At 46.8% G+C, this 288,358-nt stretch overlaps 2 protein-coding genes, 1 long non-coding RNA gene, 2 other non-coding genes and 1 pseudogene across 10 annotated transcripts in view; 3 read left to right on the top strand and 3 right to left on the bottom strand.

Moving 5' to 3' along the window:
* LOC139054444 (atrial natriuretic peptide-converting enzyme-like) overlaps positions 1 to 101,286 on the top strand; it is a 784,429-nt gene extending 683,143 nt beyond the window's left edge. For both annotated transcript variants that reach the window (XM_070531426.1, XM_070531425.1), the window contains 3 exons: positions 67,061 to 67,269; positions 100,937 to 101,013; positions 101,066 to 101,286. In XM_070531426.1, coding sequence (XP_070387527.1) covers positions 67,061 to 67,269; positions 100,937 to 101,013; positions 101,066 to 101,221 — 442 coding nt within the window. In that variant the 3' untranslated portion in view covers positions 101,222 to 101,286. The remainder of the gene's footprint in view (positions 1 to 67,060; positions 67,270 to 100,936; positions 101,014 to 101,065) is intronic.
* On the bottom strand, positions 10,910 to 13,181 carry LOC135909588 (uncharacterized; annotated as a pseudogene).
* Positions 101,287 to 105,483: 4,197 nt separating the features above from the next.
* TRNAS-CGA (transfer RNA serine (anticodon CGA)) lies at positions 105,484 to 105,556 on the top strand. Its single transcript has one exon. It is a non-coding gene; the product is annotated as a tRNA-Ser (tRNA).
* A 41,579-nt stretch (positions 105,557 to 147,135) lies between these two features.
* Phb1 (prohibitin l(2)37Cc) lies at positions 147,136 to 266,010 on the bottom strand. Of its 5 annotated transcripts, none has more exons than XM_070531418.1 (6): positions 265,807 to 266,003; positions 264,612 to 264,715; positions 238,430 to 238,591; positions 217,595 to 217,737; positions 174,291 to 174,407; positions 147,136 to 147,971 (listed from the first exon to the last, which is right to left on the bottom strand). In XM_070531418.1, the coding sequence occupies exons 2-6, from the start codon at positions 264,697 to 264,699 to the stop codon at positions 147,663 to 147,665; spliced, it is 819 nt and encodes a 272-aa protein (XP_070387519.1). In that variant the 5' UTR covers positions 264,700 to 264,715; positions 265,807 to 266,003; the 3' UTR covers positions 147,136 to 147,662. The 5 variants fall into 5 exon arrangements, with proteins under 5 accessions (XP_070387519.1, XP_070387520.1, XP_070387522.1 ...); XM_070531419.1 differs by lacking the exon at positions 265,807 to 266,003 and adding an exon at positions 265,684 to 265,802; XM_070531421.1 differs by lacking the exon at positions 238,430 to 238,591 and having other exon boundaries at positions 265,807 to 266,010.
* TRNAF-GAA (transfer RNA phenylalanine (anticodon GAA)) lies at positions 149,905 to 149,979 on the top strand. The gene has a single exon. It is a non-coding gene; the product is annotated as a tRNA-Phe (tRNA).
* Positions 266,011 to 273,834: 7,824 nt separating the features above from the next.
* LOC139057165 (uncharacterized) lies at positions 273,835 to 277,849 on the bottom strand. The gene is made up of 3 exons (XR_011512610.1): positions 277,761 to 277,849; positions 275,542 to 275,616; positions 273,835 to 275,477 (listed from the first exon to the last, which is right to left on the bottom strand). It is a non-coding gene; the product is annotated as an uncharacterized lncRNA (long non-coding RNA).
* Positions 277,850 to 288,358: the final 10,509 nt, after the last annotated feature.

Raw genomic sequence — 288,358 nt, 5'->3', positions numbered from 1 at the left:
CCGCAACAGTTTGTTTTTATTTTTGAAGTAACAATAGTGCACAATATATCGACATCAGCGCTCGCGCGTCGTCTGTCTGCAAGATCGCTTTGCAAACACCTGCACGACGATGCCATATATCAAAAACTGTTCTACCATTTCATTTTTGGGTAGCTTATTGCACAGCCAACTATGTAAGAATTAGGCGTGCAATGTATAACTGAAAAAAGTCTGTGTTGGAAATATTGCCACGGAGTAGTGACGGTAAATAAATAGTGCCGGCTCAATCGCAACGATAGCGGCGAGCAATGTCGGCAATCGTAGAAGATCTCATCTGCAGGCAAGCGCGTCGGTTTGCATGCGTCAGTCGTTGAAAGTTACAGCCTATTCGCTGGTGCCCGCGCGCCTTCCAGAAACTACAACACAATTCGTGTCGCGCATGCAATCAGATTAGCAAGGTTGGTCGACAACAGACAGAACCATCGATAACATTCGCGAAACTTCCGATACGTTCAGGCGCATCCTGCACCGAGCGATAACGTTTAACATTTTTTAGCCGGTGAAATACGGTAACCGGGCACAGATAAAGCATCCGTATCAATATAATTATGCTTGCTGGTGCATGAGAGAAACGTGAAAAAGTGGGTTCTGAGAAAATCAGCAAAACAGAATTGAAATACCTGTAGCACTCACAAAAAAAAAACTAGAATGGCTAAAATGTAATTCGTATCTTGTCTCCCCCCAATTCTTGATTCTGCCGAATCTAGCCCATGAATCACCTCTATTATTCTAGGTTGTTTTGATGCATCAACACCGCATCCGGAGGCCTTCACATTGAGTGTATTGCTACAAAACATTTTCACAGTGTAAGGGCCATGTTCTATTGTAACTGGTTTCCACATATCAAGTTTGCCTTTCTTTACATTAATGAAATCACATACTGTCAGATAATACAAGCTTGAGAATTAGAGGGCTTTAATAGGAGTATTTCGTTGCCCTTTGCCAAGTCGCACTATTGAAGCACTTATTCGAATGTATGGGAGCAGCTCATTTGCATAGTATAAGAAATATATAAAGAGGTTATTTTCACAATTTATACACTTCGTCACCACAAAAGAAAAATTGCAGTTTATTGTTTTCAGCCTGCTATGGTGTTTTGACTGAGAAAGATATATTCAATTTGTTCTGCGAGGCACGCAATAATTGCTGTGGCATATTATTTTATTGCACACCTCTGCATACAGTAGCCAGCCATTATTAAAACTCAGAAGAAATTAATAGCACAATGCATATGATCAGGCACATAGCATATTATTGCACTTTCTTAATTCATGCCAGAACGACGACCACAGGCGTCCTTCTCCAACAGGGTCAGCATCCATCGTGCCTCCTTACCATCGGGCTTCACACCCTCAGCCGGTTCGGAGCTTGTTGCCCTCCGAGGTGCCGTTGACTATATTAATAACCAACCGGCTAATCGGTGGGCAATATTCTGCGATTCAAAGGCGGCGTTACAATGTCTTCTGTCATCTCTTCATCGCGGGTCATGTGAACAACTCGTGTCGGAGATACGAGAAATGCACCATCACGTGATCATGAAAGGACACGACGTCGTGTTTCAGTGGCTGCCTGGTCATTGCGGTATCTCCGGCAACGACCTCGCTGACGAAGCTGCTAGGAAAGCCCACGAAGGAGCAACCCTTGTTTCTGTACCTTTATCGTGGACCGACGCAGCCCAACACTTAGGCAAGCTAGCGCACTCTTTTGACATTGGAAAAGTGGCACACACCTGAATTCACTCAACATCGATTGCATTCCCTCGATCCCTCTATGCAACTGCGGCTGTTACCGAGTCTTCTGCGAAATGAGGAAACAGTGCTGTGCCGCTTACGTTTGGGCGTCGCATTCATCAGTGCATATGCATTTTTGATTGGAATGGCTGATAGCGCCGAGTGCAATGCCTGCGGTGTCGAGGAAACCATAGAACACCTAATGTGCTACTGCCCATCTTTTGAAGATGAAAGGCAAGACCTCTGCAGAGCTCTCAATCAGCTAGATAGAAAGCCGTTCTTCTTGAACAAGATCTTGGAACCATGGCCTTGCATATTGCAGCTACAAAAGGCCACAAAAGCGCTGCTGCGATATTTGAAAGATACCGGATTGAGTCAGCATCTGTGATCCAGACTGAGTTACCGACTGATATCCCCAGTGGACTTTCTCTTCTTTTAATCTTTCCGTCCCCCTTTCCCTTTTCCCAGTGTAGGGTAGCCAACCGGGCTCGGTCCTGGTTAACCTCCCTACCTTTCATTTATCATTTTCTCTCTCTCTTCTTAATTCATGCCCTTTTTTTAATTGCACGAAAGCTACTGCACTAAAATAGTATGCTAGTACATACTTAAAAAGCACAATTTTATACTACGATAATAATCATTCAAATTTTTATTGTAGTGCCCAGGAACAGCTAGAGAGACTTTGTACTGGTGCACTTAACGAGCACTATGTGACACAAAATGTTGAGAAAACATGAATGTAGTAGACAAAAAAATTGAAGGTAGAGAAACAAATAGGGAAAAAAGGAAACGCGGAAAAGTAAAAGGGAGCTAATCCTACGTTATTATCTACAGATACACAAAACACAGGAAATGAACTCTGAAGTATGTTTTGGAGTCGAGTCTTATTAGCACAATCTTGTAACAAGCCCAGGCAACGAATGTGGAATGCTACCTGGTATACTGTTGCGGCACAAACAAATGCATATGATCAAGAAGCTTTAAGGAATGTATACTGTCATGGACCATCTTATACAGGAACAAAAGGTGCGATTAATTAAGACTTGAATCTAGAGCTGCGAGTTGAAGTATATTTGAGAAGGCTCAACTGTGGTCGCCAGAATGGCAAAAGTGGTGCTTGAAGATAGACATCAATTTATTCTGGATGCGTTCAATGAGGTCAGAATTAGATTTGCTCATTGCACCCCCCCATCTACAGAGGCATACTCTAGTAGTTGGAGGCAGACAGCATAATTTCAGAAACACGACAGGTGAGTGGAAATCATGCAATGTACGGCATGCAATTCCAAGAGCATGAAGGGCATCTTGTGTAATTATCTATGTGAAGAGAAGCTTAGCATTTTGTCGAAGTACACACCAAGATCTTTCATTTCATCGACCCTAAGGAGTGGAGCATCACGTAGGGTGTATCAAAATTTCACATGGTGCGTTTTGTGCATATAACTTAATGCCATAGTGTTGGAAGCATTTAAGAGTACTTATTGCTTCTGCGCCAGTTCGAGAGTGAAAAAATGTCTTTTTGGAAGTCGACGCAGTGGTGAACACTGTTGACAGTCTGAAATAGTCTGAAAGTGTGAAATGTCGGCACACAAAGTCATGCTGTTCATTTATTAAAATGCTCTTAGCACTAACAGAAAGCGAGGAATCCCATATCGATTCAAACACCTGACGCACTGAAGAGGATAGATATAGGTCGGCAGTTAGTAAGTGCACATCTAGCACCTGATTTGTGCATGGGCAATGTTCATGCTACATTACGAGTGCTAGAAAAGGTACTAGACTTTAGGGAACTATTGAAGATGCTTGTGAGAACGAGGAACAAGTATACTTCCATACGTCTTAACCCTTTAATTCAGACACCACTTCATCCCGTTGATTCAAAAATTGCTTTCACCACATCTCTTGCATCCTCAGAATCGTAGAAAGTGTACAGCTGCAGCAAATATTAAGAATTTTCAATTGTTTAGCGAGTTTTGTCAAGTTTACAAAATTTCGACTCCATGCAAAAACTCACTACAGGAACACAAAATATGAAAACATGTACTATTTCGTGTTTTGAAAAGCTTGAAAAGCACTTGTCCAGCCACTTGACAATTATGCCTGGTGCACGGCATTGTAAAAAACAATGAAAGAAGTGAACCCGCTACATACAACATACTGACACAGAGTAACAACACCCAGCCGTCTACCTTCCCACTCATTTTGTTAAAACATTCTGCACATTATTCAAAATTGCAGCACAGTTCCAATAATAAGTGTTTCAAGATGTATGAAACACATTTTAAATACCATTACACAGCACAGCACACACGCACACATTCGACAGGTGCACAACACACAGGAGTGCCAATGAAGTCTGGTTCCAAGGAAGGAGAATCCAAATCGCCAGGGGGGTGGAGCGAAAGCTCTGCATGCCAGATATAATCATGTAGTTGTGGTGTCGGGCCATAGAGGCGTGATGAGGGCTCAGGCTGTGCTGACCACTTGTTCAGACGAACTGAAGAAAGATTAGTGCTGCCCAGAGAGACGTCAAACACCCTGCAGTATAGACTAGTGCAATGTTGCGTTGGTATTGCAGGGTGTGCTACTTGAGGGGTTTGAGGCAGTCCTCGAAGGCTGGCATGAGCTTGTGACAACCGAAAAGACGGGAGTAAAGGGTGCGTATTGTCCGGCGCTGAACAAGCTTAAGTTTGTTAGCGTCGCGAGTTTGGTACGGGAACTATACTGATGAGCAGTACTCAAGTCGTGACAGAATGATAGAAGTGTAGAGTGCTCGGAAAACCTTATGTCATCAGGGAAGGGAGACACGGGACACAAACCCAAGAAAGGGCCGGTGCTTACATACAGTGCTGGTGACATATGCGGAAAAGTTGAGAGAACAGCTAAATGCTACACCCAAAATGGGAAGGGCCCGAACAGTCTTTATAGAAGTGCCTCCAAGGAAGAAGGTTGGACGTGAAGCAGTTTCGTTGTGGCTGATACGCATGGCAGCACTTTTTACGGTGCTATTACAAAGTTTGATATTGTAGGCCCAGTCGTTCACCTTTACGGAGTGTATTTATTGTAAGCACATATGCTGTGCATCGGCATAGTGTTGTTGTGGAAGCGTTAACTTGTTAATCAAACACATTCTGCGCAGATGCATTAGTAACTCGGTTTTGAGTAGATCTTTGTCCTGACTACAATTTATAGTATCGCAGCAAGAAACATTTTAGTAGAGGCTGAAGGGATTCCAGCAGTTTAAGCGTATTGACTGCACAAAACACTGATGACACCTTTTCACCTTCCCCACAATGCACTCGCACCATCTACACTTTCCATAAGCAAAAAGTGAGATAAAAAATCAATTACAGTTTCATTGACTCAGTACTTGCTGCTTCTGAAGCGGGCATCGAAGCAATCGTGCTATACGCTGCTACATGCATATGTCTTGCATGATGCAGGTCCTGTTATGCACTGCACACAGGGCACACGTTGCAAACAGATAATTTCTTTTTTGCAGTGCTCAACTATAACGACACACTGACTCAAACATGACTGCGTTGTCACGTATGCTTCAGTGTGTCAGTGTTCTTGATTGCTACACGAGCGATTTATGCCCAACTAGCCCAAAAGACGGACGCACTAGCAAAAAGTGAGTGAATGAGTACAGTGAACTTGTACTGAACTGAATTCACATGCCGAATAGAAGAGCGCAGTGTCAGCTGAAACAGGCGGCACGGCTGATTATGTAAGTACTTCTAAGAGTTCGGCTACTAGTGTATTTCGCTTTCGGAAGTTATCTTTACCGCTGGAAACAGCGCAGAGCTTGCCCGTTAAACTTGAGTCAACCGACACCACACGAAACACGCCGCGGTTGACCAACCCAACTTCCACACGGTTCATTCACCACATCACATGTCACACGAAGTCAAGAGTGCCATATTTTAAATCACTGCAGCACCAAACGGACCTGAAAATTTATTTCCTTCGACAGAGTTTCTCAGGTGAGTTCGTTCACTCGCCAGTTACGAACTCGATGGACGCGCTAGGCCTACGCGTAACGTAAACAACATCGGCGATAGGCGAGTGTTGATTATCCAGACTTCGGAGCTTGTAAACGTGTTTCCGTTCGTTTTAAGCACAACAAAATGCACATACAACAAGCACAGACGTTGCGGCAATCGTGATGAATCGTGAGCAGACGATCGTACCGAGCCCCGGCGGAACCCAGTGGGCAGGTTGGACTAGTCGGCGTCGTTCGAAGTCGCTTCGGATCCACGTCGCACTGCCACAACCCACGGTCGTCGTTTGGTCGGTCGTGTCGTTGTCGGCCTACTGTTACAACACTGTCTTTTAGGAACACTGTCGCGCGCGTCGTGCGTCCAAAAAACTCGGACGATCGTTGGTGCCGGCGCACTTCGCATCGTCGGCCATATCAGGCCTAGGCAGCCGGATACTCCGCAGCCTCCGATTGGTTGACGCCTGCGAGGCGTCGCAGCCTCTCATTGGTGCACGCCGGCGCAGCTTCGCCGCGCGTCGGCAAACTTCTAGCATCGGCAGTAGACATAATCGCTGCGCGACGTTTCGCTTCACCGCGTTTGCGACCGACGCGTTGACGCATTTGACCCTTCGGCGCGCGCCGAAGCTTTCCAGCGCGTGCCAGTGGTTGGGGCATTAGGCACAGCAACGACTGCGCCCCGGTAACCGAAGGAACTCCCACATCGTCATTGTACGTGGCTGTAGAGGGGTGCTTGGTGCCCTTATTCTTTTGCTGTCTCGTCTTTGAGACTCGCCGCGTAAGTGCTCGGAAAGCGGGGGCGTGCGACCACGGGAGCGTCACATGAGGGGGAGGTTTGAGACATTGGACGCCTCAGACATTGGTGTTGCCTGCGCCTGAATCCATTGCAAGCCCTAAGGGCACGTGTCGCGGGTGCCTCGTGTGTGCGCGTGCAAAAGGGGGCGAAAACCACGTCCAGCTGGCTTCGCGACCCTCCATCCTGTACCTCCCATCTCTGCTCGCTCCTTGGAAACGATTGCTGTCAGCATTTACTACTCTTGCTAGCACTGCTGCTGCCGGTGCCCCGGAACTGTCTTCCCGCAGTCATTCTCTCTCGACAGTCGCCTTCGTCGGTAGCTTGAGTTGCAGCGCACGTGCGCTCAAGATGGACAAGCCGTCTGCCCTTGTCGCGCCTTCGAGCCGCAGCCGACGCCGGTGCTGGGTTGCACAGCCAGGCGCTCCAGCCGCAAGGATACACCCTGGTCCAACGACTGTCCCGCCTGCCACAGCTACGGAGACCAGTCCGAAAACACGGAGTGTGGCCACCTGGACGTGCCAGGAGGGTGTATCGGCACCCCTCTGGTACGTGTCGGTGAAGGCATGGCCCGCGCAGCGCAGAGTGGAGAGGTGCCAGCACCCCGTGCCCTATCGTTTTAAGGGGCACACGCTCACTCTAACGGAGGCAGCCGCGCACGGTGCCCACCTGCCACTCCCTGTTGGTGCTGCTACCTGCGGGAAGTGCGGGACCCTTGTTATTCACCACAGCCACTTTCCGGCCGGATGCACCCGGAGGAGAGGAAGGAGAGTGCGGCGGGAGATCCCCCGGTGCCTTTTGGCGCGGCGACGGCGCTGACAAACGGCGAGCTGGCCCAATGGGGCCGGCAGAAGATGCGGGAGGACCACGGATTCGCAGCGCTCGTTCGGCAGGGAGCTCCAGACGATGAAGAGGCGGCCCACACAGAGCGACGGGTTATTGCGCCGAAACAAACAAATCCGAACGGGGTGGCCGCCGACCGCGACGGCCTTGGAATAAGACGTTCGGGACTGAGCGCTGACGCTCCGGGGACGTCTTGCCGTTTTATTTTGTAGGTGGGGTTCTTTAACTTTTTTTTAATTTTTTCTTTGCGAGTGTGTGTTTCTATGCGTGTGTGTGTGTGTGTTCGTGTAACAGACATTACATTTATTCTGGGGGTATTCTGGGGCAATGTGTTGTACAGTTTTCCCTTTGAGTTATATGGTTGTGCGCGATTTTCACTGGGTTTGCTATACGTGGTAAATAACTATGCTAGTAGTGTATCTGCCCTGATTGTATCGTTCTCGTTTCTTTAATATGTGTTTAAGGGCTGGAACGGAGGCAGGAGGTTAGCCGTCCTTGCAATATCTAATGCTGGCTGATACAGGGGACTTTTCCTTTGTGTTACATGCCGCCGGCTTGTTTCTCAGCTGGTAGGGACATTTAAGGGGAGAGGGATGTGGGAGTTCCTTCGGTCTACCGGGGCGCAGTCGTTGCTGTGCCTAAGGCTCCGGACTTATTCGCCATTGCGAGGAAAACCCCTCCCAAATAATAATAATAATAATAATAATAACTTTATTTGCATCCGAAATACACGATGCCGGAGGCCTGCAGAAAAAGCTGTCGCATTGCAGCTTGACAAGGCCGCAGGCCCCCGCACTGGCAACTTCACGTAGCAGTCAGCAAATTATAAAACTATATGCGAGTTACAATCAGCACTCACTGAAATCCATACATACAAAAAGATAAAACTCATTCCATATTCAGACATCGTTATACAAATTATGTTATACAATATGAAGTTATACAATTAATACAATTACAGTAGCGATACAATTCATACAAATAATACAATACAATTTGAAGTTATACAATTATGAAGTGCAAACATTCAGCTTTCAAGACTCTGTTTATCCATGCAGAACGCCACCAGAGACCAGTGCACACAAAATGAACCGCAGAAAGCGCAGATAACTCCGCGGTAAAAGTGCAACAAAATTATACACTAACTATACCATTCTTTTTTTTTCCTTTTCTTGTTTTCTTCTTCTACGCACTAAAGTATTTTCGAAGGTCCGCAAAAGTAATTTTTTCAGGCTCTATATTTTGTGTCTGTAGGGTATTCAATAACCTTGGCAGCCGGTTTCTCAACATTTGTAAGCCATATGTTGTCCTACAAGTATCTATTGCCCATGTTTCAAAATTTCGCGTATTATATGTAGTAGAGTGACATTTCAACTTCGCTAACTGACGCAAGAAACAAGTATTATTTTTTATCTCTTGTTTATATCGCTTGTACAGGCAATAATCATAAATATTTGTTACTGGCATTATGTTGTAGCTGCGAAATAAGGGCTCAGATGGATAGTACCTGGGTACATCCGCAATAACTCGCAGAAACTTTTTTTGCAAAACATGGATTTTTTGCAGATTGGTTTGCGTCGTAGAGGCCCAAACTAGGTGACAATAATTAAGTCTGGAACAAAATAAAGTATTGTAGATTAGCATCATTACACTGCGTGGTAGTATGCTTGCGTTCCGATATATGAGGCCGATTACTTGGGAGAGTTTTGTTGTTAACTGATCTATGTGCTCGTCCCAAGACAAGGTATTGTGGAAGACAACACCCAGTGTTTTAATAGAAGGCACTATATCAATTGGAGTTGAGTTAAGCAGAACCTTTTGATTTAATGATATCTTCTTGTTTCTAGCATGAAACAACACTGCCTTTGTTTTCTGTACATTTATTTTTAAGGCATTTTCTTCTGTCCACTTTTCAAGCTTACCCAGGATTTCGTTGGCGTTGCGAACTATTTGGTTGGTTTCTTTTGCTGACAAAAATATACTAGTATCGTCTGCATAAATGACGAATTTTACTTCTGGACATATACTTACAATGTCATTTATATAGAGATTGAAAAGAAATGGTCCCAAGATGCTGCCTTGAGGCACACCACAAGAAACTGCTAATGGATCCGAGTGAAAGCCTTCTATGTCTACAATTTGTTGCCTATTTCTTAAATATGAATAGATTAGAGAAGCAGCAACACCTCGCATACCGTATCGTTCTAGCTTCCTAATGAGCAGTTCATGATTAATAAGGTCAAACGCCCTTGAAAAATCTATAAAAATGCCCAGTATTACATTTTCTTTTTCGATTTGATCTAGTATATACTCTTTTTGTGCAAGAAGTGCCGATTCAGTGCTCAAACCTTCACGGAAACCATACTGGCAGTCAATCAAGATGTTGTGTTTCTGTTCGAATTTTTTCAGTCTCTTGAGGATTACCTTTTCAAAGGCCTTTGAAAACACAGGCAATATAGAAACAGGCCGGTAATTGCCCATATCGTTCTTGTCACCCTTCTTATAGAGTACCTTAACACGAGCAACTTGCATTTGGGGTGGAAATATCGCTTGCTCGAGGCATAAGTTAAATATGTACCGTATGCATGGAGCAAGCAAAGAGGCAGCATGTTTCAAAGGCTTCGCTTGCATCCCGTCAACATCCAACGCACTGCTATTATTTAGGCTTATTATTACCTCTGTCACTTCAGCTTCAGTGACAGGGTCAAGGAACACTGAACTGTTATTGTAGTAAACATTTTTTAAATCACTCGTTGCTGCCATTTGACCCGCGGATTTCACAATATGCTCATTGAAAGCATTGGCTAACGCCTTCTCTGACAACTCGTAGCCATTGTATTTTATTTCACGAACTGATTGGTTTTTGACATTATATTGTAACACTGAGTTCAACTTCTTCCAGAGAGCATTTGAGCAGCCAGAAAGGGAAGTAAATAAATTATTAAAATGATGTTTTCTTGCTCTTTTTAACTCTTTGTTTAAACAGTTACGGAAAGTTTTAAACTTCTTCAGTGCGTCTGGATCTCTGTTCTTAATAAATTTGCTAAACATTGTATTTTTCTCCCGAATTTTTGCTGCCAGGTCAGAGGTTATCCAGGGCTTACGAATTTTTCTCTTTTGTTTTAAGCGTACAAAAGGAAAGTTCTCTGTATATATAGGTTTGAGGATTTTAAGGAATTCTTCGTAAGCTGCGCAAGCATCTGTAATATTATACACAGTGTCCCACGGTACCAACGAAAGTTTGTCTACAAATGAGGAAAGATTTTGCGGCGTAATACGCTGTATTAAATTTGCAGGCGAATTTTGTTTCATGTTCACCTTTTTACTACAGCATAAAAAAATAGGCAAATGATCACTCAACTCAGCCGCGATAACTCCAGCTCTTATTCTCTCCGGCATTACATTTGTAACAAAAATATCAATCAATGTTGACGTATTCAGTGTCACTCTTGTTGGAAGATTAATAACATTTGTAAGGCCATTGGATTTCAATAGAACATCCAGCTTAACCTTTGACGGATCACTGCTCAACATGTTAATATTCACATCACCACCAAAAATGAGATCGAAATGGTAATCATTTACAAACGCAAAAAAACCTTCTAGGTATTCTAAAAATGGTGTCATCATTCCGTTCGGAGGTCGATAGACAACAGCGATTACAATCCTTTGCAATTTCAACGAAATAAACTCATAGTCGCTTGTGCTTACGCAGAACGCCTGAAGTAACTCACACGAGAAAGTATTTTTTACCAAGATGCATACACCACCACCGCGACCACTGGTCCGGTTAGCATAGAAAGTTTGATAAGAAGGAAGACGGAAAACAGTTGAGTCATCTGTGCTCCATGTTTCCGTAAGCATTATCACGTCAAACACGTGATCAAGCTGCTGGAAAAAAAGAGTAAGTTCGGGTACTTTATGCTTTACTGATCGTATGTTTAGATGAAAACACTTCAGTGATTTCATATATACTGGTCCCAGGTGCCTTTCAAAGCCATGCGGCAGGACGTAACGTTCCGCGTCGACGTTATCCATGATTATCATTTAGTCATCTCAGAAACTGCCGTGTTCCTTATCTTAGTTTACTCAAGTCGCTAGAACTTGAAATGGCCACCGCATTTTCGCCGTCAGTTTTGCGCACGAGGACTCGTCCATTGTGATGCCAGACGTATTTGAAACCGTTTATCTTTGCCCAGTTTTTCACCTCAAAAAGAAGTGCACGAGTTCGTTTGGTTATGTTTTCTTGCAAAAACAACTTATCATCTACACAGCTCAGCTTCTTTCGGTTTTGCCACCATTCATCTCACTTCATTTGTTTGGCAAAGCGACAAATAACACCTGGCGTTTTTCCTTTTTTAGCGGGTAGTCGATGGATCGCCACAATATCATGTTGCAAAAGTTGTGGGAGCTCGGCCTTTCCTGCTAGCGCATTTATTTCTTCCAATAAATTCTCATTGTAAGTTTGCGGAATTCCGTGGAATTCCAGGTTTAGTTTACGGCTTTGCCATTCCAAGTAGTCAACCTCGGCCTTAAGCTGTGTGACCTCCTCCCGTTCTTCAAGCTTTAGTAACCTTCCTTTGATATCCGCGACATCGTGTTCATTTTTTTCCGTGCGTGTTAGAAGCTGATCGTACTGCTCGCTCATGAAGTGAACAGCATCTTCCAAGCTCTCAACAGATTCTTTTAGGGGCAGCAATTGGTCCAGCTTGTCGTTAATAGTCTTCAACCACACGCGTACATCATCTTGCGCGTCAGGTTGTTTGGCCATCTTTTCTGCTAGCTGTGAACGCGACGTAGAGCGTCGGCATGTTGTGCATCGCCATGCTCTGCGATACGCTTCACCCTTCGATTTTACTGTAGCGTCGGATACGACGGCACACTTTCCGGTATGGTACGTGCAATCACATTCACTGCATGTCATTGATTTCTCTGAATCATCGCACTCTTCTTCACATACTTTGCACTGCCCTCCCGGAGACATATTTCACTGTGGCAGCAGCAGCAGCGGTAATATCAAAAGTAAGAGTAAAAGCTACGCAAAAATAATAATGCAGTTACTAACCTGCAAAAGTACAGAGGATTGGGCTTAGAGCGCTGAGATGCACACCACTGCTACTGCTGCCAATGTGATGGGCGTGCCTTCGGGGATCAGTCTTATAGCCTCCTGGTAGATGACAGCGCCAGCAGCGGCTGATATGGCGAAGATTCTCTGCAGATAGGCGCTCCCTGATCTTTCTTGTTGGATGCTTGGAAGATCCCAGCGTAGAACTGTCGACGTCACACCTGAGTGCAGTCTGCAAAAGTACAGAGGATTGGGCTTAGAGCGCTGAGATGCACACCACTGCTACTGCTGCCAATGTGATGGGCGTGCCTTCGGGGATCAGTCTTATAGCCTCCTGGTAGATGACAGCGCCAGCAGCGGCTGATATGGCGAAGATTCTCTGCAGATAGGCGCTCCGTGATCTTTCTTGTTGGATGCTTGGAAGATCCCAGCGTAGAACTGTCGACGTCACACCTGAGTGCAGTCTGCAAAAGTACAGAGGATCGGGCTTAGAGCGCTGAGATGCACACCACTGCTACTGCTGCCAATGTCTGCCCCTCGACCGCGCGCCGTTTTCCCCGGGCGCCGCGGCCGCGTCCCGCGACGTCATGCTACGCGGCCCTGCGATTGGGTGGTGGGGCGTGACGTAGGGAGGAAGCCCCGACTGGGGACGGTCGCCGTGCGCGGGGGAGACGTGCTGCGACAGGGACGAGCGCCGGTCACGAGAGGCAAGCTGCAAGGTACGTGAGCGACCAGCTGTTTGTGTCCCCAACCCCCCGGCCTGGGGACGTTCACGTGCTTTGTCAGCTAGCGTAAGTGTGGCTTGCTGAGTGGCTCTGCGTTCCGCCCTTGCCGTAGTCGCAGGTGCTCAGTGCGTCACATTTCGCGTGTCCGAACCGTCGCAGACCATTGTCGGTGACGGGAAGCGCTGGGTAGCGCTTGCGAACTCATTTCGGCCCGCGTGCGCAAACCATTGTTCGACGCGGCGAGTAACCCACCTTCCTCGCCATCGGGAACCGCGGGCGCCGAGTGTACTCCGTGTGTTTGGGTGCCGGCTGGTACGTGTTGGCCATTTGTGATCAATAAACGCCTTAACTGTCCCGGACGCCTTGTGTTCCTGGGACAGCGCCCACGCGTACGGCCAGAGCCGGCCAGGTCTTTCGGCTCGGTGCTCGAACCTGCGGTGGGTCTATCGCCGTGCGCCCTCGTGCCGCGTCGTGAGGCTCTACTCCTCGGGGGCCACTTGGCGACGCCGTGCGCGGAGACGTACAGTGAGCCCACAAGAGGTATGATAAGAAATCTGAAGAGTAAGCCTTTTTGTTTTTCAGAAACTTCCCGTTCATTTGATCATCCCCACATGAAGCCCAAAGCTTAAGTTTCTCAATTAAATTAACTATTATCGCAAAATCGACTACAATTGCATCCGTAGGAAAAAAATCGCGATTACGCAGCTGCGGCGTAAAAGCGGCAGCTGACTTTGTAGCTCTCTTAATAAATAAAAACCTTTCTTTCACGCTTTTCGGGACGTTGACGGGGTTGAAGCAGTCTTCTGCTAATTACATTTTTCATCCTGTCATGTGTTCTTGCCTAGCACCAGTGCTAAGTAATCTGCTATTAGCCAAACTGGACAGAGACCTGTCAGAGCGCCTTCACGAATCTAAGGTTATAAAAGTTTTTAGAAATGTTCATGGCTTTTTAGTGCTTATTGACTGTACATCCGCTCGTTTTATTAATGAATGTGCCCCCGTTTTTGCCGCTATTGGTGACTGTCTTAAGCCACTAGAAGTGACCTTCGAAAGGCCATGTGACGGGAGGATTAGATCCCTTGACAAGTTTGTGCTCACCGATAACAAAAAACTGCTGGTGTTATGAACCTAGGGCAAGTAAGCCACTTTTGCCTTTTCATTCACGCATACAGAGCTTGTGAAGAGGCAATCGCGAAGGCGTGTTTCATCGAAGCACTGAAGAAATCATGCCGGCATCTAAATCACGATATAGCTTCGGACGTCAAGCCCCCCGTTTAAGCTGCGATGGTTAACCGAGCCGCGTGCTTGTGTCAGTCGCAGGAGGACAGCTTGCACAGGAAAGCAATTCGGAGCAGGCGCAAGCAGTGACAAACTGAAGGTCGCGGTCATCCCTCCCATAGATTAAAGAAGATTGCTGGCGGCATCAACGTTGTATTTTCGGCGTCTAATAAGTTGCTCAGCCTGTGTAGAAACACGAGGTTAGAAAGAATCGCACGTACCGCATGCCAAAAAGAACATAAAAACTAATTCATTGATTGCATCGTGGGTGAGGTATACCGCATTCCTCTCGGGTGTGGGCGGTCCTACGTTGGTCAAACAGGTAGATGCATAAATGACCGGCTACGAGAGCAAAATAACAAAGTAAACGACCTTTCTGCGTCTCTCGTAGACGCTGTGGAATGTACGGACGAGGAAGCATTAGCATGGGCCCAACTCCGACGCGGCGTATTCAAATAGATGTAAAACGCAAAAAACGCTTTCCTGAGATGACCGCTGGACTGATTTTAACAAAATGCGTTCCATTTGAAAGAGAAAGTTAAATTCGAGTGACTGTTTGAAACGCAAGTTTGATTTACGGCCTGAATTTTGTGAAATGAATTTTAAAATATTCACAAGTTCGAAAACATAGAGGCACGACGTTTAAAGATCAATAGCTCTGAATGAAGAACAGATATCTCGGTTCTGTAACGGCATCCATTATATTACATAAAGCGGACAAATTTGATATGTGAATTTATACCTTAGGTGAATTTGTTACGTTGTGTACAAGGGTTTTGCCAAAGCTGTGTTTTCACATCACTGACTCTGTAGATTCATGTTTAAAAAATCAATTTTGTCCGCTTTAGATGTACTATCAAATGCAATTCATAGGATTGTGATATTTTTCCTTGCTGAGTTGCAAACTTGACAGTTATGTTTTCTGAACATTTTCAATTTTTGCCAACATTTAATAAAAAATTATGACATAAATAAAAAATTCGAAACCAACAGTCACTAGATCCTAAGTTTTCTTTTAAAATGCATCAAACCTCGTGAAACTTGGTGCAGTGGTTGCCGAGAAAAACGACGTCGCCCTTTACATGTATTGAGATAGGAGCATCCGAGCTATAGCTAGCTCTTAAAATTTTGTGCCATCTGAAGAAAGGCTGCCACGGAGTGCTTCTGACGGTTACCCTAGCTTATTTACTCTGTTGCATGGAAAAAAAGGAAAGGCAAAACAAAAAGAACCGTATCAAAATCCCAGAATCAATCATCGCTCGTCGCGACTAAACGCTCTTACCATGATGAGTCATTTCCAGGCTACGAGCGGCTACGCTTTATCACGAACGCTGATAACGCCGGCGGGACAAGCATTGTGGCGAAGTTCAATGCGCAGGGATAGCTTTTAATCATTTTATTTTGTTGACGTCGTCACCGCGGGAAGTTTGAAAAGTTCAAGGTCAGTACGCCACGTGGTGGCACTCACGCGAACTAAACCACCGTGTCCAGAACAGCTGGATACGTGCGTCGCGTTGACGCGTGGCTGGTACGTGGCGTCGTGAGGTTCGTCTGCGTATTCTTTGCTTCGAGACTTCGGCGGGATGGCGGCGTCTGGTTGTTATGCCGTCTAGACAGGATTTTCGGCGTCTTCGTCGGCGGCCGAGGACCTTCGTCAGTTGACGAACAGCAACCGCGCTTCCATTAGTTGCTGCTTTTAGTTTTCTGGACATAGGCTCGCAGAGTGGCCCCGGGCTGCAGTGCATGGCCGGTGCTGCGGCGACATGTAGCGGCCTGGTGACGGCGAACGGGACGGTCGTCGAGGGCGCCACTGAGTAGCGGTGAGGTAGTCGGCAATATCGCGAGATCATTCGCCAAGCTGTGGGCGCGGCGCGTTAACAGCGAACCCTCGCAATCCCATCTCCCGGTATGGGCATCGGCAGTAGATGTGACCCGCTTCTCCGCAGTGGTAACAGAGCGGGCGGTGGTCAGGGGCGCGCCAGACGTCTGTCTTCCTTGGGTAGCTTCGCTGTACGACGGGTGGGCGAGCTGGCGGCGGCGGAACTCCGTCCTTACAGCGTTCTCGCGAGGTCCCGGAGTGTTACTTTGACGGCGGGCGACGGCGGCGTAGGTCATCGCTTCAGGCTGGGCCTGTGGCGATTTCGGCTGGCCTTGGGGAAGTTCCAGTGACCGCTGGATTTCTTCTCTCACGACGTCCGCGATCGACGCAACCTGAGGCTAGGATCTTGGGAACATGTGAAGTTCCTCTCGCCAGATTGCTCTGATGCTCTCGCGTAGGTCGTCGGTGGCCAGTGATTGAACTTCTGCGAAGGTTGTTGGGCTTGAGCGGCGGTTGAATTGCCGGTTCCGCATTTCCAGAGTTTTCTCGATTCTCGTGGCCTCGTGAAGAAACTCTTCGACGGTTTTCGGTGGATTTCGTATCATTTCGGCGAAAAGCTCTTGCTTGACGCCACGCATGAGTAGGCGAAGCTTTTTCTCCTCGGACATTTCGGGGTCGGCGTGGCGGAACACGCGCGTCTCGGTGAAGTTTTCGTTCGGTAGTTGCACTCGGGCTTCTAGCATAGGTTCGGCCCTTTTCTTACGTACGACGCTCGTAAAGGTCCGCAGCAAGGCGCTACGAAACAGGTCCCACGTTGTCAGGGTCGACTCCCGATTCTCAAACCACGTTCTGGCGGCGTCTTCTAAGGCGAAGTATGCATGCCTCAGCTTGTCGTCCGAGTCCAAGTTGTTGAAAGTCTCGATTCTTTCGTATGACTCGAGCATGTTTTCAGATCTTCAGACGATGATCCATGAAAGGTTGGTGGGTCTCGACGTTGTTGCAGCGGAATGGGGGACGCTGGAGCAGGCATTGGGGTTTCTGGCTTGGGCTTGGTCTCTCTGGTCTTCTCGGGAAAGGGTCCGTATTCCGGTCGCAATTCTTGCTGCCTACGGCTTGCTCGCTGGTCCTTGGCGACGTTGGTGTTGTCTTCTGGTTATGGGCTTGTATCGCGGCTTTGCGGGGGCGTTCGGAACATGAACGCACTAGCATCTCTACGAGATGCCACGTAGTAGTGACGATGCAGAAGTCGATAAAACTGTGATTAACGAAACTAGCGTTTTATTGGGTGAACTTGTGCCCTCAAAAGCAGGCTGCACTCGAAGAACAACGATAGTGGCGCACATACTCGGCAATCGTCGAAAATCTGATCAGCGGGTCAAGTGCGTCGGCTTTTATGCATCAGTCGTCGAATGTTCCAGAGTACTCGCTAGGACCCGCTTGTCTTCCACAAAGTTCTACACTATTCGTGTCGGGGATACATGCAATCACATTATGCAAGGTTCGGTGGCAGACAGCGGATGGAACCATCGATACAATTCCAGAAACATCGGATACATGCAGGTGCGTCCTGCGCTGTGTGATAACATTTGTTAGGCGGTGACAAGCGGTCACCCGGAAAGGATAAAAACGTACACGTGTCAATACTGTATGTGTACACTAAAAAAGCAATGCATCGATGTCCCATTTGCCTTCAAGTTTATTTTCAAGTTCAAGTTTGCTGTAGTTTATTATGAGCACAAATACTACAAGAATCTGCTGACACAGCTGCAGTCAAGGTGACTGTTCGAGGTGTGCCGGCTGTCTCAGCGTAAGAGAAAGAAAGAAATTGGATCAATGCCAATACGAGTGCTATTGCTTCTTGTCTCTTACCTGCATTTGCCTCCACGGCGTCTTGGCTTGCGGAGTCAGCATGAGGGAACTGCTGTGGCCAGGGGTAGGCATACAAAGAAATACACTTCTTACGTCTGCTTCTTGCACTCTTCTTGCCTAAAAGTTTTCAAAGATGGTGTTTACAATGCACCAGCACTTCGACTGCTTTTGCTTTTTACCTGCAGGTGTTGCTGTGAGATCCTTGCTATGGCTGCATGCAGCATTGTAACACTTGGTGGAGGCATTTGAAGTGGTAGCCAAAAATATTAAGAGCCATCCTTCTCTCCATAGATGGTTTCAATTTCTAAATGCAGCGGTAACTCACTATTGGGGCAAAACCACTCACTTCTATGCGGCAAGTGCCATAGCTCGAAACTGAATATTTCCTTTAGTGTTTCACAAGGTGTCTGATACGTCCACATTACATGTTATCCGTTTCTTTTTATTTATCCCAGTGTGGAGAGAGCATCATTACATTGTTGTTTTATTTTTGCGTGGCTTCTCTTTTGGTTTGTTTCTGAATTTATCAAGCAGCAGTTTCATGATGCTAAAGTGACTCATGTAATGACAATCATTAGTTTTGTTTTGCAGAAAAACAACGCATTTCCTGACTCATAGTTTGCTATCCCATTACTCGCATAATTTCGCAGAGTATTCTACCTATATTGACTTGCTTGACCTCCACTAAAGAGAGTTGCATTTTCAAATACCATTCTTTGCTTAAAATCATTCAACACTTCTCATAATTTCGTTACCTTGGGCTTCTGATGCTATGGATTCACCATTTTTGCTTGTTGTTTCCGACTAGAAATGTCTTCTTTAATTCAGAGCTTAAATTTTACATTTCGAACACACAGAAGGGCTTGCCATTGTATATCTGCATTACTAGGAAACATGTTTCATTAAACATGTGCAAAATCCAATTGAAGATTGATGAATGCAGCTTGTAGTGTGGTTTGACTGAATGAGCCACAAAAGTAACTCATCTCACTTGGTAAATTAAAGCACATATTAGTGTGATGTACAACATGTGTTACAGTAACGTCGTGGGTTGCCTTGCTTATACAGCAAAATGATCGGTATTTGAGAAAAAAAATATTTTTCCATACTTGTTGTGCACACTGAGTTAAGGAAAGTGAATGAGCTGGAGCTGTCTAGATGATCTTCTTATTTTACTTGCGAGTATACTCGCCAAAAATGTGTCACAGCTGCTCAGTGGTATTTGAGATTATGTCAGTATTGCATATGTGCGTGTTGTCTAAAATAATTGAATTTTCAAAATGCTCGTAGGGATCTGATGTGCATATCTGCAGTTTATGGGTACATGTAAAAGACTCAGCATCAAGTGCAAGTGAACGTTCCCACAGGCCCTAAGTCGATCATGCAAATAGATTCGCTGCACACATCTGTGACCAGAAAAGATATGCCACATGAAATGGCATGCAAGGAAGTGTTAAAAATATTGTACAGTTAATAAAACGCCTATGCTATTAATTTGTGGGTTCATGCACTCGATGTCGTCCCTATTAGGCACTCGCCTCTTGATTGCTTCGTGGCACAGAAATACTAGGCATCAGGCTGTTTTTCTGCAGTGGACATTGTAGAAGTATGATTGTTCAAAGTGCAACAATTAAACAGATTCTATGACTTGCTTCTGGATTCGCCAGTACATTTCCGGTGCGCTGGTCCGCCTGTCCAGCAATTTCCCACTGAAGGGAAACCTGCAAATAAAAACACCGCCCCCCATGTAAAAAAGTGCTCTACAGTGACGCTTCTCAAGCGATTGTGATGCATCGCAAGCGCTGTCTACTAGCGTAATGTTCTGAACAAGAAGATACATTCGTTTACTTAGATGTGAATGTATATGCCAGAGCACTTCGGGGCTTGGGTGGCACAAAAGGCACGAATGTGCCATAGCGTCCGATGTTGACGCGCGATCGCATCTCAAACCTAACCTCTACGAAACTACTACGCATCCAAAAAACAGAGATCGAAACCGAATTTCCCGTCATCCTTTATTGCATGAATGGGTACATCGTGATTTGCATAGGTCATGCACTTAGCGAGCGCTTTTTGTAAACTTAATATTAACGTACCACCTTCATAAAGCCGTCAGGTACGCGTTCTTAAACGACAGAGCATAAGTAGTAGTAGTATAAACTTTTATTAGAAAAAAAAAATCACATTCAGGTCCAGTGGGTGGGTCCCTCAGTCCAGGGCCCCACTGGCGATCGCGGCACGCCGGGCTTGGTCGAGAAGGGCCAATTCGTCCTCCAGCACCGTGCTGGCGAGCCACACCTCCCACTGCCTACTGTTGGAGTTTCGCCCCATAAGGGGTGATTGGATTTCTTGTGGCCTACTCTGGCACGACCATGTGATATGGTCAAGAGATGGCCGCCCTCCACACCAAGGGCAAGTGTTGGGATACCGGGTGGGGTGTATGTGGTATAGTAGGAGTAGGTGTGGGTATGTACGGGTTTGTAGTCGGCGCCAGTCCCGCATTTGCGCTGAGTCCAAGGATGTGTCTGGAAAGCTATACCGTTGCCTTCCTCGTGTCTGTGCCTCCAAGATATCTTTTGCAGTGATCGTACACTCTAAGAAAACTCCCGGGGAAAACGGGAGTAACTGCGCCGTTAGTCCTAAAAAGGGCGCTTTCGTCCCTCAAAGGACTAACTGCATGAATGTGCGTGCCGTGTGCAAATTTCGGGGAGTAAGTGTTTAGTCCCTGATCGGAAAGAGAGCAATGGGAGGACGAACGGCAACAGTTACTCCCCGGGCACTTAGCTGTTTTCGTCCGTGTCATGGAGCGATGCGGCGAAAACCGTATTGTCCATAAATCGTGAATGGTTCGAAGTTCGTGCATTGTCTATTGAACTGCATGCAAAGCAGCGCCTTGTCTCTTCGTGAGAAAATTACGTGAAACTTAAAACTGGAATGTGAAGAGGCATGTCTTTCGTGCGCACCCCATAAGTGAGCGATTCGCATTAAACGCGCGCAAGTCATTGATAGACGGCTAGATTTTCTTGGTCAACAGTACCTGAGTTCCTTCCGTTCCAAGGAGGTTGGGAACTGAAGCGATGTGTACCTCGAACGGCACACGCTAAGCGATAGAGAAATTGCCCTTGTCTGTTGTCTTCGGTGCGCCGTCTGAGCTCGCTACACGTATACATGGCGTAGTGCCTCAGTTTAAATCACCCTAAGAATACTCGGGCTGATTTCTTTTCGCAGTTGCTTATGGTTGCAAGTGCACTCAACGTTAGACTCTCATTGCATAGCTTGCACAAAATACGGAATCGCTTTTATATTGCCGCACTTGCGTTCCCATGCTTAACCTTCCCTAAATATCCAGTTTTGTCAACCAAGCGGCGTGGTGGAGTGGTTAGAGTACCTGACTTGTGAGCGAAAGGGCGTGAGGTCGAATTCTACTCTCGGGCATATTTTTTTTTCAGCTCATTAATTTTTTTTTATTAGGGTATAATTGCCTAATTTCATTAATTCCACCTTTGCGGAGCATCGGAACGAATTACCGTTACTCCCTTGAGGAGCATCGGGCAAGGGCAACTGTTAGTCCCCGAAGGAGTAAGCGCATGGGGAGTAACAGTTCATCCCATGTCAGTTCGTCCCCAAAAGGACTAATGGTTGTGGCAAATCAGTTAGTCCCCAAAAGGACTAACCTCCCTACCCCTTTTAGTCCTTTTTTTCTTAGAGTGTAGACTCTACGAGAGTGCGTTCCGTCGCTCGGATGCTATATTCTCGAGCGAGGCGGTCCGCCCTCTCGTTACCCGTCACTCCGGCGTGCGCCGGACACCACGTAATAGCGTGGTGTTCCGTGAGATTCCTTCCTAGGATTTTGATGGTGAGTTTGGGCAGGGTGCCTGCCATGAAAAGGCGACATGCCGACTGCGAGTCGGTTAGTATCAACGCAGAACGTGCTCTATTTTCAGCGTCACGTATAGCCAGAGCCACCGCAGTAGCCTCTGCTGTGGCCACCGACTCTGTTCTGACTGCTGCGGAAATAGTAGTTTGTGCGTTTGTGGCTACCACAGTGAAAGTTTTGCTATCCTGTTTGCACGCGTCCGTGTAATAAACCTCCGGATTGCTACCGAACCTGCGTTCGAGTGTCCTGGCCCGTGCAAGGCGCCGTTGTCTGTGGTATTTCTCGCTCATGTTCTTCGGGAGACAGAGCATAAGGTGACCTGTACTTGTTTTCAGCCCTTTCAATTGTAACTACGCTGGCCACATTGACCAATAGCAACAGGGCGCCGCCCTAGCGGTTCCCACTTTTTCGGGCCAGCTTTTCCTCTAGAGTTGGTTATATTGTTACGGAGATGTGGTAAGTATACGACTGTATTTACAATGTTACAGAGTCAATGGGGTTACTGACAAACAGAGTCAATGCGGTTAAAATGGCTGACTAGTAACAACACGCAGCAGCCAGCGTCTCGCGATCTTCTTCTTCCCCTCTCTCTCTCCTTTCATCCTTCCGTAACAGGACCCCCGGGTGGTGAAGCGTTGTATCAGCGCATGGTAGGCGAAGAACTGGCCAAGTATGGCTGCAGCCGCGAAACGTGCATGATATCAGCAGGCGGCGGACTTGAGGATGGACGAAACTGCGGCGGCGCGATCCCGTAATTGACGTCATTAACTTGACGTAGCACTTCATAAGGCCCTGAGTAGCGAGAAAGAAGCTTCTTGGAGAGGCCGACCCAACGACATGGTGACCAAAGCAGCACCCAAGAACCTGGGACGAACTGAACATCGCGATGGCACCGGTCGTAACGCTCTTTTTGCAGATGCTGCGAGGCTAATAAGCGAGATCAGGCGACTTGACGTGCCATGTGAGCGCAAACGATGACATCACGAGCGTACTCAGTGGCCACACGGGGCACAGAAAGTAGGATGGTGTCAAAGGGCAAAGTGGGGTTGCGACCATATAAAAAATAAAAGGGTGAATATCCTGCGGTGTCATGTCGGGACGAGTTATACGCGACTGTCACGTAGGCCAGCGTGGCGTCCCAGTCGCGGTGATCGTTGGAAGCGTACATCGACAGTATCTCTGTGAGTGTTCGGCTGAGGCGTCCAATAAGACCGTTCGTTTGTGGATGGTAGGCGGTGGGCAGCTTGTGCTCTGTGGCACAAGAGCCGAGGAGGTCGTCCACAACTCGATACAAGAACGAGCGGCCGCGATCTGTAAGTAACTGTCGAGGTGCACCGTGCTGGAGAATGACGTTGTGAAGGAGAAAATCGGCGGCGTCACTTGCGCAACTAGTCGGCAACGCGTTTGTTATCGCGTAGCGCGTCCCGTAATCAGTAGCGACGGCGATCCACTTATTCCTCCTAGTCGTCGTCGGAAAAGGGCCAAGCAGGTCAATGCCTACGCGAAAGAATGGTTCAGAGGGAACTTCAATTGCATGAAGTCGGCCGACAGCTGGCAGGGGAGGTTTCATCCGGCGCTGACACAATTCGCAAGTTGCGAAATAACGGTGCACGAAGCGCTAGAGACCCGGCCATAATAACCGGGGTCGTACATACGCGGTCGTAAGTACGCAGAACTCCAAGGTGTCCCGCCGTCGGTGCATCGTGAAGTTGTTCGAGAACGACGGATCGCAGATGACGAGGAAGGACAAGGAGCAACTCAAGGCCGTCAGGGTTGATATTGCGGTGGTAGAGGATGCCGTCATGCAGCACGAACATGCGGCACGTGGCGTCGGTGCTTCCAGATTGCACTCCGGCGATGATGGACTGTAAGGATGATTCGCGTTGTTGTTCAGCACGCATGTCGGTGATGTCAGTCAAAGCCATAACGCAGGTCACCGGATCATACGCAACAGGATCGGGAGGATCCAGAAGGGAGTCAGCGTCCTTTTGCAGACGTCCAGACTTATAGTTGACTACAAATGAAAATTCCTGAAGCCGCAAAGCCCAGCGACCAAGGCGTCCTGTGGGGTCTCGGAGGGAAGACAGCCAGCAGAGGGCGTGGTGGTGTGTGACAGTTGGCAGTTGTGTGGTGCGGACGCTTGTTTCGGTGCTTTTCGGATTAGGCGTGGTGACCGGGACCGGACGGACGGACGACTGTGAGAGTGCCGTGACTGTGACAAATAGATGAATTCCTTCCTTTAATATTTTGAGAATTTAGATTTAGGCTAGTTTGTAGATCTAGGCTAGTCAGGTGAAGTGCACGCGAAAGAGCAGTTCAGTGACTTATCGGCGCGTCTTTTCCGGCCGGCAGCTATAGATTTGGAAGGCTCATTTGTGACTGAACTAGTTTAGACAGGTAGCTAGTATTTCTTTTCTAGGTGATCGGCTTTTTGGGGTAGGCAGAATTTTATTTGAGCACGTGGTTGCAAGTGTTTTTTTTTTCTTCTAGGTTTTGTGGTGGCGATAATAGAATGCTGCTAAGATGGTCAAGCAACTGAAGGTTAAATGCAAGGAGTGTGAGGCGTCGGCGAATTGGAAGGAAACACGGTTGGAATCTGTAGAGGAGGCCGAAGGCGCGGATTTTATGTGGAAATGTTGCGTATGAAGTGCACGCCTGGACAGGGCTGACGAAGCGAACACCAGCCTAGCGTAACGTATGGATGCTCTATAAAAGGAGCCATATGTAGAGAGGGCAGAGAAGCGCAAACTCCAAGAGCAGCGTAGTGAATTGTTGGACGAAAAAATGGCTGACACCGCCATGCGAAGTCACATTGGTGGACTTTCCAGTGCCAGCCATGTGGATGGGGCCTGCACTAGCATGTACAGCGATAGGAAAGAAGGTCAGGCAGGTTCAGACAGGAATAGCTACGCACAGGTGGCAACTAGGAAGTCAGGAGGAGATGGAGAAGAGGGGAGCAACCTAACCCCAAGGAATGAGGTTACAGACAATGATAAGAGGCAGCATAGTCTGGAAGTTAGGAGGGAGGAAGGGAATACTCTAGTGCTTATCAGTGGTGACTCAAATATGGGTAGGTGCAAAATAACTATAATGGAGCGTGTAAAGGGTGATAAGCGGGTAGCAGTCGGGGCGTTCCCAAGCAGGACCATAGACGCAGTACTGAGAGAGACAAAATGCGAACTTTCTAAGAATGTTGAAGAGCGCAATTTGGTAGTGGTAGCGACGGGGCTAAATGATGTCCTGAATGGTGAAGCCGCAAAAGTAGTGGAAAGATTAGCGGGGGCAGTTGACGATTTAAGGGCAATAGCACAGCAAGTCGAGATCGTGGTAGTCACAGTGTCGGAGGTGCAAGGACGGAACGGAGAAATTACCAAGGACGTTGTAGCTGTGAATCGGGAGATAAGAAAGCTAAGCCAGGAGAAAGGCTTTGAAGTGGCAGACATAAACATAGAAGTGCATACAGCAGACTTTGGTGGAGGCTTTACATGAGAAGGCATCCACTTTAATGCAAGGCTAGAAGCCGAGATCGGCTGGCGCCTGGCAGGCCGAGCAATAGCTTTTTCAGGGGGTCCACTGCGGCTCAGGGCGTAGCGGTAGGTAGAAACAATGTATAAAGCGCAACAATAGAGGCTGACGGCAATAAAATGGCCACTAGGAGGTCCAGGAAGAAAACTACAAAAAAAGAAATTTAACAACAGGATCAGGTGCATAAACATGCAAGGCGGTAGAAAGAGAGCGAAGTGGTTAGAAATAGAACAGCAGTTAAAGTACGAAGAACTATGTGTATACGCGCTATGCGAAACACATCTCAGGGATCTAGAAGACGCACCGTTTATTGAGGGCTACGTCTGGGAAGCGAGTAACAGAACAACAACGGAGAGGAAGGGAGGAGGAGTAGGTATGCTGATACTTCAAGGAACAAATTGCCAAAGAATAAAGTCAACTTGCAATGAACATGTCTGGGTATCAGGTACAATTGCCGGTAAAAAGACATGGCTAGGAGTAGTTTATTTATGGACAGGGGACAAATGCAGGCAGGAGAACAAGGATCTAGTGAAGTGTCTCAATGACGATATAAAGCTATTTGGAAAAGTGCCCGATATTATTCTGCTGGATGACATGCATGGCCACATCGAGGATCTGGATGGATACACAGATTGTAACGGGAAGTTGATGCTAGACTTCTGTGAGCCACACAACCCAGTTATAGTAAATAGAGAAACTAAGTGTGAGGGACAAATCACGTGGGAATCCCGTAACAGGCAAACGACCATTGACTACTACTTGATGTCGCAGGGGATGTATAGCAAGCTCACAATAAGGGAAATAGACGAAGAGTGGAAGTGCAGCCTCGGAAGGGATCATAGGCGTATTAGTCTACAGCTGGGGGGAGCCCTGCTCAAAATAGAACTTCAGGGAAGTCAAAATGAGTACGAAAAATTAAATGACGAACAAATAGCGCTAATAGCGGCCGGCATAGAAGAAGCAGTAGAGAAATATCCCATGGAAAATTGGGATTATAATCAGTTAGAACTACTCATTAGCACAAAAATAAAAGAAGTAAAAGCAGTAAACCACTAAAGAGGAAAGAGGAAGCCACGAAGCTGGTGGAATAAGGAAATTAGGAAGGCCATTGAACAACGACGGTTGGCATCACGGGAACACAGAGAAACAAAGAGGGCGCAGTTATCCGAAGAGGGAATCCTATCCACAGAAAAAAAAAACAAGCGCAGGTCCTCGTCCAGGCTGAAATAAAGCAATCCCCTGATCGCTGGCTGGCTGAAGTTCGCGAGGCGACTAAAGGGAGGGGGGTGAGTGAGTGAGTGAGTGAGTGAGTGAGTGAGTGAGTGAGTGAGTGAGTGAGTGAGTGAGTGAGTGAGTGAGTGAGTGAGTGAGTGAGTGAGTGAGTGAGTGAGTGAGTGAGTGAGTGAGTGAGTGAGTGAGTGAGTGAGTGAGTGAGTGAGTGAGTGAGTGAGTGAGTGAGTGAGTGAGCGAGCGAGCGAGCGAGTGAGTGAGTGAGTGAAACAACTTTATTTGGTCCACTATAGACGTAAGCGAACTCCACGTCACCTGGCTAGGCCCACTCGGGGACCATCAGGTGAAACCTGACGGCCCTCTCGCGAGCCCTCTGGCCTGCCAGGATTTGAGAGGTCTGATCCTGGGCTCTAATTAGCTTCATCGTTTCCCCTTAAGTGAAAGGGGGACCGGCGGAGGCGCAGCCCCACAGGACATGTTCGAAGTCCGCATAATCACCGCACAGAGGGCAGTCCGGGCTGGGGAACCGTTCGGGGTACATTGTGTGCAGCGCTGCGGGGCTCGGGTAAGTGCTTGTTTGCAGAAGTCTGAGAGTGACTGCCTGGGCCCTGCACAGCGAGGAGTGCGGCGAAGGTAGGAGTCTTCTTGACAGATAATTATATTTGCAGATGTCGTTGTACGAGCAGTGAGGCTCGGGTCGCCCAGGAGAGGACGCGTTGCCCAGCGCACGGTGTTGCGTTTGGAGGCGATCCCACCGCTAGCAACCAGTTTGTTGCGTTTGGAGGCGATCCCACCGCTAGCAACCAGTTTGTTGCGTTTGTAGGCGATCCCACCGCTAGCAACTAGTTTGTTGCGTACGGTGGGATCGCCTCCAAACGCACCAAACTGGTTGCTAGCGGTGGGATCGCCTCCAAACGCAACAATTGTCAGTAAAACCTCGTGCTGCCGAGTGCGCCTCCTCGTTGGGGTTGATCGAGGCACCCTCAATGGTTTCAAGGTGCGCAGGGAACCACGCCAAATAGTGATGTTTCATGTCTTTGGCACTTTGGATGATACGTAGGGCCTGGAGAGCCACCATTCCCATCTGAAAGGCCCTGACAGCGGCCTTGGAATCCGAATAAGTCATGTTATGTACACTGTCCGTCAATGCAAGAGCAATAGCAACCTGCTCTGCAACGCTAGAATTAGAAGTGCGGACGGTAGCGCAGCTAAGTGTGGTGTCTGGCCCAGACCGGACGCATGACACTGGACCACGCAAGCGCAGTATGCAACTTTCCTTTATTCGTCACAGTAAAGCCACTTATATAGGAAATCATATTGAATGACGATGACTATATGTACACTGAAACAAACGAAACTGAAACAAGAAAGAAGGATACAACATCACCTCGCGCTTGAAAATAAAACACAGTAATTTGCAACAACCAAAATAACTCGAACTAAGCACTTATTTTTCAGGTAAAGAAAACCCAAATCTTTCGACAGGTCGGCGTACCCTAGTGCTGCGACGCAAAGGTTGCTCCACCGAATCCTCTATAGGAGTGACCACTTCTTCATTAACTTCAGCCCTTGTTTCCGGCGATCGCAACAGTTCACCCTGTTCAGCGTTTGTGCGGCTTTCAGCCCCAGCGGTACCCGAGTAGTCGTGAGGCATTTCCCATGCCCATTGTTCTGTTGTCTGCGATTGATTGCAGGGAACCCGAACTAGTTTAGACGCGTTCCAGCAACGACCGTCGCTCATCAAAAAGCTATTTTTTGCCTTTTCTGCCGACAATCTTGAAAGGTCCCATGTAGTTTACCGACGCTTTCCCACCGCCTGCTGGCTTGCGTACACGAACGAAGTCCCCTACACTAAAGGCTGGTCTCGAATCATGCCATCGGTAGCACTGCCAAAATTGCAAGTAGACGCAAGGTCCCGAAGACTGTTTGTAAATGCTTGAAAGGTCGCACCAGGCAGTTGTCTTTGGTGAAACCGGCGCCGCTCCACCAAATCATTCGTAGCGCTTGCGAAATGCGTATCCAGTGCAGCAAGCGCGTCCTTGAACTGGTCCACCTTGTCCTCGTCCTTGGCGTCCGCGGTCACGTCTGCTCCATGTGCAAGGATGCTGTAGAGTATTCGCTGACCTTCAACGCCGAGCGAGTTTAGCAGAATTGCATTGCAACGCTTCGGCTTCAGTTCACCGCCGCCAATGGCCTCCAGGAAATTCAGGAATACGAGTTTCCACTGCTGCCAAGGCACAGGCGGGTCACCGGGTGCAGGCAGGAAAGGGGGCGGTGCTGGGAAACACCCGAGCGGCATGGCTCCGATACAGACCCTCGTCGCAAATATCTGGTGTCTGGCTCAGACCAGACGCATGACACTAGACCACGCAAGCGCAGTATGCAACTTTCCTTTATTCGTCACAGTAAAGCCACTTATATAGGAAATCATATTGAATGACGATGACGATATGTACACTGAAAGAAACGAAACTGAAACAAGAAAGAAGGATACAACACTAAGGATTTTAGAATCACAGTCGATGACCACTGAGGAGAAGGCCTCTTCTTGAACGTACGAAGCAGCGTCTACGATGCATGTTCGGTCCTTGTTTAAGGGGGCACTGGCGAGCAGAGCTTTACCCCTGGCTCGTCTTCGTCCTTCGTTGAATATGGGATGCATACTTCGTGGCATCTGGTGTATGTAAATCTTGGACCTTACGTCGCTGGGCAGCTTCACGGCGTCGATACTGACGACCGTGGGGTTACGTCCCAGCTTCCCAAGTACGGCTCGGCCCGCTGGGGTACCGGAGAGTCTGACAAACTGGGGAAATTCTTGGGCTTCAACGATTTCTTCGAACGTGTTGTGAATTCCCAAATTGAGGAGGTCTTTTGTGTGCGTTCGGATGGGAAGGCCGAGGGCAAGCTTGAAGACTCTTCTGATTAGGGCATTGATCTTGTTGCGCTCCGATACGAGCCAGTTGTGCATAGCCCCTGAATAAGCGAGGTGGCATAGCACGAAGGCGTGGATAATCCGGATCAGATTGTCTTCCTTGATTCCGCGGTACCTGTCGGCGATTCTTCGGATCAGGCCGAGGGCGCTTTCGGTCTTGGAACAAATTCGTTTGAGGGCGGCTCCATTGGCCCCGTTCGACTCGATAAACATTCCTAGGACCCTGATAGTGTCTACCCGGGGTACTGGGGAGCCCTTACCGGTAAATAATGTAATGTGGCTCTCTGTTGCTGGCTTCCAGGACCGGTGTGAACCGGCTCTGGGCCTCTTCTTCTAGAGCAAGAGCTCGGATTCAGCGGGCGAGCAGCTTAGCCCGGTGGGGATAAGATACCGCTCCGTCACATCGATGGCATCTTGCAAAGCACCCTCGACCTGCCCTTCACATCCACTGGAGCACCAGATGGGGATGTCATCCGCGTAGATCGTGTGGTTAATATTCGGGATTTTGTTCAAGGCTCTCGATAGGTTGATCAGGGAGATGTTGAACAGCGTCGGGGAGATCACCGCCCCCTGAGGTGTTCCCTTTGGCCCAAGCTGGATTTCGTGGATCAAAAACTCGTCAATCTTGAGTCTAGTGGACCTTGAGGATAGGAAGGAGCGCACGAAATTGTACGCCCGTTTGCCGACGTTACACTCTGTCAGGAACTTGAGAATAAAGGCGTGCGATATGTTGTCAAAAGCCTTTCCAGATCCAAGCCGAGAATTGCCTTAGTGTCGGCGGAGGTAGAGTCAATGATCTGGTGCTTGATCAGTCTCATGGCGTCCTGAGTTGAAAGCCCCGACCGAAAGCCAATCATGTTGTGTGTATAGCATTCGTCAGACTCGAGATGGTCAGTGAGGCGGTTAAGCATGGCGTGCTCGGCCATCTTTCCAACACACGACGTCAGGGAGATGGGCCTTAGATTGTCGATGCTCGGCGCCTTACCTGGCTTCTGATTATTTTGGATACATCACTTCTACTTTATTGCTAAGTAATATTTGTACATGGTATTAATCGGCAAAATTTGATAACGAGCAAACAGTTCCTGAGTGTGAGCAAAGTAGTCTACGTTTGCTATGTAGCGTACAGCGTTCTTTTGAAGCATATATATTTTATTGTTTGTTTTAGTGGTGGTACCCCAAACCAAGAAACAATGATTTTGGTGGGATACAAAAAGTGCATTGTAAATAATTAATTTTATATGTTCGGGCAGAAAATGCCGAAATTTTGCAAGAATTCCGGTGCACTTTGCCAGTTTACTCAGAATGAACTCAACTTCAGTTTCCCAGCTCATGGTATTGTTGAAAATTACTCCTAAAATCTTGACAGTGTCAATAAACTGTACCTCTGAATTGCCTATGTATATATGTATATCTGATTGAGTGGGAAACTGTCTTGTACTGAATAGAACCGATTTAGTTTTGTTTGTTTGTTTGTTTGTTTGTTTGTTTATGAGTAATGAGTTTGCTTCAGTCCAATCCTTAAATTTATCAAGAACATTGTTAATAGCAGAAACCAGAGATTGTATGGAACTACCTGTAAAAAGTAAACTTGTATCGTCAGCATAAATTACAAATTTCGGCTGGCTATCAGTCAAAACAAGGTGATTTATGTATAAAATGAAAAGTAGACGTCCTAAAATACTACCTTGTGGGACACCAGCAGTAATAGTTTGAAATAGAGATATATGTGGCCTTATTTTAACGCATTGTACACGATGACGTAGGTACGATTTCAATAGCTCAAGTGGAGTACCGCGTGTGCCATAAATGTATAATTTTTTAAGTAAGGTGTTATGATTAAGGTGATCCAAAGCCTTTGAGAAATCTATTAAGATGCCGATGCACAATTCTTTATTTTCAAAAGCGCTAAGAATATTTTTTTTTAGACAACAAAGCTGATTCGGTACATTTACCTCGCAAAACGTTGTCGTGTTGATAACAATTTAAACCTATTGCAAAATTTAATTAACCGTTTTTCAATAGTTTTCTCCAAACCTTTCCAAAAGAAGCGGTAAAATGAAAATTGGTCGGTAACTTGGCATGCTATTTTTATCACCGCTTTTATATAATACTATTACCTTAGGTTTCTGCATCTGCTTTGAAAAGGACCTGCTTGATAAGGCAAGGCTATACATATAAGTTAATACTGGTGCTATTAGAGTGAGGAGAAATTTTACAGGTGTGATTTGAAAGCCATCTATAGACCTGTTTTTCTTAAAGGAAGTAAAAATGCTGCACACTTCAGTGGCATCGGCAGGTTCCAAAAATATGCTATTGCTATTTCGTCGTATAGTGTTGCAAGCAAAATCTGAACTCAGACCGATATTTATAGCATCTTTGAAAACGTATTAAATTTCTCTGCAAGTGCCACACCCTCAATGCGTTCACAGTCAAGCCAAAACTCGGTAAGTCCTGACGTAGACTGTGCTCGGTTGAATAATTTATCAACTTTTCTCCAAACTTGTGCGCTACCATCACAGAACTAGTTGCCAAACTCATTGTGCAGAAAGTTCCTTTTTTCGTTTTTGAGAAAGGGCGTCAGTTTATTGCGATAATGTTTAAACTTGACTATGTCAGCAAGGGACATGGTTCTCATAAATTTCTTGTATAACTGGTTTTTTTTTCATCATTCTAAGGCAATCTCGATTTATCTATCACTTACGACTTTTAGTGGACTTCTTTACAGTTTTCTCAGGGAAATGATTATGGCATACGCATTTAAAACGGGTTATGAATGCATGATACGCCGCATCTACAGTCTCAGAAGAAAAGACATCTCAGTTTTGATTTGAAAGCGTAGAAAAGAAGGACGCGAGAGTGTCCGGAGTATCAATTTGTGCAGTATTCTGGGCTGATAAGTTGTGTTTTTTATTTGTGGCACATTTCAGGAGCACATAAATGGGATAATGATCGCTGATCGAACTGTGTAATAGACCTGAAAATTAGCTACTAGTGTTTACGTTAGAGATAAATACATCAATAAGTGTGGCTGTCTGCATCGTAACGCGTGTAGCCGTCTGAGTCAGTGTACAATTACCACTCGATTCCACAGTTAATAAAACAGCTTCCTTCACAGGAGATCGTTTCAGGAGATCAATATTAAAGTCACCCCCAAGAGTTAAATTGAACTTGTTGTCGCTTATGTAGCTGAAGAGGCGATCTATAAATTCAATGAATATATTTATGTCGGCATTAGGGGTCGGTACGCCTCGGAATAAATATAATTTTGTGATAACAAAGCTAAACATTCAGCTTCGTTGCATATGAACGAAAATTCCGAAAGAACTTCACAGTCGAACATATTTTTAATTAAGATAGCAAGCCCACCCGTTTATCCTACGGGATCGATTTACATAGAAGCTCTGATATCCATCCGGCTTGTAAATTTCTTCGCCGCATTTATACCATGTTTCAGTCAACATGACAGCGTCGAACTGAAAGCTAAACTCGTCTAGAAATACTGATAACTCATCTTCTTTGTGTCTAGCCGAACGAATGTTAAGGTGTAGGCAAGAAAAGCATACATCGGAGTTGAATTATGTTGCTGACATCTCGCGGTGACTCGTTCATCATTCAAGATAGACTGCTCAGGCTCGCGAAAACCGGAACAGTTTGCACAATCTTTTCTACGTCATGCGCGCTACGCATGTGCAAGACAGGAGATTTTTCCTCTTTTCGCGCGTAGTCCTTGCCACCACGTGTCCAAGCAAAGCGCCAGTTTTTCGGCTTTTTTTGCACGATTGCCATTGCGAGCAACTGTTTCATAGACGAGTAAAGGTGCTCGTTGATGAACACAGGTTCGCTAGACTTATGGCCAAAGTCACGCGTTGAAAGTTTGAGCTTTCTTGCCTTCTCGAGCGCAGTGTCACGTTTAGATCGACATTTGAACTGTACAACAATGTTACGAGCAACATTCGAGTTTTTCGCTGGAATACGGTGGCAGACGTCAACATATGACTCCCAAATGGGCTCACCAACAAGTCTACCAATCAGACTAAGGGTTTCAGGAATGCTTTCTCCCTGAGTGAAAAGCAAACCCTTCACCTCGAGGTTATATTTTCTGGAGTACTGCTCGGAAGCAATGATGCGTTGCTCAAGCTGAAACGCTTGCCTTTAAAGGGCCTCGCAGTCCAAAACAAACATTTCATTTGTTTTTTGTTTTGTTTTTTGAGAGAGAGAGATTTGTTTTCTTGCACAAGCTCGTCACGTTCCTTCTTCACTTTCTCAAATTCCGAGTTGAAGAATTCGAAGCTTGACTTAAGGTCGCGGATTTTTTTTAGCAATTCACGCTCCAACCTTGCATTAAAGTCATTCATTTTTTTTTCTTAGCTCCTCCTGGAACCGAGCAGCGTCAGCCATGGTACAACACAGGTAAATGGTTAAGAGAAAAGAAAAAAATGCTAAGAACTTGGCAGCAGTCAACGCAGCGTGAACAGAAATATTTTGGGTTGAAAGAGATACTGTACGAAAAATGCCAACCTGCAAAGATAGCAGGTGCAGCGATTACGTCGATTATCCGTGCTGCCTCCGCTGTGCCAAGTGCATAATTTCCCTCTTCTCCGAAACCCCTTTTTATTCCCTGGGCTGACACGAAGGGAAGGACGAATAGAAGACAAACCGAAGGGCAGGAGGTCGTCGACGACAGAACCTGACGAAAACACTAATACTTTTACAGGCTCCCCAAGAAGACAGCGACGACCACCAGACCACAAGGGGTTATTTAAGACCGTCCTCGTCCCCCTTGTTAATCAACCACTCGAGACTCGGATGTCAGTCAAGTCACAGTCATGTACCCATGAAGTGAATACATTCTTTTCCACTTTTTTTCTACCTCCTCCGCCCTTGTGCCTCAGAGCACAAGGTGTCCACCGCCTACCACCCACAAACGAACGGTCTTACAAAACGTCTCAACCGAAAACTCAGAGATGCTGTCGATGTACGTTTCTAACGATCACCGAGGCTGGGACACCAAGCTGGCCTACGTGACATTCACGTATAACTCGTCCCGACATGACACCGCAGGATATTCACCCTTTTATCTTTTGTATGGTCGCGACCCCACTTTGCCCTTTGACACCATCCTAGCCTCTGTTCCCCGTGTTGCCACTGAGTGCGCTCGTGAAGTCATCGATCGCGCTCACATGGCGCGTCAAGTCGCCCGATCTCGCTTATAGCCTCGCAGCATCTGCAAAAATTCGCCCCAGGTGCTTGGGTGCTGCTTTGGTCACCATGTCGTCGGGTCGGCCTCTTCCGAAGCTGCTCTGTCGCTACTCAGGGCCTTATGAAGTCCTACGTCAAATTACCGACGTCAATTACGAGAGCGCGCCGTTACAGTTTCGTCCACCCTCAAATCCGCCGCCTGTTGACGTCGTGCAGGTTTCGCGGCTGAAGCCATACTTCGCTTGAAGTTCTTCGCCTACCATACGCCGAGACAGCGCTTCACCACCCGGGGGTCTGTTACGGAAGGGTGAAAAAGAGAGACAGGAAGAAGAATATGAGACGCTGACTGCTGCGTGTTCTTACTAGCCAGCTATTTTAACCCAATTGAGTCTCCTTGTATATACGTTGTAAATACAGTCTTATACTCCCAACATCCCCGTAACAATATGTTAGCCTTGCTTCCACTTGTTCTGATGTAGATTCTGTTTATGCTGTATGGGGCCCTATAACGTAAAACTATTCCAATATGTTTTTACTCCAATCCCCTTACGTCAAATTTGCGCAACCACAGGGTTGCCTGGATAGACCAATTAAATGCTCTCCTCGTTCATAGAAAGTTTTCATAATTTTCATAATTTATTTATTAGTAAAAATACAGATAATTACATGTGCGTAGTACACATAAGGAGGTCCCATAGTCGAAGACTGTATCGGGACCTCCTGTTAAAGACACGTATGATGTTATACAATGTTTAAAGCAACAGTAGTACAGATGAGAGCTAAGAGTAATGTGAAAACATGTTTATAGCATATGGGTAATAAGAACATTTGTTACCAGCAAGACAATATATAAAAAAGAATATTTTTTAATGGACAATATCAGTAAGTATTCATTATGAATGCTTTTAGTTCTCTTTTATATTGGTATAGATTTTTGGCATTTTTTATTATAGGTGGTGTAGTATTCCAAAGCGATATCGAGGAAAATTCCACAGTCTGTTTACCATAGTTAGCTCGCACTTAGTTAGACTGAAATTATTATTGAGTGTAAATCTAGTGGGACTATGAGCTGTCAGGTCACAAGGTGAGAAACAGATTGATGGTAGTTCGTTAGTCGTATATTTGTAGAATAAAATCCATAGATGATATTCGGTGAGTTCTGAAATGGTTAGGATGTTGTTTTCATGTAGTAGGGATTTTCCATTTGCAAAGCGTGAACTGCTTGTAATAATTCTTATGGATTGGTTCTGGATTACCTGGAGGGATGCCAAGTGAGTGTTATAAGTGTTACCCCAGCATATTATGCCGTGGTTAATGAGTCAAAGAATGAGTGGTATAGCGAGATTAATGTATTATGTGTAAAGTAGGGACGAGTTTTAATTAGAACGCGAATACCGTAGGCTATTTTCGTTTTGATGTGAGAAATGTGATCTTTATATTTCAAGCTGCAGTCAAGAGAAATCCCAAGAAAAGATTAGCATGGACTGGGAGGGATAGAGTGTGAGCCAAAAGTTAAAGAAGTGGAGGAGGCCGAATGTTGTTGATGTCAGGAAAATACAACAAATTTAGTCTTGGTAGCATTAATAGATAATAGGTTAGCATTACACCAAATTAATACATTTTCTAGATCAGTATACTTTCTGGTCAGTTTAGCTTGTTAATAAGAAGTGATGTGTTTTTATAAGAGGAAAATATGGTAGTATCATCAGCGTACAGAATGCACTTAGTAGACAACACAAACGGTTAGGTAGGTCATTGAGATAAATCAAAAACAGTAGTGGTCCTAAGATGGATCCTTGAGAGACCCCAATGTTAGTGGTTTGTTCTCTGTAATAGACATTAGACACAGACACTATTTAAACTTTGTTTCGTAAGTAACTTTATTATAGTGAGAGTGCAGGACCATGAACACCGACAGCCTCAAGCTTAGCAAAAAGGATAATGTGGTTTAAGCAGTCTAATGAAAAATCAATGAAAACTCAACCTTCAAATAGACCATCGTCGATTATTTTTTTTAATTGGTCAGTTAGATGTATGAGTGCCAAATCTGTGGAGTATCCATTGCGAAAGCCAAATTTACATGAAGAGAGAATATTGAATTTAGTGAGATATTTGGTTAGACGCAATGCGATTAATTTCTCCAGAACTTTGCCGAAAAAAGGTAAAATACAAATAGGACGGTAGTTATGTAATAATGTGCTGTCACCTTTTTTTTTAATTGGAATGACTTTACCGCGCTTAAGCTCGTTAGGAAACACACCAGTCCTGACTATCGAATTTTTCTTTTGAAACATTTGTTTGCTTGAAAAACGAATGACCTTGCCTACACTGAGCGGCTTGTCTTATCTAATTAGCTGACAAGAGCTGAGGTGTACGCTCAAGCGGAGAGGGATTCAATGGGGCAGAGCCAACGTGCTGAAAATCGCTAACCGGATGAAGAGGGTGGTGCAGGCGTCTGCGATTGGTACGCTTTCTCTTACTTAGCTTGCTGTGGGTGGTCGAAAATCGCGGCGGCATGCAACGGAAGCTGAAGAATTACGTTGTAACTGATCCCCAACAAAGAATAGTTGGCAGAACGAGGTCTTAAATGTGCCGAATGTACTCGAAAACGTTACACGGCCACGCAAAAAGTTTTATTACACGAAAATAAACCCGTGATCTCCGGCAGGTGCGAGTAGCCAGTGCCTGAGCGATCGGCGGCAGCCATCTTTTATTCCTTTCGGAACGGGGCAGCCTGCGACTATTCAGAAGAGAATTCAGTTTTGTTCGGCACATTAATACATCTTTAACGCATAAACGTCACTCTGACGTAGTAAGTTTTTGCAGTTTTGTGACGTCGTGTGACAGGCAGGTGAGGTGGGTGCAGCCCGAAAACTTTTTACCAATTGCCGAAGGCTATGGCGAAGAGGCGTCGAATCAGAAATGACCATTTTTCTTTTGTTCGGCCAAGTCATGCATAATCAGTATGTACACCTAATATCAGATGGGGAGCTGTCGCAGTTTTCTTGACGTCGCGTGACAGACAGGTGAAGTGGGGGTGGTCCAAAAAAGTTTTTGACCAATCGCGGAAGGCTCATTGGAGAATTGGAATAGAAAAGTTTAAAATAGTTTTACTTTGTAGCGCGCATTATTTACGTAAAAAAAGGAAAACAAACAAACAGACCTCCTTTATGACCAACTTTTGCTTGGTTCAGCGCTTAAGCTGCCAACCAATCAGCAGATGTCATAACGCACCAAAGCGACTGGACTATAAGACAAATCACTTGTGCTGAATATTAATCACCCTTTGCTTATGTAACTTTTTATAACGTCCTTTTTCCCTGAAGAAAAAAAGAATCGGAATACTTCTTTTGTGCAGCAGATGAAAATCTTTTTTCAGCTCAGACATGTTATGATGTGGTAGAAAACAAATTTGCTCAATTTGTTATCTCGTCATCACCAGGTTGAAAGAAGGAATTGTTTATTAGTAGAAATACAGTCATTGCTTAGATGCACAATTTTTTCAAAAAAAAAAAACTTTTTTAACCTGCACGTCGAAACAATCTTGTAGTTCATTGCAGCTGTCGGTACCAGTTGCATTCAATTTTTTTATATGAAAGTTATAAAGAAACGGTACCTTGCAGTAGAAATGTAAGCTTGTAGAAAAGCTTCTTCGAATGCAACGGCCGGAATAATGCAAAAACTTCCGACCGGCATCTTAAAACACATCGGGGTCGGAAGTTTCTACCTTGCTACAAGTTGCATCTCTCGCATTGTTGCCGCTATCAGACATATCGCCTATTCTACCCGCAAGTACAGTGCCAACTATCGTCAAGCCGTGATTCCGACGTTCAGAGGCGGCTGTTTTTTCTCGTTGCGCCATATTGCGCTTTTGAAGGAGAAGTTTCGGAATCCCATGTTGCCCAGACGCGCGGAGAGTAGGGTCACTTTTGTTTGCATTGTGTGGCTTCATTGCTGCCCTGCTTGACATTACTCTATGCTTGAGACAGGCGAAACAATTAAACAGGACAACACAAGATCTCACGCGACGCTGTATTGACTTAAAAAAGAAACCTTTGTACTTATTTAAATGACGCGCCGACAAGAAACATGGGCGGCGAGGACCTCTACTCTTGCGTGGGCCGCGGTGCGCCTGCATCGCGACTCTCTCCCCCTCACGCTCCTTGGCTCCCATTCGATGGAACATTTTGGGCCAGTGGTGCACAAACCTTTGAAACATAGCAGCAACGAGAATGCCGAAAGTAACGTTTTTGATGAGGCTGATTTCTTGTTAAAGCCGTATAAATGGCGTACACTGATGTAAAAGGAGCTTTGAGACGAGTTCTCTACTCCAGACATTCTTTCTGCCGCATAAAAGATGGTTTACGTCGTGGCTCTGATCTAGTAATGCTCTCTCTGCGTTTGGTTGTTTTTCTTGCCTGTGCGCGCATGTGCCCCGTAGGTATTCAGCGTGATTTCTTATAATGAATTCGTCGTGAGCGCACCGTCCCTCCATATGTTTGTTTTCGCAGTGTGAAAGTAGCTTTTGCGCCGCGGTCTCTAAACTGAAAAGGAAGGTTGCGCAATTTCAGTGCCAGCAAGCGTGCGCGATTATGTGACGCCCTTTGCACATTGCCTGTATTCGCCAGAAAACAAAACAATAATCGTAACCTACTCATGCGGGCGTGGCAGCCCAATTCAAAGCAAATTCAAGAACTGAAGAATAATGCAAAAGCTCTACTGGAGTTGTCAGAGTATATCTAAGCATACCGCCGAATATCAGTTAGCCCACCACCGAACTTAAGTTGGCTCATCCCCAGATTTCAACTTGCCTCATCCCTTAATTTAAGTTGGCCCACCCCGAAATTTGAAGTTCGCCCACCTCTAAATTTATGTTGGCCCACCCCCAGATTTCAACTTAGCTTATCGCCTAAGTTAAGTTTGTGAACCCCCAAATTTAAGTTGGCCCAACCACAAATTTCAAGTTGGCCCACCCACAAACTTTAGTTGGCCCTCCTCAAATTTTAAGTTCTCCCACGCCCAAATTTAAGTTGGACCACGTCCAAATTTCAAGTTGGCTCACCCGCAAGCTTCAGTGGGCCCACCTCCAAATTTCAAGTTGGCGCAACCGAAAATTTCAGTTGGCCTTCCCTAGTATAAGCATCCCCATGCATTTTCTAAGGAGCCCTATGTATCTGTATGGGTATCTCTTTTTACTTATTTCTGGGGGGTTCAAATTATTTCTTGTCGCGTATGAAGCTACCAATCATCTACATTTACACTGCTATAACTTATAGTACATTACCTGTGCAAATTACGCATTTTTTTGCAGGTACAAGGCATCACACTTTTCGCGTGACCGGGCCGGGGCACTCGCCAAAGAATGCTTACGCATTAAAAAACCCAATGTAGACTAGCTGGCGCTCATAACCCGCAATGCCACGGGTATACACTTTGCATTAATTTTTTTCAGGGCCTGCATTCATTGTATCTAAGGGACTGGCGCACACATCAAAGTAAGCTAGAAAGAAATCTCTACAAGCCGCTATTTCAATTTTCAATGAAACAGGCAACGGATCCAAGCAATCGCGAAAAATATTTCGAGGCCGTATCTTCGCACATAATTGTTCACAGCGGAAAGCAGAACCTATAGTGATGCATTTTCGACTTAATAACAGCTGACGACGTGCGACGTGATGAGTCCCAGCAGACTATTCAGCATACTGAGGACACCCACATTTTTATGCAACGTACACATTGTTGCAGTAAAACGCAGATGACCAGGCCGGAAGAATAAATAAATGCGGCATCAGGGCAGGCACGTACCCAGGGGGGGCCCGGGGGGGCCCGGCCCCCCCCCCCGAAATCAAGTGGCGTACCTCCCCCCCCCCATACACACACTCACGCCACCACTCCTCACACATTCCTAAAGCGCCACCAGATCAATGTTGAGGCTTGGCAGCTATTAATGGGTCAGCATTATGCTGCCTTTTTCTCTCCTTTTAAATGGCGGTAGTTATCGGCATCTCTTGTAATGTGAAGGACAGTTTTCTCATAGATTCCGCACCCGTGCGATTAACTCGACATGCGTTCAGTTGTCACCATCTATTCAACCGTCACGCGCATAGCTGTTGCTTTTGTTAGTTCAACCTTCTTTGTTTAGGCTGATCCTGGGACCAGGAAAGGATGCGGCTGTTACTGAGCTGGTCTGTACTCTCGTGGAACGAGTTGCAGCCGGAGAAAACGCCAATTGCGTTTAACTTTTCCCTTTGCTTCATTATTTCCTTGAGTTACGGCTCGCCGCGAGGCTGTCAGACGCCCGCAACCATATACACGTGATGTGGGTTAGATAAGGTGGGAAATAAAATAATGTGAAAGAGCGTCCATCATGATACCCTGCAATAACCCTTAAAACCATAAGCAAGATGACTGTCGCCCGTCACCTCGTCTGTTTTTCCCTAATTGTATAACACCCTAATTGTATAACACAGGAAAAGCGAATAATAAAAAACGTTCACCGTTGTTTATGAGAATATTTATGGATCAACATCTTTTTGTTTAAAAAGGAAGTAGAGAAAACGTTGCCGGAAGTGGAGAACAATTACTTGCTTTGAATGACGCTTCTACAGTTATCGGTCGAACCGCCTCACGTAGCCACTTCTCTGCTGTGCTTATGTGGGTGTTTTTCTAGCCTTTCGCGGTGAGCGCAGTACATCTAGAATCGCAGAGTCCTGCGCTCTACGCGGTTGTGTGGGACTGGCGGCCGCACAGCGTTACGCAATTCGCGGAGCTGTCAAAACTGATCAAGAAGGCGAAAATAACTTATATTCGAAACTATAACATGAGAAAGACTGAAGAAGCCGTAAAAAATGAACGCAGCCTGAAATCAGTAAAAAAGAAACCTCGCTTGGGACAAACCATGATGTATACACTAAAGGATAATATCATCAGCAATCTCGAAGATATAGTAAAAGCAGCGGAAAAATTCTGAGCTGACCTGTATACAGTACTAAGAGGAGTCACGATACCTCACTAAGAAACAGTAATGAATAGGATACAGAAACTCTCCTATAACTAGCGATGAGGTCAGAAGGGCCCTGCAAGAAATGAAACGATGAAGAGCGGGAGGAGAAGGTGGAATAACAGTCGATTTAATCAAAGATGGAGGAGACATAATGCTTGGAAAACTGGCGGCTCTTTATACGAAGTGTCTATCGACTGCAAGGGTCCCAGAAAACTGGAAGAATGCAGACATTATACTAATCCAAAAAAGGAGACGTTAAAGAATTGAAAAATTATAGGACCATTAGCTCGCTCCCAGTATTATGTAAAATATTTACCAAATAACTCCAATAACTCCAATAACTCCAATAGAATAAGGGCTGGATTTGTCAACCAAGGGAACAGGCTGGCTTCAGGAAGAGATACATTACAATGGATCACATCCATATCATCACTCAGGTTATCGCGAAATCCGCAGAGTACACTAAGCCTCTCTACGTGGCTTATATTGACACGTGTACTTATCTTTATCGGGCGACCACGTTTCGCCGCTTAACAACTGTAATCGCACAGCGAGGGATGCGCCTGAATGTATCCGATGTTTCTGGAAAGTTATCGATGCTTCTACCCGGCTGTCTGTTGTCGCCGAACCTTGTGTTATCTGATTTCATCGCGTAACGCGAATGATGTAGAACTTTGTGGAAGGCACGCGGGTCCGAACGATTAGTCTGGAACATTCGACGAGTGCTCTATAAAAGCCGACGCGCTTGACCCGCTGATCAGATTTTCGACGATCGCCGACTGTGTTCGCCGCTATCGTTGTGCTTTAAGTGTAGCCTGTTTTGTGGGCACAGGTTCGCCCAATAAAAGCTAGCTTTGTCTTTCACAGTACTGCTACTGTGTTCTCTCTTTACCGTCACTACCACGTGACATCTGGTGGAGGTGCTTGTGCGTTCATGTACCGAACGCCCCCGCAAAGCCGCGATCCAAGTCCGAAGCCCGAGGACAGAACCAACGTCGACCAAGACCAGCCACCAGCCAACCAAGACCAGCGAGCTAGCCGCCGGCTGCAAGGACTGCCCCCAGAGCACGGACTCCTACCTGAGACGAGCAGGAAGATTGCCACCAAGTCCTCCCCAATGGCAGCCCCAGCATCCCCCGTCGTGCTGCAGCAGCCCAGGGAGCCCCCCACGTTCCGCGGTTCAACATTCGAGGACCCGGAAACCTGGCTCGAGACGTACGAGAGGGTCGCTGCATTTAACAGCTGGAACAGCGACGACAAACTGCGACATGTCTTCTTCGCATTGGAAGACGCTGCTAGGACGTGGTTCGAGAACAGAGAAGCCACGTTAACGACCTGGGACCTTTTCCGAAGCGCCTTCCTGAAGACATTCACAAGCATCGTTCGCCGAGAACGAGCCCAAGCACTACTGGAAACCCGAGTGCAGCTGCCCAACGAGACCACGGCAATTTTTACAGAAGAAATGAGCCGCCTATTCCGCCACGCGGACCCGGAAATGTCCGAGGAAAAGAAAGTCCGGCTACTAATGCGTGGTGTTAAGGAGGAACTTTTCGCCGGTATGGTACGAAACCCGCCGAAGACTGTCGACGAGTTTCTTCGCGAGGCCACTAGCATCGAGAAGACACTCGAGATGCGAAACCGGCAATTCGACCGCCGCACCAACGCTACAAACTATGCCGGAGTTCAATCACTGGCCTCCGAAGACCTGCGCGAGGCTATCAGGGCAGTCGTACGAGAGGAGCTTCAGAAGATCTTCCCGTCGTCGCAGCCTGAAGTGGCCTCGATCGCTGACATCGTCAAAGATGAGGTTCAGAGGTCGCTTGGAGTTCCGGAGGTGCAACCTCAATTACCGCAACCCCAACCCGAAGCGATGACCTACGCCGCCGCCGTACGCCGTCAAGGCCCACCTCAGCGACCGCGCCAGGGCCCTGTAACGCCACAATTCCGTCGACCACCGCCGCCGCCGCCGACAGCGCGCCCACCCGTCGCCCAGCGGACCACGCGTCGCCCAACCATCACGCGTTGTGTTGGCTAGCGAGTATAAAGGATCCTTCAGGACGACTGGCGCGGTGGAGCCTCAGACTACAAGAATACGACATCACTGTAACCTACAAGTCCGGACGAAAACACTCCGATGCCGATTGTCTATCACGCGCCCCCATAGACCCGCCGCCGCAAGATGACGAAGATGACGACGCCTTCCTTGGCATGATAAGCGCGGAAGACTTCGCTGAACAGCAACGGGCAGACCCGGAGCTAAAAGGCCTGGTGGAATATTTGGAAGGGCACACCGACGTTGTCCCCAGGGCATTTAGGCGCGGATTATCTTCCTTCACGCTTCGAAACAATCTACTCGTGAAGAAGAACTTTTCACCAGTCCGCGCAAACTACCTTCTTGTTGTCCCGTCAGGACTTCGTCCAGAAGTATTGAACGCCCTACATGACGATCCGACCGCTGGACACCTCGGTTTTTCCCGGACACTATCGAGGATACAAGAAAAGTATTATTGGCCGCGCCTGACCGCCGACGTCGCCCGTTATGTCAGAACATGCCGAGACTGTCAGCGACGCAAGACACCGCCGACAAGACCAGCCGGATTACTACAGCCAATCGAGCCTCCTTGCCGACCATTCCAGCAGATCGGGATGGACTTGCTGGGACCCTTTCCGACGTCAACAGCTGGAAATAAGTGGATCGTCGTGGCGACAGACTACCTCACCCGCTTCGCTGAAACTAAAGCACTGCCGAAAGGTAGCGCAGCCGAAGTGGCGAAATTCTTTGTCGAAAACATCCTGCTTCGACATGGCGCCCCAGAAGTCCTCATCACCGACAGAGGAACGGCCTTTACAGCGGAGCTCACCCAAGCCATTCTGAAATACAGTCAGACAAGGCACAGGAGGACCACGGCCTACCACCCGCAGACGAATGGTCTTACGGAGCGGCTGAATAAGACCCTCGCCGACATGCTAGCGATGTACGTCGACGTCGAACACAAGACGTGGGATGCCGTCCTGCCGTACGTAACATTCGCTTACAACACGGCGGTGCAAGAAACAACACAGATCACGCCGTTTAAGCTGGTCTACGGCAGGAACCCGACGACGACGCTCGACGCCATGCTGCCCCACGTCACTGCCGAAGAGAATGTTGACGTCGCTAGCTATCTCCAGCGCGCCGAAGAAGCCCGACAGCTCGCCCGCCTACGGATCAAGAACCAACAAAGGACCGACAGCCGACACTACAACCTCCGACGACGCTTTGTTGAGTACCAGCCCGGCGACCGTGTTTGGGTTTGGACACCGATACGCCGACGAGGACTCAGTGAGAAACTACTCCGACGCTATTTCGGACCCTACAAGGTCATCCGACGTATTGGCGCTCTGGACTATGAGGTCGTGCCAGACGGCATTTCGCATTCACAGCGGCGCCGCGCACGATCTGAAGTGGTCCACGTGGCGCGCCTTAAACCCTTTTACGGACGCTGACGAAATTCCTTATTTTTTGTTGTTGTTGTTTTCTTTGCTACGGGTGTTTTTATTTCGCTTGTATGTAGCATCGGGTCGATGCTTTTTAAGAGGGGGGTATTGACACGTGTACTTATCTTTATCGGGCGACCACGTTTCGCCGCTTAACAACTGTAATCGCACAGCGAGGGATGCGCCTGAATGTATCCGATGTTTCTGGAAAGTTATCGATGCTTCTACCCGGCTGTCTGTTGTCGCCGAACCTTGTGTTATCTGATTTCATCGCGTAACGCGAATGATGTAGAACTTTGTGGAAGGCACGCGGGTCCGAACGATTAGTCTGGAACATTCGACGAGTGCTCTATAAAAGCCGACGCGCTTGACCCGCTGATCAGATTTTCGACGATCGCCGACTGTGTTCGCCGCTATCGTTGTGCTTTAAGTGTAGCCTGTTTTGTGGGCACAGGTTCGCCCAATAAAAGCTAGCTTTGTCTTTCACAGTACTGCTACTGTGTTCTCTCTTTACCGTCACTACCACGTGACAATATAGATTACGAAAAGGCATTTGATTCAGTAGAGATACCAGCAGTCATAGAGGCACTACGTAATCAAGGAGTACAGAACGCTCACGTAAAAAGCTTGGAAAATATTGCTACATGCGTGTGGTATTTGTTTGTTTGAACGAGGCGCGTGGGCGCCATCACTCCAGAAAAGAGGAGGAAGAACGAACTGGGCTCGCGCTGTGAATCTAACCGGTCAGCGCGCTGCAACCGTTGTTGTAAATATAAACTGTAAGTAGTTTCTCGTCTTACTGACTTTTACTTCGCGTAAGAATATCTACAGAGGTTTTACAGCTACCTTAATTTTACATAAGAAAAACAGGGCGATACCTATAGAGAAAGGGGTCATACAGGGAGACACAATTTCTCCAAAGCTGTTCACTGCGCGCTTAGAAGAATTCAAGCTATTAAACTGGAAAGGCTTAGGAGTAAAGATCGACGGCAAATATCTCAGCAACTTTCGGTTTGCCGATGACATTGTTCTATTCAGCAATAGTGAAGACGAGTTACAACAAATGATTGGAGACCTTAACTGAGAGAGTGTCAGAGTGGGGTTGAATATTAATATGCAGAAGGTGAAGATAATGATAAATAGTCGGGTAAAGGAACAACACATCAGGATCGCCAATCGGCCACTAGAGACTGTGAAGGAGTTCAATTGCCTAGGTCAATTAATCACAGGGGACCCTGATCATGAGAAGGAAATTCACAGAAGAATAAAAATAGGTTGGATCGCATACGGCAGACATTGCCAGCTGCTGACTGGAAGCTTACCATTATTATTGAAAAGTAAGGTGTGCACTCAGTGCATTTTGCCAGTGCTGACATATGGCAGAGACTTGAGATCAAGTTAAGAACCGTGCACAGAGCGATCGAACGAAGATTGCTAGGCATAACGTTAAGAGAGAGAAAGAGAGCGGTTTGGATCAGAGAGCGAACGGGTACAGACAATATTCTAATTGACATCAAGAGGAAAAAATGTAGCTGGGCAGGTCATGTAATGCGCCGGTTAGATAACCGTTGGACCATTAGGGTTACAGAATTGGTACCAAGAGAAGGGAAGCGCAATAGAAGACGGCAGAAAACTATCGATGGTGCGATGAAATTAGGAAATTCGCGAGTGCTAGTTGGAATCGGTTGGCGGCAGGACAGGGGTAATTGGAGATCGCAGGGAGAGGCCTTCGTCCTGCAGTGGACATAAAACAGGATGATGATGATGATGGTGGTGGCGGTGGGGATGATGATGATGATTATGATGGAGGTGGTGCCCCCCCCCCCCCCGTCGAAAAAATATCCTCGGTACGTGCCTGCATCAGGGGATGCTTTGATACGAGCAATAAGAAAGGCCCATACCTCGCAAACAATACTGCTCTTTGTCAGACCAAAGTTCAATTGGCCAATGTTGTGCAGCCACTGCTTTTTGCGCAAACCGTCGCGCTTTCCTTGTGGATTATAAAAACTGCATAACTATGTTCAGGCTTCTTGCTGTCGCTATACCGGCTACCATCACGGCATAGCGCTAGCACACCACCGCGGGAACAACAGTGTTCAATGTTCGCTGCGCCGAGTCAGCCCAGCTAAGGAGAGAAACGGCGGCAACGAAAAAGTAAACCACAAGCAAAACGCAAGATTTACGCGTTTCCAAGGGCAACGGCAAGGAGACCGAACGTCGTGCAGAAAACGGGGCCAAAACTGGTTCCCTCTGGGCGGGGGGCGACGCGCAAAGCGCGAGGGAGAGTCTAGGAGGTCGCGCGGCGGCGGCGAAGTTCAAGGAGTGTTGTTACTTCCAAATTATCAAGGGGCTTTACGATGGATGGATGGATGGAAGTTATGAGCGTCCCCTTTGGTATGGCGCGCTGGGTTACGCCACGAAGCTCTTGTTATTTTATTGCCTAATGTCCTACCTTTGTTAAAGAGGTAAAGGAAAAAAAAACGATGCGGTGGAGGCGAGCGCCATCACGAGCTGTTACAAGGAACCGGGTGCGCCGCTTCATGGCCTTTCAGATTCGCGCGCGCAAATCATGTATTACCATGGCCGCTCTATGAATGGTAAAAACGCTGAAAAATGGATTTCTGATTTTTTTTACTTTTCGCGTAACAAAATTATGTTTTCTCCTATATTCAAATTACAATCCGACGCTATCATGTCTCTAGGTTGTGTGTAAGGGCTGTTTCACATGCTGCGACTAGAACGACGAAAATCGGTGGAGTCGCACGCGTCGCAATACGATTTTTAGAGGGCCCACTTCACATGATTGCGATTTCAACAATCCGACTGGTGCGACGCCGAGGGTCGCTTACTGCCAGGTTACGTGGCACGTGCTGCATAATTATTTTATTGTAATGAATAAAACGTTTACATGAATAATATTGTTGATTTTCCTTTATTAGGATCAAATAATATGAACGTTTTGTAATTGAGCAACGTGTTGAAGTTAAAATTTGTTTTGGACTGCTCAGCGGCGGTTTCTGAAGTTCAGCGCGACGAGACACGGCGCACGTAAACGGCTGTTCGCAGCTGGGTCAGCGCTGTGCGCCTGTCTCATCTATGACCGTTTCGTTCTGCCTTGCGCTACAACAATCTACAAGATGACCTTTCGACAAGTTCGTATAGTTACCCTCGCCGCACATGCAGTATTCGGAATTCGGCTGCCACGAAGTCGTCGTGTCAGCCCAACAAGATCCTCGCGCTACCCGTGCTCGGCGTCAGCTTCTGAAGAACTGATACGTGCATATTGCTCGTGATAACGCATATGCGGTACCTGCTTCTGGCAATATTCTTGAGCCAAACGCAACAACACGCACCAACCAGAAAGCCCGCGTGTGCCCCTGAACGAAGCCGCTAATGATCTGTGTGATTACCGGACGTGGAATGAAAATTGTGTAGTGAAATTCAACCTTAGCACTTGGAGCTTCGTCCATCGCCGTGAGTGTGCAGTGAATATATGTATGGGGGTCCTCTCTAAATATTTCTAAAGGGGCAAAAGCCGACGCATCATATGATTTAAGCAGCTACCGTCACTTTTGTAAGAACCTGTACGTTCTAACATATCATTCTAAAACACGCGCTTCTCGTGCACTTTGTTCTCCTGTGTCTCGCGCTGCAAGTATACTCGGAACTTCTAACAAGAAGAGCAGTACGCGCTATCCATAATGCAGGATCGTAGGCCCACGGTAGGTGCACTTGCCGTAGGGTTTTTCAGCTTTCTGCTCAGCCTCGCACGCCGCTCATGGTTAGCCAGTTTTGTGGAAATGAATATTATTATATTATTATTAGATATCACAGTTTCTTCCCTGTAGTTTATAGCAATCGTCCAGATTTTTAAGTTAGTCATGCATTTAACCTGTATTAGATCAACATTGTTATGACATGCTTATGGGAGTCATTTCAAACTAGACTGCTCAGCCAGAGAAAGTACAAATGAAAGTCTCAATGTTTATTCCAATTTCGTATTCCTAAACAGATTATATTGGCAGAACTTTATGCCTGCTTGCAATCTCTGCAATTAAATGTTCAGAGCTGGAAAAACTTATTCCTTTTCTCGCTATCGAAAGGCTGCTTCAATGTCGATAGCGAGCTATAATTATTCATTAGGAAAGTGTGAAGCACTGACCATTAAGCAATGACTGCTTTTACGTTCCAAAACCACTTTCTGATTCTGAGGCACGCCGTAGTGGGGGACTCCGGAAATTTCGACCACCTGGGGTTCTTTAACGTGCACCTAAATCTAAGCACACGGGTGTTTTCGCATTTCGCCCCCATCGAAATGTGGCCGCCGTGACCGGGATTTGATCCCGCGATCCAGCTCAGCAGCCCAACACCTTAGCCACTGAGAAACAACGGCGGGTGCCTAGGCATATACAGCTTCGCTGTAAAAAGAATTAACACTTTTCCGCTGGAGATCAAGACGATCCTTAATAGGAAACATTGCTTGTGCTTTCTAGACAATCACATGTAAGAAGACAGGACAGGCGCAAACTAATAACTGAGGTTTATTCCAGAAAAAACACTTATATATGAGACCATGCCAGCGCAGGCGCATCAGGGTATCAGCAGCATAACAGAAGAACAACCCAAAATCAGAAAAAACCAAAGGCGTGGCTCACCTAAACATACTACCAAGAAAACGTGCCTCCCTATTGTAAAGTATGACTGATGTGTCACTGATGCATGCTTGTCCCTTCTTTTTTTATATAATATGACTCAAGGAGTTCGCGTGCTTTTTCATTATTGCACTTGCGCAGGATCTTAACTTGGTTGAGCAGAGGCCTGCATTTATGTTCTAAGCAGCGCATGGGTAAATGACGTTGCTCCCGGTTTATAATTGAACTTTCATGTTCTCGGATCCGCACGTTCAAACATCGGCCCGTCTGGCCTATGTAGGTTTTGCCGCATGTCAGGGGAATCTGATAAACAACGCCAACTTGGCAATCTACATAGGGGTTCTTGTGTTTCACGCCGCAGCCACCTTGCTTCTTTCTGGCGTGAAGTCTCCCAATGCGGGCGCAAAGGCGACTCAGCTTGCAGGGAGCCGTGAAAACGAGTGGGACACCATGCTTGGTTGCTATCTTCTTCAGATTATGTGCAGTTCTGTGAACATATGGAATTACAACTAGCTTTGACGCTTTGTTGGCAACAGCAGAGTTTACTTTTTGGGGCGCTTTTAGCCTCTTTTCGAGCGTTTCAACCACTGTCAGCACAACCACATCAGGGAAGCCAGCCTCTTTCAGCCTGGAAATTTGCATGTCGAAGCTAGCCTGCATGGCATGCGTACATGACTTCTTCAAAGATTGCTCAATAATCTGTTTAGCAATGGCCTTTTTGGTGATTTTAGCGTGAGCTGAATCATATGGTAATAATTGTTTTTGTGTGGGAGGGCACAAACAGCTACAAACGTGTTCTTTTCCAAAAGTAAGTTTAAGGTCAAGGAACTGCAGAGTGTTATTAACAGGGGGCTCATGTGTAAAGGTTAGACCTAAGGCATTATTCTCAAAGAGATTTAAAATGTCTGCAATGGCATCGTCATACATACAATCATTTCGTACTTTCAGCAGCACAAGAAAATCGTCAACATACCTAAAAACGTGTGCTACTTTGTCTTTGTCAAGTACACCATACACGGTGCGGTCAATACTCGATAAAAAGATATTGCATAAAACTGGTGCTACGCACGACCCAATGCGCACTCCCTGTCGCTGCAAAAAGGTTTGGTTGTCAAAGGTGATAAAAGTGGCACTGAGATAGAACTCTAAAAGAGCCAGGAAACTGTCTACCGAAATGCCTGCTGAGTTTTGGAAACCAATGACATCGTTAGCTTCAATGCAGCTACGCACTGATTCAAAAAGTGGCTGGTGGGGTATGGTGTAGAATAAATCTTCTACATCAACTGAGAACCCAAATCCGATTCAGTCAACTGTCTGCAGAAGCGAAAAAACATCTTCTGAATTCTTCGTGGCAAAAGGATCATCAATATGCAACATGTTCAAATGCTTCTGCAGAAAGATAGTAATTTCGTGTTGCCATGTGCCTTTCTCGCTAACAATGGCTCTGAAGGGTACATCAGCCTTGTGCGTTTTAGCGAAAAAAAACAGACAGGCTATCGTTCTTGCTGTTGTTAACAACATGAGACAGTTTGGCTAGCTCTAGGCTATCGCATAATGAGATTGCGGCTTGCTTTACGCGAGAACGCTTCTCGGGCACCTTTTTTAAGTTCTTGAGCACAGCTGCAGTTGCTTTTTCGTTGAAAAGTCCGTAGGCCAGAACGACGAATTCACCATCTTTGTCAGATTCAATCAGCTGGAGGCCATTCCTTACGAAGAAGTCGTAAACAAAGCTTGTTGGGTCTTTCTTGTAAACAGCCTTGTTCACTGATTTTACCAAGCTGTCGACGCCGTCCAATAGGCACCTTTCCTCGTCTTCCGTCTTCATCGTCTTCAATAACACTCTGCACTTCCTTGACCTCAAACTTACCTTTGGAAAAGAGCACGTTTGTAGCTGTTTGTGCCCTCGCACACAAAAACAATTATTACCATATGATTGAGCTCACTCCAAAATCACCGAAAGGACCATTGCTAAACAGATTATTGAGCAATCTTTGAAGAAGTCATGTACGCATGCCATGCAGGCTAGCTTCGACATGCAAATTTCCAGGCTGAAAGAGGCTGGCTTCCCTGATGTGGTTGTGCTGACAGTGGTTGAAACGCTCGAAAAGAGGCTAAAAGCGCCCCAAAAAGTAAACTCTGATGTTGCCAACAAAGCGTCAAAGCTAGTTGTAATTCCATATGTTCACAGAACTGCACATAATCTGAAGAAGATAGCAAACAAGCATGGTGTCCCACTCGTTTTCTCGGCTCCCTGCAAGCTGAGTCGCCTTTGCGCCCGCATTGGGAGACTTCACGCCAGAAAGAAGCAAGGTGGCTGCGGCGTGAAACACAAGAACCTCTATGTAGATTGCCAAGTTGGCGTTGTTTATCATATTCCCCTGACATGCGGCAAAACCTACATAGGCCAGACGGGCCGATGTTTGAACGTGCGGATCCGAGAACATGAAAGCTCAAATATAAACCGGGAGCAACGTCATTTACCCACGCACTGCTTAGAACATAAATGCAGGCCTCTGCTCAACCAGGTTAAGATCCTGCGCAAGTGCAATAATGAAAAAGCACGCGAACTCCTTGAGTCATATTATATAAAAAAAGAAGGGACAAGCATGCATCAGTGACACATCAGTTATATTTGAATTAGGAAGGAACAGCGCCAACTAAGACGATCACAAGAGGGGAGAACGACACAGGACAAGCGCAGGATGGCGCTTGTCCTGTGTCGTTCTCCCCTCTTGTGATCGTCTTAGTTGGCACTGTTCCTTCCTAATTCAAGTATGCACCATCTAGCCCAAATGAATGTTCTCCTCAACATCAGTTATACTTTACAATAGGGAGGCACGTTTTCTTGATAGTATGTTTAGGTGAGCCACGCCTTTGGTTTTTTCTGATTTTGGGTTTTTCTTCTGTTATGCTGCTGATACCCTGATGCGCCTGCGCTGGTATGGCCTGATATATAAGTGTTTTTTCTGGAATAAACCTCAGTTGTTAGTTTGCGCCTGTCCTGTCTTCTTACATGTGATTGTCTTGAAAGCGCAACCAATGTTTCCTATTACAATGAACCAACTTGCCCAACAACGCATCCTGCTAAAGACGATCCTTACGTGCACTAACAAATGAAGGTTTATTCAACATGCCGAGTAAACGCTGGTTGACAAGCAACAAATCGATGTTACACAAAGAGGAGAAGCAAAAACGAATGTGTTTCCATACAAATCCCAACAGCAAACGCATCCCTCTCTGAAAGTGTAACAGAGGCCATGCTGACACAAGATTCTCCCAGTGTCTTTGCATCTACAGGTTCCATAATTTCTCTAGGCAGCCGGTCTTTGCAGAAGGCTAGCTTCTTCCTGGACATTTGAGCGTGCATTGTAGACGAACAAGCTAGCATTCTGTGCAGATCTGCTGCCTAGAGAAATTATGAAAGCTGTAGATCTACAAACGCTGGCAGAATCGTGTCAGCATGGCCTCCATTCGAAATGTATGCATTTCCTGTCAGGAAACATTAATTTGTGCTTCTCCTTTTTGTGCATACTCGGCTTATTCCTTGTCAGCCAACATTTACTCGGTGTGTACATGAAACTTTCGGTTGTTAGATCATCTAGGTTTTCTAATTCGTCCTATGTGTTCTCCGGTGCCGTTTGCAGCCAGGCTATTCTTTATTTTTTTAGACTGCAACAAGTCACTTTAGTGGCCGTGATGATGCCTCTTTGTACCTTATATATGTTTTTTATTTGGGCAATGTTGCAAGAACGTACAGTGGGAATCAGTAAGAAAAGGGTACGCTAACTTCTAATAGAAAGATTTATTGTGGAAATGCTGTGATTTATAAAGGTTAACAGAAGGCAGTGCAGCAATGAAGCCTGATAAACACTAGTGCTTGATGAATCAATACATAATCAAAAACAGGAAAGAGAGAAAATAAAAATAAATATACAAGTCCAGGAAAAAAATTATACTGTGATCACCAAGTGCGCATGCGGCTACCTTGCAAGAAACTCGTTTTTTTTTTACAATGACATAGAACTGCAAAAGTGTGCTTGCATAAGCAAGCTGTCAGTCTATTGGAATAAGAAAAGTTTTTTTAGAGGTGCTGCCTTGCACGATTGGCGATTGTAATTTTCTTACTGCACTTGGGATTTTTCTGTATTTTCTTTCTGTAGCGTTTTTATTTACGTTTGGTTGAACAAAGCACCTGTTTTTATCTAGGCTTCAAAGTTGTCTGTTTTTTTCTGGTAAACTGCATGAATCGCAACATTTTTACAATGAACCTTAGTTGGGAGTTAGCCCTCATCCATCTCTATTGTCATCCTGTTGATACTGCTTCACGCTATGCACTATTGCAACATGAGCGTACGTGTGTGTGCGTGCGTGCGTGCGCGCGCGGGCGGGCGCCCGTAGATTTGGATGTGAAATCGGGGCCTATGGCGCAGTTATCGTTCTTCTCCTGTGCAGCCTTGTGAATTCATTAACTAAAGTACAACATAAATGCAATGGACAAGAACGAAGTGAAGACACAGAGAGCGTCGTTCTTGTCCCTTGTCTATCTGTTGCGCTTTAGTTAATGATGAACACACACCAACTCGTCCAGTTTTCACTTCTCATGTCGGACTCATAAGCCCACTTGTGTTCTGGAATATCTGCATGGCTATGTATCCTGTAAGGTAATTTTTGGGCATGTGCTTGGAAGTCGCGTGTCAATCTCCTGATTTTCCTGACAATCTTGTGTGACGTGCAGGCCCAGGCCCAAACAGTTTCTGGTGAATGTATGCAAGCGTGCAGGGTGTTGTAGTCTGCAAATATGCACTGCAAGTGCTCCTTTGATTGCTTTTAGTTTAGCTTTTCTGGGTGTAGGATGACGTGGAATAGTACTCAGTTGCATGGGGTTTAGTTTCATGTAGAGTCATGGTACTATTACACTGCGATTGCCACATCAGTGTACTATATGTGTCTGGTGTTTGCTTGCATGTTCATGATTAGCAAACTCCTCTGTGTGTTTGGCAGTTGCATATAGTCTCCTGGCCTAATTGTCTGCCGCCATATTGCACGTTATGGGCCTGTTGTGTTTCAAGTTCAGGTGCTCCTGAGGTTGTGTTTCTGAAGGGAGGGGTAGTCGTCTTTGCATATCATATGGTAGCTGGCATAGTATCTCGGGACCAGGTTCTGAGCTCTTGAGGCAAAGAATTTGTGCGCTGCAGGCTGCATCTCTACTCTGTCTAGGTGCTTGTTGGCTTGCTCTTTCTTATATGTCTTCAAGCATGATAAAGTTGGAAAGACCTCTGATTACCCGATGCCTGTGTTCGATGAGTTATCTTTTTTGTGCTCTTCTGCTAATTCATACCGTACAATACCTTGGACATAACTACAGCATCTGCGATTTTCCATAATATCCGCTGGTCCACCCTCCATGATTTCGAGATTATTCTTTTCAGCAGGTGCAGAATTTGCGTCCAGGCCTGGCATAATTGTTTCACCCACGTGCTGGCTCTGCGGTCATGGTCTTACACTAGCTGACGATTTGTGGATGTTGACTTGTGGGTATATTTTTTCAGCTATATGGAGCACAATGTGCAATCTGGGTAGTTCTTAATTCTAGTCTTTTTTCTAACGTCGATGTAAGCTCACTTATCCGAAAGCGAGAGGCCAGACTGGCCGAGAAGGTCTGCAGTCTTGTCGAGAGCTTGTTGCATCATTCTTGATTTCTGTATAAGATAGCTTTCCCATAGACTGTAGTACACCATAGGCTGTAGTACTTCTTGTAGTATGCCTGTGTTGTTGGTGTGGGTGGGCCAAATGTACCTCCAAATCTCACCTGGAATTTTCTGTCTTTCAAAAAGTTACTGTTGAGCTTAAGTGCTCTACCAGACATTTTCTTGCTCATCGTTCCTCTTATTAGAGTGGCCTGAGGTACTGCTGTTGAAAGCCTCTTCACTCTTCTCTCCATTCTTTCACAAGCGGTATTACACAATGCCCTATAATAAAGTTTCTGCTGCTTATGGCCCATTCGCATCTTCCAGAAGGTACAACCCCTGAAAAAGGTTTTCTTTGCGCATGATGTGGTATGAGCATTCATGTGTTGACATTTATACATCTGTAGAACCAGCTTCCTGACAGAGTACTTGCTACGTCTGATCATGCTTAATTGTGCAATTCTGTTGAACAATACACATTGATGCAATGAAGTTTTATACACTCAAAGTATCAGAAAAGACGCTTGTGTTACAATTGTGCCCTTTGGTTTCGATTGGTGTTATATTTTGCATAAGCATGTTCCCCTCTGCAATAGTGTCTGGAAGTTCAAGGGTTCAATAAATGATGGTGAACTAAATGTAAGTACAAGAGCTTTTTTTACCTATGACTGACATCGTAATGCGACTGCCATTATGACAATTCAAACCCTCGCCTTGTGTTAGCAGCAGAATGCTATAGCCGCAGTGGCAGGTGAATAAATTGAACAACTTTGTTGTCTACAGATTTGTTTTTTTTTCTTGCCTCTATGTAGGTAAAACTTGGAATAAGTTTGTCATTGCAAAAAAAGCAGTTTGTGGTCCTTTATTGAATAAACCACATATTGTGTTTAGTTCAAATGCAGAAATTTCTGTTAAAATCCCAGGGTGATATGTTCCTGCAAGTACCATGGTACATCATTACTTATAAAGCTAGTAATAACAGCGGATATCGTTATATGGGTGTACACCCTAATATATGTGATCACGAACCTATTAGAAACTGTTATTAGAAACAGGTAAGGCATGGGTGTTTCTGCGCACTCGATCAACTGTGAGCATGCAAGGACCGTTTGTACTTAAACGATTCAAAGATTCACAGGAAGGGATGCAACTGTCTGACTTCACTGCACAGTTTGGTTTGCTATTGTTTAACGTGTCGTCTTCTACTGTTTGATCTCCACAAGAACAGGCTGTTTGCCTGCTTTTCGCATTGTTGCGCGAGTTGTATCGCATTGTTGCGCGATTTGTTTACCTTGACACACCGAGCAACGAGCACTTCGACATATTCGAACATCGTTCTCCGAACGCCGCACGCGCCCCAGGAGCGGGCCTGCGTGGCCTCGCGAACACCGAGAATGGCAGGGGAAACGAACGGCAGTGCTCACGAAATGGAAATAGAGGACAATAGCCAAGACTCCACAGCGGTCCAGAGCAACATGGAATTCGATGAGAACAGCGGCAAGACGCTGAGTCAAGCTGGCCCATGGTTCCAAGCAATCAAGGCAAGAAAAAACAAGAAGGCGCCGAACGAGGACCGCATACAAGAGGGAGGAAAGCAAGGAAACCCCCGAACCAGCAAGGAGGACTGAACGCGAGGAGCAACCCGAGAGTGGAAACAAGCATGCAAGCCAACAGCAACCACCAACGGCAGCAAGATCAGGGAAGCCGAACCAACGGCAAGCCACCGCAGCTGCCAGAGAATGATTACAAGGTGGTATACCGACCAAGAACCGGCATGAAGCTGTCCAGCTGGCCGGACGAGAAGATCACCGAAGGACTTGTAAGGGCAAGTGGTTCCCCTTTCCAAGAATTTTGCGCGAACGTAACCATCCAAACGCAGTGGAAGCAGAACCTGATAATTGCCAACACCGCAGACGAGGACTACGCGCCTAAGCTCGGTTCCATCAACGGCATCGAACTTGGGGCGCCCACATATGAGATGACGCCGTACATCAAACCACTCCCAGGAACACTACGTGGAGTCGTGCACGGTATCACTGCGTGTACGACGGAGAAACGACTTGCGGAACTACTGGCAGCCAACAACTGTGGCATCTTGCATGCGAGGATGCTCGGCAAATTCACCTCAGCAGATATCACCTTCGACGGTCCGCACATCCTTTTCTGTGTGAAGGTGGCCGGCTCGTACACACGTTGCCGCCCATACCACAGATCGGTACAGTATTGCAAGGCCTGCGGAGAAATCGGCCACTGGCAGGACGTATGTCCCAACCCAGACAAACATATCTGCAACCGGTGCGGGGTGCAGAACCCACAAGCAGACCATGATTACCAGTTGCAGTGCAAACTATGCGGACTACCTCACGAGACGGCAAGCAAGGAGTGCGAGAAAAGGCTCAAGCCAAGACCCCCACCCCTGTACGTGAGGGAGAGAAGTAAATCAAGAGGCCGACAGCCATCTATAACAAGGGAGCCAAGTTGAAGCTCCTCGGAATATGGAACAAGTAAGCCACAGCAAGAACAGCAGAAGATCAGCTGGGCGGAAGTGATAGCCAGTTCCAAGTCAACAACCGACCCATTTCCCTCACTGCCGACACAAGAGCGAAATTCGAGATACGAGGAAACCATCTCCCCCCTCAGAAGGCAAAACGCCGACCTGATGAAGCGGAATGAAGTGCTCATGAAGCGTTTAGAAGAGCAGGAAGGACGTCAGGAGGAACGGGACAGAAGAGCTCAGGCCAGGGAACAAGCCCTGGAGAGGAAGCTCCAACATCTCATTGACCAATTGCAAAAACAGCAGAAACCAACCACAACACCAACGCCGTCCAGGGAACATACTCGCCCGATAGAGGACCTAGAATCGGGAATAGAGTGCAAGATGAACAAGGCCCGAACCGAAGACAAGGCCGTACTGAGAAATGAGTTCCGAGCCAAACTGGCTCAGGCCGTCGGTACCATAAGCAAATCTGTGGCAACCACCGTCCAAGCAGCCGTACAAACGCTCCGCCAGGAGATCACCCAGATGGGCAACGAGCTCAGCCAACGCATCTCCATCCTAGAAAAGGACAAAGAGCAGGCAAGGAAAAAGCCAAAATACTCCATCAGAGAAGCCCAGATGAACGAGACTCTGGGAAGGCAAGATGGCGAATAAGATAGCAAAGAAGAAAGAAGCGACCGAAACCCTCAAAATTTGGCAGTGTAATTGCAGAGGAATAAATCGGAAATGGCAAAATTTACTTCACCTATGCACCTTACGACAACCTGACTTCATCGCGTTACAGGAAACAGAAACAAATAATATTACGACGCGTGGCTACAAAACGCACATTGCCCAAGGAAGGATCCGGACCGCCGTCCTTATCAAGAAGCATTACACGACGCAGCAGCACCAAATCAACCACAGAATCGAACACACTGATTGAGCTGGTTCCTCCCAAGAAAACCCTGCAGAGCCTCTACATCCTGAATGTATACAGTCCTCCGCGCGAAACACTAAAGGACTTGGACAAGTTCCTGAGAGAAGTGAAGTAAGTCACCAATGGTCAAAAAGTTCTCGTGGTGGGTGACTTTAACGCTCCACGCGTGGCTTGGGGCTACTGATCAACCAACAAGATGGGTATGGACGTGCACAACGCGGCACAACACCACCAGCTGAGGTTGTGGACCGATCCTCTAATACCAACTGGAATCGGCAACAGTGTCTCCAGAGACACCAGCCCCGACCTGACCTTCTCCACTGGCTTAAGGCAAGTCGAGTGGTCGAGACTGGACGAGACTCTGGGCAGCGACCATCATATCATCCAGACCGAAATCATGCACCACAAAACCCCCGTGAGATTAGGTCAGGCCAAAATTACGGACTGGCCTGCTTTCCGGAAAGATTAACACCCCAGAAGCCTAGAGGACATCGAGGAGTCGACCACGAACGTGATGGACTAGGTTACCAAGTGCACAAAGCCATCCAACTCACTGCGGACAGTCCCGAAGCCGGCCCACAGCTACTTCACCTCTGGGAGGCCAGGCGGGGACTTTTGAAGAGATGAAAGAAGCAGAAGAGGAACCGCAAACTCAAGATCTGCATTGCCGCCGTCTCAAGGCAGGCGGAGGAGTATGCTGAAAAACTCAGGCGTCAGAACTGGAATCAAGTGTGCGACCAGTTACAGGGAACCCTCAGCAACCGAAAGACCTGGGCTATTCTAAAGACCCTACTAGCGAAGACGGAATCAAAAACTGTCACGGGGCAACAGATACAAAGACTTATACACAACTTCCAGGAAACCGAAGAAGTGCTCGAAGTCATCACCGGGAAATACATCGGAGACGAGCAACAACAGAAGACGCAATCGGTCATTCACCCGGAGTACGAGGGGGAACCCAATCCGGATTTAGGCCAACCCTTTCACTAAGTCGGAGATCGTGGCAGCCTTAAGAAATCTCACAAGAAACACGATGCCCGGCAGGGATAAAATTAACAACAAGACCATCCGTAACCTGGACGACGGGGTGACGGAGAGTTTACTAAAGTATATCAATGAAAGCTGGAGACCGGCAGTATACCGGCTTCTTGGAAGCACGCGGACGTAACGATGATACCGAAACCTGACAAGCCCATCAACCTACAGAACCTGCGTCCGATGTCTCTCATGTGATGCGGGGGAAAACTCTTCGAGCACATGGTCAACAATCGTCTCTCACCCTACCTGTAAGAAGGTGAGCACCTGCCGAACACTATGTTCGGTTTCCGGCCTAACCTCTCCACCCAGGACATTCTACTTCAGCTTAAAGAAGAAGTCATCGACAGCCTCAGCACATGCCACAAGAGTGTCATCCTGGCACTCGATGTGAAGGGAGCCTTTGACAACGTCTCACACGAAGCAGTGCTAAACAGCCTACAACATACCAACTGCGGACGGCGGACATACACCTACGTCTGGGACTTCCTGATGGGTAGAACGGCAATCATGGGCCTGGGGAACCTCAGGACCGAGAAGTTCCAAATACCACAGAAAGGAACCCCCCTGGGGTCGGTGATCTCCCCGTTGCTGTTCAATATAGCGATGAGGGGATTGCCGAACCTCTTGGAGAACATCAGGGGTATCCGTCACGCAATTTATGCAGACGACCTGACCATGTGGACGTGCATGTGATCGGTCGGCGAACAACAAGACGCCCTGCAGGAAGCCATCGACAGCACCGAGCGTTATCTAGACCGATGCGGTCTTTCATGCGCGCCGGAGAAGTCGGAGCTCCTGATCCTCAAAAAGAGGACAAGAGAGCGGCCTCCGCAGGATACACCTGACCCAACGTTGACACTACATGGAGTCAACATACCCAAGGTGGACACACTCTGTATTCTGGGCCTCACTTTCCAGAAGGACGGTGCCGGTCTCGCCGCCATTAAAAAACTGCAAGCGACAGTTGCCCAAGTCACGCACTTGGTGCGAGGAGTGACAAACAAAAAGCACGGCCTGAAAGAGCAGGACACAATCAGATTAATACAAGCCCTGGTAATCAGCAGAGTCACTTACGGCACCCCGTACGTGGGTCTCAAGAAGAGCGAGAGAGACAAATTGAAGACCCTTATACAAAAGACCTACAAACTGGCCCTGGGGCTTCCACCGGCGACGTCGACGGAGAAGCTACTCAGCCTGGGCATCCACAATACTTGGGAGGAACTAGCAGAGACCCACAAGACGAGCCAGATAGAGCTACTCAAGCTCACCCGCACGGGTAGGGACACGCTAATAAGACTGGGCTACCCCGTCGCATATGAGTCCACAAAACAGCGGGTTCCTCTACCCCTGAGTAAGAAGATCACGGTGGCCAGCATCCCGAGAAACATGCACCCTGAATACCACTAAGAAAGGAGGCGAGCGAGAGTGAAAGCGCTACGTAAGGCCTACGAAGGACCAAAACAAGGAGAATTCCGATACACCGACGCGGCAAAGTACAAGAACAGAGCGGCCCACGCTATCAGCGTGATCAATGGCCAAGGACAAGAGGTAGCAGCGGCCTCGGTAAGCACTCCAGACATCGACTGCGCGGAAGAAACGGCGATAGCCCTGGTGGCCACTACGGGCCAGCGAGAGGAAGATCAAATCACAATCATCACCGACTAACAAACAGGATGTAGAAATTACCAAAAGGGCCGCATTTCCAAACAAGCCTTGAGCACCCTCGAAAAACGATACAATTTTCCAGAACTGTACATTGTCGGGGCCCCGGGACACGAGTTCCTGGCGGGTAATGTAGCGGCTAATGCCACTGCCCGAGATCACATTCTCCGGGCTATCCCAACGGGTTCACGAGCACCGGTACACCAACAAGATAGCGTCCCGAAAGCATACGCCGATATCCTGAGCCACTAAAGACTGGGTAGGAGGATCTATCCACCGCCGCATCCCAAGCTGACAAGAGAAGAGGCGATGATCTTCCGAAAACTACAGACCGGCACATTCCCGCACGGCACCCTGCTACACGCCATGTATCCTACGAGCTATACTCACAAATGCGCCTTCTGCTCTACGCCCAATACCCTCTACCACATGGTATGGGAATGTCAACAAAACCCATCGAGAAGATGGGTTTTGTTGCAGCACCGCCCATCACCGGACCAACCGTCGAGCAGTGGGAGGCCCAGCTGACAAGTTCGAGCCCTGAAGACCAGCATCACCTGGTGAGTAGGGCCAAGCTATCGGCTCAGGCCCACGGCATCCTGGACTAGGGACGCCGCCCACCTCGGACGATTTTACCGTCGGCTCATTTCTACTTATAAAGTTTATTCTTCCTCCTCCTGGCAATCCACGTCTCCGCGCATTGCACTTGTTGAGCGAGACGCCATTTCCCAAAACAAACCGGCAAAATTGCTCTCCGCGCGATTTTGATGGAAAATCGCAGCGCTCGCCGCAACGGTGCGACTGTGCGACCGACCGGTTGGTCCCAGCAGAAAATCGGGGCGTCGGCACTGCGACTGCGATTGTGGTCGCAAACGACGGAAATCGCACTTCGTGTGCGACGGAAATCGCATCATGTAAAGCGGGCTTAAGTCGTACTTTCGGATTTTTTTACGTATTTTAGCTTGATAAATTCAATTAGCTCAGTAACTTCCTTGTGCCACATGGAGGACCTGTGTATGCGTGGTTCGAAATCCTTTGTGCTGCGACGATGTCCACACTGGATGCCAGACGCCGCACGCCGGATTTTGTGCGACAGGAGGTCCTTAACGGGACCCTCAAGACAAATACGAAGTCGACGTGGATTGTTTAACTGCCATTCCAGAAACCGCGCAACTCTTGTTTCACGAGAGGAAAAGACTTAATTTAAGAAAAAATTGTATTTGAAAGGTCCGAATGCCTCTTTCGAAATTCAAATCTACCGCCTCCCAACCCGGAAGTGGTGACGTTGCATACGCCATCACCACCCTTTGCTGCTGTCGGGGATTAAAACCCCGCCCGACAGAAGGCGCTACCCAGCCAAGAGAGAGCCGTGGATTCGCCGCTGCAGCTGCTTTTTGGTCAACTGGCGTAGACCGTTCAGGCACCCCGCGCGATCACATGGCAGTTGAATTCTCTGCTACCTGCAGTTTGCGCGAGTTTCGGAAGCCAGCCAAACCAGCGCAGCAATGCGCGGTAGCGACACTAGTGAAACGTGAAAGGGTGGGCTCCACGGAGTCGAGCGAAGCCTTCCGACCACTCGCGTCGTCGTCAAGGGTAATTTCAATGAGTTCTTTTTTCTAAAAAATGAAACAGAACTCGACAAGTAGCATTTTATTTCGTCCGTTAATGCAATAAACGTATGTTTTTGTGCAACGAATGGTTCAGTACTAGCGACAAATTTAACTGAGGAGTGCTTTCGTCATCGGGCAAGTGCTTGGACGTCCCCGGGGAGTCTCTAACCGTGTCCTGCATTTACCTCAATTTCTCGATTATTAAGGCTGTGTTCGCGAGTATATTGGCGCCTTAAAGGTTCTAGAGCACTCATCTATCACTTTAGCTTGACTTCATATTTGCGTTTAGTGTCCCTTTAACGCTATCGCGTTAATATTGCCATGTTGTCGGGGCGATGAAGAATAAAGCATTCTCAAATGGCCGAGGTAAGAGGTCAACTCTTTATGTCTCGAATTTCTGCCCCGAAGAAAGCAAGTAACACTAAAGCACTATGCTAACGGCGAGCAGAGTCGTCTATCGTCGAAATATAATCAGTGGGTCTGGAGCGTCTGTTATTTGTACACGGCTGAACGTGCACTCCAGGGCAGTCGCTGCTGCTCTGGTTCTGTCGAGAAAATACACCACCGGTCGCTTTCAGCATGCAACGCTAGTGCGCAAGTTTATTCCGCTAGGTAATCGGCGGCACTATTCAGGAAAGTTCCGATACGTGTAGGTGCGTTCTGCGCTGAGCGACAGCCTTCGAACAGTTATTAGGGGGTGAAAAAATGGTCACTGACTTAAGGTAAGCGATGTGCTTGCGTCAATATTGCTATGTAGTCGGGACCGTCAAGAATAAAGCATTCTCAAAGGCCCGAAGTATGAGGTTACCCCTCTATGGCGCAAATTTCTGCCTACAAAAAATAAATAACACTCCATCTCAACAGTCTTCGGTAGTCGAAATGCAATCAGCGAGTCTGGCGCGTCCTTTATTTATACATTACTGAACGTTCATTGCAGCGTAGTCACTGTTGCTCGCATTCTCTCGAGAATATACATCACTCATCGCTTTCAGCGTATAGTTTTATTAGACAGAGTTATTTCGCTCTAGAATCGGCGACACTATTCAGAAAAGTTCCGATTGATGTAGGCACGTCTTGCGCCTAGCGATAACTTTGTAACAGTGATTAACTCGTCGAAAAAATGGTCACTGAATAAACAATGTACTTTTCTCATTAATGTCACGCTGCCGGAGCGCTAAAGAACAAAGCATTTTTAAAGGCGTCAGATATGAAATGAGCTCTGTATGGCGCGATCTTCTACCGAGAAAAAACAAGTAACACTCAAGCGCAACGATGACGCTGTGTCGACCGAGGGTCCGAGGATGGGAGCTTGGGCGGACGTCGGGCTTGGTCTGACATCCAGGACGTTTTTGAAAACACGTTTGTATTTACATTTTGTACAAGAATGAGGAACGATTTGGTAAGATTTTCAAGTTGAAGCGGCAGCTGCGATTATCTCTCACGGGGCATCTGTCTTGTCTTTTAACTCCTTGGTCGTCCTGGTCACGTGATCTTGCCCCAATCTATTGTCATGAGATGGGTCACATCAGCCTCGGCTTGAAGCTCTATCCTTTTGTGGACAGTTTTACCGAAAGCACGTTCACTGTGCACGAACGGGTAAATAGGGAAACGCACATTGACCCCGCCGCCAACGTGGACGTTGCAGTTTGGGCCCTGTGGTAGTCGAGTCTGTGCCCGGCTCGCATGTTCATAGTCGCCCCAACATGGAAGAGAAACGACAAAGGCGCACAGGTTCTCGACAGGGGAGAACGGCACTACGAGTTCGTTTGAAGGAATGTCGCTCTGAAAATTGCCCAAAACTGTTTGGCGGTGTCCAAATGGTTGTCATAAATCGCCGCAGTTGAAGATGGCTCTGACGAGGTCGTAGGCTCGTTCACGATTGTTGCCTTTTCCATGGATGCCTGGTATCGGGGGGTGATCCCGTCCGTCGCCAGGAAGAAGGCTCGCAAGGGTGCCCCTTTTGAGAGGCAGCTCAGCAGGCTGAGCTCCGGCTCGAAGTCTCGTGCCCGTTGGAAGGGTCACGTCCATGATGTGTATCATCCTGACGCGAACATTTTCTCAGGCAGCCCGCTCGAACATCAAATAACAAGAGAGAGCCTTTGTGTTTGGGGTCGGATTTTCTCTCCCGATTACTTTTTTTGTTTCATCTGTAAATTTCGATGGACTTTTTGATTTTGCCATTTGCATCCGATTTACCGTCTCGAGTTTTCTCGCTTTCTTTATGCGCGAAAGGCAAAACTATCTAGCGCTTGTCCTTGTCCGTCTTCCTTGTGTTTGTGGTTTTATTTGTGCTAAGCTAATACTTCAAATATAGACGACCAACTACCCCAACAGTCAACTCTTCTAGTATCTATTGGAGTTGCAGGGAACAGAGCTTCATGTAACGTGACTGCGATAGCATTGGTAGAATAGAAGCGGGCGCAGCATCACGACCTTCGATGATTTTTCTATCCAAGACAGAAACCGCGGCGAGGCACGATTCCTACGGTGCGTGCGTAAAACGGCACCGGCGCGTCTTTGTGCGAAACATCGCGCTGTTTGGTTCCAGCTTGAAACACCTGATCACATTTGTGACACAAAGGCTGATATTAACAGCTTCCCGTATTGCATCGGACGTATGCGATTGTTCAGTTTCTCATCGCTGCGCGTCTGTTATCAGTTTGATTTCGCGCGACAAGATGGCCCACGAAGAAGGCCACCGTGTGTGAGCCAGCTTCGGAAGATTCACAAGACAGCGCGCGCATCACTCCGAGAACGTCCTCCGGAACATCTTCAATGCCTCAAGTCTTCTACAGTAAAGCACACGTATCTACTGCGCCACATAAAGCTAGGTGATGAGCAAGGCGTCGCACTTCAATACGCGTTTTGTGCCTCAGTATCGATTTCAGGGTAAACTAGAGTGCACTATTTTAAATTTACTGTCAATCTTGATGACTTTCCCAACGCTGCGCATTTTGTCTTTCTATTGACGACTTTTCTCCTCCCCAAAAGACATGAAACAAAAGAATTGAGACGCTACGGGGATCAAGTAAGAGAAAAACGATTTTGTTTTTCTTCCTTGCTAAGGAGCCGTGTATTGCTGCTTTGAACTAACGACAATTAAACTGTATTAAGGACAAACGGGTGCGCTGAGTCGTGCAACAAACTTGTTTGGTGTAAACATATTTGTTTTTACTTTCATAATAAAAACGCCCCTGCAAGTTAACAGTGGTACGGAACAGGGAATGCTGTCAGCAACGGGACTCGTCTTCGTTTCGAAACGTTGCCCTAAAGCGGAATAGCCTGTTCTACGCCAGTCACTCAAAGCCTCCATCTTCTCGTGAACAGTTCTTTTCTGTTTCATATCTGCAAGTTACGTGCAGATAAATTAAACGATAAAGTTTCATCCAGATACATTTCTTGCATAGTAGAGGGGTGGTCTTTTCAAGACTATTACGGTTGTTGTTACATTAGGTTACCAATAGCCTTAGCGAGCCCTGCTGCGTTTCTGAACTGTAGACAAACATTTCAAAGCATGTGATCAAGTGTACCCGGTGAAAGGAAACTAGCCCCAGAGCTTCAGTAAACACGCCTGCTCTTGCTCCGCAGGCGAGAGAACGAGTGGCTGCACGTTCGCCTCGGCTCGGTGCGCAAGGCTTCGCCCTGGGACGCGCGGCTGTCGAGACCGGCGAGGCTCTCGGCCGACGGAGCCCTGGCCCTGGTGATGCTCGAGGCGGCCCTGCCGCTCTCCAGCGCCGTGCGGCCGGCCTGCTTGCTGCCGGCGCCCGACGACGCGTGCGCCACTCTGGCCTACCGAGGTATCTCTCGAGAAGAGTTCGCAACCTAAACCAGACAAGGTGCCACATTCTACCGATAACTTCCATCACATGAATAATCATGGTAGTGCTGGCCGCCCTGTTTTTGTCATCTTCTCAGGGGTGGATAGTAATCCTCCCTCTTTTCTGCTCGATCATACGAGGATATGCCACTGTGAGGTTACGTAGTTAATCTTTACACACAGCGCACAGCAGGAACACGTTATGAATTATTGTGTTTGATATTGAGTATAAATAAAGCGCTCGATAAAAGAGCGCTGACCATCTGCGATGAAGAAACCTGTACGGACTCTGAAATGTCTCTTTTTCTCGTTGACTTGTACTGGAACTTCATCAAAAGAGCGTTCAATGTAGAAACAAGTCGCAGTTTCAAGCTCAGCATCGACTGCCATAAGAAATTTACTAAGACAGCCATAGTTATAAGGATAGTAGTCCTATCAGTCGTGTAAACTTGTAAACGCTCGCTTACTAACTAGATTAACAAACATGGTGTCAGCGCACACAGGCAAACGTGAACACATCGCACGAACACGTCACCGCCCTCGGACTTTATGCGGAGCGTCACGGCGGCAACAGAAATGCGCCCAGAGTGTCCATGCGATAACTGTCGCAATAAAACAATACAAAAAGTGTTCAGAAGCTCCACTGGAGTTGTCTAAGTATGCGTAAGCATACCCCCAAACTTTGGTTGGCCCACCGCCATAGTTCAAGTTGGCCCACCCCCGAATTTCAAGTTCGTCTACCCACAAATTTAGGTTGGCCCACCTCGAAATTTCAAGTGCACCACCACCAAATTTAGAGTTCGACCACCCCCCAATTTCAAGTTGGGCCACCCCAATTTTACCTGGCCCAGCCCCCAATTTCAAGTTGTCGCACCACCAAGCTTCAAGTTGACCCAACCACAAATTTAAATTGGCCCACCCCCGAATTTCAGTTGGCCCACCCTCAAATTTCAGGTTCGCCCACCCCCAAATTTCAAGTTAGCTGAACCCAAAAGTTCCGATGGCTGACCCCTACTATAAGATTCTCTATGCATTTTCTATGGTGCCCTATGTTTTCCTAGGAGTATTGTCTCTGGGCAATGTTTTTTCATTGTTCCTTATCGCTATAAGGCTACCCCAAATAACCTACATTCAGAAAATTATATCGAATAAATGTATTGTAAAATTAGGCATTTCTGTGCAGATACAGGGCACTTCATGCCAAAGAATGGTTGCGCATTTAAATAATTCATCGAAACTGTCATCGAGAATGATCTCGGTAACGGCACACCGTGAGACTCGCGACCATACTCGAAGTGTATTTTGCAGTTGGTATAGAAGTATTGTGAACAGAATGACGTTGAAAGAGCGTCAATTTGTGTCATGCGCTACATTGCCCTGTTGAAGAACGGGAAGCTTTACTACAGGACATGCAGCACACCAGTCCCGTTTAGCAGCAGCAATATTTTTTCATGCTGAAATATATCCATGGGAGCAGTGCCAGCTGCACCAGAAAATATGCAAGAACGTTCAGGACATATTTTTTACCGAACACATGGACAGCTCTCTAACAATAAATCGCCGCATCCCTTGAGAGCCTTCGCAGGATTGAAATATCTTTCCCAGGTGACGCATCGCTCAGCATGCGTACCCGTAAATCCAAGGTGCCCCCTTTGGCGAGTAGCCAGTCCGGAAGCTTGGTTTCCTCTCATCAGCGGCGACGTAACGCGCCGCCTAGCGAGAAAACAGTTTCCAGTAGCTCGTGTTCTAATATAGCGTGGTTGCTCAGTGGCTATGGTGTTAGGCTGCTGAGCACGAGGTCGCGGGATCGAATCCCGGCCACGGCGGCCGCATTTCGATGGGGGCGAAATGCGAAAACACCCGTGTACTTAGATTTAGGTGCACGTTAAAGAACCCCAGGTGGTCAAAATTTCCGGAGTCCCCCACTACGGCGTGCCTCATAATCAGAAAGTGGTTTTGGCACGTAAAACCCCATATATTATTATATTCTCGCTAATCTTCGAGGCAGATGTACCCGGCCTCGCTTTGCGTGCTACAACACAGTAACGCATGCCCTTGCAACGCCTTGGACAGAAGCGCAGCGGGCGACACATCCGAAGGTCCGTTTTATCCGGCAGCTGTGCAACGGACTTGTCAGATCAGTTATTATTTGAGCGACAGGGTCTACACAATTTGATGCAAGCCCTTGTCAACTTGCCTATTGTCAGCGAAGCCCGCAACTTACCGACAGCCTCAAGTGACAAAAACGATGCGGATTTGTGGACAGATATCCAAGCTGGCCAAGTTTCACGTGTGAACCTTGGTACCACAATGCAAACCATCCTAACCTGCTTGAATGCAGAAATTAGAGTCTGACATTGATGTGATACACCGTGTTCCAACAAAAGTAATACAACTGCACCAAACATCATTGTCAATCTTGCTTCTCGAGATATTAGGGGCAAAATTCTGAAATAGGCAAAAAAAAATAAAGAATCAACACGTGTCACATGGGTTCTGATTGTCAGTTATAAATGAACATTTGTGCCAAGAAAGTAAAGTTCTTTCGGAGCTTGCACTGAAAGCAAAACGAAAAAAGGATGGCAATTCACATGGATATTGGACGGAAAAATCCTGATGAGGAAATCTGAAAACTCACGTGTGGTCCGCATTACAAGCACCAAAGATTTCGCTCAGATTGCATAAACACTTGGAATCGGCACCCCTGGTAACAACGTTATTTAGTTATAATGGCTTATAACCTTGATGAACTTCAAAACCGACATCGTAAACAACATCTCTTCACTTTTGCACTGTAACTCACGCAGTACTGGAAAAAAATTTGAAAGCCTATCAGCATACTTATCGCAGCATACGCTTACTTATGACATTATAGGTATAACAGAAACATGGCTAAAAGCAGATGAAACAGTCCAGCTACCGGAATATGACACAGTGTTGCAACCAAGACTGGGGACAACCCGAGGTGGACGAGTGGCACTATTTATTATTTCATTTACATTTCATTTTATCATACTGTCAGCCTCATCTGGGCTATAATAGGGGTGGACTGGAGCATACGTACTCCAAAATAAGCACGCCTTATACAAACAACTATACACATACAACAATGATTGAGAAAGGATAGCCATAGTTCTTTACTCGGGAGCACAGAAAACAATGCATAAAGTACACTACACATCTTTAAAGAGTAAGTCATTTAGTTTCTTAACGAAAGAAGATACACATTCAGATGAAACAGTTAAATTTGGCAGCCTGATTCACTCATTGATCACCCGCGGAAAAAAACTGTACTTAAAGCAATCCCTGTGGTGTCTCGGAGGAGGAATGTACATGTTATTCCGGTGTCTTGATGTTTCTCCAGTGTTTATTTCTATGTGCTTTGATCTGTCAATTTTCGCTTGACCTTTAATTACTAGAAAGAATAATTTAAGCCTTTCATACTCCGTCCTTTGTTCTAGTGGTTGAAGGTGAGCTTGTTTACAAAGTTGAGTTGGCGAGTGCAAACGCTGGTATTTGTTAAAAATGAAACGTGAAGCCAGTCCTTGTATTCTGTCTAGCTTACTGCAATTACTTTTTGTATACGGATCCCACACCACCTTTGCATACGCCATGATTGGCCGTACGAGTGTCTTGCAAGCCAAACATTTGATTTCAGATTTCTCTCAAATCTCTACAGCGCTTTGTTGGCCTTAGCACAAACGGAGTCGATATGTAAATTCCATCGCATATCTGAAGTTATCCATAAACCCAAGTATTTGTGTTGTTCGACTCTGGCAAGCTCGTGATCACCTATAGAGTACGTCCATTCTAGGATGCTTCTTTTCCTGAAAACGCTCATCGCAACGGATTTTGCTGCATTTAGATGCATCTGCCAAGTAATGCACCAGTTATTAATTTTCTGGATGTTTAGATTTAGTTCTGATTGATCAGAAGGAGATTTAATTCTATTATACATTACGCAATGATCTACCAAACACCTTATAGGGACCGTAATATATTTAGGTAAATCGCTGATAAAAATCGAAAACAGCAGTGGGGCCAAGACACTACCTTGGCCAACTCCAGAAATAACGTTAGTAAATGTAGACTTTTTAGTGTTGGCTTGAACGTACTGACTTGCGATTGGAGAAATAGGACGAAAACCATTGCGTTATGTTTGGGTTTTTAAAGATAGCATTTATTTTTAACAACAGTTTAGCATGGGACACCTTACCGAACGCTTTCGCGAAATCCAAAAATATTATATCAACCTGACCCCGGGAGCTTATTTCACAGGCAAGATCGTGAACAAGCTCAACGAGCTGAGTAGTCGTGGATAGGCTTTTTCGAAATCCATGTTGCTGAGGGTAGATTATGTTGTGAACATCTACATATGCCAAAAGATGTTTGGGGACAATATGCTCGAGAAGCTTGGAACAAGTATTTGTAAGTGAAATGGGACGGAAATTTTTGCAGTCGTTAGTACTACCACCTTAGTGTATCGGTGTGATCTTAGCGTCGTTCCAGCATTGGGAAAGCAACCACTGGTTATTGAGGACTGGAAAATAATTGTTAAATATTTGGAAATCCAAACTGCGTACCTATATATAAATTAGTTTGGTATTCCATTAGGTCCTGGGCTTTTCTTTTTGTCGATTTTAAGGAGCAGGTTCAATACCCCTTCTTCACTTATCGCTATTTCTTCTATGCCAGGTGTGTCAGAAGCCTCATTAAAGTCGGCACTTGTCTGCGTCATCGTGGGTGAACACTGACGAAAAAAAGCATTAAAAGTTTCAGCACATGCTTGTAGGTCTTCTTTCTCGGCATTAAGACTGGTTTGTGTATTTGGGTTCACGTATCTCCATAATTTTTCTGGTGCTTCGTGTAAGAATTTCTTTAACTTAACATTATAAAAATTATCTTTGGACTTCTTAACAAGACGCCTCAATTCCATGCTCATAATGTGAATGGCCCTCTTCCCCTCAGGGCAAGGTTTCTTTGAGTGTGCGTTACGTTTAAGTTTCAGTTGCCATATGGCATGGATCACTTCACGTGTTACACAAGGATTTTTCTTTGCTATCTTTTTTGGCGTGTTGGACTAAACATTTGAATTCATTCAGTGACCACCTGCGAGAAATAATTCGATAGCATATCCGTACCTGAATTTGATTTTTGCTAGTGAACAAATGTATCGAACGAGTTTTCAAACATTTCTAAAACACAGAAGCCTTCGGCAGCCTCAAAATTCAAAACTATTTTTGTAATCATTATGCAACTTGGCGGGTGCCATATCTAAGGAAAAGATAGCCATCTTGTGATCAGAGGTACCCTCAATTACATCAGAAGAGTTAACGTTTGCTTCCAGGGGCGATGATACAAATACAAGGTCGAGAATAGAGGAAGCAGTCTTAAAAGCACCTGTGTATTCTTACACAATTTGCCAAAGGTTAAAACAAAAGGCAAGGTCTACAAGATGTTCACAATGTGCTACTTCGGTTCCTGTAATTTCATGTGAATCTCTTAAGTTGAAATCACCCAGCAAAATTATTTTGTCGTTATGGCGCATATTAGAATCCATAAAACATCTTATGTCGGTCAGAGTCGTAACAGGAGAACAGGGGGGTCTGTACATAACTCCAATGTACAGAGGGAGACCATTTATATCGAATATTAACCCATACCGCCTCAATGGCATCAGGACCTGGTAAAATTTGAAACCCTATGTTTCTTTGAATCATAAGTGCTACCCTGCCTCCTCTCCCGTCTCCATCTTTCCTTATTAAGACATAACCTGGTGGTGTAACTTCCACATCGTGTAAATCACTTTGTAACCATGTCTCGGTGATTGCCAATATGTCAGGATTATGTTCCAGGGTTAAACTTTCAATTACATGGCTTTTACTCAACACGCTTTGAGTATTTAGGATTATAATTTTAGTCAACTTGTTTGGGTCTAACAGGTCATTGGTGGTTGGGCTTAGCAGATGCTTTACACCTGACCTTTGCCTTGGAATGTTCATTCCAGGTGTATAGGGCATTGTTCATCAGCACTTTGTCATAAACAAGTCTTACTTTCACTCCTTTCTTTCTTTCTTCCAGAGTTGAGATCCACAAGTTTCTCCGTATTTCAGTAACTCGTTTAGAGTAGTCCTCACTAATGTTAATACGAGTGCCCTTTAGCTTGAATCAATTCTTCAATATTTTTACTATGTCCCGGTAATCTGAAACTAGAATGACTAAAAGGCGATCCTTGCCAGGAAATTTCTCTCCCAGTCTATGTATCCTTTCTATAGATTTCAGTTTCTGATTAAGAATGAACCCAAATATGTCGTCATTTATTTTTCTCAGTAGGTCGTCTTCATTCTCGGGGCCTTCTTTTCTTCCTCTAATAATAATGTTATTTCGTCTCCAGCGGTTTTCTAAGTCGTCAACCTGTCTACACAGAGCGCTGACTTCAATATCGCTCCTGTCAAATGCCTTCTCAAGTTTTTGTAGTCTGCCATCCAAGTTCTCTTTGCACTCTAATTTCTTCTCAATAGTTAGTAATCTGTTCTGTACTCGAATCATAGTGGACTCCCATGAGGCCTGCTTTTCTTGCATTTCCAAAATATTAGACAGGATTGTTTTTTGCGTTTCTAATAGTTCCTGAAAAATTTAATCCGTAATAGGTCCAGGGTTTACCTCTACATCCGCTGTCAAAGAAAGCAACAGACCTGCTAGCGCAAAACAGTCACTTATGCAGTTTAAAATAATGTGTGGACAAGGCAACACAATAAAGCAAGGATCGTCACTACGATAACCAAATTTCCAGCCACCAACCTGCACAAGTAGGGGCAGATTAGGTGACGTGGTCACGGCTTCGTTGCCGTGTCCAATGCCGCTCGAAGCAATCGGCATCCCTTTTATAGACACTGGGGTGGTGCTGGCGGTGTGGATCGATGATGTCGTCAAGCCACGTAGTTGTGCGCAGCAGAGATGGTGCTCGTCATGCAGGAGCGGTGATACTGGCTTATTGAAGATATCGCCACCATAGATGCCCGTGCCGAGCTTGTGCGATGTAGCAACGGTGTGACGTAGGTGTCCAAACTGGTGCCTGCAAAGAGCCGAAAAGCCGGTCGACAAAGCAAGGCATCCCGCCAAAACCTGCACAAGTAGGGGTACACTAGGTGACATCGTCACGGCTTGGTTGCCGTGTCCACTGCCGCTCGCAGTATTAGGCGTCCCGTTTAAAGGCACTCGCTTGGCGCTGGCGGTGTGGGTTGATGATGTCGTCATGCCACGTAGTTGTGCGCAGCAAAGATGGTGCTCGTCATGCAGGAACGGTGATACGGGCTTATTGAAGATATCGCCACCATCGCTGGCCGTGCCGAGCTTCTGCGATGTAGCAACGGTGTGACGTAGGTCTCCAAAGTGGTGCCTGCAAAGAGCCGAAGAGCCGGTCGACAAAGCAAGGCATCCCGCCAAAACCTGCACAAGTAGGGGTACACTAGGTGACATCGTCACGGCTTAGTTGCCGTGTCCACTGCCGCTCGAAGCATTAGGCGTCCCTTTTAAAGGCACTCGCTTGGCGCTGGCGGTGTGGATTGATGGTGTCGTCATGCCACGTAGTTGTGCGCAGCAAAGATGGTGCTCGTCATGCAGGACGAGCACCATCAGTTGCCCCAAAATGTGGAAGTCGCAAGACGACAGGTCTTAGCTGTAAGGCGAATGTTGCAGCGTTTCCCACTTGAACTTTGCCAATTTTGCATTAACCAAACCAGCGACGTGGGGATGTGCACTGTCGTGGAACAAGATGACCCCATTCGTCAATTTTCCACGTCGTTTGTTCTTGATTGCAACACACAGCCGATCTGGCGTTTCACAATATCAGAAACAATCGATAGACTCTCCAAATTTAGGAAATTCTATCAGTAATGGGCCCTGACGATCGAAAGAAAAGTCAACAACACCTTTCCGGTGGAAATGGCGGCCTTTGCTTTTTCGGGGGGGTGGTGGTTCGTGCCCGGTCACAATTGCAGACAAGAAGTCGTCACCCTCATTGTGATACCGGAACAGATGAGTCAAGGCAGCGCCGAACTTCTCCGTGTTTTGGCGGTGGTTCAATATCTTGGGCATCCATTGCACACACAAGATCCGATAACCGAGATGGTCATGAATTATTGCGTGAACCGAACCGTGACTGGTGTTCACACCCTGTGCCAGTTCATCGATGCTTAACCTCCGTCCTTGTTTAAGCAGCTCATGAACCTTTGCAATTGCGTTGGGGGTGATTCCACGGTGGCTTTGGCCCGGTCTTGGATCGTCTTTGCAACTTTCACGTCTTCCTTTGAGCCGCCTGCTCCAACGCTTCACAGTGGCCAATGAAATGCAATGTTCAACGTACACGGCAGCCATACGGCGACTAATTTCTTTTTGAGAAATACCTTCAGCTGTCAAGAACCTCACGACAACACGCTGTTCAACTTTTCGAGCCTCCATTATGTCGCGCACCCATGTTCAACCTTGCAGTATATGAGAACATTAAAGAACATTTATCCTCACACCTGTGTGTCACTTATGTAAATGAGAGGTGCGTGGGCACTACGCGCATGCCTCGCAGATTAGGAACCGAACCATTATTGCGCTGGGTTAGTTGGCTCACTTTCATTTGACTCGCCCTCATACATTTGAAATGCGAAAATGCAGCTTGATAAAGGCCAAAAAAGTGTCACTGGAAAGAAAGTTCACTGCACGTATACACAAAACCTCGCAACAACATATTTAAATATACGTATAAGCCTTCAAAAAACTCCGCAGCTACGCAAAAGTCACTGTATATAATGCCTCAAACAAGGCAAATAAGCATGCTGCGCGATTACACGTTCACAGAACACAGAATAATATATCCCGCCCCGATTCTATCCACTCGCTCGGATGTGTCGCGCGCGACGGAAGGCGGCGCTCTTCCTCCCCACTTTTCTCCCTTGCGCACATGAAACTGAGCCACCATCGTCGGCTCACCCATGCCCCCCCCCCCCCCCTTTCGCTTTCACTCGCACATACAGCATGCAGCGCGGTCACAATGTTATTGCTCTTGGACATTATACCGAACAGTAGGGCGACGGCAGCAATACGCCTGTAGTGTCCATATAATTGCTATCGCAATAATATAGTAAGACTATCCGCCACCTGAAGCGTCCCGTGGCCCATTACTTTCCGCAAAAGAAGAAGTAACAAAAACGAACTTTCACCATGCAGCAATTTGCTGCGCCGCAACAATCTCATTTTTTTTTTCCTTCTGTGGGGCGGCGGCACTGAAATGAAAAAAACTCAAACAAAAGTGTGTTGGCCAATATCGAATGCCTACTTGGGGCACCTAATGTGGCTAGCGAAGGAGTATCGAAAAAAACGTGAGACGCTTATCTAAGCAATGGCAATATCTCATCATCATCATCAGCCTAGTTACGCCCACTGCAGGGCAAAGGCCTCTCCCATACTTCTCCAACTACCACGGTCATGTACTAATTGTGGCCATGTTGTCCCTGCAAACGTCTTAATGTCATCCGCCCACCTAACTTTCTGCCGCCCCCTGCTACGCTTCCCTTGCCTTGGAATCCAGTTCGTAACCCTTAGTGACCATCGGTTATCTTCCCTCCTCATTACATGTCCGGCCCATGCCCATTTCTTTTTCTTGATTTCAACTAAGATGTAGTTTACCCGCGTTTGTTGCCTCACCCAATTTGCTCTTTTCTTATCCCTTAACGTTACACCATCATTCTTCTTTCCATAGCTCGTTGCGTCGTCCTCAATTTCAGCAGAACCCTTTTCGTAAGCCTCCAGGTTTCTGCCGCATATGTGAGTACTGGTAACACACAGCAGTTATACACTTTCCTTTTGAGGGATAGTGGCAACCTGCTGTTCATGATTCAAACAGCAAGGGACCGAGGACGCTACCCTGTGGTACGCCAGAAGAAACGTCTGTTATGGAGGAAGAGTAGTTATTTGCAATAGTAAACTGCTGACGATTAGACAGGAAATTTCGGAGCCATGACAACGTAAGACAGCTTAATTTAAGTGCGGAGAGTTTTGATATTAGGCGACAATGTGCGACACGGTCGAATGCCTTCGAAAAATCAAGGAACAAGCAATCAATTTGTAAGTTATAATTTAAGTTAGTGTGTAGGTCTGTTTTAAAGTCAAATAATACCCCTGTCAAGCGGGCAAGTTAAGTGCACTTACTGGGAGTGCACTTCTGGATCTTGAGTCACACTTTAGGCAACGCGCTTCTTAACGGGAAAACAGAGTGTACTCCCAGTAAAAAAAATGGCGACAGAATAAGAGCGCATATTTAAAGATGTAAATTAACAAGAGAAAGCTGCTAAAAAAGCGATTGTTTTAAGTAGAATTATATATAAAAACAAATTTCATCTATTTGTCTCAACAAAAAACCAAGACGTTTTTATTATAAATCTGTTGCAAGTCAATGCTGGCCAAGACGAATGCCTAGCAAATCCAAAACAACATGGTGGCGTGCGGCGAGGCGGCAGTTGATCCTGCTAGAACAGAATATGAGCGAGTATATGTGAGCAAAGACGGCGAGTTCGATATTTAGCTACACTGCAAAATGCCTCGCACATGGCTCAAAGCACGACCGGCGTGGTCAGCACGCTTTCACACCAAAATAAACAGGAACTGAATGAACATGGCGGCGCCGCAGTGCCGCATCATTCTCGCGCCGTTAGTTGCGTACATGATAAATTCGTTTCTTTATTGTGCTGTTTCGCTTCTCGCTAAACACAAATTATTGTTAAAAGCTGTTCACTAACTGAAATGAACTTCTGTGTCCTTTTTCTATGCATCATATTATGCGTCGTTGAAAGCGTTGGCGGCGAGGCTAGGCACTCCTTCAAACCGTTGGCGGCGAGGCTACGTACTCGGCCAGCAAAGTGCGTTCCGTGAACGTACTCGGACTTGAGTGCACTCATCTGAGAGTACACTCCGCTGCGACGTTAAGATTTGGGAAAGTGCACTTAAAAACCGAGCGCACTCGCCGTAAGTGCACTTAACTTGCCCGCTTGACAGGGGTATAACTGTGTCTCGCACGAGAGGCCCTTCCTAAAGCCATGCTGATTATGAAAAAGGAATTTGTTTGTCTCAAGATGTCTGCAAATCTGCGAAGCGATAATGTGTTCAAGCAACTTGCAGGGTATACATGTCAATGAAATGGGGCGATAATTCTCGCAGGAGTTCCTGTTGCGATTTTTAAATACAGGTATAACTTTCGCCATCTTCTAATCTGCGGGAAGGTGGCCAGCGGCAAGTGACTGTCTGAATATGTGAAAAAGAATTTTGCTTTATATTTCTACGGTATTCTTTAAAATCTTTGAGTTTATACCATCTATGCCACATAAGAAGACACCTTAAGGTTATTTATGAGAGAAGAGAGGCCCTAAAAAGTGACTTCAATAGGTTCCATGTATGGGTAGCCTAATTCTGAAACAAAAGGTATATTTGAAGTGTTATCCTGTGTAAATACAGAGCTGAAGAATGAATTAAAAACCTCCGAACCTTCGCTGTCTGGATGGGAATATTGCTGCTGTTTTGTAATGACAAATCATCTGATTCGTTGTTAGGCTTTATTATTTTCCCAAATTTCGCAGGATTGTTCTTAAGCAGCTCAGGAAGTTCATGAGACAAATATTTATCTTTAGCTTCACCTAAAGCTGAGCAGTACGATTTAAGGTACGTTATGTAATTCTGCCACGCTGCTGATGTGCGATCTCGCTTAGCGATATTATACAAGTTTTTTCTTGTTCCTCATGCGCTGAAGCTTTTTAGTAAACCAAAGGTACAACTTATCGTTAGTTATAGTAACGAGTGCAACATACTTGTCTACTGATGCGCACAGTGTATTTTTAAACATGACCCAGTTTTCTTCAACGGATCTATCGTAAAATGATGGCCACATTGTGTTTTCGAAGAAAGTTTCAAATTCTGAGATTATTGTTTTACAATTGACTTTATTGTAATCACGAATTTGTTTTCTCGTTTTACCCGTAACCGTTGGCGTTGTGTTTATCGTTATTTGGAGCAAATGGTGGTCGATGAAACCATCCAAATATTCTATGTGAGCAATTGTTTCAGGTGCTGTACTAAGAATGAGATCTAGAACATTGGCACCACGTGTGGGTTTCGCGACAGCTTGAAAGAGATTAAAGTCTTAAGACAAATTGATGAATTCAGACGATATGACAAGGAGATGATAAGTTCGTCCAATCGATTAGTGGATAATTGAAATCCCCAAGAAGTTAAAATAAATCAGCCGGGAAGAGTTCAATGGCTTTGTTGATTGTGTCGCGGAAAGCATTGATGAAAGAATTGTTAGAATCTGGTGCACGATAACAATTACCTATTGGTATCCTAGAAGATGAGATCGTGCAGGCCACCCAAACAATCTCGAGATCAGAATTAGTGTTGACCAAACATGACGTAATGGTTTTCTTTACACCAATCAAGACACCGCCTCCTCTTTTAATAGAACGGTCACACCTATATATGTCGTACATGTTTGAAGATGAAAAGATTTCATCATTCGTTATTGCAGAATGCAGCCATGTCTCTGTGAAAGCGATAATGTCAGATTTATTGTCTTCCAAGAAGAAAGAGATAGATCGCACTTTGATCATATGCTTCGTATGTTGGCATACGATAATGATAGCGAGGTTGAAGTCGGGGTTAGTTTTAGTACTCGGTGACTGTCTGCGCATGCTCCCAACCGTAGCTATCTAATCAGCGGGACAACTGCACTTGCAGAACCATCGTAGATATAAGTTCTTGATTCAATACGCAGCTTGTCCACTGAAAGCTTGAAAACTTTATTCTGAGTTTTCGCTAATTCAATTACCTTTTGTCTAGCACGTCGAGTTTCCGGTGAAAAATCTTCGCGAATGAAATATGACATTCCCTTTAGTTTGTGTGCCGAAGAGAGAATGCAATCTTTGTCCTTAAAGATTGTCAGCTTGGCTATGATTGGTCTCCGTTTGTCCTCGCTATATCTTCCCAACCGATGCACCCGCTCAAATTGTTGCTCACTTATTTTTATGCCAAGCTTATCCGCACAGAAGTCAATTATTTTTTGCTCCGACTTTGTCCAGTCTCCTCTAGCGTTATCTTCCAAACCGAAAAACAGCAGATTCGAACGTCGCAGCCTGTTCTCGGAGTCGTTACAGCGTGCCTTGATAACCGCCACCTGCTCGGACACCACGCGTACAGCGTCGGAATCTGTCCCAGCTTTAATTGTGCAATTTAACTCCATTGCTTTTTCCAATGACGCAAACTTGTCACTTAAAACTTTAATTCTGTTGTCAGCGTCCATTTGCTTCTCCCTGGCAGACTTCAAATCAGCTATCAGGGAAGCTTGACCCTCTTCAACGGCGGATAGCATCTATAGCCTGGGCAAGTGAATCTGCTTCACCTTTTGTCTTAGGGCCAGGAGTAGACTCTATATCTCGCGAAAGCAATAGTAAAATAGCAGACAAGGTACGAAATTTGCAAGTAAACAGAGCATCAAAAACTTCAATTTTTCAATAGACTGTGGTGCGCACGACACCGCCAACAAAGAGTAATTACTGCTTCAAAAACAATGCGCAGCTTTCAGGTAACTAACCTGTAATAATAACCAGCGTGAGTGCGACATCTTGGATGTGATGCCGTGCCCGAAGTGGGAGCCAGCCAGCTGTCCTTTATATCCTGCCTCAGCCGCCGTGAACACACATGATGTAATCCTGGGTTGTCAGGTGGACCACTTGGATTCATCTGTAACTGGCGGGTGATGAGCTGGAGTCGGCAATCGTCGATGCCGATTGGCAGGCGGCAGCACCAGATCGGCAGGCGGTTGTCGATCCGGGCGAAGCACATGGACGATACCATCAACGTTATCGTAGCCTGTAATAATAACCAGCTTGAGTGCGACATCTTGGATGTGATGTCGTTCCTTTAAGGGTAGTCATCATCATCATCATCAGCCTAGTTACGCCCACTGCAGGGCAAAGGCCTCTCCCATACTTCTCCAACTACCCCGGTCATGTACTAATTGTGGCCATGTTGTCCCTGCAAACGTCTTAATGTCATCCGCCCACCTAACTTTCTGCCGCCCCCTGCTACGCTTCCCTTCACTTGGAATCCAGTCCGTAACCCTTAATGACCATCGGTTATCTTCCCTCCTCATTACATGTCCGGCCCATGCCCATTTCTTTTTCTTGATTTCAACCAACATGTCATTTACCCGCGTTTGTTGCCTCACCCAATCTGCTCTTTTCTTATCCCTTAACGTTACACCCATCATTCTTCTTTCCGTAGCTCGTTGCGTCGTCCTCAATTTCAGCAGAACCCTTTTCGTATGCCTCCAGGTTTCTGCCCCATATGTGAGTACTGGTAACACACAGCTGTTATACACTTTCCTTTTGAGGGATAGTGGCAACCTGCTGTTCATGATTTGAGAATTCCTGCCAAACGCACCCCAGCCCATTCTTATTCTTCTGGTTATTTCAGTCTCATGATCCGGATCCGTGGTCACTACCTGCCCTAAGTAGATGTATTCCCTTACCACTTCCAGTGTCTCGCTACCTATCGTAAACTGCTGTTCTCTTCCGAGACTGTTAAACATTACTTTAGTTTTCTGCAGATTAATTTTCCCACCCACCCTTATGCTTTGCCTCTCCAGGTCAGTGAGCATGCATTGCAATTGGTCTCCTGAGTTACTAAGCAAGGCAATATCATCAGCGAATCGCAAGTTGCTAAGGTATTCTCCATCAACTTTTATCCCCAATTCTTCCCACTCCAGGTCTCTGAATACCTCCTGTAAACATGCTGTGAATAGCATTGGAGAGATCGTATCTCCCTGGCTGACGCCTTTCTTTATTGGGATTTTGTTGCTTTCTTTATGGAGGACTACGGTGGCTGTGGAGCCGCTATAGCTATCTTTCAGTATTTTTACATATGACTCGTCTACACCCTTAATCCGTAATGCCTCCATGACTGCTGAGGTTTCGACAGAATCAAACGCTTTCTCGTAATCAATGAAAGCTATATATAAGGGTTGGTTATATTCTGCACATTTCTCTATCACTTGATTGATAGTGTGAATATGGTCTATTGTTGAGTAGCCTTTACGGAATCCTGCCTGGTCCTTTGGTTAACAGAAGTCTAAGGTGTTCCTGATTCTCTGTGCGATTACCTTAGTAAATACTTTGTAGGCAACGGACAGTAAGCTGATCGGTCTATAATTTTTCAAGTCTTTGGTGTCCCCTTTCTTATGGATTAGGATTATGTTAGCGTTCTTGCAAGATTCCGGTCCGCTCGAGGTTATGAGGCATTGCGTATACAGGGTGGCCAGTTTCTCTAGAACAATCTGACCACCATCCTTATACAATTCTGCAGTTACCTGATCCTCCCCAGCTGCCTTCCCCCTTTGCATAGCTCCTAAGGCTTTCTTTATTTCTTCTGGCGTTACCTGTGGGATTTCGAATTCCTCTAGACTATTCTCTATTCCACTATTGTCGTGGGTGCCACTGGTACTGTATAAATCTCTATAGAACTCCTCAGCCACTTGAACTATCTCATCCATAGTAGTAACGATATTGCCGGCTTTGTCTCTTAACGAATACATCTGATTCTTGCCTATTCCTAGTTTCTTCTTCACTGTTTTTAGGCTTCCTCCGTTCCTGAGAGCCTGTTCAATTCTATCCATATTATAGTTCCTGATGTCCGCTGTCTTACGCTTGTTGATTAACATAGAAACTTCTGCCAGTTCTATTCTAGCTGTAGTGTTAGAGGCTTTCATACATTGGCGTTTCTTGATCAGATCTTTCGTCTCCTGCGATAGCTAACCGGTTTCCTGTCTAACGGCGTTACTACCGACTTCTATTGCGCACTCCTTAATGATGCCCATGAGAATGTCGTTCATTGCTTCGACTTTTAAGGTCCTCTTCCTGAGTTAAAGCCGAATACCTGTTCTGTAGCTTGATCCGGAATTCCTCTAGTTTCCCTCTTACCGCTAACTCATTGATTGGCTTCTTGTGTACCAGTTTCTTCCGCTCCCTCCTCAAGTCTAGGCTAATTCGAGTTCTTACCATCCTATGGTCACTGCAGCGTACCTTGCCGAGCACGTCTACATCTTCTATGATGCCAGGGTTCGCGCAGAGTATGAAGTCGATTTCATTTCTAGTCTCACCATTCGGGCTCCTCCACGTCCACTTTTCCCCCACGTCCACTTTTCCATAACATAACCTAACCCGCTTGCGGAAAAAGATATTCATTATCCGCATAGTATTCTGTTCTGCAAACTCTACTAATAACTTTCCTCTGCTATTCCTAGAGCCTATGCCATATTCCCCCACTGACTTGTCTCCAGCCTGCTTCTTGCCTACCCTGGCATTGAAGTCGCCCATCAGTATAGTGTATTTTGTTTTGACTTTACCCATCGCCGATTCCACGTCTTCATAAAAGCTTTCGACTTCCTGGTCATCATGACTGCATGTAGGGGCATAGACTTGTACCACCTTCAATTTGTACCTCTTATTAAGTTTCACAACAAGACCTGCCACCCTCTCGTTAATGCTATAGAATTCCTGTATGTTACCAGCTATTTCCTTATTAATCAGGAATCCGACTCCTAGTTCTCGTCTCTCCGCTAAGCCCCGGTAGCACAGTACGTGCCCGCTTTTTAGCACTGTATATGCTTCTTTTGTCCTCCTTCTCCTCACTGAGCCCTATTATATCCCATTTACTACCCTCTAATTCCTCCAATAACACTACTAGACTCGCCTCAATAGACAACGTTCTAACGTTAAACGTTGCCAGGTTCAGATTCCAATGGCGGCCTGTTCGGAGCCAGGTATTCTTAGCACCCTCTGCTGCGTCACATATCTGACCGCCGCCGTGGTCAGTTGCTTCGCGGCTACTGGGGACTGAGGGCCGGGGTTTGATTGTTGTATTCATATAGGAGGTTGTGGCCAAGTACTGCACCAGGGTGGCCAATCCTGCTCTGGTGAGAGAGTGCGTTGCCGGTTCTGATCACCGGGATCAGGCCGCACTGCAGGCCTGTTTGTGCCATTTTCTCAACACACGGGTTTTTTTTTTCCAGTGGGGAATTGCGCGGCACCGGGATTTGAACCACGGTCCTCTTGCACGGGAGGCGGAAACTCTACCGTCCCCGCAGGAGTTAAATTAAAAAATTAAATTATGGGGTTTTACGTGACAAAACCACTTTCTGATTATGAGGCACGCCGTAGTGGAGGACTCCGGAAATTTCGACCACCTGGGGTTCTTTAATGTGCACCTAATTCTAAGTACACGGGTGTTTTCGCATTTCGCCCCCATCGAAATGCGGCCGCGGTGGCCGGGATCCGATCCCGCGACCTCGTGCTCAGCAGTCTAACACCATAGCCACTGAGCAACCACGGTGGGTCCCGCAGGAGTTGTACGCCTCATTTAACCTACAGTGGTGCCCTATTTGATCAGTCAAGGTGGACCAATCTGAGCTCGGTTATACCGCACGGATGGAACTCGGCTTGAGAACCTGGTATTTATGACCTGCACATGTGTGGCCATACATTTTTGAGGATATATATAATTTTGGGGGGGAGGGTTCCCGTACAGTGATAAAATAAAGGAAAAGACATTAACCCATTAGAGACCGGTTTCTTTTTTTTTTCTTGCTATCTTCAAATAAACCTAATATATTAACTTACCTTTATACTAATAATTCACATGCAAGAAATTATTACTCTTGCCTAATTAGTTTTCGAAATATAGCCCGTGACCATATGGTCACTCTGGGCCCTTCGCTATAGCAAAATACGCGAAGTTAAAAACATTTATTTCAAGCCATGAAACATCACAAAAAAATATACATGGCGAATAGTCGAGCACTTATTTAGTGTTATATGGCTTGAATCATGGAATACACATGCCGACGTTATACTTTGGTCATTGTGTGTGCACCACGCTGTTGCAATTATCTCATGCATACCTCCACCTCTTGCCATAAGGTATTGGTGCAACAAAATGGGCCACTTGGTCATACCGTGTACCATTCAGGACATCACCAGTCTTTGGGATTCTGCGTTGACCAGGTCCTCTAGGCTTATTGTCCCATGGCATCAGGTATAGCTTTGTGCAATTTCCCTGGGGAATTCCACCTGCGTGACGTTGAACCCTGTGCTCAGAGTTAGCGCCCAAGCGTTGCTGAGAGATACATAACAAAGTCAAGTTAAAATCGGCCACCACCACTTTTTGCCACGGATTGCAATCCAATAGGCGCCTACATTTGCATCCATCTGGTCCGTACCTCCTATAAAACTTGTGCTGAGCAACAGTGTTTGGATGGGCCATCTTGATTCGCTTCTTCTCAACACGAGAGTACCTGTCTCCAGATGACATTGGCTCCACGCCGTGAATGGTGCTTACGATCGGTACTACAGAACTGTCCATCCAGCGGACAACAATTATCCCATTGTCGCTCCGCACGGGATCTTCGTGCCTGCGAGGTTGGTGCTTGACGAATTCTGGTCAAGCGATAGGGCACTCTTTGGGAACACGGTTCTTCTTCAGTGTGCCCGTGCCTTCATAGCCCTGTGCCTTGAGATGCCTGAGTAGCTGCATGCTTGTGAATAAATTATCAAAATAGAAAAAGAAAGGAAAGTCGTGCGTCTCTGCTGCGAGTTCATCCACCATTTGAAGAAGTGGCGCGGCTGCTTTTCCAACGTCCTTTTCATATTTGTTCAGATGTTCCGGGATCCCCTGCTTGCCTTGATGCACTTTGAAGTTTACAAGGTATCTGTTCTTGGCCTTTAGGCACCATACTTTATACCTGAAGCGGATAGGCTTTCCGCGCATAAACTGTTTACAGCCATCACGACCATAATACTCGATCATACTTTCGTCATAGCTCAGGTGACGCACAGGTTGAAAATGCTCCAGAAACCTTGCATTCAATAGTGCCATCAATGGACGCAACTTTGCCAACTTGTCACTGACTGCTAGGCTTGCATTTGGCACAGTGCAGGAATCGCATTCTCTGAACGAAGTGATTTCTTCGCACAGCATTGTAGGCCATCGTGTTTCGCATATCCGTGCCGCTATCCCAATAGCACTTTTTCCCTGGCAAGCGGTTATAGCTGGACAAAACGAGCACTCCAAGAAAACATAATTCTTCTTTGGTAACCTCCGGATCGGGCATATTCAATAATAACACATACGTTCTTGTTTGTTCGACTTGCAGCTCCACGACGGCTTTGTCAAAAAGTTCGAACAACTCAACAGGTGAAAAGTCCTTGTAAGCAGCAAAGTTTGGGTTGGGAAATATGCCAAGGCTTATCTGGAGATCACCCTTCATCCACTTAGAAACAGTGGATAATTTTGCAGGAATGGCCGCATCAACGACAGAAGAAAGCTCTGATGTACCGTCACCTTCCTCGCCGGGGTCATCACCGTCCGAGTCGCATCCACCACTGCGGCGTCCGTCAGAGAAAACAGTTTCAGCGCCGGCTCATAGCTGCCACCTGCTTAGATTGTCAATGAGCCCACCTGAGTCTTCATCGGCCGAGTCTTCATCCGAATAGGTGCTAGCCTCTGGCGGCTCGATATAAATCACTGACACGTCGACATCTTCCTCTACGACTATCTCCGCTATTTCTTCCAACATCAACCTATTCAGACGTTAAAATAAGAAATAATCACTGCGAGAACGCGCCAGCAGCCGTGCAAGAGATGAGAATGCAGTTTAAAAAAAATTAAAAGTTAGGTAGCCTAAAGGCCCAGCGTGACCATATGGCAACGTGCAAGATAACACGCTCGTTCATGGATAAATCAAACATTAATCTTTCACAAATGCTCATCGAAGGTAACATATTCAAAGAACAATACGGAGGTAAGGATATCTGACTATTGCTTAAAGAAGTAGTGGAAAAAAACACGCTTACCCCTTGAAGCAATGCGTGGCAACGCTACTCCCAGAGTAACACTTATTCCCGCCTTTGCGAGGGGCTCCCACTAAATGACTGACAGCTGCTGCCACTTGGTATCCATAAAGGGAACTCTATTCTGTCAAACGGTACGTCAAAGGCGATTTTGGTGCCGTTTTGTTAATCGTAATTAATTGAAACTCACTGTGCAGACTACTGTGATCATATGGTCACGCTGGTCTTTAATGGGTTAAAAGGAAAGAAAAAAAGAAAAAAAGGGGGAAAAAGGAACATAACAGGTGATTTGAACTCGTGACCCTTGGATGTTGTCACGAAAGATAGCTCAGTCGGTTGGTTCGTCAGGCCCCAGGTTATATTCAAGCACCATAGCTCCTGCTCCGAGCCTCATACTTACGTGAAAAGGGACTGATGTCGGCGATAGTAACTATAATACTCCGCGATAAAATTATAACAGCCCTAATAGGACTATTTTCGAAAGAAAGAAAAGGAAACGGCCCAGAGGGCTATACTACGAGAGCTATGACTGATAATTTTCTGTATATATATATATATATATATATATATATATATATATATATATATATATATATATATATATATATATATATATATATTCATCTCATCTATGGGATCGCATGCGCGCTCTGTTGCTTTGTCTCTGCGTGTAATGGTTAAGAGAGCCAGTTTAAGGGCGGAGAAGAAGGGAGGAAAGGAAAGCAAAATTGCAGCGCCGTGGTTTTAAAGCGCACCCGTGGTAGAGAAACGGAAGGTGATATAAGCGTGCGTGGCCATGATACGCACACGACAAACTGCCTTAAAGTATTTAGACTTGAGGGAAAGCTTCGTTAACAAACGATAGCACAGCAATCAGCACTCGAATATAATTATAACCCTAATAATAATTGTAAATATTCATCTCATCTATGGGATCTAATGCGCGTGTTGTTGCTTTGTCTCTGCGTGTAGTAGTTAAGAGAGCCAGTTTAAGGGCGGAGAAGGAAGGAAAGGAAAGCAAAATTGCAGCGCCGTGGTTTTAAAGCAAAACCGTGGTAGAGAAAGGGTAGTAAGTAACGCAAAAAGAGAGAAAAATAGTGTTACTTCTCCAGATTCAACATCGCATGAACCGTAAAGTTTATAGTATGTTGTGAGACTCACAAGTATCTCGTGCGCGAAGTTTCGTACGATATTGGGAAAGATGACCTGTGACGGCGCATAAAGTCAGTCGTACGAGGAACTTTCCCCACAAACGTAATTAACATGATCGTCCCATGACATATTTTCTGAAAAGTAGATTAAAAGTGCGAACAACTTCTACTTCAGTGTGAGCTATCATGACGCGGGTGGAAGACGGAAATATTTTTGACGTGGGTGGAGCATTACAGCTTTAGTATTTTGAACATTGATCTTTAAATCGTTTTCAACAGCCCAAGAAATAATTAGTGCTATAGTCTTATTGGGTCTTTCAGCCAACTCGACACTTGAAACCCTGGAAGAGAATAAACTTGTGTCGTCGGCGTATATGATGTACTTTGACGCATTATCAATATTCACGAGTTCATTAATGTATAGTATTGTCACGTGGTGGTAACGTTGAAGAACACAGTAGCAAATATTGTGAAAGACAAAACTAACTTTTATTGGGCGAACCTATGCCCACAAAGACAGGCTACACTTGTAGCACAACGATAGCGGCGAACATGGTCGGTGATCGTCGAAAATCTCATCAGCGGGTCAAGCGCGTCGGCTTTTATACAGCAGTCGTCGAATGTTCTAGGCTAATCGTTCGGGCCCGCGTGCCTTCCACAAAGTTCTGCACCATTCGCGTCACGTGATGAAATCAAATAACACAAGGTTCGGCGACAACAGACAGCGGATAGAAGCATTGATAACTTTCCAGAAACTTCGGATACATGCAGGCGCGTCCCGCGCTGTGCGATAACATTTGTTAAGCGGCGAAACGTGGTCGCCCGATAAAGATAAGTACACGTGTCAGTATGAAAAGGAAAGGGCCCAAAATGCTCCCTTGAGGAACACCAGAAGTTAGCAGTTTTACTGAAGCATGATGTCGGTTAATGTCAACGAGTTGTGTGCGATGTTGTAAATATGAATAAATTAGAGACAATACTTTCCCACGGTAACCGTATAGTGATTCAAGTTTCTGAAGAAGGGTGTGATGACTGATGAGATCGAAAGCTTTAGTGTAGTCTAGGAAAACTCTCAGAACGATATTTCCTTCTCAAAATTTTCTAGTATAAATTTCTTCTGAGTAAAGAATGCTCATTCGCTCGGCATGTTTGGGCGGAAACCATACTGTGACGAATTTAGTATTTGGTGATGATCAGAAAAAATTCGCAGTTCAGCCGGAAAGGCTAAGCACCGATTGCGATAGAAAATTAGCAGATAGCTGTACGAAGTAAGGATAGTAGTTTTATCGGTCGTATGAACTTCTAAACATTCGCTTACTAACCAAATCCACAACGATAGAATGCGTAAGCGTGGCTCAACGAGGACGTAGAGACAGCGCTATCTTTGTGTATCTGCTTCTTTCTAGGTTCAGTCACGCATACACATTCTATCATGGATTCAAACGAAACAGGCCGTCAGCGCGTTTTCACTAAATTGGTGCCACGTGCGCACAGGTGAACACACATCGCCCGATTACAGCGACTGTGGAAACTCTGGAGCTAGGAACCGCGGCAACAACCGCGAGCCAATTGACCTCCGTGCGTCTGTCGCTTCAAAGCGTACGAAACGTGGAAAGCACAATGCATACGAAGGTACCGGCACTACGCGCACTCTGCAAATATCGCAGATCGCTTGGAAGATGAGGCCCGCATGGGCGTCCACTTTAGGCACGTCGCAGACCGCTTTCAATACACACGAGCGCTGGCAACGCGTCCCTACGGCGTCCGCCTGATGCCTGTTTCACATGATGCGATTTTCGTCGCACCGGAAGTGCGATTTCCGTCGTTTGGGATGAAAATTGGAGTCGCAGTGCCGACCCCCCGACTTTCGGCTGCGACCAACCGGTTGGTCGCACAGTGGCACTGTCGCCGCTGAGATTTTCCGTCGACAGTGCGCGGAGAGCTGTCACGGAGCTATTTGGGCGGTTTGTTTTAAAAGATGGCGTCTCGCACAGCTAGTGCAATGACGTGGATTACCGGATTCGGTACGCACGCGAAGGGAGAATAAAAAAGCTTGTACCGCAGATTCCATTCTCCCATTTCTACGCATTCGGTGACACGCTACGCAGCAAATGAAGTGCATTTTCACGTTTGCTTCGTACACGTTTGCGAGTTGACGCGAGACAACATGGCCTTTTGTGGTCTTCGCAAATTTGTTTTATTGAATAGCATACAAAAATCGCGCGTACGGAGCAGCTTAAATAATATCAATGTTGTGCTGAGCGCGGTATCGTTCAGTTGCATTTTCTTGTCGATTTTCAAGCGTGAATTTTCCGATACATCTTGAAAGGTTATCTTACCTCACTTACTAAATTTAACAGAGCAAAAGTGTAGACTATCGTGATGAATTTTCTACGATAGCATGAATCCGTGGCTTGAATAAACAGCGTCGTTAATTTGTTTTCGAATATTACATGCACGTTAAGTTGCACCTGTTCTCTCGAGAATTTTTTTTCTTGCACAGAAACTAATAAACATTGGATAGGTTGCGGACTTTGTATCCTTAGTGCACCTGCATTAACATTTGCTTTGAAATGTAATTAATTCTACAGCTAGTAAATTAAGTAAATTATTTGCTTGCTTCAGTGGCACAGTGACAACATACCCACATGCACCGCCATGCAAAACTCGTGCAACAATGCGAAAAGCACGCAACCAGTCTGTTCTTGTGGGGATAAAAAAGTAGAAAACGACACGTTAAAGCAAAGTAAATCAAAACTGTGCAGTGAAGTCAGCCAATTGCATCCCTTTCTGTGAAACTTAGAATATTTTAAGTACAAGCAGTTCTCGCACGTTCACAGCTGATCAAGTGTGCAGAAACATTCATGCCTTACATGTTTCTAATCATTTTATATTAAGTTTGTGAACACATATATTAGCGTGTAAACCCATATAATAATATCTGCTGTGATTACTATCTTTATAAGTAATGAAATACCATGCTACTTGCAAGAACATATAACCCGGAGATTTTAGAACGAATTTCTGCATTTCAACTATACACAATGTGTGGTTTAATGAATAAAGGACAACGAACAGCTTTTTTGCAATGACACACTTATTGCAAGTTTTACCTACATACAGGCAAGAAAAAGATACATCTGCAGACAAATTGTTCAATTTATTCGCCTGCCAGTGTGGCTATAGCGTTCTGCTGCTAACACTAGGCGAGTGGTTGAATTGCCAGCCATGGAAGTCGCATATTGATGGGAGTCGTAGGTAAAAAAAAGCTCTTGCACTTAAATTTAGTCCATCATCGTTTATTTAACCCTTAAATTTCCAAATACTATTGCATAGCGGGGCATGCTTATGCATAATCTAACACCAATCAAACAAAAAGAGCACAATTGTAAAACAACAATCTTTCGTGATAATTCGAATGTGTAAACATTCATTGCATCAATATGTATTGTTCATCATCACTGCACAAATAAGCATAATCAGGTATAGCAAGTACTATATGAGGAAGCTGGTGCTACAGATGTATAAATGTCAAGACATGAATTCTGATACTGCGTCGCACACATTGCACAAAGAAAACCTTTTTCAGGAGTTGTCCCCTCTGGCATATATCAGTGGGCCATAGGCAGCAGAAACTTTATTGCTGGGCATTGTGTAATACCGATTATGAAAAAATGGAGAGTGAAGAGGCTTTTAACAGCTGTACCTCATGCTAATATAATAAGAGGAACTATGAGCAAAAAAATTTTTCGCATAGTACTGAGGCTAAACAGTAACTTTTGGAAAGACAGAAAATTCCAGGAGAGTTGGAGGTACATTTGGCCCACCCACACCAACAACACAGGCATACTACAAGAAGTACTACAGCCTATGGTGTACTACAGTCTATGGGAAAGCTATCTTATACAGAAATCAAGAATGATGCAACAAGCTCTCGACAACGCTGCAGACTTTCTTGGCCAGTCTGGCCTCTCGCTTTCGGATAAGTAAGCTTACATCGACGTTGGAAAAAAGATTAGAATCAAGAACTACCCCAGATTGCACATTGTGCTCGACATAGCTGAAGAAATATACCCACAAGTCAACATCCACAAATTTTCAGCTAGTGTAAGACCATGACGGCAGAGCCAGCCCGCGGGTGAAACAATCATGCCATGCCTGGACGCAAATTCTACACCTGGTGAAAACAATAATCTTGAAATCATGGGGTGTGGACGAGTGGAGGCTATGGAAAATCGCAGATACTGTGCTTATGTCCAAGGTATTGTACAGTATGAATTACCAGCAGCGTACAAAAAGTCCACTCATCGAATACAGGCATCGGGTAAGAACAGGTCTTTCCGACTTTACCATGCTTGAAGACCTCTATAAGAAAGAGCAAACGAACAAGCACCTAGACAAAGTAGAGTTGCAGCCTGCACCACACATTATTTGCCTCAAGAGCTCTGAACCTCGTCCCAAGATACTATGCCAGCTAGCATATGAGATGCAAGGACGACTACCCCTCCCTTCAGAAACAACCTCGGGAGCACCTGAACTTGAAACACAACAGGCCCACATCGAGCAATATGGCGGCAAACAATTAGGCCAGGAGACTATATGCAACTGCCAAACACACAGAGGAGGTTGCTAATCATGAAGATGCAAGCAAATATCAGGCGTATATAGTACACTGATATGGCAATAGCAGTGTAACAGTAGCATGACACTACATAAAATTAAACCCCATATAAGTGAGTACCATTCGAGCACATCCTACACCTAGAAAAGCTGAACTGAAAGCAATCAAAGCAGCACTTGTAGTGCAAATTACACTGAATAACACCCTGCACACCTGCATGGATTCACCAGGAAGTGTGTGTACCTGCACATCACACGAGATTGTCAGAAAAATCAGGAGTTTGGCACGCGACTTGCAAGCTCATGGCCAAGAATTAAATTACAGGATACATAGCCATGCAGATATTCCAGGACGCAAGCGGGCTTATAAGGCTGACATAAGAACTGAAAACTGGGCGAGTTGGTGTGTATTCATTATCAACTAAAGCGCAATAGATAGACAACGGACAAGAAGGAAGCGCTCTGTGTGGCCACTTCATTCTTGTCCATCGTATTTCTGTTGCGCTATAGTTAATGAATTCATGAGGCTGCACAGGAGACGAATATCTCGGCCCAAAGGCCTGATTTCACATCCAAATCCATGCGTGCGCACGCCCGCACGCACGAACACAAATGTTGCAAGGGTGCACAGCATGAAGCAGCATCAAGAGGATGACACTAGATATGGATAAGGGCTAACTTTCAACTAAGGTTCATTGTAAAAATGTGGCGAGTTATACAAATTACCAGAAAAAAAGAAGACATCTTCGAAGGCTAGATGAAAATTGGTGCTTGATGCAGCCAAACATAAATAAAAATGCTACAGAAAGAAAATACAGAAAAATTCAAAGTGCAGTAAAAAAATCATTACAATTGCCAATCCTGCATGCCAGCACCTCTCAAGAAACGTTGTTCTTATTCCAATAGACAGACTGACAGCTTGCTTATGCAAGCACACTTTTTCAGTTCTATGCCATTCGAAAAAAAAAAAAGTTTTTTTAAAAGGTAGCCACATACGCACTTGGTGATCACAATGTCTTTTTTTCCTGAACGTGTATATTTATATGTATTTTCTCCGTTTCCCGTTTTTATGTTAGGTTTCATCAAGCACTAGTGTTTATCAGGTTTTATTGCTGTACTACTTTCTGATAACCTTTATATATCACTGCATTTTCACAATCAACATTTAATTAGAAGTTAGCGTACCCTGTTCTTACTGCTTCACACTATACATTCTTGCTACATTGGCCAAATAAAAGATTTTATAAGGTACACACAAGCATCATAAGGGCCAATAAAGTGACTTGTTGCAGTCTAAAAAAATAAAGTAGCACCTGGCTGCAAACGGCACCAGATAACACATAGGACGAACAAGAAACCCGAGATGATCTAACCACCAAAAATGTAATGTACTCACCGAGTAAATGTTGGCTGACAAGGAATAAGCCCAGTATGCGCAAAAAGGAGAAGCACAAATTAATATGTTTCCTGACAGGAAATGCATACATTTCGAATGGAGGCCATGCTGACACGATTCTGCCAGCGTTTGTAGATCTACAGCTTTCATAATTTCTCTAGGCAGCAGATCTGCACAGAATGCTAGCTTGTTCGTCTACAATGTACGCTCAGATGTCCAGGAAGAAGCTAGCCTTCTGCAAAGACCGGCTGCCTACAGAAATTATGGAACCTGTAGATGCAAAGACACTGGGAGAATCTTGTGTCAGCATGGCCTCTGTTACACTTTCAGAGAGGGATGCGTTTTCTGTTGGGATCTGTATGGAAACACATTCGTTTTTGCTTCTCCTCTTTGTGTAACTTCGATTTGTTGCTTGTCAACCAGCGTTTACTCGGCATGTTGAATAAACCTTCATTTGTTAGTGCACCTAAGGATCGTCTTGATCTCCAGCGGAAAAGTGTTAATTCTTTTTACAGCGAAGCTGTGTATGCCTAGGCACCCGCCGTTGTTTCTCAGTGGCTATGGTGTTGGGCTGCTGAGCTGGAGGTCGCGGGATCCTGTTGCGTTTCCTGTTGGGATCTGTTTGGACAGACATCAGATTTTGCTTCTGCTTTTTGTGCAAATTCGATTTATTGCTTGTCGACCAGCATTTACTCGGCATGTTCAATAAGCTTTCATTTGTTAATAAACCTCATGAGATTGTCTTGGTCTCTAGCAGAAAGATGTTCATTTTTTTACATTGAAGCTGTATATGCCTAGGCGAAACACTCATGCTCCGATCACAAGAACCCTAGTGTAGGGGTATGAGCCATTGTTTAGGGGGGTGTGAGCCATTATTCGTCTTAAATGATGGACGGAGTAATTTCTTGTTGGGGAGACATAGAAATGCTTATGCATTTAAAACATATACATTTATCTACGCCTTATTGCAAGGAAGGGACACAGAGTGGGACGGGGTTAATACAAGATCATGATGTCATAATTATCTCTCAGCAGAGGCGTGGTGGGCCATTGGCTACACCGATAGTGACGTTGTTTCTCTCTCGCAGCAGAGCGCGCGTGCAGCAGTCTCTCTCCGACATCCCAATAGGTATAAAAATGTGTCCCTGTATTTAATTAAATGAAAAGTGCAGCCCCAGTGCGTCAATTGTTAACTACAGTGCATAACCGAGTCATAAATACTATGATTAACGCATTATAAAACACATCCGTAACATAATTCAGAAAGACATTGAAGGACCCACTGGATTAACACAATGAACCACTCATTGCACTTTCCATGATGGTTATGTTGCGAAGCGCGATGTGTGGCATTCCAAATAAACAATGTGATAAACCCAAGCCAAACGTATGCGTAACCTCATTAAGAAACACAGACATAACCAATAATATAGAAAGACTTGAATAAACCGTCGGAATTAACCCAGTGATGAACACTGTGACCGCACATTTCAGCTTCGCTGGTTTACTATTTGTACAGGGTGCATGGGCAGTAATTTTTTGCGTTATTGTTTGTTAAGTATGGTATAACGTTGTGCCAGTAAACCACGTTGGGCTAGTTGGTGCATTGTATTGGTGCTGCTTTTTTGTTGGTTTTTCTTCTTAATGTTGTGCTCTTCTTTCTTTTGTAACTACTTTTTTATTGCCCGTCACCTAATACTCCGACCTTGCAGCCTGCGAGTTATATAAGTAAAGAAGTACATAAGCACATGTCATTCATTCATCTGCATACACCTCGCACCATTCCTTGCTCAATAAACGTCACTGTGTGCCTCGCAGTGTGCATCTACATTAGTAATACTTGTTGGGGGGCTAGTTGGTGCATGTTTCCAGAAGAGGGTTATAGCGCCGAAAAAACACAACACACAGCAAGCGAGATGGGACAGGCGCAACTTCCCACTGTTTATTCACCGCGTATGCGAATGAATATAAGGACAAACAAAGATGGGTAGCAATAACCACACATGCGCACGAGGTTTTTAGAAAAAGCGGATAAAGATAGGTGAGGTACACACGTATCTCACGCCCGTGTATCTAAAAAAGCAGTTTTATTCTTATAAATGGAGATAGATGGGGCGCTAACACAATCGCTACAGTTTCTTTCAATATAGTAGGCCTCCAACAGTTCACGGGCTGTCTGGTCCTTACTTCTACTTAAAACCTTTGCTTCTTTCAGCCTTGCCACACACTTAATCTTCTTTTCTTCTCCGCAGGCTTTACAATGATGCGGCAGATGAGAACCAGTGCCATTGTTTTTAAATCCCGATTATGTTCCGCTAACCGGTTGTTAATACAACGGCCGGTTTGTCCGATGTACTTCTTTCCACATGTGAGAGGTATCTGATATACGACTCCCACGGCGCATTTAACAAGCGGAGCTGCATGTCTCTTTTTACAGTCAGTTTTGTTTACCTTGTTGGGATCAGTTTTAACGCACAAGCCAGCCAGTTTCTTTGCGGCGGAAAAAAACCACAGGAACCTTATATTTTGTCGCTACATGCTTCAAATTGTGCGCTACCTTATGGGTGTACGGGATGACAACCGGTCTACTTTTGCTTTTGGGGACGTCATCTTGGTCGCCCTTCTTTGTACTTTATTTTTTCAATTTTCGCAGCAAGGCTTCAGCTACTCCGGTTAAGATCGAGGTTGGAAAGCCTGCTTTTTCCAACTTCCAAATCTGGGTGTGAAAGCTTTCCTCTGTGCCTTATGGCAACAACATTTCTTCAGCGACGCTTCCAGGCTCATCTGAGCAATGGCGCGCTTTACTGTTTTTGAATGGGAGGAATCATAGGGCATTAGTTCTTTTTGTGCGCGAGGGCGATACATCCAGCAAAAGCTTTGGTCATTAAGGGTGATGTCAATGTCTAAAAACTGCAATCTGTTGCCTTGGGCAAGCTCATGGGTGAACTCCAAACCTTTTCCAAGTAGTTTAAAATCAGATAAAACTTCTTCCACTATTTGTGAATAAGATAAACAGTTGGAAGTTTCGCCTGTCCCGTCTCGCTTGCTGTGTGTTGTGTTTTTTCGGCGCTATAACCCTCTTCTGCATGCATCTACATTAACTGCCGTTTGCATTTCGGTATAGTTTGTGAACAGTGTAGTGCATAAACATTACATGACATTAAGGTTGTGACCTATGCGATGCATAAGCAAACTTTGTAAAAGATGACATGTTGGATCGTTGAAAATAAGACATTGTATATATCGTAGTTACTTTAACAGCATTTAATTTACCCCTTCACATAGATTTTAACACGTACACTGAAGCTGCAATTCTTTTTTGCTTATTAATGTGGTCGTTACTGCATGGCCACATTGTAGATTCGTTTGTTGCAATATAAAAATATGCATAAATCACTGCGATTGCAACACCAGAACTCGATACAAACATGCACACTATAGTATGCAAACAAATGCTCAGGACAACCTGCAGAATGTTTGCATCCTGATACTTATGAAAGTAAACAGTTTCATTACATGGCTGTCAATGAGAGGGAGAAAGAAAACTTAATTGTGTTTGTGCAACAAAAATACATCGATAAGCTTAGAGATATAGTCATTGCTTAACACTTTCGAAATGGATAATTATAGCTTGCTATCGACATTGCAGCAGCCTTTCCATAGCAAAAAAAGGAATTAGTTTTTCCAGCTCTGAACATAGAATTGCAGAAAATGCAAGCAGGCATTAAGTTCTGGCAATATAATCTGTTTAGGAATGCCAAATTGGAATAAACATTGAAACTTTCATTTGTACTTTCTCTGGCTGAGCAATCTAGTTTGAAATGACTCCCATAAGCATGTTATAACAATGATGATCTAATACAGGTTAAATGCATGACTAGCTTAAGAAATCTGGAAGAGTGCTATAAACTACAGTGAAGAAACTATAATTTTTAATAACAATAATAATATAATAATATTTGTTTCCACAAAACAGGCTAACCGTGAGCGGCGTACGAGGCTGAGCAGAAAGCTGAAAAACCCTACGGCAAGTGCACCTGCCATGGGCCTACAATCCTGCATTATGGATAGCGCGTACTGGTCTTCTTGTTAGAAGTTCCGAGTATACTTGCAGCGCGAGACACAGGACAACAAAGTGGACGAGAAGCGTGTCTTTTAGAATGATATGTTAGAACGTACATGTTTCTACAAAAGTGACGGTAGCTGCTCAAATCTTTTGATGCGTCGGCTTTTGCGCCTTTAGAAATATTTAGAGAGGACTCCCATATATATATATTCACAGCACACGCACGGCGATGGACGAAGCTGCTAGTGCTAAGGTTAAATTTCCCTACACAATTTTCATTCCACGTCCGGTAATCACACAGATCATTAGCGGCCTCGTTCAGGGGCACACGCGGGCTTTCTGGTTGGTGCTTGTTGTTGCGTTTGGCTCAAGAATATTGCCAGAAGCAGGTACCGCATATGCGTTATCACGAGCAATATGCACGTATCAGTTCTTCAGAAGCTGACGCCGAGCATGGGGTAGCGCGAGGATCTTGTTGGGCTGACAAGACGACTTCGTGGCAGCCGAATTCCGAATACTGCATGTGCGGCGAGGGTAGCTATACGAACTTGTCGAAAGGTCATCTTGTAGATTGTTGTAGCGCAAGACAGAACGAAACGGTCATAGATGAGACAGGCGCACAGCGCTGACCCAGCTGCGAACAGCCGTTTACGTGCGCCGTGTCTCGTCACGCTGAACTTCAGAAACCGCCGCTGAGCACTCCAAAACAAATCTTAACATGTTTTTAAATTACTAAGCGTGCATATTATTTGCTCCTAATCAAGATAAATTAATAGTATAATTATGTAAACGTTTTATTCATTACAATAAAAGCATTATGCACCGTGTGCCAGGAAACGTGGAGTAAGCAACCCTGGGGCATTGTTGAAATCGCAGTCATGTGAAATGAGCAGCACCGATTTTTGCCGTTCCCGTCGCAGCATGTGAAATCCACATGGCCGACACGTAGCAGCCGCCGGAGCAGAAGGCTCGCGCGCAAGATTGAACCGCTCACCCGCTTTCACTCGCACGGAATCTCGCGGCGACGGCAGAAATGCGACTGGAGTGTCCATACATTTGCTATCACAATAAAACATGTCATGTTCTTGAGGATTATTTTGCCTTTAGCAAACATAGGCAGAATAGAAATGGACTGATAATTGGACATATCATCACTGTTCCCCTTTTTATAAATTACAACAATCCTAGCAGATTGCATGTTAAGTGGAAAAACGCCCGATAACAAACAAATATTAAATGCCTGTGTTAGACAGTGTGCAATGATATCTATAGTGTACTTGACTGGACCTGTCTGGGCCCACCTGAATTATAGGAATGCTGTAGTTACTTCGTTCACTGCGATTGGTTTTAGAAACATTGTGTATTGATTTTGTGGTCCCATATAGCGTAAGCTGTTGTAGTTACCGAGTGTTGGGGCCACTGAAAGAAAATAATCATTAAACGCATTAGGTGGATTAACACCATTTAGTTTCACGTCATCTTTCACAATTTTTGTAATTGCGTTTTGTGATCGCCCTATCAAGAGTTTAGAATTCTCCATACATCCATCATCATGGGCGAATGGTCTGCGTTACGACTTCTACCAAGTTCCATGGCGGCTACGTGAAACGTGTACCTCCACGAATAATGTTACGTATAATTCCGCTACAAGGCTATGCATAAAATATATGTACGCGGTAGTCCAAACGCGACCAAGATGGCGATCAACTAGAATCGGCACCACATCCTCCTTGTCATCGTCTTCACCATAACCACGCTGACGGCCTCGGTCACAGGCGATTGTGCTGAAATTTTTCCGCGTAACGCGAGGCCTTCATTTTGTGTTGTGATGGCTCGCTCAATTCGTTATGGCTTCCGAAATGTGACTTGCACCACTTTGTCAGCTTTCTGCATTTCTGGATTTAGTTGGAATGCTCGAGTGCGCCCGTTGAAAAACGCTTGGCGGTGTCCACAATGCTTTCTTACTAAATGCTTTTATGACTAGTTCCTCCGGTTCAGGTTATTGTTGTGGCATATAATCAAGAACAAAAGACTCGAAGGTTGTAGCGGCCAACCCTGTCAAAGCATTTGTCTCGTTTTATTTACTGCGTCACTGTCATTTAAATGGTATTACATACATGGCCTCACCCGGGGTATTGGAACTTATTGCGCTTTCACAATCTTGTGCACGTGTTTTGTGGTACAAGAACAAGTGGCCTGATAATTGTACTGCAATCGAATGAATTTGTCGAGGGTATTACAAAAGTGAGGGCTCCTCCAATTTCATTGCTTGCCTCAACGTGTCTGCCACGTGCCAGCCATGTCGTTTCATCCTACAGATTTTTCGGCATATTGCACGTGCAACCTGGTGGCAACAACTTTCCAGCCCGTCTACGTGTACGGAAATATGACACGTTTGGCGACTGTGTCGGTGTGAACAAGCGTGCGCATAACACGATATCTCGGTCTCGTTTGCTCGCTATCAAACTGCGCAGGCGAGCAGCTGGAGCAAGTGAGCCTGGAGGCGTTCCCGTGCGCGCCCTCGACGCTGTGCGGCCGCTCTTCGTGCACGGTGAGTAGCGCGCGCCCACCGCCGTCGCCCGACTGAGCCGCGCGCTGTGCAGCTCGAGTCCCTGGCCGGCCGCCAGCTGACGTGCCGCCACGGCGAGCGCTGGCACCTGCGGGCCGTGGGCGCGCAGCCCTGCGGCGGCGGCGGCGAGCAGCGCTTCCACCAGCTGGACGGGCCGCGGCTCGCGTGGATCCGCGAGGCCGTGTCCTGAGCGCAAGGAATGCCTTTTTAACCCGTGTGGTAAATGTGAAAACATAAAACTGCATTTTTCTCAAATTGCCGTTTCTCTTCTTTTTTCGACCTAATAGATATTTAGCACGAACCTAATTTCTAGATTAGAGCGAACATTTTACAGCTATACACTATATTGCCAAGTCTAAACGTAAAATTTTGAAGCAGTCTTTCTATTCACGAATATAAAACCTAGAGAATTCGTATCTGATAGGTCATGACATGTGAGAACAGTATTTTTTTTATTCTAACACAAATCCAATTTGCTTACCCTCCACCTGAAACAGCAGTGTATAATATAGGCCTGTCAATCTCAATCATCATCTCGCCACTACTTTCACAAAGAAGGTACAGTCAACCACAAAATGCTGACCGTAAGATTTGAGAAAACGTTCAATTTCCGAGCAGTTTGCGACTGTAGCCTGTAAAGCGTTGCGGCACCATGTTGCTCCTATTCCTTGCTGCAGTCTGGAAATTCAAGTACCAGGCTGCTTACCGGGGCTATTCAACTGTTTCGCCGATCCGTGCACTGTTGTGCATGCAGTTACCGAACATGCGGCGTTGCAACAAGTTCGCCAACCATCGCCGCCGTTCTACTCCGCTGTCAACGTGCACATTCGGCTGACTAAACTGGTGAGAAACTAGGCCGTCACTATGGGAGCCTCTTGAACGTTCACTGACATGCTATTCGCACCAGAGCCTAACCAATATGCATACAGCTCACGTTTTACAAGAATGCATCACAAGGAAATTGATTACATCAACCAGCATGCTAAAACAAGTGCGTGCTGGTGATAGAAACTTTATTAGTAACTGAAGAGGTCGGTCCTGCGAAAGGCTTGACCATGCAACTGCAGATTTATTAAATCGTGGCAGATCAAAGGATAGAAATGAAGAAAAAGTAACGCAGACAAATTCACTCGCAGAAACATGTAAACAACAGTGAGCGCAATGACATGAGAAAAGTGGAGCTTTGTGACACCATCAATCAACTAAACGTTGTCCATCTCTGTCCCTTTGGCCATACACGCTTAAACTACAGGTCTGGACTTGCATGATGCAAGCTGCGGTTCCGCACCATTGCTCCATAAAATTCTCTACATCTGCGCATCCGCTGAGAAGAGAAAATATGGAAACGGATGGAAGAATATTGTGGCAGCCTGCTTTATCGGTGAAGAATTACTATTAGGCATGAAAAAAAAGATTATGGGGTTTTACGTGCCAAAACAAATTTCTGATTATGAGGCACGCCGTAGTGGAGGACTCCGGAAATTTCGGCCACCTGGGGTTCTTTAACGTGCACCTAAATCTAAGTACATGGGTATTTTCGCATTTCGCCCCCGTCGAAATGCGGCCGCCGTGGCCGGGATTCGATCCCGCGACCTCGTGTTCAGCAGCCTAACACTATAGCCACTGAGCAACCACGGCGGGTATTAGGCATGAACGTGACATAGTTACGGTTTTACTTTTGCTCAGTTTATAAACCAGCGTTTATACTTCACTGTCAAGAAATAAACTTCCAACTGTGACCGCGCTTTGGGATCGTATTGTTGCGTCATCCGCCGTGTTTTCAGGCGCCATTTGGAGACCATGACAGCTCAGCAATACTTACTTACCGGTATTCTATATTGGCGATGAATATTGTGACGATCCATTTTTGTATCTCATTGTGCTCGCCCTTTGAGATTTCCTCCAACGATGTCGACCTCTTATGCTATGCGATGGAAGACAAAAATAAGCTGTTCAATATTCGACCTCTGGCCGTTGGCAAGGGCCAACTGCAACGAATTTCTAGACCTCGTAAAAATCCCCGTTTCAGGTAATTTAGACGTCCTCTATGGAAAATTTTACGCTTGAAGTGGGAGTGGGCGCTTCATTAAACGCTCGCAAAAAAAAATTAAATTACGGGGTTTTACGTGCCAAAACCACTTTCTGATTATGAGGCACGCCGTAGTGGAGGACTCCGGGAATTTCGACCACCTGGGGTTCTTTAACGTGCACCTAAATCTAGGTACACGGGTGTTTTCGCATTTCGGCCCCATCGAAATGCGGCCGCCGTGGCCGGGATTCGATCCCGCGACCTCGTGCTCAGCAGCCTAACACCATAGCCACTGAGCAACCACGGCGGGTTAAACGCTCGCAAAAATAAACGTTCTTCATGCCGATATAAAACTCGCTATTTCACTGGAAAGGCGAAGCGTCGATTGCGATAGCAAATAATCAGAAATCTACTCAAACTAAAGCTAGTAGTTTATCGGCAGTATAAACTTGTAAACATTCGCTCACTAACTAAATATAGTGCCACGCGCGCGCACTCGATGACCGCGGACACTCGCTGTCGAAACGCTCGCGTGAGGAAGCTGGATCTTCGTGCGGCCTCGCGAACGAAGCGGGGCTGCTTCGTTGGCCTTGAAGCCGGGTTGATTGGGGCGCTATCATGATCGTGGACAGACGGGCAGTTTTTCTCGTTTGGTAAGCATGCAAATGGCATTTAATTGAACGTCGCCATTACCGCTCGTGACCTACTATATAGTCTACGGAGCCAGCGCCCGGGTCGGCTGCGCTTTTACATGCCGTCCCGTGTACCAGCAAACAGTTCCCGCACGTCTGCAGCCACCGAGTTTGTACACGGCTGGCGCGCCCGCGATGCCCATCTGTGCGCCGTTCTCCCTGGAGCCTCCATGCGCGTTTCCACTCGGAGCGCATTGGGGTGGTACGCCGACGCGATCGACGTGCGGCGCAGTGTGGCGGGAACGTGTCACACCAGAGCCGCTGGAGCGCTTGGCTCACCGGCAGGTATCATTGAAGCGCGACAAGGCGCTCGCTCTCCGCGCACTGATGCGCTGCCAGGTGTAAGGCTAACGTTTTGGCGATCGTAACAAGGTAAATATTACCTGGTAGCGAAGCTTCCATAGAAGCCCATTCGTTCAAAACACGGCGCTTCATCGGCGGTTCAAGGGGCGCCATCTGCACGAGGCACTTCCGCCGCAAGAAAGCCTCAAAACAAAGGGGGCGTCATTTTGTTCTCGAAGGCGCGAAATTTGTTTGCGTGGTCTGCCATTAGAGCTGCATATCTAGAATGCAATTCGACTTGCTGGGCGTTTCGAGCTTCCAGCGTGGAAAGCGATGCAAGAAATGGTCAGCCGTGCGGGTGTCAAAATCGCACCCGTGAACAGAACATACTTTCTTTGCAGACCGACGAAAGCTTTAGGTGTAAAGTGCTGGTTCAATCGTCGGACACCAAGCCCGTTGGCCTGCGCAGTCGCACGACAGCAACTAATGTAAACGATTACCTGGCGGTCGTAACTCGCTAGTTTTTACTGAACAAGTTGAGAAACTATGATCCAACCCACGTCACCAATTTCAGACAAACGCCAACCAGCAAAAGAGCACAACGTGTTCATCAATCAATCAATCTCTTTATTTCGCATTCATTCATTTACAAAAAATTAACGCTGAGACAAGGACTAAAAGCTGCTTTTTTGCAGCTCGACAAGGTTCTTGCACATATTCATGACAACGGGGACATAATAAAATAATGTTTAAATAGAAATAAGTAAATAAATATTGTAATAAATAATAATGGAAAGAAGAATGATAGGTGTAACGTTAAGGGATAGGAAAAGAGCAGATTGGGTGAGAGAACAAACGCGAGTTAATGACATCTTAGTTGAAATCAAGAAAAATAAACGGGCATGGGCAGGACATTTAATGAGGAGGGAAGATAACCGATGGTCATTAAGGGTTACGGACTGGATTCCAAGGGAAGGGAAGCGTAGCAGGGGACGGCAGAAAATAGGTGGGCGGATGAGATTAAGAAGTTTGCGGGGACGGCATGGCCAGAATTAGTACATGACTGGGGTTGTTGGAGAAATATGGGAGAGGCCTTTGCCCTGCAGTGGGCGTAACCAGGCTGATGATGATGATGATGATGACACTTTAGTGTATGCAATGTACAATCAATGACGGTGTATAAGTGAAAAATTGTTAGGTGAAATCTACAATCAGTGTTACAATGCAGCGTGTTTAGGCAGTACAAATGACATACATGAATATCGTGATGCGGCAAGTTGCGAAATGCGAAGATGCTCGACGTGACGATGCGTGACGATGCTCGTGACGCCTGCGGCAAAAAAGACGCTCCACGTCCGCCGCCAAGCTCTGTAAGTGGTGGCGCTGGCTAACACTCCCACGGTTCTACTAGGACACATAAATACCTAAGAAAGTGGATGGGAAAACGACGCCGCGGTAGCTCAATTGGTAGAGCATCGCACGCGAAATGCGAAGGTTGTGGGTTCGGTTCCCACCTGCGGCAAGTTGTTTCTTCATCCACTTTAATTTCCATTACTTTATCGTTTCTTTATTTCATTTATTAAGCACAAGTAATTTCCCCTATGTTGTCCTTGGTGTCAGTGGTTGTTGGCTGCTTGTGATATACATGAATATAGCCGTATACACTCAGTGCGCTGCGACTGGCGCGCGGCTGTCAGAGAGGACACTCGTTGAGAACCCGAGCTACGCAAACAACGGCTTTCTACGCGCCGAGCTCTCACTCCAGACGTCGCGCTTTCAGCTCTGAATGATGGCGTGAGTGCTCCTTCTTGCAGTTCAGCAATCTTCGACCAAATCAAGCAATTTGTACGAGAAGAAGTGGCACGCCAACTCTCTCTTATGCCATTCAGAGTCTCCCGATCTCCGTCAGGTGATAAAAGAACAATTCGCTAACGCCGTACCACTTGCTCATCAACCGCCTCCTACGCCTGTTCCACTTGCGTACGCTGCCGTTGTCGCGAATGCAAGGCCAATCCAGACTTGCCAGCGCCTTTCCCTCACCTCTGCAAGAAACATATGCACCTAAAAGCAGCTACTGCCCGCCACAGCAGCCTGTGCGCCCACCTCGCCAATATTTCCATCAGTGTCCGCCCGCTGTTCTCAATCCATGGCGCACCCATGACAATCGGCCTATCTGTTATTCGTGCGGCCTACCTGGGCATGTAGCACGGCTTTGCCGCCAGCGTGGATGGTATCCTTCGGATTCTCCGTGGGCACAAAGCAACGGTTTAGACTCTCCGTCCCGTTCCGCTACTGCCGCTCCGCCATGCAAAGCCTCGCCTCCTGCTTCCCGAACCTTCAATACCCGTCGGTCTCGTCTCTCCGTCGGCGTTCTCTGTCGCCGCTTATCCGTGACCCTGAAGCTATCCGACAGGAAAACTAAGGACCGCAGTTCCAGAGGCAAGAACTGCGATCTCAACGAACTCCTCAAGACCTCATTTATTTCCTGCGAACGTCCTTGAAGTTTATGCAGAAGGCATTGCCGTTCATGCGCTTGTCGACACGGGAGCAGCAATATCAGTGATTTCGGACCAGCTTCGTCTTAACCTTAGAAAAGTCGCGACGCCATATTCTACCATTTCATTACGTACAGCAAGCGCTGCGCCGATTTAACCCTTAGGGAAGTGTACCCTGCGTGTTGTTATCAGCGGCACTTTACACCATGTTGAGTTCGTTGTTCTGCCTCGCTGCTCTCATGTCATGATTTTAGGATGGGACTTTCTGTCCTCTCATCGTGCCGTTATAGATTGTGCCCGTGCTGATCTCGTGCTGTCGCCATTCGGCAACAACGTTTTTAAGATGTTGATGACGCTTCCGGTCGTGTGTTCGTCACCGCCGACACCGAGATTTCTCCATGCTCCGCCGCAGTTGTATCCGTTTCCTGCGTTGATTTTTCCGACTCCACAGTTCTTTTCACGCCATCTAAGCTTGTTGATCGCCGTCATCCATTCTTGCTTCCTTTTGCCCTTCTTGCCATTCGACAAGGTTCCAGCGCACGTTATGTATCAAACCTGTTTCCTTGCTTTGGTAGGCTGCTCCACAATGAGTGTCTTGGTTATGCTGACGAAATCGAACCAAGCTTCCTTTACGATGTGCCTAACGACCCGGCTTCTCCTTGGGTTGACGCTCTGGCCATTCAAGCTTCTCCTCCCACGCCGCCATATGACCCAACTGTTTCCCAGAGTATTGATCCCAACCTCACTCCAGGTCAACACGCCCAGATCGTCGATCTCCTTGACCGCTTTCGCACGTCATTCGACCTACAACAATCTCGCTTAGGCCTTAGTTCCACTGTTGTCCATCACATCGACACCGGCAACCACGCGCCTGTACGCCACAGGCCGTATCGTGTATCCGCAACGGAGCGTAGCGTCATCGCTGAGCAAGTTGGAGACATGCTCCAACGCGCCGTCATGCAACCTTCGCACAGTCCCTGGGCTTCTCCTGTAGTGCTGGTCAAAAAGAAAGATGCCACAATTCGCTTTTGCGTGGGCTACCAGTGACTCAATAAGATCACCCGCAAGGAGGTTTATCCACTACCCGTATTGACGTGCTGGACGGCCTCCAAGGCGCCGAATTCTTCTCCTCTTTAGACTTACGGACCCGGGTACTGGCAAGTGCCAGTGGCTGAGTCAGACCATCCAAAAACGGCCATCATCACACCTGACGGTTTATTTGAATTCACCGTGATGCCATTTGGCCTGCGTAACGCGCCTGTCACATTTGAAAGAATGATGGACAACATCTTGCGCGGCCTCAAATGGCAGATATGCCTGTGTTATCTGGACTACATCGTTATATTTTCACCGGACTTTCCTTCCCACTTACTTCCAATTGAACGCGTCTTTAAGTGCATCGCCGATGCCGGCCTCCAGCTTAACTTGAAGAAGCGTCGCTTCGCTGCCCGACAGCTGGTCATCCTCGGCCATGTCGTCTGGAAAGAAGGTGTACCCCTTATCCGGCGAAACTACAAGCTGTTGCCCAGTTTCCGCGACCAACGACCTTGAAAGAACTGCGCAGCCTCATTGGGTTAGCATCATACTTGCGCCGTTTCAACCGCAATTTCGCCACCATAAAGCACCTTTAACGCAGCTTCTTCCTGGTCGCCACATCTTTTCGATCTGGTCACCGGATCGCGATGCCGCATTCACAAAGCTGCGTCGTCTCTGTCACCACCAATCGCGCTCCAACTTAAATACACACGAATGCCAGTGGCGTCGGCCTTGGTGCCGTTCTCGCTCAGAGCAAGGCTGGCTTCCATGAGTATGTCGTCGCCTTCGCCAGTCGTGCACACACTAAACTTGACTCTAACTATTCTGTAACAGAAAAAGAATGCCTGGCTATAATTTGGGCCATAACCTAATTCCGTCCGTATCCCTATCACTGCCCATTTGACGTGATGACTGATCACCATTCGCTGTGCTGGCTGTCGTCCTTAAAAGGACCATCCAGTCATCTTGCTCGATGGGTCCTTCGACTGCAGGAGTACGACATTCGAGTGCTGAACCGTTCTGGCCGAAAACACTCGGATGCGGATGCATTGTCTCGTTCGCCATTAACAGACGAGGTTAGCTTCCCAAAGGCCTCATTGTCCGAGTCTTCCCTTGCTGCCACGGACATTCTTCTAGAGCAGAAGAAAGACCCATAGATTGTGTCTCCATTTGCGACGGGCTCTTGTACCGCCGTAACTACTTCCCCGACATCCGCAAATGGTTGCTTGTTATCCCTCGGCATCTGCGTTCGGATATTTGTGCAGCGTTCCACGACGACCCCCAGTGCGCGCATGCAGGTGTACTGAAGACATACGCGCGTCTACGCCTTCGTTATTACTGGCGGCGGATGTATCGATTCATTCATCATTATGTCCGCTCCTGTCTGGTTTGCCAACGCCGCGATCACCCTCGTCGTTCAATGGCGCCATTGCAGCCTTTGCCTTGCCCAGCACGTGCTTGTGATCGAGAACGCATCGACATTTATGTGCCTCTGCTAACCACATCAGACGGCAATCACTGGGTAATCGTGGCCATCGACTATTTTACGCGCTATGCGGAAACTTCCCCATTGTCCAGCGCTTCTGTACGTGACGTCGCCTAGTTTCTCCTGCGCCACATCAACCTTCGCCACAGAGCTCCGATGGAATTACTCAGTGACAGAGGCCGCGTCTTCCTCTCCGAAGTCATCGAGGCTCTCCTCAAAGAATGCCGCATCATGCATCGTACCGCTACTGCATGTCATCCGCAGCATGACCGAGCGCTTTAATCGCACTCTTGGCGATATGCTGCTTGGCCATGTACGTTGCATCCGACCAAAGTAAATGGGACGATGTTCTACCATTTCTGACATACGCTTACAATACCGCCACGCAGACTACCACGGGATTTTCCCCTTCTTTCTCCTGTACTAACGCGAACCTTTTTCCACAATGGATGCTATCCTTCCGTAACACTGACACCACGGAAAACACTACCTTATCCGAAGCTGATGCACAGAAGAGTGTCGGAAGCTATCCCGTATATTTACGTCAGAAGACCAGCAACGTCACAAGCACCATCGAGAAACTTTCCATGCTCCTGTGTCCTATAATCCTGGCTCGCTATAAGTTCCAGCCCCTACCCCTGGACTGTCACCGAAGCTCGCGGCGAAGTACCGGGGCCCATACCGCGTGATCAACCAAACGTCTGCAGTCAACTATATCGTCGAACCCCGCGAGCTATCTGGATCATCGCCAGCGTCTCAAGACGTACTATGATGTGTTGTCCTAGCTGCAGGCCGCCGGGACGGCTTCCTTTTCCGTGGGGGAGATAACTGTGCTGTAAAATAAGGAGCAGTGGGGCTATGGCTAGGAGAGAGAGAACGAAGACGAGAGAAAAGAACCTTGTTTCGGTGCTCGGTCAGCTGTACCTCCTCTCGCTGCTCTATCGTTCTAGTCGCGAACGCTTACTGCCCAAAGTGCTTCGCGACACTGAAAGGAGTTTCTGTATCCTGTTCATTACTGTTTCTAATTGAGCTATCCTGACTACTCTGGGTACTGTACAGGTGAGTATAGAAGTTTTCCGCAGCTTTTACTATATCTTCGATATTGCTGATGATATTATCCCGCTTATCTTTCAATGCATATATCTTGGTTTGTCCTATGCCAAGTTTCCTTCTCACTTATTTCAGGCTGCGTCCATATTTTACGGCTTCTTCAGTTTTTCTGACGTTATAGTTTCGAATATCACTTATATCACAATATCTAAGGCTACATATTTGTTTGCAAGTACCAGCCTGTATTTGTCTGCTTTTACCCTTACTGCCTCTAGGTTGTCTGTTTCTTCTTGACCAATTTTACTCTTTATCTCTTCAAATTGAGGTGTACTTTACTCTACCTAACACTTCTACATCCTGCACTATGCTAGGATCAGCAGAAAGTATGAAATCAATTTCATTTCTTGTTTCGCACTTAGGGATTTTCCAGGCCCACTTTCTGTTGCAACACTTCCTGAAAAAGGCGCTCATTATTCGAAACTTATTCCTTTCTGCGAATTCTATCAGCATCTCTCCTCTAGCGTTGCTAGAATCAAAGCCGTGGTTGTCAACTGCTTGTTCACCAGCCTGCTTTTCCCCCACTTTTGCATTGAAGTTGCCCATTACTACAGTATACTGAGTTTGCACTTTTCTCATTGCTAATTCAACATCTTCATAAAACTCATCTACTTCATCATATTCATGACTGGAGTTGGAGCGTAGGCTTGTAGTACCTTTAATCTATACCTCTTATTCAGTTTGATTACGAATACAGCTACCTTCTCATTAATGCTGTAGAATTCGTCAATGTTGCCCGCTTTCTCCTTATGGATTAGGAATCCTATCCCGTATTGCTTCTTATATATATATATAGCACAGGACATGTCCGTTATTCAGCAATGTATAAGCCTCACCAGTTCTTCTAAGCTCACTAAGGCTGATGATATCCCAAACAACATCTGATAGTTTCACAGAGTCCTGCCAAGCTAGCCTCACTCGAGAGGGTTCGGGTGTTAAACGTTGCAAAGGTCAGTTTCCATTGGCGGCCTGTCCGGACCCAGAAATGCTTAGCACCCTCTGGACGATGAGCAAAACGTGAACAAGGTGAATGCAGGAGCCAACGTTTCGACAAGTGGACTTGTTTTCTTCAAGGCGACATATGCTTTCCTCGCCACAGTATATATAGGTGGGGTTCTTCTAAAGGGGAAAGGGTGTGCGGCGGGAGGACGCGGAAACGAGGGAAATTTTGTTAGCGTGTCGAATTGCGAGTAAAGGAACACTGTGTACAAGGTCAAAGCCAGCTTCCTCCCCCCCCCCCCCCGGTCTGTCAACACACGCGCGTTAGCCGGTGTGTCAAGGGCATCTGACACGCCGGCTGACAAAAAAAAAGAAAAAAGAAAGAAAGGAAAGGAAGGGGGAGAAAAAAAGAAGGGGGGAGGGGATACGCCAAGAAATCAAACTAAGTGTTGTTGCCTATAGCTGGAAGTTTAGCATAGCGAATTGGTTCTAAAGCTCCCTTTGAAACGTTTATGCCTATTGGTTGCAATGTCTTGAACTTATGGATAAGATATGATTCTCTGTATTTTCTTTCTCGTTCAGAACGGAAATTTGACTGTAAGATGTAGAGTTTAAGTTCATCAAAGTTATGACCTGGTTGGTTGAAATGCTCGGCGACGGCTTTGGGAAGCTTTTTAGCTGTGTCCGCGCGATATCCGTTTAATCTGACGTTCATTGATTGTCCTGTTTCACCGATATATTGTTTCTTACAGAAGGAACATTCAAGCATATAAATCACATCCGAACTTGTGCAAGTGAAGCTAAATTTGACTTCATGTGTATAACTTTTTGCGGTGCTTTTAATTTTAATGTCACTTTTAAGGTGCATGCAGGTTTTGCACCTTGAGCGACAACATGCTTGTATGACGGGGGAATGCTGCTGGCTGACTTTTGCCAGCAGCATTCCCCCGCAGCTTTCTCGTTCTGAACGAGAAAGAAAATACGGAGAATCATACCTTATTCATAAGTTCAAGACATTGCAACCAATAGGCATAAACGTTTCAAAGGGAGCTTTAGAATCAATTCGCTATGCTAAACTTCAAGCTATTCGCACTTTCCAGCGACTATAGGGGGCGCGGAGAACGTTTCAATATGGCGGGGATAGAGGTGATGGAGCCGACACGAAAGCGTGCGCGTCTCCAGGTGCAGGCGGCTCACGGGCCTCTAGTATCTCTAAGCGCTATCCTTGACCTTGCAAAGGAAACGCATAGATGTGTTGTAGAAGGAGAGGCTGCGTTTAACGCTGGCCATATAATATGCTGCGGTATACACCAGAACACCGTGAATTCAAAGGGCGCCGCCATATTGATGAGCGCCGGTCGCGCCATCTATCCCAAGCGCCGCGAAGTAGCAGGCCTGGGCTGCCACGCCGGGAGATGCGACCCGGCGCGAAGGCGAAACTTGGGCTTTTTAGCTGGGCGGAAGGCGTGTTTCGCGTTTTTTCTAGCCTGTCATTTTCGCTGTCTCGATTCAATCAAACTTCAAGACCTCATGCAAGTCTGCAATGGCCACACTGAGTGATGTGCAGACTGCAGAAGCGAATACATCGGGTAGGTACGCTATTACGTTTGTACAAACCGCGCGCTATATGTTAGAACACGTGTGAGCTTTTTGGCACGTAACGTGTGAAGGAATTTACAGCACTGTGTTGGTGCCATATATTATTAAAGCACGCAGAACATTGTCATCTGCACTTTCAGTTTGGTCTTGTTTGTCATGGTCTCTACTGGGTTGGCCGCGTTTGGCAACCAACTGGCGAGGTCGTTTGACTGCCTGGTTAGCTGACGCCTGCCCTTCACCACCTGCACATTGAAAACAAAATAGATGTTATAGTAAGAAGGGCTGTAGTTCTTTCCCATGCCATCACTGTTGCGAAGATATAAAGTCCTCTCAAAATGAAATAGAAAATACACCAGGCCAATTGTATCCTGCAACCACTTAAGAGTACAACATTCAGAACAAAAGCCTACAGCACTCGAACAAGCAGCATATGATGCTAAACCTGCACTCATTGGAAAATGAGGTACTACAGTAGTTATAATGTTCAACTACATGTGCATTCAAAGCCCGTATAACAGGGCGAGCATGACAGATGCAGGTGTTGTACAGTTGCACAAACCATGACAGGGCACGTAAAATTACCATCCCTACTTAAAGCTGCATCATCAGAACCCCTTTGGTACAAGACAACAACCGCACCTGCATTCCAAGAAATTAGCCTCACCAACTGCAGCTACCTGGTAGCAGACCTGTTTCGCTTGTGTGAGGCCATCGGATTGTTGGCGCTCCCTTAGAAAAGAAAACAGTAAAAAAAACTAGTGAGAACGATCAAAATTTTGTTACAAAATACAAGAATAATTAAGCACCTTATTTTCCTCGCCATATGAACGGAAATATTTTGCGCTTTGCACCGCATAACAGCCCGCACGCAGTTTAGAGCTCAGGAGGCTCAAATGAATTCGTTACGAATGACACCTGCAACACCAGCTCGTAAAGGTAGGTGCGCTGCAAGAACACCTTCGGCGACGAGTAGTCGTCGTTTACGTTTTTGTGGACGCATGCTACGTGACGCGCAGACTTCGGTTTACTTTCACTAGCAATAACGCTCACCAGCAAGGCCTACAACTTGTAGTTCACGCTTAATGGTCATTCCGTGCACCAGCTGCAAGTATCGCTAACCGCAAACTCAACTGTTCCGCTTAACCGTCGGGAGCTCTGCCTGAATGAAAACACGAAAAGGCTTGCCTTTTTGTTATAACCAAGGCGAAGCACCGGCGCGGGATTCTGCTCTGTAGGCTTGTTGCCCAGAAAGTGCTCGGAACAAACCTGCGTGTTACACGTATTACGTTCGTAGGGCGCAAAGTTGAACGTGGCACCAAAATATACACAGATCGAATACTCACTCGTGCATTTTCACTGGGTTGGTAGTTCTTCCTATTCACTGCAGCTATCCACCGGTGGCGCAGCTTGGCATTCTTCGTTGCGGATGGAAATCGGCGCAGGCTGAAAACACCGCACCGGCACGATTCCCTACGTGTGTTGTGCTCTTCGCAAACAGCGCTAAGCGACCTGCTCCTTTTCCGCTGGTTGTTTTGGCATCCAAACACGACGCAACGATGCCCAGATGACTTCTTGTACTTTGGATCCGCGTGAGCGGGCACATTTCCGCACTTTGGAGTCCTAGAGCTAGCGCTAGCCATGTCTGCTGGCCGCCGGCGAACACACTTTGGCAGCCCAGAACAAAACGGCGCAGGTCGACCGGGCAATCCGGGTGCGAGAGTATGCGTTCGGTTAGTCTGGGTGCGAGACTAGCGTGTTCTGGTCTATACACCAGAACACCGTGAATTCAAAGGGCGCCGCCATATTGATGAGCGCCGGTCGCGCCATCTATCCCAAGCGCCGCGAAGTAGCAGGTCTGGGTTGCCACGCCGGGAGATGCGACCCGGCGCGAAAGCGAAACTTGGGCTTTTTGGCTGGGCGGAAGGCGTGTTTCACGTTTTTTCTAACCTGTCATTTTCGCTGTCTGGATTCAATCAAACTTCAAGACCTCGTGCAAGTCCACAATGGACACACTGAGTGCTGTGCAGACTGCAGAAGCGAATACATCGGGTAGGTACGCTATTACGTTTGTACAAACCACGCGCTATATGCTAGAACACCTGTGAGCTTTTTGGCACGTAACCTGTGAAGGAATTTACAGCACTGTGTTGGTGCCATATATTATTAAAGCACGCAGAACACTGTCATCTGCACTTTCAGTTTGGTGTTGTTTGTAATGGTCTCTACTGGGTTGGCCGCGCTTGGCAACCAACTGGCGAGGTCGTTTGACTGCCTGGTTAGCAGACGCCTGCCCTTCACCACCTGCACACTGAAAACAAAATAGATGTTATAGTAAGAAGGGCTGTAGTTCTTTCCCATGCCATCACTTTTGCGAAGATATAAAGTCCTCTCAAAATGAAATAGAAAATACACCAGGCCAATTGTATCGTGCAACCACTTAAGAGTACAACATTCAGAACAAAAGCCTACAGCACTCGAACAAGCAGCATATGATGCTAAACCTGCAGTCATTGGAAAATGAGGTACTACAGTAGTTATAATGTTCAACTACATGTGCAGTCAAAGCCCGTATATCAGGGCGAGCATGACAGATGCAGGTGTTGTACAGTTGCACAAACCATGACAGGGCACGTAAAATTACCATCCCTAGTTAAAGCTGCATCATCAGGACCCCTTTGCTACAAAACAACAACCGCACCTGCATTTCAAGAAATTAGCCCCACCAACTGCAGCTACCTGGTACCAGACCTGTTTCGCTTGTGCGAGGCCATCGGATTGTTGGCGCTCCCTTAGAAAAGAAAACAGTAAAAAAAAAAACTAGTGAGAACGATCAAAATTTTGTTACAAAATACATGAATAATTAAGCACCTTATTTTCCTCGCCATATGAACGGAAATATTTTGCGCTTTGCCCCGCATAACAGCCCGCACGCAGTTTAGAGCTCAGGAGGCTCAAATGAATTCGTTACGAATGACACCTGCAACACCAGCTCGTAAAGGTAGGTGCGCTGCAAGAACACCTTCGGCGACGAGTAGTCGTCGTTTACGTTTTTGTGGACGCATGCTACGTGACGAGCAGACTTCGGTTTACTTTCATTAGCAATAACGCTCACCAGCAAGGCCTACAACTTGTCGTTCACGCTTAATGGTCATTCCGTGCACCAGCTGCAAGTATCGCTAACCGCAAACTCAACTGTTCCGCTTAACCGTCGGGAGCTCTGCCTGAATGAAAACACGAAAAGGCTTGCTTTTTTGTTATAGCCAAGGCGAAGCACCGGCGCGGGATTCTGCTCTGTAGGCTTGTTGCCCAGAAAGTGCTCGGAGCAAACCTGCGTATTACGTTTGTAGGGCGCAAAGTTGAACGTGGCACCAAAATATACACAGATCGAATACTCACTCGTGCATTTTCACTGGGTTGGTAGTTCTTCCTATTCACTGCAGCTATCCACCGGTGGCGCAGCTTGGCATTCTTCGTTGCGGATGGAAATCGGCGCAGGCTGAAAACACCGCACCGGCACCATTCCCTACGTGTGTTGTGCTCTTCGCAAACAGCGCTAAGCAACCTGCTCCTTTTCCGCTAGTTGTTTTGGCATCCAAACACGACGCAATGATGCCCAGATGACTTCTTCTACTTTGGATCCGTGTGAACGGGCACATTTCCGCACTTTGGAGCCCTAGAGCTGGCGCTTGCCATGTCTACTGGTCGCCGGCGAACACACTTTGGCAGCCCAGTACGCCGGTCGACCGGGCAACCCGGGTGCGAGAGTATGCGTTCGGTTAGTCTGGGTGCGAGACTAGCGTGTTCTGGTCTATACGAGCGACGACAAGCGCGGCTGTCGAGGTCGAGTCACTATGCCTGCAGACAAGCGCCGTGAGAGGCCCCCCGCATACTATAAAAGTTCAAGTCTGCAATGAAACCGGCGCCGTAAAGGTCAGTATTTCACCTTACGTTTTTTTAAGATATACGTGATGTGCGAGAATTGACATCAAGCAGTTAATTGGTAGCGCTCGGATGTAAACAAAGCGCAGTACCCCTCATGCCGCTGCATAAAATAAACGTTGTGTGCATTGATGACGTTATGTGCATTCATGGCTCCCTGCAATGGCTTACTTGTGGAATGCTTGTTCAAAATGCCAGGTAACACGGAAACATTTCAGTAGTGCCGATTTAGAAGCTATGAGCGAGACAATGAGGTGTGCCAGCGCGCCCCGTTTCCAGCATGATTAGCGTTTTCGCGTGCTCTACGGCGATTTCGCCAAAGTGCAACGCGTTAAATGCAATTTTTTTTTACTTACTTCTCGGGCTTAAACGCGCAATTTTGTCGTTCTAGTGCCATAAAAGTACCAATGTGTTGTTTTCGGCTTCCAGAATTCAATGTGCATGTGGGAGCCTACGCATTTACCCTGTAAATAATTAGCGCGGTTTTAAGGTCGTTTGCGTGCTTAACATTGGTTTGATTGTTTTCAGGGAGAATGCACGTGCAAGGCCGGTCTCTCTGGTCAATGCAAACATTTGTTTGCCACTTTGATATATTTGAACAGGTAAAACTTTATACATCATGTGTTTATTTATTTTCATTAGTTGGCTTGCCTGTAATGTGCCCCAAGTGACAGTGAATATGTTTACCTTATGTCGAATTAAGAGCCACATTGTAAAAGGCGAACATAGAAGTCAGTGGCAATGATGCCTTTTCAATGCCATCTGAGGCTTGTTGTTGCACTCGGAACCGAGTTTCAAGAACATGTTTCTACATAGCAATCAATTGAGTATGTGTTGCTTCAGTCATTTCAGGTGGGCACAGGCTGTATTAATAACCACAGAATGCCCAGAAATGTTTTAAACGTTCTGGGCTTTTTTATTTGTTTACTGTAGGATTTTGATTCTGAATCTGCTGTAAGATATTGTTGATGTAACTTACTAACACGGAAACAAAGGATGAAACAAAATGGAACCAATGTACACAAGCGCTAACTCAAAACTGAAATGGTTCCCGTCTGTCTCATTTTTTTTCCGCACTACCAAGTTACATCACAGAATTCCAACTAGCCCCATCGCGACACTGTTAGGAAACATTTTCTTGAATCATATGAAAGATGCAGAAAAAAGCCAAAACACAGAGTATTTCAGCAAGGTATGTTTATTTTGATGTACAGGACAAGTGCCACTTCCCTGGATTCATTGTCATGCACGGATGTGCAACAACAGTGGGGACGTGCCAGTGCCGCCAGCATCTACAAACCAAGGCCAATTAGTTTGTTTTGCCACGTCGAGCAGCTTCAACCAATAAGTGTCCCTGAAGATGTTCAAGCCCTGATTAGGAAAGAACTTATCGATGCAGTACCAAATTCTGCACTGGCAAAACACAAAACTCGTGCAAGAAAGTCAATCCCTTTCACTAGCAATTTGAACATAGTCCGCGCCATCGACACAATTTTCACACAAGGTTGCTACTTGAGAGAGCACACAAAATTTTCATTTTTTGAATCGGTGCTAGATGGTGAAAAAACAGTACTGAAAAGGTTTACTCTTGAACATCTCAATGAAAATGAAAAGAGTTTCTATCTTCAAAATGTGTGCCTCTCCTATGCCAAAGCTAGGGAAATATGCCGCGAGACAACTGATCAGTCATCCACTCTGTGGCACAGCGAAAGAAAAAAAAGAATTACTGGAAGCATCTGCAGATAACTCTACACGTTTGAAGAAAGAGGTACACGCAGTTGGGAAGCAAAGCTGGACAGGCTGTACTGCAGGGAGCCTTTCAAGGGAAATGAAGCCACAATGTATGGAAAAGACAACGAGCCTCTCGCACTTGAAGAGTACGAGAAGACTCATAACGAAAGCGTGAGCAAGCTGGGACTCGTCGTCATTCCAGATGTTCCTTGGCTTGGCTACAGCCCGGATGGAATAAGTGAGCAGAGGGGAACGAACATCTTGCTGGAAGTGAAGTGTCCTGTTCTAGGCAAGCACTCTAGCGTACAAGACCTTGTAAATGCTAAGAAGCTGGCATTTATTGTGTGTGATGGAGAAAATTATGCATTGAGACGTGCTCACAAGTATTACTCCCAGGTTCAACTGGGCATGCTCCTCCTTAACATGAATCTGTGTCATTTTATAGTATATTCGAAAGTCTAGAGCCTTGTCATTCATGTGCCGAGAGACACCGAGAATATTCAGGCACTTGTAGACAGGCTGCAGTATGTCTACTTCAAAAGGATACCACCTAAGCTTGTGCAGATAGCAAGGCTTGAAAGTATGTTGGTGTTCATAGGTTTTTTAGAGCGCAGCTCTTTGGCGTCCGTTCCTGGGTTTCGCGTCGTCGTCGGCGTTGTCGTCGGCCTCGTAACCAGCTCCGCCCCCCTTTCATCCCCCCAGCGCTAGCAGCGACCGACTGATACCGCTGGATGCCGCTGACGCCGCTAGAGAGTCAAGATAACGTGACTGCATAGAACACCGTCGCCGCCATGCAGAAAGAGGAGGAAAGGGTCCCCCCCCCCCTGTTCTTGTGTGGCGGATAGGGTGCTCTTCAGTTGCCGACGCGCCGGTTATTTCACGTAGGCCCCGGCACGTCGACGAATACGTGACCACCTTCCCACGGCTAGACCTGGTTCTTAGCGCTGCGGAAGCGAGGGTATCATATTGTTTGTGTCGGCATCGGCGGCGTTGTCCCTGAAACCAACTCCGCAGCTGGGGTTGACTCACTATCGGCGTCAGCGGCATCAGTCAGTCGCTGCTATCTCTTCCCTCCTCCCTTTATCGTGTTGTCCGCTTGCTGCGCGCGCTTCTGCCCCCATCGTTTGCCGCTGGGTGTACACGCCGCCCCCCTCCCCCTCTTCCTGCGAGTCTCCGGTTGTCAAAGCGCCGGCTCGAACTTAATTCCTTTCTTCGCTCCTCCTCCAATGCAACCCCTGTGCGGTGGCAATCAGAGAGCCAGATCGGTGGCGGCGGATCTGTGTATGTGCACCGCCCGAGCAGAAATTGCCGCTGCCGTTCGCCCTGTGCGGTGGCAATCAGAGAGCCAGATCGGTGGCGGCGGATCTGTATATGTGCACCGCCCGAGCCGAAATTGCCGCTGCCGTTCGCCACTGCGAAATTATCTGCCAGTTCTTTCTGAGCCATGAGCGAGACGACCGATGGAAGTCCTCCGTCTGCTGCTGCTGCTGCTGCTGCTGCTGCTAAACGAGCTGCCAGAGCAGAGGCCCAGCGCCGTCGCCGTCAGAATCCAGAGGTGCGTGCCGCCGAAGCAGAAGCTTACCGTCGCCGCCGTCGAGATGATCCAGGAGTACGCGTCGCCGAAGCAGAGGCTAAGCGCCGCCGCCGAGAAGACCCTGCCGTTCGCGCCGCCGAAGCGGAGGCTCATCGTCTATTTCTCCGACCACAAAGCTTCCTTCATGACTGTCAAGAACTGTTAGTGGAGTCTTTGTTAAAGGAATACGTGTGAAAAATAAAAAAAAATTCTGTGATAGCGCATACATGTGTTGCTCGATTTCTTTGCCTCAATCTATCGAAAAGGTGAAACAGCTTATTTGCTGCGCTCAAATTTCGCATTAGGAAGTAACGTAATCGTCGGTAATTTTTTCGTTGTTGATCACTTTCATTCAGTGGGAGGGGGGTTACTTAGAAGAAAAGCTATTCAGTACTTTGTAATATTTACGAATTGCAATATATTAAAAAATTAGATTATGGGGAGTTACGTGTCAAAACCACTTTATGATTACGAGGCACGCCGTAGTGGAGGACTCCGGTAATTTCAACCACCTGGGGTTCTTTAACGTGCACGTAAATCTAAGTACACGGGTGCTTTCGCATTTCGCTTCCATCGAAATGCGGCCGCCGTGAATTGCAATATATGTAGCAGCAATTAAGCAATTGTTAATTATATTTACTGTTCAATGTCTGCTAAGGAAAGTATAGCAAATTGTGAGAACTGAAATGGCAAGAGTTTTTGAAGCATCGAAGAAGCAAAATTAGGAGTTCAATTGCTGGTGAAGCAGCGCAACGGACACAGTGAAGACAAGCAGGAATAGACGACACTCGCTGTAGCAGCGAGTGTCGTCTATTCCTGCTTGTCTTCACTGTGTCCGTGTTTGTGCGCTGCTTCACCAGCAAGGTACTATGATCACTCACCAACTAGCCCAACTTTCCACGTTAGGAGTTCAAGTTTGGTTCTAGGTTTTGCAGCATATGCATAAATGGCCACCTGCAAATTTTGCTTGTATTCTGTCATTTAGTGCTTTTGGATGTCTAGTCATGGAGTTTCGTTTTTTACTCTACAACCTGTGACGTTTTCTCTGCAAATGACACCTTTACAAGTGTCTACAGTGCACATGTTGCAAAAAAGAGAAGAAAGCTGTTGATCTTTTTTTAAGCAACTATTTATTTTGCGTTCTTCGGAAAGCTAGTCACACAGCAGCTCATAATTCCTGAAGAGCTTGTTTGCAGTCACTCTAAAGTACTTGAGCGAATACAAGTAGTTGTTTACTTGAAAATTAGTGCTTCTGTGTTTATAACTGGTCCTTTGTACCTGATATACTTGGCTGCTTTTTTTTTTACTTGTCAGTACACGTATCACACCTATAAACATACCACAATAAACATTCCTCCTGTAAATGTGTGTCTGTGTTTTGCTATGTGATATTCAATATTTACTATTTGTTAGAAAATGTTGATATTCGCCCTCCTCTCAACTTTCATATGTCTCTTAACTGAATGTGTAGACATCACTTCCATTTGTATAGGTTGTCTGCAAATAAATGTATGCCACATGCGAGGCTCTCGCATGCTCGTATATTTGCCACCTGCTCTCGGTTCACATTCTTCACGTCTTTGTGGTTGCAATGCCCACAAGTTTACAGCTGTACTTAGTCACACATTGCAATGTACAGGACAAAGTGATGAAAAAATAAAAAAAATAACCATCACGCCTATTTGACCCAACAGCGCATATTATAGACAGTATGTATAATTGAACAGCTGATGATGTCGCACAAATTAAGTGGAAAATACACCAAAAGAGATTGTTCTGTTAAAGTAAAATTAACATTCGCCAGTTTGTGTTCCGTTAACCATAGCAATATGTGTCTGATCAACACTGATAGGTTAGTGAGGGCTAGGATTCACCTCAATTTGAACAGGAAAAGATTAAAATTGGTCAAGAAGAAACAAGCCAATCTAGATGCAGTAAGGGTAAAAGCAGACCAATTCACGCTGGTAGTTGCAAACAAATATGCAGCCTTAGAACAGAGATGAAGATGACATAGAGGTAATGAATGAAACCGTAACGAGGATGGCTTCAGAGGCAGCAATTGAAGTGGGAGGCAAAGCACCAAGGCAACCAGTAGGCAAGCTCTCCCAAGTAACAAAGGACCTAATAAAGAAGCGACAAAGAATGAAAGTGTCCAACTCAAGAGATAAGATAGAATTTGCGAAACTGTCAAAACTGATCAACAAGGCGAAAATAAGTGATTCCAAATTATAACGCTATAAAGACTGAAAAAAGCCGTAAAAGATGGACGCAGCATGAAATCAGTGAAGGAAGCTTGGCGTAGGTCAAACCAAGATGTATGCACTAAAAGCTAAGCAGGGTAATAGCAACAGCAATCTCGAAGTTATAGTAAAAGCAGCAAAATACAAATGGGTTGGAGCACATGCCAGATCCTGGCTGGAAGCTTACCATTATCATTAAAAAGAAAGGTATACAATCAGCGCATTCTACCGGTGCTAACATATGGGCAGAAACGTGAAGACTGACAAAGAAGCTTGCGAACAAGTTGAGGAACGCGCAAAGAGCGATGGAACAAAGAATGTTAGGCATATAGTTAAGAGACAGGAAGATAGTGGTGTGGATCAGAGAGCAAACAAAGATGCCGAATTTACTTATTGACATTATGAGAAAAAATGGAGCTGGGCACATCATGTAATGCGTACGTTAGAAAACCGGTAGGCCATTAGGGTTGCAGAATGGGTGCGAAGAGAAAGGCAGTGCAGTCGAGTACGGGAGAAGTCTAGCTGGGGTGATGAAATTAAGAAATTCGCAGGCACTAGTTGAAATCGGCTGGCACAGGACAGGGATAATTGGAAAGTCGCAGGGATAGACCTTCGTCCTGCAGTGGACATAAAATAGGATTGCAATGATGATGATGAATTGTGTCAGCTTTGCAAGCGTGCTTACTGAAATTTATCAACAGCCAGTATTGGTGCGCACAAGTTAGTTAGCCCACACGCAACTGTGAACAGCTCATTGATATAAGGCAGCATTTCCCAGGACAGAGTTGAGTTGAAGAGCTTAAATATTTTAACTCGTTGTATCGCTCGTTCTACATGAACCCATGCCCTAGCAATATCAGCTGTCCTAAGGGCATCATTGCAGTCAAACTGGCAGTCCTTTTTAGCAAAAGGTGGCCGAATTACGCCAATTGCACGGGCAGTGCACAAGTCATCAATGAAAAAAACCCCTATCGACCATAATGTCATCTGTGAATGACTCTAACTTCACCAATATTGCACACTTAGCTGTAATGGCTGTCTGAGGCTCGTCCACCGAATGCTTCACTGATGAATGTTATTGTGCCTGCTGGACTTACACATATGAGAAATTTTACAGTGTAAGTCGACTTCTATTGTGAATATATCAGTAGCTGACATTTCACACAGCGAGATCTTTCAACTGGGATTTCTGTGCAATCTGCAACACCTCGCACTCTCGGATACTGTTTAAAGTGCGAAGGCGTATTGTTTAAAATTTCCTCCTTTGAAGGCCACTCAATGGCAGCTTTCAGCACTGCAGCAACAAGAGGCAGTGTGTGTACAAAATATCTGTGTATGGACGAAATGCTGCATTTAAAAAGTACACTGAGACAGGAAAATGACATAGCCTGTTTCAGAACTATGAACACCAAAATAACTCTGTCCCTCACAGAAGCTTCCATCCTATTTGCCGCCTCATACTTCTCTACGAGTGAAACAATCTTGTTTAGAAGTGCATGAGAAGGTACGCCAGTCAAAGTGTTTAGGTGAGCATCAGAAAGAAGCACGTCCGAAATCCTAAATTTTTGTGTGAAGTCCAGTGAGTTCACTTGAACGGATTTGTTTAGCTCAGGTGTGTGGCCCAGCTCTTGAAGTTCAACAAGTGCCCTTGCAGCGTCTTGTTCTGTCATCATCATCATCATCATCAACATCATCATCAGCCTGGTTACGCCCACTGCTGGGCAAAGGCCTCTCCCATATTTCTCCAACCCCGGTCATGTACTAATTGTGGCCACGCCGTCCCTGCAAACTTCTTAATCTCATCCGCCCACCTAACTTTCTGCCGCCCCCTGCTATACGCTTCCCTTCCCTTGGGATCCAGTCCGTAACCCTTAATGACCATGGGTTATCTTCCCTCCTCATTACATGTCCAGCCCATGCCCATTTCTTTTTCTTGATTTCAACTAAGATGTCATTAACTCGCGTTTCTTCCCTGACCCAATCTGCTCTTTTCTTATCCCTTAACGTTACACCTATCATTCTTCTTTCCATAGCTCGTTGCGTCGTCCTTAATTTGAGTAGAACTCTTTTCGTAAGCCTCCAGGTTTCTGCCCCGTAGGTGAGTACTGGAAAGACACAGCTATTATATACTTTTCTCTTGAGGGATAATGGCAACCTGCTGTTCATGATCTGAGAATGCCTGCCAAACGCACCCCAGCCCATTCTTATTCTCCTGATTATTCCCGTCCCATGATCCGGATCCGCCGTCACTACCTGCCCCAAGTAGGTTTATTCCCTTACGAGATCCAGTGCCTCGCTGCCTATTGTAAATTGCTGTTCTCTTCCGAGACTGTTAAACATTACTTTAGTTTTCTGCAGATTCATTTTTAGACCCACTCTTCTGCTTTGCCTCTCCAGGTCAGTGAGCATGCATTGCAATTGGTCCCCTGAGTTACTAAGCAAGGCAATATCATCAGCGAATCGCAAGTTACTAAGGTACTCTCCAATAACTTTTATCCCGAATTCTTCCCAATCCAGGTCTCTGAATACCTCCTGTAAACATGCTGTGAATAACATTGGAGAGATCGTATCTCCCTGCCTGACGCCTTTCTTTATTGGGATTTTGTTGCTTGCTTTATGGAGGACTACGGTGGCTGTGGAGCCGCTATAGATATCTTTCAGTATTTTTACATACGGCTCGTCTACACCCTGATTCCGTAATGCCTCCATGACTGCTGAGGTTTCGACGGAATCAAACGCTTTCTCGTAATCAATGAAAGCTATATATAAAGGTTGGTTATATTCCGCACATTTCTCTATCACCTGATTGATAGTGTGAACATGATCTATTGTTGAGTAGCCTTTACGGAATCCTGCCTGGTCCTTTGGTTGACAGAAGTCTAAGGTGTTCCTGATTCTATTTGCGATTACCTTAGTAAATACTTTGTAGGCAACGGACAGTAAGCTGATCGGTCTATAATTTTTCAAGTCTTTGGCATCTCCTTTCTTATGAATTAGGATTATGTTAGCGTTCTTCCAAGATTCCGGTACGCTCGAGGTCATGAGGCATTGCGTATACAGGGTGGCCAGTTTCTCTAGAACACTCTGTCCACCATCCTTCAACAAATCTGCTGTTACCTGATCCTCCCCAGCTGCCTTCCCCCTTTGCATATCTCCCAAGGTTTTCTTTACTTCTTCCGGCGTAACCTTTGGGATTTCGAATTCCTCTAGACTATTTTCCCTTCCATTATCGTCGTGGGTGCCACTGGTACTGTATAAATCTCTATAGAACTCCTCAGCCACTTCAACTATCTCATCCATATTAGTAATGATATTGCCGGCTTTGTCTCTTAACGCATACATCTGATTCTTGCCGATTCCTAGTTTCTTCTTCACTGTTTTTAGGCTTCCTCCGTTCCTGAGAGCATGTTCAATTCTATCCATATTATACTTCCTTATGTCAGCTGTCTTACGCTTGTTGATTAACTTCGAAAGTTCTGCCAGTTCTATTCTAGCTGTAGGGTTAGAGGCTTTCATATATTGGCGTTTCTTGACCAGATCTTTCGTCTCCTGCGATAGTCTCCTGGTATCCTGCCTAATGGAGTTACCACCGACTTCCATTGCACACTCCTTATGATGCCCACAAGATTGTCGTTCATTGTTTCAACACTAAGGTCCTCTTCCTGAGTTAAAGCTGAATACCTGTTCTGTAGCTTGATCTGGAATTCTTCTATTTTCCCTCTTACCGCTAACTCATTAATCGGCTTCTTATGTACTAGTTTCTTCCGTTCCCTCCTCAGGTCTAGGCTAATTCAAGTTCTTACCATCCTGTGGTCACTGCAGCGCACTTTGCCGAGCACGTCCACATCTTGTATGATGCCAGGGTTAGTGCAGAGTATGAGGTCTATTTCATTTCTAGTCTCACCGTTCGGGCTCCTCCACGTCCACTTTCGGCTATCCCGCTTGCGGAAGAAGGTATTCATTATCCTCATATTATTCTGTTCCGCAAGCTCTATTAATAACTCTCCCCTGCTATTCCTAGTGCCTATGCCATATTTGCCCACTGCCTTGTCTCCAGCCTGTTTCTTGCCTACCTTGGCATTAAAGTCGCCCATTAGTATGGTGTATTTAGTTTTCACTCTACCCATCGCCGATTCCACGTCTTCATAGAAGCTTTCGACTTCCTGGTCATCATAACTGGATGTAGGGGCGTAAACCTGTACAATCTTCATTTTGTACCTCTTATTAAGTTTCACAACAAGACCTGCCACTCTCTCGTTAATGCTATAGAATTCCTGTATGTTACGAGCTATATTCTTATTAATCAGGAATCCGACTCCTAGTTCTCTTCTCTCTGCTAAGCCCCTGTAGCACAGGACGTGCCCGCTTTTTAGCACTGTATATGCTTCTTTTGGCCTCCTAACTTCATTGAGCCCTATTATATCCCATTTAGTGCCCTCTAATTCCTCCAATAGCACTGCTAGACTCGCCTCACTAGATAACGTTCTAGCGTTAAACGTTGCCAGGTTCATATTCCATTGGCGGCCTGTCCGGAGCCAGTGATTCTTAGCACCCTCTGCTGCGTTGCAGGTCTGACCGCCGCCCTGGTCAGTTGCTTCGCAGCTGCTGGGGACTGAGGGCCGGGGTTTGATTGTTGTGTTCATATAGGAGGTTGTGGCCAAGTACTGCACCAGGGTGGCCAATCCTGCTCTGGTGAGGGAGTGCGTTACCGGTTCTGGTCACCGGGATCAGGCCACACTCCAGGCCTGTTTGTGCAATTTTATCAACACGCGGATTTTTTTTTTAATCCGGTGGAAAATTGCCGGCACCGGTATTCGAACCACGGACCTCTTGCACGCGAGGCGGGTGTTCTACCTCTACGCCACCGCTGCACAGTTCTGTCTTGTTCTGTAATACAAGAAAAAATTTAGAGCGAAATTGGTACAGTTTTATAGCAAAAAGTTACCTGCTGTTGTTCGTGAGCAAAAGCTTGAAAGGGGAAGAAGCCAATCCTGCACAGGTGGGTCTGCAATACAATGATGGTGAACTAAATCCTTCATAAAACCATGTGAAGTGTCCTACAACACGGTGTATTCAGTCCTACGGCAAAATAAAACAAGATGCATTGCACTGGATTGCCTTTGCTCTAAAATTCAAGAGCAGAGAGAGAAAGTATCAGATGCGAAAGGCGGGGAGGTTGGCAGGGAGGTTACCTGGAAGGTAAACATCCACTTTGCTAACCTGGTGCACAGGTGAAAGGGTAAGGGGGGTGCCGAAATATTACAAAGAAAAGCACAAAAAGTGAGAAAGATCATAGAAAAAAACACATTCATACACACAGAACACTATTGCATCAGAGTCACTCCAGTAGGTTACTTGCCTAAGGTGACATTAGAAAAGCCTTAGTCTCTTAATAGTAGAACGTGTATTTATCTAGGTGCCTAAAATCTTTCGGCGATACCACTCTCGATATATTGCCCTTTGCAGTTGCACAACCGGACTCACCTTGTTTGGGTGAAACGGCAAACTTAAACCTGCGGTAACGCCTATGCATCATCAAAACTTGGGCGCGAGGGTCGGAAAAAACATTCTCACCATTGTATTCACTTTCTTCAAAATTATCAGGAAGCTCGCATGCGCAATCTTCATTAATGACCACTTCAGATACATCGTCCTGTTGGCCCTCGTTTCCTGCAACATTGTTAGGTCAATAGAAGAGATGCTTTAAGACCAAGCAAAACAAATACAAGATCACAAACGCTTGCGCAGTACCTCCGATCGGTACACAACTTTCACTACAGCCAAAAAAAGTTGCGAACGCCTTGCACATTGACTGTCTGTTTGATTTTCACACAGAACGACTAAGAACAGATGCAGAATACGTTCCCTAGTGTGAAATGCTCACTACGCAGCGTCAGGCACCGTCGAGGAATATTTACCGAAACAGCGCGAGTGCAGGCAGAACATTTAATAAACGGTGACACTTGCGTACTTAAACTTACCTTGAGAATCTGTAGGGGGCTTTCTTCGGGGAACCCTAGGCCTCACACTTGCTTCGTGGGAGCGCAGAGGGATCTTTTGCGAAGGCACGGCGTTTCTTTTCAGCCGCTTTCGTAAGGGCTTCAACCCATCTTTAAGGCAAAATTTCACAATCATGCAGCTCACCACAAGAATAAAATGAAATCATTGAGAGCATCGCAACAGTCAATTACTCACCAAGGTGGCCCCAAAAGAAGTCGTCTTTGTTAAAATGATCGCTACATACGACCATTTCTTCGCTTACTTCCTTCCCGATGCGGAGCTTGATCGCCCACAACTTCCTCCATTTTTTATCTTTTGGAAAGTGGTGCAGGCTCACTTTTCCGGAAATTGCACGATTTGTGCATTGCGGCACACTGCACATGCGGTTGCTCTTCGCTCGTCGACTGTTTTCTTCCATAACGAAGAGCACAAGTACGCCAACGCAGCTGCAGAAACCGCGTGAGCGAGAAATCCATCACCCCCTACCGGCTTCCGAAAAGATCCGCGCGGCGGCGCTAGCGTTTCTGGAAAGCGCGAATAGGCAACAACACTTAGTTTGATTTCTTGGCGTATCCCCCCCCCCTTGCTTTTTTTTTCTCCCCTTTCCTTTCCTTTCTTTCTTTTTTCTTTTTTTTTTGTCAGCCGGCATGTCAGACGCCCTTGACACGCGGGCTAACGCGCGTGTGTTGACAGACCGGGTGGGGGGGGGGCTGGCTTTGACCTTGTACACAGTGTTCCTTTACTCTCAATTCGACACGCTAACAAATTTTCCCTCGTTTCGGCATCTTCCCGCCTCACACCCTTTCCCCTTTAGAAGAACCCCACCTATATATACTGTGGCGAGGAAAGCATATGTCGCCTTGAAGAAAACAAGTCCACTTGTCGAAACGTTGGCTCCTGCATTCACCTTGTTCAGGTTTTGCTCATCGTCTTGAATTTCCATCTCCCGCATTCCCCGTCTTTTCTCTAGCAACCCTCGGCTGCGTTAGAGGTGTCTGACCGCCGCCTTGGTCAGGTGCTCCGCAGCTGCTGGGGACTGAGGGCCATTGGGTAATTGAGCTAGCCATTTGGGAGGGAGTGGCCGAATACTGCACCAGGGAGGTCAGTTGCTGTTCTGGTGAGGGAGTGTCTTGGTTGAAGCTTTGCCGGTGTCATTTTTTGCCAGTGTCAGGCGTCGCTCCAAGCCTGCAGATGTTGTGCACTGGAGGAGGTGAATTACAAGCTGACCATCGTCAAATTAAAAAAAAACTCATAGAAGGATTCGAACTCCCGACCATGGGAACTGAGCATCCGACATAGCTCAGTCAGATAATACCGTACGCGGCGAGGCTACCTTATCGCCGACAAGTGCAGCCCAGAGGACCCCACGTGCCTAAAATCGCCTTTGATTTATCCGCGATAGATGTGTTTTCCTGATCGTCACGGGTAAGTCAATACAGAACGATTTCTAAACAGTTCTCGCCTTGTAGTTCCGGAATTTCGCGTATGCAGGCGGCCGTGAACTCGTCTAGGCAAACCATGCAGGCATACCGACGACCTTTCACCGTTACAATAATTAAAAAAAAAACTTTCAGCGGTTACCGCGTATGGATACACCAAACAGTTCACGGTCTCGGCTGCCCGTCTCATGCATCGGGTAAGTAAGGACTGACGCGCCGCGCAAGGCTGATACGTCGGCGGGTGCATTGACAGAGAAGGAAAATTCTCAGTGGCGAGACGGGCCGCCAAACAATAGTTCTGAGCCGCGCGTAACACAGTCGACCTTGGAAGCGGCCGTGATTGCAAAGCGCTTGAACACACCCCTTAAGCTACTGCGAGAGCATCTCCGATCAGTCAGGCATTGTTTGTACACTTCGCGCGGGAAACCTATTGACGTCCCGCCGCATTTGCAATACATGTAATTTGCGCGTTAGGGGGGCGTAGTCTAACCGGTGAACTTTACGAGCGCGCCTGAACACTTCAAGAGCTGCATTGTTTTGCAAGCGATAGCGCCGCCCCCTCTTACGATGGGCGCTGAAAAAAGGTATTCATTGATAATGATAAAATAAAATGGAGTTGTCTTTTCTTTACTGGTCAGGGATATATAAAATTGATAAGGAATTTTATTTTCGTTGAATGAATCGAGCTTTAATTAAAGAACGCTTTTTTTCTTTCCCATTGTACGGTTTCCCATTGAATTGTACGGTTCCCTATGGAGAACAATTATTTGTCTTGTTCTTCAAGCAGCATGTATCTTTCTTGTGTATTTTTGCGCTTTTAGTTTGCCATCAATAGGTCTCGCGGAGTGCAGACGGAAAAACGTATGTAAACTTCCTGCTTGCCACTTCAAACATAAAACACATTTGCCCCAACCGGTGCCCTGTACTCAGATTTACGAGAAATATTGTTATAGAAAAAGAAAAAAAACTGCAGTGCAACAGTCCATCCATGTTTCCATCTACCTCGCGTAACGGCATGCAGAGTAATTGGTACGGGTTCTTTTATTGCAGTCGGACCTTGGTCGCTGAAAACAGTTGTGGGTAGCTGTACATGCGATTTTGATTGTAAGCTGTGTGACATTTTTTGTCTAGTCCATGCTTAGACAAAAAAAAAAGCAGCGTGGCAGCCTAATTTGTGGCTACATAGTGGATATGGCGGTGTACTGCTAAACTCAAGCTCGGGTTCAAAGCGGGTCGCGGAATTCGATCGGAAAACACTCGTGTACTTCTGTTTAGGTTCACATTAAAGAATTCCAGGTGGTGAGAACTACAGGGTGCCTCATAATCATATCATCAAACGTGAAAAGCCGGAATTTCTTTAATTAAAAAAAAAGAAGAAGGTAGCTGCGTCCTGCGGCTTTTTTTATAGGGGTATAAATGAAAGAAATTATTCTCAAGTGATCTTTAAAAAAAACGTTATGCTTAGCTTAAATTTCACACCTAAATGCATACTGTTTTCAACTGTACGACCGCTCAACTAAGCCACTTCTGCAATATAAACGACTGCTTTCAGTTATCCGGTGCACTATCATAAAGCAATAATGAAGCAATTAAGGGAAAGGCGTGCCTCACATACACATAAACATATTTGAAGATCTGTTGTATTCGTTGAAGGTAAGTGTAGTACCACACTGGGGACCCAGTTTTAATGGGTTGCAGACATGGTGAGACTGTAAAAAAAATTTTTTCCTTGCGTGAATCAAGTTAGCAGTAGGGGTGTGCGAATATTCGAAATTTCGAATACGAATCGAATATTTTCCTTATTCGAAGCGTATTCGATTCGAGAAATGCATATTCGGAAATTCCCGAATATTCGAAGATGGCCCAATAACGGTAGAAACGGCGAATATTCTGACAGGCGGAATAATTGAACAAGTAACGAATTATATGCTTGCTCCGCGTTCTCCTCAGAACATGTTTATTCACTGAGAACTTCGCATGACCGGCTCATTATTTGTATGCTCTGATTCAGTCTATCTGCATGACGCCCGTGAGACACGATCAGTTTGAGTTTATTTTTACCAACCTTTATTCCATGGCTCTTTCATAACCATATATGATGTCCTTTAGGGCTCTGTAACTATATGCGATGAAATATGTACCCCCAAAGCGTTATCTGGACAATCTTTAGATGTTTGGAAATTAAGAAATAAATATGTCCGAGGAGAACGTTGCATCGCCATCGACGACTCCCGCCCTGTGTTCCCGTTTTTCTCATGTAATCGCGGCTCTCTGCTACCTGCTGCGCTGCTTCTCGAGACAAACGCAAAACACGCTAACTTCGCCATTGCGCTATTTGCAACTATCTCAGTGCTGATACAGCCCTCGATCAGGTGTGTTCTCTAAGAATGGCATCAACTGCAGGTGACGAGCCACCGAGCAAGCAAGAAAAGAAAGCCGGAAGAAGTCTCCTTTGGCGGCACTACACAAAGCTCTCGCCGTCGACAGCTCGGTGCAAGTCGTGCGAACATACTCTTGAAATACCAGCGGGAATGACCACTACTATTCAATATCAGATGAAGCAGCACCCTTTGGTGATGGAAGAGTACCAAAAAGAGGCCACTGCAAATCCTCCATTGAAGAATCAACCGACACTGGATGACATACTTCAGCAGAGACAGCAGTCATTGTCTCAGAAGAAAGAAAACGCACTTCACCAGAATGTGGCAGCCATTCATTTCTTCACCATTTCTGCCACATCAGTTCAAAGCACTGGTCGAAGCAGCTGTAGAGTCGTGCTACAGTCAGCCACCTCGAACAAAATTGTCGCGTGTGCTCGTCCCGCGCATGTACAACGACACAACAGCAAAGGTACGACACGAGCTGCTAAAAGTACTTGAACATGGAACAAGCACTCTCGCTATTACGAGCGATATCTGGACGTCGCGTGCCAACGAGGGGTTTGTAAGCCTCACGTGTCATTTTCCTGCGGTGAAGTTCGACATGAAAAAGTTGACTTTGAACACGCGACACATGCCGGAGAGTCACACGGCTGTGAACATAGCTGCGTCATTGGAGCAGCTATGCACCGACTGGGAGATACCAATCGACTGCGTGAAGTACATCGTGACGAACAGCGGCCGCAATATCCGAGCGGCTGCAATATCCGAGCGGCTGCCAGGAGACTGCCTTAGCTCCAGCGAGCCTGCTTTGCGCACACTCTGCACCAAGTGATCAGCAATGAAATGTCGTGTACTCCGACAATCAACACACTCTGCAAGAAGGCTAAAGCGATTGTAGGGAACTGCAAGCATAGCCCTAGTGCACACAAAAGACTGATCGATCTGCAGATGTAGCTGAACAAAGACGTGCTCTATGTTGTGTAGGATGTTGACACAAGATGGAACAGTCAGTACCTCATCCTCTCAGGGCTCCTTGAAATCTAAGAGTCTATCAGACTTGAACTCACCTTTTCGGACACGAGCTTAGATACCTTTAACTCTGCAAAGTGAAGAGATGCAGTGGAGTTTTTGGAGGCATCGAAGACCTTATTTGACGCAACTGTGATCTTAAGTGCTGGAAAGTACCCCTCATTGTCCTGTCAAATTCCAATTATTTTTGGAATGCTGCATTGCCTCGAAGATTGCAAAGGCAACTCAGCGTTTGCTAACAATCTCGCAAAATCTGTCAAGACTCGTTTCGCTGAGTGAGAATTTGACGAAGTGGTCAACCTGTTTCTTGATCCAAGCTTTAAGTTCATCAGGCGTCTGGTTAGATTATCTGGCATTGCAACAAGGGAGCTCGGCGCAGCTCGCGTAGAACCTAGTGAGGACACTGCCGTGCCAGCGTCATGTCCTGGTGTCCACTGTATGGAAAGCTTTTGACGGTCTAGTGATGAACAAGGAGAACGCACATTTGGTATCTGCCTCTCAGAGGGAAGTTACACACTATACGGAAAAGCATCTTCTCGAACGGGGCAAGGATCCTTGTGAGTGGTAGCAGTCCATTGGCCGCTTCACGTACTCGCCCACAAGTACTTCGCCATCGCTGCCACCTCAGTTCCAAGTGAAAGTCTTTTCTACCGTTTGAATTGTTGTCACAGTGCATACAGCGCGTTTACTTTCTGAACATGTTGAGCAGTTAGTTTTCCTTCATGATAATCACTAGAAAGTGCATTACTTGACTGAGAGCATTACCTGTCATTACCTGTGCGCATTATCTGTAATGAGTGTCTTTTTAACCTGTAGCAGCGTTGTAAAATGCAATATTTTTAACAAGCGCTATAAAGCTATTGTTACCACATTTTGCAACTTTTTAATACTACGTACGTACATATTCGATATTCGAAGACAGTTTTTTGCCTTATTCGTATTCGATTCGTATTCGAAAATTTCAATATTCGCACACCCCTAGTTAGCAGATTTACAGGCTGCCCCAAAATGGGGCGTTTATATGGAATGACAACTAGGAACTTGTTCAGCAGAACTGATTAGCACCCATGCGTTAATTATCTCGGGAACTCTGCGCAACAACCACAACTCTCCAGCAGCACAATCATCTGGAATAAGAGTCCTCACTTACATCGGCCCCTCACCTTCGAGATTTCAAAAGTGCTGTTAGGTTACATTTGAACGAAAGCAGCTATTCAATAATTTTTAATAGTGAATTCTGAAGTCAATTGCGATCTGAATAGCAAATACCATTCAATTAGACTTTCCACTTTATTTCGCTTGCTGGCGCATTGAAGAGGTTGCCAGACAAGTCATGGAGATTACCTTACTAAAGACTTCCCAGTCTCCCCAATTCGCTCCCAGTACACAGGCAATATATTTTTTCCGACACTGTTGTTCATATTAACGTCCAATAATTGCCTTGATTCCTTTTCTCGGAAAGTCGATTGGTTCACCTGGGACTGGTGCAGCTTTTAAAAGAAACATGCTTATTCCAGTCAGGAGTTGTCACTTCTTCAATCAATGCATATAGAATATTTGATAACTTTTTCTTGGATGTCTGTTGTGAATATTGCCACATCCTATATGGTCGCCGCGGGTATGTGCCAGGCGATGAGAACGACGCTGAAGTGGCGCGCGAGTGGAAAAAAACGGAGACGACAACGACGTCGCGTTGACTGCTCTCATAAAAGTGCTTTTACACGTCCTCTATGCCGGCTTCCCCGTCTCCTAATAGGTTGCGACACTGGTGGAGGTGCTGGGTAGGATTGTCTCATGCTCGGCACCCCTTCGCGGAGCCATACCTCGAAAGCGGAATCACCTTCGTTCATCGAAACTCCTGTTCACCGGTACAGTCGCCGCCTGCTAGGCCTGACGCCCGAGTTCAACCCTTTGCAGGACCCTGCTGGAACGCGTCAACCTACTTCCGCCATGGCTACTGCAACTCCATCGCAGGTGACGCTGCAGAATCCTAAGATACCAGAAAGTTTCCACGGCGACGCTTTTGAGGATGTCCAAGATTGGCTTGACCAATTTGAGCGTGTCGCCACTTATGACTGGGGCTCCCAGCAAAAGCTGTCTAATGTCTATTTTGCGCTTCAAGACAGTGCGCGGACGTGGTTTGTGAACCGGGAGAGAAATTTGACCACGTGGGATGCCTTCCGCACCCAGCTGCTAGACACGTTCACTAGTAGCGACAGAAGAGACAACGCACAGCGCCTACTTGAATCCCGTATTCAAAAACCAAACGAGAGCGTTGCCATGTTTGCAGAAGATATGGCCCGCCTTTTCCGCAGAGCAGACCCTGAGATGGCCGAAGAAAAGAAGTTGCGCTATCTCTTGCGCGGAGTGAAGGAGGAACTGTTTGCCGGGCTCGTGAGGAACCCACCGACGACAGTGGCCGAATTTACCAAGGAGGCTACCGCTATAGAACGGGCACTACAGCAACGGTACCACCAATATGATCGCAAGAGCTCGCCGGTGAATGCTTCCATTCTCCCTGAGAGCTGCAGCACGTCTCTACGTGAAGTCATCAGAGAGATTGTGCGAGAGGAGATCCGGCAGCTCGGGATCTCTCCCATGGCACCAGCGGTGGCTTCTGTCGCTGATATCGTTCGGGAGGAAGTTCGAGAGGCCTTTTCGTCGCCCGACTGGCAGGCGGTGCCGCGACGATTGACCTACGCGGAAGCTGTCTGCCGTCCACCTCCTGCCACTTCGATGTTGCCGACACCGTCGCCCACTACGACGCAGCCATCACCGCCATCCCCGACGCCCTATTTTCGACAGTCACAGCCGCCGCCAACTATGCCGTATCGCCGCCAGTCGATCGCTGCGCCTCGTTTCTACAGTGAATCCTCTGCCGGCTACCCGCTTCGAAAGACTGATCTGTGGCGCACCCCTGACCGCCGGCCGCTATGCTTTCATTGCGGCGAAGCAGGACATGTTTACCGCGCGTGCCACTACCGCGCGGCTGGGTATCCAAAATTTTCCAGCTGCAGTTACCCTGTGTCTGATGCTGCACGTAGCCGCGACGGAAATTCTACAAACTTTCGGCCAGAAGGTTCAACGACGCCTCGATCGCGTTCCCCCTCTCCTGCTCGTTACACCCCACCGACCCGTCGCGATTTTTCTGACGCCTCTAGGGGCAGGTCCCCTAGCCCGCGCCGGGGAAACTAGACGCAGCGACCTCCGGGGGTGAGGTTGCGAACCGGCTAGCTACCCAAGAGCCCCCATCTCCGACGATCGACGACTCTACAACTCCGACGACTCCAACCACACCTCCTCTAACCGACGCCGTCAGCGCCGATCTTGTCGTTTCCATTGACGGCCACCAAGTGGCCGCTCTCGTCGATACTGGTTCGCATTTTTCGATAATCAGTCAAAAGCTGGCCGACAGGCTGCGAAAAGTGAAGACGCCGTGGACCGGGCCCAACATCAGAACTGCCGGTGGCCAGTTGATGACGCCGATTGGCAAATGCACAGCCAGAATAGTAATCGCCGGTGCAACCTTCGTCGCCACCCTCGTCATTCTCTTTGAGTGTTGTAAAGAACTTATATTGGGGATAGATTTTTTGAGAGAGTATGGTGCAGTGATTAATGTCCGTGACCTCGTCGTCACATTTTCTACGAGTTCAGACGACGTCGACCCCGCGGAGCACCAGCGACTCCGCTTACGTACCGCCGACGACGACGTCACGCTTCCGCCGCGAAGCTGTTCCCTCGTGCCTGTCATCTGCGACAACTTCAACACTGGCACTGGCGTCGCTGAACACATCGACGCACTGGTACTGAGTCAAGGCGTTTCCATCGCCAGGGCCGTAATTAACGTACGTGACGGACGTGCTGAACTCCTGCTGACGAATTTTACCGGGGAACGTCGACACATTGTTAAAGGCACGGCTGTTGCTTACTTCGACGAATTTACATCAATACAGGACTGCCTCTCAGTGGAGCACGCGACGTTCACTGGGGCTATGCCTGCCCCTGTGGTCGATATCAGTCCCACCTTATCGCCCGTCGAACGCAGCAGCCTTCTTGAGCTCATCGATGAGTTTAAGAGCTGCTTCTCATCCACGTCACGAGTTAGCCAGACGCCGCTCACTAAGCACCATACTGTCACCGAAGCCGACGCCAGACCAATTCGGCAGAACCCTTATCGTGTAGCACCAAAAGAGCGCGAGGCAATCCAGACACAAGTGAAGACGATGCTTGACGACGGCGTTATTCGGCCATCTAAGAGTCCTTGGGCATCGCCTGTCGTATTGGTGAAAAAGAAGGATGGTAGCCTGCGCTTCTGCGTCGACTACCGAAAACTCAACCTGATCACAAAGAAAGACGTTTATCCGCTACCGCGTATCGACGATTCACTGGACAGGCTACGAAACGCACGTTACTTTTCGTCGATGGATTTGAAAAGCAGCTACTGGCAAATAGAAGTTGATGAGAGAGACCGTGAGAAGACCGCTTTTGTTACGCCCGACGGACTTTATGAATTTCAGGTGCTCCCCTTCGGTTTGTGTTCTGCGCCGGCAACGTTTCAACGACCAATGGACACTGTACTCTCAGGCCTCAAATGGCAAACCTGTCTGGTCTACCTCGACGACGTGATTGTTTTCTCCGTAACGTTCGAGGAACACTTACGGAGACTAAAGATGGTCTTCGAAGCAATACGCTCAGCTGGTCTAACTTTAAAACCTGAAAAGCGCCATTTTGGCTTTGAAGAACTTCAATTTCTCGGTCACGTTGTTAGTCGTGAAGGTGTCCGACCTGACCCTGATAAAATATCTGCCGTTGCTAATTTCCCAACGCCATCAGATAAAAAGGCCGTGCGACGTTTTCTCGGCCTTTGCGCCTACTACCGACGGTTTATGGCGGAATTTTCGCGCATCGCATGGCCATTGACCCATCTTACCAGAGAAGATGTCCCCTTTGTCTGGGGTGAAGACCAGCAACGGGCTTTTGATGACCTACGGCAACGGCTGCAGGCGCCTCCCGTCCTCGCACACTTTGATGAAGACGTTCCTACGATTCTTCATACCGACGCTAGTAATGTCGGCCTCGGCGCAGTGCTTGTACAGCGGCAGGACGGCACCGAAAGAGTGATTGCTTACGCCAGCAGGACGCTATCCAGGACGGAGGCTAACTACTCCACTACAGAAAAAGAATGTCTCGCTCTGGTGTGGGCCGTCCTGAAATTTCGGCCATATTTGTATGGTCGGAGTTTCACCGTTGTCAGTGATCATCATGCACTTTGCTGGCTGACTAATTTAAAAGATCCAGCTGGTCGGCTTGCGCGCTGGAGTCTTCGGCTCCATGAGTTCGACTTCACGGTTGTGTACAAATCGGGGAAACGACACACCGACGCCGACTGCCTCTCTCGGTCCCCTGTTGAGACTGCAGTCCACGACGATGATGACGCGGGTTTTCTAGGCGTGCTAGATACTGTCGACGTTTCCCGCCACCAACGCGAGGACGCAGAACTGGTTCCTCTTTTCAATTACTTAGAGGGAGAAACAAGCAGCGTGCCGAGGTTATTCGCGAGAGGGCTGCCTTCGTTTTGCTTACGCCACGACGTTCTCTATAAAAAGAACTTTTCACCTAATGGCAGCAGCTACCCACTCGTCATTCCCGCATCTCTTCGCGACGAAGTCCTACATGCCTGTCACAACGAGCCGACCGCTGGTCACTTGGGATACACCCGCACATTGGCAAGAATAAGGCTAAAGTACTATTGGCCAAGACTTGCGTCGATCGTGAAACGTTACACACAGACATGCCTAGATTGCCAGCGCCGCAAAGCCCTACCCGGCAAGCCAGCTGGACTGCTGCATCCTGTTCAGATACCGCAAGCGCCATTCGAACAAATTGGCATGGACCTTTTAGGTCCATTTCCACTGTCTACTGCCGGAAATAGATGGATAATCGTCGTCACTGATTATCTTACTCGATACGCCGAAATAGGTGCTATCCAACGTGGAACAGCAGCCGAAGCAGCGCGATTTTTCGTCGAGGCCGTCGTCCTAAGGCATGGCGCTCCCGCAGTGGTCATAACAGATAGAGGATCTGCGTTCACGGCTGCGCTTCTGGATACCGTGTTGCGACTAAGTGGTACCACTCACCGAAAGACCACGGCTTATCATCCCCAAACCAATGGGCTGACAGAACGTCTGAATAAGACACTGGCAGACATGATGAGTATGTACATCGACGTCGACCACAAGAACTGGGACGAGATTTTACCATACGTTACATTTGCGTATAACACGGCTCGCCAAGAGACAACACGCGTGACGCCTTTCAACCTCGTTTACGGACGCGAAGTGACAACAATGTTGGACGCAATGCTGCCATACGAGTGCGGTGACGACGAGACTGGTGCCGACGAGTTTACGCAACGCGCAGAGGAAGCCAGGCAGCTTGCGCGTTTGCGAATCCAAGGACGACAGGAATACGATGCCCGACACTACAATCTTCGGCACAGACCCGTCACATACAACGTCGGTGACCAGGTGTGGATCTGGACTCCGATTCGTCGGCGGGGGCTGTCTGAGAAGCTCCTGCGAAGATACTTCGGCCCGTACACAGTTCTGCGCCGCATCAGCGATGTGAATTATGAAGTTGTCCCCGACAGCCATAACTGCTCCAAACGCCGGCGGCATCTGCCCGAGGTTGTGCACGTGCTTCGTATGAAGCCCTACATTTCCTCGTGACCTCCACTTTGCACCGTCTGTGCACAGCCTTCGGCGGTTAGTGCATCGGGACGATGCCTTTTTTTTCAAAGGGGGGGCAAATGCCACATCCTATATGGTCGCCGCGGGTATGTGCCAGGCGATGAGAACGACGCTGAAGTGGCGCGCGAGTGGAAAAAAACGGAGACGACAACGACGTCGCGTTGACTGCTCTCATAAAAGTGCTTTTACACGTCCTCTACGCCGGCTTCCCCGTCTCCTAATAGGTTGCGACAATATATATATGTCTATGTACCCAGAGATTACCAAGAAGTGCATTAATCTGTATCTCTTCGTGCTATGCAGTTAAAAAACCTGGTTTATTTCACTGTAATATTGTTTTCTTTGATCATTGACCGCGGTCAACATGCCACGACCAAGAAGCGCACGTAGAATGACGCGATATCAATAAAATTTTCTTACTTAGCTCATGTTACAGATAGGCAGCTTCTGTGACAAAAATTACAAGTTCCTTTTAAAAAACAATGTTAACAATAGCAGTTCACCTGGCTAAAACTAAATTGGTACTGGCTGACAAGAGTGACAGGTGCACCAAAGCAAAAAAGCAAGTAAATCCATGAAAAGTTTTACTGCACAGACTTTCTGCGAGAAAAACTGGGCGTCCGCCAGCATCTGCCCCACGACACGTGCGTGCCCTAGCAGACTGTACACTTGACAGCAAAATTGAAGACATATTGTATAACCCATGCCTCATACATGTATACGTAGCAAAAGGGTGCCAATATAGCTTTGCAGTTGAAATAAAGCACCATAATAAGAGCGTATATGCGCAATCGGTCTCAGGGCCTGCAGCGAAATTATGTTGAATATGCCATGAAGCGCATCTCTACCCCAATCCAGTTCGCTCGCAGCGCCCTTGCAAAATTTGTTTCACATGCAGCGCTTCAGCGGGAGAGCGCCGTTCGGCTCACCATTGTCTAGTACTCTAATGCAGACCAATATACTTAAATCGCAGCGCCGCCACAGTATTTTTCGTCATCGAGCGCCTCACTGCAAAGCATGAGGTACTCTAATTGTACTTCTATCAGAGGAAAAAGTCGCAGTTTCGCCCGAAAGGTGAAGCATCGATTCAGACACCAAATTAGTAGACAGACATAATAAGTAAGGATAGTAGTTCTAGTGGCCGTATAAACTTGTAAACATTCACATACCTACTAACTGAATTAACAAGCATGGTGTCAACGCACACAGGTAAACATCACACTCAAGAGCCGCGGACACTTGCTGTCAAAACAATGGCGCAAGCGCAGCAGCAGCAATGCACAAAGTGAACTTCGTGCTGTCTATCGCTTTAACACAAACTGAGCGGCGAGAACACAACACATGCAAAGCCACAAGCCGTCAGCCCTTTTAGACTGTGCACTCAAAGCAGTTCGTTGATAAAACCAGCACAATACGCAGTTGCTGCCAAAGTACAAAGCCCCCCTATACTTCCCTTCTCTCCAGTTGCTTGCGCGTGACAGAAGATGGTGCATTTCCTCTCCTCTTTCCTCCTTTGCGCGTTAGATTGAGCAGCGATCATCGGCTCACACTCGCACATATAGCATATAGCGCGCCGCTACGGTGTTAACGCCCTTCGACTTTATACGGAACATCCTGGCAACGATGGCAGCAAAAAAAATGCACCTGCAGTATTTACATAATTGCTGTCGCAATAAAATGTACGTATGACAATCCCGATGACTCCGACGTGCCTCTGCTTCTTTCTATGATGATGATAGTGTACTGTTGGTTTTGATTTCTCTTTTGCTAGCCATGAAGCATCAATTGAAGGAAGGTTTCACTCTTGTGCATGCTTTGGCGCAGGATCAGCGCAATTTCCGCTGGAATGCCGCTTTGGTGCACACTGGCACAAAGGTTCGCTCTCGGCGCAGTTTGGCGAAGCTGTTCCACCACTGCATCACAACAGAAGTGCCGGCTGATTTAGAGGCAGATTCAGAAGGACAGCAAACGGATTGTCTTCCCCTTAGTACATGAAACAACGTAGTACTTCTACAGTTACTTGGCTCCTTTATGCCAGAAGCCAGAGCCTTTTTTGAGTAAAACGTAACGGCAAGTAACTGAGCTGCTGCTCGCTAGGGAGCACACAAAGCTGGAGAGGAAGGGAAGCTGGATAAAGCACAAGTGTGTACAGACTCGGAAAGGGAGTGGAATCTTCCATTGCTTGGCGACAACTGTCTAGGCAGAGCATGCATAAGGAATGTGGAATGACCTGCAAAATACCTGCTCCCAATAAAAGGTTTCACCTTTTGTCTCGCTGTAGCTGACACATGTAAAGATTGCCTATAACAGTAAACGAACACTGGAAATGCAGCAGAACCACGACAAACAAAATTTAACATAAAATGGACAAATTAATATGATGCATTAATGTATGGCTCACACAATAAAACCAACCTAACTTTCGCAGGATTTACATCAATGTAACACATTTTATGCGCTGCAGCGGTGGCGTGCAAGAGGTCCGTGGTTCGAATCCCGGTGCCGGCAATTTTCCACCGGATTAAAAAAAAAATCGCGTGTTCATAAAATTGCACAAACAGGCCTGGAGTGTGGCCTGATCCCGGTGACCAGAACCGGTAACGCACTCCCTCACCAGAGCAGGATTGGCCACCATGGTGCAGTACTTGGCCACAACCTCCTATATAAACACAGCAATTGTTCTAGAGAAACTGGCCACCCTGTATACGCAATGCCTCATGACCTCGAGCGTACTGGAATCTTGGAAGAACGCTAACATAATTCTAATTCATAAGAAAGGAGACGCCAAAGACTTGAAAAATTATAGACCGATCAGCTTACTGTCCGTTGCCTACAAACTATTTACTAAGGTAATCGCAAATACAATCAGGAACACCTTAGACTTCTGTCAAGCAAAGGACCAGGCAGGATTCCGTAAAGGCTACTCAACAATAGATCATATTCACACTATCAATCAGGTGATAGAGAAACCTGCGGAATATAACCAACCCTCATATATAGCTTTCATTGATTATGAGAAAGCGTTTGATTCTGTCGAAACCTCAGCAGTCATGGAGGCATTACGGAATCAGGGCGTAGACGAGCCGTATGTAAAAATACTGAAAGATCGGCTCCACAGCCATCGTAGTCCTCCATAAAGCAAGCAACAAAATCCCAATAAAGAAAGGCGTCAGGCAGGGAGATACGATCTCTGCAATGCTATTCACAGCATGTTTACAGGAGGTATTCAGAGACCTGGATTGGGAAGAATTGGGGATAAAAGTTAATGGAGAGTACCGTATTTACACGATTGTAAGTCGACTCGAATGTAAGTCGACCCCCCCATATCGCGCGCCCGAAAAAAAAAAAAAAATAAGAGAGCATACTCGAGGGCGCATTCGATAACGAAAATTTATTAGTAGCCGAAATGGTCACTGGACTACTCGTCTTCACTAGTGCTGCCATCGTCATCGTTGCTGCAGTCCCACAGCGCGTCGTGGTGCAGCGAAATTTCAAATTTGGCAAACGACCGCACCAGGACATCTTGCAGAATAGCAGCCCACGCCAAATGCACTCAACCACACGCAGCCGTCAGGGAGGCTCTTTTGACAGGTTGCCGCCAGCCACTCGTTGTACGTACTCACGGCGGAGCAGAACCTTAAAATTAAGGCGAAGGTCCGGGCTTGTTTCACGACCACGTCACACTTCACTGGCAGTGACCGATCACGCATTTCAGCGACGTACGCCGCAAGTTTAGCCTACAGCTCCGGAAAGCGTCCAGACTTTGGCACGTGGGAAATTTCTCACTTGTGATACCAGGTGAAAATTTGCAGTCGCCACTCTCGCACCACCCGTTTACAAACATCGAAATTGCGGCCCGCTGTGCAGTGATTTGTTTCTTCGGCGTAAAGGATGGCAGCCCTTTTGAACGGTGCTGTGAACGAGTGCCGAACGATTAGTGGGCCTGGAGCACTCATGACGACTGGGGAAGCATAGAAGTAGCACGTAGCCGGCAGTCAAGTAGAACGCGTCAAACCAATACCATGCCAATACTAATGCCTTCAAGCACAGAAAGAGAAACCAGCGCGCAGTATCTGCTCTTCCATGAACTACCGATACTCCCCGCAAGCGCCGCCGTTCTGAGGGTGCCGCCGCAAATGGGAACAGCGGCGCTTCCATCAACTATCGACACCCCCCATAAGTGTTGCATGCACTGTAAAACTCTCAAAAATGTTGAAAAACCCTTCCGCAAAGCGAAATAACATGCGGGATAGCGAAAAGATACGGGTAGGGCCATATAGCAAACATAAAATTCTAACTACGTCGTAGCTCCCGTTGGTATCGCTTTTTTTTGGCGGGGCCATGTTTCGGTTTCGATTGTAAGTCGACCCCCCAACTTCAGACTTTCAAATTTAAAAAAAGGAGTCGACTTACAATCGTGTGAATACGGTACCTTAGTAACTTGCGATTCGCTGATGACATTGCCTTGCTTAGTAACTCAGGGGACCAATTGCAATGCATGCTCAATGACCTGGAGAGGCAAAGCAGAAGGGTGGGTCTAAAAATTGATCTGCAGAAAACTAAAGTAATGTTTAACAGTCTCGGAAGAGAACAGCAATTTACAATAGGCAGCGAGGCACTGGAAGTCGTAAGGGAATACACCTACTTGGGGCAGGTAGTGACGGCGGATCCGGATCATGAGACGGAAATAATCAGAAGGATAAGAATGGGCTGGGGTGCGTTTGGCAGGCATTCTCAGATCATGAACAGCAGGTTACCATTATCCCTCAAGAGAAAAGTATATAATAGCTGTGTCTTACCAGTACTCACCTACGGGGCAGAAACCTGGAGGCTTTCGAAAAAAGTTCTACTCAAATTGAGGACGACGCAACGAGCTATGGAAAGAAGAATGATAGGTGTAACGTTAAGGGATAAGAAAAGAGCAGATTGGGTCGGGGAACAAACGCGAGTTAATGACATCTTAGTTGAAATGAAGAAAAAGAAATGGGCATGGGCAGGACATGTAATGAGGGAAGATAACCGATGGTCATTAAGGGTTACGGACTGGATTCCAAGGGAAGGGAAGCGTAGCAGGGGTGGCAGAAAGTTAGGTGGGCGGATGAGATTAAGAAGTTTGCAGGGATGGCGTGGCCACAATTAGTACATGACCGGGGTTGTTGGAGAAATATGGGAGAGGCCTTTGCCCAGCAGTGGGCGTAACCAGGCTGATGATGATGATGATGAACACATTTTATTGGGTAAGTTTGGACTTATTTTCTTCAGCTATGTGGCCTGAGGAAAAACGGAAAAAAATTTGCCCACAGCACACCTTTGCATACTTGCCCTCGCACCAGCAGCAGTCAGCGTGTGAAGTGCTTATTGCCCTCGGACATAAACTTCGTCTCTGTATAAATCCTACTGCAATAAAAATACAGATGAGCCAGCCAAAGCCAGCCCAGCTAATGCACTTTATCAATATTCGCAGAAATTAGGCAAAACATGAATTAATAAAAAGCCGCAGGCATGGTAATGTCAACAATACCATAATCCTTTAGCCAATCGAAAAATTTGCTGGGCATAAATTTGGAGAACTAAACAATTCGGGCACAACCCCATCTACAGCCTACCGTATTTACTCGCATAATGATCACACTCACATAATGATTGCACTCACGTAATGATCGCACCCTGAATTTTGTCGTCAAAATTGGATTTTTTTTTTCCCCCAGGTAATGATCGCACCCTGAACTTGTCGCAACGATATGTCATGTGCCAAGTCTAGCTAATGATGATCGCGCTTACCATCTGTCGAATGCTATGCGAACGACTCTTAAAGACATACCTAGCGGTCTGCACGCACCCAACATTCGTAAGATGCTTTATTTCATTCATCACTTTCCACACTTCCGTGCAAAAAAAAACAAAAACACCCTACTACCAAACTTGCCTCGGCTTTATTATTTGTGGGCTTCATAATGGTTTTGGTCAACAACATAAAGAGCGCCTTTCGATTCTTCCCATCTGCCCTTGTGAGCACACAACAAATTGCGAGCGGCAACGATAGTGGCCACATGTACACTGATATCATCAGAAGTGTACCCTATTCATATGCCGACACTTGTAACGCAGCTAAGATATTCGCCAACCCTTGGCAGAAATGTGCCATATTAAGATAGCAGTGAAGACAAATGCCGCAGTTTCCACAGCATGCCCACCATGCGTTTCTGTCACTGGCAGCTAAGCGTGCCAATCTCTGTTTCTGTCCCCTCAAAGTGGACATGGCTACGTTATTGTCACAAGCTTGCCGATATAAACAATACTATTCATTACTGATACAGAAGAAACTGTTTCAATGCGTGTAATGTACTCACAAGATGAAAAATAATCGCATTCGGCTGGCTCCACCGGCCGCCATTTTTGTTTTGGTGTCCCGCAATGACAGCAGCAGCCACCTGCTTGTCATCCCACAGCAAATACGGGATGAAAAAAGACAATGTTTGTTTTCATGGGAAATTTAACCTGCGCAATGATCTCACCCCTGCATTTGCGTCAACTTTTTGACAAAAAAGTGTGATCATTGTGCAAGTAAATACGGTACTCAAGTATGTGAACAGCCAAACACAACATGCATGAGCGCGTATGCGTAGTGCCCGATATGGTGCAAGTGGCGCGCCGGTGTATAGACCATGTACTCCAGCCGAACTTTTCTCTCGACTCACCTCGAGAGGTACACATGCCCGAGACTGAAATTTTTACCTGACAGCGCAAAAAAGGTCGGCAAATTTGAATTGTGCACGTACATTCCCATCGCGACAGTGGACGAGATCATGTGGCAATGGCTGTCGAGTGAACACTCTCAGGCCTAACATAGGGCCCCTAGACACACAAGTTTCGAGGTAGTGCCATCCTCATCCTCCTCAGCCCTACATGAGTGACTTAGTGCAGTCATGTGGCATTTCCATGTGCCCACACTAATCACCAGCATTCCCAAAAGGTTCCAGCTTTTTTTCACGTAGCATAGTTTATGCCAACATCACATGAATAAAAATTTACTGCATGGAACATTTTCAATACGAGTGTTGATAATAAATGTAGTGCAACAGTAATGACAAGCAACTTGTTTTTGCATTCATGTTGAGAGATTTGGAACTATTGGGGGCACTGGGAGGAAGGCTAGAAAAGGTGGAATTGGCACCACCTTGAAACTTATATAGGGACCTTGAGCTAACAGTGCCCCGTTAATGGAAAGCTTTCCTCGAGGTAAAACAAAAAGACGGTGTTCCACATTGGTTGATGCCACATCATGCTATGCACTGCGCCCTCCTGTCCTAGGTGTCCCGTGTTTTGTGCACTGCCCTGCCTATATCTACAAAATGAACGAACTAGCTCACAAAGTTTTATTGCACAATGCAGCGGTTTTGCTACAAAAATCACCAGCGTCTTGCTCAGGATGATTATGTTATCGGGAGCATAAAAAGTACAAATGAAGGATCGATTTCAGAAAGCTTTTTGTTCATAAGTGCTGGTTTCCATTGGCCTTCGCTAATCATATGTCTGACATTCAGAAAGTTCTAGCATTAGGGCTTATTTCTGAATACCAGCTTAGCTTTGCTCAACCTACGTTTCTCAACTGGAATGTGTGCTGAGCCCACGAAATGTAGTGTAGGGAAATATGGATTTATATTTTCAGCAGCATATAAATGAAGCACAGAAAAGTATTTATACCCCTTTAATTAGCCACAAGGCATCATTTGTATAAAGCACAGCACAAGTATTTTACATGACATTGATGTGATTGCACTGTCAATCGTCATGCTCCCCATTTCTGGCACCCTACCACAGCATTTCTCTGTAGGCCGCTGGATTCCACTACACCCTCTTAATCTAGCTTTGCTTAATTTGTAGCACTATTGTGGCAAGCTCAGCAGTGTGCTCTGTCCCGCAGGAAGATAGACTACATTACGCGAGCGTGACAGCTGATATGATATGTCTTCGGCTGCTTCAAGCCGACGAAGTTCCACCAGCGCATCACCGGCCTCGCCAAAAGCCTTGGCAAGCAGAGCTGCAGCCTGCGAGTCACCCTCTGCCGTGATGACAGCCGCCTTCTTGTGCTGCTCGGCCTTCTCAACCAGGAAGCGAGCTCGCTCAGCCTCCTGCTGGGCCACCTGCTTCATCTCGACGGCCTGTGTGAACTCCTTGCCAAAGGTCAGGTGCGTCTGCAAATCAGACAATTACTTGCAAAACAGCTTCACTCCCCACTTTAACTTGCAGCTGCCGATAGCCATGAAATTAAGGTGCACAGAAAATGAACTGCATAACATACATTCATAATCAGAACAATGCACTTACATTTGTCCATACATCACGTACAGTTAAACAATGATATAATGAAGTAGATAAAATCAGTGATTTGCTTTGTTACATCAAAATTTTGTTGTATTAAAATTCGACCTTTTATGCAAATAAGTACAGTTGCCGATCGATTTTCCTTACACGGGAAGGGGCTGGAGAATTTTCTGAATTATCGGGCAATCGAAAAAAGCAAATTGGAATGAGAAAACAATTCATTTTGATTAATTTCGGAGTCAGCAACGAATGATAAAGTTTGTTGCCACGTCAATACCTTCACATAGGCGGTATGAAGTAACCGAAGCCAGCCTCGCTTTCCTGTGCACATGGCCCCTGCGTTGCCCACACTGGGACCATGCTATCATGAAAAGCCCTGGCAGCGGGGAGTGAATGCTTTGTCTGCCTCTCGCTCTAATGAGTCACAGAAACTCCATTGCGCAACCTCCAATACGAAACGTGCAGGAACCCGCCGTGGTTGCTTAGTTCAGCAAGAGGTCGCGGGATAGAATCCCGGCCATGGTGGCCGCATTTCGATGGGGGCGAAATGTGAGAACACCTGTGTACTTAGATTTAGGTGCATGTTAAAGAACCCCCAGCTGGTCCAAATTTCCGGTGAAGCCCACTACAGCGTGCCTCATAATCGAGTGGTTTTGGCACGTAAAACCTAATAATTTTAAATGCGCCGTAAGACAGCTTACATGATGCCACGCCGTCTCAGCACACCCACTCTTGGCACATGCGGCAGATTACCTCTAAAGCAGGGTGCGTGGCTGCGTATGCGCTCAAGTGTGCTTACAGCCATGCACAGCCACGGTCGAGACGCGAGCCAGAAATCGCAATGTGCGCTACCCCTTCCCCACCCCTCTCAAGCGCTCTTGATTGCGTTACCGCGAGCTCGCTCCTCTCCCCTTTTTTCCCCTTGCTCGCGCGGGAAGGCAGTACTCGTGAAGCCACCATCTTTGTCTCACCCGTCCACACTTTCACTTGCACCTAAAGCACAAAATGCGCGATAAGATCTTATCGGCTTGAAAACCCCCGCTCACACGGCTGCGCCTGGCAACGCGTCGGCTCACAGTTTGGCTCAAGATCTCGCGCGCCGAGCCACGTCCGCGGATGCGGACGGCGTGAATGAGGAGGAGAGACACGAGGAACTTTACGAGACTTATCATGAAAAAGCCCACAGGTATTGCTTGAGGCGTCGCGCGCTCCCACCACTAGCCAAGCAACTCGATAAAACGCAAGCGGTCACGTTTTGACAACTTCAGACAAACACATACCCACACCCAAAGTACATTAACAAAATTACAGGGGGCAAGGAAAGCGACCAATGTAGGCTCTGTTCAGAAACAGGAACACTCACACACATAAGGTGGGAATGCACCTCGCTCCCATTTTCTCATCCCCCCATCAGCAGCGAGACTGGCTGGACAGCCTGGCTCAGTTCCAGGGACGTCGACTGACAGCTTGAACTGGTGGACTGGGCGGAGAAGGCCAAGCAGGCCTAGGGCCTTACTTCAGCCCTATCCCTCAGCCACATTTGATCATCTGCGTCCGCAGATGGTCGAAGAAGAGAAGGCGAACTGGTGTGAATCGCTTTGTCTCTTGCACGTCGTTGTTATACGCGAAGGTCACGTAAGGCAAGATCCGACCCCGTTTTGTTTTGTGTTGAACATCGATACACACGGAGATCATGTCTGAATAAAGAGAAAATTGGACACCCACCCGTTCGTAGCAATTGCTACAAAGGAAACCTATACAAGTTCCTCAAAAGGAAAGCCTCGGGGCTCACATCTGCTAGCTGCCTGGTTAGCTCAGATGGTAGAGCGGCTGCCCCGAAAAGGCGGTGGTCCCGGGTTCGAGTCCCGGACCAGGACGAATTTTTCTTCAACTATGAGGCTTTTCTTTCGAGGAACCCGTGTGGGTTTCCTTTGTAGCAATTGCTACGAACGGGTGGATGTTCGATTTTCTCTATTCATTACTTCTCTCCAACTTGCGGGTTTCCGCAGAACAATTACGTCAAACACTTGCCTTTGCTTCATGTTGTCAACAAATTCGACTTTGCCCTGCCATCTGCTAGCCGCCTGGTTAGCTCAGATGGCAGAGCGGCTGCCCCGGAAACGCGGTGGTCCCGGGTTCCGAGCCCCAGACCAGGACGAATTTTTCTTCAACTATGAGGCTTTTCTTTCGAGGAACCCGTATGGGTTTCCTTTGTAGCAATCGCTATGAACGGGTGGATGTCCGATTTTCTCTTTATTCATTACTTCTCTCCACCTTGCGGGTTTCCACAGAACTACTACGTCAGATCATGGGTGCGATCGGAGATGGTTGTTCGGCGCGTTCGTTCGGTTACCGGTGCGCGCGATTGGCCTACTCCGCGCCGACGTAGCCAGCCGCGGGGCGCCACCCCGTTTTTGGTGACGTCAAAATGACGACACGCTCCTGTCAATCATCCGCCCACCGAGCATTTCGTCCAAACGCGACGGGAGTTGAGAAGTTTGGAGCGATCATACGGCTTCGCATGGCGCGTCTGGTGGATTGGATCCAACAAGCGGCCTTTTCGGGTGCAGAATGGCACGTTTGCGAAACGCGTTTGAAGAAATGGCAGAAAGTGAATTCCGGCGTCGTTTTTCTTTCTCGAAACAAATAATTCGTTGGTTGCACAGAGAAATCGACAACATCATCGGTGCCAGCGAGCCACTGGGATGTTGTCGCTGCCTCTTGAAAAGTGCGCCACTCTTCCCGTCGTCTTTTTTTTTTTTCTTTTTCCTTCTCGCTGTGCGCGACACCACCTAGGGACGACGCAAAGAACCTAATAGTTATAAATTGCAGTAGTCACACGTACTGCTATTTGAAGACGTGTTTGGGCTTGAGAAGAAAAAATACATTTTTTTAGGCAAAGATTTCATTCAATTGGAAGACGAGAAACATTTGGCTTTGTAGAATACTGTTTGCAAGCAGAAGACAAACGACAGAGGTAAACTTCCGGGGAGGTGACCGCTTCCTGATTGGTTGCTCTCTCCGCCCCGCTGTCACAAATTTTGCATACTGCAACTTTGTGACGTTGCAGCAACTGAACAGAACGCATATAGAACGAAATATCTCCGATCGCGCCCCATGTCTGTAATCGTTTTATTCAGTCACTCGTTAAGTCCGCTGGTCTGTGGATGATATGCGGTCGTCGCTCGTTGCCTGGTGTTGCTTTATTAAAAAACTTCATCTATAAGCTGGGCTGTGAATGCTGTCCCTCTGTCTGTTATGACAGAGGAGAGAGCACAGTGACGTAGTACGAAGTGGCGCATGAAAAATTGCGCTACCTCTGAAGCCATGGCTCGTGGGATAGCCTGCGTCTCAGCATAGCATGTTAAATAATCAATCGCGACGATCACGCATTTGTTGCCGTCAGCCGAAAGAGGAAACTGTCCGAGAATGGCCATGCTGACTGGGTTGAAAGGTGTGCGAGGTGTTTCAATTGGCTGAAGGAAGCCAGCCGGCTTAACAGACAGTGTCTTTCGGTGCTGACATTCTTGACAGCCTTTAACGTACTGTTTGACATTTGCCGAAAGCCCGGGCCAATAGTACATCTCACTTACTCTAGCGTGTGTTTGTGAGACGCCTAAATGGCCAGATGTGGGTTCATCATGGCAAGCGACGAGGATGTTGTCTCGCATGTCTCTTGGAACCATCAGCAGGTAAGCACGGATGTTCGAACGGGCATTCTTTTTATACAGTACGCCGTCTCATACACAGAACGATGTGAATGAGTGGGACAGATGGCGTAGTATGGTTGTGCCGTGGCCCCTAAATTATTGATGATCGGTCGAATTTCAGCGTCATCATGCTGCCGTCCAATCAAGTCCGCCTAACTAATGGCACCCAGGAAGCCGTCGTCATCCTCCGTTTCCTGACTGACAGGATCAATGGGTGTGCGGGACAGTATAAGCATCTTCGTGCTTACGACCAGACTCGGCCAGGCTTATAAACAATGGTGATCTCAAATTCCTGCAGCCGCAAGCTCCACTGTGCCAATCGTCCTGAAGGGTTGCACATGCTTGCCAACCAACACTACTGCACATGCTTGCCAGTCCATCACTACTTAGAAGGGACGACCATAGAGGTAGGGGCGAAACTTGATGATCGCCCCCACGACTGCGAGGCACTCTTCGTAGTCGAATAAGTCGCCTCAGCACAGGACATTGAGCAGCTGGCATAGGCTATAACTCTTTTCACTCCATCTTGATGCTGGACAAGCACTGTGCCAAGGCCAATGCTACTGGCATCGGTATGCACCTCTGTACAGCATCATCATCAAAATATGCAAGAATGGGTGCTGACTGTAGGCGCTGTCGTAATTCAGCAAAAGCTGCTTGTTGCTCATTATGCCAGACAAATGGCGTGTCGTCCCTTGCAAGGCGAGTCAGAGGCTCCACTATCTTCAAAAAGGCCTTAATAAACTGGCGATAGTAGACACACAAACCCAGGAAGTGCCAGACGGCCTTCTTATCGACAGGAGCTGGAAATGCGACCACAGCGGCAAGCTTGTCTGGATCGAGTCAGACACCTTTGGCACTTACTATATGCCCGAGGAACTTGAGCTCTTCACAACCGAAGTGGTACTCTTCCGGCTTAAGTATGAGGACTGCCAGTCAGATGGCTTCTAACACACACTGCAGGCGGTGAAGATGCTGCTCGAACATTTAAGAAAATACGACCACATCATCAAATAATAAGAAGCCAACTAACAAATACACCAAGGACAACATAGGGGAAATTACTTGTACTTACTAAGTGAATTAAAGAAATGATAAATTAATAGCAATAAAGAGGATGAAAAAACAACTTGCTGCAGGTGGGGAACGAGCCTACGTCTTTGCATTACGTGTGCGATTGCCTTTAATTTATCTTTTCTTTAATTCAATTAGTAAGTACAAGTAATTTCCTTTATGTTGTCCTTGGTGTATTTGTTTGTTGGCTTCTTATGATATGATTAATAAAAATCGGGCCCCTCAGTTAACCCCCTTCTCGTTGACTACATCATCCAGGTACACAAGACATGTCTGATTGATGGATATTGTTTTTTGGCGCAAGGGTCAGAAATGGCCAAAGAGCGCCACGACACTTGGTGATGAGAATAGCTGAATATGGTCGAAATCGAGTGGCTGTATATTGGCCTAAAATATTCGCTGTAAATGGTGTAAAATGTGTATCTATTAAAGTGTCAATGAAAAGTTAGTCCTATGGTTATAAAAGTATGTTGTGAAAGATTAGATACTAAAACGTGTTAATTTATCGCAGCACTAGTGCCTCTGCACAGCCCTTCAGCACAAGGGCTGTTAGGCATGTGCTCTGTAAGTGACCATATTACAGTTACAGCCTACAAGCAGAGGCTGTGCTACAAATAGCCTGGCCAAATGATTTCTATGATATTTGTTTCTTGAGTACTGATGTGAAATTAGAGGGTCATTGCTTAAAAAGAAGACTGGGTGCAAAGGTACAGTATGACGGTATAAGTAAGGGAAGTACTTTTTTTCTCTCCTCTTCTAATAGTGGGCACTGAATGAGAACATGAAGGACTAAATCTAATGCCACACCTAGTGCATGTCGGAGGGTTAGTTCCAGTTGGAATATACGAGCGAGTGCTGTAGGTGTGCCCAATTCTTAATCTACAGAGCAGTACTTCCTGGTGTCGTGTTTTCTCAGAGATCTAGTTCCCCTATTTTTTATTTGATTAGGTGCAGTGTGTTGGATACCCAAGTGTCCCATTGCCTCTGCCAATATTTCCGTAGTTTATATCGTAAAATGGCTTAAGGTCTGTGTACGGTACAAGTATATTAATGTTTGCATCACAAAAAGCTGCAGTTGTAGTCCTTTCATTAGCAGCTACGTTGCCCTCTGGGCCTCTATAGCCAGGCACCCAACAAAAAACAATTATTTGGTTCGACATGTATGCTGAGCATAGAAGGTTGTAGACTTCATTAAGGATAGAGTTTTTGTGTTTTCATAGACTTGATATGCTACTAACAACGCTTAATGAATCTGAATATGACAGCCTTTATTATACCTGTTTGTTTTGTATGTTTCACAGCAGAGATGATCACATATGCCTCCGCTGTGAAAATGCTGGTGTTTGGATTTAATGCACCGGACGTTGAAAATGACTGTCAGAGAGCTGCATAAGCTATGCCATAAGTAGACTTTGAAGCGTCTGTATAAAACTTCGCACAGGAGTACTTTGCCTGCAGTTCGAGAAAATGTGAATGCATGTGCATTTCAGGCGCATGTTTGGTTATTGCGACAAATGACATATCACACTGGATAGTCTGCCATTCCCACGGTGGTGCAAGGTTAGTGGGAGTCATTAGGACTGGTTCTCTACGTTGAATACCGGTTTCATTAGCCAGCTATTCTAAGCGCACAAACAGAGGAGCTTGAACAGATTGGCGGTTATGGTGAAGTCTTGCAGAAGACAAGGCAAGTACAGTTGAGCAACATAGATGTTCTTTATTCAATTTACATTTTAAAAAGTAGGAGAAGCTTAGATATGTTCTGCGTAGGTGCAAGGACCATTCGTTCGCCTCGACATGCAGACTTTCCACAGGGCATGTCCTAAATGCACCTGTTGCCAGCCGTGTACCTAGATTGGGGACTGGGTCGAGAATTTTGAGAACACTATCTGATGCAGATTGGTACGCCACGGCTCCGTAGTCGAAGTGTGATCGTACAAGGCTCTTGTACAGGCTAAGCAAACACCTCCTGTCGCTGCCCCAGTTCAAGAAAGTAGCTTAAGTAGGTTCATAGTTTTCAGGCACTGCGCTTTAAGATATTTCAAGTAGGGAATAAAATTAAGTTTTGTGTCCAAGATAATAACTAAAAATTTGTGTTCAAGGCAGACCGATAGACGTTCTCCATTAAGGTCAATAGCGGGTTCTGGTGTATGTATGTTTGAGAAGAGGACACATGTGCTTTTTTGAGGGTTAAATTTAAAACCATTTTCTTCTGACCACTTTGAGAGTTTGTTTAGGCCAAGCTGTAGCTGTCTCTCGCAGATGCTAAGATTGCGATTGCTAAGTGAGAGTTGCAGCACACGGCAACCCCATAGGTTGCCGTGTGCATTTAAATCTCCTAGAACAAAATACGGTTGGGGTAATTGATCTACAGTCGATCCCGGATATATCGAACCCGGATATATCAAATTATTGCCTATATCGAACAGTTGAAAAATCCCCTTGGGAATCCCATGCAAAAGTATAGCGCTATTGCTCGCGTATATAGAACTCCCGTGCACTGGCATATATCGAACTCCGTGCTGAGCTGCGCCTCAGCAAGTGCGCTTCTCCCATCGCATCTCACCCCCGCAAGTGCGCTTCTCATGCAGCTCTCACGATGTGCCCGCTACCTCACGTGCATCGCCCCACACTGAGAAAGGGGCGTGTGGGTAAAAGGCACGAGACGAGTACTTTGAGTGCAATTTGGTGTGAAAGGGAAGTGGGAGGGTGAAACCATGCTGACCACAGGCGCCCGTTTCCTGTTTTGGTTGGCTGACACCGCTGGCGCAGCGAGACGAATGAGGTCAGTGCAGCTTGGGCTTCTAGTAGTGCGGAGACACGGAGCAGTGCGTCTTTCGATTCGCTTTGCTCCTTTTATTCACGAGGCCAACGCGAAGGCTTGAGACTCGTGTGGTGCAGTGCGTTTTTCTTCCCGCTTTTAGCACGTGTTCCGGAGCCATGGCTGCAAAAAAAACGCAAGCATTTGGATTTTTCAACAAAGGCGGAGGTCATTCGACGGGTGGAGGCTGGCGAGAAAAAGTCGTCGATCGCCGCAGCGTTCGGAATTCCTCGCAAAACCCCGAGTACGATCCTAAAGAAGAAAGCCGATGTTAAACTGAAGGCAGTGCAGTCCAGTCGCCCAGGAGCGTGTTCTGTGCGCGTCCCAACCTGTGACAAGGTCAAGAAGGCATTGTACGCCTGGTTTTTGGAGACACGTGCCAAGAACATACCTGTTGACGGCTCAATGCTGGACGGCTGATGCTTGGAACGACATGGAGAAAAGCACAATTGTGAACTGCTTCCACAAAGCAGGCTGGAGCAGGTGGTAGCTCCAGACAACGGATGTCTTGACAGTGAAGACGATGATGCTGGATGCCTGGACAGTGAATTTCGCGAGCTCTCGGCATTCCCAGGCGGCATTACAGCATGCGATTTCGTCAGTGCTGACGACGGCGTGCAAGCTGTAGCGGATCGCGCTGATGCAGAGATTGTGTCTGACATCATGGGTGACGAGGACGCAGACTCTAGCAGCGGCGAAGGTTCCGATGAAGAGCACTAACCACCATGCACTGCAGCTGAACTTGCATCACCACAAAACATCCAACAAGGACAGGCAACTGCAAAAGGAACCCGAAAACACAGCTCTGCGCCACGATGATGTATCTTGGATCTCAATTTGGACCCGCTAGGCTTCAAGGAAAACAGAAGTGCAGAAACTAAAAATGCTGCATTTCGCAACTACAATTTGGAAGGAATTCGTGCTGAGAAATTGGGCAGCAATCATGGAGGGAATCCTGCTAAATGAGAGGGGATCTTCTTGGCTTAACAAAATTAACAATAACAACCCCAAAACTTAGGCGGGATCTTTATACACAGAATTCAAATTAGCCTGCTCAAACCATATGCATTGCTATGCAACTTTCCCTTCTTATATCTAACGGAGAAGTTGTACTCTTGGAGAGTGAGGCTCCATCAGAGCAAGCGGCCATTTTTTGTGTGATATTTGATTGAGCCATGTCAGCGGACAGTGGTCGGTCTCGAAGATTAACCTCGCTCCATACAAGTAACACAACAACTTCTGGGCAGCCTCCAACTAAACAAGCACATTCCTTCTTTGAAAAGCTGTAGGCTTCCTCTCTTACAGTTAGTTTACAGCTGGCATAGAGGATAGGATGTTCCTCGGTATCGTCGCCGACCTGACTAAGTATCACACCCCCCCCCCCCTGTTGCTTGCGTCACACTGAACTATGAATTCCTTTCCGAGTCTGGCGCGCAAAGCACAGGACGAGGAACCAATAGCGTTTTCAAATTTTGGAAGGCGTTCCCTTTGTCCTTACCCCAGTGCACGCTATTCGGTGCTCCCTTTCGGAGGGCGTCCGTTAAAGGACTTGCACTTCCGAATAATTCGAAATGTACCACTGATAGTACCCACAAGTCCCAAAAATGAACGAATGTCTGTTTTCGTGTTTTCGTACGTGGCTGTGAAAATGCTCCAATCGCAGCTATGCCATTTTCAGCTCGGCCGGCCGTCTCGTGCCCTGAATGACAACATGACCCAGATAAGTAACCTGCGAAAAGCCAAACATACACTTTGCCACCTTCATCGTTAAGCCGGCTTCCCTCAACCATGAGAACACTTGTTCGAGGTGCGATACGTGCTGTTCCTAGCTGTCTGAAAAAATTGCTACATCATCAAGATATGGCAAGGCAAACTCCTGCAAGTCTTTTAGGACAATATTTATTAACTCAGAGAAGCTAAATGGTGCATTCTTCAGCCCGAAGCTGAGGGCGAGAGGGCAAAAAGTGCCTAGAGGTGAGATAAATGCGGCATAGCGGCTGGCACTTTCTGAAAGGGGAACTTGCCAGTATCCCCGCACGAGATCTTTAGTTGAAATGTATTTAGCAGCGCTAACTCTTTCAATTCGTCCCTCAATGTTGGGTATCGGGTACAGCTGATCCCTAGTGATGGCAAATAACTTGCCGTAATCAACACACAGACAAGGGTCTTTATTAGGGGTTTCTACAAGTATTAGTAGTGACGTGTAGTCACACTCGGCAGGCTCAATAACTTCCAACTCTAGCATGCGCTGTATCTCTGCCTCCATAATCTCTCTGTTGTGGAGACACCATGTAAGGCTTTGATCTTACGGGTTCAGTTGATGTCAGCTCTACTTCACGCATCATTAGTTTGGTTCTACCTGGCCGATCGCTGAATCTGTCGAGATATTCCCCTAACGTCCCTTTTAGCTCATCTAGCTGCTCGGGTCCAAGAGTGTGCGAGCTTACCGAATGTTTTACTGCTTCTAGGCTGAATTCAGAGATGGAGGTCGCCTTACACTCATTAAACTCGGTACTAGTGTCGTCCTGTTCTTTGATGGTACAGTTAACGACTCCGCTCCGCTCTACATACGGCTTCATCAAATTGCAGTGGTACATCCTCACCTCCTTCCTGTGACTGGGCATTTTCAGAACATAGTTGGTAGCTGAAAGTTTGTGCAACACTTTAACAGGCCCGTCCCAGTGAACTTCAAACTTGTTCTTTCTTGAAGGTTTGAGGATCATTACCTGGTCTCCGGCGTTAAACGTATGAAGCCTCGCATTCTTGTCGTAATAAAATTTGGCATTCTTTTGAGCTACTCACATGTTCTTTTCGACTAGTTCTTGGGTTGCACTTAGCCGTTCCAGTAGATTTAGCACGTATTGAACCACTGTTGGGGACGTATTCTGAAACGTTCGCCGCGGCGAAGTTTCGCACTGGCCACGCCTCCGCCTTTGCGGCGCGCTCTGAATGGCTGCTTTGACAAAACCGGAAATTCAGGTGGCGCAAGTGAATTTCCGGTTTTGTCAAAGCAGCCATTCAACGCGCGCCGCAACGGCGGAGGCGTGGCCAGTGCGAAACTTCGCCGCGGCGAACGTTTCAGAATACGTCCCTTGGACTCTCCCCTCTTTCCTCCCACATCTCTCTTAACATTCTCAGTGGAGAACGGAGTGTCCTCCCATAGACTAGTTCTGCTGGCGAGAGCCCTGTAGCCTCAAGAGGAACCGTTCGCAATGCAAACAAAGTCGCCGGAAGACAATTCTCCCAGTCCTCCTTGTGCTTGTAACAGAGCACCCACAAAACTCGCTTAAGCACTGAATGCCACCTCTCTACACTATTTGACTGAGGGTGATAGACAAAACTGTATCAATTTTACCCTGCACTTTTGCAAGAATGTTGAAGTCAGTGCGCTGGTGAATACTGACCCTTGATCCGCCTGAACTTCAGCTGGAAACCCAACTCATGCGAATACTGTCAAAAGCACGTCTACTACTTCGGTGGAGCTGAGCTCTTTCAGAGGTATTGCTTCGTGAAACGTTGTAGCCAGACACAGCATGGTAAACAAGTACCTATAACCCGACTTTGTCTTTGGTAGAGGCCCTACCGTGTCTGTCACAAGTCGTCTGAAAGGTTCTGTTATTAAGGGCACTGCCTTTAGTGGAACTTTCCATGTTTCTCCTGGTTTACTCGAGCACTGGCAGGTGTCACATGATTTTAAAAAGTTTTCTACGTCTTTGAAACAGCCAGGCCAGTAGTATTCCATAAGCAATCTTTCCTTCAATTTGTTTATGCCTAGGTGGCCAGACCACCCATTTTTACGACAGACTCAAAAGGTCCTCCCTGTACTTAGTAGGTACGACTAACTGATCTGGAATCCTGCCCTTTCGGTCCCTGTAGTGCCGATACAACAATCCTCCCCTCTCTTGTATTGTCACGTTGCACCTAGCAATGCCTTCTTTAGATGTGTGATGCAATGTAGCTGTCAATCTTTTGCTCGGCTGCCAGTGATCCTCTGTCCACATGTAAGAGCTCATCAAAATTCTTTGAGGCCGGTGACAGTAACGACCCTGCCAGCTGGCAGGCTTTCCTTAACCGTTTTTTCGTCCGTCACGCCTAGCTCGGATTCGGTTACTGAAGTTACCTCTCTGGCTACTTTCGCTGGAGCAGCCTTTGCATTTTCAGCCGAAAGCGAAGCAATTTTATGAGCTTGGCCTTGCGTCAATGCCTGTACTACGCCCTTTCCCAGTTTATGCCCTTTGTCACGCAGTGACTGATGCAACCGATTCGCAAAAATGTAAGGTTACTGCAGCGACAAATATTTGTAAACTGCAGCTTCAGTCACTAGCTCCCCGAATGGTCCACTGATTTTGACTTTGGCCATGGGCAGACACACGCTGTGTTCTTCTACAACCTGTTTAATCCATGCTACTTCTCCAGTGAAGTCATCTACCATCACGTAAGACGGACTAACAATTTCCATTGTGGCGGCACTGCCTCGCAGCACTCGGCATGGTTTGCCATTAACTTGCAGGTTGTGAAGATATGAGCTTAAAATTTCCATATTCTCATCTTTTTCATTCCACGTAGGAGAAAACTACGCTAGGCTTTCTGCAGTTTACAGCGATATGTCCCAGTTTGTGGCACTTATAGCAGCGGATCGGTCTAAAAGATTCGAATTTTCTGTTCTGCTCTTTTTGTACGGTTTCCCTGTTACTCTTCTCCTCGCTCTTTTCTAAGAATTTTTTCCTCCACATCTACAGGTTCCGGTCGTCTAGCCTGTGAACCCTTTTTGAATGGAAATGGTTTCCACAGTCGATTTCGACCGTCCCAATTTCTGTATTCGGCATTCAGCTTTCTACGTGTTGCGTACTCTTCTGCTAATTCAGCCACCCTTTCCACAGTGTTTACATTTCCTCTGTCTTGCACCCGCAGCTTCACAGATTGTGGGATGCTTCTGTAAAACTGCTCTAGACACATGCATTCAAGAATCATGTCTCTGCTCCCGTATGCTTCAGCGATTTTCAACCACTCAACTACGTTGGCCTTTAGGTCATACGCAAACTCCAGATACCCCTCACTATTCTTCTTCCCTGTGCCTCTAAACCTTTGCCGAAAAGCTTTGGCTGAAAGGCGGTATTTCTTCACAAGACCAGCCTTAACTTTCGCGTAATCATATGCATCCTGCACACCGAGTCTGGCGATTACTTCCGCAGCCTCACACAGCAACATAGACAACAACCGCTGTGGCCATGTACTCGGACCGAAGTTCACCTTCTCGCAAGTCCTTTCAGAATTTCTGAGGAACAAGACTATGTAGTTCCCAACCTCAAATGGCTGTAACAGCCTGTCCATGCAGTATGATTCTGCCTCACTTGATTGTCCTAGAGCCCCTTCACTTAATTGAGACAACTCCAAACATTTGCTTTCAAGTTCAAGTTGCATTTTTCTTAACTCGCGATCTTTCTCGTGTTCCTCTCTCTCTCTGTCCCGTTTCTCTCTTAAGTTCCAACCCTATTTCGATGTCTTCCTCACTGGCCTGTTCGGAAATTAGCTACAGTAATTCAAATTTTAGCACTTCCTTGCATACCTCTAGGCCCAGTTCCTCACCAACAATCAACAATTTGTCCCTCAGCAGTGTCCTTAACTCCATGATTTCTGCTTTACTGCCTTAATCCTGCTCGCTAAACCTACATAGGAAAACACAACCTAGCTAACAATCAACAATCTAGCTTCCCTACTGTTCTAAACAAAACAACCACAAAATGAAGCCTAGAGAGTCAAAGCAAGAACCAAGCATTCACCGCAGACACAGCACCACATTGCAAAGTTCGTCTCACCGCTGTCAGCCAGTTGCGATGGTTGAAGTCGGCATGAAATAGATGGTAGCTGGCCCATGCCGTCGTCCAACTTATCCATGCTGAGAACGTTGTTGAAGGGAGAGACTTGTTCTCATCGAGAATGAGGAATATGGGATTTATTTACAGTATTTACGTAAGAACGTTACAGTTAATCAGTCTAACATGACTGAAAGATGAATGCACCCCTGAGAAGCTGCCAACGGCTCTGTAAATACACTATGTCCTCCCTACATCCCTAGGTGAGGGAAAACGACCGTTCAACCTGCTACCGATTCGGAGCGTTCAAAGTCATCGTAGCCAACCCGCCTTTGAGGGGGAGGGTTTACACACATTTCCGCACAAATTTCACTGACCATGCTGAGGTGAATGGGTTCTCGCAGACACGGGTTTTGCCCCGAGCAAGTGTCTTTTCATCCCAGTGTTAACTGCTCAGACAATGGCCGCCGCGTTTGTGCAGGACTTCTAAGCCCCATGAGACGGCTGCCAGCCATCTTCTCCCAGGAGTTCCACCGCTTCTAACAAGCTGTGGCGGCCACGGCGAATCCACAAACAACACTTGGTCCGCCAACCGCATTTAGTCGCAGCGGCGCCGAGGGGGTCTTGATGCGGAACACCGTCGTCCCTACAAAACGAGTAACGTGTCGCTGCGGCAGGTGGGGAAGGCTTCCATAGTCGCTTCTGGGAAGCTCGCCACACTCGCAGCTGTGGCTGGCTGGGAAAATTTTGTAGATCGGTACCCTTGCAGGCCGTTCGTAACAGGGCCATGTTGTATTGTCACTGGTTTCAACATCTCAAGCCAGTCTTTTTCGACATTAATGAAATGACATACCGTCAGATACTACAAACTTGAGAATCGGAGGTTTTTAATAGGTATAGCAGGTATAGCTCATTGCCCTTTGGAAGTGTACTACTGAAGCACTTATTCAAATCCAGCAGCCTATGCACCACCCTCCCCCTCCCGTCCCCTGGACCACTACTGCCGTCGCTAACCCGTGGCGTGCGCCGGACAATCACCCTATCTGCTTCGCATGCAAGTATCCCGGTCATGTCACAAGGTTCTGCCACCGCCTATCGCAGGCGTCCGATCACGATCGGCGAGCGCCTTACGGGCCATCTGATCCTAATGTGCCGTACAGACCCATCACCAGCTCTCTCCCAGACTGATCGCCGTCCTCGCTTCGAACGCCTCCAGTCACCCTCCCCACTCGCCGATCACTTTCCCCCTATGCATGACGACCCGTCTCTAACTAAGAGGGAAACTAGACGACGCAGTTCCCGAGGCAAGAACTGTACAAGTGTCGACATGCTGAAGTCCTCCTCCTTTACCTGCCAATGTCATTGATGCGTGTATCGAAGATCTCGCTACAGTCGCCCTCGTCGATACCAGCGCCGATATTTCGGTTATGGATGCGAGGTTTTGCCGCTCGCTTCGTAAAGTGACACGTCTGTCTGGATTGTCCCTTCGAACAGCGAATGCTCAACCCATTCGCCCTACCGCTGCTTGTACTGCCCGTGTGACCATACAGGACGTTTTATACACGATTGAGTTCATAGTTCTTTCATCATACTCGCACGCCCTTATTCTAGGATGGGATTTTCTCTCATGCCACAATGCCATCATCAATTGCGCTCGGGCTGAGATTGAATTTTTCCAACCTGGTGACCTGGCCTCGGCCGATGCTCATCCTGGCGCTAAAATTGTCGTGAAAAAAGACACCTGTATTCCCCCGTGCTCTTCAGCATTCGCACCAGTCTTCTGTAGTACCATATCGAACGGAATGGTTTCTTTCATGCCCTCTCATCACTTTGTTACCTGAAAAGCGCTTCCTTTGCGCTTTGCAGCTCTTGACCATGCCGCCGGTGTCAGCAGGATTCCCATTTACAATCATCTTTCATCACCGCTATCACTGCTCCGCCACGAATGCCTTGGTTATGTCAAGTCGGTCGATTCAGCACAAATTGTCTCCATCCTCGACCAAGTGCCTTCTACTGCCGTCCATGAGCCGAGTGCCCTCTCTGTACCCAACTTAACATGGACTGGTGTGTTCAGCCTATTCATCACCGAAGATCTGACGCATTCGCAGAGATCTCAACTTCTCACAATCCTTCAGCACTTCCACCGTTCTTTCGACATTGCATAAACATCTCTTGGCCGTGCATCGACGGTCTAGCATTACATCGACACTGGCTCTCACTCACCAATGCGACAAAGACCATATCGCGTGCCTGCTACGGAACGTCACGTCATTGCAGACCAGGTCGATGACATACTCCGTCGAGGTGTCATTCAACCTTCACAGAGCCCATGGACCTCTCGCGCGGTCCTCATTCATCATAAAGAAAGACTGTTCCATCCGCTTCTGTGTTGATTTTCGACGGTTTAACAATATCATGCTGAAGGACGTCTACCCATTACCACGCATCGACGATGCTCTGGACTGTTTGCAGGGAGCCGAGTTCTTTTCTTCGCTGGATTTGTGGTCAGGCTACTGACAGGTTTCGATAGCCCGATAACTGCCTTTGTTACACCAGACGGCTTGCATGAATTCACCATCATGCCTTTCGGACTTTGCAACACACCTGCTACGTTCGAAAGAATGATGGATAATGTTCTGTGTGGCCTCAAATAGAAAATCTGTCTTTTGCTATCTTGACGACATTGTGGCATTCACCCCTGATTTCGCAACGCACCTGCTCTGCCTCCAGTATGTAATCACTTGCTTGACCAACGCCGGGTCGCAACTTAACCTGAAGAAGTGTCTATTTGCTGTTCGTCAGCTCAGAATTTTAGGCCATGTCGTGTCAAAGGAGGGCATTCGCCTGGATCCCGTGAAGCTATGTGCTGTTACTACGTTCCCAAAACCTACCACTATGAAAGAGCTATGCAGTTTCATCGGCCTCTGCTCTTACTTCCGGCAATTTGTTCGAAACTTTGCGTCAATTATATTGCCTCCCACGCAGCTCCTTAGTGGCACTAGAGATCTTTCAGCATGGTCTACTGAGTGTGACGACGCCTTCACAACCTTGCACCGTCTTCTCATGACGCCACCCATTCTTTGCCATTTTGACCCTCAAGCGCCAACCGAAATCCATACCGATGCAAGCGGTGTAGGCCTTGGCGCTGTGTTGGCACAGTGTCAACCTGGCCACACAGAATACGTCGTCGCATACGCGAGTCGCACGTTAACCAAGGCAGAGACCAATTTGAGCGTTACAGAAAAGGAGTGTTTGGCCATTGTGTGGGCGCTTGGCAAGTTTCGCCCATAATTATACGGCTGATCGTTTGACGTAGTGACCGACCACCACGCACTATGTTGGCCGTCGTGTAGCTGATAATGTGGGCTGGGCCGATGTCAAAGCTGTGAGAATATAGCTGTGTGAATGCTTTGTTCACGAGTAACTAGGCAACAAAGCAAAAAAAAAAATGGAGCTCCGCTGGTCAATGCTCAAAGACGCATCGGGCCGCCTTGCCCGCTGGGCACTGCGAATTCAAGAATATGACATCCGCGTGGTTTACCGTGCGAAAGCACTCCAACGATGATGTTCTATCCTGATCACCGCTTTCCCCGAAGGCCAGTCACGACTCCTCCTGTGAGTGCACATTGTCCTCTCTGGTCTTTGACGCTATCGCTACTGCACAGCGTAATGATCCCTGGACTGCATCTCTGCTCGACCTTCTCTCAGATATGTCGAAAGTTCCAGCGTCACGTACGCTTCAACGCCTTCTTTACAGCCGTCATCCTTTGCACACAATTGACACCATTCTGCCCTACTGGCTGGACCCATCCGAATGCCTGCCGATCTCGGAAGCCTCCAGACACGCCGAAGAATGTCGCCAGGTGGCCAGCCGAATCACCTCAGACGACCAGAACCGTCAAAAAGCCATTCACGACGCCCAGAACTCGACTCGCACTTTTCTGCCGGGCGCCTTTGTCTCGTTGTTAGTGCCACACCGCACGCCTGGGCTCGCGTCAAAAATCCTTCCGAAGTACGACTGGCTATACCGCATTCTCGAGAGAACATAACCTGTTAATTACCTGCTTGAGCCACTAATGCTGCCGTCCTACATGCGACATCGTAACCGCGAAGTTGCTCACGCTCAGAGTCAATCCATATCACCATTCTACCATCCTTCTAGAAAACTAAGTCACCAGGATGGCTCCTTTATTTCCGCAGGGCTATTGTAAGGAAGATAACGAATGTGAGTGCAGAGTCAGCAGCATCTGCAGCATCAAGCGTGCAGCAGAAGCTCAAGCTAGGGGACTGTACTCAACGCATCCTAGAAGCGGCTGTCGTTACTAACCTCAATAAATCTCGTTTATCAGATATATAAACGGGTAATTTTCACAATTTGTACACTTCAAGTCACCACACTAAAAATAAAAACTACCAGTTTGTTTTCCGCCTACTATGACGTATTGATTGAGAAAGCCATTTGATTTGTTCTGTGAGGCATGCAATAATTGCTGTGCCATATTATTATGTTGCACAACACAGGACACAGTAGACAACCATTATTAAACCTCAGAAGAAATTCATAGCACAATGCATGATCAGGCACATAGCCTTTTATTGCATTTTCTTAATTCGTGTTTTTTTTTAAATTGTCACACTAACAATATTGCACAAAGGTACTGCACTGAAATACTATACTAGTATACATACTTAAAAGGCACGACTTCATTCTATAATAATAATCAATCAATCAAATGTTCATTATAGTGCCCAGGAACAAACAGCTAGAGATAGAGAGCCTTTGTACTGGTGCACTTAAAAAGCAATATGCGAGACAAAATTTACAGAGAACACAAATGTGGTAGACAAAACAATGCGAGGTAGAGAAACAAATTGGGAAAAAGAAAATGCGGAACCGTAAAAGGGAGTTAATCGCAACACGTGATTATCTACATATATACAAAACATAGGAAATGAACTATAAAATATGTCAATACAGGCACAATACTTATTCCATGCTTTTTTGGAGTCAGGTCATATATAGGACAGTTTTTAATGCAACAAGGCCAGGCAGAGAATGCGGAATCTTGCCTGGTATACTGTTGCAGCAGGAAAAATTGCGTGTGATCAAACAGCTTTGGGGAATGTATAATGCCATGGACCACCTTATACAGGAACAAAAGGTCCGATTAATTAAGTCTTGAGTCTAGAGGTGCGAGTTGAGGTATATTTGAGAAGACGGTCACCAGAATGGCAAAAGTGTTGCTTGAAGATATCAATTTATTCTGGACGCGTTCAATGAGGTCATAATTACATTGGCACATTGCACCCCAATCCACAGAGGCATACTCTAGTAGTGAAAGGCACACAGCAAAATACAATTTCAGAAAACAGAACAGGTGACTGGAAATCATGCAATATACAACATACAATTCCAAGGGCATGAAGGGCACGTTGTGCACATTTAATGTGTGAAGAGATGCTAAGCGTTTTGTCGAAGTACACACCATGATCTTATGATCTTTCATTTCATCAACCCTGGGCAGTAGATCATCCCAAAGGGTGTATGAAAATTGCACAAGGAGTCTATTCAGCATATAACTTGATACCATAGTTTTGGAAGCATTTAACAGTACCTTATTGTTTCTACACCAGTTTGATGTCAATGCAGTCGTGAACACTGCTGACAGACTTAAATAGCTTTAAGTCGTTTGCATACAAAGCCCTGCTGTTCATCTATTAAAATGTTCTTAGCACTAACAGAAAGCAAGGAATGCAATATTGATTCAAACACTTTTGATGCACTGCAGAGGATAGGTATAGGCTGGTAGTCAGTAATTGCACTTCTGGCACCCGACTTGTGCACGGGCAGTATCCATGCTACTTTCTAAGTACTAGAAGATGGACTAGACTTCAGGAAACTATTGAAGATGCTTGTGAGAACAGGGACAGTACACTTCCATAAGTATTAAGCAATGCAGGAGAAATACCACCAGCACCACAAGAAAGGGAAGGTCTGAGGCGCTTCATATACTTAAAAACAAGGTCATCATTGACTGATAGCGTATACACAAAGCCAGACTGAGAAGGAAGGTTACTTGAAACATCTTTTACACTATTTACAGGAGATAAATGTTCTGCAAAGGCATTAGCAGTGTTTTAAGACAACATCAACATTTTCATCAAGAAGACATACATCTTGTGTGCTCTTTAGAAGAGAGAGCACACGAAGGTCCAGAAATATTTTGAGCAGCTTTGCTGCGGCTGATAGCATGGCAGCACTTTTCTCAGTGCTAATAGAAGGTTTGTTATTGCGGGCTAAGTCATTCATCTTTACAGAATGCATTTATTCCAAGCACATATGCTGCGTATAAGCATGATGTTGCAGTAGAAGTGTTAACTTGTTAATTAAACACACTCTGTGAAGATGCATCAGGAACTTGGTTGTGAGTTAATTTTTTTCTGACTATAGTTTATACTAGTATCACAGGGAGAAAGATCTTCCTGGAAGCTGAAGAGATTTTGGCAGTTTAAGCATGGACTGAACAAAGCACTGATGGCACTTTGCAACGCACTCACACTATCTGCTCTTTCAATAAACAAAAAACATCAAAAGCCAATTACAGTTTCATTGACTCAGCACGTGCAACTTCTCAAGCAGCAATCCTAGTACGTACACGTGGCTGCATGCATAGGTCTTGCGTGATGCAGGTCCTCCTATGCATTGCACACAGTGCACATATTGCAAACAGATCCTTTCTTTTTGCACCGCTTAAGTACAAGGACACAGACTCAAACATAAACATGACATCACTGTGTCATGTTTCCCTTAGTGCGTCAGCATTCTTGAGTGCTGCACGAGCAATTTAACTCCAACTAGCTCATAAGACGCCTGCACTTAAAAGAAGAGTTAAGGAATCCTGTGAACTTGTACTGAACTGAATTCCACATGCCGAATCGAAGAGTGCACTGTCAGCTGAAATGAACAACATGGCTGACGATGTTCTTCCCATTGTTCGGCTACTAGGATCTTTCGCTTTCAAAAGGTATCTTTGCTGCTGCAAACAGTGCAAAGCTCGCCCATTAAACTTGAGTGACCAAAGATCACATGATTCCCACACAAAACATGCTGTGGTTTACCACCTGAAGTTCCATGCGGTTCATTCACCACACCACACGAAGTCAGGAGTGCTATATTTTAAATCGCTGCAATGCAAACTTAAATCAAAAACTCATTTCCTTCAACAGAGTTTCTCAGCTGGCCTCGTTCACTTGCCAGTCATGAAATTGGCGGTCGGTGAGTACTGATGATTCAGAGTTCGGAAGCATGTTTCCATTCGTTCCGAGGACAAAAAAATATACATACAGCAAGCTCGGGTGTCACAGCAATTGTGATGAAGTTGGGTTTTTAGCAGACTATCGCACTGAGGCAGGCGGAACTGAGTGGGCAGGTTGAATTTGTTGTCGTTCAAACTCGACACGGATTCACATCACACTGCCACAAACCATGGTCATCGGTCGTGTCGTTGTCGGCCTAGTATGACAACACTGTCTTTTAGGAAGTCCCTCGCGCATTGTGCGCCCAAAGAACTGGACGACCGTTGGTGTTGGCGTCTTCACATCAGCGGCCATCACAGACATAGCAGCCGAAGGCCGCAATTGGTGCTCGATATTCTAGCATCGGCAGTCTACGAAATCTCTGCGTGTTAGGAGGCGTCAGCCTGTTCACAACAGATACTTCTTGACGGATTTGATGCATCGGCGTGTGCCGACGCATGCCAATGGTTGGGCCTTAGGGGTTGGTTCTCAACAAAAAGACAACACATTGCTCTTCTACATTCAAAAGAAGTACAGTGCAGTTCACTTATAATGATGCCACATAACAATATACAGGGTGTTTCAGCGAACACTTTCAAAAATCTTTAAAAGTTGCCTGTGGCTGATATCACAAATTCTAGTTGATGAGCTGGTCTACTTGAAGCGGCGGACAATACTTGCACAAAAAATTTAGATCCAAAATCGACTAATTAATAAAAATTCACTAATTAAGTTTTTAACTAATTAAGTCATGGCCCATATTGTAATTTACCAATTCTAGCCATGGAGTTCGCAAGGCGGATCGACTTGGAACAAATTTTCAAGACGACACCAGTTTCGAGAGATAAATTCCCGAACTTTGCGGAGATGTGCATTGCCATTCCAGTTTATTTGTCAACAAAATGTTGTTTCACGCACTGAAGCACACAACTGGAATGCAAATGCATTTCTCCGCAAAGTTCAGGAATTTATATCTCGAAACTGGTGTTGCCCTGAGAATTCCTTCGAAGTGAATCCACCTTGCGAAGTACGCTGCTATAATTCGTAAATTGCAATAAGTAGCTAAAAAGTTAATTAGTGAATTCTTGTTAGTCGATTTTGCATTTTAATTTTTTGTGCAATAGTGTCCGCCGCTTCGAGTAGACCGGCTCATAAACTAGAATTGAGCCATCTTCCACAGGCAACCTCAAAAAAATTTTAAAAGTGTTCGCTGAAACACCCTGTATAGCTTACAACAATGAGTCAACACAAGAGTATCAACTTTTGCATTAAGGCTACTAGAAAAATACCCATATATACTAGATTGGTATCGGAGGCATGACAAGGCATAGGCCCTGCGGCTAAGCCAAGATACTGGAGCTCTTCTCGAATTATTGCGCGTATCATTGCTCGTAAAGTAGGGTCGTCGGCAGTAGTGTTCGGAGTGGTGTCTGGCTGCAACCGTACTGATTCGAGTTCGTCAAGGCGCTGGCAAGTAGCGACGATATCAGCAACGGTAGCGGGGTTCTGGATGGCTAAAGCATGGAAAGCAATAGCTCCGATGCCTTTGAGGGTGTGGCGAACTCTGTCTGATTCTGTCATAGCCGGGTTCACCCGTCGACAAAGAGCAAGCACATCCTCGATGTACGACGTATAAGATTCACCGGTTTGTTGCTTGCGAGTGTCGAGCGTCTTTTTGGCGAGGGCGGAACGAACAGCCGGTGTGCCGAAGATTTGGCGGAGCTGCTGTTTAAAAGCGCCCCAGTTCGTGAAATCAACCTCATGGTTGAAAAACCAAGTCTTGGCCACTCCGGTCAGATAAAAGGCGACGTGACGTAGCTTGGACGCATCGTCCCAACGGTTAGCCGAACTCACTCGGTCGTAGTCGTCCAGCCAATCTTCGACGTCTTCCCCGCGAAGTCCAGCAAACAGATGGGGATCACGCTGGTGTCCACTGACAACCCAATACGGGGAGGCCGGGGTAGCCGAGGCCGAGATGGTGGAAGTAGAAGTGCCTGTTGGCTCGTCCTGCGACATGGTGGCGGACAGCTGGCACAATCGGCGACCCGATCGAAGCTCCAGGAGGTTGAGCGGGGAGTCAGAGGACGGAGGACCGAAAAGCACACTCCACCACTTGTGACGTAGCAGTCGTCACTACGTTTATTCCGACTCGAAGATACGGCGAAGCGATCACGCCCACAGCACGGATCACACTCGAGAGCCAGCCCCACAAGCGATGATGAAGAAGAACCCCATATGAGCCCCACATGATGATGATCATGTACAGATGACAAAGAATAGCTTATATCTCGCTACAATATGTTATTCATAGCATTTCGGATATCATCATCATCTTCATCATCATTATCATCAGCCTGGTTACGCCCACTGCAGGGCAAAGGCCTCTCCCATACTTCAACAACCCCGGTCATTTACTAATTGTGGCCATGCCGTCCCTGCAAACTTCTTAATCTCATCCGCCCATCTAACTTTCTGCCGCCCCCTTCTATACGCTTCCCTTCCCTTGGAATCCAGTCCGTAACCCTTAATGACCATCGGTTATCTTCCCTCCTCATTACATGTCCTGCCCATGCCCATTTCTTTTTCTTGATTTCAACTACGATGTCATTAACTCACGTTTGTTCCCTCACCCAATCTGCTCTTTTCTTATCCCTTAACATTACACTTATCATTCTTCTTTCCATAGCTCGTTACGTCGTCCTCAATTTGAGTAGAACCCTTTTCGTAAGCCTCCAGGTTTCTGCCCCGTAGGTGAGTACTGGTAAGACACAGCTATTATACACTTTTCTCTTGAGGGATAATGGCAATCTGCTGTTCATGATCTGAGAATGCCTGCCAAACGCACCCCAGCCCATTCTTATTCTGCTGATTATTTCTGTCTCATCATCCAGATCCGCCGTCACTACCTGCCCTAAGTAGATGTATTCCCTTATGACTTCCAGTGCCTCGCTGCCTACTGTAAATTGCTGTTCTCTTCCGAGACTGTTAAACATTACTTTAGTTTTCTGCAGAATAATTATTAGACCCAACATTCGGCTTTGCCTCTCCAGGTAAGTGAGCATGCATTGCAGTTGGTCCCCACAGTTACTAAGCAAGGCAATATCATCAGCGAATCGCAAGTTACTAAGGTATTCTTCATTAACTCTTATCCCCAATTCTTCCCAATCCAGGTCCCTGAATACCTCCTGTAAACACGCTGTGAATAGCATTGGAGAGATGGTATCGCCCTGCCTTACGCCTTTCTTTATTGGGATTTTGTTGCTTGCTTTATGGAGGACTACGGTGGCTGTGGAGCCACTATAGATATCTTTCAGTATTTTTACATATGGCTCGTCTACGCCCTGATTCCGTAATGCCTCCATGACTGCTGAGGTTTCGACAGAATCAAACGCTTTCTCGTAATCAATGAAAGCTATATATAAGGGTTGGTTATATTCCGCAGATTTCTCTATCACCTGATTGATAGTGTGAATATGATCTATTGTTGAGTAGCCTTTACGGAATCCTGCCTGGTCCTTTGCTTGACAGAAGTCTTAGGTGTTCCCGATTCTATTTGTGATTACCTTAGTAAATAGTTTGTAGGCAACAAACAGTAAGCTGATCGGGCTATAATTTTTCATGTCTTTGGCGTCCCCTTTCTTATGGATTAGGATTATGTTAGCGTTCTTCCAAGATTCCGGTACGCTCGAGGTCATGAGGCATTGCGGATACAGCGTGGCCAGTTTCTCTAGAACAATCTGCCCACCATCCTTCAACAAATCTGCTGTTACCCGATCCTCCCCAGCTGCCTTCCCCCTTTGCTTATCTCCCAAGGCTTTCTTTACTTCTTCCGGCATTAACTGTGGGATTTCGAATTCCTCTAGACTATTCTCTCTGCCATTATCGTCGTGGGTGCCACTGGTACTGTATAAATCTCTATATAACTCAGCCACTTTAACTATCTCATCCATATTAGTAATGATATTGCCTGCTTTGTTTCTTAACACATACATCTGATTTTTGCCAATTCCTAGTTTCTACACTGCTTATAGGCTTCCTCCGTTCCTGAGAGCATGTTCAATACTATTCATATTATACTTCCTTATGTCAGCTGTCTTACGCTTGTTGATTAACTTGGAAAGTTCTGCCAGTTCTATTCTAGCTGTAGGGTTAGAGGCTTTCATACATGGGCGTTTCTCGATCAGATCTTTCGTTTCCTGCGATAGTTTTCTAGTATTCTGCCTAATGGAGTTACCACCGACTTCCATTCCACACTCCTTAATGATGCCCACATATCGGATACAACAATGAAAATTTTGCCTTCTGGATGGCGTTTTCCAGTAGAATAATCGTGACATTTGCGTTGCTTAGTTCCCCTTAAACGAACAATGCCTGCGTGAGTTTGTACCTGTACCTGCACTATCGTGATGTGCATATTTACACAGATTCACAAAGCCACGGAGAGCATCACAAGTTGGCACAGCGTGCCACAAGATGACGCCAGCTGCATCGTGCGCGTCTGCATCGCCCAGTCGTGCTCCGCACACCCAGAGGGGGAAAAAAGGGGGGCAAAAGAAAAGTGAAGCAGTGCCCGGCATTTCTACAATCTCTCCCTCTCTCAGCGAGCACAGAAATGCGCCACAGTAGCAGGGAAGCAGCTCGAAGCAGCAGTAGTATGGTTCCATAGTGGTAGCAGCACACAGCCCTGTTAGTAGAAGATGGCGCCAACAATGCACAAGGCTGTGTGGCTAGCGCATTGATCAAGAAGGCTGGAACCAGTGGCCCTGTTGATCAACAAAAAAAAGCAGGCCTTGTGCACCACAGCAAAATCCTCCATGGGTGAAACCAACACAGTGGAAGCCACTGACATTACCAAGCTCGGGGAGCATGTCGCTGTGAACGATGAAACAGGTGGTGCTTCAGGAGTTCCGAGTGCACATAGCGGTGCCTCGTTCTGCTAAGAGATCTCCGACGGGGCGATTGTGATCACGATGACAGACAGTTGAGTTGTGCAATGGAGGTGATGACAGCCACAGCAGTGACACCAAGATTGACAATTGCCTGTCTTGACACCGAGCCCAATGTTCATGCAAAGTACACTGTCATCAATCCAGCCACTCATTGATTTCACGCATGTTAAATTACTGCCACCTGTGTTCGTGCAGCACCTTGACACAATGCACACTGTGGTTAAGAACCCAAGTTCCTACGAAAGCAAGGGCAGATTTCTGATTATTTCAGTACGCTCAGCGTTTGACAAGCTGCTTAGAGGTGTAAATAAACGTTTTATCTTTCACAGCCTACTCTCTACATCTATTATGTGGCAAATTTGGTTTCAGGACTACAAAGGTATGTTCAGCAGCTCTTTTATCGATCATTATTTTTTTTTTTTGCAGCAGTTCAGATATAGCAATAATAACAACAAGATTTTTCATTCCTGGTATCATTATAAGTGGACTGCCCTGTAGTACAGTTGGAACTGCCTGTGGCACTCACAATTGAGATGTCGTCCAGGATGACGCCAAACTGAGAGGCCCGCTCTGTCAGCTCATCACACACCTTCTGGGAGACCACCTCTCGCTGGGTGATCATTTCACTGGCATCAAACTGGGCCTGAAGGAAAGAGACTTCAGTTAATTGCCTAATAATCGTGTGCTGCTGTCCATTTCATGGACAGTAGCACACAAAGGAAACGCAGCAGAAGAAAAGCTTCTGCAGATAATCAGGAGGTGTTTGAATTCGTCAATTGAATGCGCAGGGGCATGCAATATACAAATCCAATCTGCAAAAGCCAGCAAGGTGGAGGAAATTTAAAATTACATTTCATAAGAATTTCAATGGTGCAATACATTTCACACAAATTTCATGATTTGTCATGAAATTTATCATGATGGCTCATGGTTGTTCGTGGTTCCTGCAGATGTTAGGACTTCTTTCTGTATTTGGCACCTTCACTGTATTGAAACATTGCTTGTAGTGCACATGGCTAAAGAATGAATAAAGTCTTCTATGTTCAAGGTAAGCACTGTGCGTCATTTATTTGGTGCTCTGATCTTGTGTTACACTTGATCCCAATTCAATGACAACAATAAGAACCCCACATTGTCACCCTTGTTGGTTTCACACAATGTATGACCAAAATATTATGCACAATAGTACATTATCAACACTGGCTGCATCCACCATCTTTGTTAGGGTGTAGTTGTGAGGCAGCTGTATGCTGTGAGCGGGGTTCGTACAGAACGTTTGACTTAAAATTCAAGGATAGTTAAACGAGAAGAAAGGGAGTTAACCAAAGGGCCCGATTTTTATTAGTCATATCATAAAAAGCCAACAGACACTGACACCAAGGACAACATAGGAGAAATTACTTGTGCTTAATAAATGAAATAAAGAAACAATAAATTAATGGAAATAAAAGCGGAGGAAAAAAAAACATGCTGCAGGTGGGGAACGATCCCACAACCTTCACATTTCACGTGTGATGTTCTACCGATTGAGCTACCGGGGCGTGCCGTTTCCCCGTCCACTTCCTTGGGTATTTGTTTCCTTGCAGAACCCTGGGAGTGTTAGCCAGCGCCACCACTCACAGACCTTGGCGGCGGACGTGGAACATCCTTTCTACCGCAGGCGTCATGAGAACGTGATCTTTTTGGGTGAAGGCAACCGGTCTATAAACCCATGCATGCCACCTGAAGACCAGCGCCAAGTTGTTTTTTCATCCACTTTCATTTCCATGAATTTATCGTTTCTATATTTCATTTATTAAGCACAAGTAATTGACCCTATGTAGTCCATAGTGTCAGTGTTTGTTGGCTTCTAAGGATAGTTAAAGGATTTCAAGGATGCACGAGGCCGAAATTCCAAGAGGGGGAAATAAATTTTATTCATACACATACACTGAAAAATAGTGAAATCTCCTCCTTGGCTGCAATTTACTGCAGCTAGGCAGCTGCTGAGTAGGACACAGGCTTCAAGCACTTCAGGTCGCTTTCTTAAGTCTACTTTCCCATTCTAATGAAGTCAATCACCTGATGGCATTATGGTTAGTAGCGTCTGACTTCAGCCAAAGATGCTCGTCATATTGCTACGGAACAGTATTTGCGATCATGAAGAGGCGAGCAGGGTGAAGACGACGACGACGATTAGAGGCTAGCGCTGGCTGTTGCCTCTTGGCCAAGTGCGGCGTATTTTCTTGTAAATATACTTGTATATAGCTTTTTACCCGAGTCTTCCTACGTAACATATCTGGTGGAGGTGGACGTTCCCTGTACCTCGTCACGGAGCTTCGCAGTGGACGGTACGTCGAGCCCTCCTTCATGGCTCCCGGCGACGACAACTCGACTCCGTGGCTCCGACACCTGCTGCCACTTCGACAACCTACATCACTCTCGCCGCTCCCCATGATCCTGGTGTATTCTCGGGCAAAGATGGGGAAGACGTCGATGACTGGATCAGCCTGTACGAACACGTCAGCCGCAATAACCGGTGGGACCCTACTACTAACACCTCGAGTTTGGTTTCGGACGCACGAAGATGAGCTCACCAGTTGGGATTCACTTAAGCAAAAGCGTCGCGACCTGTTCGGCAACCCCTACGGTCACCAACTTGCTGTGCAGAAGGCGCTTTCCGGCCGTGTGCAAACTTCAACAGAGCCCTATGTCACGTTCATTCAGGACGTCTTGGCTCTGTGCCACAAAGTTGACGCACACATGACTGAGTCAGACAAGGTTTCCCACATCCTCAAAGGCACTGCCGATGATGACTTCAACTTGCTCGTTTGTAACAACGTGGCGACGGTGGATGCGGTTATAAAAGAGTGCCGCCGCCTGGAACTCGCTAAAAGCTGACGTACTGACCAGCAGTTTGCCCATCTGCCCAACACCCCAGCGACATCTTCCTGTGCCGACACTACTCATCCCAACAACACTGGCGATGTTACCAGGATCGTCTCGCGTGAGATCGAGGCCTACTATCCGGCTGCCTTCTACTCCAGCCCCACCAACGCATCTGCAGTCACGGTTTCCCTGATCCAGGCAGTTGTCCGCCAGCAGTTCGAAAACATGGGTCTTCACACCATCTGCTCGGCCCATCGCCCTGATACCCGCCCGGATTCTTTGATTCCGCCCCATCCCGCATTTTCTTACCCACCACGTTTCCGCAACCCTGCTGAATGGCGCACTGCTGACAACAAGCCCATTTGTATTCACTGCCATCGAATCCGGCACATTTCTCGGCACTGTCCCAGTTGCAGGAGTTCCCCGACCCGGTCAACTTATACTTCCTACTCTCGCCGCCCAGGTGGCCCTTCTCGTCCCTATGCCCCACGCTCCAATAATGCCGCCGCTGATTCTCCTGCACCGAACCGCCCCTATTCTCATTCGCCTTCACCCCAACGACGACAATCTCGCTCTCCCCAGCACCGTCGCTTCTACTTGCCAATCGCCGCTCCCAGTCTGAAAACTATACGATGCAGCGCCTCGAGGTGACGCTGCATTGCTCCCTACGCCGCCAAATCCTCTACTGACGTTGCCCACTCATCTGAACCTTCTTAACGTGCAAGTCGACGGTGTTTCTGTGTCTGCTCTTATAGACACTGGGGCGCATTTGTCGGTAATGAGCGCTGACCTTCGTAACCGGCTCAAGAAAATACTCACGCCCACCATGACGCCTGTTGTCCGTGTCGCCGATAGCGGAACAGCCGCCGTAATTGGTATGTGTATCGCCCGCGTCTCCTTCGCCGATTGCTCCACTGTCGTGCTATTCACAGTCATCGCCCACTGTCCCCACGACATAATCCTCGGCTCTGACTTCCTCCTCGCACCTTCTGCTCTCATCGATTGTTCCGCCAGTACTCTCCGTCTTGACCTGCCTGTTCTGGATACCACTGAACCACACCACAGTCGCCCCAGTTCCGTCGACTTTGTTCGCTCGCCACCTTTGGCACTGACTTACGTTGACTTAGTGTCATCCCCACCAGTCCCCGCTGTCACTACATCGCGGCTCCTATGCAAGACATCCTCCTTACACACGAGGTCACAGTACCTCATACAGTTTTATCTATTACGGCGAATTGAGTCTGCCTGCCAGTGGTCAATTTTGAATTGACGACACAAGCGCTGCCACGCGGGATGTCTCTGGCCCAGCTTTGCTCATTCGAGTATCATTCAGTAGCATCTATTGCAGTAGACGACAATTCATCTGATCCTCCTCTACCATTGCAATTGGCAACTTGTACCATTGCAGACTTACAGAAAATGATTGCTCATGAGCTCTACCGTGCTCTGTTTTCCTACCACGATATTATTTACTTTAACGATCCTCCTTTGGCCCAAACTACAGCTGTTAAACATCGCATTAATACGGGCGATGCCCCTCCTATTCATCGCCGCCTATATCGAGTGTCACCAGCTGAGTGTCAAGTTATTCACGCAGAAGTTCGCAAAATGCTTCCCAAGAACATTATTGAACTGTCATGTAGTCCATGGGCGTCGCCTGTTGCACTGGTCAAAAAGAAGGATGGCTCATGGTGCTTTTACTGGATTATCGGCACCTTAACAGGGTTACCAAAACGGACGTGTGTCCCCTACCTCGGATTGATGACGCCCTTGACTACCTCCACGGTGCTCGCTATTTCTCCTCTATTGACCTTCGCTTTGACTACTGGCAGATTGCCGTGGACGATCTCGACCGCGAGAAGACTGCTTTTGTAATACCCGACGGTCTTTATCAATTCAAAGTGATGCCGTTCGGTCCATGTAACGCTCCTGCCACTTTTGAACGCATGATGGACTCCCTTCTTCACGGTTTCAAATGGTCCACGTGCCTGTGCGACTTGGACGTTATAGTATTCTCCCCAACGTTTGCTACGTACCTCGAGCGCCTCTCGGCAGTCCTGGACGTTTTTCGTCGAGTCGTTCTGCAACTCAACGCATCAAAGTGCCAATTCGGCCGTCGCCAAATTACCGTCCTTGGACATCTCGTTGACGCGAACGGAGTGCAACCGAACCCAGGCAAGATGCATGCCGTTACGCACTTCCCTGTTGCGAAGTGTGTCAAGGATGTGCGCAGCTTCATCGGCCTTTGTTCGTACTTCCCTCGTTTCGGGAAAAATTTCGCTGCCATAGCACGACCACTAACCAAGCTTTTGAAAAAAGACGCCGCTTTCAAGTGGGGTGATAACGAGGCCTCTGCATTTTCGCATCTAATCGACCTTCTCGATACGCCTCCCGTTCTGGCCCATTTCGACCCTTCTGCGCCTACCGAAGTCCGTACTGATGCCAGCGGTCACGGAACTGGCGCAGTACTGGCACAATGGAGTGCGGCTACGACCGTGTTATCGCTTACGCCAGCAGGCTCCTCTCACCTACAGAGTGCAACTATTCCATCACTGAGCGTGAGTGTCTGGTCCTAGTTTGGGCAGTTGCGAAATTCCGCCTGTACTTATACGGCCGACCCTTTTCTGTTGTCACAGACCATCGCACACTTTGCTGGTTATGGCCACTGAAAAATCCTACAGGAAGACTTGGTCTCAGGGCCTTACGCCTCCGAGAATATTAGTATATTGTCAGCTATAAATCTGGCCAACTACACAAGGACGCTGACTGCCTGTCTCGCCACCCGACAGACGAGCCTCACGACGCCGAAAGTGGTACCGCCAATGGCATTTTCTCTGTGTCTGCCTTTGCCAACACCGCCGATGAGCAGTACCAAGACCTATCGCTGCGAGCACTCATCGAGCGTATGCGCTCTACACCTACCGACGCATCTCTTCGCCGATATGTCCTCCAGGGCGGCATTCTGTGCCAAAGGAACTTCCTAACGGACCTGATCTTGCCATGCCAAAACATCTAGGACAGACTGTGCTGTTTGAGATGCATGACGCACCCACTGCAGGACATCTTGGAGTAACTCGCACGTACGACCACGTCCACTGCTGCTTCTATTGGCCTGGTCTCGCTCGCTCCGTCCGATGCTATGTTGCTGCCTGTGATCCCTGCCAGCGTCGGAAAACACCTCAGGTGCTATCTTCCGGTCATCTCCAGCCGATCACCGTCCCTGTGGAACCATTCTTCTGTGTTGGATTAGACCTCCTCGGTCCCTTCCCCACGTCATCCTCTGGGAACAAATGGGTAGCTGTGGCAACTGACTACGCCACCCGACACGCTATCCCGCGGGCTCTCCCTACCAGTTGCACCACTGACGTCGCGGACTTTCTCTTGCGTGACATTATCTTGCTTCATGGCGCCCCACGACAGCTGCTTACTGACCCAGGTCGTAACTTCCTCTCGAAAGTTATAGCCGACATTGTGCGTTCCCGCTCCAATCAACACAAGCCGACTACCTCATACCATCCTCAAACCAATGGCCTGACACAGCGGTTAAACCATACTCTTACCAATATGCTGTCCAAGTACGTTTCCAAGGATCACCACGATTGGGACATTGCCCTTCCTTACGTCACGTTTGCGTATAATTCTTCCCAGCACGACACCGCTGGATTTTCTCCATTTCATCTACTCTACAGTCGCGAACCGACCTTGCCCCTTGACACGGCACTTCCTTTTGCTGCGATCTCAACAAGCGAGTATGCGCACGACGCCATCGCCCTCGCCGACCATGCACGCCAGCTTGCCCGTGCTCAACTGACGGACTCGCAAACCACTCAGCAGCGTCAGTATAACGCCCGCCACCGTGACATACAGTTTTCGCCTAGTGTGCTCATGCTCCTGCGCCGCCCTCTCATCACGTCGAACTTTCAGAAAAGCTCTTTTCGCGATACACAAGGCCCTACCGCATGCTGCACCAGGCGACGCCTGTGACGTACGAAATTGCTCCTGTGGGTTCAACCTCGTCCTCTCCTCTGGCATCTAGTGATGTCGTGCATGTCAGTAGGCTCAAGGCCTACTACACTGCTTCTGAGCGTGGCCTTTAGTCGCTCCAGGATGGCGCTTTTGCCACCGGGGGTAGTGCTACGGAACAGTATTTGCGATCACTAAGACGCGAGCAGAGTGAAGACGACGACGATTAGAGGCTAGCGCGTGCTGTTGCCTCTTGGCCAAGTGCAGCTTATTTTCTTGTAAATATACTTGTATATAGCTTTTCGTTTGCGTCTTCCTATGTAATAATATTGAAGCCAAATGCCTGAAACTTGCTTTCGACCAGGCATTTCTGGAGCTTAGCACTTGATAATGGAGCCCCGATGCCAGCAGTGCGAACTAAGTAGCAAAACAACAATTCAAGGACTACACTTATATTCAAGGAGTCTCAAGGGCCCTTCAGTCTCTTTTCTCAAATTCAAGGGTTTTCAAGTATTTCAAGGAGGTGTAAGAGTTATTTTAGTCTTGCCTTTAGCATGGAAATCGTTTGTGGACTATGGGAGGCTTTGAGCCTTTGTCCAATGTCTCCATTTTGATGTTCCCTAGCAAAAGGTCGACAAGTCCACAAGTTTGGCGTAGCGCTTTCATCACTGCCAGTGTCCTTGCAAAGATATGGCGATCCACAGTCTGGTATAAACAAGCGGTGATGGCCGATGCCATCTGGAGATGGTATTGGCAGAACCTGCTTACCGTCCCTTGCCCTTTTACTTTCGTAGCTCATAACAGTGGCACTGCTCATTTCAGTGCCAGTGAACAGAATGAGCACAAAATCTCACAAAAATATAATGTACTAAAATATAACATCACCCCCAAGCTCTAATTTGCATCCTTGAATTGAAGAAAATACTTACGTTAGCTTATCTTCGCTGCCCAGGCACAGGTGGCGAACCCAAAGCAACAAGAGAAGACAACGCAAGCACAATGCAAGAGCCACAATCGACCCTGGTGTAACGTAAAACTATTCCAATCTGTTTTTCTTTCAAATCCACCATTAGCTCTTCATCAGGCGCATAACTGGGAGGGGTGCTTATGGGGCTTCACCCCCCAGCCCCCCAAAATATTTTCATGCTGTCATGCACCACTGACCCAAACAACCACCGGTGCAGGAAATCATTCTGTATTTTGTTTAGAATGCTCTTTTCTTTCCGCTTGAACAGACATTTCGGCACGAACATTGTGAGCTCGGGCTGGATTTCGCGGCGCCCCCCATACACTGGGAGTTGCATTACGCAAGGAGCTTCATCTGAGCGCAAAGTTTCAAGAGTGTTTTCATCGTGAGCAAGCTCGTCGTGGCACCTCGTGGAGGCCGCGGAATCTACGGAGTGCATAGATTTCAATTCTAAATCTTTATGGGCATAAAGTTCTTATAAACTTTTGATGTGAAAGATGCATTGACATTTCCATGCTTTAGATTTTCAATTCCAGAACTTTGTGGGTTTAATGTTCTTATAAGCATTTGACGCCAAAGGTGCATTGACTTTTCTACAGTAGTACATCGCACCATAAAAAGAGACAAGCCAAATCAACAAACTATGAGACAAGTTGACAAAGCACGGAGCGAGGTCCAATGAGACGAAGCGCTGTGCTGGTTCATTTGTGCTGTCGTGTCACAGAAAAGAATATCAAACTTTTTTTCACCTGCGCCAAAGCATCCATGTCAAGACACTAAAGTCAGCAAAGGTGACTATGCCCTTATTTATTTTCCTACTTTGACTTTTATTCGTGAGGACACATTGAGCCTCTTCAATTTTCTTGTTCTCGCTACTCGTGGGCTGCCAGAGCCAGCTTGCGTTTTTGTCGTGTTGCCCCGACCACTGCGCAGTGCACTTGGGTGGGCATTCGTTTTTTTCTGGCCGAGAGGATTTTCGCCTGGCAGAGTTTTGGACGTTTTCTGGCTAGCAGACGAGAAAACGAAACAATGGTCGCTCGCTGCCATCACAATGGGGACTCGATGGATTTCAACGTGTTTGCTTGAGCGCAATCTCCCTGGAAAGTCTCGTCTCGCCGGTGTAGGATACCAAGCAGTATGCGTATGGTTATCTGTGGACCAAGTGTCTCACATTTTCCTCGATATTCTTTCGGTGGCCCATTAAGTGCCCAAAGAAGGCATTTGATTGTGGCCAACATGCTTTCCTTCGAGTTTTTTTTTTTTTTCATTTCGGTGCCCCTGCCCCACAAAATAAAATAAAAAGACATTGTCGCGTCGCATGGCGAAAGTTCGATTTTGTTACTTCTTTTGTGGAAAGTAATGGGCCACAAAACGCTTCAGTTACCCGATACTCTTATATTATTATGGTAGCAATTAAATGGACACTCCATGCAGGCGCATTGCTGTCGTCGCCCTCATGTTCCGTATAAAGTCCAACGGCGATAAAATCGTGACCGCGCACAGCATGCTGTATGTGCGAGTGAAACCGTTAGGGGTGGGGGGTGGCGTGGGCGAGCTGACGATGATGGCTCAATCTTGTGTGCACAAGGGAGAACAGTACGGAGGAAGCATGCCACCTTCTGTCGCGCGTAATACATTAGGGGAAGTGGAAGGAGGGGGGGGGGGAGGGGGGCAGGCCTTGGGATTCTGTGAATCTTGGTTTATGCAACATGTTTATTTGCCTTGTTTGACGCATTATATACAGCGACTTTTTCTTAGATACTTAGATTTATCGGAGACTTATACACATATTTACATATCTTGTTGCGAGGTTTTGTGTATATGTGCAGTGAACTTTGTTTCCAGTGACACTTTTTTGCCCTTTATCAAGCTGTATCTTTGCATTTGTATATTACATCGTATCTCCGCATTTCTAATGTACGAGGGCGAGTCAAATGAAAGTGGGCCAACCTACTCCATGCAATAATGGTTCGGTTCATTATCTGCAAGGCATGCACGTAGCACAGAGGCATCTCTCATTTACAAAAGTAACACGTGGGTGTGAGGATAAATGTTCTTTAATGCTCTCATACACAGAGTTGAGCATGGTTGCGTGATATAATGGACACTCCAAAAGTTGAACAGCATGGTGTTGTGAGGTTTTTGACAGCTGAAGAGGTTTCCCAAAAAGAAATTAGTTCCTGTATGGCTGCCGTGTACGTTGAACATTGCATTTCATTGGACACTGTGAAGCGTTGGAGCAAACAGTTCAAAGAAGGACATGAAAGTTGCAAAGACGATCCAACACTGGGCCAAAGTCACCGTGCAATCACCCCCAACACTATTGCAAAGGTTGATGAGCTGATTAGACAAGAACGGAGGATAAGCATCGATGAACTAGCAAAGCGTGTGAAGTTCAGTTCACAGCATAATTCATGCACATCTCGGTTATCTGCTCTTGTGTGCGCAATGGATGCCAAGATTATAGAAATTGCCGCCAAAAGACGGGAGAAGTTCGGTGCTGCCTAGACTCATCTGATCCAGTATCACTAAGAGGGTGACGACTTCTGGTCTGCAATTGTGACCCGGGACGAATCATGGTGCCCCACTACAAGCCTGAAACACGACGGCAAAGCTTACAGTGGAAACATTTGAATTCCCCACCTCTGAGGAATGCAAAAGCCATCATTTCCACCAGAAAGGTGTAGTTGACTTTTTTTTTTTCGATCATCAGGGGCCATTGCCGATAGAAATTGCTAAACCTGGAAAGAAAATGAAAAAATTAAATTATGGGCTTTTACGTGCCAAAACCACTTTCTGATCATGAGGCACGCCATAGTGGAGGGCTCCGGAAATTTCGACCACCTGGGGTTCTTTAACGTGCACCTAAATCTAAGTACACGGGTGTTTTTGCATTTTGCCCCCATTAAAATGCGGCCGTCGTGGCCAGGATTCGATCCCGCGACCTCGTGCTCAGCAGCCCAACACAAACCTGGAAAGACTACCAATCGTTTCCGATATTGTGAAACGCTGGATCGGCTGCATGTAACAATCAAGAACAAACAACGAAAATAGACAAATGGGGTCATCGTGCTCCGCAACAATGCCCATCCCCACGTCGCTGATGTAGTTAACACTAAACTGGCAAATTTCCAAGCGGGAAACGCTGCAACATCTGCCATACAGCCCAGACCTGTCGCATCGAGACTTCCACATTTTGGGGCAGTTAAATAACCAGCTCAAGAGAACCAGGTTCGTGTCGGACAATGACGTGAAAGAGTCAGTTACTAAATTTTTGAAGCAGCAAGCCAAGAAGCTTTACGACATGGGAATCGGGCGACTCGTTAGTTATTTGGACAAATGTCTAAATGCTATTGGACACGGCTTTTAAATAAAGCCCATCGTTTGGCGTATATTTGCATTGGCTCACTTTCATTTGACTAGCTCATATATTTTGCAGAACTGCTTTCTATATGGCCTCTATGTTGAGACTATAATTTCAGTGCGATTACTCCCAATACATAACCGGTGACAGCTGCTTCTGCGCAATACATTAGAAAGACAACATCATTGAGATCTTTCCCTGGCCGTTGTAGGTATATGTATAAAAATGTAAACAAGGTTCTTGAATAACAACGTGTCATTAAAATATGCGTCCTTAACTTGTTCATTCCATGGCCTTTACGTTTTTAATTTTTTTTTCTTTAAAGTGCCAAAACCACTGTGATTATGAGGCACACTGTAGTAGGGGTCTCTGGAAATTTGGACCACCTGGGGTTCTTTAACGTGTACAGTGCAGTCCATTTATAACGATATCAAGAAAGACGAAAAATATGATTGTTATAACAGATGATCGCTATATCTGGACTGCAGTTTAAAAAAAAATTTTTAGAAAAGGTCGAAAAAAAACATGCGGAACATATTTTTGCAGCTTCGAATTTGCTACTTGCTCTAAAGAATAGATGATGTAGAAAGAGGGCCGTGAAAAACAAACTTCATTTCTAGCGCCAATGACCGTGTCAAGGATTAGGCGCGCCGAAATAGTCCGAAATCTGCACTTGCTTTTGTGGCAGCTTCAGCTTCACAACCGCGGTGTGCATGGATTCCAGCTGCTGCGCGAACACTGGCGGCAATCCTTTAGCATGCATAAAATCAATGAAGGAGTCAATCGAGGACAGTGCACTCTGCGTGGACATCTAGGTCGGGGTCAAGGAGCCACTGTCAATCTCGTCCCTGTCGCTGCTGCCGTCGCCACCGTCGCACAACTTTGCCGTCTGTTGAGACAGCACATCTTCGGCGATCGCCTCGTCGGTGACCTCATTGCAGAACAAGGCAGCACTGTCTGCAGTCAAAAATTCCTCCTTCGACACACCACCTGTGTCACCAGTAGAAATGAGCTCCCAGAGCTCGGTTATGTCAGCGGCTTCCACCGTGTTGGTCTCAGTGGGCTCGGGAAGCTCGTCCTCACGCACAAAACACGCCTTTTTGAAGCAATTGGTGATGAACCACTGGTAAAGAGCCTCTTCAACATCGGCGTACAAAGTGTCTAACCCTTTTCCACTGATAGGCATGGCTGCTGATAGCTCCTGCCTTCACAATCGCGGTGCTCCCGGTTTTCAAGATGGCCGATATTGTTAACTGGGCGAGCTCATATTTCTTCACAAGGGCGCTCGCCTTGAAGCCGCATTGAGAGTCCTGCAAAATATCTATCTTCATGTCAAGCGACACAGCTTCGCGCTTTGTCGGCGCCATCTTCGAACTGGGTTGAACCGTTGGTTGCACGCTGCTTTGGTGGCGTCAACCTGCTATCGCGAGAGAGAGAGACGCGGGACAGGCACCACCGCGCCGCTTTGCTTGTCGCTTTTTTTTCTTTCTTTTTCGGAGTGACTGTGGCCGACGTGCATGAAGCAGCTAGTGCCATCTTGTGGCACGCTGCGCCTACTCAGGTACTCTCCGGTGCGTGGGCGGGGCGGGACGCGCTGCGCGGTAATGGCAGCAGATACGAACTTACGGAGGTAAACATCGCCTCGTCTCGACATCGTTCGTTTCAGGGAACTAAGCAACGCAAATGTTACGATTATTTGGCACAGAAAAGACCGTCCAGACGGTAAAATTTTTATCGTTATATCCGATATGCGGTGAATAACCTATCGTTATAAATGTTTTTTTCCCCCATAGACCTAATGCATAAAACGACACTCTCATGTCAACCCATCGTTATAACCGATATATCGTTATATGTGGTATCGTTATAGGTGGACTGCACTGTACCTAAAACTAAGTAGACAGGTGTGTTCATATTTCACCCCCATCGAAATGCGGCTGCCGTAGCCAGGATTAGATCCCGCCACCTCATGCTTAGCAGCGCACACCATAACCACTAAGCAACCACAGCGGGTACATTTTTCATATCAGCGGCACGCACTGCTTTGCTGGTTTCGTACTGTAGGGTTCAAGATTTCGTTTGCAGCATCTTTGGCAATGGTAGTGCAGTTATTCCTAATGGGGGCGAGGAGTTACGGAGTCACCGTCTGTCGGAAGTGCGTCCCTTTCGTAGTATGAGGGATCACGCGGCGCGTTCCTCATAGGTTTCGCTTAAGGCACTCAATAAAAACACCACGCGGCAGCCCTCCTGGACATTTATGTAAGTACTCTCAAAACAAGGGAAGTTTTTGACTGTTGATATAATAATCTTGGGCAAACAGAAAGCACAGAATCGTTTACAGGCGTTATATCTTTACCGAATACGTGCAGCGAACACCACTACGCGCGGTCACCGCGATAAAGTCTCCCGAATTGGCTTCTTGTGTGAAAGGTAGGCAAGCGTTGAAAGTAAAATATGTGAAATATGTTCTTATAGTGGGCTGCATGTATAATCAAATGGAGCATAACAGAATGAAGCCTCAATGCAGCGATCGCACGGGTTCGCGGTGACCGAGTGCGCGTCTGCATGCATGTCCGCGCACAATGTTTCGCTGTCGCTGCGAGCGTGTTGTCGCACCGTGCCGTGAGCTTTAGGCCACATAATATGAGCATTTGACAGTACACAAGCAACCTTTGTTGCGTGGACGCTATCAGATCTGTTAAAAATAATTTCGTTATAGAGACTTCGACGCCTACGGCGACTGTTATGCGCTGTCTCGACGATTTAATCTTTTTTTTCTCCAAGTTCTTGGACGTTCGAATATTATTTGTTAAGTTGCGTCGCACTCTATCTTTTTCGGTATTCTCAGCGGGCGATCTACCGCTGCTTCTCTTTCATAATCCAGTATGTTAATTCATAACACAAACATGACCATATACCATGCCTTTTTTTTTTACTATGTTTCTTAACGTTCTCTTTCCATTCCAGTGAACTTGCCAGTATCTAGCATGAACAAGTTCACAGAGCAAACCGTCGCGGCATTATATAGCCAAACAGCGAGCTTGGACGAGTGTCTCAGTGCGCGTTTTCTGCTACTCACCGAACATAGCAATCTCGACGCCGTAGCAGAAATCTTCCTCGCGTGTGTGCTTGCTGCATACCCGAGTTGTAGCTGATGGCTGTCTGCCGGTTCTAAGTTTCGCCAGCAAAGCTTCACGCAGCTCCTTACCCTGCAGCTACATGCAAATAAGGCTGACACCGGGCTCCGTTGCGTACGTCCGGCACTGCGGCACCGAGCAGTAGCCTACCATGCTGCATGCCTCCAAAGGCAGCCACTACCTATTATAGTTCAGATGTTGCCAAGTTGACACCCAAGGCGGTAAACCTCACCACTTAATCAGAACCGCGGCTTTCATTTTCAGCTTGCTTCGGTGCTTCCGAAGCAGCCGACGCGGCCACTGTGTCCACATGATCCCTCATGCCACATCACGCCACTGGTGGCGCCAGCTTTTCTAGTGGTGGAGCTCGCCGCCAATATCTGATCGCTCGACTAATTCTATAAGGAGGCGGCCGAGCTGTCATGAGCACCCCTCCCCCCCTTCTAAACGAAATTTCTGGCTACGCCACTGCCCTTCGCGATAGATCAAAATGGCTCGGGCCTAATGGCTCAGGCAAGGGCATAAAAACAGATTAGAATAGTTTTACGTTATACTGGCCCTAGGGTCAGAGACACCCATCCGCTGAACCTGCTGCAGCGCGGGCCTCCCCAATATCTATTTCACTCGCCCTCAGCCAACTTTTCGATGTTTTGCACCTCAGCTAGAGAGCACCGTGCCACTCAGCCCACTAAACCATACTCTAGTACACTCTAAATACGGCTGCCCTGGCTGTTCCGACAGCAGCGAAGACAGTTCAAAATTCAGTTCAAAATTCAAGCTGCTCAGCGATCATCCGCCGCCCGAATGGCTACTGCGCGCTCATACAATTTATTTATTTATTTCAGAATACTGCAGGCCGATCTGGCCATTTCTGGCCAGATTTCTGGATCTTTCTGGCCACTTCTGTACGACCCTGTACATAGGGCAGACTGCAAGATGCATTAACATCAGGTTAAGGGAACACTTGTCCAGTCTGAAAGGTCGCCCTAGCACGCATTTGGCAATGCATTGCCAAGAACATGATTGCTCCCCCTGTCTGAGTAGCACCAACATTTTGTATAGGAACAGGAATCAAACCGCGAGAGAAATTGTAGAAGCACACTGGATTGAAAAACAAAAAGAAAAATGCATCAGCCATCCATCAGTTTCATTGTTGGATAAAGAAAATTCACTTCTATCATCACATCTTTAACGCATTTTACAGTAAGTGGATGTTTCATGCACCTTGCTGTTCTGATGTTGACGGGGTGGCTCTGGTGCAAGTCTGTTTTTTATCACAAGTGGTATATGTACTATAGATGTGCTCTCTTGACTTGATCGCGCAGATCTGTGTGTATTATGTGCGCTATAGGCGTGCTCTGTTTGACTAGATTGCGCAGATCTGTGGGTATATAAGCAGGTGGTTCTTCAAAAATAAAACCAGTTGTTAGAAAGCGCTCGTCCTTGTGTTTCTTCTATTCTTCGTCCCTGTTTGTTGCGCACAATAAGTTTGAAGATATTACAGAATGTGAATGGATGTGAAATTCACTTGTCTTTTTCTGGCGCCAGTTGAATCCATTGAGAATTTAGCTTTACTGCATTTCTAGCACCTTAGGATAACGCAACGCGCACAGCAGCAGAAAAGACTAAGAATACTCAATTCAATAAGCGATGTTGGGTTGGAAGAATGCACACACCATGCTTTAAATCGCCTCAACAGACTCTATTCAGTGAAGTGTCAAGTTTACAGAATCCAAACGCCATGCAAGGACCTTCTAGAATCAAGTCAGTATGAAAAAGTCTACCATGCAACATATAGTGTGTTAAGAAAGAGCCTTTCCGACTTCATCAGTGGCATACCTGAAAAACAATGAAAAGTGCGACACTTATTCAAATCTGCAGAATAAATCCAATCAGAAGTGCTTGAAGTTTAATGAAATACATACAAGGGATGTTTATTTTCGAATTGCTTTCGCTTCTTAACTTTATGTGCACACTTGTGCAAAGAGCACCTGAAGGTGTCACACTGCTTATCGCAGTTTTAGACTCTTTCTTGAAAGTATCTTTTGAGCAAAGTACTTGTAAGCATCGTGCTTGTCTGTGATGCTAAATGCATAGTTTGCAAGGAGAGGCCTCACAAAACGCACTGCAATAAGTTCCATTAGCTTCTGTCGGTGCATCATGTCATTCTCTTTACATTGCAGCAACTTTGAGGCACACGGAGCTGGAACAGCGTGTGCCACCAAGCTAGTCATGGGTCTCGGAAGAGCTGGATTTTCCTTCAAGGCTTGCTTAGAGAAAACAGGCAAGATGTCCAGGACAAAAAGCAGCTGGTCAGAGGGATATAAAAGTCCCCCACGGTCCTGGCTGCGAGTGAACGTCTGCAATGGCTGATTTGTTAGTGGCTTGGATGCGATTGCCACACAGTTCTCGCAGTTTATCTGCTCACTGATGACGCGGACAATACAGTTGAACCCGGCTATATCGAACTCGCAAAAAAACGCCTATCAGTTCGATATAGAGCATAATTCGATATAAGCCTGCTAAATAATTGGATGCCATAAAAGCACATACCATTTATGAAATCACTTTATTGATGAAACTAGCTTCGTTTCGCACGAAATAGACCTGCATTTTCTTCTGCTTGGGCAATTTCGCTGTGTGCGAGGCACGCACTTCCCCACGTTGTCTACGGAGTCGGAGCAGCTGAGGCCGCAACATTCCGCCTTCGCGCAGAAGCACCGGACTAGTGCGAGCGCACCAATCGCTTCGGAGGATGTGGGCCAAAGACGGTCGTTGCTTTCCTCGTTGTGCCCATTTTCACTTGTGCTCGGCACGATGCCGGCAATGTAGTCTTTGTTTCCGGGCTCTACTGTGGTCGCAACACCATCATTTGCGCTCACAAACTCGTCCACCGTTGATTTGTCAACAGCTACCGGAAATTCTGACACCTCGCTCCAAACTTCGGCAACAACGACAACGGCTTCATCGCATTAATCAGAATTTACAGTCATCACTGAGCACGCGGAAGTCGGTACGGCTTAAGCAATTTCGGATGAACCACTCGTACACGGCCGCGCGTACGCGTTGGGCGCCACAGGCACCGGGTCGCGAGTTCAGCCGCTTTAGCCCTAATCTCCCCCTTATTCTTCAAGATCGTGCTGAGAGTGCTCCTCGAAATCTTGCACGCTGCGGGGACATCCGACTTGTCACCGCGTTCGACCCGGTTTATGATTTCGAGCTTCACGATGAAAGGCGAATTCTGCCGCCTCATCACGCCAACACTGCGGGAGAACGCGCACACAATGAATCAGATAAGCAGCGAGACAACTAGCACTTTCGCCACCTTGCACGACGAGGGCACAAGAGCCTCTGATTGGCTGTCGGAGTAAGCGCTGCGGGCGGGCGGGCCAGGATCATTTTTTTGTAGGGTGGTGTCGGCGGCTCCGAGGTAGCGCAGTCACGTAGGGAGAGCGGTTGGATGGAGCCGCGCCGCCGGGTTTTCCCTTCACCGCGAGGGAAAGCCAACTTCCGGGGGCACTTTTCGCCGCTTGACGTTCGATATATAGGGAGTCGCTACTAGTTTTGTTCGATGTATGCGTAATTTTTGCTATATATACTCATTGTAACTATACCGTGTCCAGAAATTGTTCGATATATGGAATAATTCGATGTAAACGGGTTCGATATAGTCGGGTTCGACTGTATAGCCACCAACATATACGGTCGCAGATATCTGCAGGGAAGGCATGTATACAGGCAAAACAGTAGTGTTGAGTCTGTGAAGAACATTCAGAGCAGCTCTTTCCAGTTGCGAATGGGGTTTAACAGATGTTTCTGGCTTCTCAGGTGATACAGTTATTGACATGACTGCCGGCTCACTGTGTGCCACATTCGAAAGTGGATTGGATGCAGCTATTCCAATTTTCAGCACTTTCTGAAGCCCTGAAAAGGCAGCACGAACATCTAGTGCATCATTGCACCCAGCTGACCTTCTCAGTGTTCCAAATAGAGACTATCGGGTCACTGTTGAACTTCCGTGTCAATACAAATGCAAATTTTTCGGCCTTCAACAGGTGTTTTATGCAAGCCACAGTGCTGTACGTAGTGGTCAAGAACGCCTCGTATGTCTCCTTTGTCAGAAACTCACGAGGATGGGTGCACCTTGTTTTCAGTTCATGCAGATACATTGGCATTGTGACCTCTAGCCACTCAAGCCGGGCATCTTCTGTGCTGTCGTACTGCTTAACATCTGGGAACCTCTGGCGCAGATGTTGAACTGTATTACTGGTGTCGTGGAGAACAAACCAGCGATAGAAGTCCTCCATAAAAGTGATGGTCGGGCCTGCACTTGCGAATGAAATATGACGAGTGTGACCAGCTTGTTCCTGAAGATGTTGCAAAACAGCCGTTACCGCAGGAGATATGAGTTGAATAGCCCTCACCACGTTCATTTTTTCTATGTTATTAGGAAAAGCATGTTTCCGACTGAGGCAACGCACCGGCTTCACAATCAAGTTCTTTTGGAGCTCATACACATCTTTCAGATATGACGCTGAAATTTCTCCTTTGGGTCCGATGTTGTGTGCCAAAAATTGAGACCGCACATTTTTTAGCACATGGCAGGGGTCAAAGCTCATGAACAGTGGCCTATCCGGGTCACATGGATGGTCAGTTCTGTAGGTAACGATGCCGTTCCCTAGAAGTCTCATGGCTTGTACATTTACCTTGTGGTTGTCAGTGGAAAGTCTGATAATATGAAAACCGCAAAACTCAACTTTCTTCATTATGAAGACCGTAAGCGCATGAAGCTGGGTACCGGTTAAACCCTTTGTAAAGAAGTAACCAACAGGAATCCTGTACAAGGATGAAAGTCCACTGATCACAAAACACAAAAGGGAGTTCGCTAACACAATGTCACTGCTAGCATTCGGCGAGCTCATGTCTGCCTGCCCCACAAAACAGTCTTGTTGCTTATTGTACTGCAGCTTCTCTTTAATACGCATCTCGTCAATGATGAGAGAACACATTCTTGACTGAGGCACCTTGAGATTTTCAAGCTCCGCTTTGAGGCGAGCTTCAACCAGTTCTGTGAAGCCCGTTTCACTGTTCTGTATTCCAATGTATGTGGACAGTGTCTTTCTGCCATGAAGTTTGAAAATTCCATGGCCCCGCATATTTCATACGCTCTTGTAGAAAGGTGTCTCAGCACAACACATTGATGGGTCATTTCTTCAGACCATGTCGGTCGTTTCTTCCTAAATTTCTCACCTGATCAAGCAAAATTAAAGCAGAAGACTCATTTTCCGTTGCTTTCTGCCGTATGTAAGAAAGATCTGTAGCGAGCGAATCCTCCTTAAGCTCCTTTAGCCGCTGCTTGTACTTAACTGTGTCAGTCGCAAAATTTGGCTTCTTAGGTCTTTCTCTTTTCTTTTCCACTTCGCTCTTTCTGTTGTTAGTAGACTTGTTGGTGCTCTGCAGTCGACCTGGACACCTCGATTGCTCATATTACTCTTCACATAAGAGTGGTCCGCGGGTTCACTGACAGGTGTTGTGTCCATTAGAGCACCTTCCTCAGTAGGTGGTTTGGCCGAAGTTACGGACGGTAGCAAGGCAGAGGTTGATGCGGTGGCGGCCGAAGTGTTCGTCGACAGCGAACACGTAAACTGGGCTCGTTTTTCTATGCTTGCTGTGCTCCTGTCTCGTGTTGCCTTCGATTGCAAATGATGAGGGAAGTCATCAAAAACAGAAGGTACACTACCTTTCTTCAGTCGACGTCTTTTGCCTTCAATGAAATCTTCATTCTTGAACTGCCGGCTGCAAACCTTTGTGTAACACGACCTGTCGTTCGGTTTCCAACCATCGCGTCGAACTGCAGCAATCCACTTCTCCCTCAATGCCAAGTCTGATGGAAATTCATGAAACGATAGTCTCGGAGTCTTCTTTTTTTCATCCGACTTGCACAAAGGCACGCAACAGTAGGCCATGTCAGACGAAGCGAGACGTGTCGCAAAAGCACATGTTTCAACGCAGCAAAGCACGTCGCCAAATCTCAAATGGCCAAATCACGCGAGCCATCGGGTGATAAACAAACCCTGTTTACGTGGCGCCTCCTCGCGGCTATCAAGCACGCTACGTGAATGGAGACGCGACGGCGCTGAGAGCGTGAATTGCCGGGCACTGAAAATAGAGGAGGCGTTGCTTATACTAAGCCTGTGAAGCTCCCACAGACAAAGTGGTACCTGAGCTTTGGTTCGCAGTCCACGAGGATGCTTCAGGACCGAGTTTCTACATGTAGGCGACGTACTAGAAACATCAGAACTTCTGACCGATGATGCAATTGTCGCGAACGTGCTTGCATCGTATAGTGACAACATTTAGAGTTGCAACGGCAGCAATGACGTGGTAGGGCAGGCTGCCTCAACCTTGTCCTCGCAGGAGGCCCTGCAGATGATTCAGTCCCTCTGGGGACTCATTTTCGTGAAAGACCTTCCGCTGCACTACATGGAGCATCTGGATGCCTTGGACAAGGATGTCGGCAAACTTTGCATAAAGCCAGCAAGGCTGACAGACACGGGGTTGTCTCGTGCAGGCCAGTGAGAAGAATGTGGTGACATGGTTGCGGTGATCTCACCCCAAGGCTGCTTCTGGATTTCTCAAGCTGAGAGGCTGCCGCAGCAACCTTCGCGCATTTCTTTAGAGGCCACCAATGCGACGCCTTGGCGGAGCTCACATGTGAATTGCCGTCCGTGACCCCTTTTTGCAATTGTTATAGCAGTGCCATTCTTGAATGCCGACAGCTGTGGCTTGGTTATACGCGATCGGAGCACGCAGGAAGCAGAGTTAATCAGTTAAACGAGTGAACACAATCAGCAGCTGGCTGGAGGAAGGTGGTGGATAGGGGCACTGGCCTCTCCGCCATTATAGTTTTCTCACACAGTTCTGCCATCCCCCAATTGGCGTTTTTTGATACAACCCGGTTATAACAATCATCAGTTATAACAATGGAATTTTTATGGCACTTGAATACTGTTATAAGTGGGTTCGACTGTATATTGTTATGTCTGCCGAAGAGCTGAAGTGGTATTCTCAAGCAATAGCATATGGGGAGGCGGTACTTTTGCTAGATTTCATGCGACTCGGCACAGGTCGCGCACTAGGCCAACCTCACTGTTTGCACAGTGCAACGAATGTCCTCCGACGTGTCCAATGCCAACGCGAAATCAGGTGTAAGTAATCATATCCCCAAAAGTGATCGTTAGATCGCTCGAGCATACCTGTTTGCAGCGATCACATTGCCCACTGGCGTTGATGAGTTGGTGTTCCGTCATCACATTCGACAAGAGACGGTAAAGCAGGATATTGGGCACATCTTATACACATGAAATTTCATGCGATTTCGGAAAGTTGCTTTGGCTAATGCTGCTTCTCTTCTGCCCCTGTGCTGAGGGAGCTAGGGCTACAGCTGGCACATGAAAATGCACGCCACCTGTGACCAGCAGAAAGCTTCACATGAAAAACACTATACTGGTCGATCACAAGAGCAGTAAGTCAATGTACGTGCAGTTATATAGACCGGTGGTACTCATTACTCAACTAGTGAATGCCATTAACATTGAACACCTAGTTAAAACACATTGGCGACATCGGTTTTGACTACACCCAAACATACAATGGAGAGATGGAGGAAATACTGGCTGGCTGCGACTGAATTTGCTAACTGCAGAAAAGGAAGATATCACTGCACGTGCTTGAGAGATATAAAAATCTATATAAGAGAAAAATGAAACCAAAAGGCACGTCTGACAACCTGCGCAGAACAAGTCGTAGATAACATGCATGCATAAAAGAGCATGGTGTGCTGTTCCCGGACAGAAGCTTCACCAGACACAAAAAAGTTAACTTCACATGTCTACTGCCTCTCGTACTGCACCGCCTCGCAACGTGGAACAGTGCGTTGGAATGTAAATCGAATGTGACCGTAGCCAGTTGGCAGAACGAGGTAAATGTCCTCAAGTTCTGACCTATTTCTAGCCTTTCCTTTAATCTACAGTCTCCACAAGTTGTTGCCCCATGTCTATGACAGCACAACCCACTAGATTTGTTACGCTAACAAAAACTGTGTTGCAACGCATCAGTCACGGCATACACATTTGTGGACACGACTTTCTTTTCGCTATTACTCTGCAGTGGTTGCATGGAATAGGCAATGAACATTAAGCTTTGAGTAAATTGAAATTTCTGCTTTTCTAAACTAAATCCATTTCACTTCTGAGTGAAATGTATGCTTCAGACGATCACTTTGGCGAAGGCTCTGCCAAATTTGACAAGACTTTTCCATAGCAATTGCGAAAGATGTTTTTTCCCATGTTGTAATGCTTGCACTCAATAATTAGCCTGTGCATGTAATATGAGCAGGTGATTCAATAAAGAAACATGGCATGATTGACTGTACAATGAATAAATATTTATTTACTATGCAACTACGATGGGTCAGTATAAAATATAGTCATTCTCCCATCTTGACTTGCTTTTAGGGATGGGTGAATATTCGGCGCTGTACTTGGCAGCAGTATTCGTTGCAGTACTTGGCATGTGTCGACCGCATGCCAAGTACCACAAAGTCACCGTTCATGATAGCGTCAATAGCGGCATATGGTTGTTTTGACTCAGTGCAAAGCTGTCGAGGATGAAGAGCACTGGCTACATCACGATGGACATACGACCTGTTGGCAATCAGCTCAGTGGTTAAAAAATAATCGGGATGTGTGCATGGTAGTGCAAAACGTGTCGCAAATAAAGGCGCGCGGCACAGCCATGCTGCGAAGGAAGTCGCGAGGCCAATCTGTTATGAGATGAGAATTGCAGCTTCCCCACTGCTTTTGTGCAAAATGGCAAAAGGAGTTGCTCATCTATTCACTAATAAAAGCGTGTGGATGTAGTAAGCATTTTTCTTATTGTTTTCTGGACACTCTCGATAATTCAACATTCGGTTAATTTGGGCATCTTTTTCGGTGCCGTGAAATCCGAATTAATGAGATTTTACTGTAATATGCGATATATACTATTCAAACTATTCAATTAGAAATTATTCGACCAAATCACTATTCGCTTTGAACCTCAAATTCACTATTCGCCCATCCATACTTGCCTTCTATGGAGTCGCTAGCACCTTAGCATAAAATGACGTAAATTTCACGTTTATCGGCAGTCTATCTAATGCATGACTGAAGAGGATAAACGCGTGTTTCTGTTGCCTACAATGTAACATGAACTCTTAGAATACAGCTCCATGGTAAACTAAGGCCTTCGGTTCATCATTGGCATGTACCCTATGTGCGCGGTTCAGCCCTACAGTAATCAATATATTTCGCTGCAACATACAAGATACTTCACATATGGCCTGGCAAGCGTATAAACAACTGTACTGCGGTAGAAAATCGCACTGTCCTGCAAGTGCATGCAGGGACTAAATGTCAATGCTACCAATGACCACGCTGAACTGTAGTAGATGACAGCCATACGAACACACCCCGCTACCCCAGCTTTCCCCACACAAATGCTAGCGTTGCCTTTGTTGGAAAATTTGCAAATCGTCTATTATAAAAACTTTTTGTAGCAAGCATGTGACGCCCCCTCGGGCATAATCTTCATGGCCCGCCAGGCTCAGTTAGGCAACATTGGTCACCACCCCAATAAACACCGGCGAGCACAGCTGCTCGGCGGTCAGTCATCGTTCATCACCACCACTCTGCGGAGTGTCCATTTAACGAAGGTGCCTCGAGCCCTCCTTTGTTCATGAACCCGGGCGGATCGCGACACTGGCGACAAGTGCCCACGGATCGTCCCACACCGCTGCGAGCGGCGCAACACCGCCCCCCATTGCTGCCACCATGCTGCTGTACGGAAGGCTTGAGCAGTTTGAGGGAGATGGGTCCGCCTGGCCAATTTACGAGGAACAAGTCCACGTGTTCTTCCGGGCTAACGACACACCCGAGGCCAAACAGCGGGACATTCTCCTGGCCAGCTCCGGGACCCACGTCTTCAGTCTCCTGCTCGACCTCCTCAAGCCAGCCAAGCCGCATGTTAAGACGCTGGGTGAGCTGCTCGCCATACTGCGCTCGCATTTCAACCCAGCACCGTACAGACTAATGGAGCGTTTCCGCGCCGCCCGAGCCACCGGGAAGGAGAAACCTTCGGGCAGTTCATTGCTGGGCTATGAGGGTTAGCAAGCACCTGCGCTTTCGGGCACAAGCTGGACTCACTGCTCCAGGACCGTTTCATCTGTGGCATCAACAACCCCACCATGGAGACGCAACTCCTGGAGCTTCCCGACCCCTCACTGGACGACGCCGTGACGGTAGCACTGGCAATGGAAGCTGCCGCCAAGGACGCCGGCGAGACTGCCCGTGCGACTGGCTCACCGCCAGCGGAAGCGGCGGTCAACAAGTTGCCGACAAAGGGCAGTACCTGCAGTCGCTGTGGTGGTGCCCACTCCCCCTCACAGTACCAGTTCTCTCAAGCACAATGCTTCATGTGGGGGAAAACTGGGCACCTGGCATGGGAATGCTAAAGGGGGAGGACAAACAGCAAGCAGCAGCCTGGTTCAAGCCCAGGTACCCCACAAGCCCGCGGCCAGGCTAGCCGTCGCAAGGGTACGCGGCGGGGGCATGCGGTAGCAGGCTCAAGTTCTTTCGTGGCCAGGCTCTAGGTCATGGCCGAGGACCCGCTGATTTTCGACATGTGGCACACAAGCTTTGTACCGTCGTCTGTGCTGGCGTACATGCCGACCGTCGAAATCTGCGGGCACCCCATTTCCATGGAGCTGGACAAAGGTGTCAGCGTGCCAGTGATAGCCGGGAAACTCAAGCGTACTTTCGCCTGTGTGTCCGTCGAGGCTTCGGGCGTGATGCTGCGCAGCTACTCCGGGCAGCTCTCCCAGGTCCAGGGTCAGGCAAAGGTCAGCGTTCACTTTGGCGACAGGTAGGCAACCCTTTCCCTTTATTTAACCAAGGGTTCGTCGCCGACGCTGTTGGCCTAAAACCGGATCCGTGCACTGGGCGTTTGTCTGCTAGAGTACCAGGAAGCCAACCTGCATGTGGTGAAAGACGTCCCCAGCCTCCTGACGGAGTTCAAGTCCCTGTTCCAGCCAGGGGTGGGCACATTCGCCGGCATGATGGCTGGTATCAATGTACCTGAGGGAGCCCGGCCACGTTTATTTAAGCCTTGCCCACTGCCATTCGCCCTGAAGGATGAGGTCACCCAGGAGCTGCAATGGTTACAGCGAGAGGGCACCCTGGTGCCCATCAAGACGTCTGAATGGGTCGCTCCCATTGTACCAGTCCTCAAGCGAGATGACAGTGTCAAGATCTATGGGGATTTCAAGGTTACCATCAACCCCGTCGCTGCCGTCGAGAAGTACCCGTTGCCCCGGATTGAAGACCTCTGGTCAGCGTTGTCCGGTGGACAGAAGTTCACCAAGCTCGACCTCAGAGATGCTTACCAGCAGCTGGTGCTCCAGGATGCCTCCCGGAAGTATGTCACAATATCGACAACTTTGGGGCTCTTCCAGTACACGCGCTTACCGTTTGGCATGGCCTAAGTCCCAGCCACATTTCAGAGGGAGATGGACAACCTTTTCAGGGGCATGAGGCACGTGACGGTGTACTTGGATGACATCCTAGTTACTGGCAGCGACGACTGGGACCACCTGCAACTGCAAACCTGCACAACGTCCTGGCATGGCTGCAGGACGCTGGCCTTAAGCTAAAGCTGGAAAAGTGCATTTTCTTTCCTGGCCACCAGTGTTGACTGTTTTAGGCTTGTAGCACAGCTCAGAAAGAGCAAAAAACTCCAACCAACTCGCCCAAACTGCCACACCTTTAACCCAGTGTTGAGTACTTGGGACATGTCATTTCCCAGGCCGGCTTAGCCCTGGCTGCCCGCAAAGTTGATGCTGTGCTCAAGGCGCCTAAACCCCAGAACAAGGAGCCTCAGAGCTACCTAGGCCTCATCAACTTCTACAGGAATTTCCTGCCGAACCTGTCAGAGCATCTACAGCCGCTTCATCTTCTGCTTCGAGATGGTCAGCAATGGGTCTGGAAGAAGGAGCAGGACCGGGCCTTCCAGCGCAGCAAGGAGCTAATCACCAAGGCTCCAGTGCTAGTACACTTCGATCCTGCTAAGCCTGTCGTCCTGACCATAGATGCGTTGCCGTATGACATGGGAGCCGTCCTGGCACACCGGAACAAAGATGGCCAGGAACGTCCAGTGTCGTTTGCTTCTAGTCGGCTTCATGCTGCAGAGCAACGCTACAGCCAGCTGGACAAGGAAGGCTTGGCCCTCGTGTTTGGTGTCGAACATGAGGTCACCCAGGAGTTCCACCACTTCCACCAGTTCTGTGGGGCCGGAAGTTCGAGGCGGTCACGGACCACAAGCCACTATTGGGGCTGCTGGGGCCTGACGAGTCAGTTCCTGAGCAGGCATCACCTCAAATGGTATGCTGGGCTTACAGTTACCAGCTGGTTTACCGTCCGGGAAAGGACCTGAGACCTGCTGATGCCCTGAGCCCCCTGCCCCCGCCAAACGTGCCTGATGCTGTTCCAGAACCTGCTGAAGTGTTCAAGCTGGAGTACGCGTACCCGAAGGTGCTCTCCAGATCTGCAGTATTGCAAGCGACCAGCCGGGACCCAGTCCTGTCTCAGGTGGTCAAGGCGGTGTCCCGCGGGGAGGAATTGGTTCAGCAGGCCTATAGCCACAAGGCCACTGAGCTGAGCTTGCAGCAGGGCTGCCTACTGCGGCGTTCCAGGGTGGTGATCCCACAAAGTCTTTGGTCCAGGGTCCTGCAGTTGCTGCACGTGGGCCATCCTGGCGCGGAAAAGACTAAGATGGTGGCCAAGTCCCATGTTTGGTGGCCTGGCCTGGACATCGCTCACATGGTGCAGAGCTGCAAAATCTGCCAGGAGCATCACAGGGCCCCACGTCATGTGGAAATCCCCCCTTGGCTGTTCCCACAGAGACCCTAGTCCCGCCTAAATGTGGATTTTGGGGGACCCTTCAAGGGCCATTACTTCCTGGTGGTAGTGGATGCCTTTTCAAAGTGGGTGAAGGTTCTACCTGTTACCACTCCATCAGCAGGCGCGACCATTGTAGCGCTACGACAGGTCTTCGCCGCGCAGGGGTTGCCGGACGTCATCGTGTCCGATAATGGCTCTGCTTTTGCCAGCACAGAGTACATGGCCTGGCTGACGAACGGAATCCGCCGGATGATGGTTCCGCCCTACCACCCTGCTTCAAACGGTGCAGCCGAGCGGGTGGTGCAAACCATCAAAGACAAGCTCAAGAGCCAGACTGGGGATTTCTGGACGCAGATTGCCCGGACAGTGTTTCAGTACCGGACCACGCCCCACGATGTCACTGGCCGTGCCCCCTGCGAGCTCCTGCTGGGTATGATGGTCAAGACGTCCTTAGATGTCACATCCGGACCTCCGATCCACAGTGCTCCTGAAGCAGAAGCTGGCTGCTGACCGAGGATGCCGTCCCGGGCCTTTGCCGGAGTCGGGAGCTGCAGTTTTCACCAGGAACTTCCGTCCTGGCCCACCCTAGTACGCCGGACAGGTGGTGTCTCCTGCCAGCGCCTCGTCGCTGCTCGTCCGCATGCCAGACAGGGCCACATGGCACAGACACGCCGACCACGTTAGGCCTCGCTTCAGGACCTGGCCAGCACCCTCAAGTGCCACTTCAGAGTTCCAGCCCGCAGGAGGACTAGCAGCAGCACCAGTCGCTTCCAGAGGAGCGCCGCCCACCTCGGAGGCGGCAAGCGTTGCCAGTGGTGCGGTGCCCATTGGGCCAGTGTCGAGCCCGGCACTACTCACAAGGCCGACCACTGCGGACCCTCCGGATGGAGTGAAGCTGGCTCAGGCAGCACCCGGCACTGCCACACCCAGCCCATCAACATCAACGCCCAGGCAAAGTACTCGACGGCGGAGGCCACCAGACCGTTACTCGCCTGGGTAGCAGGCACCGTCTACCCGGCTAGGACGGAGGCAGAGCTTCGTACACTGAACTTTTTTTGTTGTTTTTTTTTTGCGACAAACAAACTGGGGGTAAGCGGGTGTAGCAAGCATGTGACACCCCCTCGGGTATAATCTATGTTGGCCTGCCAGACTCGGTGGCCTGCCAGGCTCAGTTAGGCAACACTGATCCCACGCAATAAACACCGGCGAGCACAGCTGCTCGGCGGTCAGTCATCGTTCATCACCACCACGCTGCGGAGCGTCCGTCTAATGGCATCGAGCCCTCCCTTGTTCACAAAACCGGGGGGATTGTGACACTTTTACATCTTGTAATTCAGTAACATAATAGCCTAATGTACACAGTCGTATAGACGTGCGGTTATGCTACAGTTTTGTAACCTGTTATCCGTTTGGCAGATGAGCAGTCTTGCTCCGAAAGCTGGGCAAGTTCAGTATAACTTTGGTGCTGCCTTCCATTATGCATTTAACGGGTATCAAGGAACACAGTGGTTTAGTAGACAGTTTTAGTATAGCGTACGCTAAAAAATAGCGGCTCATCACTGCGCATGCGCTGAACACTAAACGAAATAGCGGGTATAGCAGGCGTACGCAACGCAAACGAGTTAGCGTTAGCGTTTTTGCGGAGTTTGCAGGAAACATGGCGGCAGTCCCGGCTGCCTGCTTCAAATTGAATATGGCGTTGCTTTTGTAAAATGCGCTTCGTTCATAGCAAATGAATGTGTAAACGGCTTTCGCTTAGTCTCAGGCCGCTTCGACGACGGAGTATTATGGATAACTTCGTAGTGTTTTCGACATCGCTTCTCGTTTCAAACGAGCCGAAGCCTAACGAAAGAAACATACGAGATGTCAGCGCCACCTATCACTACAGGCGCGAAATAGCCGCAACGACGGCATATGGCCTCCGAGATCCAAAGATATCGCCGGCCAACTAAAATTGTAGAAAACATGCGCTGTTTAGCGTGCGGTATATTATAGCATATAGCATACGCTATAGTTGCGTACGCTAAACTAAAACTGTCTAGTATAATCGCACTAATGGTTAGGCGACACCTGCTCTGGTCTCCTCTTCCCTGCCAAGATGTTGCAAAACAGCGTATAGTGCGGATCACTTTTGGTGCCATCTGCAAGCCATCAATGTGTACACTTGCATGTACGCAGTGAGTTTCTTGTCAACAGTGTTCAGTGGTTGTGGTGCACTCCTTATTTATTTATTTGTACATACTGCAGCCCTATTGGGCTATTGCAGGAGTGGGTATAAAATGCAGAACAATGACAAATAACAAAGGCAATATGAATAATACAGACTCAATGAAAATAACTACCTATTCAATGGTCGCTAAAAATAAGTTTAAAGGCCGAGAACGAGTATTACCAGGCAAAGAATTCCAATATTCAATAATACGAGGAAAGAAACTGTATTTAAAAGTGTCTGTATGTGGAAAGTAAGGTGCGATGTTCAGGTGATGGTCATGTAATGCGCCGGTTAAATAACTGTTGGACCATTAGGGTTACAGAATAGGTACCAAGTGAAGGGAACACAGTCGAGGACAGCAGAAGACTAGGTGGAGCGATGAAATTAGGAAATTCACGGGCGCTAGTTGGAATCGGTTGGCACAGGACTGGGGTGATTGGAGATCGCAGGGAGAGGCCTTCGTCTTGCAGTGGACATAAAACAGGCTGATGATGATGACGAACTTCTAGTATTGCATGGTTTAGCAGGAGTTAGATAAAAACCTGAGAAAATCCGGCAAGTGGAGTTAATAATGCAATGAAGAAACTTGAGCAATTCCGTCCATAGGGTGATCTGAGAACGGTTGCAAGCCTAGGGATGGAAGCGCTGCGGAAGGTGAAAAATCTCTCAAACCTGCAGCATATGAAGCGAATCACTTTCTCTTGGAGGGCCTCGATTTGATTAATGTCGCATTGCTTGTGCGGATTCCAGAAAGAAGGAGCATATTCGAGTAAAGGTCAGACTAGTTACTTATACATCAGTGGTTTAGTATCCCTTGGGGCCGTGGTCAATGGCTTGTCAGCCCTCTTCTACGATGAACTGCAGCACTTGTCCTTCAGTATGCCCTGTCTGCGCAGATAAGTTGACTTCAGTTAATTCGACCCTGGCAGTAACAACGAAATTCGTCAATTAAACAAGAGGCAGAAAAAATGTAGAAACACACTGCTGATTTATTTGGTAGTATTTGCACGATTTTAACACGTCTCCGAATTGTATGCACACCCACTTTTTATGGTTTCAAAGTAGAAAATTGACGCAGAAATGACAGAGCTCCAAAACAAAGAAATCAAACGCACTTAATTTTTAGCAAGAAAAACATAGCATGCCTCCGATTCTGGCAATAAGAAAAAACACAAAACCAGTTAAAAGGACGGCTGCTGCCAAGTACTGCAGATTCTGGTTTAGCTGGGACTGCAGGACCTGGCACGATAGCCAGGACCCTGATAACACTCACCCCGTTTTTACTGCATGCTTGTTGCCATTGTTCCGTAGTCATGGCTTTGTCAGCTGCTCCATCATCAAACCCACAGCTGTGCCAACATATAGCAACAGGCATCGAGATTGATGGGGGACGCGGCTTTCGCATTGCGAAAAATGGCCAGAAAGATTGAGCGAACACAACAACACTGTTTTCAAGGTGCACAGAATTACCAGACCAGGAACATAACTCAGGTAGCTGCATAACCTGCACGCTTCGGAATTGATTGCTAGTTGCAGGCCCTGTTCTGCTATGATACTGTCACGACAACTTGGGTACATTCAAGTAGCGCATGGTACCGTGGTGTAGTTCAGTGACAACAGGCAGCGATCATCATGGCTTGAGTAGCCGGTTGGGCCCAGCTCGCATGCGCCACGTGCACGAGGGATCACACGAGGACAAAGTAGAAAGTTCAAGGTCAGTTTTGGAACACGACTGACGGGTGTTTTCATGACAGTAATGACTGAGTTGTCGGCACAAGTTCCCCCTTAATAAATATTGTTTTATTAACCTGTGCTCCTCAACATCACTGCATTTCTGGTGGAGGTGCGGGGTACAAGTCGAAGCCCCACGAACGCAAGTCAGCGCAGTCCCAACCACCAGCGAGTCGATCTTGCAGAACTCACACCTGTACACCAGCCGCCGTCTTCGAGGTGACTCACCTAAATTCAGCCCTCTCGTTTTCATGCCAAGAGAAACCCAGACAACAGATGCCACCACTATGACTAGCCAGGTAACTCCAGCACAAGTGGTCATAAGCCAACCTTGCAAGCCTGCCAACATTCCATGGCGACTCGCTCGAAGATGTCAAGACTGGTTGGAATTGTTTGAGAGGGTGGCGAGCTTCAATGGCATGAGAGACAAAAGCTCCGCAACGTACATTTCGCTTTGGTGGACTTCGCAAAAACATGGTATGACAGCCACAAACCCTTTTTGTCCTCTTGGAAGGAATTTTGACGACAACTGCTAGCTACATACGCCAGCATGGATCATATAGAAAAAGTGGAAGTTGCAGTTCAGGCAAGGAACCAACTCACAAATGAGAACGTGGCGATGTACATCGAGGACATATCCCGTCTGTCCAAGCCAGCTGATCCCAATATGAGTGAAGAACCTGCGCCATCTCATGCGTGGAGTAAACCAAGAGCTCTTCACAGTTCTCGTCCATAACCCACCGTGCACGGTCGCCAAGATCAGATCCAAAGCAATGATAATCGAAAAGATGCTGGTACGGCGGGCTCAGCAATACAATTGTGAGGCAAGTTGCGCACCTGCCAATGTCTTCTCTAGAGGCATGCCAAATGATTTTGAAGCCCTGCGGGAGCTCATCCGGTCAGGGATCAGGGAAGAGCTCAGCAAGTTGCAGGAACCTCCGACTCCAACTGCACTATCTATCATCGACATTGTCCGGGACGAACCAAGGCAGGTCATACGGGATCCAGAGCATGAGCCACAGCTGCACACCCCAACGTACACAGACATGCTCAGGCAACCTGCTGTACACAGAAGTGCAGTTGAGACGACTGTTCCCTACCCGCCGACAGCATGCAGCCTGCTGCTCGACCCAACGGCTGCCTATCTGCCTCCAGCACGCAGTGCACCTCGTTTTGTGGAGCAAAGGCCCCAGAAAAGCGACGCCTGCCGTGACCACAAGCACGGGCCTCTGTTTTCACTGCGGAGAAGCGGGTCTCCTGTATAGGTTCTGCCCGTACCGTCAAGCTTACAGGGGTATTACTCAAGTTCACGCGTGCGCACCTGACCCTTCTCTGGATCGCACAGCACCGGCGGAGCGGCAATCGCTCGCTGGCACTTTCGCAGCAGCCCTAACAGTCAGAGCTGTGACCCCTAACCCGCGGTTCGCAGTGAGTTGCGACCAAGGCGGGTTCAGGCCAGGAGGACAGGGTGAGTCTCGGACTTAAGGTGTTTATTCACCTTAGAGTACAATACCAACAGAGCAACAGCAGCAAACACAAATACAAAACAAAACCACAGTGGCAGAGCGTTCCGCACGTCTGAGGCGAAAGGAACTGTACACTGTTGGAACCACAAAAGAGGCTGATAAAGAGTTCAGCTCACCAAGAGTGGATCCGCGCTCGGGCTCTGGGGCGGTCAGTCGCTCACGAAGGCCTAGTGCAGCAGGGAACGCCGTGCGGCTGTCTCAGCGGCTGAATTGAAATTTGGTCAGTTGCAGGCTCCTCAGCCAAAAGAAAAAGATGCATTGGGGGAATAGCGCTTCTCTCGAGCAGCGAACAGGAAGTCTCCCTGGTTCCAATAAAGGGAAAGGAGGGAACGGGGTGCCTTGGGCTGTGGCGTCGCGGCCAGGCGCGAAGAGCAGCGGGAGCACCAAACATGCCCTCTACCCGCTACCCTCTGCAAGCGAGCACGCAATTATCACGTGATAACCGCGTGGCCACTCCGGAGATATTGGGATGTGCGTGCAATCCCACAAGCTGGATTAAGGGGTTTTCCCTTATGTGCACCATGCCCCCGGAAAGGTGATACACCAGCAGAGAGTGAACAATACTTGTCCATGCATCAAAGCTCCATTACTCCTTGCGAACATCAACCACGGTCACCATCGCCCATGCGCTACTGATTTCCCAGCCAACACGCATCTCAAAGCTTGCCTGGGCATTGTTCACAAAGCCCACACCAGGAAAACTGAATCAAGTGACCTGTGGAGGTGAGGCCGCTGATAATCACAGTTATGAAGATCCTCCAACACGGTTCCAGTGCGATGACGAGATAAATCCAGTAAACAGGTGCAATAACGAAAAAATTACGTCAGATTTGCAGTTGACAATAGACAGATGCAAGCTGAATGCATTAGTCAACACCGGCGCCGATTATTCGTTAATAAGCTATAAAATGACGACAAAACTGAAAAAAGTCGTGACACAGTAGACTGGACCGCAGATATGCACAGCAGGCGGTCATCTTATTACGCCCCTTGGCAGATGCCCTGCAAGACTTAAGAGAATTCATTTACGCTTCTGACTTCATTGTACTTCCAGAATGTTCAAGGGAACTTGTACTAGGAACACAGTCTCTACAAGCTAACGGCACCATAATTAACCTACATAGCTCCACTGTGTCATTCTCAACAGAACAAGCTATACCAGTGGAGGAATCGAAGGAGCGCCGTCTTGCTGCACTGCGCATCGATGATGATGTAACTGTGCTTCCACGCTGCAGTGTAATTGTTTTTGTGGAGAATGAAACATTCTATGACCGCGAAGGTATAGCAGATGAAAACATAGGGCTCTTTTTGAAGATATTAGTGTGGCTCAGGGTCTTGTTCACTTAAGCAATGGCCGTGCAAATGTCATACTTACGAATTTCGGAAATGAATTCTAACACATAACAACAGAAAGAGCTATTGCCTATTTCCACGAGTTCTGTGTGCAAACGAATTATGCAGCCTAACAACGTCGCTGCTCTGCCAGAAACCCGCAGTGTCGACAGATCAATTACCGTCAACCCGAGAGCCCCGGAAGCCCAAAAGAAACAGATATTCCCTGATAAAGGATTTTTCTGACTGCTTCTCCACTTCTAAGAAAGTATGGTGCAAGTCTGTTACAATGCACAGAATTGCAACAGAGGATGCCACGAGACCAGTACGTCAGCACCCGTGTCGAGTTTCACCAAAAGAAAGGGAGATCATCAAGAAGCAAGTAGGAGATGATTTGAGATGATGTTATTCAGCCTTTCAACAGTCCATGGGCCTCTCCCATTGTGCTTGTCAAGAAAAAAAGATAACACTTTAATTCTTTGTGGACAACCGCAAAATTGAACAGCGTAGCTGAACGAGATGATACCCCCTTCCGCATATCGACGATACATATGATCAGCTTCAATGCGCAAAGTTTTGCTCCTCCCTTGACCTCAAGAGTGGATATTGGCAAATAAGAGGTGGATGAGCGGCACCATGAAAAGACGGCATTCGTAACCCAAGATGGCCTCTATGAATTTAAAACGGTTCCATTCGGCCTCGGTTCCATGCTTGCGACGTTCGAGCGAATGATGGACACTGTGCTCGCAGGATTGAAATGGCAGTCGTGCTTGGTGTATTTGGATGCTGTGGTCGTATTTTCCGTGACGTTTGACCAACATCTAGAGCGACTGCGGCTGCAACAACAAGTTGACCCGGAATTGTTGCCACTTATACAGCAACTGGAGAGACTCGACATTCAACTTCCGTGCATTTTCTCCAGAGGGCTCTCCTCTTTCTGTCTGCAAAGAAAATTCAAACACAGCGAGGAAAAATTTTTTACTCGTATCCACAGCTATGCAAGAATTTTGCATGCATGTCACAATCGGCCCACATCTGGACACATGGGCGTGAGCCGTACATTAGCCATGTCGAAACTTACATGTTGTACATGTAGTTTGCATGTATTACATGTTGAAACTTGTCGCAAATGTCGAAGGCGCAAGACTCCATCTATAAAACTAGCACGCCTTCTTCAGCCAATAGATCCACCAAAAGCCCCATTCCAACAAGTCAGTATGGACCTCCTTGGACCCTTCCCAACATCATCTTTAGGCAAAAAGTGGACTGTTGTAGCCACGAACTATCTAACCTGTTATGCAGAAACCGATTGATTCCCTGTACAGTGCAACGGCTGTCAAAATTGCAAAATTCTTTGTCAACAATATCGTGCTCAGGCATGGCACCCAGTCATTATTACCGATTGTGGAACAGCTTTTACTGCGGACCTAATGCAATGCTTGATGCAAATGACTCATACTGATCATAGAAGGACTAGGGCGTACCACCCTCAGGCAAACTATTTGGCTGAACGCCTCCACAGAACACTGGCTGACATGCTTTCAATGCATGTCGATGTTCAACATAGGCTGCGGGATTAAATTTTGCCATATATCACCTTTTCGTATAATATGGCCATTCAAGAAACGGCACGAATCGCACCGTTTGAACTTGTATTTGGCCGAACAGTAACCACAGCTTTGGATGCTATGTTGCCGTTAGATGAAGAAAACAACAATCCATCTCACCTAGACAATTTCTTGCAAAGTGCCGAGGAAGCACGACAGATGGCAAGGTACTAAATACAGCCGAAACCCGCGGCAACGAAATCCTGAGGGAACGAAATTCTCGCCACAACGAAATATTTTCGGATCCCCGGCAAACAGCGATAGGAGTTAATGCATTTCCTATCTCGCGACAACGAAACGTTTTTCTATAGCAATCCCTCATTAACGAAATTTTCTGAAACGACAGCCCGCAAATAATCTGCTCACGTAACACTGTGTCCGGAAACTGCTCAAATGCATTCGTTGTGTGCTTAAATTGCATTAACTACCGCCACAGCACACTTGCATGGCCGCCGCCATCGCTGTTTACAATAAAAAAAAGCCTCGCACCATCTCGTGACAGGCGACAGCGATGATGATGATGGTGGTCGTTCGCCCGTCGCAACGGGCGATTGCGCAGTGTCCGGGCCAAAAATGCAATTAGTATTTAAATGATACAAATAAAAAAAAAGACAAGAACCGCAGGTGATCTCGCAGTGAGCACATTTTATTTAATCCTGTGTGCCATCACAGCATGTGCTAAATGGGGAACGAAACACCTGTGTGCGTGGCAGCCAAATCGACATCTACTACACGTGAAGGCTCCGATAACCCGGATGACGCTTTATCAGTGGGCTTTGTGTACCGCCGCACATGGTCGTGTGCTCAGTGTCGTTGGGGGTAGGGTGCGTCAATTGTGTGTGTGTGTGCCAATTGGACCATTGGCTTAGACAGCCTACTGAGATGCCGCCTCCAGCCAAAAAGAGGAAATTTATGACACTGCAGGATAAGGCTGCAATTATTGCCCAAGCTGAAAAGGGCAGGAAGAAAATGGATATCGCCGAAGAATCTGGAATTGCGTGCAGTTCAATATCTACGATTCTGAAAAACAAGACCTCCATTCTCGGCACGCTCGAAAATGGTGCTAAGTGCGAAGAACAGAACGGTGAGTGCTGCGGCATTTCCAGACGTAGACAAGGCGGTGTTTTCATGGTTTTGTGAACAGCGTGCCAACAAAGTGCCGCTGTCTGGCAGAGTTCTTCAGCAGGAAGCGCTGGACTTTGCGTGCATTTTCAGGCACACTGATCTTGAGGCTAGCCCTGGCTGGTTGAGCCGTTTCAAAGCCCGCCACAACATAGTGGCCAAAGTCATTTCCGGGTTGGCAGCAGCCGTCGACCCTGTGACAACGTCATCGTGGCTGCAGACCAACAAAGAAGTATTGGACCAGTACAAGCCCTTGGACATATATAACTGAGATGAGATGGCCTTATTCTACGAGATGCTGCCATTGAAGACCCTGGAATTAAAAGGCCAGAAATGCTGCAGGGGGAAACACAGCAAGCGGTGTGTAACAATTTTGTTGTGCACTAACGTGGACGGCACAGATAAACAGCCACTGCTTGTAATCGGCAGAAGTAAGAAGCCCCGCTGCTTCAAGGGAAATCGTTGGCTGCTGGAAAGTATACCGCGAACCTGAAGGCATGGATGACCCGGGCCATATTTGGCAGCTGGCTCGAGGCCTTCGATATGGACATACGGAAGGCAGGCAGATCAGTCTGCCTTTTTTTTTTTTTTTGGACAATTGCAGTGCCCATCATGTCGATGACGTGGAACTGGGAAACGTGCGCTTGTTTTTTTTTCCACCAAACTGCACTTCCGTGCTGCAGCCGCTTGATCAAGGCGTCATTCATAGCGCCAAGTGCGCCTACAGGGAGAGGCTGATTCAGCGTCTGCTGCTGAACCTCCAATTGAAGCGTCCCACTGTAGTGGACATGTTCATGGCGCTTGAGATGGTGGCCGCCGCATGGGTTGCGACGTCGCCAGCCGTGATAGCTAATTGCTTTAAAGGGATAGTGAATAAAAAATTTGTCGCCGAGATTTCTGTCTCCAGTGATAGCTGTCGCACCGAAAGCGACCAAAACAACACTCTTTCTGAGGAGAAGTTAGCGAAAAGTAATTATTTTAGCGAATATTTCTCAAATCACAGCCCCTACCGGCCGCCTCCGAAAGCTCTGGCAAAACCGGATATCACGTCACGCTTACCCACCTCGAGGCCCATTTGGCCCATTGCGAGCGATCGTCCACACTGAGCGCACGAAGGGGCGAGTTGGCGTTTGCAGCAACGCACTTTTTTTGTTCGACCGTCCTATTCGTACCGCTTCCTCGTGTGAACTGTTCGAAAACCTCGTCTTTCATCTCATGGATTTGTGGTTTCATGTGCGGAGCAGCCGTGTCAACGCCGCAAAATGCCGAGGGTCTGCTGTGCGCATGTGAAAACGGCAGGCTGCGGTAGTCTTTTTCTCGCGTACTTGTTCACGCTGTAGTTTTGCGCACAGGTGTCGTTTGACCGTAATTTGGCGTTTGTACGACGTTTTGAGCCAGATGTTTGGCCAATTCTGCCAGAATGAATCGAAATCCGCATCGTCTCAAGCGACGGCTGACGAAAAAAAATTCGCCGACATGAGACTGGTGGCGCCATCTCGTGTGCACCAAGGGAAGGGGTGCTCGGCTGCGATGAAACAACGGGACGCTGAAACCGCTGCGAATGTACTCGTTCACTCCGTGATAACAAGACGTTCCCTGCTTACAGAGGCGCATTTCAGTCACTGCACATGCCTGGCTTCAATCCTCACCCGTTGCTTCATCGCATCTATTCTCAAAACAGCTACTTGCGCGCATCAAGCACCTGCCACGCGTGAACTAGTCGCCAGCCGACTGTTATGCTCACGCCGCCGGCCACACCTGCTCCGATGGCGTAGGTACAGGGAGGTCTACACGCCGTACAGCCAGACTGTACGGATGTATGGCGAAAGCTGCAGAAAGCGCCCCCATCAACCATCGCAAATTGGATTTCGGACGCTTGAAAGCGGGTCCAAGTGGACGTTGTGGTCAAATCATTTAGGAAATGCTCGACCACAAACCACTTCAACGGAAGGGAAGACGACCTGCTGCGGTATACCGAGAGCGGCGGTTCAAGCGGTGCGACGAACTCGAGTGGCAGTGATAGTAACTGAGCATCCGACACAAGTGGTGAGCTCACTGTGTGCACCGATTTTTCTTTTGAATGTTTGCAAAATAAAATGTTATTTCTCGCACACGTCTCGTCGTGATGTCGCAGCGAAAAGAGGGAGGGGGGGGGGGGGGTCATTCTAGATTTTTCGAATCTAAGCACCCACCCTAACTTTGGGCATCGCGATCCTGAAAAAAAATGGTGCTTAGAATCGAGTAAATGCGGTAGTTTTTTTTTTTTTCTTTGCAAGCCAATTCCCTTCCCTGTTTTTTCTGCCTCATTTTCGCGCTAACGAAATTCCCGAAAAAGCGAAATGTTTTGCTTTCCCCGGCGATTTCATTATTGCGGGTTTCAACTGTATGCTACCGACAACTCCAGCTGGTATAACCAGTGATGTAGTTAAGTTCATTATCAGCCCGGTGACAAGGTGTGGATATGGACCCCAGTGCAATGCCGTAGACTGTCCGAAAAGCTTCTCTGCCAATACTTCGGTCCTTAAGAAATACTCCATCATATAAGCGATGTCACTTATGAAGTGAGATCCACTGGACACGAGAGCTTAAGATTCTGCAACTCCACATAAATTGTACATGTTGTGAGCATGAAACCTTACCACGTGAGGTCATAAAAAAAAAACGCAGGAACTCGTACTTTCTCTCACACACCGGGCTGATGCATTAAGAAGGGGGATAATGCCACGAGAACTTGGCCACATTGAAGTAGCGCACCCATCGCCCTTTGTACTGGACACTGTGCACGCCGTACCGTGGTGTAGTTCAGTGACAACAGGCAGCGATCATCGTGGCACGAGTAGATGGTTGGACCCGGCTCGCATGCAGCATGCACGAGGGATCACGCAAGGAGAAAGAACAGTCCAAGGCCAGTTTTGGAACGTGACTGACGGGCGTTTTCACGACAGTGGTGACCGAGTTCTGGGCACAGGTTCCCCCTTAAAAAAATATTGTTTTATTAACCTGTGTTCTTTAACATCACTGAAATACAAAGCGCTTTCATTGCTGCACGCGCTGTGGCTGGTACGCACGATATGAAGCTTTTGAAATGCGTTGTACAACATTATTGTGCACGATAGCTCCACCTGGACAAAAGCAATTGCTTTGCCTGGCATTGAGTGTGAAAACCACCGGAACGTTGTCTTTTGCAACGGGATGAAACAGTTGCTTTACATATTGCTTCGCATAGGAAATCTCTCGGGGCTTTCACTGCGCGCGTTTGTGACACGTCGCACTACACTCGAGGCATGATGGATGCGACAGGATGAAGCGGTTGCTTTTCTTTGCTTCATGTCAGGTATATATTTGAGTATTCGCTGCGCACGTTTGCGACGTGTCGCACAACTCTAAGATAGCTTTTATTGCAATTATATGGACACTCCAGGCACATTTCTGCCGTTATCGTGATTACATATAAAGTCCAAGGTTGATAAGGTGATAACATTGTCGCCGCATGCCCTATGCTTTATGTGCAAACGAAAGCGTGTGAGGGGAGCTGATGCGCCGGCTCAATCTCGCCCACGCAAAAGCCGCCGCACGGGGGGTCTACTCCGGCTGCGACCGGTCGTGCGACCGTACCTCTCGAGAGCGATCTACGTTGGGGGAAGAGTCTAGGTGCAGCGGCAGCTCTTAGTTTTGGCCCTGCTGTGTGCTCTCAGCACTCAGTTTGCATTGAAGCGATAGACAGCACGAAGGTCACTTCACTCCCTGCGGCTGCTGCGTTTCCTCATGCAAGCATTTCGGCAGCGAGTGTACGCGGCCATCAAGTGTGATGTGTTCATGCTAGCTGTGCGCACTGACACCAGCCTTGTTAATTTAGTTAGCAAGCAAATATTTACGAGCTGATATGGCCGATAAAAGTACTATCCTTACTTCGTGTGGCTGATAATTTTCTACCGCAATCGGTGCTTCGTTTTTTGGGCAAAACTACTTTTTTCCGCTGCATGCTTCTGGATGTTATGCAAAGATTGAAGCTTCCGCTAGGTCTGAAACTAAGAGGCGTCCCACACTTTCGGTGCTTTCTTTCGCAGCGCACAATGGCTGCAATAGAATGAAGCAGTTGCTTTGCCTTGTTTCACGTAGGGAACCTTCTAGAGATTACGTTGCTTGCATTACAGGCTTTTCCAAAACTCGCATTACAGGCTTTTGTAGAACTGAGACACATCGTACCGCACTCAGGGCACTTTCGTTCGCAGTACGCGATGGTTGCAACCGGACAAAGCGGTTGCTTTATGAATACTTTGTTTAGCGCAAAACAACAGACACAAGAAAGATGACAGGACAAAGCGCCTTGTCCTGTCGTCTTTCTTGTGTCTGCTGTTTTGCGCTAAACAAAGTAGTCATGGATTCGCACCAACTAGCCCGCTAACACATTATGCAGTTGCTTTATATTGCTTCGTATTGGGAATCTCCAGGGGCTATCACCACACACATTTGTGACATATCGCACAACTCTTGGATGGCTTTTTTCGCTGAATCTGAAATTCAGACGCGTCGCACAATACTCGGGGCGCGATGGCTGCAACGGGATGAAGCAGTTGCTTTGCTTGGTATCAGGTATATGTTAGGGTATTCTCTGCGCACGTTTGCAACACATCACAGAACTCTCAAATAGCTTTCTTTGCTGTGCGCTTTGGCTGCTATGTACAGGTTAAAAAATCGGGCAGTTCGAAAAAATGAATCCATGCTTTTTCCTGCCCTTGAAGGCTCAAATCACCAAAGGCACATCTAAAAAAAGCTTTGAAGGACTGCCAGCACACTTATTAGGCATATCGGTGCTCGTACTGTGATAGGAGATGGCGGGTGCACGCGTGCATGATTAAGGCATACATATTGTGTCCCGTGACAAATGCCCCTTTCTACGCATGTTATGCCTCACCACAACACTTTTGCTTATGCTTCACCACGTAACATTTCCGTACTGAGGCGAAGCAGACACTCGGGAACCGGCATTATGCAACGCGCAGTGCTTTCCGAGCTTTGAAGCCAATCACAAGGACCACAGAGGCAGAGTCGGTGCCATGCTGACAGCGACGAATTCTTTCAATGAAAAACATGGCGCCGAATGGCAAGAGAATCAATAGCGAACGTCAAAGTAGCTAGGCCTAGCGTTTGCCGCGGTGGTGGCTACGGCTGCCAGCAGATCTGCATGCGATAGTGCCGCTTCGAGGCGGCGAGGTAATCAACACAGTGGCGGTGGTGGTGGCTTTGATTAATGCCGTTTCGAACCTGCGTTCACGACAAAAAGGTATGGCAAATCGGACGGCGAAGGGTTCTTGCCTCCGAAATTTCAGACATTCTTATACATTGACTTTATGGGGCACGTGATGGTGCCGCGAAGCCGTGCGAATGATCAGGCGTCGGAAAGTCGGTCGTCGACTGTATGTACACTGGCAACTCCTCCATCAGACGACACGGCATCAAAGACAATTCGTTACGATCCCTCTCTGTTACTCCAGTCAGCATTACTGTGACTTTTGCTCCCTTTAATAATATTTCAGCTAATTTTCCCTGATAGAAGCATAAATTCCCAGAGTTTTTCCCGGGTATTTTCAGACTATTCAAATTCCCCGAGATTTCCCAGTTGGTAGATACCCCGACCTCATCATGAGCTCTGTTCACCAGGACCCTTGGGCTGGCACACACACTTGGCTGCAGACGTGCGGCATCGTACAAAAGTACAAGCTGGAAAGCAGCCAGCCTATCTATCAGTGGCTCTCTGATCCTGAACTCCTGAACTCCACAGCCACTGTCAAGGAAAGATGACTCAGAAGGCTGACAAGAGCCTTCATTCAGTAACATGGTCGATTCTTGCAAAGGAAACAATGCCTCACTGAGTGCACGGGAGAGGTAGTCTGCAGTACAACAATGCAACTATATTTGTGCCCACACAGAGTCCTGCACCTCATTTGTTTTCAAACCCAGGCACCACCTATGCTCTTTGTAGAGTAGCAGTAAAGAATTCCATACAAAAAAAAAGAGGGAAGGAAGGCACTCCTGACCAGAGGCCACATGACCGAGAAGCCCCACATCACAAAACACACCAAAGACTACAAATTTGGTGCCTTTTAGAGAACTGGAGAAAAAATTAAACTTTTAGAGCCATTTTCTCAAACCAGTTGTTTTGCCTTTCTGCTTAATTTCCAGAGCTGATTTCTTTGTTACTGTTTAGCCTATTTTGACTTTCTTTTTTCCCATGTTCCTTGGGCTACAGTGCAAGTCATGACATTACCTTTTTTTTATCTTGACTTTTTATAAAGATATGATGTGGCTATTCGTTCACCCGAAAGTGTGCTTGATGCAAACATAAAAAATGACAATCCAAAAATTTTCTGTTGTGAAAAAGGAAAAGCAAGAATGTTACGACCTTCAGCACACATTCAGCTATGCAGTCCACACTCCACAAGCCTTCCATTGCATTTTTTAAACTCCCCAGGCCCTCCAGAAAATTCAAAGGAGAAACATTCTGCTGAATAAAATGTTCTCATGATATCACTCTAAAACATTCATGGAAGCATGAAGGAGACAGTGTAAACATTTGTGCCAATTTTCACCAAAATCCATGAAGAAATAAGGAAGTTTTTTTGAAAGCCACATCCCCCCTTAAGTGCATTTGTTCTAATACACGTGTGATAGTAAAACATTCTAGTCTCCCCATAAACTACAAGGTAGCCATTCAATTGTGGGTTTGTCACAGGTCCAAAGCTAAGGGTGCAATTATCATGACAGGGAAAATAGAAATCCCAATTTTCAAGAGCAATGTTGGTGGTGCAATTATCATGTAAGCAATACAATATTCATGAGTAAGGCCCTTTTCCATGATTGTTTATGATCAGTTGGCATGTTGGGCCATAATTTCAATAGTGTACCAGAGGCGTTGGTGCAATAATTCCAGCACAATATAGACCCTTGTGAAAACTAGGCAGCATTCACTGAATGAGGTTATGCAGCGATGAAAGCAACAACTCACCACGACTGCCTTGAGCACCTCATTGGTGATGGAGGGGAGCACACGCTCGTCATAGTCCACGCCCAAGGTTGTGTACATGCGAGGCAGCTGCTCTTGCACGGGACGGAACAGGATCCGTAGTGTGATGTTCACATTCTGCAAGTCTGCATTGAGAGAGGCATTGTTGCCCAATTCCATTCTGTTCTTGCTATTCTTGAGCTATGTGGCAATTGACAACTGTGCTAAACTAAGCCCAAACTACCAAATGGCTTACCGCAATGTAAACCAGTATACTACCGACAAACGAAGCACATTATGGTCTGACCAATGAAGGCAACAGCAGAAAGCTGAGCAAACACTTTGTAGAGCACTACTACGTGCCACAATGGTCCAGTCACAAAAGACGACGACAACACGCCCAGCACATCGATGGTGCGCAAGCAGTGGTATCGGCGGAATCAGGCTTCCGCTTGATTAAGTAGGCTCGACTAAATATATCATTTGTGGACACCAGACACCAGCATCTGTCTGGTTTTTCTTCACCCATAAGTTGTAGGTAATCTCGACGTGATTGAAGCCGAGTAGCCGAGATATATTGGCTAACAATGATTAGTGCTGCACGTTCGGCCAAGAGCTGCTCACCATCTATTTGGCTGTGAAGCACTTCCGACATTTTCTCGAGGGACGCTCCTTCGATGTCCTTACAGACCATAAAGCACTGACTTCCGCCCTAGCATCCAGCAGCACCCCCTACGCTCCCCCACGAAATCAGACAGCTCGCCTACATTTCTAAATTCACCAGTAACATTCGTCACGTCCGCAGAAAATCTAACGTTGTTGCCGATGCACTTTCTTACACCGCCAGCCCAGAGTGTCAACACCGAGCTCCAGCTGCTTCGCACGAGCAGTTACCTCCCTGGTGTTTGAAGATATCTTGCTTCCTTGCTGCGACGTGCCAATTGTTTATGATACTTCGACTGGACGTCCTCGTCCTTACGCGCCTCGCCCATACCGTCAGACCGTCTTTGATGTCCTCCATTCTTTGGCTCATCCTGGCATATGCGCAACACAGCGACTCGTCCCTTCTCGTTATACGGGGCCCAGCATCAACGTAGACGTTTGTCGCTGGTCTCAGGTGTGCCTCAACTGCCAACAGTCTAAAGTGCATCGCCACACTGCGACTCCTCTAGCCGCATTCCTGTCCCCAGACACCCACTTCAGACATGTGCACGTCGATATTGTTGGCCCCTTTCCTCCCTGCGGGAATCGTCACTACCTGTTAACCTGCACTGACAGGTTCACCTGATGGCCTGAAGCGATGCCCCTCCTGGACGTAATGGCAGAGTCAATAGCTCGGGCACTCATCCCGACCACTCTGGATTAGTAGCTACAGTGTCCCTTCCACCATTATGACTGACCGTGGTCGTCAATTTGACTCAACACTGTTCGCCAATCTATCGCGGCTACTCAGCCGAGATAGATTTTCACCGCCAACTGAAGACTTCACTTATGGCTTCGACTTTTCCTTCATCATGGATTGAGCGCCTTCCTTTCATTACGCTTGGCATCCACACCACTCTTTGCAGCGACTCTTCCACCAGTGCCGCCGAGCTTACATTTGGCACCTCTCTACGAGCCCCTGGTGAATTCTTCGACAACTCGCCCGCCATACCTGCCGACGTTTCCGACTACGCAGCGCTATGCGTACTGTCGTTCCCCCTCCCCCCGACAACGACATTGTTCCCGGTGTGTATACGTCAACCCTGGCCTTGAGCACTGCATGCACGTCTTTGTGTGCCATGATGCTGCGCATCCTCCCTTATGGCCCCCGTATGATGGTCCGTTCAAAGTACTGAAGGGTGCACCTAAAAAATTTCTATTGCTCATCAATGGCCAGGAAGATATGGTCTCCACTGACCGTCTGAAACCTGCCTACTTGAACTGATGCTTTAGCCACTTCTGGGGAGGTATTCTGTAAGAGTCCACCTAGTGGGCTGTCCATTTCAGCCATTTTCGACTGGCTAGGGCCGCTTGTCTCCTCCTCGCTCGTACAGCTGCATCCAATCAGCAGCGGCTGAAATGGACAGTCCACTAGGTGGACTCTTACAGAATACCCCCCTGCTGTCACATTCCCTCCCGACCAGGCTAATCCTACTCGCCACATGCTTTTCGCACCACTGCCATCTGCTCTTCGCCATTCGTCCATCTCGCGGCTTCCTCGCTAGAAGGGGGGTACTACCTTAATATACTACCTTATTTTGCTCTTTGGAGACTTTAATTTCCCTAATGTCAATTGGGATAGCTATCCACCTTCGTCATATAGTACAACAATAATGATTTCCTCGAAGTCTGCTTTAATTTCAACTTAACCCAGCTAGTCTTAGAACCAACACGCGTAACGAATGACTCGGCCAACATTTTAGATCTGATATTAACTAACAATATATCTAACAGCCTATTCGATAACAACCTATACAACCTACTCGATAACCTATTCGATAACTAACAGCCTATCTTCGATATCTTATCTCCGGGCAATTAGCGACCATAAAGTAATCCACACTGTCTTTAACTTTACCTTTCCAAAGCGAGAATCATGGCCAAAGCAAGAATCCAAAGCGAGAATCATCGTGGCCCCTGGCAGGGCCACGACACTGCCACAATGGTTCCGCACTCACCAACTGCTTTTCTACAGATGCTGCTGCTGCCGGTCCTGGGACAGTTGCTGTCGCTGCCTGCAGTATAGCCGACTGATACCCATGCCGACGAACAGCACATGAGTACGGTGGATTGCATGGACAACCCGCCAATCTGCCAAGACTTATCGAGTCTGCTGCATCACCCGCCGCCGATCCTCGACAATTTCATGCTGCTCGTCGGACAACATGGGACGGCAATATCTACAGCGCCTCCTCAAAAGCGCGCCCATTTCGACGAAGCTTCGGGCCACGACACTGCCACAATGGTTCGGAGCTCACCAACTGCTTTTCTACAGATGCTGCTGCTGCCGGTCCTGGGACAGTTGCTGTCGCTGCCTGCAGTATAGCCGACTGATACCCATGCCGACGAACAGCACATGAGTACGGTGGATTGCATGGACAACCCGCCAATCTGCCAAGACTTATCGAGTCTGCTGCATCACCCGCCGCCGATCCTGGACAATTTCATGCTGCTCGTCGGACAACATGGGACGGCAATATCTACAGCGCCTCCTCAAAAGCGCGCCCATTTGAACGAAGCTTCGGGCCACGACACTGCCACAATGGTTCGGCGCTCACCAACTGCTTCTCTACAGGTCTGTTACTATCAAACTCGCTGTTACCGTAGCAATAATGTTTGTCTTCTGGCGGTGTCGTGGCCACCTAACCATTTTAAACGGTCTTGCACTGCTCTTGTTGTTTTGCGACTGTTGCTTTTGAGTGGGGATGTTGAGAAAAACCCCGGACATATGACAAAGGCTCAAGAAGAGAAGTTAGATGGTGTGGCTGAGGCTGTAAAGCGTCTTGAAGCCAGCAACGCAAGTCTTCTCAATCAATAATGAAAGTTCTAAATATGCACGCAGAACTCAAAACAGACCTCGAAAGCTTAACCAAACGTGTGCAGGAACTGAAAAACAAATTAGAATCTGCTCCATCTGTTCATGCCCCAACATCTCTCGATAGTGGCTTTTCTAGCATCATTAACAAAATTGATAACCTAGAAAACCAGTCGCGTAATCAAATGTTTTGTTTTACGGTGTTACCGGTATTAACGAATCCAAAAGCTGGGAAAGTTCAGAGCGACTTGTGCATGAGTTCTGCAGTGATAAGCTTGGTGTCACTGTAACTTCCATTGCTAAGGCACACCGTGTGGGCCGTTTTTCGACTGTGAAAAAAACGCCCTATTATAGCTAAGTTCTTCAACGATCAAGAACTTGAGGCTATTTTAAGTAAAGGCAGCAAGCCGAGGGACACAGGTTTCAGCATAGGACGCGACAATGCCCAAACCGTTCGTGATAAACACCGGAAACTTCTGCAGTTCTCTCGATCAATTAAAAAACAAGGTGACCGTGTGCGCCTAATGTTCGACAAGCTGCATATCAATAATGACAACTATGTGTGGGATGTCGCGGGTAACCGTGCAGTGCCAGGTCGTCATCCCACCACAGTATGACATGTGCCGGCTGATAAGTCATCTACAGAATCTACGTCATTTTTGCCCAATCTGTGTCATAATTTAAAGAATAATACCAATTTCCTGTTCACAAACATCAGAAGTGTTCTTTCCAAAACTGTCGCCCTTTCTTCGCTCGTAGATTCTACGTGCGTTTCACTTCTAGTATTGACTGAAACTTGGCTGGACGATACCGTTCCGGATGATTACATTCTTCTGAGTGAATCTGAATTTTCCTTTATAGAATAGAAAAATAGAAAAAAAGGAGGTGTCCTTATAGCCACAAAGAAACAATTATCTGCTGTTCCCCTAGCTGTTGATACTTTTCTCGAATGTGTATTGATATGGTGTAAATTCGGAGTTACTGATATTATTGGTGCTTTCTACTGGCCGCCCGATATGTCTGATGGATTCTCGGGTGAATTCCATAGAATACTCAGCAACTTACATGTGCATTTTCCCAACTCTATTTTCCTCGTATTTGGAGATTTTAATTTTCCAAGCATTGAATGGCCCATTCTCTGTGTTGATTCCAGTGATAAAGAAGCCCACACCTTTCTTCATTCCTGCTTAGATTTTTCTTTCGCTCAACTTATTACTAGTCCTACCCGTCGCTCCGCTACCACGGCAAATATCCTTGATCTTGTCCTAACAAATAACCCGGACGTTCTTTCTGATATACTGCATTTAAATGGTTTATCCGATCACGACATTATCACCGGGTGCATCACGCATCCATTTACTGAAAAGAAAACTACCATTAAGCAAATTCATTGCTACAATCGCACAAATTTTGAGATGATTAACTCAGAACTACACACCTTCTCCGAGAACTTCCTGGCTCAGTATTCATCACGCTCAATTGAACTAAACTGGCTGTCATTCAAAACCACCTTGTCTCACCTTATAATAATAATAATAATATATGGGGTTTTACGTGCCAAAACCATTTTCCGATTATGAGGCACGCCGTAGTGGGGGACTCCGGAAATTTTGACCACCTGGGGTTCTTTAACGTGCACCTAAATCTAAGTACACGGGTGTTTTCGCATTTCGCCCCCATCGAAATGCGGCCGCCGTGGCCAGGATTCGATCCCGCGACCTCGTGCTCAGCAGCCTAACACCATAGCCACTGAGCAACCACGGCGGGTTTGTCTCACCTTGTTGATAAGTATGTGCCAATCATCACCATCCAACATCATAAAAATTCACCTTGGTTCACACATCATCTTCGTCGTCTTAACAATAAGAAAAAACATTTGTACCGCCAAGCAATGACCACACGTCTCCTGTCATCATGGAACAAGTACAGAAATTGTGATATAGAGTATCAGTCCCTGCTTAGAACAACCCGTCGTAATTTCTTCACTCATGACCCGTCTACTATGTTAACCAATAATTCTCATAGATTCTGGCGCATTATCAATCCGAGTTCCTATCCTGAATAGTACTAATTAATGCTGACAGACAACCAGTCACTGAAACTGAGTGTTCGCAGCTTCTGAACAATGCATTTTCATCAGTATTCACCAATGAAGAACTTCTTCGCCTATATTAGAGCCATTGCCTAACATTTCCATGCCAGAAATTGTCATCAGTGATTCTGGTATTCTTGCCCTGTTGAATAACCTCAATACTACTACTAGCTCTGATCACCTTGGTTTCAATAACAAGGTACTTAAAAACGCTTCTTTAAACATTTTTCAAGTGTTATCAGCCCTGTTTTTGCAATCATTATCATCTGGCATTATTCCTCATGACTGGCGTATAGCTAAAGTAATACCAATATTTAAATCAGGTGATCGCTCTGTCCCACTTAACTATCGTCCTATCTCATTAACTAGCAACATAAGTAAACTTCTCGAGCACGTCATACACACACAAGTCATCAACTACCTAGAAGACCATGATATCATCTTCAAGTACCAGCACGGTTTTCGCAGGGGTTATTCATGCGACACTCAGCTCGCCGGATTTACTAAATATATTTTCCGCATTTAACGAAGGATTCCAAGTTGATGCAGTGTTTCTTGACTTCTCTAAAGCTTTTGATCGCGTTCCTCATTACAGGCTTCTAATCAAATTAACACACTTAAATATACACCCAAATGTTCTTGCATGGATTAAAGATTTTCTCTCCAACAGACAACAATTTACCTGTGCTAATGGCTGTAACTCTTTATCTGTTCCTTTAACATCTGGAGTCCCCCAGAGCAGCGTCCTCGGTCCCCTACTTTCCTTAATTTTTATTATTGATCTACCCAAATGTGTCTCATCTCGAATTCGATTATTCGCAGATGATTGTGTTATATATCGTAATATTAGTAATGACGCTGACCGACTTTCCTTACAAACTGATCTTGATGCGGTGACCGCTTGGTGCTCTTCATGGTTAATGTCTTTAAATACGTCTAAAACCAAGCTAATGTCATTTACCGACCATTCCACTCGACTTCCTACCACCTACTTTCTCAATAATGCTAGAGTAGAACTTGCGCCAACTTACAAGTATTTTGGCCTTCATCTTCAGTCTGACTTAACTTGGCATTACCATATTAACACCGCCTTAGCATCAGCTAACCGAGCACTCGGTCTTCTTAAGCGTAACCTCAAGCACGCACCTTCACACTTAAAAAAACTTGCTTATATCACGCTGATCCGCCCAAAAATTGAATATGCTCCTGCCATATGAGATCCCGATCAAGCATACATAATCAACATTGAATCTCTGCAAAACCGTGCTGTTCGCATCATCTTTTCCGATTATTCACGCTTCACCAGCGTCGCATCGTTAAAACAACGTGCAGAGTTGGAATCACTATCACATCGACGCCAGTTTGCTCGCCTAACCTTCTTTCATAAACTTTATCGCCATTCCACGCTTCACGATGACTTCTTTTCACCACCCCCTGCAGTTTTCCCGCGCCGTGACCACGCTAACAAAGTAAAACGCATAATGTGCCGCTCATCGCTCTACACAAAATCATTTATTCCTCGCACAATAATAGAATGGAATAACCTACCATCACGCATAGCTACTGAAGTTAACTTACCATCTTTCCAAACTTTGTTGCAAGAAAACGGTTAGTGGTAGCAGATTAGATATTACTTATGGTTATATGCACATATTAAATATTGTGTAAAATGTTCTTGTGTTTTCATGAAGAAGTGCATATACCCCTTCTTCATATCTATTTTATGTTCCTTGTGTGTATGTTTATTCGATGTAGTTTTATTTCTTGTGTATATTTCATGTTTGTGCCCCCCCCCCCCCCCTATGTAATACCCTCGTGTGAGGGCCCTTAGGGGTAATGTAAATAAATAAATAAAAATAAAATAATACGCTTATACGACAAAGGCAACTACGAAGCCATTAACAACGAACCGATGTCCTTCTACCCTACTTTCAGAGCTGAATTCCACAACCGCACACTTCCAAGCAAATTGGTTGATCTTCCAACAAAAACTCACCGAAACTAACCACATTCCAGTTATTTCAGTATGGACTAACAGCAATAAACCTTGGTACACAAAAACAATCAACTTTAGAAAACAGGAAAAAAACTATTCTTTCGGTCGGCAAAGCAAACCAATTGTGCTGTGGCATGGGACCAATATTACGAGGCAGAGAAAGTTTATCTCTCAGCTATATGCCGCGAAAAACACTTTTTTGCATGACACGTTGCCTCGTGTACTAAGCACTAACCCCCCAAAATTCTGGCAATTTCTAAACCCCAAGCCACCGGATGCTATCATTATCGCCGACCATAACAATATAGTCATCCCCGAACAAGAGTGGACAGATGCATTTAACCGCACGTTTTTATCAGTATTAATTAATTATGGGGTTTTTTGTGCCAAAACCACTTTCTGATTATGAGGCACGCTGTAGTGGAGGACTCCGGAAATTTCGACCGCCTGGGGTTCTTTAACGTGCACCTAAATCTAAGTACACGGGTGTTTTCGCATTTCACCCCCATCGAAATACGGCCGCCGTGGCCGGGATTCGATCCCGCGACCTTGTGCTCAGTTTATCAGTATTCACCACTGAACCTGATGTTCTGTTACCTATACCGCCTTCACCTGTGCCATCTGTTATGTCACCAATCCAATTCACTGAACATGGCATAACGGCAATAATCGAAAAGCTAGAACTCTCATCGTCATCAGGGGCGGATGGCACCAACTCTAAACTGTTAAAAAATACTAAACTCAACTGCGCAGCGTACTTTACATTAATCTTCTCAGAGTCTTTATCCTCCTGTAGCATCGCCATCGCCTGGAAGAAAGGGCAGGTCGTTCCAATCTACAAATCGCTTAATAAAAACTCACCTCTTAACTACAGACCGAATGGAGCACATCATTTTCACCCAAATTATGCACTTCCTTGACACTAAACTTCTTTCACCCATCCCGACATGGTTTCCGTAAGGGTCTCTCGTGTGAAATGCAACTTGCTATGTTCGTCCATGACTTCCATGTTAATCTCGATGCTAACACCCAAATCGATGCCATTTTTCTGGATTATGCTAAAGCATTTGATAAGTTACCTCACCAATGCCTAATACTCAAGCTCTGAACCTACACCCTGATATCTTAAATTGGGTTACTGAATTTCTCATTAACTGATCACAGTCAGTGCATGTCAATAACCACACCTCCGCGCCCCTCCCTGTAACATCTGGCATCCCACAAGGTAGCGTTCTAGGCCCCCTACCTTTTCTTATATTAACGACCTCCCTCTTAAAGTTTCTTGTCAAATCCGTATGTTCGCTGACGATTGTGTCATCTACTGCATAATTACCGACTCTGACCACAGTATATTACAAAATGACTTTAACAAAGTGCAAGACTGGTGCAACGACTGGTTAGTGACCCTTAACACCAATAAATGTAATGTGCTTCTCTCGCCGCCATCAGCCCTTATAGTCACCGTATAATATTGCTACGGAACAGTATTTGTGATCACGAAGAGGCGAGCAGTGTGAAGACGACGACGACGACGACGACGATTAGAGGCTAGCGCAGGCTGTTGCCTCTTGGCCAAGTGTGGCGTATTTTCTTGTAAATATACTTGTACATAGCTTTTCGTCTGCGTCTTCCTAAGTAACAATATTACTAATACTACCTTAGAAAAAGTGGAGACATTTAAATACATCGGCGTCACCCTTTCATCTACTTAGACTGGTCTGCTCATGTAATACGAATAAAGGGAAAATCAGACATCCATCCGTTCGTAGCAATTGCTACAAAGGAAACCCATACGGGTTCCTCGAAAGAAAAGCCTCGTAGTTGAAGAAAAATTCGTCCTGGTCCGGGACTCGAACCCGGGACCACCGCCTTTCCGGGGCAGCTTGGTTAGCTCATCAGGACAAATTTTTCTTCAATTATGAGGCTTTTCTTTGGAGGAACCCGTATGGGTTTCCTTTGTAGCATTTGCTACGAACGGGTGGATGTCTGATTTTCCCTTTATTCATTCCTTCTCTCCACCTTACGGGTTTCTGCAGAACTGTTGCGTCATGTAATCGACATTACTGCCTCTGCTAACCAAACATTAGGATTCCTAAAATGCCATCTGCATCATGCACCGCAACACGTCAAACTACTAGCGTTCAAGACGCTCGTACGTCCTAAACTTGAATACCGCACTTACTCGCATAATAATCACACTCGCGTAATGATCGCACCCCTGAATTTTGTCGTCCAAATTTGATTTTTTTTATTTCCCGTGTAATGATTGCACTCCGAACTTGCTGCAGCAATAGGTCATGTGCCAAGTCTAGCTAATAATGATCGCGCTTACCATATGTCGAATGCTACGCGAACGACTCTTCAAGACAAACCAAGCGGTCTGCACGCACCCTACATTCTTAAGCAGATGGCCCATTTCATTCTTTTCATCACTTTCCGCACTTCCATGAAAAAAAAAAAAGGTACAACCAAACTTGCCTCGGCTTTATTATTTGTAGGCTTCATAATGGTTTTGGTCAACAACAACAACTTAAAGAGCACCTTTCGATTCTTCTCGTCTGCACTCATGGGCATGCAACAAACCGCAAGCTGCAACGATAGTAGCCACATTTGCACTGATATGTTAGAAGTGTACCCTATTCATACGCCGACGCTTGTAACACAGCTAAGGTATTCGCCCACCCTTAGCCGAAACGTGCCACATTAGGATAGTAGTGAAGACAGATGCCGCAGTTTCCGCAGCATGCCGGCCATGTGTTTCTTTGTCACTGGCAGCTAAGCGCACCCATCTGTTTCTGTCCCTTCAAAGTGGACATGGCTACGTTATTGCCACAAACTTGCCAACATTAACAATATCATTCATTACTGATACGGAATAAACTGTTTCAATGCACGTAATGTACTCACGAGAAGAAAAAAAAATCACGTTCGGCTTGCTCCGCCAGCTGCCATTTTTGTTTTGCTGTCCCACACCAACACGGGACACCCGCATCCCTCAGCAAACGTGGGATGAAAGAAATGTATATTTCTTCTCGCGGGAAATTTAACCCACGTAATTGATCACACCCCTGGATTCGCGTCAATTTTTCTGACAAAAAAGTGTGATCATTATGCGAGTAAATACGGTATGCATCCCCCCATCTGGTCACCCCATCAAAAATACCTTATCAATGCATTTGAAAGAATTCAGAATCGTGCGGCAAGATTAATTCATTCTTCGCATTCTTGCAACACTAGCGTATCGCTACTAAAAGCACAGTCCGCCTTAAACACACTATCATCCCAGCGTCGCATTGGTTCATTAATCCTCTTTCATAGGTTTTATTACAGTTAGCTTGATCATGCACCATATGTGTTGGCTCCACCCCCTCGCCATTCCCTGCATACAGGGCATTCCTTGCACGTAACCCGTCCACGCAGCCATACTACAACCTTCTTTGCATCCTTTTGCCAATTATCAACCGACTGGAACGGCCTGCCCCGTGACATATCCGAAATCACCTGTTCATCGACGTTTGCTGATAAGCTTAGTACTAATATTCTTCATTGAACTTATGTGGCCACTAATTAGAATAAACAACATTTCTAAACCCCACCCCTTATGTAATACCCCCATTGAGGGGTCTTTAAGGAAAGAAAAGTGAAGTCCTGTAGTGCACTAACTACTACGTGCCACAAAGGTCCAGTCACAAAAGACGACGACATGCTCAGCACTCTGATGCGCAAGCAGTGGAATCGGCAGAATCAGGCTCTACTTGATTGAGCGGGCTCGGCTAAAAATATAATTTGTGGACACTAGACAACAGCGTACATCTGGTTTTTCTCCACCCAGAACTTCTATAGCTATTACATATGCTATCAGTGTACAATGCACACCTTTCTAGATTTCATTGATCATAGAGCGCAACACAGATCTTAAACACGCATGAAAATTATGTTTTTTTTTTCTTTTGTGCGAGTCCTACTTGATACCAACCCACAAAACCCATAGAGACATTAATTTGTAAGAGATGTTGCAACCTTGGTCTTAACCTTTTAATGGCAGTATGCATAAATAACCGGAAAAAATTATGGCCTATTTAGCAACACACGTTAAGAATAAGCATAATTAACAAGGAAAAATATTTTTCAAAAAATTTTTCATAGAGAGGAGGAAACGCAAAGCAGAAAACTGGAAGTGGGCTTCACCCCAAGCCACCTATGGCACTGGGGTTGTGAAGGGGAGACCACTGTTAGGATTGGCCTGCAGGGGTACTGCTCTGCAAAGCTATCTCAGCCCGCTGCAGGTGCTTTGATCGACCCGCGGTGGTGACGCCCTTCAGAGAACCGGCGAAGACGACAGCGCTCACCGGCCATGACCTTCCTTTGGAGAATTGGAGACCACGGCAGCGTTAATCCACCATGTGCCTCATTCGGAGAATCGGCGACGGCAGCAGGGCTGAACACGTTTGGTGGCTCGTGTACTGCTGGTTGATTTGCCGTGCCTTCACGGTCTCTGCAGCAAGAAGAGCTTCTCTAACAAAAGGGTGCATTGCGGTACGTTTTTCCTCGGGCCCCAGGATTCGTCACAGTCTGCTGACACTCGTGGCGACTACCGGAGAAAGTTAGCTCTGGAATTAAGAGGCGCCGGCTGGGGTCAGGCGTGACCACCTGGCTACGAGGACCCGCTCAACTTGGGTTCTGGGAATCTAAAGTGCGTACGTGTATGTGTGAGCCCTTCCCCTCAACGGCGGGTTGACTACGCCCCAATGACTGTGGACGGTCCGACTGGACAGCAGTTTTCCCTCCCCTAGATAGCTAGGAAGGACAGAGGCTTTTTAAGCAGCAGTTTGTCGGCTGCTAGAGTGTGCTCGTGCTCGAGAAGCAGTGTGCTTGGAGTTTTGTGCTTGTGTGCTGTATGCTTCGTCTTGCGTGCTCCATTTGGAAGTCACGCTAGACTGTCGAAATGTATCTCTCCATTTAATGTAAAAATATGTAAATAAACCCTGTACGCCCAGCTCCTCACGAAGAGTCAAGGTCCTCCCTACAACCTCTTCCTACAATCGGACAACCGGATGGCAGCGGTGAGATCGGCCTACGACTCGTAGACAGCAACAGCAACTCACGGAGTTTGGGACATGATGACTACCGGTACCCCGATCAAGTAGGAGGCGACTTAGGATTGACCACCTCTTGCAAATGAGTGGATATGGCGGAAAAGGACTGGTGATATGGTGCTGCTTCAGTGGGTAAGCGTTCGGTTTTGGCTGTAAGATTTACCTGGCTTCAATTTCTCTGTGTGTGTAGACTTCATTTGCTGGGAACTTTTACTTGTATTCTGATTTGCGTGGGTATCGCAGCAAGTATAGTGTGGCAGTAAAGCCAAAGCTTAAAGTAGCGACCATGGTCCTAATGTGTTTGACGTGAGCTGACCTGTTGTGGTTGTGAGAGGAGATCGAGGTAGACGTAGAGGAGGACTTGACAGAAGTAGAAACTCGTAAAACCATTCTACAAAGTGACAGTGATATGAAATTCATCGAACAAATGGGTAAACGAATTCTAAGCAAAAAACGGGAACAGGGAGCAATTAGGCAAGAACAGGAAGAAGCTAGGCAGAAACTGAAAGGGATTTCACAGGAAGGCCTAAGAGAAGTAACGAGGCAGTACGCTGCTGCATTGAACAATGAGATCCAAGGTCTAGAACAGACCATCGAACTAAGTCAACAGCGGCTTGAGAAATCTGTAGGCTGGACGCAGCGAAAGTGGGAGGAAGTAGATAGATTTTGGACAAAAGCCCAAGGGAGTAGCGCCTGCAAGATTAGCAGCACGTTTATAAGTTAACTCGAAGTGCTAGCAGCTAACGATGCCTTAGTGGCAGCAAAGGCCGTTAAAGGCCGTAGTGAGAGCTACGAGGTGCTGTGCCAACGGAGCACTGTAGAGATAGCTAGGTCAGCTGCGAGTGAATTGGCACAGTCACTGCGCGTGTGCGTCACATGTAATGCTAATTAGGTCGTTAACGAAGTAGAAAGTACTACTGAACCAACAGATGTGAGCACCCATATCGAGTCAGATCTGCGTGCTGAAGGTAAGTACCAGCTAGACGATGCAGTTGAGGGGAGTTCACAGGATTCCGAACTCTGTAGCTCAAGGGAAGACAACTGCATTGTTCAGGGATCGGTGCAGCTCTCCGCGTCTAGGTAGGCAAGAGAGGGATGATTTAGTTAAGAATCATTCAGACTGTGCGAGTGAGACAGCGATAGACACCCACGAGCTGTGTGCCGATGCACAGCGCGAGCTAGGCAATGCAGTAGAGATCAGTTCACAAGAGTGCGAGTTGCATAGCTCGAGTAAAGAATGCTGTATTGTTCCGGAGTCGGTTGAGCTGTCTGCCAATCGAGGCAGAGGGAGAGTAGACTTACATGAAAATCACTCGGACTGTGTGGGTAGGAGAGCGATCCGGGCCGACAAGATGTGTACCGGCCAGCGCGAGAAGGCGGCATGAAAGGGACTTCAAAGAGAAAGCACAGTAGAAAGAAGTGCGGTAAAGACCTAAAGACGGTGAATAATGTAGCGCAGCCAAAGACGGCGACAGATGCAAAAAGCCAGGACACGACAAAAAGAAAGGTGCAGTCATTGTTGATGACGTTCGTGCATCAAGCATGTTTGAGCCACCAATCGAAAAGAGACTGAGAAACATGTTCTGCACGAATGCGGACAAAGGGTATGGGGCAGTTACGTTCCTCGTCGTTCCGTCGTTTTTCCCCGAGTGCAGCATGTAGGGCAAAGGAGCACAAAGTGGCAAGACGAGACAAGGTGATAAGGAGTCGCCACACAGTCAATCAAGTTCGCGATGAAATGCTGGCGCCAGGACGCAAATTGGCCAGGGACTGTAATGCTCTTGAAGGAACTGATAGTTTGTCAGCCCTTTTCTTATTCCTGGATAGCCAGAATAGCTTTTGAACCGCGACCACCTCGAGTACGGCTCAAAAGTACGAGTCAGTCGAAAATATTTGGAACAAGAGGCCAGGAGAGCTTCCATAGAAGTAAAATGTCTTGTTTTGTTTTATTTTTGAGCATTTGAAAATTTTGCGATTTAAGATTAGAGTTCTTTTCAGTATGTAAGGCATGAGCTTGGTTTTGTTTGAGAAGCTCCGAGATTTGAAAGATGCGTTTTATGTAACATTAATTTGTGAACATGTTAATTGATGAGTAGATAGGCTTTATTTTTTGTGCGATTAACCTGAAGGTCAAGGTTGTCGGTGAGAGGCCTATGGTAACGCGCATATGTATTAGTTAACCTTTTTTGTTTTATATTAGTGCTTTCGAATTTTCTAAGGTTAAGCGCATAGGCTTTCAGTAAGTGCATAATTTGCACGGAGAAGCGTTCTTAGTTCCATTAGTGCATGTCCTGTGCGGACGGAAAGAAGCAGAAGGTTTATGACTGGGTTGCTCGTGTGTGTTGAGGGCGGCCGCGTTCTGACCTCTCTAGTACGCGTGCGTGGAACTAGTCATTAGAAGACGCATTTGTTTAAGGGTTCTGCAGAGTTATGCAAGTTTAGTTGTTCGTTTAAGGTACGTGCCCTGTATGGACAAGAGGAAGAAACGTAAGCGTGACGAAACGTTTGCGTACGATGCAAGTACGCGTGCTGAATAGGGACCACAAAGCTAGCGCGATTGTGATTACGTACCTGTGGGGTTGACCAGACTATTCCATGGCACCAGTACGTGCGATAAGTACGCCACTGCGATAGGGTAAGAACAGGCTGTTCGTGAAGTTAGGCTGCTTAAGTTATGCATGGGTATTGGTGATTAAGAGCCTTCGGTTTAGATCAGCGTAAACCTTTACTCTTGTGCAGTGCGACAGTCAGGTTTGGTCGAACACAGGGGGAACGTGAACGCTCGCTTTGGCGGCACAAAATTTTGGGGCCAAATTTGGGGTTCCCAGGTGAGCGGCTTGCATTGAAATTTTGATAGGAAGCCTGGTGGGTTAACAGCAGATTCCAGGTGTTTGCACGCCGAGTGGTACTGTGTTGCCAGGATCGACTCTTCTGTGCCGCATGTTGCGAGATGGTTTAAGGGGAGACGCGGGGATCAACTCTGGAAAAACAACCCAAAAATCACTTTTTAGAAAGTTGCAGATTTCGAATCTTTGACCCCTTTTCTATAAGTTTTCCAAGTATTTCTGCTGAAAACGACTGCTAAGTACCATAAATAAATATATACATAAGGCAATACAGCGAAAATTGCTTGAAAATCGGTGGGAAAGTCGCGGTTTTCGAGCGTCCCTAGCTCCGGAATGGCAGTACGCGGCGCGGCCATGCTGGTATTGTTGAAAAGCGCGCCTCTTCGCCTTTTGATGCCTCTCATTTCCTGATAGAGAGAAGAGCAAGCGCAAAAAAACAAAGTCTGAAGGTCGCGGAGCTGCTTGTCACGGCCGCCGATTGCCTTGCTCCGTCACGTGCGTCCTATGAGCCGTCCCATTGGCAGAGTCTGGAAGCGAGCTGCTGCGGCGTCTGCTTCTCCCGTTTCTTCGCGCGCTGGCTACTGCCCCTTTGTTTACGTGTTGGATATTGGAGGTACGTCGCCGCTTCATCGCTTTATGTGGATTTGAGTTTTCTATTTCATTTTGTGTTTTCGAGCATGACTGGGCGGACGTGGACGACGAAATGCGCGACCAAGCACCGCTTCGGCAGCCGCAAGCGCAAGCCGCCGAAAATCTGAAGGATAAGTAGTCCTAGCAGAGATGTGTCCGCACGCGAGCTTGCAAGAGAGACTGTCGACGCATTGCCGGGCAGTTCGCAGGCTGTTGCAGCCTCGAGTTCCAGTGGTGATGATACCGAACTAATAACGACCTTTTCCGATGCTTCCGGGCCTGCAAATGTAAATGCTCCGCGACGTACCCCGATCGTGCCACCGCCGTCACTGAGATGAACGACGAAAGTGCGGTCCAAGCGCGTGCGTCTGCCGGCCGTGAAGACGAACTGTGCATCAGCAACGGTCGCACCATACAGCCGCATCTTGAGTCACAATTCATCTTGTCGGAGGTGTGGAATATGACTGCCGCCACTGTCCGCGCGTCCCTTGGTTCTGTGCCAGCAACCGAATGGAAGAGAGGGTTTACGGCTGGAGGAGCATGCTCAGTGGCGACGTACTCGAGCGAGTCGAGCGGCTGAGAAAGATGCCTTGCGCAAGAGGGCACAAAAAGCACATGAAAGCAAGCATAAAGATCCAAGAAGCCAAGAGATCAACCTGACACCTGCACCTACAAGGCCGGTAGTTTCTAGTCAAATAAACATGACCCAAAACTTCGGACACCTTTCTCTCAAAACTTTTTTCTACCACCAAGGTCAACTTGCAAAGCCAATATCTCAGCCACCGTTATGAATATTTTTACACCGTTTGTTTTGTTACACTCATTGTGAACCACTGCACACAGTGACAGGTTTTGTTTTCAAAATAGTTGCTTCAATAATTTATCTTGTTTTCAGAGTCGAGATTTTCATGCAACTGATGTAGCTGCCAAAGAATGAGAATATGAAAAAATTCTGTTAGGCTAAAAAAATTACAGGAATGTCACTGTGTGGAGGATACATATAGAAGTTCTATCAATGTTTGCTTGAACTCCTAGCATCAATATACAGGTGTGCAGGCATTTTGCAAAAATGAAAGAAAAATTTTGTAAACAAAAAAGTACTTCAAATATTGCAGCCATATTTTCACAGTTTTGTTCATGCGATATTATTAACACCTGTGCGAAATTTCATCAAAACTGGCTGGTAAATAAAAAAGTTAGCTTTGATCCGCATGTCCCCCCCCCCTTAAGGGGGGACACGGGTCTTGAGGCGAAAAAAATCGATGGGAAAATAACATTTTCAGTACCTACAACTACTGTTCCTTTAATTCACCAAGTTTCAAATCTAGCGGAAGAGTATTACGCCCGCAATATCAATTTATAACATCACTGTGAGCTGAATTCCGCGCAAAAACGACCCTTTTTAACGTGGCGTGTAGCTCTTTTCATACGTGCACAATCGCAGCCATCTTGGTCTTGTTGGAAAGAGGAGCCTTTCTTTTTCAATTTCCCGCCAAAAGTTACTCCGTCGGCTCGCCGGTGACGTTAAACTCCGCGAACAAAAAGAAGTCTGAACGCGCAATCCCATTCGTCGACTAGCGCACGTGATCAGAAACGCGTGCTGCGGTTGGGTGCGTGAAGTTCCTGTCGTCTGCTCCATTCCGCAGGCGACGCGACGGCGCGTCTCGTAGGTTTGTGACGAATGTGCAACGATGACCGACCCACCGGAAAGTTCGCCAGGAGGCACAACTACGGCAAAAAGAAGAAGTGATCAGCTTATAACTTTCAAATGCGCTCCATTCCTTCGGAGAACATCGATAATCGTCCGCATCGTCCGCCGCCAACCGCAAGATGCCAAAGCCGCGAACGATGCCAAAGTAGGCCTAGCCACCTCGCCTACGAGTGAGTGTGTTCCGGACAGCGGCCGCGTACGGCGTGACACTGCAATGTTGGAGCGTGCGGATTTGCTGCAGAGGGAGATGAAGGCTCAAAAAAACTTCAAGTTCTTGCGTTAACGCCAGCGACAAAGCGGAAGTTGGATTTGCTCACTCACGCCGACGGCGCTGCAGCCGCACCAGTCGACGCTATCGTCAGTAGGACTCTGAACGCACTAATCGTTTCTCAAGCGCAAGGTGTGCGGCGGTAACGTCGCAGTAGGCAAAAGCGAACGGGAATATGGCCTCGCCACGAAAATCGTTAACATGTGCGCGTGCTGCGGCAATATCGCGTCGGCGTGGAGCTCGACCCTCATGAACGGCAACATTAAACTTAAAAGCGCACAACCAGACGGAGACTGTGAAAGTGTGTCTCGCGTCTTCTTCCACCACCCTCGTCTGGTTGTGCACTTTTTTAGTTCACTCACAGAGCTCTTTTTGGGTTCTGTGATGAGGGGCTTATCCTTTTACGAACGGTCAAGAGATTCTCACTGCTGCTTAGGCGCCGTTTGAGTGGGAGTCATGTCCATTGGCTCTTGCAGGGCGCTGCACACCTCCTCTTGTGAGCAGTGCATTTACCTTGAAGGCTTTGCCTCAACATGACCAGCCTTAAATCGATGGCCCCTTTTGGGATGGCAGTGCAGCACTGGCTGCAGTCACCAAGGGGGCAAACAGCACTGCTGCCGGTTCACTGCGCCTGGGCCAAACAGCTGCTGGAAGTCATTGTGGCGCAGCCCCCTGACGCACCACTTTGGCAAAGCTGTTCTTCAGCAGGGATGACACTCGCCTTCATGCCTCCTTAAAAGAGATGTTTTCCTTGACTTTAATCATTACGATTTCTTTTTCTTCCTTTCATGACGGGCAGGATGCAAGTAAGTAACATGCTGGCCATCACAGTTCATACAGTGCAGAGCGTTCTTGCATGTTTTGCATGAATGTGCACTGGCACTACATTTAGCACATGTTTGTCATCCTCAGCAGTTCTGTCAACTATGGCCGGATTGCTGGCATTGAAAATACCCAAGAGGACTTGGGACATATGGCCGGACCCAGATATTTACACACCCTGCATGGCTTGTCTTGCGCAGCATACTAGAGCCAAAGGTGAGAATAAGGTGTTCTGTCTATCTCTTTGCAGTCACACCTCATCTTAATTCACTTCACACTGATTACATTCCGGTCACTCCAACCTTTAAAAAGTTCAATCTCAGTCAATTCCATTAAATCATCTTCTGAAACAACACAATGTATGGTGTGAATGGTTCAATGCAGTGTCATGGTCACACGAATATCCCCAAAAGATACTAGATTATGAAGCCTGTCATGTTGCTTTTTATTGTGGAGTTCCAGAAGGAGATCACGTTAGCCATCTTGGATGCTTTATAGATTTATATATAATGCTTCAAATATCTTGCAATGAGAAAATCTTTTCTGGTTTTTCATAGTGGATCACGTGGTGGTGAGGAAAGTTTTTAGTTTGCTGGCCAAAAAATTTGAATACTTTTTTGGTGTACCCCCTTTCCTGAGGGGCAGTCACAGGAAGGGCGGGAAATAAACTAGCCATAAAATTTCTTGCTACGGCAGTAACACAAGCCACCCACCATGGAACCCAACAAGGGGACGCCACAAGACTTGTAAGAAACACATCCTGTACTAATTGCCATAACCAAATATGTACAAAAAAGGTTGACTGTCCCACACACTTGCCACCTGGAAAGTGAGAAGGGAAGACAGGAATCAGGGAAAGTGATGGAGAAAGGCTAGGGAGAAGGACAAGTGGATTTGGGTCAGTGCTGTCTACGTGAAGCCAAGGCCAAACGGGCCTCTAGCAAGGGGCCTTGAAGGTCCTAAGGCCACGCATCGGCTTAATTCCCAGGGTCCCCTTTTCCTCGGACACAGCTAAGCAGTGCACGGCTAGATGCAAGATTGCAGGTGCTCGGGTTCGTGGTATCGCAACACACCAAAAGCCTACTGATGCAGAGACCCCTGCAGGCGCAGTTGAGACAACTTGTAATGCAACTGCACACAGAGAATGCACTTACACAAAGCCACATATGGCAAATAACATGGTCTCCCTCGCTTGCTTTCGAATGAGCACTGTGGTGGTGTTGTGGGATATCTCACACCGTACTCTTGGGACAAAGGAACGACAACACAGTAGTGCAAACAATCACAAGGGCATTTATTGCACCTTTCATACATCAATGCCTGCTAGCCGAGTTGCTATCCACAAAACATGCCGATGGGCGCGCGACAAATCTAGAAGTCCGACTCACCGCGTCCTCGCGAGCGAATATGTTCGCCCCATGCTGGATCCCAATGCCTGGTCGTTCGCGTGTATAGTCACGCGAATCGTGGCGCGTTCGAAGGCGGCCACGCGAGGCGGTCTCGCAGATGCATCGGTCGCCGCGCGCGCAGGATGTCCGCGCTGTTCGGCGACCCGCCGGGGAAGAGCGTCGCTGCACGTGCAGCACGTGCATCCCACCCGCTGTCTCGAACCCAAGAGAGCAAGCGCCTTCCTTTCGGTGCCCAAGTAACCTCGCGGCGTTAGCCGCGCAACGCTCGCGCCATCTCTCGGACTGCGCCTGTACCATTCCAACCGCCGCATGTGCGGCGAAGCCGCACTACAGGAGACGCGCTATGCGGGAAAAACATCAGGGGAGGCGCGAGGATCGCGCATCCCCACAGCACTTGGATTTATTTATTACTCATCAGTCATCGAATAGATTGTTAGAAGATATGTCTCACCTTTGCTGCCAGTTACAACAGGTACATTGCGTGGCCGTGAACGCACATCGTAAATGATCGGCCGCTGGACCCAGGGGATGAGGAAATGTGTGCCTTCACCAACCACATAGTTTTTGACGCCTGTGAAACGATCGAAGATCACTGCCCGGTGGCCACCATCCACTGCACAGAAATCATGGCTACAATCACAACTGCTCTCCCACACATCCTTGAGCATAAGACAAGCTACACTAAAGCTTAAAATTCTAGCAATATACACTCGATTATGACAAAACAGGCTATCCAAGTTCCCGTAGAAACCCATGCATTTAGTGCCTCTTTTTAACAAAGCAATTATTACAAAGAAATTTATATACAGTGAAAGCTTGTTAATTCGAACTTCAATAATTCGAATTTATGGATAATTCGAACTGTACGATTTGGTCCGGCCAAGCTCCACAGAAGTATATGTATAAAAAAGTCCGTTAATTCGAACGCGAGAAGGTTCCCTCACGGATAATTCGAACTACGCTCGCCTGGCACACGGCCAGAGAAACACGCCTACTGCCTACACACAAGGCTGTATTGCCTCCGAAACGGAGAGAACGGCGAGAGAAGGCAAAATCGGAAAAAAATCTAACCGTCAGCCAGAAGGCAGCGGCGGCTGCCGCCTCTCTGTTCTACGTAACCTCCGAGACTTCTTGCCCGTTGCGAATCTAGGAGGCTTTGTAAATCTTGTACAGCTGCTAATGTTGTGCGGAGATGGCACGGCAAGCGCCAAAACACAGCGAATCAAGTACGTCGCAGCTGCGCTTGCAATCAAGAACCAACGAATCAGGCCCTTCGCCACCTTCACATGTTCAGCGTCTTTGCCTCGGCAGTCTTCTTCGGTTGTGCACCTCTGTTTTCAGCTTAGGAGGTATCGGCCGTCGTGATTCATTGTGATGGTGTTAAGCCTCGGCTAACGTTCGTTTCGGTGGACATCGGTGGTGTGGTACAGTCGGAACCAGAGCTTCGACCTGAAGATGGCGTGTGCCCGCAGCACACACCATCACTTTCCGACACGGCAAATTTCTGACATGCCCTACTGCTTCCAAATCGCAGTGTACTGTTGCTCTCCTTCACTTTCGTTAGTTCGAACTTTCGTTAATTCGAACTGAAGCGGCTTCCCCTTGCGGTTCGAATTAACGAGCTTTTACTGTATAACGAAGCTTTTCTTTTTCTAGTTCATAACGACTACTCACTCACCAGTTTTGCTGCTAAAATTTGGCAGTGCAAGACACTGCTAAACCAACATAAACTGCCGATACAGAAAACTGGCCGGAGTGGCAAGATGGTGACGGCGCCGTTCAACCCCCCTACCGTGACTCGCCTGCGCTCCATGCACACAAGCTGCTGCACAATGTACTACATATTCCACCACAATCAAACAGTGGAGCTCTAACTGCCTAGGACTTTTTCTTGTCCTGGGACCATAATTTGAAACATCCCCATGTTATTTTCCATTGTTCTTGTCATTGGCTCAGAGGAAGCTGTTATTCCCCTGGTCAACCACTATGCGACAAATGGAAAATGACATGGAATCGCTGTCATGTTCTTGGTGATCTCTCGACTTAACAGCATTTTGGGAATGTGCCAGTACACTACTCAAATCCCGATGACATCCACAGTTAATTCTTTTATATTTATATATATATAGATATGTATTTATTGTAAGCACAATAGTCGTATGTCATCTTCCCCATCTGTACATATCATGATCGCCATCGTGGTGCGGACCCATTTGTTACAATCGGGGTGATAAATGTAGCAGCATAGGGCCCCGTTGTGTAACTTGAATTCGTCAGTTGTTTAAGCAGATGGGCGTTTGGGGGAGAGGAGGAACCGCGAGGCAGTCAAGAATAGCCCGATAGTATGGGTTTGCATGTTGGTGCGCAATGGGGACGTGATGGCAGTCAGCGCCTGGCCAGTCCAGTGTTGCCATATCTAAAAGGGATGAAGATGGCTTGCGAGACGAGCTATTTTGGGGAGGCGTAGCCAGACGATGCAAGATCGGAAGCTATCACGTTGAATGCACATAGCCCGTCCAGGGTGGCAAATGATTTCTCATTGTCAGGCCTGTACCACGGCAGCTGGATAAAGAAAAGTGTGGCCTGCCACATGCATCGAAAATAGTGTCATCCGCCACAGTGCCACCAGCCGGGGACTGTTGTCTAGGATAGGCAAAGAAAATGCACCAGGAAGGCACTTGGAACGCCGTCACCCGACACATCCCATCCCCGGCAGCTGGCGCTGCTCGGCCCAGCTAAGCTGCCAAGAATGCAACTACGGCTGTCACATTCGCTCCCATTGCAGCCCACCTGAAACAGCAGGCCGCACCTGTCTTTTTTTATCTAATGGCTGTGCTCGTAATGAAATGTGACCAAAAGGTTGAATGAACACATCGCTATGTACCATCTCGGTGGAACAAATGGCGATGATTTGTTCTCTAGATGTCCAAAGCACATAACCTGTGGCTGTTACAAAACGGCTATGCACATATGTAGAATGGCATTGCTGACTGGTGTCGGTCAGAGATAGGAGGTGTTGGCAACAATTGATAAACACTGAGGTAGACGACTAAAACCCCAACCCAAAATAAGTTTGCAAGTACACTCGCGTAGCACCGCAAATACTATGTGATCACAGATGCCATCGATAGAAACATGTACAGCACATTGCGCGATCAGGTGAATTCTGGCATTGTTTGCTCCATGCAAAGAAGCGCCACAGTACGGCATGGCCACTTTTCGTAGACGAGAGCATAAATCAGCATGAATGATAGATATGGAGGCACCAGGCTCAATAAGAGCTTCAACACAAACACGTTCCACAAACACTACTAATAGATTCGACAGGCGCTTTGGAAGTATTATAGGCAGTCCGATAAATGCAGTTTCCCCTCGTAAAACTGCAGCATGGAGTTTTCTGAGCCGGGTTCAGGGGTCTGTGAGGTGGGCCGAAGTGGGGACACTGAGCAACGGCGTGGGGAAGGTGAGCGGCGCCAAGATGAGCAGTAGGTGGGAGACATATCAACTGTGTATGGGGGAGACTGTCAACGGTGCGAAGGTGGGTATGTCATCCGCTGGTAAGTCATAGGTAGATGGGTATCGGAGCATTCTTGAGGAGCGTAGCCATGCCTCTTGTCCTGTTGGCGCCGTCGGCAGAACCAGGAAATGAGCCCTCAGCATCCTCAGTAATAACAAAGAGGATGGGTAGGATGTCATGCAGGGTAGGAAGGTTGAGCATGAAGCCACGGGTGTGTGCAGATGGTGTGGTCCCAGGCGTGGTCGTAAGTGGAGACATCGGAGTGATCTTGGCATATGTTGTTACCGTAGGAGCGCCTGTAGCATCACAACACATGGCACAGTGAGTAGATGTGAGCTCCGATTGCACGCAAGCCCGTTTGCAGGAGGAGAGGCGACTGTGCCAGAAGCACAGGAAGAGCATTGCAGGCAGGGTTCCTCACGTATTATGGTACGGGTCAAAGTACGCAGGTCCATAGCCTAAGGGAGATGACCATTATACGCATCAGTGTAAATGCGAAGGGACTGCAGTTCCTCAAGGCGCTGGCACATGGTGATGACATCTGGCATGGTAGTAGGGTTCTGTGTAGCCCGGGTGTTGAAGCCAATAGTGTCGATTCCCTTGATGATGTAACGGATGCGGTTGCTTTCGGACATAGCGGAGTCTACACGCCTGCACAGGGCGAGGACATTTTCAATGTAAGGTGTGTACGACTCCCCTGAAAATTCAACATGCTCGTCGCGAATTGTTTTTTGCAATTTCAGTTCAAATAGCAGGAACGCTGAAAATAGCATGAAACTTCAGCGTGAAGGTGGTCTAGTCAGGGAAGTCAGGCTCATTGTTCAAGAAGTAAGTTTCAGCGATCTCGAAGGGGTAGTAAGGGACATTGCAGAGATCATGCGAATTGTCCTACCTATTGTAGCCACCAACTTCATCGCAGTTCTCGAGCCAGTATGCGACGTCTTCATTGCGTAAGCCAGCGAATACTTTGGGTTCACACTAACGGCTGTTGATTGTCCAAACGGAAGAAGACTGGGCAGACACGGCTGTGTTAGTTGTACAGGGCAGGTCTTGACATTGCAACAAACGGTAGAATTATGCGACAATATGTACATATGTACATGTACATATGAGGAAGATGAGATGCGAATGTTGTGCTTACAATATATACATTTAAGATATACCACAGTAAAAGACCAAGCAGGTACTCCTTTACTCCTTTACTCCTGTACTCCTTTTTATGTTGTACAACATAATAAGGAGTACAGTGCAAAGCACAATGAAAAGAAAAAGAAAACAAGGAAATTTTGGCATAAACTTAGATACATCAATGCAAGCATTCCGTAGATATAATGAAGTAGTGGACATATACAATTTCAGTTCACCCTTTTTTATAACAAGGCTTTACTGTGAATCATGGTGACAATACAGTTAAACCTCAATATAACGAATTATTTAACTTTTCATAACCTCTTGTCCATAGAACACCATATATTTAGAACCTTAAAGGGACACTAAAGGTTAATATTAAGTCAGCATGGACTGTTGAAATACCATCCCAGAAACCTCAAAACGCTTGTTTCATGCGAAAAAGAGACTTATTTTAAGAGAAAATGCATTATGAAGCGTCTGCATACCTCTAGCGCAGTTCAAATCGCCCGCCCTCTTATCTAGGAGTGGCGACGTCATGGTCTCACAGTGACGTTGCGCCGTCGGTGAGTAAAATGGCGCCCGCAGACAGCGCTATGGCTTTTCTGCGCAAAACGCAAACGCGCAGCTAAAAACAGAGCCAAGACAGAGCCGACATCAGCGCGAAAGCAGAACTATGGTGGCTATCGGAAGGGAAAGGGTGCGACGATAAGCTGGTTATTTTACGACGCCAACTTTGACGCTCGTTGCAATGGACGACCCTGACAACGACACATTGGCTCGCGATGCTGGGCTCGACTTCAGCGATTTAAGCACTGACGAACGTGACCTGCTGCTGTGGGCTCACGCTGCCGGCGTCGCTAGTACTACTACGATGGCAACTGCATGTCATGGCTGTACATATTCGCACATTTGTAGCTTTTCCTTCGTGAAAACCAAATGCCGCACTCACCGTCCCATCTTCGACCTGCGGTTGTTCTTGCGCTTCGGAAAATGCATGCAAGACCGACGGAACAGCGCCACAGGAAAGCATTGCTTTGAAAGGCACTCCACACGACTTCAGTAAGTCGGCATTGAACTCGTAATCCTCTGGACGAAAGCGCAGTGAGCACACTACGCGATTTTTCGGCTCTTTGCCAACGCACTGTGGCAGGGGTATGGCACTTAACTTTGAACGGAGAGGCTCACTCGTTGGCACACAGTGATAAGTAACATTAGATTTGCCGCTGCAATGCCCTTGGCCAAGTTCCGCGGACTGTTCGCGCATTTCACGACATCATATGGATGTGGCATTCTCGATGCTTGTTCCAAATGCAAGTTTTGCGAGCCAGCAGAACCAGCGCAGCATGACACGATAACGAAACAACTGAAACTCCAAAGGGTAACATCAAAAAGTTATTTCTTCTTAGAATCGAACAGAAGTAGACAAGCAGCATTTTCTTCCATCTTATAAGCTAATGAAATTATCTTTTTAATACGAGTAGTTGAGTACTAGTGACATAAATTATGATGAAGAGTGCCTTCGTCATCGGGCTAGTACCGGAATGTCGCTGGGGGGGTCTCAAATTGCGTCATGCATTTACCTCAATTTCTCAGTTACTAAAGCTCTGTTCGCGATTATATTGACGCCTTAGACGTTCTTGAGCATTGCTTTATCACTTTAACTTGACTCCATAGTCAACTTTAGTGTCTCTTTAATATAACAGTGTATTTGTATGCGACTTCAAAATAACGAAATTTGACTACCACCGTAAAAGAATGCAGAGACAATAAATGGAAACTTCCATGGACGATGACCGCAGATGGTCAAATGATTGAATTACAAGCGGCTGCTTGCCAACACATCTCTCAAATTGCGTGCCATGTGTCATGAGCAGACTTCTGAAGTGGAGTCGCATCATGTTCCGTACAAAGTCCAAGAGCGATAAGATCCTATCGCACCTCGTGCACTCTAAGTAGGAGAGAAAGCGTGTGAGGGTGAGACAAGAAAGATGGTGGCTTCTCGAGCGCCGCCTTCCCGCACGAGCAAAGGGAAAGAGGGGGAGGGGCACGCATAGCTCTAAGTGTGGCTGAGCGCATCCATGCACCCTGCTTTAAAGGTAACCTGCCACGAGAGCAAAGAGTGGGCGTGCTGAGACGGCGTGGCATCATGTAAGCTGTCTTGCAGAGTGCATTTGGTGCTGGAAGTTGCGTAATCCCGAGTTTCGGCGACCAGTTGAAGTGAGAGGCAGACGAGGCATTCGCTCCCCGCTGCCAGAGCTTTTCACGATAGCGTAGTGTCATCTCAATGTGGGCGATGCTATCAGCTGCAGGGGCGGAGTGCATGGGAAAGAGTGGCTGGCTTCGCTTAATTCGCACCGCCAACGTGAAGACATAGTCGACGTGGCATGAAAATGTATCGCTCGTCGCCGACTCTCAAATTCATCAAAATGAATTGTTTTCTCATTCAAATGTGCTTTTTTTGGATTGCGCGATAATTTGGAAAATTCTGCAACACCTTTCTATTTTACTTGTTTGCATAAAAGGTCAAACTTCAATACAACGAAATTTCGATACAACAAAGCAAGTTGCAGACTTTACCTACTTTGTTATATCGAGGTTTAGCTGCACGTTAATCATTTGAGAGACCAGATTGGTAGCCTGCAGATAAGCAGCAATTTGCACAGTTATGAATGCAACAAAAAGTTGGGATAACTTATCAGTTGTTGACCTTAGACAACGATACTACGGCTCACAAGCAACTTTCAGTGCAGCGGCAGCTACAAGGCGTGTTCACGTGAAATAGAACTAGTTCCATGCTTTGGTTTCAATGAAGAGATGCAACTTTACACAAACATTTAGTAGTGCTTAATATTACTAATGTTGGACGTCCAAATAACTTGCAGAAAAGTGACAATGGCATTAGTACCAGCCACCAAGATAGTCCCTCACAAACCTTGCCAGCTGATTGCCTACCACGTTTATAATGTTCACAGTAATATTTTTCTTAATGAGCAGTGTAATCATTCATGAAGGGCTTGGTTAATAACTTGCAGTTAGCATAAGAAAGAAGCAAGTTCACAGACTTCTTTGCTGCAACACTGAGTACTGGGTTGGTGCTGTGCTGCTGCTGTCACGACACTTCAATGCAATGCGATCATCTAAAACAAAATTAAAAAGTGTGTCATGAAGCTGGCAGGACGATGTTTGTATATTCTGCCATCTGCATTTGGACTCGTGGCACCTCGACCAAGCAGCAACCGAACAGAAATGTCACGCAGAGAAACGAAAAAGTTACGTTTTGTTTTTCCGCAAGCATTCTAGGTCAAAAACCAGACAGAAAAATGAAGCTGTATGAAAAGGCTCAACAGACGTATTCATCTTCTACGTTCCCAACTGGTGTTTCATTATGCACCTTTTCAGATGGGCAAAGTCAGTGCAGCTGTCTTGCCACTTCCAATGCGCTTGCCGGCTCTCTGCATTTTTGTGCTAAGCTTCATTCCTATCCGAGCATAGCAAGGCAGAATGTGCTTTATGGATTGAGGAAGGAGCTTCGGGAAAGTCAGCACCAATACAATTTATGCTCCTTTGTGGCAGCAAGCAAGCACCTACCTGCGACGACTTGCCATTGCTACTACTGCTTGCGCTGCTATCCATCAAACATTCTGAAAGGCCCCATAATGCTCAAAAAATGTGCCATGAACGTGTTTGTTAAAGTGAATAATTTTTGTGGTGTCCCGTCTGAGGTATTTAATGCTACGTTGCTCACGGTACATGGTTGGATTGTGTGCAGAGCAGTAAGGTAAACAAGCGAAAGAGGTCCCTTACAGTACGTGGGGGGTCTGCGCTATTCTTCCATAAGCTTAACGTCCTCTGGTGGACACTGGCTGCTCTTAGCTTGCACTAAAAGTTGATTTTGAGTCGGAGCACTGTTTGCAACCACTTGGAAGTCTGCTTTGAATATTAAAGATGAAATTTTGAATTAACAAGCTTTTTGTGACAGTTCCATATATATTTCACCTTTACAGCAATGCTGAAATTGTAATTCATTCACGTGCGGAAAACTGAATTGGCTGAACATGTTACGGGTTCAATTTTCAGATGTCAAGTGCACTAGCTGGAACAAGCAGGCTATCTACAGTCATTGCGTCATCTTGCATTAATTTCATAACAGAAAGGCATTGAGCAAAAGTGGCATAATAGGGTAATACACAGCACAAATTTCCTACATATATGGACAGCTTCTGAATTGAAACATATTGGTGCTAGATACAAAAAGTTTATGTTTCAATTAAAGCCCCCTGCATTTCCCATAACATGCCTGTCAAATGTATTTCAGGCAGTATATAAACAATCTTGTTTAGCTGTGGCAAGGTACATGTGGGCGAAGCTGTGGCAAGTTTATGTGGAAGAAAACAATTTCTCCGATTCTATGCATTAGAGAGGAGATATCGAGCTTTAGCTTTTATTTTATGGGCCCCCTTTATTTATTCATTACTGTGCTAGAACACAGAAATGCGACTGCAAACACAGTGTTAGACAATTAAATTCAATAAAAGGGATAATGATACTGCCATCTATGTTGTGAAAGCACCATTTTGGTTGCACAGAAGAAACCCTTTAGGTATGCCCAATCACTCGCAAGAAACTGAGGTGGTCAACCTGACATCAGGAGAAACCATCCGATCAAAATGTACGAGTGCTGTAGGGGTTGAGGACGGACTTCGGGATGAAAACAAACTTGGGAGATTTATTTTACATTATATACAGAGAGATGAGAGTCAAGTAACAGTCGTACAGTCATTACGGGCCGGCAGCAACTCGGACGCTGCGGCCCGCGGCAAGAAGTTCGACAGAGGTCAATCAGGGAATGCTCTGGTCTCTCTGGAATGCTTCTTTTAAACCCTTCGAGGACTGGAAGTCGCGTCATGTTCGGCCAATGGGAGGCGCCCGTGTCGCGGTGTCACACCCGGCGGCTCTCTGCGGTCTTGCCTTGCTGACTCTCAATGCACTTCTTCAAAGGCGGAGAAGGGGGACGATTGGGCTCCATTGTCCGAGGGCCCACCTGCTCCCGGTGGTACGGCCCTGCTGTGGTAGCAAATGCCTTCTTCAAAGGCGAAGAAGGGGGACGCTTGGGCCTTCCCGGTACATCACAGCCGTCTTGCTTCAGGACCCACTTTCCTTGCAACAGTGCTGGGCTATCCCTTCGCTTTCTGGAAAAGTCAAGCATTGAATAGCTCTCGGCGGCGTACGAACTTGTTTGCACGTGAACTTGTTGGCTCGAGCGCTCCTCTGGAATGTGCTGCGATTCGATGTGGTCCGGGGGAACTCGAAATAGGCGCAGGAAACAGCTCCATATCTAACAGCTCGTCCTCGCCCCAGTTGTTCTGAATGGCCGGTGAACTCAATTCGCCGGCCATGAGGAACGCTGAAAGAACCTGCAGGGTATTGGTGTCGAGCCTCGTTTAACTAACTTCGGGATCCTGGGCCCTGGAGAACATACGTCAAACAAACAAAACAACGCAGCGCTGCACCACGTGTAAGCGCAGGCTCTTCACCCCTGACTCGCCAGGCCATTACTAAGTCAAAATGAACCCTGATCTTTTATTTCCCCAATTTTGACAAAGCAGTTCCAACCACCCTTCCAAACAGCTATCCATTTCTCCTCGAATGCCGACAAGACCAGAGTACTATTGTTGTTGCAAAACAAAGTGTCGCTGACGATGCAAACAACAAATGAAAACAGCCGAACATAACTTAAGTGGCCTAACTACACGTGGCGTAACTATATAACTATAACAATCTATCGCAGTGGCGTACTTATCTCACGTATTGGTGCCACTGAAAAATCTGGTCAACCTCACAAGTACGTAATCACAAGCGCACTAGCCTTGTGGTCACAAAACAAAACGCGTACTTGCGTTGTAGGCAAACTTTTCATTTACGCTTACGTTTCTTCCCTGAAAGTCCTACAGGACACGTGACTTAAACGAACAATTAAACTTGCGGGACTTAGACACTCCGCAGAACCCTTAAAATAATGCGTCTTTTAATAACTCGTTCCACGCATACCTATCAGAGAAGTCAGAATACGGCTGCCCTCAACACACATGAGCAACCCAGTCATAAATCTGCTTCCTTCCGTCCACACAGGACACGCGCTAAAGGAACTAAGAACGCTTCTCCGTGCAAATGATGCACTCACTGAAAACTACGCGGTTAACCTTAGAAAATAAAAAAATGCTTATAAAAAAAAGAGAAGGTTAACTAAAACACACGCGCGTTACGATAGGCCTCTCAACGATAACCTTGACCTTCAGGTTACTCACTCACACACAAAAAAGAGCCTATATACTCATTAACTAACACTTGCGAGACTACATGTTTACACAAACGCGTCTTTCAAATCTCGGAGCTTTCTCAAACGAAAACACAAACAAAGCTCAAACCTTACACATTGAAAGAAATCCTAGTCTCAATTCGCGAAAACTTTCCGATGCTCAAAATAAAAAAACACTTCATTTCTACGGAAGCGCTCTTGGCCTCCCTTTCCGAACGCTTATGTACGACTCATACTTTGAGTCGGACTCGAGGTGGTCGCGGTTCGAAAGCTTACTCTGGCTGCCGAGGAACAACAATAGGGCTGACTCACTATCAGCTCCCCCAAGACGTTACAGTCCCGTGCCAATTTGCGTCCTGGCGCCCCGCTTTCAACACAACCTCGACTGACCGCGTCGCTACTCCCCACCTGGTCTCATCTTGCCACCTTGCGCTTCTTTGTACTGCACGCTGAGCTTCGAAGAGAACGACGGAACGACGAGGAATTTGACTGCCCCGTGCCCTTTGTCCGCGTCCGTGCAGAACATGCTTCGCGGTCCCCCTTTGACCGGTGGCTCGAGCGTTTTGGATGCGTCAACATCGTCCGTGACGACCACACCTTTTTCCTCGCGCCCTACCCTTCTGGGCCTCTCCCCATCTTTTGCGGCGCTACATTAGTCACCGCATTCCGATCTTTTCGGCGCTTCCTTCTGCAGCGCTTTCTCTTTGACTTCTCTTTCATGTCGCCTTCTCGTGCCTCGTGCTGGCCGGTACACATTTCGTCGGCCCGGATCGGTCTCTTACCCGCACAGTCTGAGTGATTTACATTTAAATCAACACTCTCTCTGCCTCGACTGGCGGACAGCCCAACCGACTCTGGAACAATGCAGCAGGCTTTACTCGAGTTAGACAACTCGCACTCCTTGCGAACTACCCTCTACTACATTGCCCAGCTCATGCTGTGCATCGGCACACAGCCCGTCGCTATCGATCGATGTCTCACGCGCACAGTCCAAATGATTAACAATGGAATCATCCCTATCTAGGCTATCTAGACTGGCGGAGAGCCGCACCAATCCCTGAACAATGCAGTTGTTCTTTCGTGAACTACGGAGCTCGCCATCCCGAGAACTACTCTCAACTGCATCGTCCAGTTCGCACTTCACTTCTGCACGCAGATCTGGCTCTACATGGGTGCTCGCGGCTGTCGGGTCAGCAGTACCCTTTTCTTCGCTAGCAACCTCGCTAACATTACAAGCGACGCACACGCACGGTAATTGTGCCAATTTGTTCGCAGCTGGCCTAGCTGTCTCTACAGTCATCTGTTGGCACAGCACCTCGTCACTCTCACTACGGCCTTTAACGGCCTCTGTTGCCACTAAGGCATCGTTAGCAGCTAGCTTTTTCCCTTCACTTATGAATCTGCAGCCAATCTCACAGGCACTACTCTTTTCGTCGGCTTTTGGTGAAAATCCGCTTGATGCTGCCTCATTCTTTCGCTCTGTACTACCTACAGAATTCTCAGACAGCCATTGTCTCTGTGCCATTAACTGATCACAATACTGTATCTCTTTGATCAGTGCTGCCTTCTCTCTCTCATACTTTTGCTCACGCTCACGCCTACATTCCTGATACTCACGTTCGCGTTCATTCTCACATTCGTGACGCTCACACTTAAGAGTAAGTTCTTGCAGCTCATGCTTCCGTTCATTCTCGCGTTCTTCACGCTTACGCTCACTCTTACGTTCACGACGCTCACGCTCCCGTGGCTCCTGTATCACCTCCCAAGCAAGCTCAATGCTTTTGTCATCATTGCCACTATCGTTAATCGCCTTTATGATAGCTGGCGTTTTCATCCGTTCGTCCGCCTCAACTCCCAAATCGTCGCACACCAACAACAAGTCTAACCTCGTCAACCTTCTAAGATCCATGGCAGCTGCCCCGACAGGTGGTTAGAACTGTTTTCCTTAATTTGTGCAAACACACAATGCAACAAACTCCCGATTCCCAGAACTATCAATATGAACACACAACACTTGAGTCTGGCGAATCAAAAGGAAAAAAACCACGCGCTCACTTACGGTTGCAGCACCCTGCCATCCGGTTCATTTGTCCGCTGTTCCCGGTTCCTCCGGACTCCCTTGGTCGAAGACTCGCTCTTCTTCGCTACTCCCAGTTTCTTCGAACCTCTTTCGACGAAGGCTCTCTCTTCTTCACTCTTCCCGGTTCCTTAGGAACTCTCTCGACGAAGGTTGATCCGTAGCGCTGCCACCAGCTGATGCATTCGGAGGCGATCTCACCGCTGCCAACCAGATGTAGGGGTTGAGGACAGACTTTGGGATGAAAACAAACTTGGGAGATTTATTTTACATTATATACAGAGAGATGAGAGTCAAGTAACAGTCGTACAGTCATTACGGGCCGGCAGCAACTCGGACGCTGCGGCCCGCGGCAAGAAGTTCGACAGAGGTCAATCAGGGAATGCTCTGGTCTCTCTGGAATGCTTCTTTTAAACCCTTCGAGGACTGGAAGTCGCGTCATGTTCGGCCAATGGGAGGCGCCCGTGTCGCGGTGTCACACCCGGCGGCTCTCTGCGGTCTTGCCTTGCTGACTCTCAATGCGCTTCTTCAAAGGCGGAGAAGGGGGACGATTGGGCTCCATTGTCCGAGGGCCCACCTGCTCCCGGTGGTACGGCCCCGCTGTGGTAGCAAATGCCTTCTTCAAAGGCGAAGAAGGGGGACGCTTGGGCCTTCTCGGTACATCACAGCCGTCTTGCTTTGGGACCCACTTTCCTTGCAACAGTGCCGGGCTATCCCTTCGCTTTCTGGAAAAGTCAAGCATTGAATAGCTCTCGGCGGCGTATGAACTTGTTTGCACGTGAACTTGTTGGCTCGAACGCTCCTCTGGAATGTGCTGCGATTCGATGTGGTTCGGGGGAACTCGACGTAGGCGCAGGAAACAGCTCCATATCTAACAGTGCTGTTCCTTTTTTCGTTGACACTAGTAATAACTTGCTCAAGCAAGAATTAGTTGAGGCCTTCTATAATAAAAGGGGACATGCCTGCAACAACCATCCTTCTTTCATGCTACATAGTTAACGCACATGTAAATATAGATCTTGTTCCTTTTTGTAAATGATTCACTACTTCTTTTGGCTGGTTTGCTCAATGATTACTTTCTCTGACAATTGTGTTTGTCCTGTGGTGCCATCTTGCTGCCCCTGGCCTGTTAGCCAGCTAGCTTTTATAAACTTATCTTCCAACCCCTCAAACGCATTAGATATTTAGGATCATTACATAGGAACATGTTTAGCTATAGGTTGTCAGTCCAGAAAGTGAAACTGTCTAATCTGATGTAGCCAATAGAGCTCAGCAAACTAGGCACACAGCCAGCACTGCAGTAACGCCCACATTTGTCATTCACTTTACGATGTTCATTCAGACTGTCAGCCATCTGCACAATTTGTAACGCTAACTGGGTTAACTTTCGCAAGTTTGTGCCTGATAGCTATAAATATTATAAAGAATTGTTCCCAACAAAGGAGAATGCAGAATAAATACAAAGCGCATACAAATGTTTTCAAATTTTTTTTCAAGCTTACACGTGAAAATCGGCAAAATGTCGCAAATATTCTAGTTGGGACAGTGTGCCTCCAAGTCTTCTCCGATTATGAATAGGTTGAAAACTATCGGTAGACAACTTTATTGTACTACTAAGATTATTTGTAATTAAATGCCATAATACCAAAAATACACTTGTTAAAAGAAAATTAAAATCCACTATACATTTACCAGAGGTGCAATCTAAAGTGTTCTCAAACACCAGGCCCCATATGCTCAGCCTACTAATTTTTACACAAAGTTGTTTATGCGGGCCCTGTGCTGTCATTGTTGGACTTCGCTAAAAAGGGGCCATGTGACCTAGCAGGACAGGAAAAGCTCAACAGGGGGAAAGGGTGTGGAAGACCCCTTTCCCCTTGTGAGAATCTTATATGCTTGTCACAGTGCATTTTCGGTGATTGAGCCAGATCAGCATTGAATTTATCAACGATTGATTCCACCCTGCCGCGAAAGAAACAAATGTTATGCTGGTGGTTTGCGGCCAACGAACAGAACAGTGCCCAGCGTTTAAAACGCTATACTAGAAGTGCGTGGCTGCCAGTACTTCTTACTGGCGCAAGAAGTACAGGCAGCCATGTCAATCGTGAAACCAAACCAACCAATCGTGAAAACGATTGTAGCGCTGGCATCTCCAGTGGTGGGCCTTGCGCCCAATATATGAAGTTTTGGATTAGGGGTTCCACACATTCCATCCCAGCTACAACTATGGGAAGACCACGAGTAGTGCGTACTCCTGAGGAAGAAGCTGCCTATCATGAACGTCGTTGAGAGTTGGCTCGTGAACGAGCTCGTTGTCGTAGGGCCGACCCCGAGCTGCAGGCCAGAGATGCCAAGTTTACCCGCAGCGCTCACGAAGCATGCGCACCACACGAAGCACTTCGAATCGAAAATGAGGTGAAAGAATGGTAAAACAAAAGATTCACAATGTAGATTGTTTGCAAAGTTTGACTTGCATGGAGTAACACACAGTGTAACTAACAAAGCTTCGCTGTTCGACCATCTTCATGAACTGGAAGGGGTGGCGATTTTTCTCTATAAATATTGCACCCTAGTGTACAAGTACAAAGATGTTGAGCAAACAGTACTGCAATGCAGCTACTGTAATGAATTATGAATAAAGGGAAAATGAGACATCCACCCGTTCGTAGCTATTGCTACAAAGGAATGTTAATTGAATGTTAAATTCCAATTGCAGTGATGGGAATGCCCTTGAGCATTTTGGAGCAGACATTGGAGCAGGTATAATGTTTCAACGAAAGCACACATAGAAAATTTAGTTGCGTTTTTTTTTTTTAATAAGTGATTTGCAGAGTTGCGGTTGTACGAACCATTCGCCCCCGCTGCCGGCATTCTTGATAATGCCAGCATTGGGACAGCGAGTGCTCATTTGTAGTCATCCAGCAAGATATTTGCAGGTTTACAAAGACTGTGCATTAAATTATGCTTGTTATTTTAATTAGTAAGTGAATGTTTACTACAGTTCATATGGCCGATATAACTAATGTAAATAGACTTGTCTAAGGGTAGCACTTTTTTGTTGCTATTGTGACGAGTCTTGCATGGGACCCTGCCATTTGGCCTAATTTTTCTAACTACGTGTATGACATCCGCCATACGCCACCATGATTGCCTCCTATCGCCCTCTAGTAGCAACGCGTGAATTCCTTGACCGTGATCAGAATTGGCGTACCGAACGCAATTCTTCTCATTTTCTTTTTTTTTTTAATACTGGCTTGTAAGTTCAGGGTGCGGCCCTCACACGAATTTATACACTAAGAATTGTCCTTTGTGTAATTGCTTTATACTTCGCTATCACTAATACTGCTTCACCTGTCTGGCGAAAGCGCAGCCTTTTTTTTTTTTGCGAGTCCGAGTGCGGATAAGCTTGGCATCAAAATAAGTGAACAACAATTTGAGCGGGCGCATCGGTTGGGAAGATATAGCGAGGACAAACGGAGACCAATCATAGCCAAGCTGACCATCTTTAAGGACAAAGATCGCATTCTCTCTTCGGCACACAAACTGAAGGGAACGTCATGTTCCATTCGCGAAGTTTTTTCACCGGAAACTCAACATGCAAGACAAAAGCTAATTGAATTTGCAAAAACCCAGAATAAAGCTTTCAAGCTTTCAGTGGACAAGCTGCGTATTGAATCAAGAACTTATATCTACGATGGTTCTGCAAGTGCAGTTGTCCCGCTGATTAGATAGCTACGGTTGGGAGCATGCGCACAGAGTCACCAAGTACTAAAGCTAACCCCGACTTCACCCTCGCTATCATTATCGTATGCCAATATACGAAGCATATTATCGAAGTGCAATCTCATCTCTTCGTTCTTGGAAGACAGTAAATCCGACATTATCGCGTTCACAGAGGCATGGCTGCATTCTGCAATAACGAAAGATGAAACCTTTTCATCTTCAAACATGTACGACATATATAGGTGTGACCGCTCTATTAAAAGAGGAGGCAGTGTCTTGATTGGTGTAAAGAAAACCATTACGTCATTTTTGGTCAACACTAATTCTGATCTCGAGATTGTTTGGGTGGCCTGCACGATCTCATCTTCTAGGATACTAATAGGTAATTGTTACCATGCACCAGATTCTAACAATTCTTTCATCAATGCTCTCCGCGACACAATCAACAAAGCCATTGAACTCTTGGCTGATTTATTTTGACTTCTTGGGGATTTCAATTATCCACTAATCGATTGGACGAATTTATCATCTCCTTGTCATATCGTCTGAATTCATCAACTTGTCTTAAGACTAATCTCTTTCAAGCTGTCGCGAAACCCACACGTGGTGCCAATGTTCTAGATCTCATTCTTAGTACAGCACCTGAAACAATTGCTCACATAGAATATTTGGATGGTTTCAGCGACCACCATTTGCTCCAAATAACGATAAACACAACGCCAACGGTTACGGGTAAAACGAGAAAACAAATTCGTGATTACAATAAAGTCAATCATAAAACAATAATCTCAGAATTTGAAACTTTCTTCGAAAACACAATGTGGCCATCATTTTACAATAGATCCGTTGAAGAAAGCTGGCTCTAGTTTACAAATACTACACTGTGCGCATTAGTAGACAAGTATGTTCCACTCTTTAATATAACTAACGATAAGTTGCAACCCTGGTTTACCAAAAAGCTTCAGCGCATGAGGAACAAGAAAAAATGCTTGTATAATATCGCTAAGCAAGATCGCACATCAGCAGCGTGGCAGAATTACAAAACGTACCTTAAATAATACTGCTCAGCTTTAGGTGAAGCTAAAGATAAATATTTCTCTAATGATCTTCCTGAGCTGCTTAAGAACAATCCTGCCAAGTTTTGGAAAATAATAAAGCCTAACAACGAATCAGATGAATTATTACAAAACAGCAGCAACATTCCTATTCCAGACAGCGAATGTTCGGAGGTGTTTAATTCATTCTTCAGCTCTGTATTTACACAGGAGAACAGTTCAAATTTACCTTTTGTTTCAGAACTAGGCTACCAATACATGGAACCTATTGAAGTCACTTTGAAGGGCCTCTTCTCTCACAAACAACCTTAAGATGTCTTCTTCATGTGGCATAGATGGGATAAACTCAAAGATGTTAAAGAATACGGTAGAAATATCATGCAAAATTCTTTTTCACATATTCAGACAGTCACTTGCGACTGGCCACCTTCCCGCAGATTGGAAGATGGCGAAAGTTATACCTGTATTTAAAAATCGCAACAGGAACTCCTGCGAGAATTATCGTCCCATTTCATTGACATGCATTCCCTGCAAGTTGCTTGAACACATTATCGCTTCGCAGATTTGCAGATATCTTGAGACAAACAAATTCCTTTTTCATAATCAGCATGGCTTTAGGAAGGGCCTCTCGTGCGAGACACAGTTATTGGACTTTACAACAGACCTACACACTAACTTAAATTATAACTTACAAATTGATTGCTTGTTCCTTGATTTTTCGAAGGCATTCGACCGTGTCGCACATTGTCGCCTAATATCAAAACTCTCCGCACTTAAATTGGACTGTCTTACCTTGTCATGGCTCCGAAATTTCCTGTCTAATCGTCAGCAGCTTATTATTGGAAATAACTACTCTTCCTCCATAACAGACATTTCTTCTGGTGTACCACAGGGTAGCGTCCACGGTCCCTTGCTGTTTCTAATTTTTATTAACGACCTACCTCAAAATTTGACCTCTACCATGAGAATATTCGCTGACGACTGCATAATTTATTGCCCAATTAAAGACTCAGATGATCATCTCGTTCTTCAGCAAGACCTTCAACAAATCATTAGCTGGTGCAATAAATGGCTAATGACTAAATACCACAAAATGCAAAGTAATGTCGTTTACCCAGAAGTCGGCAACCTCACCTTATCTCTACCATATTAAAAATTACACTGTTACAACAGCTACACAATATAAGTATCTAGGAGTTCTATTCACATCGAATCTTTCCTGGACAGAGTATATCACGTCCATTTCAGCTAATGCCTCCCAATCGTTGGGGTACTTGCGACGCAACTTAAGAAATGTTCTTTCAAATGTTCGCAAGCTAGCTTACCTAACTCTCGTTCGTCCCAAGCTCGAGTATGCATCTCCCATTTGATCCCCCCACCAGAAATACCTCATTGAAACGCTAGAACGGATCCAGAACAGAGCAAGCCGCTTCATCATAAACGATTACAGCTACCAGTCTAGTGTAACACAAATAAAACTTAAGCTTTCATTTAAATCCTTGAACACTCGTGGAGACATTGCCCTTTTATCACTGTTCCTCAAATTCCTTCACTCCACTAGAACACCCACATGCTTGAAACGACCCTACTCCACGTCAGATAGGCTTCATAATCATTTCAGCTATGCCCGCCTTTACGGTTCTACAAAAGCATTCCATTATTCTGCTCTTCCTCGTGCTATCAAAATATGGAATTCGCTCCCGGACATCATTGCATGCCAGTCCAACTACGATTCATTCTGTGATGCCTTGACTGAATGCATGACTAAAGAAATGCGAAGTTTTACGTTTGTCGCACAATGCTTTCTATACTTGCACTATCTTTTACAGCTTATTGTCGCATTATTACCGTTATGTCGCTATGTTTACCGTTCCGTTGGAATGTTGCGTTCGTAACTTTTCTGATATTTTTTTTCATTATTACTGCTTAACACTCATGTTAATTACACAACTACACTGAAAACAATCTGTGGGATTTATTCCTTGTTATTATATTATGTTTTCTTTTTTGCCCTAGTGAATTGTGAACTAAATTTTTTTCATCTCAGTTGCACTTGCGGTCATAGGTTGTAAACAGATACGGCTTATAGATGTCATGTATATGTATTTTCTATATACTGCCCCCCTTACTCAATGCCTCACTTCGAGGCCTGTAATGTATTTTTAAATAAATAAATAAGTAAGCACTGCTGCGCATGACTGCTATTGAACCTGTTTTCGGGTGAATCCAGCTTGGCCTCATTTTGGTTACTGAGTGAATTACATATACATTTATGACCTCTGCATGCAAGATTCCTAATAAATGTTTTAAGTTATTAAAAGAGCTTTTTTCTTTTATGAGTCGTTGGCATTGCCTACTGGAATGAGAAGCAATACTGAGACACATATCACTCACGTGCATTTCGCATGCCGTAGATAAAATACCCTACGGAAAAGGTCACCCAAGTCTGCAGGTCCTTTTTCAGGATTAAAAAAGCACGCACAGCAGTTTGAAGCAAGGTGAACGCACAACATATTGATTCTCTAGGCATAGGCTATCCATACCATTAGAAATAATTGTTAGTTGACTACCTCTTCTCTTGAAAACATAACTTTGTCCTGCGTATATATGCAAATATATTTGTGCATAGTGTTACCGGTGGAAATTTAAAAAAAAAACAGTTAAGTGAGAAAATATGGATGATGTAGCCACCGCTGGTGCTTTTAATGCGCTTGTATTGTCAAGATTTGCAGAAATAAAGCGAAAGTATGAATTAAACACTGTGATCGTACCCATTGACAATGATGCAGTAAGCTTTTAACCACAATAACATTCTAAGTGAAAACGGGTCAACTCAAAGGAACCTCAAATGATGTGGGCAACAGAACTCTGGTAGTGACATTTGAAGGGGGAAAAGACTTCGGCATCGCAAGGCTCTGCCCCCCCCTTGCGATGATGCCTCATCCCCCCCCCCCCCCCCCCCCGGAAAACTTCAAAGAGGGCTCAGGCCAGTGGGTTCGTCTATCTCTTTTCAGTTGAAAAAGGAAGTAGCCTCGACACCAGTGGGTGCCAGAAATTCATCATCATCACCATCATTGTCAGCCTTGTTACGCCCACTGCAGGGCAAAGGCCTCTCCCATACTTCAACAACCCTGGCCATGTACTAATTGTGGCCATGTTGTCCCTGCAAACTTCTTAATCTCATCCACCCACCTAACTTTCTGCCGCCCCCTGCTACGCTTCCGTTCCCTAGGAATCCAGTCCGTTACCCTTAATGACCATCGGTTATCTTCCCTCCTCATTACATGTCCTGCCCATGCCCATTTTTTTCTCTTGATTTCAACTAAGATGTCATTAACTCGTGTTTGTTCCCACACCCAATCTGCATTTTTCTTATCCCTTAACGTTAAATCCATCATTCTTCTTTCCATAGCTCGTTGCGCTGTCCTCAATTTAAGTAGAACCCTTTTCGTAAGCCTCCAGGTTTCTGCCCTGTAGGTGAGTACTGGTAAGACACAGCTCTTATACACTGTTCTGTTGAGGCATAATGGCAACCTGCTGTTGCCAGCAATTATGACATATTAAAAAACTAAGCAATTGCATATTTTTCTGTAGCCCAAGCTCAACGTAAAAAATAATTTTGCGTCTCGCAGAAGGTGCAGTAAATCCAGTAATGTTCATTTTCCTCTGCACCCTCGTAAGCAGGTCGAATGGTCTCCAATATAGTATAATAAATCTACATTAACGTCTCTTAATCTAGTTGTTGTGACGCGAAGCACCAACTGATAAGACAAGACGATGCATTGACGGGGGAACCGCGGAACTGCCTTTATTCTGATGGCAATCGCTTATATACACTTGATATAATTGACAGCGCCCCCTATACACAACACATTCCCCCTCATTAACAAAAAAAGAAAGGAAATAAAATCAATCCACTTTCGCGCACTCACTTCACATCACATGAAACGAACGACTTTCTTACTGTCAGGTAAGCTCGTAGTCTTGATATCGTGCTGGCACTCTTCTTGTTCGTTCCGGCCTGGTGCGAGATGGTGCTGTGGTTGTGGCCAATTGCGATCGAGAATTGGCTTGCTGATCGGGAACCTCTAGAATAGACTCCGTTACTGTGGGCTGTGCACCGTCACAATGGCTGGCGCTTCCCTCGATGTCTTCTGATGGCACCATTTCAGATTGATTCTTGACGGTAGTAGGGGTATTTTGCTCCGCCATCTTCCCTATGTGAAGATCCAGGTCGCAGGAAAACCCCGAGGCCGCACTGCGTTGCGCTGTAACCGCTTCAGCTAGTGCCTGTCCTGTCCCAACTTTACCAATTACTGTTAGTTTTGATGCGTTCCATTTCGTACCGTTTGCCAGCAAAAACGAATTCGTGCCCACTCGTCTCTTCACCTGGATCGGCAAAGAAAACTTGTGTTTCGTCTTTGGTCCGCCTTGCTTTATTTTTACGAAATCTCCTGGCTCAATGGTAGACGCTCTGGCACCTCGTTTTTCATCGGTGTACTTTTTTGTTCGTTGTTGCTGCTCCTTAACGCGCTGTTTCAACTTTTCCATGGCGGCACGCGGCTCCTCGAAAAATTCCCTTTCTGGGAGGCCAACAACATCCAATCTTGTTCTGGGTCTTCTTCCATGCAGTAGGTAAGCCGGTGACGCTCCTGTACTTGCATGTGGGGTGGCCCTGTAAACACCCAGGTAGTCCCAGATTGCCTCCTTCAGTGGTCTTCGTTCCAATGCCGCAACCTGAATATAATCCTTGAGAACGCGGTTGAACCTCTCAATCTGACCATTGCATTGCGGGTAGTACAATGTTGCAACACAATGCTGGATTCCCCGATCTCGTAAAAACTGCTCAAAACATGTCGACATAAACTGACGCCCATTGTCAGTCACAATGCTTTTCGGGTACCCTTCTCTCGCAAAAAGTTCCAAAAGCACTTTCACTACTGCCTGTGCAGTGATTGTGGACACAAATGCCACCTCGGGCCACTTGCTGTGGTAATCAATAATAGTGATTGCAAACCTGCACTCCGGAGGGGCTCGCTCCATCGGCCCAACGATGTCGATTCCCAGCTTTTCCCACGGCTTCTCGGGCCACTTTACTGGCTCCAATGGGGCCATTACGGTTTTTGCCGATTTATCTGATGCTTTGCAGATAGCACAATTGCTAACCAGCGATTCCACATCCCTGTCCATTCCGGGCCACCAGTACTGTTCCCTTAACCGTTGTTTGGTCCTTACAATGCCTGGATGTGATTCATGTGCCATCATGACCAGCCTGGAAGCGAATGTCGATGGGGGAACGACCCGTTCCGCGCGAAACAGTAGCCCGTCTATCACCGACAGCTCTTCTTTTATACGAAAAAAAGACCTTAAATTTCCAGCTAAACAGCCCTTTTCCGGCCATCTGGACGTAACATGCTGCGCCACCTCATTTAATAATGAATCATCAGCTGTTTCTGCTTGCAATTCACTCTTAGTGATCATGCTGGAAACCACAGCAACTACTTCCTCCACCGGTTCATCCTCTGCAGAGGTCAAAGGTAACCTAGAAAGTGCATCTGCAACGACATTGGTGTTCCCCTTTGTGTACTGCACAGTGAAGTTGTATCTCAAAAGTCTAGCACACCAGCGTTCAATACGCAGTGGGCGTCTTCCAACCCCATTTGTGGACAGCAGTGTCACCAAAGCCTGATGATCAGTTCGTAAGACAAACCTGCGGCCCCACAGATAAACGTGCCAATGTTCGCAAGCCCATAAACATGCCAGCGCCTCTCGTTCCCCGGTAGAGTACTTGCGTTCTGTAGGAGTTAGTGTCCTCGAAGCGAATGCCACTGTACGTACTTCTCCGTCGACTACCTGCTGGAGCACAGCTCCCAGTCCATATGCCGAGGCGTCAGTGGTCACTTGTACAGGCAAAGACTCATTGAACATAGCCACCACCCCGCATGATGACAGCATCTCCTTGATCCTGCAAAAGCTCTCCTCGGTGCTCTGATCCCACATGAACTTCTGTCCTTTACGAAGAAGTCGTCGCAGCGGCTCCACCACCTCTGCATAATTGGGAAGAAAATGTGAGTAATAGCCTACAAGCCCAAGGAAAGACCGCAGCGAGACTACATCGGTAGGCGTTTGTGCTTTAATCACAGCATCCACCTTTGACTTGAGTGGGGCAAGACCACTTGCACTCACACGATGACCCAAAAAGGAGAGTTCCTTGACAGCGAACAAGCATTTCTGATTTAGCTGCAGCCCCGCCTCAGCGATCCGATGCAATACCTCGCGAAGGTTACGGTTGTGCTCGTTCTTAGTCTTTCCAAAGACTATGATGTCGTCGATATAAAACAACACGCCCTTGCAGCCTTTCAAGATTTCTTGCATCATTCGCTGAAACGCGGCTGGTGCCGATGCGAGGCCAAAACACACTCTGCGGAACCTAAATAAGCCTTCGTGCGTAATAAACGTCGTTAATTCGCGACTATCTTCGGCTAATTCCACTTGATGGTAGGCTGCAGCAAGATCCAGTTTCGAGAACCATGCTGCTCCGCTCAGCGCATGCAACAGTTCCTCAGTGTGCGGCAAAGGGAATCCATCAATGACTACTGCTTTGTTCGGCTCGCGTAAATCGACGCATAGACGAATAGTTCCATCCTTCTTCTGCACAACCACTATAGGAGACACCCATTCCGCAGCACTGACTTTTTCTATAATGCCTGCATCCAATAATCTTGCCAGTTCAGCCGCTACCTTTTCTCGCAGCGTCAGGGGCAAACGTCGAACCTTCGCTGCTACTGGTTTTACATCTGTACGCCGCTTCACAGAATGTACGAAGTTTTTCGCTAATCCCAACTTATCAGCGAAAAGAAAGGAAAACTCGCATAATTCAGGAGGAAGCGACTGGGGGCTGACCGTGATTTGCAAACACTCCAGTGTAGAACCGATGATGTGCAATTGCAGCTGGTGGACCCCATCCAGTCCTAGTAATGCCATGCCTTGGGGAACAACGTAAAATCGAAGGCAAGCCGAGTTGTTTCCGCGTACAACTCTGGCTGTGAACCATCCCAAGACCGGAATTTTCTTCTGTGAAAAATCCCGCAGCGTCGCTGAAGCCGCAGTCAAAGGAAAGCTGTTGGCGAACTTGGCTCGATAAACGTGGTCTGGCAAAATAGACACCGACGACCCAGTATCTACCAGCAACTGAAGTGGCTCGTTCTCAATAACGACGTCAACGACCAAAGTCCTTCGTTCCACTTGTCTGACCGCCAGTACAGTGAGCACGTCCTCCTCGCTAGCGCCGTCGTTTCGGACCGTCCGCACGTCCCGCTCTGCCACAGACCGCTCGAAAATGTCCCATTCTGTGGCACTGGGAGCAACGTTTCCCCCGTGCTTTGCATTCCTGTGAATTAGCTAGGTGCCTTGTAGAGCCGCACCGGTAACACTTGCGCACCGGCGTCATTGCCGCGTCGCTGTCTGGACTTTTGCCTTGAGATACATGCTGCACGATGTCCGTTTGTGACGACCCTTGGTCATAGATCGCAGCCCCCTCCGCTGCCTGCTCGTACGTCTGTAGCATTTCCACTGCCTCTGCGAGCGTAAGTTGTGACCCCTTCACGAGCAATTTCTGTCGCAGCTCAGTGCTCCGTACTCCGTCAACAACCCTGTCTCGTAGAGCCGCTTCCAAGAATTGCCCGAAGTCGCACGTCTTTGCTAACTGTCGGAGAGCACTGACGTACTCTCGTATCGGCTCGTTCGGCAGTTGCCGACGTAACATGAATCGACGTCGCTCGACCAGTACGTTGACGGTGCTTGAGAACTGCCGCTCCAATAGGCTCAACGCCTCCGTGTAACTATCCCCTTCACTTGCCTCCGTCCTGTCTTTTCCTGCTGGTTTGCTTGTCTCCGGCCCGGCTTTTGTCGTGTCTGACGTTCGTGCCGGCTCTGGGCCCAATGTGCGAAAAACACGGCGTCCCTCGACCCCAAGACATTGCAGCAGAATGGCCTTTTTCCGTAGTGGCGGTTGCGCGTCCATCCCCGTCGCTTGAAGAAAATTTGTGAAATCATCGCGCCACTGCTCCCATGGAATTGTCGCAACTCCAGGAGTCTATAGGAAAGGCGGTAATGGCGGTAGTCTGTACGCTGCCATTTCGTAGGTGACGCCCCTTGGAACAGCACGGAGCCAGGTAAGGGAAAACAGTTCGTCGCTAGCTCGCTAGCTTCGCCGACTGCGCCAGATTGTTGTGACGCGAAGCGCCAACTGATAAGACAAGACGATGCATTGACGGGGGAACCGCGGAACTGCCTTTATTCTGATGGCAATCGCTTATATACACTTGATATAATTGACAGCGCCCCCTATACACAACACTAGTGTTATTAAATTTATTTGAAAACGTGTAATAAAAGAAGTTTTCACTTTACATTTAGAGATACATCCATCTATTTTGGCCGATTTTGTTTAAACGCTAGTGCCACACTTTCCGTAAAGCGTGTCCAAAGGAAACACTAAAAAGATATTTCCGATACCGTGTGTCCGCCGTGCAACACCTCTTCAATGAAAAGTATTTCAACTTGGTAAAAGACCACTTACGTAAAAGAGTTTATGCGTGCTCATGTGACAGAGGTATTAAACGCCTACAGTCTAAATGCACTTAAACCAGAACCAAACAGCTGCCAATATTTGGAAAAATTGGATGCACTTTGTAGTCTCCTTTCTTGTGATCGTCTACAAAGCGCGCATCCAATCTTTCCAAATACAATGAACCAACTTGCCCCACAATGCATCCTGCTAAGCTGGCAACATGTGACAGGAAAAACCCTTACCATTGTACAAAGCACTGTTGGCCACGCCTCCCACAACTGCTAGGCCAATGCCAAGCTTGCCAAGAGTGTTGAATATTTGTGCAGCCATTGTTCAGCAGCTGCACCTGTCAGGAAGAGATAACCAACTCGATTTCTGCTGCCACCTACAAAGTCATGAGTGCAGTTGAGGGCCTTCAATATTCCAGACACGAAATCTGACGGGTGTCACAAATTAGTCAATTTTATGAACAGGAAATTGTGGTCACTGACCAAGTCACGGTGAAAAACACACAGCCGTCTCGGGGCCCTTACAGATTACTTGATCAGGACCCATGCAGGTTCCTTGACCAGACCAAGGTACCCGCACGGGTCCCGAAACGTCTATTTTTCACCTTGACTTGGTCAGTGACCGCAATTTCTTCATGTTACCCGACCAGACGAACGTTCGTCGACCACTTGAATACTGCCAATTTTAACATAAATATGTGCCGTCCACCTTCGACAATCTCCTGCAAGTTACCTTCGAGGTAGTAATCGGTGATTGGCAGGGCAGGTTATTATTCAGGCGCATTCTAGACACACTGGCATAACATGGCTTCTGTGCAAAGCAAGGATGCCACAATGGCTGTACCGAAAACATGCTCAATAAAGGTTAATCTGCAAGCGCGCGTCACAACGAATTCAGCTTGCATACATTCCACTGGAATATCGGCACAGTGCTACGGACACTAATGGCGTTTTTATCTGGCCTAGCTTGCACGTGCTGGCAGCACTAGACAGAAATGCCGGCTGTGTGTGCGCACCATTCCCGAGGCCGCTCACTAAGGCGTTCCCCACAACGTTCTCGCTGCTTCAGCACGGCGACCTCTGTGGGAAAGCATCGGACTGAGTGGGACTTTATCGGACGCTCAGGGAGCATTGCACCTTTCTTTTGCGAATACGGGAGCACTACACGGGCTACCGCACGTGTTGCTGCTATCGACATTCACGTGGACGGCGTGACCATCTCGAACACGCACAGTACGCTTAAAAACCCACAAACATTATTAAGGATGCACTTAAAAGCAGATAAAGGGGCAGCGGTTGGACTGACGCGGGTTGAATGGTGGCATCATGCTTGAAATGGTGAGCTTAGCATCACCAGAGCCCACAAATGCAACACCACTTAAGCTCGCTCGTTCCGGCAGGTTATATTCGCCATTTTACCACGGCTCACCTTCAGTAATCCTTCAAGCCTTGTTGAGCAGCACTGCCGGTCTACACACTATGCTGTCTGCACCATAGATTAAGAACGTCTGCACCACGGTCTGCAGGCGTTTCAATAGAGTAGATCTCCAGATCCTGTACAGCCCAACTAGAGTGCACTAGGAATATTCTAGAATACGGTTGAGTGGGTGAAATGCATTGGTGGGTAGCACAAGCGCGTGCGTCTATTTGTCGTACAAAATCCCTCACGTGACCTGATCCTAGGTGCATAGGAACACGACCTACTGGAACTCCAGACCTGCACAGATATCCGGCTTCTATGGGAGCAGCTTGCGCCCACTTTCGTTCAACCGACGGCCGTAGGTGGCGCTTTTATAACCTGTTCGTCTGCTACGCGGTGGGCGGCTGTGCGGCGTTGTAATTAGTACGGCAGCTGTTGTGTTGTGACGAACTGCTTGTCTAGTTGATGATTTTTGCTAACACAGTGACAGTGATGTCACAAGGCTTTGATCGGTCACTTGGCTCCAAAAGTTGACTGCCCGAACCTAAAAAATGTCGGAGCGTGTAGTCCACTGCTCTCTAAAAAAGCGTTAAATAGCCGCTCCTATTGCCTTTTTCAAGCAGATTATTATAAATCACATTGTGTATAGAGTTCGCATAGTACACAACAGTTTTATTCTACACGTTGTAAAATTCGCTTCTGCGCTCTTTAGAAACTTGAAACCACCGTAATTTTCGACGACAGAACGATTACCACTCATTTTAGCTCTTAAAAGTTGTCCGTGAATGCGTCGTGAGCTCAAAAAGTGAATTACACCACAGCTTCACTGCGTACGTGTCTTAAGCACCACCGTTATACTGCCGCCGTACCACGCAGGAAAGCTAGCTTTACAGTTTCAAAAGAGTTCCGTGACACGATTTTTAAGGCCTGCACTGCAGCACGTTTTAAAGCACATGGGATCGCTTAATATTTTGCAAGCTTTCTACTGAGCTAGACATCCAACGATATTAAAAACAAGATATGCTCACCTTCCCTTGAAACAGAATCGGTCAGCCTATTGCACATATCGGGCGGAGGACTTACTAGTGAATACTTTTACTATGCTTTTACAGATCATCTTCCTTTCACTACGGCACACAGCAGTAAATCCTAATGTGTCTACGACATTAGGCTGTCTGTAATCAACTAAAGAAAGCTAGATTATCCTATGAATCCTTTTAAACAATTTTTCCAGTCTCTTAAGGAGGCTAGGAAAGGGAAATTTATGCCGTTGATCTAGCATTGCCGCGGCCACCTATGCTCGTTGTTTACATTTCTTGCACCGCTCATCCTCTTCTAGTTTCACTATTCAAACGCAAAGCATTCGCAAATATGTTTTCTTTTGTATATTTGTGAATTTATTTGTTTACCGCCAATACAAGAGCTTTGTGCCTGCCGAAATGGCAAGACAAGCGCTGAACAAATCGCAGAAGCAGACGACAGCGAACAGGTTATAGCTAGCGCCACTCCGCTCGTACGTTCTTTCCCTAGCGGCGAAAGGGGCGAACTAGACCAGGCGTGCTGGAGGAGGGAGATCTGTGCAGGTCTGGAGTTCAGTAGGTCGTGCTCTATGGTCGTGCCTATCGTTTAGGGATTTTTGAGAAGGCGCGATGCTGGCGCCGAGCGACGCCGTGGCGTGTTCGTCCTCGGCGTGATCGTTCTCTGCACGACCTACTGCTTTGATACAGTAGGTCGTGGTTCTCTGGACCGCGCGTTGTTGCAACCCATAGAGTTACTATACTGACTCTAGAGGACAAGCTACCCATAGGGCCCATGCATTAAAATCGGGAACCTCAAGAGCGCCGCCATGTTGCTACGCGCCGAGGTTGCCAGCTCCTGAGACGCTTGCTAGACTTGGTGACAGTAGTCAGTTTTAATCCGGCAACAGTAGCAGCGTAGCAGCATGGCGTCTCGCTTGTAGTGTTGTGATGTGTGCGTGCAGCTAGAGTGTACTAGATTCGGAGAGTGGGTCCAACGAGGGCTCCGCGCTGAGGCATTTTTTATTGAAAATCCAGAGGGCGCCACCATCGCCTTCTTCTGGAGGCCACGCCCCCGCGCGCGGCGGAGGCCGCGGCGGCGCCGGCCGGAGAGCGTGCCCAAAAAAAAAAAAAAAAGCACGGCCGCGGTCGAGCGCCGCGTTGCAGTTGCGTTCGAGGATGACCGTGCCTGGATTAGCCGGAGCCACGAAGTCAGATGGATGGCGTTTTCAGTCTGCTTTCCTCTTTAAACCTTATGTGCGTGTTTCACTGTGAAGAGATAACGAAATGCAGAGCTTATATTCCGATGAAATGGGGATCATGTACGGTGGATGAGGTACAGGAATTAAAATGAACTGTGTGGCATAATAAGGGGTCAAATAAGAATTGGTAAACCTTTGTTTTCTTCCTTCGTAAGGCCGATATATTGAATGCTAACAATTTCCCCGATGCCCTAGTAACCGCACCAATTTGACATTTAGGGAGAATGTGGGTCACGTACATTATTTGTTACGTGCAGCACTTTTTTTTGCGTGTGTAGGATGACTGTGTGTTTGGAAAATATTTACGCAACAGCCATTTTTTCCGTATTTTTATGCCACCTGCACCCGAGACGCACTTGCTTTTCGAGGTCCCCCCGGTAAATAATGCAAAACGCATTGTTTATACTAGATTGAAATATCAAATGCGGTAAAAATAGGGGAACATTATGGCGGGTACGCATATGAAATTAGATGTGTCTAGGTGACGTGCGGCCTTAGCTAAATATTGCATGATCAAGGGCTTCAAGGCGTGTTCGAGAAGGCCACGTTTCAAAGGGTCAATCATACAGGCGATGTTTCAATTAAACTATCTGGTTTAAATGCAGGCAACTGATATTACTAATGCAACAGCTTGAAAGTAGCCGCTCTGATGAAAGCTGGGCTGTTTTTATGCAAGGTCGAGTAAGTTTGCTATTCCTTTTTTATTTCTGATCTTGTAGAGTAAGTCTGTTTTTCTTTTTGTATTTTTTTCTCTTATTACGCGTCCTGCAACGCGCTCATTCTCACCAGCAATCGTGCCACGCGGTGAGCATGATTTTTTTCGGGAACTAATACGGTCATATATACAATTATTATATCAAAATATGCAGTTATCACTATTATAATTATTGACATAATTTTGGTATAAGAGGTTCTATAATAATCCATGCAATTCGACCATTTCCTGGAAACACGAAAATGTTCTCACAGATCCAGCACAAAGAGACAATGACAAAAGCGCTGAAATCAAAGACGAGGTATGATACTTTATTTACAAGTTCTGCTATTTACAAGGATGCACTAAAACCATATTAAACTCTTCGAAAAACTAAAAGCCTTCAGATAGCTTCGAAATCGTCCTTTAAAAATGTGCAGGGCATAAAACAAACTATAAGGCGGGAGTAGATTGATCTATATACGATCCGTCTACCGTGAAACAATAAAATCTGAAAGAAAGAACATGAACATACGAGCATATTCCTCATGAGGAAAATCATTTGTCGAGTAGCCACGTCTTCGCGAGACACTGTACTCACCGATGCTTTATACACTGACGCACTGGAATCAGACTGAACAAATCTAACAGAACGCAGAGGCGCATGTGCGGAAACATGAGCCTCTATTTAATCCTGCTTAGCTTTAGGTGCTTCGCCCTCTCTCTCCTTGATGTGTTTTCACTGTTGATTCCCTTAACTAAAAAGCGAAGGCGAGTGAGCACGTAGAAAGAAACAAGCTTAATGCTTACTTCTTCTTTGTGGTCTGGACAGCCGACAGCATTCGAGTTCAGAAAATTTGTTTTTACCAGAGAGAGGATATCGGAGATACTCTCTGTGTGCAGCTCCGAAAGGCTGAAACATTCAGTAAACAAGTTTTCAAGGGCGGCAATGAACTTGTAGAGCTCCCGGGAGGGGTATAGAAGTCCACCCCAGTCGCACTGTTCCGTAAATTGTGAGGGTAGCCGCTCAGCTGTGGCGACAGATTTCTCAAAGAGAAGTACATCTTTGCATTCCGAGCATGCTAGCTTTAAGACACACTTCCTCGCCACATACCCTGCAGTGTAATAAATAAGCCTCGAGTCGCTTTTCTCCACAATCACACCAGCGTGCTCCGCAGGTTCAGCTGGCATTGCGGCAATCGAGCTTTCAACCTCGTCTAGCTTACCCTGGGAAAGAAGTGCGTCGATCCTCTTGGTCATTGAATCAGAACCTTGTTTGTCATGGACGGTCACAAGAGCGCTTAATATGTCAGGATCTGCATTGCAACTATCGACACTGCGGGCCAAGTTATAGAAGGACAGACAATTGACCGTAATTAGGAACTCATCTGGAGAAGGGTGGGCGTTGCAGCCACTTGACTGGCGAACGATGCCGAACAAGTGCTCTACTGGATCGGTGCTAAGCCGTGAAGTCATTAAATATTTGAACCCAAGGCTCTCTGTGAGGTACTTCAACAATGAAAGGGTACTGGCTATCGTGACCCTTAAACCTGTTGCAGTGGATTCACTTAGAAAGTGCCGCTTGTTGGGATCACACGCTTCCCACTTGTCGAGGTAGTCCAGAAATTCAGTCAAAAATGCAGCATCAGAGGAAGCTGGCCTGAGTGCTTCGACGCGATATCTTGATGTCATCACGGTGATCAGTCTGTTGATATTCCTGGTTAAGAAATTGAAGGAATGCACGTCAGAACTGTGCTCATGTGTTTTTTTTAATTACGTTATGTAAATGAAGTATGAATGGTCACTCACGCGAAAAACTCTTGCGTTGCTTCAATTCGGCCGCATCTTTTCTCAATTTCTTCCTTGTAAAAGGCCAGGCCCCTCAGGATATGTGATCCGAAAAGTTGGAAGGCGTACGTAACTCGCATCTTCTCAAACGAGTTTGGATCCAGGTGTGTCTCAGTCAACTTTGGCATTACTTTAAGTGTCCGTACGCTGCAGTCCCGTAGATATGCTTCCCGAACTGGCCGCATGGATACCTAGAAATATAAAATACGAACAATGCAATTATTTCATGAGTACAACCTTTTCTTTCGTCTGTGTGAAACGGGAGTCACGAACGTACCATTCCCTTTGGTGTTGTAAAGCCATTCTTGAGTAACCCGTTTCGCAGGCATTTAAGCAGATGGGGAAAATCGGAGATGAAGTGCAGTTTCCTCTTTTCGTTGACAGGGTGCTGTATAGCACATTTTATTTCTTTAGAAGACGCGGAAACTCCAGCTAGTCTCCACATCTTCCGGTTCCAAGAGGCCCCGTCACACGTGATGTGATCAACGAACAAGTCTGCCTGTTCAACTAGGATCACTGCTTCAAGAAGAATTTTCAGCAGCATATCTCCTTTAACATTTCCTTTGGTAGCAAAAACGCCAACAATCTGGCTCCATTTTCCTGCGAATGGAACAAACATAATGATCATCCCGTGATCACACTGCTGGTACCGGTCCTCGGGCCTTGTGAATTCTCCGAGGTTAACAAAACCTTGAATTTGTCCAGAGGCCGTCACACTGAAGTGCTCTGATAACTTCATTTCGTCTACCAACAATCCACCATGTTTCTCGAGGTCTGTCATGCTGCTGGCTTTTTTCTTTAGGATGCCCAATGCTTTGACATTAAAACCGAACGTCGACCGATATGACTTCATGTACCTTTTCAGAGTGGTCTTGCTGGGCATTACGAGGATCTCGTTCTTTCTGATGTGCTGATAAAGTCGAGGACTTTTCAGTTTAATCAGGATACATTCAAGTATCCATTCCTGATTGTAGCACATGCCCTTCCTACTGGCCCTTTTTGAAGCTTGGAAGCATGCGCGAACACTGGCCTGCTGCTTTTGCGGTAACGATGAAATTCTTTCCTCCAGTAGTTCCTCCGCCACACTCGCATTCTTAGCCCTCATTTCTTCGAGACGACCTGCAATATCAAGTAGCCTTGCCGCCATTCGTTTGTTTTTCTGACTTAGGGACCGCACTTTTGTGGAAGCTTTGTTTCTTTGTTCCTTGCGTTTTACATAGCTTCTTCTCGTCAGTATGACCTTTCTCAGGTACTTGCATGACATGCACGCAGAACCTGGAAGTTAAAGAGAGACATTTAGAATCGCTTAACATGGGTGCATGGGCGCGTATATAGGTACTCATGCTCACTGGTACACATGCTCATATGTGCTCATATGTACTCATACTCACTGTCTAGAGGCAAGCCATGTGCTTTCGAAAAAGTTTTTTTCTGAGAGAGTTGGTGCATGGCTGTGTTAGGAAGAGCTGCGTGTATGAAAGGACGAACACAGGATATGACCACACACACACACACACACACACACACACACACACACACACACACACACACACACACACACACACACACACACACACACACACACACACACACATATATATATATATATATATATATATATATATATATATATATATATACCGCTTCCAAACCAATAACACCAGTTGATAATTGCGCTCTTTCCATCTACCTCGTTCCTTCCCTCTGTTCGTCCTCTTACACGCGCAACTGTCCCGAACATAGCCATGTACTGTTCGTGAATAGTCGCATTGAGGGTCATACGAATTCGTTCTTTGGCTAGATCTTGCCGACGATTAGCTAATTTCAAAATGTACGTGCAAGCAACACCTCAAACAATTTTTGTATATATTCACCTGCTTGATTTACTGCTCCTGTGCACTTGGTACTGAAGACAAGGTCATCTGAATGGGAGATTTGCTGCTGGAGTGTCTTCGTAAGGGCTACCTTTGTGAAATCGTTCGGTTTCCCTGCACCTCTACAAGGATGGAGGGAGTCTGCGGCGTACAAGACCTTCTTTGCATCATCAACATTGTCGCATATTGTTTCGGACACTTGTTTCTTCCGAACATATGTCCGACAAATGACCACACTTGGATCAGGCCCGTAATTCATGAGCACGGTCTTTTCAATGCTGACGACTTCAGTATCACGGCTGAGGGAGGCCAAAACATAAGCAATTCCATCGTAATTACAAAACTTGTGGATTGCCCAGTGCTCGGTTGGCGGGAGGACATCCCCGAGCTCAAATGCCTTGTCTTCGAGCTCGCGCAGCTTTCCATTTTCATATTCCAATGTACGTGATGGTTCAGCTCTTAGCTGGGGCGTTCTCTTTGGTGGTAGGCCTTCATCTATTGTTTGTGAGGCCGGTCTCTTTCGCGTGGCCTGTTTGTGTGGGGTCTGCTCGTTGTGACACTCTGAAAGAGACGGCAAGATTGTGGGTACGGCATCAGGCCGCAGTGCAGGCTTTCCACGCTTCACAGATACTTCTTGGCCGTCAATGATATGAACATAATGTCTCAGTATGTACTCTGCCTCAAAGTGCCGCTCACAAATTGCGTCGGTAGCTTCCAAGAGCTGATCGGTGCGGTGAAGATTGCGCTCCCACACTCGGCGCCTTTCTTCATCTTTCGGGACGCCGAAGAGCGAGAGCTTGGCCTCACCTTTCAACCTACTGTATGCGGATTCACTACCCGCTACGCAACAGTAGTTCTTTCGCCGGGATGTACTAGGTGTGGTCATCCTCTCATATTTCAAACGCTCTGCCGAGTTACCAGACAAACCATAGACTTGCGCGCGGGCCGTCTGCGTGCGTGTACATCGTGCAGACGGCATCGTTTGACAGAAGCGACGAACCTCCAGTCATGACGAAGCAGTAATTTTATTGAATTCTCTCTTTTTTTTACATACTAAGTACAAAAATCAACTATGGAGAAAATGCCGAAATAAACAATAAACACAAGCACGACGGCGTGTTCAGGAGACGGCGGCGCGTCGAGCAGACGACAGCTGGGCGCCGCCGTACCTCCGTCGGTAGGCGTGGTTACGTCGGGCCGCCGAGGCACCGGATTGGCCGGAACATCAGAAAAAGGCGACTGCAGCGCCGCCGCAAATTTCAATGTTTTTTGCTTCACCCTCGCCGCTTGTCGGGGCCTCCGTTGGACCCACTCCCCCATTCTAGTACACTCTAGTGCAGCCGAGTGTTTGGGCTTTATAAGTCGGTTCTTTATTCTATGTTGCGGGATGGTGTGGGTGTGGTCCATGTTGGCCGTACAGCTGGCAGTTATGCAACCGAGGGATGATCCTGTTCAAGTTTCCGGCGGTATGCGGTTTTCAGCGGTCACGCCTGTTGCAGGAGTGTCACTCGACGAGGTTACCAGCTCGAAGCTGTGGTCAGATTCCTCGTTGGCGTTCCGTAATTCTCTTCGCACGGGCGCGGTATGTTGCAAAAGCCGCTTTCGCGATCTATCGTCGTGACGATAGATCGGTTTTTTTTTTTATTATTATAAGTAATGATCCAGCTGTAGGGCACATGTAACCGACAAACGGAAGTCTCAGGAGAGCACCTGAGATGATAGTAGAGCAGGCGGCGCAGGAACTCCAGGGCACCCGAGGGACAGTGGGGGGGATCAAAGCTCGAAGCAGAACGGTACGTAGGTTGGGGCCGCCGAGGCAGGTGTGTGCCAGGGAGTGTTCGCACGGACAGCTCGCCTGGCACGCGCAGCCGTGCCTCGCAAGGTCGAGATACTTTAAAGGCACCTGCGCCCATGATCTTTCTTTTGCCTCGGCGCAGTGAGCACGATTAACGAGAATAATGTGGAGGGCATCCGGTGCAGTCGCGAATGCATCATGACAAATGTAGCTCGCGTCGCCTGGCGTCTGTAATATCAGAGTTGGTTGTATGAACTTTATGCATAATACGCTTTGTTACGGTACCTTAACGGAATGGGTCTAGAGCACGGTGTTGGTACATTTTTTCGTACCGCCCTAATCCTATACCCCCACTACAAACACACACATACCCCCTTTTTTATGTATACATACAATTCCTTGCCATGACAGATCATAGCCTCCTTTATATTTGAAAAATAGAGGAGGCTACGGACCGATTGACCAGTTCAAGTTGTCAACTTGTCAGTAACTGTCGTAGGAACCACTGTAATAAACACAATTCCACGATCGGATTGTTTACTTTCATTTTTTGTTGTAACACTGAGGACTACATAGAACTTTATTTTGTATATGTGAGAGAAGCATGTGGATATCACGAGCTTAAGCCAATGTGCGATACACAGACAAAGCAGCTGCTACAACATGAACTGCATTGAGGGCCACACAACACATACGTAATTAAAGGTGCAAAATATCGGGGGAAGCTTCAAAATACGCTCTGTAGCACTGCAAAGTATAACATATATTGTATGTGTACAATAAATGTTCATACATACAATGCGTCAATGTCCCATTTGCCTTCAAGTTTATTATGAAGTTCAAGTTTACTGAAGTTTATTATGAGCATATGTACAACGGGAATCTACTAACACACCCGCAGTCAACGTGGCTGTTCGAGGTGTGCTGGCTGCCTCAGTGTAAGAAAAAGAAATTGGGTAAATGTCGACACCAGTGCCACTGCTTCTTGCCTCTGACCTGCACGTGTCTCTGCGGCATCTTTGTGCACAAGTGTGCTGGCGTGGCGAGGCGTAGGAGTCATCCAAGAGAAAGAGTATTGTTTACATGGAAAAGTGGCTGTTCACATTGCCTGTCACTTTCCCTCAAATGTCTCCTTGGCGACTAGGGTGACACACCCGCAGTCAAGGTGGCTGTTCGAGGTGTGCTGGCTGCCTAAACGAAATAAAAAGAAATTAGATGAATGTCGATACCAGTGCTATTGCTTATTGCCTCTTACCTGCATTTGCCTCCACGGCCTCTTGGCTTGCGGAGTCTGTATGAGGGAGCTGCTCTGGCTAGGCGTAGGCATTGTCTAAGCAAAAAGAAAAGGCCATTTAAATGGGGAATTATGGAAATAAATGCAGTTGTTATGTCTGCTTCTTGCACTCTTCTTGCCTAAAAGTTTCCAATCATAGTGTCCAGAACACACCAGCACTTTGACTGCTTCTGCTTTTTACCTGCAGGTGTTGCTGCAAGATCCTTAGTATGGCTGCGTGCAGCATTGTAACACTTGGTGGAGGCATTTGAAGTGGTAGCCGAAAACATAAAGAATCATCCTTGTCTGCACGAATGCTTTCAATTTCTAAATGCAGTGGTAACTATCACTATTGGTGCAAGGCCCCCCCACATCTATGCGGCAAGTGCCATAGCTCGAAACTGAATTGTTCCTTTAGTGTTTCACAAGGCATCTGATATGTCCACATTAAATGTGATGTGTTTGTTTTTATTTATCCGTGTGGAAAGAGCATCATTAAATGGCTGAAGTACTATAGCACCAAACAGACGACACAAGAAGAAGAGACACGGACGAGCGCTTATGTCCGTGTCTCTTCTTCTTGTGTCGTCTGTTTGGCGCTATAGTACTTCAGTAATATGCACCAACTAGCCCAACAAAAAGTTCTGCTGGAATATCATTAAATGTTTTTTTTATTTTTGCGTGTCTTGTTTTTTGGTTTATTTCTGGATTTATCATGATGCTAAAGTGACTTACGTATGTAATGGCAATCAGCTTTTGTTTTGCAGAAAAACAATGCATTTCCTGACCCATTGTTTGACTTCCCCTCACTCGCATAATTTTGCAGAGTATTCTACCTATATTGACTTGCTTGACCTCCACTAAAGAGTCTTGCATTTTCAAATACGACTCTTTCCTTAAAATCATTCGACACTTCTCATAATTTCTGTACCTTGGGCTTCTGATACTCTGCAGTCACCATTTTTGCTTGTTTCTGACTAGAAATATCTTCTTTAATTTAGAGCTTAAATTTTACTTTTGGAACACATGGAAGAGGTTGCCATTGCATATCTGCATAAAAGGGAAACATGTTTCATTAAACATTTGCAAAATCCAATTGAAGATTGATGAATGCAGCTTGCAGTTTGATATGACTGAATGAGCCATAAAAGTAACTCATCTCACTTGGTAAATGAAAGCACATATTAGTGTGATGCACAAGATACGTTACACTAACGTGGTGGGTTCTCTTGCTTATACAGCAAAATAATCGGTGCGCGAGAAAAAAGTATTTTTGCATAACCCTTGTACACACTGACTTAAGGAAAATGAGCTGGAGCTGCCCACATGATGTACTTATTTTACCTGCGAGTATGGTCAACAAAAATGTGTCCCAGCTGCTTAGTGGTATTCGGGATTATGTCAGTATTGCATATGTGCCTGTTGTCGAAAATAATTGAATTTTGAAAATGCTCGCAGGGATCTGATATGCATATCTGCAGTTTATGGATACATGTAAAAGACAGCATCAAGTGCAAGTGAACGGTCCCACAGGCCCGGAGTCGATCATGCAAATAGATTCGCTGCACAAATTTGTGACCAGAAAATATATTCCACATGAAATGGCATGCAAGGAAGTGTTGAAAATATTGCACAGTTACTAAAACGCCTACGCTATTATTATGTGGGTAGATGCATTCGTTATGCAAAACGGACGTGAGGCGTGCAGACAGGACACAAGAGTAGAGTATTTGCAAGCAAGCAACACGAGCGCCGTCCACTTCTCTACTCTTGTGTCCTGTCTGCACGCCTCACCTCTGTTTTGCATAATAAATCCTTACCAACTAGCTCAGCTTTCTGTCATTCTAAGTCTCGATGCACTCGATTTCATCCGCATTAGGCACTCGCCTCTTGAATACTTCGTGGCACAGAAATACTCGGCATCAGGCTGTTTTTCTGCTGTGGCCTTTGTACAAGCATGATTGTTCAAAGTGCAACAAATAAACAGATTTTTTGAGTTGCTTGTGGCTTCGCCAGTACAATTCCAGTGCGCTGGTCCGCCTGTCCAGCAATTTCCTACTGAAGGGAAACCTGCAAATAAAAACACCGCTCCGCATGCAGAAAAATGCTCTACTGTGACGCTTCTCAAACGATTGTGATGCACCACAAGAGCTGCCTACTCGCGTGATATTCTCAACAAGGGGATACATTCGTTTACTTACATGTGAAGGTATATGCCAGACTACTTCGGGGCTTCGGTGGCACATAAGGCACGAGTGTGCCATAGCATCCGATGTCGACGCGCGATCGCATGTCAAACCTAAACGAAACTACTACGCATCCCAAAAACATATTCGAAACCGAAATTCACGTCATCCTTTATTCGCAACTTTCACGTACGGTGGCGCCGTCATGCGGCGGCGGCCGGAAATAATCGAAAGATTATACTCGCCGCTGGCTGCCGCCCGTTCGTGTAGCGTATTGGTGTTGTCTACGCTTTTCCTTCCCTTTTGTTGATGTTTTAACGCGTTCAAAGCTCCCGTGGGATCCTGAAGGACACTTAACATGCTCAGAATGAGCAAACATAGAAGTAACCGTATTTGCTGCGTGCCGCAATGGGTGTCGAGCGGTAGTTATGCGGTTGGTGATGTGAGCCTTCACTCATTCCCACTGGCTGCGTCCATGAAGAAGAAATTGATTATTAAGCTGCGGATCGGCAAAGGTTTCACAGAAGCGATGAAGGTTTGCAGTGCGCACTTCATGCCGGAGGACTTTTTTTTTTTGGAATACGACAGATGAGTGACAATTCCGAGCACTTGAAATCACGAATAGCCGCACGTCCATAAAGACGCAGGCATAGCACTATATTATGTGCAGGGAAAGAAATAACGCGCAATTTTAACTCATATGTGTTGTAGGATGATTGATGCTTGCGTTCTTGCCACTCATGCCCTTGCGGCTACGTTGGAGCGCAAGCATTCTCCCTGAAGCCTTGTACCTGCTTCAAAATTTCTTGTTCTCGTTCATACATTCGTGCTGTGCAACGCCGGCTTGACATTCCACCATTTTCGAACAGAGAGACGAGTTTCTCATTTGTGCATCGAAGCAAAGTGACGCAGGCGTAGAGAGACCTGGAATTCGTACCTCGTCTGCCACTTCGATGCGCGGTTGCAACGTGTGCACAGGTGCGCATGACTGCACTCGTAAAGTAACAAATCCTAGTCCAACAAGCGTTAAACTACTGTGCAGTGTTTGCGTAGCGAACCCTCAGCTGATCTGCGTGTATATTATTTTATAAAGATAACTGGAAGAATGAAGCGAGCATTAGCGCGGACCAGTCAATGTCGGCAATGTATCGCTTGATCTGTCTATAGGCAAAACGCGGTAGGACTCGCGCAGGCTGTAAAACTACCGTAAGACTGTAGGTTGCACAGCACGCATAAAACGCAATAACCAAATTGCAAGGGTGAACGGTTATCGTATTAGCTCGCGAAAGCAGTCAGATATGGTTTTTTGTTTACTTCTGGCGTTCAACATACAGCTTTGTGAACACAGGCAGGGATAACTAGACAAAAAATTTTCGCACGCAAAACGCTGCTTTAGGGCTGCTTTTCACGCCGTCGATGTAAATGACTTCGGTCGCGCGACACCAGGAAGGTTTTTTTTTCTCGAGACGGCGGCTTATTCAAGCGGTCTAAGTAACAACTTGCAGAGAGCACCACACCGTATAAAAGTTCATGGTACCCACTCAAAGAGGTCAAATTAATAGAATAGCAAATAAAAAGCACGGTCACTTCTCTTAATAACACCGTCGCGGTAAAACTGAAACCACAGCTCATGTGGCTTGCTTCGAAGTCGCGAAGTTTTTATGCAAAGGCCTTCAACAGTCACAGACGTCGACGTGCACGCTTTTATGCCGCAACAAACAAGATTATCAGCGAAGCTGGCTTCGAATCCCGGGTTCTGCTCGCCCAATATGAGCCATTACGCAAGCTAACGACAGCGGGCGTGTAAATTGAAGAGGCATTTCAGCATGACGACGCGAAACAACATGCCACTGAGCAAGACCACCGCAGCACTGCACCGACTGCTCTAGTTCTTAATCTCTCGGACAGCCATGTTGGATTTAAGGTGGCGCCCCCTATAGGCCGTGAAAGTTGCGAATTGCATGAATGCGTACATCGTGATTTACGTAGGTCATGGACTTAGTGATTGCTTTCTGTAAATTTAATATTAACGTACCACCTCCATAAAGCCATCAGGTATGCGTTTTTAGATGACAAAGCATAAGGTGACCTGCACTTGTTCTCAGCTCTTTCAATAGTAATTGCGCTGGCCACATTGACCAGTAGCAACAGGGCGGCGCCCTAGAGGCATAGAGTTTCTCACTATAACACCTAGAGGGTAATCTGGCGCCACCGTCTATGGGAGTTTCTAAAGGGGGCACCGTGCCGTCATGGGAATGACGGGATATGTGTCTGCGAGGCTCGTGTTGGCTGGTGTTGTAAGAGGCTTCGTCTAAAACGTGGATATGGCTACGCAAATAGCGCGTTCTCAAAGTAAAATCTTCATAAAATGTTTCCATTCACGCATATTACATCTTTACTCACCCACGAGGCATGACCAAGCGAAGAAAAGCAAGAACAGACGACCAACTGTTTCAAAGCGAGCGCGAACCTTGTCGTCTGTCCTCCAACTTTAGCGGCTCGCTGATACTTTTTACGTATTATATAATCGTACACGTAATAACAAGTTCTCATAGTTAAACAAAACATGTTTTCGCGTAATAATAAAGCTAAAACAGGTTTTCACTTGCTGTTCTAGCAGAAAATGAATCACTGTGACAGACGGAACGGTACTTGCCAAGCGCGTCTTCAAGGTGTCCTGTCTCTACGAGAACGATGCCAATCCGAATCCACAATATACCAGCATTCCCATGCATACCACAGCGCAGCAGCGCCAGATTTCCCTCTAGGTAATGTAGTGAGAAACTCTATGCCTAGAGGTTCCCACTTTTCCGGCCCAGCTTTTCCTCTAGAGTTGTTCTACTCTATGTTGCAACCACTGCGCGTGCGCAGAAATAGCGGTGAAATCCATTTTCGATGTGCTCGTCCTAGCGCCTCGGCAGCGAAGTTCTGCGAACCGCGATGTGGCGTCGCCGTGTCCAACTTTGCTTAACATACATCGAGGGATGTGCTGCAAGTCATGTAAATGCAACTGCGTCGACCGCCCAGTGTTCAGCGCTGAATGTATGTTTGGTGTGCTGTGCTTGAAACGAGTGGTGCAGCCGTGCAGCGGTGGTGGCGGAGAAGCAGAGTTAGGGGCTCCGTTTGCACGTTTCTCATTAGCGGCTTTCGCGGGATTGTGGTGTGCTAACTCCTTGCCTAGTATGAAGTTTACGACGCTAACACACAGCATGTTCACGTTTTTCCGCGCTATATGTCATTTGCATGACGGCCGAGTTGAAAACGAGACATATCTCTGTGTTCTTTGCGTTTGTATGTTGTAAATTACGTTCTATTGTGGAAGCTCTGGGAGTCTTATTACGCAAGGAGTGCGAACGTAAACATAAACACATATGTGTGTCTGAAATTTCGAATTACCCGTAATACCCTTTACGACTTAAAAGTGGGTATACGGCCTGTGTGAATCAGCTACCGTATGTTGCGACGCTCTTTCCTGTGGTAGAATGATGCGTGGTGCGCGTTTATTTCTGTACTGTTGTAAAAACCATTTGTTTATTCACTCAATACAAATGTACGGCTTCTTCGCCGCAGTACATTTTAGTTACGCGGTGAAGCGTACTAAATATGGGAGGGGGCCGCTATCGGCCAGCATAGTATGTCCACTTAGGCGACCTGGGAGGCGGCGGGTGCGCGAGTGTATAATTAAAGAACTCTTATTATGGTCCAGTGACAGGCGGTCATTAACTGCAGCACCAAAGTAGTGGACCACTACCAGAACAAAGGCATGTAGTATGCCCATCTCAATTCTTGTGCTTATGCCAGTCCTTTTTTACAGCAATAGCTGATATGAGCTAACTCCCCTGGTTGTTCTGATGTCTACTGGTGTTGTCACTGGAATTCCCAAATTTCTTGCTAGAATATTGCAAATAAAGTTCTCATTGTGCTGCGAGGATTCAAACATACGATCAAAAGAGTGGCAGTCCACAATTCATCATTTCAGCCACTCTGCTGAAGGTACAGTCGTGGTGAATACTGATCCTGGAGAGCGTGATCTAGCCAACAGGTGCCATTATTGGCTAACACCTGCTTAATGTCTGCATACTGTATATATGTATAGAGCTGGCATCCACACCTTCAAGTTCTTACACATCACCTTCCCACTTGTGAAGGCAGTCCTATGTTAAATTTTCTTCTTACATGCGATAACCATGATTGGGTGCATCTGCTTCATTAATCTTCTTCTAATGCTTGGCTTCTCAGATTTACTAGATGGAGCTGTTGGTGTCTTGTTTTCCTCAAGCGCGAGACCTAGCAATGGGTAGCCCAAATATAGATTTGAGAAAACCAAAACTAATTTAGCAGTAAGAAGCTAAAGGGTTGTTTTGGTGTAGATCAGTGGCCAATTCCGGATATGAAAGAGGAGGAAGAAAAGCCGAGTCTTTCCACTTCAACACTGGGAGGCACAACTCCCACAAATAAATACAGCTCTTACTTATTTTACTTTTTTAAGATTACGGACTTGCATGGGCAAGTGTTCACTTCAACAAACACTGCATGAAGTAAGCTTCCTGCACATATTTCACCAGCTACTGCATCATCGTTTCACATTGAGAGTGAAACTGCAATTTTCTTTACGCCACAACTTGCCCAATTTTGTGTTTTGCAGTAGGATGTTAGCAGTGCTATTAAGGCACTTAAATACTGATGAATAGTAGTAGAGAGAAAAAAAAAAGCAGTGGCTTTTTGTGCGTAGACTATGCATACACCTGGTGCTCTTATGGTCAATTGTTCCCTATCCGCTAAACCATTCTAAACAAGAAAAGTTTATACACAGACCACAACTAAACCACAAGTATCGTTGGTAAGCAAAGTATATTTATTCGGTGACATTTTCTGCAGCCCTGCTATTGGGCTTTCCTTCCTTGTCAGCTGTGCAGGTTCATTAAGAAATGCGACAGTTTGACAATTTTAATCGTTGAAAGACTTTTTTAGGTTGTTTTTTCTTGGTTTCAGACTGCACATTGCATTTTAAGGCGTGTTTTCTGTGTTGCTTTTTCTTTATGGGTAGGGCATGTCAACATCTTTTACACCATTTCAAGTATGTAGTGCCATACTGTTCTTAGATGGAGTCTTGCCCTTTCATTCCGTACAATATGATGTCGGTTTTTTGTGTCCAAGGCCGTTTTACAGCGTGATTGTATCATTTTGCTAAGTATTGCCTCTGTCACCCAAGCTTGAAAGATTGAAGCTTGAAAGACCCATTGCTGGTAGCATGGCACATGTCACATTTCTTTTTCAATAAAAGAAAGTCTGTCACTTATCCTATGCACTGGTTGTCTTTTGTCTCTGAATTGCAATTTGTTGCCTATATTTGCTCTTTTGTTGCATTTCAGATTAGGAATGGCTATCATATTTGACATTTAACCATACTGCACACAATGTGGATGATATGTAATTGCAATATATGGCCACCATAAATATAATAGAAGTTAATAATTCAAGAATAGTGCCTTTGCATGGTGGTGCAGCCATGAATTGTGGCTTTAAGGTACCAGCGCTGCAGGTAGCACTGATTGTGCAGAATATAGTTCAACTACTACTTTCAAACATCATTGACTTATCCGCATTTGTATAGCTCCAGTTTCTGTGAACACATCTGGTGGAAGAGTGGCTTGCACCTGCAGTTGGGTCCAATGAATAGCCAAATTTCTGCCCGTTTTCATGTTATTAGCATATTAGTAAAGGCAGTCGTTTTCATAGTAGCCTGTTTGCCCAGTGCAGAAGCCGCTGCAGGGTGTCAGGATCTCATACACATGTTCAGCTATGCAGGGGACACAGCATCTGGCACATAGTTTGTCACAGGCCGTGTATTCGGGGCAAGTTGAGTTCACTCACTAGTAAAGGGAGAACCAAGCTTGTTGGATATGAAGTAAACTGCCTGTATACTCGGTGGTCTTCTTCATTTCGTGCGACATATGTGGTTATAGCGACCCTTGTTTTAAGCACTTCTTGTCCAGCAGCGGTCGTTTGCTTTTGAAACTCTCAGGATAGCTTTCAGCAAGCTGGACGGGAATAACACTGAAAAACCAGCAGATGTTAATTCTCGCACTTATCATGCGAAGCTTCGTACAGTATGATGAGGGCGCAAATAAATGAGGGTGTTCCTCAAGGCCTTGTAGCACATGTCACGAGTTTGGAGCAACATGATGTATAGCACTTTTTTGATCGCATGCTATAGGTTTAGCAGGTGTGGCCATGGTTGAAGTGCAGTGCAAGGTCAAGAAAACACATCTATGAGCAGCACCCTGGTGAAGGAGACTCTGGGAAAACTAGTGGGAAGCCTGTTGAACATTTGGTTGGCCCACTTGCTGGCTCCATCAGGCAAAGTATGATAAAAAGAAGGAAGTCATCAACACATTGGAAGGTTTTTACATATAAACAATGTGCTTAGGTCATAACATGCCAACAAGTCTTAGTGCGCAGGCTATGCACGACCAACTACATATGCCTTCTGTTTGAACATTGCTCATTGTAACTAACAAGGATGGAGTGGACAAAAAAAGAACAGCAGCTCCATTAATTTGGTTTCACTGGTATCAACAGTGCCTTGTAAGTATACATTGCCATACTGCCCAATGCCTTCTTGGGTGGCATCAGCGAGGACCAGCTTGAGGCAAGGGGTAATAGACGTCTTTACAAGCTAAAAATGCATGCATGCATGGAGAGCACATTGTGTCCAAATAGTAGGCACTTCACAGGGGCACTGGAGAAGGAACAGGTCATTAACAGTGGGCAAAGACAAGCTACTAAACACCCAACACTGTTGCCATGTAACGACCTCTGAAACAATCCCTCTTAAAGAGGAAATCATCTTTGTGTATCCATAAAGAGGGCAGATGGGCAAAGCCCCTTCAGTAATGCTGCCAGCTTCAAAAGCCCATTTTGCACCATCCTGAATGCTTCCTTCTAAAGACTTTGCTGGGTGTAAGCATTCTACTGTCCAAAAGCTGTCATTGAGAGCACTGTTGGTTTGGTGGCAATAAAGTTCAGAAGCAATTGCAACAAACCTCCCTTCCTAGTTGGCCTGGATGCTCATGGTGCTTATGAAGCAGCACCATGAGGCAAGCAAGGTGGACGGGTGCCCCCAAGCCCTTGTTCGTTTATCACACAAGGGCTTTGTGTTCGTTTGTTAGTAACAACCATGAGACTTGAAACCAACAAGCTCAAGTTCGGCACTCGCATGGTTACTGCGGAGGATCCATAAAAAGCACAACAACAGAAAACTGAAGGGAAAGGATAAAGCACCATTTAACACTTAGTATTGCTACAGCCCACCCCCTTCATTTATTTTGTCTGGTCGTGTTACATCTCTTTATTATAGATAGGCATGAACTTAGGTGATGTTCCCAATCAGTGTCCAATTTTTTTATACACTATGTGCTGGTTCAAAGAGGCTCGAAACACTGCAATGGAAGCTTCAAGTAGAAAAGGTGCCTGGAAGAAAAAAAAAAGGTGTGCTGCAACCATCTCGGCAACATCGTGTCCCCTCAATAAAAATTGTGCTTCCAAATTAACTTGAGCCCTCCAGTTTAGAGTAAAGTACCAGTGCACTTATGAACAATGAATCAATTCTCAAAGAGTATGTGCAGTCCAGCCAAAAGCAGGGGCAAGAATCCGCATTGTGCTCCTGCATTGAAGGTGAATAACACGTACCATAATGGCGAATGTGCTTTAGTAAGCTTCCCTGCAATATGAATTTGTAATGTACAAAGAATTGTCAATGAAGCTTACCACGAGCACAGATGCACTTGCAAATTATGTCACAACTGAAAATAATGAGCACAGTGTAAACCTATGTGCCCTTTCGACTCTTATAGTATGCTTTACTGCACGATGCTTATTTACACCCCTGTATTGCAGTGTAGCAAGCTACAAAATACAATTTGCATAATTAGGCGTTTCGGGTTTATCTTTCGCGCAATACACTAATATTTCGCGGTGAAGCCTAAGCGGTGAAGGTACTGCGGTGAAGAATACTAAAAGTGAAAAGGGGCCACTGTCACTGGACATAATAAGAGTTCTTTAATTCTACACTCGCGAACCCGCCGCCTCTCAGGTCGCCTAAGTGGACATACTATGCTGGCTGATAGCGGTCCCCTCCCACTTTCAGTATGCTTCACCGCGTAACTAAAATGTACTGCGGCGAAGAAGCCGTACATTTGTATTGTGTTAATAAACAAATGGTTTCTACAACAGTACAGAAATAAACGCCCACCATGCATCAGTCTACCACACGGAAGAGCGTCGCAACATACGGTAGCTGATTCACACAGGCCGTGTAGCCCACTTCTCAGTCGTAAAGGGTATTATGGGTAATTCAAAATTTCAGACACACATATGTTTATGTTCGCACTCCTTGCGTAATAAGACTCCCAGAACTTCCACAATAGAAAGTAATTTACAACACACAAACGCAAAGATCACAGAGATATGTCTCGTTTTCAACTCGGCCGTCATGCAAATGGCATATAGCACGGAAAAACGAGAACATGCTGTGTGTTAGCGTCGTAAACTTCATACTAGGCAAGGAGCTAGCACACCACAATCCCGCGACCAAGACGGGAGCACATGTCTGTGAACGCGCAAACGGAGCCACTGGGCCACTCAGCTCCTCCGCCACTCCCGCTGCACGGCTGCACCACTCGTTTCAAGCACAGCACACCAAACACACATTCAGCGCTGAACAGTGGGCAGTCGACGCAGTTGCATTTACGTGATTTGCAGCATATCCCTCGATGTAGGCGACATGCCTAGCGTATCGTCGATCGACCGTGGGCGCTTTTGCATCGCTTGTGCACCGCTTTTCCGCCTAGTCGCAAACAAAGCGCATCGAAACAGCTGACTTGATTAGATTGTGAGGAAAAAGGCGCTGCCCTTTTTTAGCGCGTGGCGTAAGATGCAGCACGCATATTAGTTTTTTTTTTTTTGAGTTGCATTCACCTGTGCACTTTCTCCGCCCTAATAACGTAGCGGCACTCGCGTATCTAGAATAGATTGCGTATTCTATATACGCCGATCAGATGCAGCATTCGTGAACCGCGACGGTAACGATTAGATCACACCGAATAAACTTAGGGAATATGGTGATGTTATTTTATAGATTCCGGAAATCCTACAAAAAGTTTCGTGCGAAAAAGCTACTTCACAACGTAGTATAAGGTTCGAAATAACATAGCGTATTAAAAACTGGACAAACTTTAGTAATTGAGATAAACAATCAGATATACTTTAAAGCTTTCCTTCGCTTGAATACTGCTTGGCACTCAGGTTTTGTTTCAACAGAGATAAATACGCTACTAAGAGCAGTGCAGTGCTCTTTTAGCATGTAAACAGTAACAAAACGCACCGAGCCGCAACTACCTCTTTTTTTGGCAATGAAATCACGATGCGAATTCAAGAGAAAACAAACAAACACTAGTATATGCGCGTGCAAATATGTTGATATAGCGAGCTTTATCAAGTGGTGCTCTTTTACAAAAATAACTGTACTAAATATAATGAGGCTCATACTTGTTTATGTGCCATAGCTCTCAGCATGTAGCCAGTCTAAAATATTACTGGTGAATCAATGACCAACCATTGCTATTTCGACTCTGGTACCCCACTATAGAACTTGTGTAGGAACATATCCATCTACCACAAGCAATGGATATCAGCTACACCTGCAAGTGTGATTACATTATGTGCCTTTTCACTGCAGGGATTCCAAAAGTAGCCTTCTGAGGGAGTGTAGCGAAAGTTTTAACGCGATAGCGTTAAGGAGCTCGTGTCGCAGAAAAGCCGGTGTCGTCGGCGTCGGTGTTTGCGGCGTTGACCGTGAGCGATAAATCACGGCAGGCGCTTCATAAATAAAAAGCAACTTCCAAGATTGGCCCGGTGGGAATCGAACCAGGGTCTCCGGAGTGTGAGACGGAGACGCTACCACTCAGCCGCGAGTTCGATGCTTCCAAGCGGTGCAAACGCGCCTCTAGTGAATGCGGTGTTGCCTTCGAAACGAGCCGTGGAAAGTTATACTGCGGTGTATATCGGTAATTATGAACATGTAACGTACAGAAGTCACAATTACACGAGTTGCGAAGTGCGTTTCCGCTGCATTTCTTCTGCGCTTTCCGCACACGCAGAGCCATCTTGCGGCAAATACAGAAGACCCCCCTCCTCTCAATGTACGGCGCTGCCCCGACAGGAGGCGCGCCGCGCGCGCATTGGGACCGCTGCCAGGCGCGTCGCGGGACTCCCTCTCCCCTGACGACGCTTCGCCGTGCTCCCGGTTTAGATAACTATCTATCTCTCTGCCCGTGCCGATCACGACGTTTGGCTGGCGCAGATCGTTTCCCCTCCGAGACACCGAGTTCTTTGGTTCGTTCCGTTCGCTCAGGCGCACGTTTCGTTGCCACGCCGAACGATGCGTTGCTCGACGCTCACCGCGTGATAGGTGGGCGCTAAGTCCGATGCGGGGCGCATCGTAAGTGATCGCTGTGCCGTAGCGCATTGTCGACCCCTTGGCGGGTCGACGGGAACGCTGTCGCGTCCCACTCTTGAAGGCGAAGCTTAAAGGGACCCTGAAACGATTTTGG

The sequence above is a fragment of the Dermacentor albipictus genome, chromosome 1 (genome assembly GCF_038994185.2).
Source record: "Dermacentor albipictus isolate Rhodes 1998 colony chromosome 1, USDA_Dalb.pri_finalv2, whole genome shotgun sequence".
NCBI classification, from domain to species: domain Eukaryota; kingdom Metazoa; phylum Arthropoda; class Arachnida; order Ixodida; family Ixodidae; genus Dermacentor; species Dermacentor albipictus.
Note: the sequence above shows the minus strand (reverse complement) of the source record. Positions and strands in the feature narration are given on the sequence as shown.

Bases quoted from the DNA above. Each gene is read 5' to 3' on its own strand.
- Phb1 (XM_070531418.1), bottom strand. From the start codon at position 264,699: ATGGCTGCACAAATATTCAACACTCTTGGCAAGCTTGGCATTGGCCTA. The intron at 217,738-238,429 runs GTGAGACATATC...CTCTCAATGCAG, and splicing joins TGTTGTAACTGGCAGCAAAG to ACTTGCAGAATGTGAACATC. The intron at 147,972-174,290 runs GTGAGTGCCACA...TCTGATTTGCAG, and splicing joins TCCTGGACGACATCTCAATT to ACGCACCTGACCTTTGGCAA.